Genomic DNA, 209,425 nt, shown 5'->3' on the forward strand with positions numbered 1-209,425 from the left:
CCTCCTCAATGACCCCTCTCCAACGGAGGGCCACCGGGCTTGAGGGTAAACCGTCTATGGAACTCACGGAGGAGGATAGGGGCATGTACATCCGAGGATGAAACCCAGGAGCATTCCTCTGGACCGTACCCCTTCCAATGCACCAGGTACTGTATGCGCCCACGGAACCTACGGGAGTCAACAATGGATTGTACCTCATACTCCTCATGGTTCTCAACCTGAATAGGGTGAGGGCGTGGCACCGAGGTGGTAAATCGGTTACAGACCAATGGTTTCAATAAGGAGACATGAAACACATTTGAGATGCGCATACAAGGAGTAAGGTCCAACGCGTAAGCCACTGGGTTAATCCTGCGAAGGATACGGAAAGGCCCAATAAACTGAGGTGCGAACTTCAGTGAGGAAACACGAAGCTGGAGGTTTTTACGAGATGACAGCCAGACCCTGTCCCCAACCTGGTAGGAAGGCGCAAGCAGGCATCTGCGGTCAGCATGGAGTCTGTACCTATCATTAGCATGATGCAAAGCCTCCTGGACTTGTACCCAAGTGGAACGAAGACCACGGAGATGCTCCTCTAAAGCCGGAATACTCTGCGGAACAAACGAGTCAGGCAACCTGGAAGGTTGGAAACCCAAATTCGCCATTAATGGAGACAATCGGGAGGCAGAACTCAAGGCACTGTTGTGAGCAAACTCTGCCCAAGGTAATAGGTCAGACCAGTTGTTATGATGGTCAGAAATATAGCAACTTATGAATTGCTTTAAGGACTGATTGGCTCGTTCTGCGGCCCCATTAGACTGCGGGTGATACGCAAAAGGGAATGCAAGCTGGATTCCCAACTGTGCACAAAAGGCTCGCCAGAACCGGGAGACAAACTGACTGCCCCTATCCGAGACAATCACCTTGGGTAGCCCATGTAAGCGAAAGATCTCCCAAGCAAAAATGGAAGCCAGTTCCTTAGAGGTAGGCAACTTCTTAAGTGGAATACAATGACACATCTTTGAGAACCGGTCAACCAGCATAAGGATAAGGAACAGTGTTGCCTTGGGAGTTGGGCAACTCCACAATGAAATCCATTAACAATTGAGTCCAGGGCCTCTCTCCATTGAGTATGGGTTGTAGGAGGCCCACTGGAAGTGTTGTGGAGTCTTAATCTGAGCACACACAGGACAGGCAGCTACGAAGGCAGTAACATCAGCCCCTAGACTAGGCCACCAGAATTGTTGGAAAATGGCCCAAATTAGTTTATTCTTCCCAGGATGGCCAGTTGCCTTGGGAGAATGGTAAGTCTAGAGCACAGCAGTACGGAGACTCTCTGAAACAAAGCAGCGGTCACAAGGTTTCTCAGGAGGAGCGTGGACCTGAGCAGCAAGAATTTTGTCAACCAAAGGAGAAGTAAGACTGGTACGAACCGTAGCCAAGATACGAATAGCCAAGAGGAAACATAGGAACCGGAACCGACTCTGACTTGGAAGTGGAGGAAAATTGTCGTGACAAGGCATCAGCCCTTACATTCTTAGTACCGGGTAAGAATGAGACAATGTAATTAAAGCTCGACAAGAAAAGAGCCCATCGCGCCCTTCTGGGAGAGAGTCACTTAGCCTCAGACAAGAATGTAAGATTCTTATGGTCAGTAAGAATATGAACAGGCACAGTGGTACCTTCAAGGAGATGTACCCATTCTTTCAGGGCTAAAATGATCACCAACAGCTCTTTGTCACCAATCTCATGATTGCACTCAGCAGGTGACAATTTCTTGGAAAAGTAGCCACACGAATGCATAGCGCTCTCAGAGTTAGGACGTTGAGACAGAAGGGCGCCAACTCCAGTCTCAGAGGCATCAACTTCTAGGATAAAAGGCAACGTAGGATCATGATGTGCCAACACAGGAGCAGAAACAAAGGCAGCCTTGAGTGTCTCAAAGGCCTTAATGGACTCCGGAGACCAACTCTGTGGGTTACCGTCCTTTCTGGTCATATCAGTCAGGGGCTTGACTAGGGACGAGAAGTTACGAATAAACTTCCGATAGTAGTTGGCAAAACCCAGGAAACGCTGCAGAGGACGTAAACCCATGGGTCGAGGCCACTGTAGGACTGACGAAAGTTTCTCTGGGTCCATCGAAAAACCAGCAGTGGAAATGACATAGCCCAGGAATGTAACCTGTTCACGATGGAACTTGCACTTCTCCAGTTTACAATAGAGATTGTTTTCTCTTAGTTTCTGAAGTACACGACAGACATCTGAGTGGTGGCTCTCCAGGGACTTGGAAAATATGAGGATATCATCAAGATAAACCACCACACACAATTGCAACAAATCTCGGAGGACATCGTTAATAAATTCCTGGAAAACTGCCGGGGTGTTTACAAAGGCCAAAAGGCATTACCAGGTATTCATAATGGCCTGTTCTGGTATTAAACGCAGTTTTCCACTTGTCACCCTCCTTAATGCGCATGAGATTGTATGCCTCTCTCAGGTCAAGCTTTGTGAAAACCGTTGCTCCCTTGAGGCGGTCAAATAACTCTGTAATCAATGGAATCGGGTAGGCATTCTTAATCGTGACACAATTGAGACCCCTATAAACCCCTATAATCTATACAAGGTCTCAGTTCACCGCTCTTCTTTTTCACAAAAAAGAAACCAGCACCAGCAGGAGACGAGGACTTGCAGATGAAACCTCAAGAAAGTGCGTCAGCAACATACTCCTCCATGGCCTTATCCTCCAAGACCGACAAAGGATAAACCCGGCCACGAAGAGGTATGGCACCAAGTTGAAGGTCAATTGCGCAATCATAAGGCCGGTGTGGAGGCAAACTACTGGCTTGACCTTTATCAAAGACATTGCCAAAATCACGGTACTCCTCCAGCGGGGGGGGGGGGGGGGTGAAGCAGTGCACAGGACCTTGGATACCTTCAGGAAGCATGTCTCACTGCATTGTGGTGACCAGGCGATAACCTCAGCATGGAGCCAATCAAAAGAGGAGTTGTGCCTCTGTAACCAAGGATAACCAATAACCAGCGGAAATCTAGGTGAGGAAATTATTCCAATTGGAATTGGATTATCTCATGGTGAAGAGCCCCTACGGCCATGGACAACGGAACCGTCTCATGAGTCACATGGGGAGGCTGTAAAGGTCTCCCGTCAAGAGCCTCAATGGCAAGTGGAGTGTCACGCAGTTGCAGAGGAATCGAGTGCGGCGAAACAAATGCAGTATCAATGAACAGGCCTGCAGCCCCAGAGTCGATTAGATCCTGTATCTTGATGGTCGACTCAGCCCAAGAAAGGGTGACCAAAACCAGAGGCTTATCCTTCTGGATAACTGGGGACGAAACAACGCCACCTAAGGTCTGTCCATGACAGGACCTCAAGGTTCGGGTGTTCCCTGGACGGGTAGGACAAGACTTCAAAAGTGACCTGCCTGGCCACAATAAAGGCACAATCTCTCCCTTCTCCTAAAGGCTCTCTCATCTGCAGAGAGACGCGTGAAGCCCAGGTGCATGGGTTCATCTTCACTGACCAACTCGGTACCAGGAGGCATGGGAGGTGAGGGAAGCATGGGTGGGACTACAAATCTCGGAGGCAAATGTACAGGAGGCTTCCGCAAGCGCTCCTTAAAGCAAAGCCTTTCTCTGAGTCTGGAGTCAATGAGGATAGCAAACGAGATCAAGCTCTCCAGCTCAGTGGGTATATCTCGGGCTGCTATTCCTTGATGGAATCCAAGAGAGCATGAGAAAAAGCAGCCACGAGGGCCTCATTGTTCCAAGCAACCTCTGCTGCCAGAGTACGGAATTCAATGGAGTAGTCGGCAACAGTTCTCGTACTCTGATGGACATGAGGCACTTGGCAGCAGAAGCAGAGTGTGCGGGAACATCAAAAACTCTTTTAAAGGATGCCACAAACTGAGGGTAACTCAAGACAACAGGTTTTTGCGTCTCCCATAGAGGGTTAGCCCAGGCCAAGGCTCTCTCAGAAAGCAAAGATATAACGAAAACCTACTTTGCTTCTGTCCGTGGGAAACGCCTGGGGCAGCATTTGGAAGTATATCTCAACCTGATTGAGAAACCCTCTGCATTGAACTGGATCACCCCCCAAATCGCTGGGGAAGCAGAACCAGACATACCTCTTATAGAGGTAATACTCGAGGCGAGTGCCTGCACAGAGACTGGCGCAGTAGCAGGGATGGCCTGCGACTCAGATTGTACCGGAGCAGCCACCGTGGGGGATTCCAGGTGAGCCGTGCGATTCACGAGTGTTTGTAACGCCAAGGCAATCTGATCCATGCAGTGATCTTGCTCAACCAATCTGGAAAAAATATTACCAACAAGTGGATTGACTGTATCTTCTGAATTCATGGCCTTCGCGTACTGTCAGGAACCATAAAACAGACTGAGACAGAAGTACAATCAAATCACACTTGTTTATTAATAAAAATAAAAGGTAAATATAAAAAAGCATAGTCAAGCATAGCCAGAGTCCAGTAGCCAGATCGGGTAGTCAGCCAGTCCAAAGTTCATTAACCAGATCGGGTAATCAGCCAGGCCAGAAGGCAGGGATCCAAGTAGAGCAACCGCAAGCAGGATAAGAAACCAGGAGGAATGTCAGAAAACCAGTCTTTGAAACAAACAGCAGGAGATGGTTCCTTGTGATGTGACCAACGCGAAGGCAAAGGAAAAAGTGAACTGGAAGGCTTTAAATAGGCAGGTCAGACGAGCATCATCGGGAACAGCTGATAACTGTGGAAAGAGAAGAGAGCGGCAATTAGCCGTCAGCTGAGAGGCCAGCCAAAGGAGGAAGGGCTAAGCCAGCCCTGACAGAAATTAATCATTTGTCTCTAGAAGACGATATATAAATGTGTTCAAACACTGTACTGGGGGGTAATGTGAAGTGCATAATGGGTTATTTAAAAGTCCAGAATTAATGTGTAATGTGAAATTTCTGAGGGGGGTAGATTGAATTTAGTTTGTAGCGCACTAAAAGGGAAGAATTTTGAATTGGAAACCAGTGATTTTAGTGTGGTGAGTCCTTTTTGGGTCCAGGCCAGAAAAAGGCTAGGATCTTAAAAAGCAGTAGGTAATCTGGGATCACCAAGGTACGAGGCTAGGGAGGGATTTGTGAGGAGAGTTTGAAGTTGTCTTTGATTCTATACCATAAGTGCACAAACTTGGCTACTATTGTGTTCTTTTTTTAAGAGGGTGTGGTTGGTTTTGGAAGTGGGCCAAAGGATTCCTTTTAAGTCAAGTGGAGCTATGGAGGAGGTCTCAAAGTTCAACCAGGTGATGTTGGTGTTAGGAGAAAACCATTGTGCTAGCTGAGCTAGTCTGGCAGCCAGAAAATAATACCAGAGGTGTGGGAGGCCAAGACCACCAAGAGGTTGTGTCCTATGCATGAGAGAATAGCTGCATCTGGGTTTTTTATTGTTCCATATAAATTTATTGATCTCACATTGGAGGGCTTCTAATCTTGTTTTGGGGACATTGATGGGAAATACTCTAAAGTAATACAGTAGTTTTGGGAGGATGGTCATCTTGAGGGCACAGATCCTACCAAGGAATGAAATGTGGTGGGATGACCAAGGGAACTTATGTGAGAATAGAGGGGGAGATAGTTAGTTAGTTTTATATAGAAGGTCATGGGAGGCTGTGATATGAGTACCAAGATATTTAAAAGAGAGGGGGCACCATGTGAAGTTGAAATCTGTGTGAGGTTATAAGGTTTGGAGGGCAATTAATGGGAAGAGCAGAACATTTGTTTAAGTTAATATAGAGACCAGATAGCCTGTGGAAAGCATGGAGTTCAGTGAGTAGGTTAGGTATTGATATAAGTGGCTCAGTAACAAATAAGAGGGCATCATCTGCATATAAACTCACTTTAAAGTGGAAAGGAAAAGGTGGAATCCTTTAATGTTAATGTTATTTCTTATGGCGAGTCCAAGAGGTTCAATAGCTAATGCGAAAAGAAGGGGAGAGAGTGGGCATCCTTGCCTTTTCCCCCTGCTCAGGGAGAAGAAGTCAGAGTTGTTTCCCTATATTCTTATTCTGGTTTGGGGAAGGTGATATAGGGCATTAAACCCATGGATGAATTTTTCAGAAATGCCAAATTTTGGTAGCAGATGATTTAGATAAGACCAGTTGACACTATCGAAGGCCTTGTGTAGGTCGAGGCTAAGTAGGCAGAGAGGGTGGGAGGTTTGCATCCTGAACTATATTGGTGACCAACCTGATATTGTCTACAATTTGTCTACCTGGGATAAATCCAATTTGGTCAGTGTGGATCAATGAGATAATGACAGAAGCTAGTCTATTAGCTAATAATCTACCAAATAATTTATGATCGTTATCGAGGACTGAAATGGGGGCGGAAATTTTGTGGTAGAGTGTGGTCTTTTTGTGGTTTGGGAATAAGGGAAAGATTTGCCAGGAGCATTTCTTCTGGGAATTGACCGCCCAGCAGAATATAATTGAACATCTTGGTGAGGCTAGGGGTCACTGTCAGCAGGAGGGCAAATTTTTTTGTAGTAGATAGATGAAAATCCGTCTGGGCCATGGGCTGTTAAAGTTTTGAGGGAATTAATTATGTTAGAGATTTCAACATCTGTACAAGGTTCATTGAGTGTAGCGATTTGATGATCGTTAAGTGTTGGGAGCTGAAGGGTATTTAGCCAATCTAATTCAGATGGTTGAGGGTGGGTTTGGGGGCCTGATAGAAGATTGTTATAAAAGGAGGTAAAAATCTGGAGTACATCTTGAGGGTGTGTCATTAAGTTTCCCTTTGGATCCCGTAATTTATATATGTGGGGGGGGTTTGGAGTCATGGTTTAACTTTCTAGCAAACATTGCTGAGGATGAATTACCATGCAACAGAAATCTAGCCCTTGAGAATCTCAGTGATTTTTCTGTGTCTTCTGAAAGAATAGTGTTTAGTGCTGGGCGTTTGGATTGTATAAGTTTAGTTAATTCTGGAGAGGTTGAGTGATTCAGTTTCTTATAAAGGCCCCCCGAGCTCCTTGGTAAGGCATTTTAGGTCTGCAAGTCTGGCTTTGTTCTTGGCTGTGGCAATGTTGATAATGTGTCCTCTCAGCACAGCCTTATGTGCTGCCCAGATGGAGGTGGGAAGAACTTCTTCCAAAGTGTTATTTTTCAAATATTCTTCTAGGTGAGATCTAATTTGCTAATGAATGGAGGGTTCTGATAGAAGTGAGTCATTAAGGCACCAGTTAAAGGGGGTAGGGGCTAAACCAATGTGCGAGGTCTCGAAGGCTATTATATTGTGGTCTGACCATGGGCACGGGAAGATTTAGGCCTTGAAGGAGTTTGTTAGCAGTATAGGTGTGCAGAAGATGTAGTCCAGCCTGGCATAACAGTCGTGTGGGTGGGAGTAGTGAGTGTAGGCTTTAATACCAATATTGTGGGCTCTCCAGGAGTCAATCAACTGGAGTTTGCTAAGGGATCGATTAATATGCTTAGTGAAGGCCTTAGAGGTGGGAACCACTCTGCTTCTATCTAGGGCAGGGTGGGCTGCTAAGTTGAAATCTCCTCCAATGATCATATGTGGGGAGTTGTATTTGTCTAGAGCAGGGATATGCAATTAGCGTACCTCCAACTTTTGCAGAACTACAAGTCCCATGAGGCATAGCAAGACCCTGACAGCCACAAGCATGACACCCAGAGGCAGGGGCATGATGGGACTGTTTTGAAACAGCTGGAGGTCCGCTAATTGCATATCCCGGGTCTAGAGTATCAAAAAATTTTGTGAAGAAGGATGCCTGTGATTCATTAGGGGCATAAATTGATGCTAAGGTAATGTTGCGTCTGTTTATATTGCCCTTCAAGATGATATATCTGCTCTCATCATCTTTATAAATGTTTTGAAGCTCAAAGACAATAGAGTTCTTGACAAAAATTGCAACCCCTCTAGACTTATTAGAGAAGGTGGTATAGTGGATTTGGTTGTATGTTTTATCAAAATATTGTGGGTGATTGGCGGTGGAGAAGTGTGTTTCCTGCATTAGAATAATATCAGCTCCCAATTTCTTGTAATATCTAAAGGCTTTCTTATGCTTGTGGGGGGAGTTGAAACCTTGTGCGTTGTGGGAGAAAATTTTAAGACCCATTGATACCTGGAGAAGGAAACTCTAGGTGGTGTATAGAAGATGGGAGATCAATTAGTGCATTAATAGCAATGGTAAATTGTGTGACTATAGGGATTGTACAGAATGTTATGTTCTTATTTACAACGTCTAAATCGCTGCAGACCATTTGGGTATGAATATGATCTAGTTGTGTCATAAGGGGGGCTAGTGTGGTGAAACCCGATTTGGGATAGTTTGAAATATTATAGGGGAAGAGTCTTCCAGCATATGTTATACATAACTTCGCTGCCAAAATGGCGAAACAGTAACAACAAAAATAGGATTTTTATATACAGCTTACCTGTAAAATCCTTTTCTTGAGAGTACATCACGGGACACAGGAGCTCATTAAATAGTGGGTTATATAGGCACCTCTGGTGATTGGACACTGGTTAACCCCAATTAAGGAGAATTCCTCCCCTATATAACCCCTCCCATATGGGAGGCACCTCAGTTTTGTAGCAAAGTAATAGGAAACCACGTAAAACCCAAGAGGGGCGGGAGCCCTGTGCCCCGTGATGTACTCTCAAGAAAAGGATTTTACAGGTAAGCTGTATATAAAAATCCTATTTTCTTGATCATACATCACGGGGCACAGGAGCTCATTACATAGTGGGATGTCCCAAAGCAATGCTCAGATTGAGGGGAGGGAGACACAGATCATAATTATAGACCGCCATGGGCCAGAGGACCTAAACAGCAGCCTGCAGTACACTGCGCCCAAAGGCGATATCCTCTTGCCCTCTGACATCCACCTGATAGAATCTGGTGAATGTGTGGACTGATGACCAAGTTGCAGCCTTACAGATCTGAGCCAGGGAGGCCTGGTGATGCACTGCCCAAGAAGCACTTACAGCCCTAGTAGAGTGCGCTTTCACTTGAAAAGGAGGGATTTTCCCTTTAACACTATAGGCCTGAGAAATAATCTGTCTAATCCACCTTGAGATAATGGATTTTGATGCCACCTGGCCCTTCCTAGGACCTTCTGGCAAAATAAATAAGCAATCAGTTTTCCTTATCTGAGCAGTTGCTTGAAGATAGACACATCCAAAGTGGGCAAAGATTCTTCTTCTGCGGACTGTGGATCCGGAAAAAAGGATGGTAGGATTACATCTTGATTCAAATGGAATCCCGAAACCACCTTAGGTAGAAAGGACCTGTTGGGGCGCATGACCACCCGGTTCTTATGAACAATTAGATACGACTCTTTGCTAGAGAGAGCTGCTAGTTCTGACACTCTTCTATCCTTGGATATGGCTACCAAGAAAACCTATTTTTTGGTCAAAAGAACTAATAAAGCCAGATGCAAAGGTTCAAAAGGTTGCCCCTGCAAAGCCGAGAGAACCAAATTCAGATCCCATGGGCATACCGGAGGTTTGACTGGCGGCCTTATCCGCATAGCCCCCTGGATGAAAGCCCGCACCAGGGAATGCGATGCAAGTGACTTCTGAAAAAACACTGACAAGGCCGAAATCTGCACCTTGATAGTGCTTACGGCCAAATTCATTTCTAGGCCTGACTGGAGGAAGGCCAAGATCCTGCTAATGACATACTTTCTAGGATGCCATTCCCTGAGTTCACACCAGGAAACATATGCCCTCCAGATTTTGTAGTAAATAAGCCTGGAGGCCGGCTTTCTGGCATTAACCAGAGTAGAAAGGACTGGCCCCAAAAGCCCACGGTCTCTCAGAATGTGGGTCTCAGCAACCAAACCGTCAAATTCAGACTGTGTAAAGCAGGATGGTAAATTGGACCCTGTGAGAGCAGATTTGGCCGGAGAGGGAGGATCCATGGCCTGCCTACTGCCAACTTCATGATCTCTGCGTACCACTGTTGCCTGGGCCAAGCCGGGGCTACCAAAAGAACCGATTTTGTCTCCCGCTTGACTCTTCCCAGGAACCACGACAGAAGCGGGCACGGGGGGAAGGCATAAATCAGATTGTACTGATCCCAGGGAACTGTCAGAGCATCTGACCCCTGAGCAAGTGTATCTCTTGTTCTTGACACGAATTTGTCCAGTTTTCTGTTGAACCTGGACGCAAACAGATCTACATCTGGAGTACCCCACCTGCGACATATGTCCAAAAACACGTCGGGGTGCAGAGCCCATTCTCCTGGGCACAACTGCTGGCGGCTCAGAAAATCCGCCTGCCAATTTTCCACCCCTGGAATGAAGACTGCAGAAAGGCATGGAACATGCTTTTCTGCCCAGACAAGTATGCGATTCACCTCTTTTTGCGCAACCAGACTCCTGGTACCGCCCTGGTGATTGATATAGACCACTGCTGTGGCATTGTCGGACTGAACCCGAACAGGGAGACCCCGTAGTCTGGAAGACCACTTTATGAGAGTCATATAAACTGCCCGGATCTCCAAGACATTTATGGGCAATAGCTTCTCGATCGCAGACCATTTCCCCTGCGAGCACGTCTCCTCTAACACTGCTCCCCAGCCTGTCAGGCTGGCATCTGTCGTAATAACCTTCCATGGAAGAGGAAGAAAAGTTTTGCCTTTCAGCAAATTCTCGGTTTGTAACCACCAGACGAGACTCTTGCATGTCCCTGGGGATAGACGCATAGGAAGATCCAAGGATTGGGGCTTCCTGTTCCAAGCCGCAAGGATGCATCTTTGCAGAGGCCTTGAGTGGAACTGGGCAAATGGAATGGCCTAGAAGGAGGTGACCATTTTCCCTAACAGTCTCATGCACAACCGAATGGAGGAAGATCTCCTGCCCAGAATTAGGCGCACCAGATCCCCGATGGCCAAGGCTTTTGGCCTTGGAAGAAACACCTTGCCCTGAGCGGTGTCGATAAACATACCCAGGTATTCCAACCTGGTAGCAGGCTGTAGGAATGACTTTTCTAGGTTTATAATCCAACCTAGGCGTTCCAGGTGTTCTAGCGTTCTGGAAACACTGTGGTTCAGGAACGCTACTGTTTTCTCCATGAGAAGCAAGTCGTCTAGATAAGCCATGACGGCTATACCCTGAGCTCTTAGGTTTGCCAAGAGAGGGTCCAGAATATTTGTAAAGACTCGAGGGGTCGTAGCGAGCCCGAACAGCAAGGCCACAAATTGAAAATGGCGCTGCTCTACCGCGAACCTTAGATACTTTTGGTGTGCGGGAAAAATTGGCACATGGAGATATGCATCCTTGATGTCTATTGATGCCATAAACTCTCCCCCTTGCAGGGAGGAGACCACAGTGCGAATTGACTGCATTCGGAAAGGACCGGATGCATAAAAACCGGTTCAGATCCTTCAGATCCAGGATAGGTCTGACACTTCCATTTGGCTTCGGAACGATGAAGAGATTCGAGTAAAACCCTGAACCCTGTTCTTTTGGGTCCACTTCTACTATCACCCCCTGGGATAGTAAGTGATCTAAGGCCAGAAATAGCAGTATTTGCTTTACTGGGTCCCTGGGGATCCTTGACCTTAGAAAGCGAGAAGGTAGAATCTCCTGAAACTCTAGCTTGTAGCCCAGAGATACCGAAGAGATCACCCACTTGTCCCGGATCTCTTCCCGCCAGGCTTCCGCAAACTGCCGAAGCCTTCCCCCCACCAATTCAGTATAATACTGCACCTGTTTTCTGAGCGCCTGGGAGGAGGGGACTCTCTCCTCTTCCTCTGATTCCTCCGACTGCTCAAGATCCCTGTCGCAAGATAGGGATCTCTCTTCATTGTCAGAAGAATCATCTGAAAGAGGAATCTCAGCAGAGGGAGGGGATCTACCCCTTTTCCTGCTATCTTTCAGGGGAGCAGAAATAAAATTCATGATTCTCCCTTCAAAACCCATCAATGTAGCCCTAAGGGAGTCCTCAGTGACGTATACCGGGCTGAGACATTAGGAGAGGCTGCAAAACCTAACAGGGGCACTGACTCATCCTGTGAGGCTGGCTCCAGTCTTGCAGGGGGGATGGTAACTTACAGGCATTTTTAGAACCCCTGGACCTAGGCGGTGATTTACCAGTGCCCTTGTTACCTCCCCCTGAGACCCTCTTACGAGGAGACATAGTCCTAAGCTACAAAGCAGAGGTACTAGTATAAAGTGCAATCACTGTTGTGCTTAAAGTCTCACAATAAATATATATATGCTTAATACTGCACAACCTGATGCTGAGTAGGTGTCTAAGGTTTGCCTGGATCCAATCCCTTAGGATGCTTACTGCCCACAGCTCCTGTGTCTCACACTTACAGCCCCCTGACGCTCTGGGCTTTTAAAAACTGCCGCCTAGCACCTGCGCAGTACAGCGCCGTGCACACCAACGTGCACGGCCCACAACCACACCCCCCCTCCTCCAATAGCCCGGGAGCGCGCTCGGCGCGTGTGCACGAGGACCGCCGGAATCCAGGGGGGGAAAGGAATCTCCATCAGAGCTGCGTAGGACCCCCAGACTACGTGGGACCCCTGTACTACCTTATTGTGGCAGGGACTGCAGTGGAGACGTGAGACCTCTGGAGAACCAGGCTTCTCTGAGCGTGTGTACTGAAAGGCATGTAAGTATGCATCAGGCTGCTCTTACTCCCTCTAGTGGTGGAAACCAGGTAAGACATACTACTACTCAAATGAAGAAATCCATAATATAATTATATATAGGATTAACTTCCCTTACCTGTCCTCGCCGCAGGAATTGCTGAAAACAGACAGATTCTAGCCTTCACCCATCACGGCGGGCAGAGTTGTGCCAACCTTCAGGTTTTTTTGGGGTTCTTTCTCAGAAGAACCTCCTACCTGGACCTTGTAAAAGACTCTGCCAGAAACTTTCGTGCCACTATGTAAACAGTACACCAAGTCTGGTTTTCCCAGAGCCCAGTCTTCCAATAGGATAGGACTTACAGGCCAAACCTCGTTTCTTCGGATGACGAGGCCCGGGTACCATACCATCTTGGGAGTCAAATATCGGCCCGAGATATGGATCCGGTTTGTTGTAGCCCTTAGGCCCCCGCAGGGACCTGCACAGAGCTTTCTTCCTAGCACATGTTTTACGTGACGAACCACCATAGACACTGGCGAAAAAACTGAGGGCCCTCCCATATGGGAGGGGTTATATAGGGGAGGAATTCTCCTTAATTGGGGTTAACCAGTGTCCAATCACCAGAGGTGCCTATATAACCCACTATGTAATGAGCTCCTGTGTCCTGTGATGTATGATCAAGAAAAATTAGAAATAAATAGAGGCCAAGGGGGGTGTGGCCTGACACTGCATGGGGTAGGATGTGCTGATCAGAGCTCCAGCTATTAATCTTGCAAATTACTCCTGTGGCACCTGAATCGATCACTGCATCGCCTGTAAAGGTACCTGGGCATCTTCACCATCTCCCAGCTAACCCCCGGAGGCCCTTGGTTTAGCGGCGATCTCCTGCTCGGCAGCTGGCAGAACTAGGAAAGTCCCCAGCTTCGGCCTACTCCTGGAGCCGGTGGCCATCTTGGTACACCCAAATCACCAGACGGCTCTGTATTCGGGCCCTGCGGCCTACAGGACCACTCTGCGTGTGATTGGCATTGATTGCAGAGTCACCCCAGACCCCTAAGGTGTGTCACCAACGAAATCGTAAAAGGCGGCAGCGGCAAAACTAGATCAATTTTGCAGACAGGAAAAGAGTGCTATGGAGGCCGAGGACACTTCACAGAAGGTGAGGGGGGTGAACAACCAACAAATGACACTGATAGACTGTTGGAAGAAATTACTTTATGCAGAACCTCACTTACAGTGCAAATTGAGGAGGTGAAAATGGATATTTCCCTCATTAGGCAAGACTTTCAAAAGCTCAGAGATCAGGTGACGGAGACAGAAACCAGGCTGAGCATAGTAGAGGACGCTGTTCCGCCCTTGCAGTCATCTTCCGACCGCATGCAACAACAGATCTGGCAACTCCAGGCTAAGCCGGATGACATGGCTGAGAAGATGCAATTTACGCTTCATTGGCCTGCTAGAGGGGACTGAGGGGAGGGACACTACAATGTTCCTGGAACAACTCCTTATTACTGCCTATGGGCGGGAATCCTTCTCCCCCATATTTGCAGTGGAGCGAGCGCACCGCATGCCTGCCAGACCCCCACTGCAGGGGGCCCCCCGCACCTTCATAGCTAAACTCCTCAACTATAAAGATCGGGATGCAGCACTGAGAATGGCTAGAGAGAAGGGCAATATTCCAGTGGGCAATATTAAAGTGGCCATTTTTCTGGACTTTTCAGCAGAGATACAACGCCGCTGCCAAACCTTTATGGAGGCCAAACGCAGGTTAAGAGATCAGCGCTACAAATACTCCATACTTTTCCCCGCTCACCTTAGGGTGGAACATGATGGCCGCCCGATATTTTTTGAGGATCCGGAGGATGTTATTTCTTGGCTGGAGCAACGAGCCCCACCTGAAAGAGTCGCATGATCACGACCCAAGAGCTCAGCCCGAACCTGTCCATTCTTGCAACTACCCCTTTGTTTTACTTTTTGATTGTTGTTTTTTTTCCTTTCTCCTTTATCTGTGCTCACGACAGTTCCTAGTATGGATCCCTACTTTTCCAGAATCGCATGACTGCATGGTTCCTACAGCTGGATGGGAAGCTTGCTAGGATATGCACGTTTACAGCCAGGGAACACTCTAAAACATGCACTGTAGGCCCAAAATGGCGTTGGGAAACCATTATTACCTCAATGTGAGTACAGAACATAAATCTCAGGGATTTAAGGCACGGGAGCCATATTGATCCTTCCTGTTTTATTGCTTGTATTTATATACTACTCAAGACCACACTGAATGTGGAGCTGCCGGACAGCGGAGTCCTACCAACTTCATGCAGAGTGCAGCAAGACTACCCCCCATACCACTGGGAATCGTTATAATGCTGACTGGACATTTTTCTGGAGATGGTTGGTTATTGATGGTAAACTACAGGGTAGTGGGAGAACCCTGACCTCTCCTGATCTATTGATATGGCTGGCATCCCCGGCTCGATACATAAGCCAGGAACTCAGTATATTGTATTATCATATATGCATATATTGGAAGACAGAGTATTCACCAGTTAGGACGCAACAGTTCAGGGAACAATCCCGCACCAGTTGGGTGGGGTGCAGGGCAGGGAGGGGGGAGGGAGTTAATCTAGTTATAGTTTTGTTGGTTTTTTTTGTGCATACCAAATTCGGACAGCAGGTACCGCCTTGTGGAAAGGAGTTATGTGAATTGTTATATATGTTCTTCGAGATATTCATATCGAAATAAATGTTTTGCTAATTGATTTCCATGACTTTCCACCATGACGTCTTTAAAGTTTATCACATGGAATGTGAGGGGTGTACGCGAGAAAATCAAGCGTGCGGCGGTCCTCGCTTTCCTCAAGAAACAACATGCAGATGTAATAGCCTTGACAGAAACGCATGTTGAGGGGGGCATTCAGATGGCACTTCACCGACCATGGGTCAGTTGGGCGTTCCATTCTACCCACTCATCTTATGCCAGAGGGGTCAAATTTGGTGAACCCCTCCTTATATTGGCTTTCCACATACCTCCCCCGTTTATTATCACCATAATTAAGGAGGGATTGTCCTTTATGGCCCGTCACCCCATAATACCTGCAGTCTGGATGGGCGATTTCAATTCTACGCTAAACCCAACTCTTGACAGGTTGCAGTTGACTTTGCCCACCCTGAACACTCCCAATGAAACTAAATTATCTAGGCTCATCTCCACCTTTCATTTAACGGACACCTGGAGACACAAATTCCCACACACGCGCGCGCCTACTCCTGTTTTTCATCCACACATAATTCTATGTCCTGTATAGATCTCATACTTGTCTCTCATAGTTTAACACCTCGCCTGGTGGAGGCTGCATTCTGTCCCTAGACACTCTCGGATCATTGTCCCTATTGGATCACTTTGAGTGTCGAAATTGATAGACCACCAAGGGCTTGGCGCTTGAACCCGTTCTGGCTCTCGCTCCTACCGGAAGATGATGAGCTTGAGAACAAATTTAAGTTATACTTTGCGGAAAATTATGATTCATTCAAGCTCTTTGCCGGTTCAGTGTTGATTGCCAGTATTAATAAGATTAAGGCAGATGCCGCTGTTACCCTTGGTAAGGTGATGGCGGATTTGTCCGTTGCTGAGCGAGAGTTTGCTGTGGATCCGACTCCTGCGAAGACTGACACGCTTAAATTACACACTAGAGCAGCTACCCAACTCCAATTTCAAAAGGCCAGGCAAAAACTTTTCTTTTCTAAGCAGAAGATGTTTGAAGATGGGGAGAAAGCAGGCAAATTACTTGCGTACTTGGTGCATAGTGAAGACAGACCCCCGGTGATGATTACACTGCGTGGCTCTGGTGGACAAGAAATCACAGACCCACCTACAGTAACCTCCATGTTCAGAGATTTTTTCACTGATCTTTATAGGACAACAGCTCCCGCTGAGACAGACTCGATGTCTCTTTTTTTTAGGGATATTGATCTCCCACAGCTCTCAAATGAAAAGGCTGACCTCCTGGAAACACCCATCACTATGGACGAAAAAGCCATTGCTAGCTTTGCTAGATCTAAATCCATGGGGTCGGACGGTCTCCCGATTGAATTCTACTCCCAATGTAGCGACACCCTTATCCTTAAATTACTGGCATTGTATAACCACTTCTTTGAGTCACAAGAACTGCCTTCGTCCATGACAGAGGCAACAATAGTCCTCACCCTAAGCCAGGGAAAGACCCAGGGAACCCAGAATCTTACCGCCCCATATCCTTGCTACAGGTGGACGTCAAAATACTAGCCAAAGTCTTGGCTATTAGGCTCAATCAGGTCATCCTCTCCTTGATCCACGTTTATCAAGCGGGCTTCATGCCGGGTAGGAACACCTCATTCAATCTTAGGAAGTTATTTATCAACATGCAAGCCACACATGAAGAGGTGGGAACGCAGGTGGCGGTGACCCTAGATGCGGCAAAAGCGTTCGACTCGGTGGAGTGGAGATATCTCTGGAGATGCTTGGAGGGCTATGGCTTTGGTCCCAAATATATCCGGTGGGTTCAATTACTGTACAGGGCACCCACGGCTAAAGTGGTGGCCAATGGGTGGCAGTCTTGCATGTTTGATCTCAGTAGAGGCACAAGACAGGGCTGCCCATTGCCCCATTACTTTATGCACTAGCGGCAGAACCCCTTGCAATATACATCCGAGCAGACCCAGAGATTAGAGGACTGAGTGTGGGCTCCTTGATTGAAAAAAGTAGCATGTATGCAGATGACACGCTATTATACCTGGCCGATTCGGCCTGTCCCTACAGACTGCACTCTGCACAATCGAGCGATTCGGTCTGTTCTCGGGGTTAAAAATAAACTGGGATAAGTCACAAATCCTACCCCTCGACAGCTTCCCGCCCTCGGAACTCCAAGCCAACTTACCACTACAAAGAGTCAATGTCATCAAATACTTAGGGATACAAATCTCTAGGTCCCCCGCAGATTATATTTCTCTCAACATAGAACCCCTCATCTCCCTAGTTAAAACTAAAGTGAGGATTTGGTCTCGGCTTCCACTTGGGGTTTGGGGTCGCATAAATTTAATTAAAATGGTCCTGCTTCCCAAGATTCTCTATGTACTATGGCATACCCCTGTATTTCTCCCCCTGAAATACTTTAAGTCTTTGGAGGCCCTGTTAAAACCTTTTGGGTGGGGTACCAATAGACACAATCTAACATGGCAGACCCTTAAAAATCAAACTGAGCTGGGAGGCACGGCTCTCCCTAATTTCAATTTATATTATGTGGCATCCCAGCTATCGCAGCTATTCCACATTGACAAGATGGATAGTCAGAGATTTCTAATCCTTCTATGTCCCGGGTGGGCGCAGCACACCAAAGACCCACTGTGTGCGATCTCAGTGGGTGCACAGGTGTTGGAGCGAGGGGGCCTAGCCTCTTCTAAGCTTGACATCCCACAACATAATGATTACACGCTGCTGTGGCACAATAAACACCTACCCGAATTAGCCAAACTGCAAGACACAAGTTTATGGGCCAGACAGGGAGTGTTCTATTTACATCATATACTAAAAGATGGACGCCTTAAAACCTTTGATTTGCTTAAAGAGGAATTTACCCTCCAAAACCTAATGTTCTTTAGATTCCTGCAACTCCGCCATGCAACACAGTTGCAGTTTCCTGACTGAATCACAGAATCTGCCCCTAATGCCGTCATGGCAGTGATTAAGGGCACAGACCCCCATAAGTTAATTTTGGCATTTTATAACATGCTCTCCACCCCCATATCTACCAAAATTGCATATAACTTGAAACCAAGGTGGGAGAGGGAGGTGGGCTCAATGACAGATGAGGAGTGGGGGGAGGCATTGGAGACATGTAGGGCAGTATCCCCTAAATTGTCAGACCATTTGTCACAGCTTTATATTCTGCACAGAGCATATCTTACACCCCTCAGGGTGGCAAGGTACAAACAAACTCAGTCCACAATGTGCTTGCTGTGTGGACTGGAAACAGGCACTTTTTTCCATCTGATTTGGGCCTGTCCCAAGATCCAGGGACTATAGAAGCAAGTAGTAACATTCCTTCATGATACTATGGGCTCACCCCTAGCACTTGACCCAAAACAGTGCCTCCTTGGATTCCTTCCTAATACCATTGACAAGTACACCACAATCTTTCTGCATGAGACACTATTCTCAGCTAGGAAAATAATAGCCAAAAAATGGATGAGACAATCACCCCCAAGGATGTTAGAGTGGAAACTTGAAGTGAATACTACTTTACCATACAAAAAATGTATATACATTAACAGAGGCTGCTTAAGTACAATAAGCTATGGGACCGCTGGTTACAAGAGTCTGATACCTGTGTGTAGCATAGCAAAATCACAGTAAATTGAAGCAACTACTATGCCATGTACAGTTGAATGTGATGCTCCATTTATTGTAATAAATGCTTTTATAGAACTCATCCTTATAACTTATCTGAACTATGCAATGCAAAATCTTCTTTGAGTATGTATATGACGTCAATATACCATGCACCGTATGTTTAATAAAAACCTGTTTAACATATCAATCCCAGATGGGTATAGGAACACAAGCCAAACCAAAATATAAACACAGATAAGGAAAAAAAAAAAGGAACCTTTGTGCGGCAGAAACTGTTTAGGCTAATTAGTCAGCCTGGTTTTGAAGAGAGTGCTGCCATCTTCTCTGATCCCTTTGAGTGCGCCTGGATGAGGGTGTAGACCATATAGGAGATGATCTGGGAGTGACAGGAGGGTGTTGCGATGGTTCTTGTTCCAATAGGCCCAGCTTGATTAAGAGATCTTTGCCTTCTATGACATTATATACCGTGTGGGTAGAGCCATTTTGCATTATAGAGAGTTTAAAAGGGAAGCCCCATCTGTACTTAATTCTAGCAGATTGGAGGATGCTTGTGACTTCTTTCATTCTGCGTCTTCGGTCTAGAGTCACAGGGGAAATGTCGTGGTATAACTGTAGTCTGACTCCGTCAAGCTCAATTCTTGGGGAGTTTCTGGAGGCTCTCATGATACATTCCTTGGTGATTAAGTCTTTCATGCACATTATTACATCTCTGGGAGGTTTGTCAGGAGTTGGTTTGGGCTCTATCCATTTTATCACAGGCAAAGGCAGATAATGGTTTGTCTAGTACAGTGATGGAGAACCTATGGCACGCGTGCCACAGCTGGCACACAGAGCCATCTCTGTGGGCACGCGAGAGGGTCCTGGTTCACGGTGGGGAGAACATGGCAGCAAACAGCGGCGAGGTGTAGGAAATTAACTGCACGAGTGAGTGGGTGGCTCCGCAGCCTCCGCGCGGAAGGCTACAGACCTGAGAGAACGCGAGGGAGAGAAGCAAGCAGCGGCGAGGTGCGGGAAACTGTCTGCAGGAGTGAGTGGGCGGCCCTACAATCTCCGCGTGGTAGGCTACAGGCCTGACAGCACGCACGGGAGGGAGAGAAGAGTTTCACTGCTTCATTGTATGGCTGAAGAGGGGCGCAGCATCCCTGGCGCCTTCCGGAGCTTGGACTCCTCAAACCTCCTTCAACAGTGAGGCCTGGAGAACAGACTGACCGTGGGTCCAGAAGACAAGGACAGACAAGAGGCGCAGGCTGTGAGGGAGCCGCTGGATGGAACAGGGATGGAGACAGGTACCGGGCACAATTATACACTGAATACCTGCAGACAAAGACTGGGGCAGGGAGGCAGAGCAGGGATTGCAGATAAGGACAGAGCTACAGGTCTCCCTTTCTCTCAGCTCTCCTCTTTTTCAGCCCCCCTGTCCCCCTCTTTCTGCTCCCCCTCTCTGTGCCCCCCTCTCTCTGTGTCCCCTCTCTCTCTGTCTCTCTGTCCCCCCCTCTCTCTCTCTGTCCCCCCTCTCTCTCTCTGTCCCCCCTCTCTGTGTGTGTGTGTCTCTCTCTCTCTCTGTCCCCTCTCTCTCTCTCTCTGTCCCCTCTCTCTCTCTGTCCCCTCTCTCTCTCTCTGTGTCCCCTCTCTCTCTCTGTGTCCCCTCTCTCTCTTTCTCTGTGCCCTCCCCTTTATCTCTGTCCTATATCGCTCTCTCTGTCCCATCTCTCTTTCTCTGCCCCCCCTCTCTCAGCATCTCTCACACTCCTCCCCCTCTGTGTGCCCCCATCTCTCTGCCCCCCCTCTCTCTGCCCCCCGTGTGTCCCCCCTCTCTGTGTGTGTCCCCTATCTCTATCTGCCCCCCCTCACTCTCTGCCACCTTTCTCTCTCTCTGTCCCCTCTCTCTCTCTCTGTCCACCCTCTCTCTCTCTCCCCTCTCTCTCTCTCTGTCCCCTCTCTCTCTCTGTCCCCCTCTCTCTCTCTGCCCCCCTCTATGTGTGTGTGTGTCTCTCTCTCGCTCTCTCTGTCCCCTCTCTCTCTTTCTCTGTGCCCTCCCCTTTATCTCTGTACCATATCGCTCTCTGTCCCATCTCTCTTTCTCTGCCCCCCCCCTCTCTCTCAGCATCTCTCACACTCCTCCCCCTCTGTGTGCCCCCATCTCTCTGTCCCCCTCTCTCTCTGCCCCCCGTGTGTCCCCCCTCTCTGTGTGTCCCCTATCTCTATCTATCTGTCCCCCCCTCACTCTCTGTCACCTTTCTCTCTCTATGTGTCCTCTCTCTCTTTCACTGTGCCCTCCCCTTTATCTCTGTCCCATCTCTCTCTCTCTCTCTCTGTCCCATCTCTCTCTCTGCCCCCTCTCTCTCTCAGCATCTCTCACACCCCTCCCCCTCTGTCCCCCCTCTCCCTCTCTGTCCCCCCTCCCCCTCTCTGTGCCCCCATCTCTCTGTCCCCCCTCTCTCTCTGCCCCCCGGTGTGTCCCCCTCTGTGTGCGTGTGTCCTCTATCTCTATTTATCTGTCCCCCCCTCACTCTCTGTCACCTTTCTCTCTCTATGTGTCCTCTCTCTCTCACAGCCCTCTTTCTCTCTTACACACACCCTCTCTTTTGCTCAGCACCGCTCTCGTGCGAATTGCCGTGTTGGCACTTTACAACACAAAACCAACTTATGTATTTCAGTTTGGGCACTCAGACTCAAAAAGGTTCGCCATCACTGGTCTAGTATAAGGTTGTGGAACAATTTGGTGATGGCTTGGTTAAGATCCGTGATGGATTCTAGGATACCACGCACCCTTACATCGTTCCGCCTGTTCCTATTGTCTAAATCTTCTATGTGTGCCTGCATGAAAGAAAAGCTATCTGCCAGAGTTTCATAATCCTTTCTGAGATCATTGTGTGCAAGAGCTAGTTTGTCATGCTTAGTTTCAAGTATATCTGTGCAGCCCCCAATGCTGGCTATCTCCTGTGTTAGTGCATTAGTATATTTGTGCAGCTCATTCTCTAGCTTGTCTACCAGCTTCTCATAGATAGCCGACAGGCTAGCGTCTAAATCAGCTTTAGTGAGAGGCTGAGGGTACTCACTGTCTTTAGGAGGCACAGAAGGAATATGTGTGGAGCTGCTGGAGGCCGCATGGTGGCCAGTGCCATTTTGGGTCATCTTCCTGGATGTGAAGGATTTCTCCAGGTTTAGGAGGTGGTTTGTAAGTGAATGCTGGGAGCGTTTGCTCCATGGCATGCACAGGAATGTCCCGCGGGGGTGATGGGGAGAAGATCGGCGTTTCTGTGAGTAATAGCCCTGAGAATCCTGCCTGGCTGTCCAGGTCAGATGGAGCTCTTCTCAGCAGCGTCCGTCCCGCATCGAACCGCGCATGTGCCCCCAACGTAAAAGATTTGAGAGCAGGATATCAAATTTTCCGACAACAAAATCCGACTGACTTTTTCTACTCGCTTGTAGAGAATTCCGATCGGACAAAGTGCCATGCATGCTCAGATCAAAGTATGAGAGAAAAGCTATTGGCTACTAGCCTGAACGTGGTCCCATCATAACAAACAAATCACGTTCCGAACAATCGTTTTTTCCGACAACGTTGTCGGACCGTGTATATGCAACACCAGTTTCGGACAAAATCCATTGGAAAAAATCAGATGGATTTTGTGGTCAGAATTTCCGACCCTGTGCACGGGGGCAAAGTGTTTTAAAGTAAGTTACAGGAATATTTATCGGAAGACACTGAAAAATACACAAAGCTTTTGGGAGAGTCATCATTTTAATCATGCTTATCCTGTCAAACCGTGACAGTCTATGAGCAGGGTAATCTTTCAAATCTTGTTTAATTTTATTCAATAGGGGAAGATAATTATCCTGATATAGTTACATAGTTAGTAAGGTTGAATAAAGACACCAGTCCATCCAGTTCAACCTGAGTGAGTGTCTACAATTGTCCCTATCCCTGTACATTGCACACTCACATTGGTCCCTACCCTCAAGGAGCCCACAATCCAAGGTCCCCATTCATATACTAGGGCCAATTTTGGACAGAAGCCAAAATCCATTAGTATTGACAGAAACAAATCCATTGTTAGTATTGACAGAAACACTCCCAGGTATTGCAATCCTCTCTTCCTCCACTTAAAAGGGTATAGGATTCTAAGATCCCTACCTTCATCTGAGGAAACCGGGACATCTAATATCTCGGTCTTCTCCATATTTATCTTGAGGTTTGAAATACCCCCATAGTTACTGAATTCTGTCAACATTTCCGGGAGTGTTTCTGTGGGATTCGTTATGTATATCATAACATCGTCCGCATAAGCAGATATCTTATATTCCTGTCCCGCGACTTCTATTCCTTTAATTTTATGATTAGTTCTTATTGAAGCTAAATGGTGTTCCAAGGAAAACACAAAGAGTAGAGGCGAGAGTGGGCATCCCTGTCGTGTACCATTAAACAACTAAAATGTCTCAAATAGGATTCCATTAACTTGAATTTTAGCCGTAGTATTCGAGTACAAATCCTCTATCCACCTCAACATTCGCGGGCCCATACCAAATCTATGTAATATCCGAAACATAAAGTCCCAGTCTAGTCTATCAAAATCCTTTTCACTATATATTGATAGAAAAAGAGCACATTTCTTTCCCTTTTTTGCAACATGCATCAGTAAAGTTGTTCTTAATATATTATCTCATGCCTCCCTTCCGGGAACAAAACCCGCTTAATCTTTCTCAATAAAGTGAGGCATAAGCGGTCTCAATCTTTTGGCCAAAATCCTAGCGTATATTTTAACATCCTCATTTATCAGGGATATTGGCCTAAAGCTTGAGCTCAATGTTGGATCCTTTCTTTCCTTACATGGAAGTGATATATAGGCCCCCAAGGTTTCTTGACAAATTTTCAGACCTTCCCCAATGGAATTCATGTGTAAATAATAGGAAGGCGTCAGGTTACCTATAAACTTTTTAAAATATAAGGATGTATATCCGTCCGGACCCAGACTTTTACCAGCCTTACTTTTCCTAATTGCCTGATCAATTTCCTCCCTAGAGATATCTCTTTTTAATTTACTTGAATCCTCCTCCGATATCACTGGCAACAGGTACTGTTCTATTTTTTTGTCTCTATTTTGTCTATCCTCGCAACTTTGAATAGTATTTACTTTATACAATGATTGATAATACTCCAACATTTTTTACTTATATCCCATAGTACTATATTCCATAGTAGAGTATTTCATCTCTCCCTTGTTTGTTTTACTACTTTAAGATGTTTGCCCTCTGAACGTAGAGAGAGGGGCTGGGTATCCAGGATTGGATCAAGCACAAAATGAAAGTCTCCTGCCATAATTACTTTCCCTTCTTTAAAATGATCTAGTTTATTCATTACTTTTCTCAAAAAGGAACAAGGACGTATATTAGGACTTTATTCCTAAACCTGAACATAAAACCCTTAATGAACAAATACCTTCCTTCGGAATCAGATTCCATTGCGTTTAAATTAAATAGTGTATTTTTGTCTAAACCTATTGCTATTCCTTTAGATCTCTTATCAGAAGAATATCCGTGAAACCAGACTGGGAAATTTGTAGAGTTCAATCCTACCCTGGATGACCATTTAAGAGAAGTCTCTTGTAAAAAAAAACAATATTAGATGACCAACTTTTTAATTCCTACAGTATTTGATGCCATTTACTAGGGCTGTTTAGACCCCTAACATTATATGTCACTATCTTCAATAGCCCCATTTGTTAAATAGGTCGAAGATGAATACCCATACATTTTTAATATGAGATGGAGATAAAAAACTTCTAATTTTCCAGAGATGATCCATTTAACTAACACAAAATTTAACAACACAAAAGAAGACCATACAACATCCCCTAATCTATCCCCAATAAGGTTCCTCTTGTGAACCCCCCCTCCCAGCCTCCCCTCTAAATATTATGGCCTACCTGGCTATCCCTCAAGGTGTGAGCGCCTAGCCAGGCAGCGCCTCACTTGGGGGTTTTAGTATGCCTGCTCGGGGGGGCCCCAGATCCCAAATTCAGGGATGGCTCTGGGGGAGCCGACAGGCATCACCAGACCCCCAAGCACCCCCGAGCAAGTTTCCTCCCTCATACCCCTAACCCCCCTTAAGCTGTTCTATTATATTATGTTTATTGTTTATTGGGCTCTAAACTCTTTTCCATTGCTGTTCTGTTAACTTTCCCCACTCAGGGTTTTTTCCCCCCAATTCTCTAGGTTAATGCATAGCAAATCTAATTTGCTACAAATGTCCTTCAAGTCTTCTGGGAATCGCAATGTGGCTAATACCCCTTGATTTTTAGACACCAGACATGCAAGGAAACCCCATCTGTACGAGATATTTTTTGCCTATAGCTGATTTATCAGAGGTTTCAAAGCTCTCCTTCAGGACAAGGTCTCTTGTGACAAATCCTTAAAGATTAGTATCTTGATTCCATTATATTTGATCGGTGTAGCACTTCTCATACCACTTGTTTTATTTCATAGTGAGTAAATCTCACTATTATATCTCTTACAATGTCCGTTGATGACGTAGTTGTTTTTTGTATCCGGTGGACTCAAAATGTATAGGAGATGATATTTCTTTGTCCAGTATTTAATTAACGTTTTTTTCAAGATCACTGTTTTTCACGGACTCGGGTAAACCACGGATGCTTAAATTATTCAGTTTACTACAGTTATCCTGATCCTCTAATCTATATCGTATATTCCTCATTTTCAGTCAGTCCAATTCCGCCCTCGCCCGCAAATCCAGAATTGCTTTTTATGTTCATCTAAATGTGCTTCAGATTCAGTTTTTTGTATGTTTTTTTTTTTGAATGGACATTTTGTATGTCCATTCTGGTAGCGTTCAGTTCTCCTTTAAGCATACACGCTAACTGAGCTTTTGAGCTATCCACATCTTTTTCTCCTGCCATCTTTTGTTGTTGTTGATCCTTCTGCTGGCTTACTTCTTCCCCAGGCCCAGCACTTTTATTCATTTGATCTTCTGGGGAAGAGATTATTGCCTCTAGACTTTCAGTTGTCTTTTCAACTATCTGTTCTGTTTTTTGATCAACTTTATCCTGTACCATATATGTTTTTATAGAATTGCAATTCTGGCTATCTACATGAATGTTTTTTACCCCCTTTCTCCCCATATTTTCTTTTCCCAAATTATTATTCCTTCTTTTCATTCACTGTCTCAAAAATAGACGTATTATCAAATCATGTATACGGAATGGTATGTGATAAATCTAAGGGGCTTTGCAAATAGCTATATTAATAGTGGAACAGGCAGTAACAGAGGTAGGGGTACTAATGAAGAATAATCTATATGTACTGTTCAAACTTATCTAGAAAATTGCTCTTCAGAATACCTTCACCACCCCCTTCAACTGCACAGTTCACATTGCATGCGGTAAACTGATTGATAAGTAACTGCAAAAAATAATCAACAGCTGGAAATGCTGTTATTGAAATATCATGTAGGGCCAGGCCTATACGTCTATCCTATTCAATAAATATTGTAAAGATTTTGGGGAAAACCGGTACAAACAGTTCACAGAGCGTCAGCAAAACATAACACAATAGAGCGAAATATAGCAAAGTACAGCAATACTGCAATAGCTGTCAGATAAGAAGTAGCGATATATAAAAAAAGTCCGCTCATTAGTATTTAAGTAATTAATAGATGGTAAAAAATGGGTATGTGGATAACGATGCAGGTCAATTTGCACTTGCTATTTAAGCAATTATTCAGGCAATTATTCAAGCTGACATTCAGATTGTTCAGATTGTTTTTTAAGGTTTCCACCTCCTGCACACCTTCATATGCACAGTTCCCAATAAAACATAATAGTCTGTATCATGGATAAATGATGGATATAGTGAAAATTTGAGAGGGATAAGCAAAGAAAGATAAGCGATAGCTGTCAAACAGAGGAGGTTGGCCTGAAATGCAAGTATAGACTCATGCTTCTACCAAAATACATTTTCCATGTATTATTTTAGATTTTTGAAAAACAGTCCAAAATGCATTTTTATAGACAGTCTCTGCAAAAGAATGAAGCATAAGAATGAAGCAGGGCAAATCAAATCAAAGTACTAGCCCTGAACTAAATGTTCTTATTAATCCTCCCTCTGTTGGACCTTCATACAAGGTCCTCCAATTGTTATTGGACACTTTTAGACAGTTAGAATCTATAACAAATAATTTGCTCTAGGGTTTTTTTATTTTTATCCAGTTTTTTTTACCTGATCTTCAGACCTCCTCAGACCTCAGACCTCTACCTGTCAGTGTCTCTGATGGGTCCCCCGCTATAGGATTCTCTCCCTCATCGGACACCTCCGGGCATCCACAATAAATCTTTCAATTCCACTGCTTATAGGACTGGCTATCCCTCTACGCCGCACTGACAAGCACCGCCGCTTCCTTGACCACGAGACACCCCCCGTTGGCAGGTTCGGTCACCTCCCTGGCTTCTCTCACAAGCAAGGTAGGGGGCAGTATCCACCGACTCCCTCGGACGTCCCGACTGCTTCCTTCCAGGTGCTGGCTCCGGCTCCAACCTCCGACCGACAGTCTGTCTACGATCAGGCGCTCCTGCCCCCTAGCTTCTCTAACAGGAAGAAAGCCGGGTCTGTTGCCACAGCTGCCTGAGCGACCCCGGTTCTCTCTGGCTTTCTCTCTCTCCTTCTGGTGCCAGACCAGCGCGTGCCCCACATCGCACGGCATGGATGTCTCGTCCAGAGCGGGGGTGAGGCACTCCAGCCAAAGATTTAAAAAAAAAGGCCGGTAGCAATTCTCAGTCTCTAGATATCAAGTGGCAAGTATCAGATCAACGCGGCTTCACTTCCTCTAAGCCAAAACAGCATACAGAGCAACATAGAGTTTTAACAAAACAGCCACATAATCAGGCTTAAATAGGGTACGATGGAGCTTACGAACATGCCGGTTCAAGGTAATGCCTGGAGCCTCAAAGCAAGTTCATAGTTGGCGCCATCTTGTGGCCCCTCCACAATCTGCAGCTTTCAATAAAATAATCCCTGGTGATCCTGCCATGGATGGTATCAATCATATGCCTCTTTTTCCATATAATCAATGGTTTTGTGCACCTTCACCCATTTCTAGGGCTAGAGGAGTTATAAAACAATAGCTATTACTACAATAGCTATTACTACAATAGCTATTACTACAATAGCTATTACTACAATAGGCAGCACAGTGGTGTACTGGTTAGCACTCTCACCTAGCAGTAAGAAGGGTCACTGGTTCGAATCCCAACCACGACACTACCTGCCTGGAGTTTGCATGTTCTCCCTGTGCCTGCGTGGGTTTCCTCCAGGTACTCCAGTTTCCTCCCACAATCCAAAGACATGCAGGTAGGTTAATTGGCTTCTGTCCAAAATTGGCCCTAGTATATGAATGGGGATCTTGGATTGTGGGCTCCTTGAGGGTAGGGAATAATGTGAGTGTGCAATGTACATTGATAGGGACAATTGTAGACACTCAGGTTGAACTAGATGGACTGGTGTCTTTATTCAATCTTACTAACTATGAAACTATTCACAAGCAATGTCCCCTAGTATCTACAGAAGTATGAGTAGATCCTAAGTGCCGCTTTGTTTTTGTTAAAGGAAAGATCCAGGGCCAATGTTATACTCTAGCTACTACACATGCAAACAATAACCATACTGTTAAATTTCTATCTAAAACTTTGGATATCCTGGGGAAGTTCTATTGGTTATGGGAGGGGATTTTAAGATTACCCTGGACCCTAGTCTAGACCCCTCTATAGGGAAAACCTTTATGTCTCATAAGGCGTTAAGATATGTTAAAGAGTGCCTTTGCTCTCAGCATTTGGTGGACAGTTGGAGGGTACTGCATGAGCGAGAAAGGGATTTCAGTAATTACTCTAAAATACAAACTGTATATTCAAGGATTGATTTGTTGTTGATCGATTAATATTATCTGAATTATGTAAATTAATCAACTATTGAGTCAATCACCATGTCAGACCATGCTCCAATAAGTTTAACAATATGTCGATTGGGCACTTGGAAATAACATGGTGATTGAATGAATCTATTTTGGATGATAAACAGAATGTGGAATCATTGTCCCGCACATTAGCATTATATTTTGAGACCAATATCTCAGAGGAGGTGTCTGACCAAGTGATATGGGAAGCCCACAAAGTGGTCATCAGAGGGGAATTCATTTCAGTGGATTTGCGTATTTAAAAAAAGAGACCGAAGGAAATGGTTGGGTTCTTAGAAGAAATACATAAACTTGAAATTAAACATAAGGCCCATTTAAAACCTGGGGATGCGTAGAGACTGGAGAAACTGTGGGCAGACTTAAAACAGCTTCTTAATCGAAAAGTTCAAAATAAACATAGATACTTTGCCTACCGATTCTATGAACGGGAATAAGGGTGGGAGACTATTGGCTAGACAACTAAAGAAACAACAGGATTCATGCCATGTTCACACTAAAATGACAGGCGATAAGCAGATAGTGGACTCTCAAGCAATAGCGTTTCATCGCTTTTATGTGTCTCTATATATCTATATCTATTTAACATAGTTTCAGAAATCTATATAACATAGAATTCAGGAATATCTTGAGACCTCAGGGCTACAGGCCATTCCATCTGTTTACAGGGCTCCACTGTGGTGGTCCGGAGGTGCCAGTCTAGTGCTGATCCTCAGCCATGGTGCTGGCACTGCCTGCTGATTGGCTTCTCCGCTGCTATCTCCCTCACTGACACCAGCACTGAGATAGAACACTTACACCAGCACCGCGATAGAGACTGAGCACTGACACCAGCACAGAGATAGAGAGCACTGACACCAGCACCAAGATAGAGAGCACTGACACCAGCACCGTGATAGAGAGCACTGACACCAGCATGGTGATAGAGAGCACTGACACCAGCACCGCGATAGAGAGCACTGACACCAGCACCGCCATAGAGAACACTGACACCCGCACCGCGATAGAGAGCACTGAGACCACACCAGCACCGAGATAGAGAGCACTGACACCACACCAGCTTCCGGTGCCAGACCAGCGCGTGCCCAACATAGCATGGCATGGATGTCTCGTCCAGAGCGGGGGGTGAGGCACTCCAGCCAAAGATTTAAAAAAAAAGGCAGGTAGCAATTCTCAGTCTCTAGATATCAAGTGGCAAGTATCAGATCAACGCGGCTTCACTTCCTCTTTTTTTTTTTTTTATTTAAATTTTATTAGTTTTTTTTAAAAATAGACATCACATGATATACAAACAGAACAAAGACTGTCTTATACGCTCCATATATTTTCAAGTTAATTACATTCTATTTTCTTCTTATCTCCCACCCTCCATCCCTTATATCCCCTATCCTCCCCCCACCCATCCATTCCCTATTTTGTTGGCCCGCCACCCTCCACTTATTCTGCTAATGCCTGGGTGTAGTTTTCTGTCTTTTTGAATGATCTCCACTTTTGCCATGTTGCCCAGTATCTATTAATTTGATTATTTACTAGGGATGAGCTTCGAGTTCGAGTCGAACTCATGTTCGACTCGAACATTGCCTGTTCGCCTGTTCAGCGAACAGTGAACAATTTGGGCTGTTCACAGCAAATTCGAAAAGCCGGAACACCCTATACAAGTCTATGGGAGAAATCTAAAGTGCTCATTTTAAAGGGTAATATGCAGGTTACTGTCCTAAAAAGTGTTTGGGGACCTGGGTCCTGCCCCAGGGGACATGGATCAATGCAAAAAAAAGTTTTAAAAACGGCCGTTTTTTCAGGAGCAGTGATTTTAAAAATGATTAAAGTGAAACAATAAAAGTGTAATATTCCTTTAAATTTCGTAGCTGGGGGGTATCTATAGTATGCCTGTGAAGGGGCGCATGTTTCTGGTGCTTAGAACTGTCCCTGCACAAAGTGTTATTTGTGCAGGAAAAAAAGTCTTTTAAAATCACTTGCGGCTAAATTGTCGGGTCTCCGTAATACAGAGAACACTCAATGAGTGTTCTCTGTATTAGCCGACAATTCATTCATTGACACGGGGTTCCCCTTAATATCCATGTCAGACCTGAAGGGCCTGGTAATTTAATTTAGGGGAACCCCCACGCTCTTTTTTTTTTTTTTTTTTTTTTTAACCACTACAATACAGGGCACTTTCACCCCCTTCCTTCCCAGCCCAATTTTCAGCTTTCAGCGCTCTCGCTCTTTCAGTGACAATTGCGTGGTCATGCTACACTGTACCCAAATGAAATTGTTATCATTTTTTTCGCACAAATAGAGCTTTATTTTGGTGTTATTTATTCACGACTCCGTTTTTTTTTTTTTGCGATATAAGCGCAAAAATAGCGGAAATTTGGAAAAAAAACTATATTTTCTTTTTTCTATTTGAAAAGAAATCCAATAAAATCAAATTTTGTCATAAATTTAAGCCAAAATGTATTCTGCTACATGTTTTTGGTAAAAAAAATTCCGTTAAGTGTATAATAATTGGTTTGTGTGATCACGGACATATGTACGCAAATGATCATGTACATATGTGTGCAGGTGATCACGTACATATGTGTGCAGATAATCATTGGGACATGTGATTTTAGTGGGACATATGTGGGGGACATGTTTTTATTATTAGGGACATGTGTTTTTATTATTTGGGGACATGTATGTTTTGGGGACATGTGTGTTTTGGGGACATATGTGGGGACTGTGTTTGTACTGTGTGGTGTGTTGTGTGTGTACACTACACTGATGATCAGTGAGTAAAAAGCTGTAAAAAGCAGCCCATACTCACTGATCATCAGCCAGCTGCAGCGATCTGCTCTCTTCTCCTCAGCGGTGACTTCCGTGTGAGGAGAGGAGAGCCGATTGCCTAGCAACCGGCTGTTTGTTTACATCACATGACGGCCGTGATTGGACACGGCCGTCATGTGATCAGGAGGGCCAATCACAGAGCCCTCCTGCCGATCTGAGATGTGCCGTGTCCGGGTGACACGAGCACATCGGGATCGCGCCGCTGCGCGGGCGCGCGCGCGCGCGATCCCGCTGCTCCTGAATGACGTTCCCAAACGTCCTATCAGGAGCAGGCGGCTCCCACCCGGCCGTATATACGCATTGGCCGGGTGGGAAGTGGTTAATCAATGAATGAATGAATTGTCGGCTAATACAGAGAACACACATTGAGTGTTCTCTGTATTACGGGGAGCCGACAATTTAGCCGCAAGTGATTTTAAAAGACTTTTTTTCCTGCACAAATGACACTTTGTGCAGGGACAGTTCTAAGCCCCAGAAACATGCGCCCCTTTACAGGCATACTATAGATACCCCCCAGCTACGAAATTTAAAGGAATATTACACTTTTATTGTTTCACTTTAATCATTATTAAAATCAGTGCTCCTGAAAAAACGGCCGTTTTTAAAACTTCTTTTTGCATTGATCCATGTCCCCTGGGGCAGGACCCGGGTCCCCAAACACTTTTTAGGACAGTAACCTGCATATTACCCTTTAAAATGAGCACTTTAGATTGTGAACGTTCGAGTCCCATAGACTTTAATAGGGTTCTAAAGTTCACACGAAGTTTAGGTCTGTTCGCAGGTTCTGGTGCGAACCGAACAGGGGGGTGTTCGGCTCATCCCTATTATTTACCATTTTAATTAAATATTCCATGTTGTTAATAAATTCAATTCTCTGTATCCACTCTCTAATTGGGGGTTTTTTAACTTGTAACCAATTTTTAGGTATCATAGCTTTTGCTGCATTGAGTAAAAAAGGTATCAATCTTATTTTTTTTTTCTTTTGGTCTATTTTTTGTTTTATATTTTGGTTACCACTTTCTTCTTCTACCCCATAGAACAGACATTCCCTGGGACAACATGGTATTTTTTCCCCTGTTATTATTTCTATGTAGTCTAGTATTTTATACCAGTAATCTCTTATCTCTGGACACTCCCACCATATGTGATATGTTGTTCCGGGTAGTTTGCATCCTCTACAACACTGTGTGGATCTAGAGGGGTCTATTCTATGTATTTTAATCCGGTGTCATATGCCATCTCATCATACACTTATAGTTAACTTCCACAGACATTGTGTCCGATACATGTCTATGCACCACCCCCATCATCTGTATCTCGTCTACTTTTATACTCATATCCTGTTCCCATTTTACTATAGCTGGAATGCATTCTCGTGCTTCTATTTCTGAAAGAATTTCGTATACTCTTGACATACAGTGCTTTATTTTTATCTTGGAATTACAAAGTTTTTCTATTGGTGTTAAAGTATTCTCATCCCTTATAGGTTTTGGGATTGAATTAACAAAATGCTGAATCTGTAGATATTCCAATTGTTTTAGATTTTGCCATCTATGCTTCTTTATTATTTCTTGTCTTGACATTAAATCCCCTCCATAAGTAATATCCTTTAATTGTGCATTTTTCATTTGTTTACCTAATTGTGTACCCTTTCCTGGGATAAAAAAGTATGTGCCCTCTAATGGAATTAATTGGGAGTTATATACCCATTTATTTCTCCGGTGTAGTGCGTCCCAAAGTTTAAGTGTCGTTAAAGTGATTTCGTGAGCCTTATTACTGTGTATTCTAAATTTTGGCGGGATCCAAATATTTTTTTGTAGTTGTGTGCCTATAAGTGATTCTTCCATTTTTACCCACCTCTTCCTTGTGTCGACATTCGCCCACTCCACCAATCTCGCCAAAGTGATTGCAAGATAATATCTATATGTGTCTGGCAGTGCCATCCCCCCGCTTTTTTTTTTCCTAGTTAATATATTATAGTTTATCCTAGACTTTTTATTTTGCCATATGAATTTTAAAAAAAGTGTTTTTATTACTTTAAAGAAACTATTTGGGATATTTATTGGAAGCATTTGAAGTTTGTAGGTGATTTTTGGTAAGACCACCATTTTCAACATATTGATTCTACCCGTCCATGAGATTGCTCCCTTTTTTATTTTCCTTAATACTGTTTTAATTTCGTTTACTAGAGGGATATAGTTGGCCTGATATAATTCCTGAACCGTTTTTGTTATTTTTATACCTAAGTATGTTATTTCTTTTTTTTCCCATGTAAAGGGAAATTCCTGCTGTAATGTCTTTTCTTCTTTATTATCTAGGCCTATGTTCAATATGACTGTTTTTATAGGATTTATGTTACATTTTGAGAGAGCACCGTATTCCTTTATTTCTTTTATTAAACAGGGTAAGGACAGACGTGGGTTTGTTATGTATAGGAGTATGTCATCCGCATATGCCGCCACTTTATGATTTTCTCCCCACATCTTAACCCCCCCTATATTCACATTATCACGGATCTTTGCCAATAATGGCTCCAAAGCAATTACGTACAGAAGGGGCGAAAGTGGACAACCCTGTCTTGTCCCATTTAGCGTTTCAAAGGCGGACGACATACTCCCATTTACTCCTATTCTAGCTGTTGGTTGTGTGTATAAATTGTTTATCCATTTCAGCATCTTTGGACCCAACCCTATTTTCCGAAGAGTTTCTGTCATAAAACACCAATCTACTCTATCGAATGCCTTCTCGGCATCGATCGATACTAATACCATTGGGGGCTTATTTTCCTTATCTTTACCTATAAGTAGTAAAGTTCTCAAGCTATTGTCCCGTCCCTCCCTACCTGGGATGAATCCTACCTGATCCTCATTAATTAGTTCCGGCATCAGATTTTTTACCCTTGTTGCTAATACCTTTGCATATAGTTTTGTGTCCACGTTTAACAACGCTATAGGCCGGTAATTAGAACAAATGGATTTATCTTTGCCTGGTTTTGGTATAACAACTATATTCGCCAATAATGCTTCTTTCCTCATGTCCTCTCCCTCTCCCAGGTTATTCCAATATTTACATAATTCTGGAACCAATTGCTGCCGGAATTTCTTGTAATACCTAATTGAAAAGCCGTCTGGGCCTGGGCTTTTCCAATTCGGTGTTTCCTTTATTGCTTTGTGTATTTCTTCTGGGCTAATAGGCTCATCCAGGCTTTTGGCCATTTCTTCCATTATTCTAGGTAGGTCTATCTCCCTCAGGTAGTCTAGGATTTTAACTTTCCTATCCTCCTTCTGTTCTTCTGTCTCGGTGCTTCTAATTGTATATAGGGCTCAGTAATATGTTTTAAAGGCCTGTGCTATCTCAGATGTTTTAAATTTCAATTCCCCATGTTCGTCTTTAATCTTTTCTATATAAGTTGAAGCTTTTTTTCCCGCGCTAATCTTGCCAGATGTTTCCCCGTCTTGTTCGCCCACTGGTATCTTTCTTTAGCTACATTTTTGAACACTTTTCTTCTCTCCTGTTCTATCATGTCATTTAATTGTGCACGCCTTTGGATAATCTCCTTATATGTATTTTTATCTAATTGTCTCTTGTGTTTTTTCTCTAACTCCTGGAGTTCTTTTTTTAGGTTATTAAATCTTATTTTGCTTTCTTTTTTTTCCCCAGCACCTATGGAGATTAATTTGCCTCGGATTAGGGCTTTGTGCGCTTCCCATAGAGTTGCTTTAGAGACTTCTATTGTATCGTTTATTTTAAAATATTGTTCTATCTCTGATTTTATGCTGTTCTCAATTTCCTCGTTCTCAATCAAAGCCTCATTGAGTCTCCATGTCCCTTTTCTATACTCCGTTTCACACTGTCTAATTTTGACTATCACCGGGGCGTGATCCGATAGAGTGATGTTTCCTATCTGTGTTTTTATAACATTTTCCAATATTTCATGATCTAGTAATATATGGTCCAATCTCGCATACATGTCGTGTACCGTAGAATAGTAAGTGTAGTCCTTTACACCCAGGTTACATATTCTCCATACATCTACAAGCTGTTGTGTATGTAGTTTTTTTTTAAATATTTTATGTTGTTTAATTTCTTGGGGGAGAGCATTTGACGTGCTATCTAGTTCAGGATTCATAGTGAAATTTAGATCTCCCGCTAATATCACTTGGCCCTCTTTATAGCTTCCTATAATATTCAAAATCCTGTTCAGATATTTTTGTGGGGCCTTGTTGGGACAATAAATATTGACTAATGTATATTTCTTTTTTAGTATGTTCCCTTTTAAAAGTAGAAACCTCCCCTCTGGGTCTACCTTCATCCCTTCTAAAGACCATCTAACATTGTTTGCTATTCCAATAGCTACCCCCTAATCGGGGAATCTGCGTAATACCAGGTTGAAAACCTTCTTGTATTCAACCGGGTATTACTGTCCAGGGGTAAATGTGTCTCCTGAAAAAAAAACAATATCCGCCGAATATCCCTCCAACTCTTTCATGATATTGTACCTTTTTTGGGGGGAAATCATTCCTCTCACATTATATGTTACTATCTTAAGTTCTACCATCCGGCTCCTCTGTATACTCTTTCATTACATTTAATGGATTCGGGCCAACAACATTTCCCCCCCTTAATTCCCACCCTCCTCCCTTCCCCTTCATTTGATGTAATTTTGACTCTATAGTCTGGGATTTCTTATCAGGGACCTCCTTGTTCCATTTATCCCTAGATCCTAGGGTGGAATTCTGTTCGGCCGCGTCGCCATCCATCTTGCCTAATGCTTGCAAGACGATAACCCGACATGCCAGGAGGATCCTCTCCTCCCCCCACTTCCGCCCCGACCCCCCCCCCCACCACCTCCCCCCTCCCGCACAAGGGGGAGGGGAGGGAGAGAGGGACAAAAATAAGGGGAAACAGCCCCAGGGGACTTGACCAGAGTAGTCTTTACTCCCCTCCGGCCATATTTACCTATCCCCGTCCCCTCTCAGCATAGGTGCTTCTCCTGAGGCTTTGGCGTCTCTCTGTGTCAGCTTTGAATCTCCTAAGCTGCAATCCTCATAGCGCTGTATCTTCCTTCACCAGCAGAGGGCACATGGAGCCATCGTTTATCTCTGTAACTCCGGAGGTCTCCGGCCTCGCTCGAGACACCTCGTCCTCTCCCGGGGGACCACGTCCTCACCCAAGAGCCTCCTGCTCTTCGGCGGGGCGCCACATGAGTGGCGACCCCAGCGTCCGTTCGATTCCTTCACAGGTACCCAGGGAGGAGAACCGAGGTATGGGGGATGCAGCGGGTCATGGGAGGGAGCAGGGCAAAAGGGGAGAGGGCTACCTCATGTCCTGGCTACATGCGGGGCGGGACGGCTGGATTACCGCCATGAGAGGAGAGCCGATCCTCACCCGATCCTCACCTGCACATGCTAGGTGTGTACGCGCTGCCGCACGAGACTCCTCCCCTGACACATGATCCAAGCCTCCCGGCTTCACTTCCTCTAAGCCAAAACAGCATACAGAGCAACATAGAGTTTTAACAAAACAGCCACATAAGCAGGCTTAAATAGGGTACGATGGAGCTTATATTCTCTATAATCAATCTTTTTGTGCACCTTCACCCATTTCTAGGGCTATAGGAGTTATAAAACAATAGCTATTACTACAATAGCTATTACTACAATAGCTATTACTACAATAGCTATTACTACAATAGCTATTACTACAATAGGCAGCACAGTGGTGTAGTGGGTAGCACTCTCACCTAGCAGTAAGACGGGTCGCTGGTTCGAATCCCAACCATGACGCTACCTGCCTTGAGTTTGCATGTTCTCCCTCTGCCTGCGTGGGTTTCCTCCGCGTACTCCGGTTTACTGCCACAGCTGCCTGAGCAACCCCGGTTCTCTCTGGCTTTCTCTCTCTCCTTCTGGTGCCAGACCAGCGCGTGCCCCACATCGCACGGCATGGATGTCTCGTCCAGAGCAGGGGTGAGGCACTCCAGCCAAAGATTTAAAAAAAAAGGCAGGTAGCAATTCTCAGTCTCTAGATATCAAGTGGCAAGTATCAGATCGATGCAGCTTCACTTCCTCTAAGCCAAAACAGCATACAGAGCAACATAGAGTTTTAACAAAACAGCCACATAAGCAGGCTTAAATAGGGTACGATGGAGCTTATGAACATGCCGGTTCAAGGTAATGCCTGGAGCCTCAAAGCAAGTTCATAGTTGGCTCCATCTTGTGGCCCCTCCACAATCTGCAGCTTTCAATAAAATAATCCCTGGTGACCCTGCCATGGATGGTATCAATTATATGCCTCTTTTTCCATATAATCAATGGTTTTGTGCACCTTCACCCATTTCTAGGGCTAGAGGAGTTATAAAACAATAGCTATTCACAAACAATGTCCCCTAGTATCTATAGAAGTATGAGTAGATCCTAAGGGCCGCTTTGTTTTTGTTAAAGGAAAGATCCAGGGCCAATGTTATACTCTAGCTACTACATATGCAAACAATAACCATACTGTTAAATTTCTATCTAAAACTTTGGATATCCTGGGGAAGTTCTATTGGTTATGGGAGGGGATTTTAACATTACCCTGGACCCTAGTCTAGACCCCTCTATAGGGAAAACCTTTATGTCTCATAAGGCGTTAAGATATGTTAAAGAGTGCCTTTGCTCTCAGCATTTGGTGGACAGTTGGAGGGTACTGCATGAGCGAGAAAGGGATTTCATGAATTACTCTAAAATACACACTGTATATTTAAGGATTGATTTGTTGTTGATCGATTAATATTATCTGAATTATGTAAATTCATCAACTATTGAGTCAATCACCATGTCAGACCATGCTCCAATAAGTTTAAGCCCTTGTACACACGGTCGGAGAATCTGTCGGAATGAGTCTTATCGGACCGTGTCGTCAGATAATCCGACTGTGTGTGGTATGCATCAGACTGATTCCGAATCTCCATCCGACCCAATTTTCCAACATGTTGGAAAGATTTCCCGGCCAACTGGGCCGGACGGACCTAATCCGATCATGTGTAGAGCATTTTCATCGGACCAAGTGCCACACATGCTCACATTCAAATTCCGACAAGGAAGCGCTCGTTCAGGTAAAACTACTGCTCGTAAGCGATATAGCACATTCGTTAAAAAATCATTCATCAAGCGCATTCTCTTGTTCTTTACAATGCTGCAAGAACCAACTTCTTTTGATGCTCATAGTCACACACACTTCTCCCGAACGGATTTCATTACTCTTTTTTAACCATTTCAGCAATACAATTTTAGTTTAAGTCACATCTACACAATGTTTTTTTTATTTTTTTATTTTTTGGATGTTTTTTTTTGGGGGGGGGGGGGGTTCCCTAAAAATCTCCTTTAAAGACACTGCTCATTTCTCCTTTTTTTTTACTTTTTATTTTTGGGTGTAAACTTACAACAACAACATTATTGTATTTTTTAGATTTTCTTTTGCTTTTTTAATCTACAGGAGGTTGTTTAGTGTTGTTACCCCTTGTTATTTAGTTCACTTTGTATTTTGGAAATGTACCCGCCTGCTCACAAATAAACTCTACTTTTTGAAGGAAAACACATTACACAAGTATTTCATCAAACAAAAATAAAATGTATTTTTTTTTTGCTCGAAAATAAAAATAGGAACGCAGCACTGGAGAAACTTCTTAACTTTGGTGCAGCCTTTGGCCCCCAGGGCAGACATGACTAAATGACATATAAAAAAATTGGTGGCCTGAGGAGTACATATCTCAGGGAGAGAAGTCTGCTCCTGAAGTCCTGAAGCAGGGAATTCAGATGACATTTCTGTCCCCAGGATGGTGATCTTGAAGAGGCTGCATCTTCTGGCACACCAGACTCATCCCAGGCCATCACTCTCTGGTCTTCCTTTGTGACTTCCCACCAGGCATCCTTCCAGGCTGGGCTCCTGTAGCTGGGGCAGGAGGAGAAGGAGGGCATTATTGGACCTCCTGGCTGCCACTTGCCACAGCCTCCCCCCGACTGAGGTCTTCCTGTGTATGAAAAGGGGACATAGTTTTAGTTTTTTGATCATCAATCACAACATTTTGAGCTCCTGGCTTTTGCTACTTGACTGTTACCAAATAGAACAGACTATCATTCTGACACCAGCATTTTTCTTTCCCGTCCCAATCATTTTTGGTCACTACTGTCTATTGAGATGTAAACCACTTTGAGAAATCACAACTTACTGATCAATAAGAACATCTAGTTAACATCATTAAATGTAACACAAGAAATATGTTCAACAATGCAATACCTGTCTCAAGCTGGGCCCCACCACATGGTGCTGCCTGGAAGGCCCAGGTTGTACATCAGAAGCCTCAGCTGGGGGTGAAGGATGCCTTGGAGGAAGCCTGGAGAGTGGTGGCCTGAGTGGTGGCCTGGGTACCCCCTGGTCTACCAGAAAATGCAGCCTGTCAAAGTGCACCATCCTGGGGTAATAAACAGCATCTGGATCTCCTGCTCTCAAGGACTCCAGGTGCTTCTTTCTCTCCCTGAAATATGCTTTGATTTCATGTTGTGCATTTTAAAATGGCCACTTTCAAGGTCATGGTTTCGTTCGTTCGTATGAAACATCATTCTGCAGGCAAGTATTCCAGCTTAACAAAGTGGCTCCAATAATGTTCTCACCTTGTAACTCGGCCCAAAAAACAATTGTACAACACTTCCAAGCAATGTTTCATATTCCTATTTATGCCATCTGTGTGCTAATTAATCTTTGTTTACATTCTCATAGGGGAGAGAAGACTCGGCAAGTATGAGGACACCAGGGACCACACCCCTCCCAAAGAAGGGCAACTTCCAAAAGAAGAAACAGAGGAGCAGGAGCAGGAGCAGGAGGAGGAGGAAGAAGGAGAGATCGTGGAGGTTGGCCAAATTGTCACCACAACAGGTGAGTGTCGGAGAACACCGCTTCCGGTAAGCTCATCAATGTATATCACCATATTTGGATTACATGGTGTGTTTGTTTTTTTTTTTCTAGGTGATGTGGAGGAAGATTCCCGTTTTACCAGTGAAAGTGCCCAGATCTTGATCGGGGAGATGATGGGGTGCAATAGGGATTTGGAAATTGTACAACAAAACATCAATGATGTTAAAAATAAAATGAAGAACATCATTGATGTTTTGGGGAGAGTGTGAAGACGAAAAAACTAGATAGGGTTTTATTTTTGATTTAAAAAAAAAAAAATTGTATTTTGCATAATTCCAAATTTGGAAGATGCACAGAGTGTGTAAACATGCGCTATCTCCCATCATGGGGGATCAATGTACATGTTTTGTGGAAAGTGTCTGAGATGAAGGGGTTGCAGCCCCAAAGCATGTACATTGATCCCCCATGATGGGAGATAGCACATGTTGACACACTGTGTGCATCTTCCAAATTTGTATTTTTCAGGGGTCACACCCCATGTGATGAAGGCAATATCAGCCCAGTTTGTACATACTCATGTCTGATATTGTCTTCACTTTTCCAAGTTGAACTTTGTAAGTTCCTATGTTCTGTATTTTACGGTTTGATACATGCCTGTTTACACAAAAAAACAAGTAAAAAATAAATATGATTAAACTGGGTTTTGGATACCCAAAATATCTTGGTTTGTTGTAAAAACCTTTTCGAAATGCACATATGAATGTGCTTGTATTAAAAAGTTGAATTCTCAACAATGTGTGGCTTCCTTTTTCATTGGGATTAAAATGTATTTGTAGTGAAATTTGAGTTTGTGCTGAGAAGGAGTGTGATTTACTAAAGGCAACTCCACTTTGCACTCCAAGTGCAGTTTCAGGTGTACTTTTGCAGTGTACTTGTAGTGCATAGTGGATGTGCCTTTAGTAAAAAGCACCCACAGTGATGTGTAAATTTGGACAATCATGCCATTTTCCTGCCAGGGTGCTGAAAATGAGCATGATTTAGATCAGTAATGCACTACACATTAGTTAACAAAAAGAAGGTGTGTGTGTAGCACACCCACAACATAATAAGATTATCTGAAGAAGAGACTGTCCCCTCATCTCACTCTGAACTTGGGTTTGCACTGTTGCTGAAAAAGGCACAACTTGACGAAAAATGGCAAAGTGGGAGGCCACAGTCTGCCATTCCTGTGGCGTTGAAGGACACTGTGTAGTGACACAAGAAAAAAAACTAGTAATTTTACAAATCAACATTGCATGCAGATTAGACACCCACATTTTTGGACAAAATTAGTATAACATTTTTTAAAATGAGTATTTAAAGCCTAAAGTATAAGGTCCCCTTATGAGAGTCCTAACCCCCCCATCCCCCCCATCTGATGGGCCCTTGCTAAAAAATGAGGGGGGATGTTTAGGAGAGGTAACCCTCTACACTTGATTGAGAGCTAAATGCCTAAATAATGTGTGATACTTGTGAAGCCCCTCCTTAGTTACACTATTGGCAGCCCACCGGACAGGTAAGAAGTGTCATAATAACAAAATGGAAGCACATTTTGACATTCTGCCATTACATAGCAAGAAAATTAATGTGTTAAAAAAATAAAAATAGCATTTGAAAGTATTGAGGCAGGCCCTTACACTACATGCTTTGGTGAATTGTTACATAAATGTTATCATGAAAAAGGTATTTAGAGTGTGTATTGGGTTGGGTCAAGTCATCAGATAGAGGATTGCTATCAGCTGAGGTATCAGTTGGGGAGAGGGGGGTTACTAATGAGTTTGGCACAACTCCAAAAAAAAGAAAAGGTCACTTTGCATGAATTGAAGCACACACATCACATTTGTAGAGATTTTAGGGGGTGTTTAGGGGAAAGCAATACTATGGAGCTGCCAAAAGACATTGTCAAGTGACTAGACTATAGTTTTAGGGGCCAAGAAGAGCATGGTGGGGAAGTTAGTGAGGCAAATCCGCATGAGGACAAAGGGGCAGAGCATATGAATTAGAGCATATTGCAATGATGGTAATTAGGGAATGAGGAAAGAAATGCAAGACATTAGCAATCATGAAATACATAGAATGTGATATTTAAGGTTAAAAATTTGCATAATATAGTCCTTCAGCAGGAGATGAATGATGGCAGAACAGGTCTCTGGAATAATGATCCCCAGAACCTGGGGGGAGATGCCTGTAGAGAACTTGAGGTCCTGAAGGTTCGTCTACGTACTCATCGTACAGTTTGTGCTGTGCAGGGGTTCTTATTTTCACTTTGACACAAGCCCTTTGGCTTGTGTCAAAGTCAAAGTAAGAACCGCTGCACAGCACAAACTGTACGATGAGTACGTAGACGAAACATGTTTGGAAAACGGTCAGCTGGTCAGAACGGACACCAGAAAGCAACGCTAAACAGCAAGGCCGGAAAGGACAACCTGAATAGCAGAAGCAAGCAGACAATAAAAAATGCCTTTCAAAGCGTACTATACCAAGATAGAGTCCACAATGAGAAGCAAATACTTAATGACTGCACGCACTGATTATCAGATACGCAAAGACAAGCACAAACTGAAGAGCAGTAGCGATCTGAATCATTAATCTGAAAAGCCCGAATCGTCTTTCACCAAACTTCTACTAAAACACGAGATCAGCAGAAGGAGCCCAAAGGGTGCCGGACGTGGTGCTGAACTTCCTTTTTCTAGTCCCGCCGTACACGTCTTGGCAACCGCGAAATCAGACAACTTGGCCCGACCGTGTGTATGCAACAGTTTCGGACACAATCCGTCGGACTAAATCCGACGGGCAAAATCCGACGTATTTGGTTGGCAAAATCTCCGACCGTGTGTACGTGGGCTAACAATATGTCGATTGGGCGCTTGGAAATAACATGGTGATTAAATTAATCTATTTTGGATGATAAACAGAATGTGGAATCCTTGTCCCGCACATTAGCATTATATTTTGAGACCAATATCTCAGAGGAGGTGTCTGACCAAGTGATATGGGAAGCCCACAAAGTGGTCATCAGAGGGGGGGTTCATTTCAATGGGTTCGTGTATTAAAAAAAAGAGACCGAAGGAAATGGTTGGGTTCTTGCCAAGAGTGGCTGTGCATCGGCAATGTCTTGTGATGGATCGGAAAATAATTCCTGTGACTCAAGCCGAAGGTATATGGTGGTGGGAGTGTTGGTGGTAGTGTCTTTGGGGGCTCCTGCCCTACCCCTATCACCCCTGTGGAAGGGCCTGCCTCTTCTTCTGCCTGTCATTTTTTTAAATGACCCTGTGACAAAAGTCTCTAGAGAAGTGCAGTATGTATGTGGAAGAAGGTATATAACACCACGCTTCAATCTGTCGTTTTTGGGGGCCACTGGTCTATCACACCAGTTATAATACTTTTTTTTTATTGCGTTTGTCACTCTTTGTAGTATCGCTGCTGAACCGCTCAGCAGTCACAATGCTGCACAGTGGAAATGCGCTATACTATGCTTTCTATATGTGCAAGTATTTTATACGTGTATTATACCACTATATACTGCACACCAAATAGTACAAGACATTGTCAAGTGACTAGACTATAGTTTTAGGGGCCAAGAAGAGCATGGTGGGGAAGTTAGTGAGGCAAATCCGCATGAGGACAAAGGGGCAGAGCATATGAATTAGAGCATATTGCAATGATGGTAATTAGGGAATGAGGAAAGAAATGCAAGACATTAGCAATCATGAAATACATAGAATGTGATGTTTAAGGTTAAAAATTTGCATAATATAGTCCTTCAGCAGGAGATGAATGATGGCAGAACAGGTCTCTGGAATAATGATCCCCAGAGCCTGGGGGGAGATGCCTGTAGAGAACTTGAGGTCCTGAAGGTTCGTCTACGTACTCATCGTACAGTTTGTGCTGTGCAGGGGTTCTTATTTTCACTTTGACACAAGCCCTTTGGCTTGTGTCAAAGTCAAAGTAAGAACCGCTGCACAGCACAAACTGTACGATGAGTACGTAGACGAAACATGTTTGGAAAACGGTCAGCTGGTCAGAACGGACACCAGAAAGCAACGCTAAACAGCAAGGCCGGAAAGGACAACCTGAATAGCAGAAGCAAGCAGACAATAAAAAATGCCTTTCAAAGCGTACTATACCAAGATAGAGTCCACAATGAGAAGCAAATACTTAATGACTGCACGCACTGATTATCAGATACGCAAAGACAAGCACAAACTGAAGAGCAGTAGCGATCTGAATCATTAATCTGAAAAGCCCGAATCGTCTTTCACCAAACTTCTACTAAGATCAGCAGAAGGAGCCCAAAGGGTGCCGGACGTGGTGCTGAACTTCCTTTTTCTAGTCCCGCCGTACACGTCTTGGCAACCGCGAAATCAGACAACTTGGCCCGACCGTGTGTATGCAACAGTTTCGGACACAATCCGTCGGACTAAATCCGACGGGCAAAATCCGACGTATTTGGTTGGCAAAATCTCCGACCGTGTGTACGTGGGCTAACAATATGTCGATTGGGCGCTTGGAAATAACATGGTGATTAAATTATTCTATTTTGGATGATAAACAGAATGTGGAATCATTGTCCCGCACATTAGCATTATATTTTGAGACCAATATCTCAGAGGAGGTGTCTGACCAAGTGATATGGGAAGCCCACAAAGTGGTCATCAGAGGGGGGGTTCATTTCAATGGGTTTGTGTATTAAAAAAAAGAGACCGAAGGAAATGGTTGGGTTCTTAGAAGAAATACATAAACTTGAAATTAAACATAAGGCCCATTTAAAACCTGGGGATGCGTAGAGACTGGAGAAACTGTGGGCAGACTTAAAACAGCTTCTTAATCGAAAAGTTCAAAATAAACATAGATACTTTGCCTACCGATTCTATTAACGGGAATAAGGGTGGGAGACTATTGGCTAGACAACTAAAGAAACAACAGGATTCATGCCATGTTCACACTAAAATGACAGGCGATAAGCAGATAGTGGACTCTCAAGCAATAGCGTTTCATCGCTTTTATGTGTCTCTATATATCTATATCTATTTAACATAGTTTCAGAAATCTATATAACATAGAATTCAGGAATATCTTGAGACCTCAGGGCTACAGGCCATTCCATCTGTTTACAGGGCTCCACTGTGGTGGTCCGGAGGTGCCAGTCTAGTGCCGATCCTCAGCCATGGTGCTGGCACTGCCTGCTGATTGGCTTCACCGCTGCTATCTCCCTCACTGACACCAGCTCTGAGATAGAACACTGACACTAGCTTCGCGATAGAGACTGAGCACTGTCACCAGCACAGAGATAGAGAGCAATGACACCAGCACCAAGATAGAGAGCACTGACACCAGCACCGTGATAGAGAGCACTGACACCAGCATGGTGATAGAGAGCACTGACACCAGCATGGTGATAGAGAGCACTGACACCAGCACCGCGATAGAGAGCACTGACACCAGCACCGCGATAGAGAGCACTGACACCAGCACCGCGATAGAGAGCACTGACACCAGCACCGTGATAGAGAGCACTGACACCAGCACCGTGATAGAGAGCACTGAGACCACACCAGCACCGAAATAGAGAGCACTGACACCACACCAGCACTGAGATAGAGAGCACTGACACCAGCACCGAGATAGAGAGAACTGACACCACACCAGCACCGTGATAGAGATAACTGTCTGACACCACACCAGCACTGTGATAGAGAACACTGACACCAGCACCATGATAGAGAGCACTGATACCAGCACCGAGATAGAGAGCACTGGCACCAGCACCATGACAGAGAGCACTGACACCACACCAGCACCATGACAGAGAGCACTGAGACCACACCAGCACCGAGATAGAGAGAGAGCACTGACACCAGCACCGAGATAGAGAGCACTGACAGCAGTACTGATACCAGCAACTCGCTATGGGACCCAAAAATATGACACCGCTCAACCTCTTCAAACAGGAGGGTATGGGCATATAGTACGGTGTGCTTTTTTTGTACAAGGAAGTGAGTCAAAGGTAGAAAAAAGTTGTGCTCGATTAAATAAACCGTTTATAGAGTTATGCATATACATGGTCTACTGGTCACATGTGTTGAATTGCTCCGAGATCCATGCCTCATTCATTTTTATAAATGTGAGGTAGTCAACACTGTCGTGAGCTAGGCGAGTGCGCTTATCGGTCACGAGTCCCCTGCTGCACTGAACGTCCTTTCAGACAGGACACTGGACGAGGGGCAAACCAACAGTTCCATTGCAAATTGGGCAAGCTCTGGCCAGAGGTCAAGCCTGCCCACCCAGTAGTCCAGGGGTTCATCACTGCTCAGAGCGTCCACATCGGCTGTTAACCCGATGTAGTCGGACACCTGTCGGTCTAGGCGTTCCCTGATGCTGGATCCGGATGACACCTGACGATGGGTCGGCTGAAAGAATTACCTCATATCAGAAGTCACTAACACATCTTCAAACCGCCCTCTTCTTGCAGGCGCTGTTGGATTGGTACCCGCAACTCTTTCTTTGGGAGTGGGAATTGCTCCTCTGCCAGCGTACGCAAAAGCAGAATGCAGCATTTCTCAAAGCAAGGCCTAGAAGTGCTCCATTCTGACAGCCCTCTGTGACGGTGGTAACATTTCCACCATTTTGTGTTTGTACCAGGGGGCTAAGTACATTGCCACCCAGTACTGGTCCTTGACCCTTAAGCTTTTTATACGGGGTCCCTGTTAAAACACTGGAGCATGAAGGCCCCCATTTGCACTAAACTGGAAGCGGTGTGGTGGCCTGGCTCCTGCTCATCATCCAGGATAATGTCGTCCTCCTCGTTCTCCTCTCTCCATCCACGCACAACAACAGGGATCCCAGAAAGGTTTAAAGCCTGCTCTTATTGCTCCTCCTCATCTGCTCCAGCACCATCCTCCTCTGACTCCTCTTCAGACTCCTGTTGTTGACTTGTCTCAGATAGAGTAGCCCCCCTTGGGAATTCATCCAGCATTGCGACTTCCTCATCTTCCTGCTCCTGCTCCTCCACAGCTTGATAATTAACACGACACAATGCACGCTCCATAAAGAAGGCATAAAGTACCATGTCACTGATGGCGCCATGGCTGCGACTGACCAGTTTGGTGATCTCATCAAATGGTCGCAGAAGTCTGCATGTGTTGCGCATAAGCAGCCACTGGCGCGGTGAAAAAAAAACCAAGCTCCCAGAACCTGTTCTGCCGTAGAGTTAGTACAGGTAGCCGTTAACTGCATGTTTCTGCTGGAGCAGCCCATCAAGCATATAGAAGGTTGAGTTCCATCGTGTCGGGCAATCGCAAATAAGACGTCTGACCGGCAGATTGTGTCACTGCTGAATGTCAGCAAGGCGAGCCATGGCCGTGTAAGATCTTCTGAAATGGGCCGAGATTTTCCTTGCCTGCCGCAAGATGTCCTGGACCCCAGGGTATTGGACAGCGAATCGCTGCATGACCAAGTTTAAGAAGTGTGCCATGCATGGCCCATGTGTAATTTTGCCCTGTTTCAATGCGCTAAGCAGATTGGCACCATTGGCACACACCACTGTCAAATTGAGCGGTGTTAGCCACTGATCTGCCTGTGAACGTAAAGCTGAAAGGAGTGCAGGCCAGTGTGGCTCTTGGCTTCCAGGCACAACAGACACAGCACAGCATTGCAATGTCTCACCTGGCATGTCGAATAGGTTCTGGGGAGCTTGGGCGGTGCAGCGGAAGAGACGCTAGCAGTGGAAAAGGAGGAGTCAGCCGAGGAGGAGAGGGAGGAGGATGGAGTAGGAGGAGGAGAAGAAGAGCCAGGCCTGCATGCAATCCGTGGCGGTAAAACCAAATCCACACGGGTGCCACGGGTTAAATGCTTGATGGCCGTCAGAAGGATCACCCAGTGGGCAGTAAAAGTTATATACCTTCCCTGCCCGTGTTTGCTAGACCACATATCTGTGGTCAGATGTATCTCGGCAACGACACTGTGTGCCAGAGATACATTCACTTGCCGCTGAACATGGCCATATAGCTCTGGGATGCCCTTCTGTGAGAAATACTTCCTTCCTGGGACCTTCCATTGTTGGTGTTCCAATGGCCACAAATTTTCGAAAGGCCTCCGAGTCCACCAGTTTATACTATATGGCAGTAGTTGGCGGGCTATCAGTTCTGACAAGCCAGCCGTCAACCGTTGGGCAAGAGGGTTATCCGGCGTCATCATTTTTTTATGCTCGAACATTTGGCCCACGGAAGCCTGCCTTTTTGCAGAAAAACGTGAGGACATGATGGAAGGTGGAGTGGAGGACAATTGTGAGGAGAGAGGAGAAGGAGAAGTAGAAGACGAGGCTGGACGGTGGGAGCCTGGAGTGTGGCTTTGTGTGTTCCATTGCTCCCACTGGGCTCGGTGATGGCAGCTCATGTGCCTTCTTAAGGCGGTCGTCCCTAGGTGAGTGTTGGGCTTACCGCGACTTTTGCGTTGACTGCAAAGATTGCAGATGGCAACACTATTGTCAGCAGTGAAACGTTAAAAAAAAGCCCACACTGCAGAGCCATGTGCTGGCGTCCTGGGAGCGCCAGATGTGACCGTACATGGTTGATGCCTCGCTCCTGATACATTAGCAGTCTGCTTTGTCCCTCCTGTGCAATGTAAGTTCCGCCTGCTTCTCCTCCCTATCTCCTCCCTATCTGCTGGTCCATATCTCCATCTGAACTCCCCTCCTCTTCCTCTCTTGTGGGCACCCACGTGACATCACTAGACACATCATCATCGACGTCACCTTCCCCACCGCTATAATTAGAGATCTCGGAGTAGGCAGCAACAGCAGGGACCAACCTCCTTGGGCTGATCTGGGTACTGTTGTCAGACTGCTTAGTGGCGGTTGTTGCTACCTCCTCCTCTTCCTGATCCAATGCCAAGAGTGGCTGTGCATCGGCAATGTCTTGTGATGGATCGGAAAATAATTCCTGTGACTCAAGCCGAAGGTATATGGTGGTGGGAGTGTTGGTGGTAGTGTCTTTGGGGGCTCCTGCCCTACCCCTATCACCCCTGTGGAAGGGCTTGCCTCTTCTTCTGCCTGTCATTTTTTTAAATGACCCTGTGACAAAAGTCTCTAGAGAAGTGCAGTATGTATGTGGAAGAAGGTATATAACACCACGCTTCAATCTGTCGTTTTTGGGGGCCACTGGTCTATCACACCAGTTATAATACTTTTTTTTGATTGCGTTTGTCACTCTTTGTAGTATCGCTGCTGAACCGCTCAGCAGTCACAATGCTGCACAGTGGAAATGCGCTATACTATGCTTTCTATATGTGCAAGTATTTTATACGTGTATTATACCACTATATACTGCACACCAAATAGTACACCTATACCAGTCCTTGATTTGCAGACTGTCCATCAGTCCCTACACTGATAGAAGACAGCTACAGAATCGGTCAGCAGTGCACTCAGCAATCAGCAGCACAGCAGTGCATCAGAACCCTATATACTGTACACCTATACCAATCCTTAAAAGGACCTTTGTGGACCTAGTAGCTAGTGATTTGCAGACTGTCCCTCAGTCCCTACACTGATAATAGACAGCTGCAGAATCGGTCAGCAGTCAAGTATAATATTCTTTCTATATTTGAAAGAAAGTATATTATACGTGTACAACCCTATATACTGTACACCTATACCATTCCTTAAAAGGACCTTTGTGGACCTAATAGTAATAGCTAGTGATTAAACTGACTGTCCTTGCTCCACACAGGGTCCTGTCCCTACACTGACAAAAGACAGCTGCAGAATCGGTCAGCAGTGCACTCAGCAATCACCAGCACAGCAGTCAGCAGCAGTGCACCAGAACCCTATATACTGTACACCTATACCAGTCCTTAAAATGACTTTTTTGGACCTAATAACTAGTGATTTGTGTCACTACAGTCTGTCTCTGCTCCACACAGCAACCTCTCCCTACACTGACATAAGACAGAATGTAAAATGGCCATCAGATCAGATCTATTTATAAGGTAGGGGGAATGTCCAATTGTCCATGTGCTGAAATGTCTCAATTGGCTGTCCCGTACCCCATGATGGATGTGTTATCATGGGTCAAAGTTCTTTCACAATGTAAACGCATATGTCCGCCGGGCAAACAGCGCCAAAAGTCCTCTGGTTTGGCGAATCGCGAACATGCAAAATTCGCCGCCAACCAACCACCGGGCGAACCGCAAGGCCATTTCTACCCCTGATACCGATGTCACTGATTAAGTCTTTTTGGGATGTGGAATCATTGCAGGACTTTGAGGCTGCCTAGATTTTTCATTTCATCTGGAAAAATGTTTTTGGTATAGATTTCATGGGCACAATTAACACCCAAAGACCAATTTTTCTGCACCTGTTTGACAGCTGCATATTATTGCAATTTTTTTTGCCTTCATCAAGAGTACCTCTATATGGTTACGGTGGGAAGACGCCACCGACACCCAAAGACCAAGTTTTACGCACCCGTACTTCTATCCAAAGTGACATGAGAATGTATCCAAAAAAATCTCTAATTGCACTACATTGTGGCCTCATCATACACACTGGCCCACCAGCTGTTGCTGAGCAAAATAAAAGCAGCTTGCAGGGAAAATGTAGTTTTTTGGGCTTTATAAATGCAATTATTGCTGCAGCAGATTCTAGACATGGTACAGATGTACCACTGTACAGCTGGACTAAAAGGACCCCCCCAGGCACTTTATTGGAAGGATTTTTTCCTTTTTATGCTTCCACTTTAAAAATCAAAAAATCACTGCTCATTTAAAAATGACTTTTTCACAAACTTTTTTTTTATTGATACATGTCCCTTAGGGCAGGACCTGGACCCCTCTAACCATTCTATGCCCAGTTACTTGAATATAAGCCTTCAAAATGGGCACTTTTGATTTTTGACGTTCGGGTCCCATTGACTTTAATAGGATTCGATATTCGGGTCCAAACTGTTTTGAAAGTTCTGGTGCGAACTGAACAGGGGTCCATTCGGCCCATCACTAGTTAGCAGGAGCTTGGCTTTGCATGCCATTACTGGAGCTATTATCTACATGTTTTTGATTTTAAAAAATCCCAATAAGCGTTTTACTGTTTAGTTGGAGTAAAACTTGTAGCGCCTACAAACTATGGTATATATACTGGGTTTAAAAAAATGTCTTATACTACTAATGGTGGCGATCAGCGACTTATAACAGGACTACGATACTGCAGTGGTCAATTTAACACTGATGCTGGGTTGAACAGACTAACTGCCACTGATATTAACCACTTCAGCCCCAGAGGATTTGGCAGCTCAATGACCGGAGGACTTTTTAAATTTGCACTGCACTGCTTTAACTGGTATTTGTGTGGCCATGCAATGTTGTACCCAAACAAAATTTGTGTGCTTTTTTTCACAACAGAGCTTTCTTTTGATGGTATTTGATTGCCTCTGCGATTTTTATTTTTTGCGATATAAATGGAAAAACAAAAAGTTTGAAAAAAAATGTAAAAATACTTACCATAATTTTCCTTTCTTGATGGACTCCATGGCAGCAACGTGTGGGTTTAGTCCCGCCTCCATTACCCTATAGGACACTACTCCCATAAATCTTTGCTCCCTGCCCATGGCCATGTTCAGTAACTAGTCTACTGCAGCCATTTGGGAGGGAACTCCTGTTGCCACGGAGTCAGGAAAGGAAAGGAAAATCACAGTAAGTATTTTGATAGGAACTTTGCATTTTCCTGACAGACTCCATGGCAGCAACCTGTGGAAAATAACTCGCCATACACACCTGGGTGGGCAAAAATGCTAAACAAAAAATATTTATTTAACACTGTCAACTGACAGAACTTTCAAACCAAAATTAACGGAAGATAAAGTTGCTGGCTCAACACAATAGTTAGACATAAAAGTATGGATCAATGACCAAGAAGCTGCTTTGCAGATCACTTCAGGTGCAACATGACGTGAGGCCGCCAATGAAGTTGAGACATTTCTAGTAGAGTGCGCTGTAACCGCCTCAGGAGGAGCCAAGCCCTTCTCTCTGTAAGCCCATTGGATAGCCTGGATCACCCAAGCAGCGATGGATCTGACAGAAGCCTTAGGCCGCGTACACACGCGCGGACTGTTCGCCCAACTTTGTCCGTCAAACAGTTTCGGCAAACAGTCCGCTCAAAATTAGCATGGACGGACATGGCCACACACGACGGACGAACAGTTTGCTGAAACCGTGCGCGATGACGTGAACGGCACGTACGACGGGACGAAAAATACGACGTCCTATACACTGCATTATAACTTTCGGCGTGTAAATCCTTTCTGAGCATGCGCGGAACTTAGTTTGACGAACAAGCCTACACACGAGCGGACTGTTCGCTGAAACAAGGTTTCAGCGGACAGTTTTTCGGAAATTCCGTAAAACCTTGTTCGTCAAACTGTCCGCTGAAACTGTCCGCTGAAAGCCCACACACGAGCGGACTGTCCGCCCAAACACTGTTCAGCGGACAAAGTTGGGCGAACAGTCCGCCCGTGTGTACGCGGCCTTAGAGCCTTTGTTTTGCCCACAGAACAGAACAAAGAGACAAAAAAGAAGCTGTAACATCCAAGTATTGCTTTAGAGTAACTCTTACATCCAGAGGGTGTGGATCCAGACTTCCAGCAGAATTGAAGGTAGGAAGTGCGACTTCCTGGTTTCCATGGAAGACCGAGGTAACCTTGGGATTTGTACCTAGCATCGGAATTAGGACCACTCTATCCGGAAAAAAAGTGAGAAAAAGTTCCTTTGAACCTAAAGATTGGATTTCGGAAATTCTCTTTTCCGAAGTTATGGCTATTAGGAAAGAGGTCTTGAGTGTTAATTCTCTAACTGAAAGTGATTTGTCAAGTTGTGAAAAGAAATCCAGAACCAATGGAAGATCCCATTTGGGAAATCTAGGTTTCCTCTGTGGCCTAAGCCTGGCTGCCCCTTTGAAAAACTGTTGGACCAAGGGATGATTAGCCCATGCAACTCCAGAGAAGGCTGAAATTGCTGACACCTGAACAAGAAGAGAACTGACAGATAGTGATATATCCAATCCTGTCTGCAAGAAACTTAAAACGTCCTGAACTGCAAGAGTATTACAGGAGCTAGACCAGGAAGACACATGGCTTGTAAACTTCGCCCAAATCCTCTCATATACCCGATTGGTGCTACTTCTTCTTGCACTAAGCAGAGTAAGAATAACCTCTTCAGGGCAGCCTAACGCCTCCAACCTTTCCCTTTCAAAAACCAAGCCTTTAGGCGCAGGTGATCCGGGCAAGGATGTAGCCTCGACCCCTGAGACAGAAGATCTGGTCTGGAAGGTAAAGGAATCGGATCTGTGACACTGAGGAGCGTTAGGAGGGGAAATCAGAATCTGTTAGGCCAGTATGAAATTTAGGCTATCACCTCTGATGTTTCTGACCTGAGTCTCCTCAGGAACTGAAGAATGATAGGAGTTGGCAGGAAGGCATAGGCTCTGTGGAACCACCCTTTCTCTGTCAAGGCGTCCACCCCATAGACTTGAGGATCCCTGCACCTCGAGTAGTACCTCGCCAGTTTCTTTTTGCAGGGGGAGGCAAACAAGTCGACTTCCAGGGAGAGCCCCAATGTTAGGATCCAATTGAATACTTCCTCATGGAGAGACCACTCGTTGTTGTCTAGGAGTATTCCGGAAAGGAAGTCTGCCTGGACAACCCCCGTAACATATGTTGCTGTTAAATCTTTCAGGTTCCTCTGAGCCCAAGTCATGATCGGTTCCACCTCTTGGAGAAGGGATAAGCTTTGAGTACCCCCTTGCCTTGTTATGCATGCCACTGCTGTGGTATTATCTAGTCTGAGTAGGATCGAGGCTCCTGAAATCAGATGACGAAAGGATAGTAGAGCCTGGAAGGCTGCTCTTAACAACAAGATGTTTGACACCCTTTTTCTGGAAGGAAGATCCCTATTTAAATCTCTGTAGTCAATACACGGACGCAGGGTGGAGTCCTTTTTCGCCATGAAGAATAAGGCTGCCCCAGCAGGAGAGGTTGAGTATGTGATAAAACCCTTCTCTAGATTCTCATTAATCCACTCCCTGAGCACTTTCAGTTCAGGTTCTGATAAAGAATAAAGGCGACCAAATGGTATTTCTGCCCCTGGAAGCAATTCAATGGGACAATCATAAGAGCGATAAGGAGGCAGCTGATCTGCATCCTTTTTATCACAAACGTCCCGAAACTCAAGATATTGTTGAGGTAGCTTGTTGTTGTATCACTGGACAGTTGACAAAACTGCTTGTAAATCTTGGGTTGGTGGAGGGCTTATTTGCTAAGATTCTTTGCAATGTTTCTTGCAATGGTCAGATGTAAAGCTTAAAGAACGTGTCTCCCAGTTGATGGAGGGATTATGGATAGAGAACCAAGGAATGCCCTGGATAATAGGGAACTTGTGTGATGTAATCAGCTCAAAGCTGATAGTCTCCTGATGGTCAGTCTCAATTAGGAGTTTAAGCGGGATTGTCTCGTGGGTAACAGGTCCTGAAGACAAAAGTGAGCCATCTACAGTTTCCATATCAATAGGGGCGAGTTTATTTCTTATTTAAATGTAATTATTTTGGGCAAATCTAATGTCTATGAAGTTTCCCCCAGCCCCTGAGTCCAGCATAGCAGAGCAAGGTATTTCATTGCTTTCAACGATAAGCTTTATAGGGATGAGAAAATGAGTTGATAAAGAATTAACTTTATTTGCTTCCTGAATCAAAGGAGAGATGGACTGAGAAATTGAGTTTATTTGTTCAGATACTGTAACATCCATTGCTGCAATTGTTCTTTTAAATATATTGGGACAATTAACTCTGTAACGTACAGTCTCCACAGTGAAGACCTATGTTTTCTGAACATCGTCTTTCTTTCTCCTGAGTAGTAATAGAGCTTTTAATAGCATCCACCTGCATAGGTTCAGGAGTGTCAGAATCAGGAAAAACTCTTGGACCCTTAGGAGGATACTGAGTAGTAGAAAAATGCATGCCATCATTACTGCCTAGGATTCCCAGTCTCTCCTTTCTCTTTTCTGTAAGTCTTTGATCAATTTGAATACATAATTTAATAAAAGCCTTGAGGTCGTCAGGACTTTCTACTCTGGCAAGCTCATCTTTTACTTGTTCCGAGAGTCCTTGACGGAACTGACTCTTTTGTGCTGCTGGATTCCAATTGGTATCTGTGATCCAACGTCGGAATTCAGTTGTGTACTCTGAAACAGAGCGTCTACCCTGCCGTAAATTGTGCAATTTTGCCTCAGCAGTAGCACAAGCGGTTAGGATCATCGAAAACATGGTTCACCGTAGTCACAAAAGAATCAAAATCATCCAGGATGACATCATCTTTCTCCACATAAGGGGAGGCCCAGGCTAAGGATTCCTCAGTCAGGAGGTTGATAATAAACAGCACCTTTTTCCTGTCAGAAGTAAATGCAGCAGGTTGCATCTGAAAGTATATACACGTTGATTAAGGAACCCTCTATAATGGTGGCGGTCTCCGTTAAACTTGAGTGGTAGGGGCATTTGTGCATTAGTATCTACGGCAGCAGTATCTCGGCAAGAAAATCCCACAATTGTTTATTTAGATCAAAGACTTCCTCTTGTAGACCTTTCATTTCAATTTGTAACTCGGAAATTTTTTCCTGGTAGTTAACACCAAACGTCTGCAACTCAGCGATTTGCACCCTGAGAGGAGCCACGGCAGCTGCTACAACGGCCTCTATGTTTTTGGCCAGAATATTCTGTCATGGTCTGGAGTCAGGCTCCAAGGCCAGTAGCTATAGCAGCAGAGCAGGTATTCACACAGATCACCCTGGCTGATGGCACGGGTTCAACTGAGGTGTGGGGTCTAAGCACTAACCGGTATTCACCAGAGCTCCTGATGGTGGAGATGGGCTTTGCTGCATATTAGTGCCAGGTTGTGGTCCTCAGGATAGCCCCAACAGGAGGTGAGCAAGCCGGGGTCCGGTAGCAGATATAGCAGGTAGGGATCAAGCAGAAGCGTAGTCGAGGAACGAGCCAAATGTCTGCAAAAAATGGTAGTGAAGATACGGTCGGCAGCAGGAGAGACAGGAGCAAGATATTGGCTGGTGAAGGCACAATATTCTGGCAACCAGGAAGTGCAGAGACATGGCTTAAATCAGGAAGTTCATGGGAGGAGCAAAGGGTTCAAGGCAAACAAGATTCAAGACAAGATCATACTAGAAATTGTCTAAGGAACTATCCAAGAAACTGTCCAAGAAACTGTCCAAGGAACTGTCCAAGGAGCTGTCCAGCATTCCAGGTGGCTCAGCAAGCAGAGTCACCACCAGACACATCAGAGGTCCCAGGTTCAAGCCCAGGTCCTAACACATCTCTATGTTCAAGATCCACCCGAATTCCTGTAGGGTGGAGATGACCTGCCCTCTGTGTACCAGGAGTTGCTCCTTGTCTTGAACCAACAGCAGAAGGTCGTCTAATCCCTTTGGTCCTCAGAAGAGCCACCACTGCCAACAGTACTTTTGAAAATACATGCAGAGAAGTTGATAGTCCGAAGGGAAGGCGCGTGAATTGAAAATGGAGCTCACCCACGGAGAAGCAGAAAATTGTTGGAAATTTTCTGCAATGGGAACATGAAAATAGGCATCTTTGAGGTCTATGGAGACCATCCAGTCTCCTAATTGGACAGACTATTGAATTGTGGATAACGTTTCCATCTTGAAACTTTCTTTTTTGATAAAATGGTTCAAGTGAGTCAGATCTATGAGCGGCCTCCAGGCTCCACTCTTCTTCTGGACCATAAAGAGAGGAGAGTAAATTCCCATGCCTCGCTGGTTGACTGGAACATGGATAACAGCGCCTTGAGCCAACAAAGATTCCACGTAGGTTAGAAGAATTATCCTTTTTTCTTCTGTAGCCGGAAGAGAAGTGGGGACCCACCTGAGTCTAGGAGTTTTTTTGAAGGCCCAAGCATGGCCTGAAGAGACCGTCTTGATGGTCCAGAAGTCTTGAATCGAGGCCGCCCAGACATGACAAAAGTGGAAAAGATGAGCCCCCACCTGACTTGTTTGAGCAGGCCCAATCTCCAAAAGATTTGAGAGATCCCTCTCTCCTTTTGAATCACTTTTTGCAGACTTCTTGAAGGATGATTGTCTTGACTTCCAGGACCTGGAAAATTCCCAGCCTGGTCTGTAAGTGCAAGCTTCCCTAGCTCGTTCTTGATAATGCCTCCTAGGAAAAGATCTTCTTTGGCCCTGCAGGAGGCGATCCTGGGGAAGGAACCCCGACTTCCCGCCAGTGGCCCGGGCAATAGCCTCATCCAATTTGTTGCTGAAAAGAGAAGACCCCTCGAAGGGGATACGGAACCAAACTTGTTTTGAAGCTGGGTCCGCCAGCCAGGGATGTAGCCACGGGCCCGCTTGACATTGACACAAGAGAGCATTACCCGGGTTGCAAGGCGTATATTGTCAATTGAGGCCTCCCCCAGAAAGGCAGATGCAAGCCTCAATTCTTGGATAGGTGAGCTCTTGGCCGTATCTTCCGAGATATTTCTGAGCGTCTCGTCCACATCATTCACCCATACCTCCATGGCCTATGACATAGCTGCCAAAGCTAAAGCTGGCTTACAGGCCATACCTACTGTAAGGTACACCCTCTTCAGATCAACATTGATCCATCTCCAAGGGAAGTGTCACATGTTTTACCAGCCTCATCACGGCTACATCGATCAACGGGGCTGATTCCAAATGATTCACTTCTTCCTCCTCGAAGGGATAGAGCTTTGAGATTTTAGAAAACATGGAGTCTTTCTTTTCCACCTTGCCCCATTCACCTGTGATGATTTTGCCAAGTTCAGTGATAAATGGAAAATTAACTTGTTCCTTCTTTAACTGTTTAAAGAATTTTCTTTGTTTGGAGGGAGCCGCCACTGGAGCGGCCACTTTAATCAGAGGAGGAAGCAGAGCAAGCCAAATCCCACACAGGGACTATCCTCATCAGAGTCACTGTCAGAGATGGCAACTGAAGGGTGGCTATGCAAAGAGGATTCCCAAGTATCTTGTAATTGTGTCTCCCTCACTGGAGAACATGAAGGCTCTGCAGGAGGAACATAGGACCGATCATTAATATTTCTTAGTGATTCCTGTCTCCACTAGGGATTTAAGTTGCTGGTCTGTATTTCCTCTTTCCTTAGAAGCCTTAGAGCAGCAGAGATCACACAAAGATTTCCCTGAAGGAACTTGCACTCTACAGCCCCAGCAGGAACTGGCTGAGTGACTAGAGTGAGCCATCGAGGAATGAGATTGTTCTTCACTACGGTGTCCTGATCTTGAGGAGGAACTGTAATGACTAGATTTGGAAGAGGAATGCCGGTGATGTGATTTAGAAGAGTCACTTCCTCTGTGAGAGCTGCAATGTTGTTCTGACCTGGAGGGGCTGAAGGGATAATAGAGATCGCAGGAAACACAAAATCAGGAAAACAATAACCAAACCAGATACCCCCCTTAAACACCGGTCCCTCAGGTGGAGAAAAAACATCCCCAATACCTTTTGTGAGGGGGCTGGCCACAGATAGGCGGTGGAGAGTCCATATCCTCAGCAATATCCATCTGAGCTGAAAATAACATAGGAATCAATGCAAGGAAACAGGAGAGACACAGCCCCCCTGTCCCAGAGTGCCATTTACCAGTAGCCGATACACAAGAGCAAGGCGAAGTCACCGCAATAGCCCACAAGCATTCCCAAGGCTAATTCCCCAGTTTAAATAGAGCGCTCGTGTGACATCACCACCGTGCCTGTGTGCATGCAAGATTGGTGTAATTTTGCGGCTATCGCGCATCTGCGAAAACAAGCCTCAATTTTGTGCCGCACTTGTGCATGCGCAGTATGGTCGAAAACTAACCCGAAAGTGAAACGACGGCTGGAACGCAGGAAGAACCAGCCACCATGCCTGCCTGTCATAAAAACAGCAAGAAAGAAACAAACAGGAGAAATACAGGAACATAAACTGCTGCCATGAGGAATAAAGGAACATCTCACCACTCCACCATGATCGACAAACAGGCCGAAGGTAAGACTAAACAACACCGGACTTTCCAGGGGCAAAAAAACAGTCACCTGGTAATAGCTGGCTATCTGACCAATGCGCCACCTTCCTTCCAGTGGCCAGGATACTGGCTTCTTCCTTGCGCCTCTTCCAGTGCCCACTCCATACCCTGCTAATAGCTAGGGCTTAGCGGAGTAATGCGACTTTCCACTCCCAGTCACAGTTTCAGCCAACCTTGATCGTGGGGGTGAAATCTTTGGGTAAAAAGACCACTACTAGGTCCTTCGAAGGAGTACAAAAAAAGAACACGGCCGTGGGCAGGGAGCAAAGATTTATGGGAGAAGTGTCCTATAGTGTAATGGAGGCGGGACTATACCCACACGTTGCTGCCATGGAGTCTGTCAGGAAATTATATTTTCTATTTTTTGTTATAAAAAAAAATGAATAAACTCAATTTTAGCCATACATTTAGGCCAAATGTATTCAGCCACATGTATTTGGTAAAATAATGTCAATAAGCTTATATTTATTGGTTTGCGCAAAAGTTATAGCGTCTACAAACTAGGGTAAATTTTCTGGAATTTACACAGCTTTTAGCTTTTGACTACCTATCTCTTTTCTTGAGGTGTTAAAATGGCAGGGCATTACAACAACCCCCCCCCAAATTACCCCATTTTGGAAAGTAGACACCCCAAGGAAATTGCTGAGAGGCATGTTGAGCCCATTGACTATTTAATTTTTTTGTCACAAGTGATTGAAAAATGACAAAGAAAATAATAAAATTACACAAAGTTGTCACTAAATGATATATTGCTCTCACATGCCATGGTCATATGTGGAATTACACCCCAAAATGCATTCTGCTGCTATTTAAGGTGAGAGTTCTGAGAGCCCTTACTTTTGGGATTTTATACCACCATTTGTTCATCATTTTATTCTTCATCGTTGGTGTCTATGATTATATGGACTTTTTATTCACACATATATTGATCTATTTGCACGTTTTTTTGCACTTAGCAGTTTCAGGACTATATATATATATATATATATATATATATATATATATATATATATATATATATATATATATATATATATATATATATATATATATATATATATATATAAAAATTTGGGCATATTTTGCGTAGGACTTTTTCACTTTTATTACTTTATAGGGTAGTTTGTGTTCACTATCTTGTCTTGCTGCATTTTTGCACTTTATATTTGCACGTGCACTTAGTGATTACTTTTTTTAAGTATTTATTTATATTGATTAGTTGAAGAGGTATTCATATACCCTATTTGTATTTTTCACGTAGTAGCGCGAAGGTCCCCTCTTTGCAGGGCATTACAACAACCCACCCCCAAATTACCCCATTTTGGAAAGTAGACACCCTAAGGAAATTGCTGAGAGGCATGTTGAGCCCATTGACTATTTAATTTTTTTGTCACAAGTGATTGAAAAATGACAAAGAAAATAATAAAATTACACAAAGTTGTCACTAAATGATATATTGCTCTCACATGCCATGGTTATATGTGGAATTACACCCCAAAATGCATTCTGCTGCTTCTCCTGAGTATGGGGATAACAGGAGTAGTGATGGACAAACTTCCGACGGGACGTTTCGCGAACGCGAACGCGCCGATAGTTCGTGAACTGTAACCTTCGCGGCGGGCCCCATTGACTTCAATGGGAGGTGAACTTCACAAACCTACAGGTCATATTTGCAGCCACAAAATAATTACTAGCTGTGCACACATAGTCCCACCACATGGCCAATGACATAAAACACGTATGAGGTGAATCTGGGATCGACAACTATAAGCATTCTTTTTTTATACGTGAAATTCTGACAATTCAGGACTCTGGAGCGCATGAAGGCAATGGAGGAGAGGGAAGGTCAGGGTAGGCAAAGAAGAGGGTGCAGGAGATGATCACCAGCACCGTGATATAGGGCACTGACACCTGTACCGTGATAGAGTCATCTGACACCTGCACCGTGATAGAGTGATCTGACACTAGCACCGTGATAGAGAGCACTGACATCAGCACCGTGATAGAGAGCACTGACATCAGCAGCGTGACATAAAGCTCTGACACCAGCACCGTGATATAGAGCACTGACACCAGCACCATGATAGAGAGCACTGACATCAGCAGCGTGACATAAAGCACTGACACCAGCACCGTGATATACAGCACTGACACCTGCACCGTAAGCAGCCCCAGGAGGAAGCCAGCATAGCACAGGGATGGTGGGAGCCCCTCATAATGAGCATAGCACAGGGATGGTGGGAATCCCTCATAATATGCACAGCAGAGGTACAGCCCCAGGAGTAAGTCAGCATAGCACAGGGATGGTGGGAGCCCCTCATAATAAGCAGCCCCAGGAGGAAGTCAGCATAGCACAGGGATGGTGGGAGCCCCTCATAATGAGCATAGCACAGGGATGGTGGGAGCCCCTCATAATATGCACAGCAGAGGTACAGCCCCAGGAGGAAGTCAGCACAGCACAGGGATGGTGGGAGCCCCTCATAATAAGCAGCCCCAGGAGGAAGTCAGCACAGCACAGGGATGGTGGGAGCCCCTCATAATAAGCAGCCCCAGTAGAAATATGACACCGCTCAACTTCTTCAAACAGGAGGGTACGGGCATATAGTACGGTGTGCTTTTTTTGGACAAGGAAGTGAGCCAAATGAAGAAAGAAGGTCTGTGTGCTCGATTAAAAAAATTGTTTATAGACATATGCATGGTCTACTGGTCACATGTGTTGAATTCCTTCGAGATCCATGCCTCATTCATTTTTAGAAATGTGAGGTAGTTAACACTGTCGGGAGCTAGGCGAGTAGGCTTAATCGGTCACGATCCCCCCTGCTGCGCTGAACGTCCTTTCGGACAGTACACTGGACGAGGGACAAGCCAACAGTTCGATTGCAAATTGGGCAAGCTCTGGCCAGAGGTCAAGCCTGCCCACCCAGTAGTCCAGGGGTTCATCACTCCTCAGAGCGTCCACATCGGCCGTTAACCCGATGTAGTCGGACACCTGACGGTCTAGGCGTTCCCTGATGCTGGATCCGGATGACACCTGTCGATGGGTCGGCTGAAAGAATGACCTCATATCAGAAGTCACCAACACATCTTCAAACCGGCCTCTTCTTGCAGGTGCTGTTGGATTGGTACCCGCAACTCCTTCTCTGGGAGTGGGAATTGCTCCTCTGCCAGCGCACTCAAAAGCAGAATGCAGCATTTCTCGAAGCAAGGCCTTGAAGTACTCCATTCTGACAGCCCTCTGTGACGGTGGTAACATTTCCGCCATTTTGTGTTTGTACCGGGGGTCTAAGTACGTTGCCACCCAGTACTGGTCCTTGACCCTTATGCTTTTTATACGGGGGTCCCTATTAAAACACTGGAGCATGAAGGCCCCCATTTGCACTAAACTGGAAGCGGTGTGGTGGCCTGGCTCCTGTTCATCATCCAGGACAATGTCGTCATCTTCCTTCTCCTCTCCCCATCCACGCACAACAACAGGGATCCCAGAAAGGTTTAAAGCATGCTCTTCTTGCTCAGCCTCCTCTGACTCCTCTTCAGACTCCTGTTGTTCACTTGTCTCTGATAGAGTAGCCCCCCCTGGGAATTCATCCAGCATTGCGACTTTCTCATCTTCCCGCTCCTGCTCCTCCACAGCTTGATCAATGACACGACGCAATGCACACTCCATAAAGAAGGCATAAGGTACCATGTCACTGATGGTGCCATGGCTGCGACTGACCAGTTTGGTGATCTCCTCAAATGGCCGCAGAAGTCTGCATGCGTCGCACATGAGCAGCCACTGGCGCAGTGAAAAAAACCCCAGCTCCCTAGAACCTGTTCTGGCGCAGAGTTCATACAGGTAGACGTTAACTGCACGTTTCTGCTGGAGCAGCCTATCAAGCATATAGAAGGTTGAGTTCCATCGCGTCAGGCAATCGCAAATAAGACGTCTGACCGGCAGATTGTGTCGCCGCTGAATGTCAGCAAGGCGAGCCATGGCCGTGTAAGATCTTCTGAAATGGGCTGAGATTTTCCTTGCTTGCCGCAAGATGTCCTGGACCCTAGGATATTTGACAACGAATTGCTGCACGACCAAGTTTAAAACGTGTGCCGTGCATGGCACGTGCGTAATTTTGCCCTGTTTCAATACGCTAAGCAGATTGGCACCGTTGTCGCACACCACTTTACCAACTGTCAAATTGAGCGGTGTTAGCCACTGATCTGCCTGTGAACGCAAAGCTGAAAGCAGTGCCGGGCCAGTGTGGCTCTTGGCTTCCAGGCACAACAGACGCAGCACGGCATGGCAACGTCTCACCTGGCATGTCGAATAGGTTCTGGGGAGCTTGGGCGGCGTAGCGGAAGAGACGCTAGCAGCGGAAAAGGAGGAGTCAGGCAAGGAGGAGAGGGAGGAGGATGGAGTAGGAGGAGGAGGAGAAGAAGAGCCAGGCCTGCATGCAATCCGTGGCGGTAAAACCAAATCTACACGGGTGCCACGGGTTACATGCTTGACGGCCGTCAGAAGGTTCACCCAGTGGGCAGTAAAAGTGATATACCTTCCCTGTCCGTGTTTGCTAGACCACGTGTCTGTGGTCAGATGTATCTTGGCACCGACACTGTGTGCCAGAGATACATTCACTTGTCGCTGAACATGGCCATATAGTTCTGGGATGCCCTTCTGTGAGAAATACTTCCTTCCTGGGACCTTCCATTGTTGGTGTTCCAATGGCCACAAATTTTCGAAAGGCCTCCGAGTCCACCAGTTTATATGGCAGTAGTTGGCGGGCTATCAGTTCTGACAAGCCAGCCGTCAACCGTTGGGCAAGAGGGTTATCCGGCATCATCATTTTTTTACGCTCGAACATTAGGCCCATGGAAGCCTGCCTTTTTGCATAAAAACGTGAGCTTGGCGTGATGGAAGGTGGAGTGGAGGACAATTGTGAGGAGATAGGAGAAGGAGAAGTAGAAGACGAGGCTGGACGGTGAGGGCCTGGAGTGTGGCTTTGTGTGTTCCGTTGCTCCCACTCGGCTCGGTGATGGCTGCTCATGTGCCTTCTTAAGGCGGTCGTCCCTAGGTGAGTGTTGGGCTTACCGCGACTAATGCGTTGACTGCAAAGATTGCAGATGGCAACGCTATTGTCAGCAGCGGACACATTAAAAAAAGCCCACACTGCGAAGCCATGTGCCGGTGTCCTGGGAGCGTCAGATGTGACCGTACATGGTCGATGACTCGCTCCTGATACATTTGCAGTCTGCTTTGTCCCTCCTGTGCAATGTAAGTTATTCCTGCTTCTCCTCCCTATCTGCTGGTCCATATCTCCCTCTGAACTCCCCTCCTCTTCCTCTCTTGTGGGCACCCACGTGACATCACTAGACACGTCATCATCGACGCCACCTTCCCCACCGCTATAAGTAGAGATCTCTGAGTAGGCAGCAACACCGGGGACCAACCTCCTCCTTGGGCTGATCTGGGTGCTGTCGTCAGACTGCTGAGTAGCGGTTGTTGCTACCTCCTCTTCCTGATCCAATGCCAAGAGTGGCTGCACATCAGAAATGTCTTGATATGGATCGGAAAATAATTCCTGTGACTCAAGTGGAAGGTATGTGGTGGTGGTGGTGTTGTTGGTGGTAGTGTCTTTGGGGGTGCACATAGCAGAGAGTGAAGAAGAGGGTGCAGATCGAGAGGATGAGGAGGGTGCAGAAGAGTAAGGCTGAGTGAGCCACTCAACCAAGTCTGGTGCGTCCTTTAAAGTAATTGAACGCACCTTCTGCAACTTCCCACTTTGGCTCAAGCCTGTTGCTCCTGCCCTACCCCTACCACCCCTGCGGAAGGGCCTGCCTCTTCCTCTGCCTGTCATTTTTTAAATGACCCTGTGACAAAACTCTCAGTCCCTATACTGATAAAGGACTGCTGCAGTATAGGGCAGCGGTCAGCAGTAGTGCACCTCAACCCTATGTATTGTGGACCTATACCACTCCTTATGGAATAGCAGACTGTACCTCACTCAACCCTATGTACTGTAGCACCCTAGACCTTACCAGTCCTTATAAGGACCTTTGTGGAACAAGTAGGTTGTGAATGATTAGCAGACTGTACGTCAGTCCCTATACTGATGAAGGACTGCTGCAGTATAGGGCAGCGGTCAGCAGTAGTGCACCTCAACCCTATGTATTGTGGACCTATACCAGTCCTTAAGGAATAGCAGACTGTACCTCACTCAACCCTATGTACTGTAGCACCCTAGACCTTACCAGTCCTTATAAGGACCTTTGTGGAACAAGTAGGTTGTGAATGATTAGCAGACTGTATGTCAGTCCCTATACTGATGAAGGACTGCTGCAGTATAGGGCAGCGGTCAGCAGTAGTGCACCTCAACCCTATGTATTGTGGACCTATACCAGTCCTTATGGAATAGCAGACTGTACCTCACTCAACCCTATGTACTGTAGCACCCTAGACCTTGCCAGTCCTTATAAGGACCTTTGTGGAACAAGTAGGTTGTGACTGATTAGCAGACTGTACGTCAGTCCCTATACTGATGAAGGACTGCTGCAGTATAGGGCAGCGGTCAGCAGTAGTGCACTTCAACCCTATGTATTGTGGACCTATACCAGTCCTTATGGAATAGCAGACTGTACCTCACTCAACCCTATGTACTGTAGCACCCTAGACCTTACCAGTCCTTATAAGGACCTTTGTGGAACAAGTAGGTTGTGAATGATTAGCAGACTGTACGTCAGTCCCTATACTGATGAAGGACTGCTGCAGTATAGGGCAGCGGTCAGCAGTAGTGCACCTCAACCCTATGTATTGTGGACCTATACCAGTCCTTAAGGAATAGCAGACTGTACCTCACTCAACCCTATGTACTGTAGCACCCTAGACCTTACCAGTCCTTATAAGGACCTTTGTGGAACAAGTAGGTTGTGAATGATTAGCAGAGTGCAGCAGAAGGGCAGCAGTCAAGTATAATATTCTTTCTATATTTGGAAGAAAGAATATTATACGTGTACAAGCCTATTACCATACCAGTCCTGAAAAGAACCTTTGTGGACCTAATAGTAACAGCTACTGATTAAACTGACTGTCCCTCACTGCCTCACACACAGCTTCCTGCCTGTCCCTATATAAACTGACAAAACAGAGGCTGCTGGAACAATAACTTGAATAGCACTTTTGTGGACCTAATAGTAACAGCTAATGATTAAACTGACTGTCCCTGCAGCACACAGCGTCCTGTCCCTTTCTCTACCCTGACAAAAGACACTCAGGCTGCTGCAACAATCACTAGCACAGCACTGCCTCAAACCTATATCCTGAACTACACCTAACACCTATACCATGACACCAGTCCTTAAAAGAACTTTTGTGGACCTAATAGATAGCGATTTGGGTCACTGAAGTCTCTCCCTGCTCCACACAGCAACCTCTCCCTATAGTGACAGAAGAAAGAATGTAAAATGGCCGCCGGATCGGGTCTATTTATAAGTTAGGGGGAATGTCCAAGTGTCCATGTGCTGTAATGTCTCAATTGGCTGTCCTGTACCCCATGATGGATGTGTCATCATAGTTCAAAGTTCTTTTACACAGTAAACACGGAAGTCCGCCGGGCGAACGGCGGCAATAGTCCACCGATCGGGTGGACCGCGAACAGCCGAAATTCGCCGCGAAACGACCGCCGGGTGAACCGTTTGGCCATCCCTACTCCTGGCTTTTGCAAATTGAATGTTTCCAAATAGAACAGACTATCATTCTGAGCCCAGCATTTTTCTTTCCCGTCCCAATCATTTTTGGTCACTACTGTCTATTGAGATGTAAACCACTTTGAGAAATCACAACTTACTGATCAATAAGAACATCTAGTTAACATCATTAAATGTAACACAAGAAATATGTTCAACAATGCAATACCTGGCTCAAGCTGGGCCCCACCACATGTTGCTGCCTGGAAGGCCCAGGTTGGACATCAGAAGCCTCAGCTGGGGGTGAAGGATGCCTTGAAGGAAGCCTGGAGAGTGGTGGCCTGAGTGGTGGCCTGGGTACCCCTTGGTCTACCAGAAAATGCAGCCTGTCAAAGTGAACCATCCTGGGGTAATAAACAGCATCTGGATCTCCTGCTCTCAAGGACTCCAGGTGCTTCTTTCTCTCCCTGAGAAATGTAAGCTTCATGGCTCCAATTTTCCCATTCAGATAGGCCATGTCTGCTGTGGGGACCATGATCCGCAACAAAGCAAGCAGTTTCTCCAGTGCTGCGTTCCTCTTTGTTCTGTCAGTATAAAACTTGTTGTGGAACTGCCTCAAGTAGGGCATCTCCATGTACAGTTCTATGAATAGCCCCATAAAGTTTTCATTTGTGAAAGGATCCATATTGTCTGCAAGACACAACACAAGACAAACCCTCAAATACTAATAATGCAATTAAAAACCCTCCTAATCTTGTCCCAACATCGGTCTAGATAGAAGCAGTCTAGTCTAGTGAAGCACCAAGTTAAAAATATTACCTTCGTTTCCACGTTTGATGCGTCCGCGCCTCACTCTCTTCCCAGATCGTATGGACGATACACGCGTGTTGCGTTTTATATACAGTGCGCATGCGTGAAACTCCGCCCGCCCCTGACGTTCTTTCCAGACTATTCCCCGCCCCTTCGCTTCCCGCGCAGTGGGGAGAGCACATGGCGGAGAGAACGCAGGTGTGCACTAATAATAGTTCCACTAACTTTCAGACCGGACCAATTTGCTGGTCAAAGACCAGACCACTTTTTGCGATTCGGCACTGCATCGATTTAACTGACAATTGCGCGGTCGTGCGACGTGGCTCCCAAACAAAATTGATGTCCTTTTTTTCCCACAATTAGAGCTTTCTTTTGGTGGTATTTGATCACCCCTGTGGTTTTTATTTTTTGCGCTATAAACAAAAATAGAGCGACAATTTTGAAAAAAACGCATTATTTTTTACTTTTTGTTATAATAAATATCCCCCAAAAATATATAAAAAAACATTTTTTTCCCTCAGTTTAGGCCAATACGTATTCTTCTACATATTTTTGGTAAAAAAAATCGCAATAAGCGATTATTAATCGGTTTGCGCAAAAGTTATAGCGTTTACAAAATAGGGATAGTTTTATAGCATTTTTATTAATAATTTTTTATTTTTTATTTTTTTACTAGTAATGGCGGCGATCAGCGATTTTTATTGGGACTGCGACATTGTGGGGGACCCATCGGACATTTTTGACACATTTTTGGGACCATTGTCATTTATACAGTAATCACTGCTATATAAATGCAGTGATTCCTGTGTAAATGACACTGGCAGTGAAGGGGTTAACCAGTGGGTGGCAGTGTAGGGGTTAAGTGTTCCTAGGGGCGTGTAACTAACTGTGGGGGGGTTGGGCTTTCATTTAGTGAACACTGATCTCTGCTCCAATCACATGGAGCAGAGATCAGCGTCACTAGTTGCTAGGCAGAATGGAGAAATGTTGTTTACAACGGCACTTCTCCATTCGGCCACTCCGTGAGACGATCGCAGGGATGCCCGCGGCAATCGAGTCCGCGGGTCCCGCAACCGGACTCACGGGGGTCCCGACCAGCGCGGGAGCGCGCCGCCGCCGGCGCGCTCCCGATGGCAGGGCGGCAAATTTAAAGGGACGTACATGTACGCCCATTTGCCTGCCCGTGCCATTCTGTCGACGTACATCATCGTGCGCTGGTCGGCAAGTGGTTAAACTCTGTTTTGGATACACAAAATCTGTTGGTTGGTTGTAAAAACCTTTTCAATACGCACATGTGAATGTGCTTGTATAAAAAAAGTTGAATTTTCAACAATGTGTGGCTTCCTTTTTCATTGCGCATAAAATGTATTTGTAGTCAAATTTGAGTTTGTGCTGAGAAGGAGTGTGATTTACTAAAGGCAACTCCACTTTGCACTCCAAGTGCAGTTTCAGGTGTACTTTTGCAGTGCACTTGTAGTGCATAGTGGATGTGCCTTTAGTAAAAAACACCCACAGTGAGGTGTAAATTTGGACAATCATGCCATTTTCCTGCCATGGTGCTGAAAATTAGCACGATTTGGGTCAGTAATGCACTACATACATTCGTTAACAAAAAGAAGGTGTGTGTGTAGCAGACCCACAACATAATAAGATTATCTGAAGAAGAGACTGTCCCCTCATCTCGCTCTGAACTTGGGTTTACACTGTTGGTGAAAAAGGCACAACTTAAATAAAAATGGCAAAGTGGTGTTGAAGGACACTGTGTAGTGAAACAAGAACAAAAACTAGTAATTTGACAAATCAACATTGCAAGCAGATTAGACACCCATATTTTTGGTCAAAATTCTTATAACATTTTGTGAACTGAGTATTTAAAGCCTAAAGTATAAGGTCCCCTTATGAGAGTCGTAACCCCCCCCCCCCCCCCCCCCCATATGATGGGCCCTTGCTAAAAAATGAGGGGGGATGTTTAGGACAGGTAACCCTCTCCACTTGATTGAGAGCTGAATGGCTAAATAATGTGTGATACTTTGGGAAGCCCCTCCTTACTTACACTATTGGCAGCCCACCGGACAGGTAAGAAGTGTCATAATAACTAAATGGAAGCACATTTTGACATTCTGCTAGTACATAGCAAGAAAATTAATGTGTTAAAAAATTAAAAATAGCATTTGAAAGTATTGAGGCAGGCCCTTACACTACATGCTTTGGTGAATTCGTCCATAAATGTGATCATGAAAAAGGTAGGTATAGTGTGTATTGGGTTTGGTCAAGTCATCAGATAGAAGATTGCTATCAGCTAAGCTAGTAGTTGGGGAGAGGGGGGTTACTAATGAGTTTGGCACAACTCCAAAAATAAAAAAAGGTCACTTTGCATGAATTGAAGCACACACATCACATTTGTAGAGATTTTAGGGGGTGTTTAGGGGAAAGCAATACTATGGAGCTGACAAAAGACATTGTTAAGTGACTAGACTATAGTTTTATGGGCCAAGAAGAGCATGGTGGGGAAGTTAGTATATGAATTAGAGCATATTGCAATGATGGTAATTAGGGAATGAGGAAAGAAATGCAAGACATTGGCAATCATGAAATACATAGAATGTGATGTTTAAGGATAAAACTTAGCATAATATAGTCCTTCTGCAGGAGCTGAATGATGGCAGAACAGGTCTCTGGAATAATGATCCCCAGAGCCTGGGGGGAGATGCCTGTAGAGAACTTGAAGTCCTGAAGACTTCTCCCTGTCGCCAAGTAGCGCAATGTGGCAATGAGCCTCTGCTCCGGAGTGATGGCTTGCCACATACAGGTATCCTGCCTACTGATATAAGGGGTCAGCAAAGCCAGCAGATGGTGAAAAACGGGTTCCGTCATCCTGAGAAAAATCCTAAAATGATCAGGATTATTCTCCCGGATCTCACGGAGCAATGGCATGTGCGAGAACTGGTGACACTGGCGCAACCAATTCTTGGTCCACAAACGCCTCCCCTCCCTGTTCATGGACCGGGCTTGTGTCAAAGTAAGAACCCCAAAATGAAGCCCCTGCACAGCACAAACTGTACGACGAGTACGTAGACGAAACATGGTTTGAAAACGGTCGGCTGGTCAGAACGGACACCAGAAAGCACCGATAAACAGCAAGGCCTGAAAGAACGACCTGAATAGCAGAAGCAAGCAGACAATAAAAAATGTAAATCAAAGCGTACTATACCAAGTCCACAATGAGAAACAAATACTTAATGACTGCACGCACTGATTATCAGATACGCAAAGACAAACACAAACTGAAGAGTGGTAGCGATCTGAATCACTAATCTGAAAAGCGCGAATCGTCTCTCACCAAACTTATACTAACACACGATAGACACGAGATCAGCAGAAGGAGCCCAAAGGGTGCCAGACGTGGTGCTGAACTTCCCTTTTCTAGTCCCACCGTACACGGCTTACGTCACCGCGTTCTTGGCAACCGCTAAATCAGACAACTTGGTCCGACCGCATGTATGCAACAGTTTCGGACACAATCCGACCGTGTGTACAGGGGCTTAGAGTCTGCAACAGACTTGAGATCCTAAACATACAGCCAAAGCAACAATAGAATGATTTAGATCAAAGCATAGTCATGTATTAGAATGGCCCAGTCAAAGTCCAGACCTAAATCAAAGTAAAAATCTGTGGCAAGACCAATCTGACAGAGCTTGAGCTATTTTGCAAAGAAGAATGGGCAAAAATTTCACTCTGTAGATGTGCAAAACTGGTAGAGACATCCCCAAAAAGACTTGCAGCTGAAATTTAGCGCGGAATGTGGTTCTACAAAGTATTCACTTAGGGGACTGAATACAAATGCACGCCACACTTTTCACATAAAAAAATTGAAAACCATAAATCATTTTCCTTTCACGTCACATTTATGGGCCACTTTGTGTTGCTCTATCACATAAAAATCCCAATAAACTACATTTCCGTTTTTGTTTGTAACATGACAAAATGTGGAAAGTTTCAAGGGGTGTGAATACTTTTTCAAGGCACTGTACATCGTCAAAAAACTTGTTGTGCCTCTTATGCCGTGTACACACGATCGGCCCGTGTGTGGGCTCCGGCGGACTTTTTGTTCCCAAAAGTCTGGCGGACTTAGAAGTTTTGGCTCAAAAGCGGACAATCTGCCCGTCTGTGTGCTAGTCCGCCGGACACACGGAGTAAAGTCCGTTCATTTTGAACGCAGCTCCAGGTAGACGGAACTAACGAAGGAATTCAATGTCGCCACCTCCATCGGCGAGATTGACACCTTGCTGGCCCCATCACCGGCGTGCCCTTAACATGGGGGGTGCTTTGGGGAAGGGGGCCCTGCGGCCCCCCACCCCAAAGCACCTTGTCCCCATGTTGATGAGCCTCTTCCCAACAACCCTGGCCATTGGTTGTCGGGGTCTGCGGGCAGGGGGGCTTATCAGAATCCGGTAGCCCCCCACCCTATGTGAATGAGTATGGGGTACATGGTACCCCTACCCATTCACCTGGGGGGAAAAAAGTGTACATAAAAAAAACACAACATAGGTTTTTTAAATACTTTATTAGACAGCTCTGGGGGTCTTCCCTTATTCCGTCTTCGGGGGTCTTCTCGCCGGACTCCTCCAATATCTTCTGCTCTTTTGCTAGCTCTTTTAGTAGCGGAGGAGCCTGGCTTTCTCCTTCGTCGCCACCGCCGTCCGGGTGTCTTCTTCTGACTTCAGGGTCTTGTCCTGCTCTTCGGGGGTCTTGTCGCACTCTTCGGTTCTTCTTGCCAGGTCTCCGCTTTCTTCTTCCAGCTATTTAACTAGAGTTGGCCCGGTCTTCTGTTTCTGTCGACACCGCCGTCGCCACCTCCTTCTGCTTCTTCTTCTTCCTCCTTCTTCCGATGTTGACACGCAGGGCCCCCCCTTCCCCAAAGCACCCCCCCATGTTGAGGGCACATGGCCTGGTACGGCTCAGAGGGGGGGGCGCTCGCTTGTCCCCACCCCCTTTTCTGACCGGCCGGGCTGCATGCTCAGATAAGGGTCTGCTATGGACTTTGGGGGGGGGGACCCCCACGCCATCTTTTCGGCGTAGGGCTTCCCCTTTAAATCCATACCAGGTGACGGGGCTCGTGAGGTGTCAATCTCGCCGATGGAGGCGGCAACATTGACTTCCTTCACTAGTTCAGTCTACCTGGAGCCGCGTTCAAAATGAACGGACTTTACTCCGTGTGTGGGCAAGTCCGTTCATTTCAAAAGTCCGGTGGACTCCCACGATAGTCCGGCGGATTGCCCCTCTTCTGCTCACCTCTTAATCTCAGGGGGGTCCCATGGAAAGTAGTCCAAATGAAGATATATCAGACACGTGGTCCTTTGTGAAGATTTATTTAAGAGTAACATCGAGGAAAGACACAAGACACAGTCCTTCAATAGAGGGTTAAAGGATAAGGGGGAATTCAGGCACCTGGTAATTGCGGGTTAGAGGTATCAGTCAGATCCAGAGGACAAACAGCTCCACAGACTGGATCCAGCAGTCACCGGATAGGCCCCTCTCACTTGACCTAGCAGCTGATGATATGCCAACAAAGTCTCTGCCACAGACTTGTTAATTGAACTTAGTGGTTCTTGAGAGTAGATGCGCAATAAAGTCTCTGCCACAGATTTGTTAATAAAACTTAAAGATTCTTGAGAGTTTTAGGAAGAACTACCATGCAGTATCAGATTCTTTCAGCCGACCCGGCGATACTGTAAGGATATTGATCGGGGATGCGTCCTCAAACTGAGTTTCCAGGCTCCTCCAGAGACACCAGCCTTGTGCTTGGTCCTCCACTGGAAAAGTCCTCCCCTGGATCCTTCAGCTCTCCTCGGCTTCTCCCCTCAGGCTAGACAGCACAAGACCACCCCTGGATCAGTAGGCCCCAAGGTATTCCTGGGCCTACACTCTCAGTTGCAAAGCAACGGTCCAGCAGGCCCTGAGGCGCAGGACCATGCATCACAGACCCCAGGCCAGGAGGGCCCTGGGGTTGGGATCATGGACCCCAGAAAGCAAAACGAACCCAGAAAAATGGCATTGGTACCTTAAATACCCTCTCCCAGAATGCACAGCAGGGAAACCACACCCACTGAACCATTTCCAAGCAAGAGGCAGTGACCAATACATCCAGCCTGCTGTTGTTCCACACCCACTGACGGTGACAGTGACACCTACGGTCAGGTGGGAATCAGTGCAACCCAACTGGACTGGTACGGAAACCAGAACTTTAGAGAAAGAGCCAAACTACAGCTCCTGATAATTAAATAAGAAAAAAAAAAACAATAGTGTCTGCTCATCAGGAGCAGGGCGCTACAATTGATAAATATAAACTATGAACACTTCTATTTGTGAAAGCATTCTTAATTTATAGCATTTTTTTTACACTGGCCTAAAACTTTTGCATAGTACTGTATATAGTAACTAGCAGCTTATTTTGGAATAGTCCTTGTGTTTTGGAATCATCCTCATTTACTATACTGTACATTACATTAATTAAACCATTCCTTTGCCCATGCAAGCCAAGTAACAGGATCAGCTCCTTGCTTTCCTCAGCAGCATACAGTATACTTGCCTTTCCTTCGCTCCCACAGTGCTCAGTTTAGCTGCAAGGAATAATAGAAATATCTGAAAACTATAAATAAGCATGTAACTCCATGCCCCCTGTCTCATGTGGCAATTTTAGGTTAATTAAAAGTATTTGAACTCAGACAAGTCAGTTTGGAGCTTACACAGGGATTTCTTTTTCTGTTTTTGGTGGCTGGTGAAAGAAAAAAGGTGATGCTGGGGCTAATATGCTCTTGCTAAGTGAACCTTTTACTGCATGGGCAAAGCAATGGTTTGCTTTACTGTAACTAGTCCTTTAGGAATTTCTCATCAGAGGTCATTGTTCAAATAATGCAACGGCTGCTTGTTTAGACACATATACCTGTGGTTACATTCTTAAAGAAAAAATGTAAGTCTGAACAAGACTGATGTTGCTTCCAGCAATAGATACGCTTCATCACTGAGCTGGGTATAATATTTTACAGCCCAAAGGTATGATAAATATAGGTTTTAAACTGAAGTAGTTTGTAATCGTGTAGCAGTAAAGTAACACCTGTCTACTTTACTTTTATTTGCTGCTGGCTATGTTGTTAAAAATGCTGATAACTAAAATTACACTGGACAGTAATTCCATACTCTGAATGGAATAAAGTGTTGGACTGAATATTGTGCATTAAATGTGTCCTGTTCTATAGCCTAAATATTCAAGTGGAGAAGAATTTAAAAGGAAAGTTCTACAATTGCAAAGATGGGCAAATCTGTCTTCTTGTGACTTGCCCAGTTTACAGTAAACTGTAGTCCTTCCAATATATTGCTAGATTAAAAAGTCATGTTTTTCTTATGGGTATTATCTCTGGTCTTATTGTATCTATTTTTTGATAGCTATGAACTTTTTTCCAAAATTGTCAACAATTATTTGTAATTATTGAATTATCATGTTCTTGTGTATGTTAGACATTGTAGGTGACGTCTCCTGAGGAAGCGGCTCTTTTGCCACGAAACCTGCCGAGCCACACGTCCACTCTACATCTATGTAAAAAAAAACTCCTGTATGGGGCTTTCAACTACCCTTTGTATGACATTGTCCATTTTTATGGATTGATTACTATTATTTTGTCAGTTCGATTATTGTCTGTATCTGTTTCTTTTTCTACTTCTGTTATTTTCAATAAAATTCAGTTAACATTTATTTTAAAAACTTTTTTTGTCATTGATTACCATTAGATACCGCAATAGTCCCCACTGTTCCCATTGGTTTTAGGAAATCTTCCCCCAGAGTTTTTTTTCCTATTGCTGAGCTATACGCTCCCCTCTTTTTCTCATGTCTAAATTGGGACGATGGTATCTTGTTTAAATCAATCCTTTGAGGCTTTCTCATAACCAATAGATTAAAAAGGTAAAACTTTTTTGAATGAATGAATCTGATTTAAATTGTTATGAAAATATTAATTCTAAAATCTGCTTGGCTGTGGCTACCTTTTTAAAAATTCAATACAAACAAAAATCAAAAATATGCAAGATGGTTAACACCCAACCATCTAAGGCTGTAAACAAGGGTAACTCTACATATTATGCAGTAGTGATCTCTTCCAAGACATTAAAGAGGAAGTAAACCCTCCTACACATGTTTAGCTTGTTAGATAATACTTTTCTCAGGCAGCTGATCGCTGCCTGAGAAAGTGAACTTACTTGTCACATTTTCGTAAAAGCCGCCGTTTACATTTCCGTGACGTCAGCCGCGCTTGCGCTGTGTGGTCGTGCGAATGCGGCGTATACTGTATTGCCGACTTTCATCTTCCTGCCTCTCTGCCTTTTTTTAATACGAGGCATTCTCCTCATTGCGGCAGAGGAGAAGTCTCGCGTTGTAATCCTATCCCTGCTCTTCCTGACACTCCCCCTTGTGACTGAAGACGTCACGCAGGGGAATGAATGCTTTGTTGCCTTAGTAACGGCAACCGAGATCGAGGCTTGGTTAGGATTTCTATTGACGCTACGGCGCATGCGCGAGATTTCCGGAGTGAAATCTAACTAAGGGCGGAAATGACGTCCGGAAAGGACGTCAAAGCCCCAATTTGAAATGGCGCGGGCGATACCCGGAAGGAAGATAATTTGGAAAAGAGAAAAAAAGGTATTTACAGTGCTCGTTTTGAGATATAACATATACAGAATGAAGGCTGATGTACAGTATTAGAGTAACATTAGTAAAATGGAAATTTTTTGGGCGGGTTTACTTCCTCTTTAAGGGCTTGTTTAGACTTGCAGTTGGGAGCATTAAAAACAGATGGATATGTCTTGTTTTTAGCACCACCCCCCTTAACACTTATTAAAGAGGAAGTAAACCCTGATGAGTTTACTTCCTCTTTCATTCCCTGCAAAGGCAAAGCATAATGGACTACTATGCATTGCATAGTAGCCCGTTATGTGTCACTTACCTGACACAGGAGCCAGCGAAGTCACCGCTGTCCCCTGTAGTCCAGCGCATCCATCTTCTCGGTGGGGTCTCGCAGCTCCGCCGCTGTAATTCGGCGATGACGTCACTCCCGCACATGCGCACGGGAGCCGAGACGCGCGGCATTGCGCGGCATCTTCGACATCGACGATGCCACGCTCGGTGCGCCTGCGCGCCGATATCTACGGCGCATGCGCCGCAGACAGCAGTGCCCGTCTTCGGGCAAATATCTCCTAAACCGTATAGGTTTGGGAGATATTTCTTGGACCTACAGGTAAGCCTTAATCTAGGCTTACCTGTAGGTCAAAGTGGTTTGTAAGGGTTTACAATCACTTTAAGCAATGACATTAGCCAGTGCATGCCAATGGACAACAAATATAAAAAAACTAAATTAAAAGTAGAACTATATAAAAAAACTTTTTGGGATAGAGTAAGGGAGCGTCATAACCCCTGTTTATTTTATGTCATCTGTGTCCCATTGAGGAGATTTCTCTTCACTTTCTGCCATATAACCAAATAAGGAAGTGAGAAGAAATCCCTGCAAAGTAAGGGAATCCCTTGGGGACCCCAAGGTCACCAGAACTAGTGTCCCCATATGAAGATTTTCCCTCTATTGCTTTTCTGGGGACAACCCACATTCTGGGATTTTATTTTACTTTCACTTTGTCATGGTTATGCAGTAATCTTTCTCTGTCAGCTTAACTCTTCTCGTGTGTTCAGACTTAGACCCCTTTAACACTGGGGCGGTACTGGCGTTGGCAGTAAATCACCGCTATTTTTAGCTGCGCTTTACCGTTGTTTTCTGCGGCCACTAGCGGGGTGGTTCTAACCCCCGCTAGCGGCTGAAAAGGGGTTAAAACCGCCCACAAAGCGCTGCTGCAGCAGCACTTTGCCGGTGGTATAGCAACGCTGTCCAATTGATTTCAATGGGTAGGAGCGGTTTAGGAGCGGTGAATACACCACTCCTTCACTGCTCCAAAGATGTGGCTAGCAGGACTTTTTTCACCGTCCTACTAGCGCACCACTCCAGTGTGAAAGCCCCTCCAGCTTTCACACTGGAGTGAAAGGGGCCGTTTTTTTCAGGTGCTACACAGGCGTTATTTTTAGCGCTGTAGCACCTGAAAACCGCCCCAGTGTGAAAGGGATCTAAGCCCTTGTACACACGGTCGGGGAGTCAATCGGAATGTGTCCTATCGGACCGTGTCGTCAGATAATCCGACTGTGTGTGGTATGCATCGGACTGATTCCGTCGGACCCAATTTTCCAACATGTTGGAAATATTTCCCGACCAACTGGGCCGATCGGACATACTCCGATCATGTGTAGAGAATTTTGATCGGACCAAGTGCCACGCATGCTCAGATCAAATTCCTACATCAAAGCTATTGGCTACTAGCCTGAATGTAGTTCCATCGTAACGAAATTACGTCATCATGTTCTGAAAGATCGGATTTTTTCGCCAACTTTGTCCGACCGTGTGTATGCAACAGTTTCGGACAATCCGACGGACAAAATCCGATGGGCAAAATCCGACGGATTTGGTTGTGGAAATCTCCAACCGTGTGTACATGGGCTTAGAGGCCAGCCACTCTCACCTGGCTGTTTTTATAACCTCTCCTCTAAGCATGGCTCCACCCCAGGCCCTATCAGGGAACCCTATATTAACCTGTGCACTGCAAGCCAGCGGTGCTGATCAAACATTGTGTATTCATTTTGTGTGTTGGCTTTCTGTTTCCTGCTTGCCGTGTGGTCTTCGTTTGTCTCTGTAACCGGCCTTGGCGTGTTTGGGGCTATTCCTGTCTGCTCGTGACCCTGACCTTTTGGCGTGTCCCCGACTAGCCCTGCTTGCCTGTGACCCTGAACCTTTGGCATGTACTCTGTGGTTCCTGTCTGCTAGTCGCCCTGACCTCTGCCTTATCCCTTTTTGTTCTAGCCTGCTGCTTCAGTCTCCTGTAGTCTACCATGAGCGTGAGCTGTGAGACCCTAGGGGCTGCAACCTGGAGCCAGACTGCAGCGCAGTCCATTCTCACCACTAGAGGCTCTGGTGAATACCTGCTAGCTCTTAGACTCCGTGCTTTTGGGAATCTATGCTCTAGGGATGGGATCTGTGTTAGTGATCCAGTAGACCTGCTTCCAGAATCTCCCTGGGTACTATCCACATCAGTCAGTTCTAGGATCCACTATCTTAGCGGTGCACTTCCGACTCCTACGGAGTGCATCTGTCACCTGGTCTCAGGTGACCTGACAGTTTGATCAGCCATGGACCCGGCTGACGTGCCGCTTCCTGCAGATGATCCATTAATTACAGGGCTTAGTCCACAGACTTGAGACCCAGGAATCGCATCAAACCCAGGTGATGCGATTCCTTCAGGATTTGGCCTTCCGTTTTGAACAGGTTCAGGCTTCATTAGGACTCCCGGTTCAACAACCTCAACTGTTATCTGCTGCTGCACCTATCGCACCAGTCGCAGCCACACATTCTTCCAGCTCCGGCCCATTTCTCTGGGGACTCCAAGGCCTGCAGGGGGTTCCTTAGCCAGTGCACAATTCATTTTGAACTCCAGCCCCAAAACTTCCTGTCCGATCGGGCAAAAGTAGCCTATATTATATCCCTCCTGTCTAGCGAGGCATTAGCCTGGGCTGCTTCTCTGTGGGAACTGAATGATCCAGTGGTTTCTAGCCTGTCTGATTTCTTGAAACTTTTTTAGAATATCTTCGAGGAATCAGGTCGTGTCTCCTCAGCCGCCAGCACTCTTTTACGTCTCCGTCAAGAGTCCGCTTCTGTGGGACAGTATGCTCTTCAGTTCCGTATCCTCACAGCTGAATTGAGCTGGAATAATGAGGCCCTAGTTGCAACCTTTTTTACATGGCCTCTTTGATAGAGTGAAGAATGAATTAGCAGAAAGATCTCTCCCTGCTGTTCTGGACGGTGTCATCACCTTGTGTAACCAGATCGATATTCGCTTTCAGGAGAGGGCCCTGGAAAAAAAAGACGCTAGCACTCCCCATTCTTTAGGCAGCCTGAGCTCCCTTTCCCTTCTCTTCGATCCGAGGAGTACCCCCTGCCTGCTGAGGAACCTATGCAGCTCTGCCAGACCAAGTTATCTCCCGTAGAACGCATTAGGTGAAGAACTCTGCACCTGTGCCTCTACTGTGGGGTCAAAGGTAATTTTCGCGACACTGGTTTCTTCATCTGGTAAAACGCTTGGGGCTAATACATCTGGAAGGTGGGGTGTTAGACTCTGAGATATCACCTTCACCTTCTCTTCTTCTCCTTTCTGTATTCCTTCATGCCAGCACTTTCTCTCGTTTGGTCTCGGCACATCTGGATTCCGGAGCTGCTGGTAATTTCATGGATTGGGCAACTGCATCTTCCATGAGACTAATGCCGCGTACACATGATCGGACTATCCGGCGGACTTAGTTGACTGTGTGGGGGCTTCGGTGGACTTTTACTTCCCAAAAGTCTGGCAGACTTTGAAAGAAGACTTGACTCAAAATTGTCCGCCAGACTCGGCTGTCCGGCGTACAATCCGCTCGTCTGTGTGCTAGTCCTCCGGACTTTCCAAATGAGCGGACTTGCCCACACACGGAGTAAAGTCTGTTTATTTTAAACGTGACTCGACGTACGACGGGACCATCGAAGGAAGTCAATGTCGCCGCCTCCATTGGTGAGATTGACACCTTGCTAGCCCCGTCGCCTGGTATGGATTTTAAGGGTAACCCCTACGCCGAAAAAACGGAATGGGGTGCCCACAAAGTCCATACCAGACCCTTATCCGAGCACGCAGCCCTGCGGCCCCCCACCCCAAAGCACCTTGTCCCCATGTTGATGAGGACAAGGGCCTCTTCCTGACAACCCTGGCTGTTGTTTGTCGGAGTCTGCGGGTGGGGGGCTTATCGGATTCCAGGAGTCCCCTTTAATAAGGGGGCCCCCAGATCCCAGCCCCCCACCCTATGTGAATGAGTATGGGGTACATCTTACCCCTACCCATTCACCTGGGGGAAAAAGTGTCAATAAAAAAAACCACACAACACAGATTTTTAAAGTAGTTTATTAGTCAGCTCCGGGGGGTCTTCTTCCGATTTCGGGGGTCTTCTCCCTGGGCTCCTCTGCTATCTTCTGCTCTTTTTCCGCTCTTTGGCTAGCGGAGGAGCCCGGCTTTCTCCTTCGCCCCCTCCGCTGTCCGAGGGTCTTCTTCCGACTTCGGGGGTCTTGTCCCGCTCTTCTGGGGTCTTGTCCTGCTCTTCGGTTCTTCTGCTGGGCCTACGCTATCTTCTTCCAGCTCTTTTACTAGCGTTGGCCCGGTCTTCTCATTCGTCCGGGGGATACTGGGACTGTGACCACATAAGGGGCGGGGTCACCATGTGACAACGCCCGGTGACTCCGCCCCTTATGTCCATATAAGTCGCCACGCAACGCGTCCCTGGCATTACAGATGGAGAGAGCTTTGTGTCAACATCGGAAGAAGAAGAAGGCAGCAACAGCGACAGCAAGGAACGAGAAGACCAGGCCAACGCTAGTAAAAGAGCTGGAATACGATAGCAGAGGCCCGGCAGAAGAACTGAAGAGCGGGACAAGACCCCCAAAGTCGAAAGAAGACCCCTGAAGTCGGGAAAAGAAGACCCCCAGACGGTGGCGGGGACGAAGGAGAAAGCCGGGCTCCTCCACTAGCAAGAGTGGCAAAAGAGTAAAAGATAGAGGAGAAGACCCCCGAAGTCAGAAGAAGACCCCCGGAGCTGACTAATAAACTACTTTAAAAACCTGTGTTGTGTGTTTTTTTATTGACACTTTTTCCCCCAGGTGAATGGGTAGGGGTACGATGTACCCCATACTCATTCACATAGGGTGGGGGGCCGGGACCTGGGGCCCCCTTATTAAACCAACAACCAACGTCCAGGGTTGTCTGGAAGAGGACCTTGTCCTCATCAACATGGGGACAAGGTGCTTCATCTCCTATCATATTAGGTTTTCCTGGTTACGGCTCCATTCTCCACAAATTGGCTGGCCTGCTGGACAGATCCTGGCTTGGGGTTCCTCCTGTTTTTCTTCTTGCCTACTCAGGGTTACCCCAAAAGAGAAACTTCCTGTTGCCACCATCTCAGTATCTTCTGCTCTTCCCACTGTATATAGCGATTTCTGGGATGTGTCCTGCAATAATCGGACTAATGCACTCTCTAGATCATGTGGCACTCTGGATGAGGAGCCCACCTATGAACCTGAGCCGATCATTCACTCCAGTTTGCATAACCATTTACCTTTGCCTGTCCCTAAACTCCCTTGGACAAACAGCCAGGCTAACTTGTCTGCAAGTTCCACAGTCGTTATGCTCTGTGATGCGATTGAGATAGTCGCTATACCAGTTATTCCAGTCCAGCCCATGCCCAGTGAGTTTCCTGCTTTTGCTTATTCAGGACCTTCTGTAACCTGGTTTCACCCTACTACTACTATGTCCATTCAAACCTATCTAAGAGGCTCAATCCATCCTTTGGATAGACTGCCCCATTCTGCCAGGTGGGGTTTTCATCATTCGTAAGGGGAGGGGGTACTGTCATGGTTATGCAGTAATCTTTCTCTGTCAGCTACCTCTCCTCATGTGTTCAGACTAAGAGGCCAGCCATTCTCAACTGGCTGTTTTTATAACCTCTCCTCTAAGTATGGCTCCACCCCAGGCCCTATCATGAAACCCTATATTAACCTGTGCACTGCAAGCCAGCGGTGCTGATCAAACATTGTGTATTCATTGTGTGTTTGGCTTCCTGCTTGTCGTGTGCTCTCGGTTGTTTCTGTTACCGACCTTGGCGTGTTCTAGACTATTCCTGTGTGCTCATGACCCTGACCTTTTGGCGTGTCCCAGACTATTCCTGTGACCCTGAACCTTTGGCGTGTAATCTGTTGTTCGTGTCTGCTAGTTACCCTGACCTCTGCCTTATCCCTTTTTGTTCTAGCCTGCTGCTTCCTTCTCCTGTAATCTACTGTGAGCGTGAGCTGTGAGACCCTAGGGTCCGCAACCTGGAGCCAGAGTGCAGCGCAGTCCATCCTCACCACTAGAGGCTCTGGTGAACACCTGCTGGCTCTTATACTCCGTGCCCTGGGGAATCTATGCTCTAGCTCCCACTGGTATCTGTGTTAGTGATCCAGTAGACCTGCTTCCTGAACCTCCCTGGGTACTATCCACAGCAGTCAGTCCTAGGGTCCACTATCTTAGCGGTGTACTTCCGACTCCTACAGAGTGCATCTGCCACCTGGTCTCAGGTGACCTAGTTTCATAGTTAGTAAGGTTGAATAAAGACACCAGTCCATACAGTTCAACATGAGTAGGTGTCTACAATTGTCCCTGTACATTGCACACTCACATCAGTCCCTACCCTCAAAGAGCCCACAATCCCCATTCATATACTAGGGCCAGGGCCGTCTTTAATATTGATTGGACCCTGGGCAAAAAACTTTTCTTTGCCCCCCCCCCCCCCCATGCAGTTTTGCTCTCCACCTGCTCTGACATAGAATAAATAGCAGCCTGAATCAAAATCATTTTACTGAATCAGATCAGGCAGCTATTTATTGGTTGCCAGAGCTTACAGTATCATTACCGCTCACTGATTGGTTGCTAGAGGTTACAGCACACATTATGGTTCACTGATTAGTTGCTAGAGGTTACAGCACATGATTTCTGATTGTTGATTGGTTGCTAGAGATTACTGTGGCTATGACCTTAGGGGGGCCTGATATACATATCAATGCCGCTGGCTGCCCCTATTTACATATGAATGCCGGTAATTTACATGTAAACACAGGGTCTGCAGGTGAGTCACCTGTACACAATAGGGCAGAGCTGGGCAGCATTAGTAGCAGCACTTCACACTGATATATTGGGACACAGCACAGGAATAAAACCTCAAAGGATATGGGAATTTAAACTGGGATAGTTGGCAAGTATGAGGCAGCATCTTTGGGCCCCACAACAATGACAGGGCCCAGGGCAGCTGCCCCTTTTGCCCTGCCTTAAAAACGGCCCTGACTAGGGCCAATTTTGGACAGAAGCCAATTAACCTACCTGCATGTCTTTGGACACACTTTCAATGATATTGGACCATTATCATGGTAAACAGAACAAATAGGCAGGATGAGTCTCACTAAAAAGGACACAGACAGCAATAAAAACAGGTAGGTGATCTAATCCCTAATCCCTCACCACTCTGTCCAAACAAAAAAACAAAAAGGTTTTGCTTTTAGTTGTACTTTAATCCCAGGTGGCTAAATACTAAAGTAAATAGGCATGTTAAGGAGAAAAAGCTGTTCTTTAATAAACATAAGGCTCAAAGGCTCAACATCAGCATTCCAAAACTGAAAAGAGAGCAATAAGAAATACAAGAGCACAACCAGGGCAGCAAAAATAGCTTATGAGCAACACATTGCTGACAAGAAAAAATCCAAATTTGTTTTCAAATATATTAACTGCTTCCTGCACATCCTTGGGAACAAGTGGTGATACTAGGATCATGAATACAGCTACAGTCATGATCCTAATATCATTTTTTTTCAGGCTGCGATGGGCATTCCTGTAGAAGTAATCTGAGCAGCCCTGCAGCCGCCTGATCACTTCTGCAGGGTACGGAAATGGACCCTGTATGGAAAGTGGTTGTGTCATAAACACACACACTGAGATTTAACTGGATGCACTGGTGTATTTATTCAACCGTGTCAACTATGTAATTATGAGTGATGAGGGTGCCAACAGTGCCGCCTAGGGAACGAATTTCGTCTGGTTCTTGATGAACTGTCCGAAACTTGCCACCTGACATCCTTTAAATGAAAAAGAGACCTATTTTCTGCCTAACCTCAGTGATGATAAGAGGGGGCACAAGGTGAATGGGACAGTCAGGCGGGCATGTCTTGAAACTGAATATTAAATGGAAGGTAATTGATCTTTTATTTTAAAGGCATTTGGCTTTATCAGATCTCTTTGGACTTACATACCACTATATGGTGGTATATTACCAATTATTTACAGTTAGTCCAAAATCACTGAGGAAGAGGCAGAGCCTAGAAAAAAGTTAGTGCTGGTTTCTGTCAATTGGGGCATGGAGGATGCTATACAGCGAATTCAGGTGTTCTGTCCTTGGTTGTTATGAGCCTGTGCTCATTCAGGCTGTCAGCACATTTCCTCCCTGAATGTCGGCTTTTATCCAGGGGGTGAGTCAAGTCTGTATACACTGATCCATGCTATGACTTTTGCTCTGTGATGACAACTCAATTTTTGTGTGCAATAGTTTGTTTTTTATTATTGTCAATTAATTGTTTTACATGTACTATCCAGTGTGCTTTGCTTGTTTCTTTGTTTTGTAGTCTCATTTTTATTATGAAAGCGGATTCTACAGATAATATTTTTGTTTTTGGTGAATTCGGATTCTTAGGCCCTAATGTGAAGTGTACCTGATCCATTTTAATTGTTTTGCCTAAGGAGTGTTCAATTTTCTGCTCAGTGAAAGCACTGATGATACCTTGAGATTCCACAGGTCTTACTTTAGCATAACTGTTTGCATTTCATATATTATTTGAGCTCCCTAACTTTTATCTGCTCTTCTGTGAATAGAGCACATGTAAATGGTGGTTAAAGGGTTAATTGTCTAAAAAAAACTGCCTATGCGGATATTACTTTTCCTCTTCGCTATCACAGGAGCGGGCTCTAAATCTCTGAGCTCAGAGCTACTGCATTAGGGGAAAGAAAGTTCATGTGAGGGGGTTTAAATGAGAGGAAGGGCTCACCTATATCTTTATTGGGTGGATGTTCCAAGTCAGAGGCTTACTAAATAGGTAAGATGAAGAATAAGCTTATAAGCTAGGAAGCTAACAATTGATAAGAAGGAAGGAAAGTGAGACTTTATATGAAGCATACACCCCTGGAGATATCACAATATACATGAAGATGGGCGGTACTAAGTATATTAGAACTATGGACATTCCATGACAGCTTTGCAAAACAACAATTGGGAGTAGGTTTATTGATATAAAAATAACAGTAATAGTAATACCATGATAAAATATTGACATAGTAAGTTCATAATATAACCATTAAATAGAACAAAAGTTAATTGGAATATATAAATAATGACATAATATACTAACGGCACTCTTCAGGAGCAAGTATGGGGTAAATATCTATAAGTATTGAAACACATAGTTAATTTGTAAAAAATAAAATAAAATAATGGGTATTTTATGTAGGAAAAAGAGAGGGGAGATAACCCCAATTTACCAAGACTACTTACAGGAATGCCAATGAAACTGGGTGCAGGCATGGAGGGCTAGAAGGCCGACCAGAAACGTTAGTTTTTTTACAAATTAACTATGTGTTTCGATACTTATAGACATTTACCCCATACTTTCTCCTGAAGAGTGGCAGTCGCCATGAAACGCGTCAAGCCAATAGATGGCTTTTTCGCTCATATTTTGCAACACCATCAATTACTATACTTACCAACTGGATTGTACCAATGAATTTGAGATATCGATTTTTACCAGGTCGACACACTTTCATGAAAATGGTTCTATACAATGTGTACAATATGAACTCATTATGTTACCAGTATATTATGTCATTATTTATATATTCCAATTAACTTTGTTCTATTTAATGGTTATATTATGAACTTACTATGTCAATATTTTATCATGGTATTACTATTATTGTTATTTTTATATCAATAAACCAATGGCTGCAATGCTGTCATGGAATGTCCATCGTTCTAATATACCCATCTTCATGTATATCATGATATCTCCAGATGTGTATGCTTCATATAAAGTCTCACTTTCCTTCCTTCTTATCAATTAATAGGGATAGAGGCGTTTGGCGGTGTCATCCTTGCATTCTCACACAAAGTCCCAACTGGTTGCTCTTGTTTTTTATTTAGGAAGCTAACAGCCTGTTAACAAAATAGCAGTGACAGCGCTGATATTTCTATGAAGAGAAATTTCCTTTAAACATGTAGGTAGTAAACAGTTGATAACTATTTCATTTATTGTTAATCTATTGATCCAATTCAGTGTTGTTTTGAGTCATCATTATTTTGCTAGAACCTTTCTCCAAAGTCACTATTCATATTTCACATGTGTTTATTCAATATTACAACTTCATATTTAAGACAGAGGGGGACATAGTACACTTAAAAAATTTCTGGGCTGGATCATTCCATCTTGCTTTTTCCTAAAACAAAACAAAAAAATCTTATTAGAATCACTTTACACATTAGCTCCATTAATTCAAAAACAATTTTATTTTCTATACTTCTATCCATTGTCTCAAGTCCTTAGTTGCATATACTGTATAGCTTAAACACTGTATCAACAGCATAAGTAGCACACAGGAGGTACATTTGAATCTAACACATTGCAGTGCAAATACCATTAAAAAATTCACTGTACTAAATAGTTTATAATTTAACGAGCATTACCATATTCGACTATTAAATAAATATAATAATATAGTTTCCATTTAGATGCTACACTAGTGATCAATATACATCAGGGGTGCCCAACCTTTTGAAGAGCGTGGGCCACTTAAGCGACTGGGTAACTGGTCATGGGCCACAATGAGCGGTGTGAGTGGATGACAGGTCTGTGTCCCCTCTGCATATGCAGAGGGGACACGGACACAATCTGCTCCACTCTATGGGCCCTCCGATCCGATCCACCCAGACGGAAGGGGAAGATTCCACTTCTGTTTTTTCTAGCAGATCGGATTGGATTAGGCGGGTGTAAATGGACACAAGGTAAAATGAGGATCCCATTGGGATTCTAACGGACAGAGGCTGATTTCACACTGATGTGCTGCGGTTTATTCACACCGCAGGTGCAGCGCAGTGCACCTGCAACTTTCCTGTGGGTTACCTGCACATTGTCATATTATATCCTGCAGGTATTGGTACACTTTCTGAAAGTGTACCAAAACTCCTGCATTCAGCACCAAACCCACAGGTAATAACAGAAGTCTATGGCTTAGTGCAGGTAAGTGAACTTGCAAATCAGTTTGAAAGTAGCCCACAGTGCAGAGAACAGATATGCCCATTGCTATTTGAATTCAATTAAAACTGACCTCAATCTTCACTTCAGGTATCCTACAGGTATTTTGGGGTTAGTAACAATATGAACAAAAAAAAAAGATTTCCTGCGCTCGTGAAGGCATTGTAGTACTTTCATAGGAAAAGATTAATTAAAAAAATGATCATGCGAGTCCCGCTGCCTAAACTGACCAGGGGTGGTCCGAAGTTAGCCAAGTGTAAGAGAGAGATGGAAGGCGCGTGATCTGATGCATTGATCAAGATGATCAAGTGCTAAAATTTGGCTGACGCATTTAGAAGAAAGGCCCTCTTCATCAGAGCCACGTAGAACAACAAGAGAGGTCTGTATAGTATTGTGGATCAACATACAATACCTAAATCCTAAATATATGTTTTTCAATATGTTTATAATGTAAACATTTCATATTTAATTTTATTATTATTATTATTATTATTTTTTTTTTTTTTTATATGTCTCTTGACTGTATTGTATGGCATGCAATTTCACCACCATTTTTTATATATACGCTCTGTATTATATATCTCTCTGGTATTTATTCCATCTAGAGCGCTGAGATGAGAACTCATCACTTACAATGTTACACCCCTCCCAACTAGCTACTCCCCTGTATGCTGATCAACAATACTATACAGACCTCTCTAGTCGTTCTACAAGGCTCTGATGAAGAGGGTTTTCCTTGTGTCAGCCAAATTTTAGCACTTGCCTTTGCATTGGCATGTCTATTTTCTTAATTTAATGTGTTTACTTGTAACCTGGTTTTATGAACACGTAGATACGTTTTGTATGGATTCATCCCCCCCTTTTTTTTAATGAATAAACTGTTACATTTTGATCAATGCATCAGATCACACTCCTTCCATCTCTCTCTTAGGCCGCGTACACATGGGCGGATTGTCTGCCCAACTAAGTTCGTCAGACAATCCGACAGACAGTCCGTTCAAAATTTGCATGAACAGACTTGACCACACACGATGAGCAGACAGTCCGCTGAAAGCGTGCGCGATGACGTGTACAGCACGTACGACGGGACTAGAAAAACGACGTCCTATACACTGCAATGCAACCTTCGGCCGTGTAAATCCTTTCTGAGCATGCGCCATACTTAGTTCGTCCAACTTGCCTACACACGAGCGGACTGTCCGCTGAAACCAAGTTTGGACGGACAAAACCAAGTTTGAACGGACAAAATTTCGGAAATTCCGTAAGACTTTGTTCGTCAGACAGTCCGCTGAAAAAGTCCGCTGAAGCCCACACACGAGCGGATTGTCCGCTGAAACACGGTTCAGCGGACTAAGTTGGACAGACAATCCGGCCTTACACTTGTATTTCGGGTTGTAATTCCACATATAACCATGCCATGCTTGAACAATATTTCATTTAATGACAACTTTGTGCAAAAAAGAAATTGTCTTATTCCCGCAACTTGTGTCGAAATATAAAATATTCCATGGACTCAATATGCCTCTCAGCAAATATCTAGGGGTTTCACAGCTTATGTCACACATCACCCACTCTTCTAACCACTTGAAGACAAAGCCCTTTCTGACACTTTTTGTTTACATGAAAAAATATTTATTTATTGCAAGAAAATTACTTTGAACCCCTGAATATTATATATTTTTTAACGCAAAGGCCCAACAGATGAAAATGGTGGCTGTTGCATTTTTTTTCACACAGTATTTGCGCAACGATTTTTCAAACGCATTTTTTTTGGGAAAAAACACACCTTTTTTAATTTTAATGCACCAAAACACACTATATTGCCCAAATGTTTAATGAAATAAAAAAGATGATCTTAGGCCAAGTACATGCATACCAAACACGACATGCTTTAAAATTGCGCACAAACGCGTATTGGCGACAAACTATATACATTTTTAAAAGCCTTTACAGGTTACCGCTTTAGATTTACAGAGGAAGTCTACTACTAAAATTACTGCCCTCGATCTGACCTTCTCGGTGGTATATCACATGCATGGTGCAATTGCTGCTTACATATGACGCCAGACCGATGCTTGCATTTGTCTTCGCGTGAGAGCAGGGGGGGGGACAGGGGTACTGCTTTTTTTTTTTTTTTTTTAGATTTATTTTGCTTTTGATTTATTTTATTTATTTATTTTTTTATAATTTTTATTGTTATCGAAAAGGGAATGTAGATATCCCCTATGATAGCAATAGGTAGTGACAAGTACTCTTTTTTGAAAAAATTGTGGTCTATTAGATCCTAGATCGAGATGAGAAGAGGGTTCAGCAGTGGGACAGAAGAACAGGGGTACAGCAGTGGGGCAGATGCTTGGGGGGATACAGTGAGGGGACAGATTTGCAGGGGGTACAGATATTTGAGGTGTGAAGGTACAGGAATTTGGGCTGATCTGAGGACTTGAGATACAAGAATCGGGCCTGATCTAAGGCATGAGAGTGCAGGATGTTAATTAGTCACTATTACTCAAGTAGTCTACAGCATTTACTTTATAAAAAATCCTTTTCATGACTGAGAGTGTGAAGTTAACATTTTTTGTTATAAAATCGGCACTCTCAATTTCTCTGAAAAATTTTTCGGCACACTGTGCTCAAAAGCTTGCCTACCCCTGTTGTATACTCTATAACTTTCATACAGACTAAATAATATACACTTTTTTGGGTTAATTTTACCAAAGCTATGTAACAGTAAAAATGTTTGCCCAAATGTATGAACAAAAATGACCTTACCGTGCCCATCATTGTAGCCTCACTGTGCCCATCACTGCAGCCTCACCATGCCCATCATTGCAGGCTTACCGTGCCCTTCATTGCAGCCTCACCATGCCCATCATTTCAGCCTTACCATGCCCATCACCGCAGCTTCACCATGCACGTCATTGTAGCCTCACTGTGCCCATCACCGCAGCTTCACCATGCCCATCATTGCAGCCTTACCATGCCCATCATTGTAGCCTCACCGTGCCCATCATTGTAGTCTCATGCCCATCATAGCCGCCTCATTGTGCCTATCATTGCAGCCTCAATTTGCCCGTTACTGCAGCCTCACTAGTAGTGACTGTGCCCATTCATGCAGTCTCAGCAGTCAGAAGTCCCGCCCTCATGCCCTCCTCCTAGACCAGCTCTTGTGATAGACGCAGTGTTCTGTCTATCACACGAGCTGGTCTAGGAGGAGGGCGGGACTTTCGTCACAGCACGGCTGAAAATTTTAGAGTCAGGTCAGAGACACAGCGGTCTCCCGCTATGTAAGGGAGGGAGAGAGGGGAGCACTTCAGCCACAGTTAAAGGCACGGTATCCCTGCCCTCACTCGAGTAGGGGGGCTTTTCCAGCATAAAAAATGTGCTGAAAAAGTCGGCTTATACACGAGTATATACGGTATTTGCAAACTTTTACCATAGAAACTAAAAAAAAGTTTTTTTGTTTTCAAGATTTTCGCTCTTTTTTCACTTATGTCGCAAAAAATTAAAAACCCAGTGGTGATTAAATACCACCAAAAGAAAGCTCTATTTGTGTGAAAAAAAATGATAACAATTTTGTTTGGGTACAGTGTTGCATGAGTAATTGGCATTCAAAGTGTGAGAGTGCTGAAAGCTGAAAATTGGTCTGGGCAGGAAGGGGGTATAAGTGCCCTGTATTGAAGTGGATAACTAATTCCATACAAATTATTTAACACCACAAAATGATATTTGATTATGTATTTGCTAAGTAGGGCAGTGGGTTGGGAGTGGAACTGAGGTACAGTGCGCAGAGGTGGGTAGGGGGCGGAGCTAAAGGGTAACTTGAAAGGGTGGCTACCTGCACCTTTTCTCTGAGAGAAAAAGCCCTGGTTATAGCTATCTCAAAGTATGACACATAGGTTGGACACATAGGGGGTTATTTACGAAAGGCAAATCCACTTTGCACTAAAAGTACAAATTACAAGTGCAAAGTGCACTTGAAATTGCACTGAAAGTGCACTTGGAAGTGCAGTCGCTGTAGATCTGAGGGGTAGATCTGAAATGAGGGGAAGCTCTGCTGCTTTTATTATCCAATCATGTGCAAGCTAAAATATTGTTTTTATTTCCCTTGCATGTCTCCCTCGGATCTACAGCGACTGTACTTTCAGTGCAATTTCAAGTGCACTTTTAGTGCACTTGTAGTTTGCACTTGTAGTGCAAAGTGGATTTGCCTTTAGTAAATAACCCCCATAATATATTACACATAGGTTGGACTTGATAGACTTGTGTTTTTTTTTTACCTCACCTACTAAGTATGTAACTATGAATTATGCCTTTGGATGTGGTTTATTGCATACAGTGCATGTTAAAGCAGCCAGTTAAAGCAGTTGTATGGCCTGAGAAAAAAATTGTAAGGCAAAGGCATAATGAGCTAGTATGCACTGTATACTAGCTCATTATGAAGTACGTTAGAATGAAGGCCCCGCAATGCCTCCCGGTCACTGCACACAGGGTGAATATCTCCTAAACGGTGGACGTTTAGGAGATATTCATTTTACCTATAACTAAGTCTTATTATAGGCTTACCTGTAGGTACAAATCACCAAGTGGAGGATACAACCACTTTAGTGAATATTCATTTTTATATTTTACAAATTAACATAGTTTCTCTTATGGCATAAGAATGCTTTACTTACGCTTCAGTCTGCAGAGCAAGAATTGCCTCTTCTATCTGTGTATCTGGTATATCTCTATCAACCTGGGCAAGATACTTATAAAGGAATGTGAATGTCTCAAAAGGAATACGAGCAGCGCCACCTTCTGGGTCCTCTGTTAGTATTTCACAGGCATGTTTCAGTGCCATGGAAACTGTCTGCAAAGAGGAAAAATAGATGTCTATGTGTGCAGAGGAAAAACAGTAAACACATGTAATATTACTATCAATAAAGGAAACAATATTTCGTTTTATAACTGAATGGTTGTACTATGTGTGCAGTAAGTATTCAATTTGCAGGGCGGGCTGAACATAATAGTAATGTTCCCTCTAGCGGCTGCTCCACACCATTTAAACTGAGTATATGCGCAATGCACTCGGCCTGCTCCAGCTGTGCTCATCTGCGGGCTGCTCTGGGTTATTCAAACTCTGCACATGTGTAGTGTGTGGTCTCCGTCTCTAGCCTAGCTCAACTAGATCTGCAGTTGTCATGATGATGTACATGTGATCAGTCATTTGGTGGCTTGACAGTTTGGGTGAGAGCACAAGCATTCATGATTGTTATTGCATGCCTTCAATGTAAGGGCTGGTCCACAAAAACGCACTCCAGATCTGTTCTGGATGCGTTTTTGCCTCTGCGTTTTTAATGCGTTTTTCGTGCGTTTTTATGTGTTTCCGGATGCATTCCAGATACTTTTTTTTCCACTGTACAGGGGTTCAGTGTCTTTTTGATGCGTTTTACTGTGGGGGGTTTTCTGGAACTGGAAAGCCCTGGAACTGACTGCACTGGTGTGAACTATGCCATTGAAAACCATATAACCTACTTTCCACGTGTTTTTGATGTAGAAAAAAAAACACACTGGACTGTCTCTAGGGCCAGTTCACACCATAAAAAGGCAGTCCGGAGGTGTAGTTTTTTAAACATTTTTGGTGCGTTTTTTGAAGCAGTCCAGTGCATTCTTCCCTCCCTCCCCCTCTTTTTCCTTAACCTTAAAAAGTGGTACTTCAGTAATTTTTTCATCTTTCCATCAATTAATAATAGAAAAGTATGAGAGATGAATGCGAGGTAATTATGACTCTACAAAGGTACCATCCCATTTGGAACAGTTACTTACCAAATGAGAAAAAAAAGGGGGTGGGACTTTGCATGTACCTTGCAGGGTCTAATAAATGCACATACCAAAAAGGTTTAAAAAAAATAAACAAATCTTTATTTCCATACACAAATGGTTAAAGCGGAGTTCCACACAAAAATGGAACGTCTGCTTTAGGTGCTGTTGACCCCCTGACATGCCACATTTTTCATGTCATTTTGGGGGGGGGGGAGCAGGTACCCAGTTTCTACTGGCACCCATCTCCAACTTCCTCCCCAGGTGCCGGAAGGAAGATCACCTCTCCTCTACCCCCTCCTTCCCTGCAATCTTCTGGGAAACGTCACTGGTCCCAGAAGATTGCCCAGCCATTCCCAGCACGTAGCGTGGCTCATGTATTCACAGTGCGCGCCCGGCTGTGAAGCCAAAGCCAGGCGCCCACAGTTAGAATACTGGCACTGCAGAGGGGAGGGGGAGAAGAGCGGGGAGTTCCTGCACCCACATCACTGGACCATGGGACAAGTAAGTGTCTGATTATTAAAATTCAGTAGCTACACTTTTTGTAGCTGCTGACTTTTAAATGAGTGGAACTCCGCTTTAAATTTAAGAAAGGTTGAATACAAATATGTTTTTTACCCAGTTGTATTCAACCTTTTTAAATCTAACCATTTATATATGGAAATTAAAGATTTGTTTTAAACCTTTTTGGTATGTGTATTTATTAGACCCCACAAGGTACATGCACCCACCCCGTTTTGTTCTCATTTGGTAAGTTTCCATCTAATAAATCTGCCCTTGTTGTTTTAACTTTGGATAGTAAAACATTTTTTTTTTCTGCCAGTAAATACCTTATACAGCACACTTCCTATTTCTTGTTTGGAAAAAATCCTAGGCTCATGACATCATGCACAGCTCTCTCTATAATTCTCCTGAGAGTTTGCCAGGAAGAGAGAGGGGTGAGTCATAAGAGAGCCAATGAAAGCTGCAGAGCTGGAGTTGTGTCTCTGTGTATGTCCAAGAAGTGAACAGGCCGCAGCTTCAGCTGCTCACAGTTAAAATGGTTGCAGCCAGACTCGAAGGAGGAGTCTGAGGGCTATAGATCCCTCTTCCTTCATCAGTTTTTTTGTCGGCTCATTTCTGGGTTAGCCGACATGTCACTTCCGGGTTTAGGACAGTTTGCGTCACTCCCGGTTTTCGGTTAAGCGAGGTCGGCTGCAGGAATCTCGTTGGTTCTGTCTCCTGGTGTTTGCGTTTCTGGTAGGTGCGGGGTGAGTGGCATCAAGGGAGGGTCCGCATCGGATGCCACCCATCCCGCTCAGGTGCCAGCCCAAGCTCAGCACGATCGCAGGGGAATGTCGGCTCGGGGTGGGGGAGGGGTCGTCCTGGACATTTACTTTGTGCTTTTTTTACTGCCGCCAATCCCAATCACTCCCCCTTATGCTGCAAAGGCAGCAAATGGGGGTATCCGCATTTCACAACAATTAGCAGACAGTGCTACCTGCTAAATGCTACCCATTCACCTGAATGGGGCCACGCCGCTTGTGTCCAGATACCATGTGCAATGCACAGACAATAGTGTGGGTCTTCAGGGGTTAAAACAGGCAGTGGAGATTACATAACACCTTCTCATCACCTGTCATCGCATTCTATTCTATTCTGTGTCCCTGGGGCAGTGTGCTTCTAGAAACATTTATATCAGTAAAGCCTGTTATTTCTGAATGCCGTCCTGTGAGAACTCGCATTGTTTGGTTCTTTTGGCGTGCATGAAATCCTTCATTTTTTTCACATTCACTTTGGAACAATTTCTGGATGTTTAGTGACAGAAGTTTCTTCCAGTAACAGATGAGATGGCTTCTTCGGCGTCACATGCGTCCCTGGAATATACCATGTGGGATATGTAGAAATAATTAGCTACGGCGTCCCTGTACTTTCCTCTTGTTATGGAAAAGTATAATAAGAATTATAAAAAGCAGGCAACTCAATGGGCATGGGCTGGACTGGCATAACTGATGCAGTGGCCGGTTGGGCCGCATCACCAGGTGTAGCGACTGCCTGAATCGCATCGCCGGTGTAGCGACTGTGGAACTTGCGAACAAATTAGGCTGGCTGTGTATCCAAGGGAGTTTAGTGACAGGCAAAGGTAGAAGTAATCCAGGGAGCTTGACTTCTGAGGACTTAGAGAAATTTTCCAAACAGGGCTCAAGGCTGCGAGACAACAGATAAGTTTGGCTTCTAGGAGGAGAGGATTCAAGCTGTGGCAATTGGCTGGAGTGGTGACCTGCAGAGAATTCAATAGACTTGTCAGCGTATTTTGTTATAACAGAGGCACATTGTCATGATCAGGATCTGAATAGGACTGTATTAAAGGCACATGACTGGTACTGGGCACACAAGGGTTATAAATGGGCAACTGGTCAGCAGTTTTAATGCAATTCTGGATGCAGGTCTGGGACCAGGACCTAATCTCTGCAGACCAGTCTATGTGCGGGTTGTAAAGTTTAAGCCAGGGATAGCCTAAGATAAGGGCATAGGCAGGAGATGAGATGAAGTAGAAGCTAATTGTCTCCCTATGAAATTCCACAATGGTCAGGGTAATAGGTACAGTGCACAAGGTCACCAGGCCCATGGACAAGGGAGAGTTATCAACAACTAAAGCCGCGTACACACGGGCGGACTGTCTGGCCAACTTAGTCCGTCGAAACACATTTCAGTGGACAGTCCGCTCGTGTGTGGGCTTCAGCAGACTTTTTAAGCGTGCAGTCTGGCGGACTAAGTATTTCGGAATTTCCGTAATATTGTCCGTCAGACTTTGGTTTCAGCGGACAATCCGCTCGTGAGTAGGCTAGTTCGACGGACTAAGTATGGCGCATGCTCAGAAAGGATTTACACGGCGAAAGGTTGCATTGCTGTGTATTGGACTTCCTATTTCTAATCCCGTCGTACGTGCTGTACACGTCATCGCGCAAACTTTCGACGGACTGTTTTGCATCCGTGTGTGGTCAAGTCCGTTCATTCGAAAGTAGGACGGACTGTCCGTCGGATTGTCTGACGGACTAAGTTGGCCATACAGTCCTCCCGTGTGTACGCGGCTTTAGACTGAAAAGGGTCTGTGCGGCTTAGTCACCGGAATCTGTAGACAGTGTGCTAAGTCCCTATCAATTAAATTGCTATCAGCACCAGAATCTATGAAAGCTGAGAGGCAGTGAGAAAACTTGGCAGAGCTAAGTTTTGCAGGAACAAATAGTTTATCTCTGAGGGAAACTGACATAGTATACTCTATAGAAGCAGACCCCACCCGTACTAGACTCTTGGCATTTCTCGGCTTATTAGGACAGCTAGTGACAAAGTGGCCGTGGTTGCCACAATATAAGCAGATTCCCTGAGATCTTCTAGCCTTTTCTCCAGTGGATAAATGGGTAGCACCAATTTGCATGGGCTTATCCTCCTGGAGAGGTTGGGAGGAGTCAGGAAATGAAGAAAAGGTGGGTAGTGTACTAGGGGGCATAGAAACAAACCTCTCTGTATGCCTTTCCCATAAATGCCTGTTTATACGGATGGCTACTTGCATGGCTTCATTCAATGGTTCAGAGTAGTGTATTAAAGAGTCTGATAAGCCTAACCTGAGCTGGCTTCTTAGAGCTGGGTCATTCAACCCTGAGTCAGGTGCCCAGCGGCAGAAATCAGAACAGTATTGTACAATGGTGCGTCTATCCTGACGTAATGACCTAACATTAGCTTCAGCTGAAAAGGCATGGTCAGAATCATCATACAGTAAACCTAAGGCCTTGAAAAAAGCTTTAACTGACCCTCTGGCTAGGTCATCTGCGGGAAGGCTAAAAGCCCAAGACTGGGGATCCCCCTGCAACCATGTAACAATCAGGTTAACTCGCCGTGCTTCAGAACCAGAGGAGCATGGCTTAAGTCTAAAGTATAGCAATCAACTATTTTTAAAGTTGGAAAACACATGGAGGTTACCAGAAAAATGATCAGGCAGGTTTACTTTGGGCTCTGCTACTGCTACTGCTGGAGGTGCGTTTACACACACAGACAGTTCCTGGACTTGGCATGTCACTTTGCAAATTTCCACAGCAAACAAGCGAGCCTGTGTAGAGTCCATTTTGGCAGAATTTTTTTTTGTTAAAGGCTTGTGATAATGTCACGTCTACCCCAACGCAGGTGGTCAGACACTATAGCTGGCTACTGTGTGCTTCACCTATAGCAGCCCCCTTTCCCTTAAGCCAAGCAGGCCCACTGGTACTTGGTTGCCCCCAGGACTTATACACAATGCTATAGTGCCTGGCCACCACACCAGGGCAGATGTGAACTAAGCAAACAAACAGGCTACTTGCAGTTAGCAGACAAATGGTGTGGTTCTATGACAGTCCAGGTAAAAGGCAGGCTGAGTTCAGGTAAAAGTCCAATATCTGATCCAGGTCACACAGGCAAATCCAAACAAGCAAAGCAGGGCAGACAGACAGGTAGCTCGATCAGGAACAACACAGGTATTACTCACTATCACAAGCGAAGGACTGAGAATTTGGCTTGCTTACAGGTGACTGACCACACCAATCACAGGGAGAACGCAATAGCCAAAATGATGCTGGAATGAGGAGCAGGAGCACTTAAATGATCTTGACAGTGAGGCTGTTTGGGGTTCGGATTGACAGGGGGCAGGCCTCCTTAAATACCTAGGGTCAGCCCAGCTGAGGTGGAATTGTTTGGGAGGAAGCTGGAGTGCTAGGCTGTCAGTGGCCTTAGAGGGAGTGCCCCAGTCTGGGGGGGGTGACCTACCTTGGGCCTGGGCTTGTGTGTGGACGGGACCTTCTAAGAACACGTGGAGGTATCCTGCACAAGAGACATGGGAGCAAGGATAGGGGACAGCAGGAGAGAGCACTGTCGGGTAAGTCTCCAGGTCGCAGCCAGGAGGGCTGGTGAGTGATGCACAGCCAGGAGGACTGGGGAGGCATGCCTGGAAAGACTGGGAGAGAGCAGTCTGGGATGGGTAAAGAACTAGAAATGTGGACTGTGGAAACACTTTTCAGGAGAAGCAGCTGCGGCCAGGAGGGCTGACAGGGCCTGAAGAGGTGATACTGGGAGCAGTAGCCATGTCAGGACAACTAGCACCAAGGACTGTCATATTTTGCTACACCATAGGGATCCTAGGTCCCTACCCGCAAACGGATCTTTCAAGGCCTGGCTGAGCCAGTGTCAGGCCTAAATCTGTGCTAATTGGTGCTGGAAGTACAAGCAAGTGATGTACTGGAGGTGTTGAGGAGGAATAGTCTGCAAGCAAGTGTTGTGCTGGAGTGAAGATTGGAGTGTATATAGTTGGTCCCATGCAAATATAATGCAACTCAGTGGGCACCCCATATTCCCTTATCCCATCCAAGTTAATTTCTCTCAATAAAAAACAAAAAACAAAATGCATAGACGGTTTTCTGTCTAAAGAGTGACTGGAAATTGTGTGCCTGGCTGGGCAGGGGGACAGGTAGACTACAATTCTCAGCAGCCCTCACGAGGGTAAAGCCACATAAGCATAAACCTCTTTTTTTACTTTATTATTAAAAAAAGGAGCCTTTAGAATTACTTAAATTCTCTAGGAGCTTGAAAACAACTTACCCCACCAAGAGTACTACAGGCAAGGGCCAAAAATTTTAGCCATTCTACTTCTCTCCCAAAATTATCTAGTTCCAAAATACTTTGTAGCTGGGCTTGAGGTAAGCAAAGATCTTTCCACTTTTGTTCCAGTTCATCTTCATTTACAATAATCTTCAAGGACAGCTGGAAAGAAAAATATGATGTGGATAAATGTATTTTAATTGACTTCACCATAGCCATCAGTGTTAACACTGAGTTTGTTTAAAGGGGAATTTGACTTTTATTTAACCACTTGAGGACCGCCGTATTGCCATTGTACGTCAGCACAATGGCACAGGCAGGCATAATCACGTACATCTACGTGATTGCCTTCCAGCGGGTGGGGGGTCCCATCGGACCCCCTCCCGCTGGTTACGGCGGTCCGATTCGGTCCAGGAGCGCTCCGTGATGAGGGGATGGCCGTTCGTTTTCGGCCACCCCCTCTGGATCGCTCCTGGCCAATGAGAAGCTTCCTCCCCTGTGTATTGTTTACACAGGAAGGAGGTAGTGATGTCATTCTCCTCGGGGCGGTCTTTTTGACCGGACTACGAGGAGAAGAGTAAAAGTAAGTCTGCACGAACACTACACTGACATGTAGGTACACACAGGCACACAAACCCCCCCCGATCGCCCCCCGATCCCCCCCCCCGCCCCCCCTCCCCCCCCAGTCACAGTGTCACTGATTGCATTGATCATTTCTTTACTGATCAATGCATTCAGTGTCAGTTGTGACAGTAAAAACTGTCAGGACAGTTAGTGTTAGGTCCAGGGTAGCCCCCTATCACCCCCCAATAAAGATTTAACCCCCTGATTGCCCCTAGAGTTAACCCTTTCACCCCCTTTTGCCAGTGTCACTAAGCGATCATTTTTCTGATCGCTGCATGTGTCGCTAGTGTCGCTAGGTAGCTAGTTATTTTTTTAGGTTCACCGCCAGGTTTTTATATCGCTAGGTACCCCGATATACTACCCAATAATGTTTTTAACCCCCTGATTGCCGCTAGTTAACCCTTTCACCCCCTTTTGCCAGTGTCACTAAGCGATCGTTTTTCTGATCGCTGCATTAGTGTCGCTACAGTCGCTAGGTAGCTAGTTATTTTTTTAGGTTCACCGCCAGGTTTTTATAGCGCTAGGTACCCCGATATACTACCCAATAATGTTTTTAACCCCCTGATTGCCGCTAGTTAACCCTTTCACCCCCTTTTGCCAGTGTCACTAAGCGATCATTTTTCTGATCGCTGCATGTGTCGCTAGGTAGCTAGTTATTTTTTTAGGTTCACCGCCAGGTTTTTATATCGCTAGGTACCCCGATATACTACCCAATAATGTTTTTAACCCCCTGATTGCCGCTAGTTAACCCTTTCACCCCCTTTTGCCAGTGTCACTAAGCGATCGTTTTTCTGATCGCTGCATTAGTGTCGCTACAGTCGCTAGGTAGCTAGTTATTTTTTTAGGTTCACCGCCAGGTTTTTATAGCGCTAGGTACCCCGATATACTACCCAATAATGTTTTTAACCCCCTGATTGCCGCTAGTTAACCCTTTCACCCCCTTTTGCCAGTGTCACTAAGCGATCATTTTTCTGATCGCTGCATGTGTCGCTAGGTAGCTAGTTATTTTTTTAGGTTCACCGCCAGGTTTTTATATCGCTAGGTACCCCGATATACTACCCAATAATGTTTTTAACCCCCTGATTGCCGCTAGTTAACCCTTTCACCCCCTTTTGCCAGTGTCACTAAGCGATCGTTTTTCTGATCGCTGCATTAGTGTCGCTACAGTCGCTAGGTAGCTAGTTATTTTTTTAGGTTCACCGCCAGGTTTTTATAGCGCTAGGTACCCCGATATACTACCCAATAATGGTTTTAACCCCCTGATTTCCGCTAGTTAACCCTTTCACCCCCTTTTGCCAGTGTCACTAAGCGATAATTTTTCTGAACGCTGCATCAGTGTCGCTAGTGTCGCTAGGTAGCTAGTTAACTAGGCTCCCAAAAAGTCCCCCACATGTGGTATCCCCGTACTCGGGAGAAGCAGCAGAATTTATTTTGGGGTGTAATTTGACTTCTGCCCATAGCATGTGTGAGCAATATATCATTTAGTGACAACTTTGTGCAAAAAAAAAAAAGTTTGTAATATTCCCGCAACTTTTGGCAAAATATAAAATATTCCATGGACTCAACATGCCTCTCAGTAAATAGCTTGGGGTGTCTACTTTCCAAAATGGGGTCATTTGGGGGGGTTTTGTGCTATTTTGGCATTTTATGGCCTTCGAAACTGTGATAGGTAGTGAGGAGTTAAATCAAAAATTTGCACCCTTAGAAATCCTGAAGGTGGTGATTGGTTTTCGGGGTGCCGTGCGCGACTAGACTCCCAAAAAGTCCCACACATGTGGTATCCCCGTACTCGGGAGAAGCAGCAGAATGTATTTTGGGGTGTCATTTCACATATAACCATGGCATGTGTGAGCAATATATCATTTAGTGACAACTTTTTGTAAAAAAAATTTTTTTTTTTTTTTTTGTCATTATTCAATCCCTTAGGACAAAAAAAATAAATATTCAATGGGCTCAACATACCCATCAGCAATTTCCTTGGGGTGTCTACTTTCCAAAATGGGGTCATTTGGGGGGGATTTGTACTGCCCTGCCATTTTAGCACCTCAAGAAATGAGATCGGCAGTCATAAATTAAAAGCTGTGTAAATTCCAGAAAATGTACTCTAGTTTGTAGACGCTATAACTTTTGCGCAAACCAAAAAATATACGCTTATTGACATTTTTTTTACTAAAGACATGTGGCTGAATAAATTTTGCCCTCAATGTATGACTAAAATTTAGTTTATTCGATTTTTCTTATAACAAAAAGAAGAAAATATCTTTTTTTTTTAAAATTTTCGCTCTTTTTCCATTTATATCGCAAAAAAAAAAAATCGCAGAGGCAATCAAATACCATCAAAAGAAAGCTCTATTTGTGGGAAGAAAAGGACGCAAATTTCGTTTGGGTGCAATATTGCATGACCGCGCAATTACCAGTTAAAGCAGCGCAGTGCGAAATTGCAAAAAGACCTCTGGTCCTTAAGGTGTTTATTGGTCCGGAGCTGAAGTGGTTAAAAAAATATATAGGGTATATAATTACTACACAAGTCTTTTTGCACACTGTCAATTCAGTACACAGTTATGCCCTGTACACACGATCGGACATTCCGACAACAAAATCCATCTGATTTGTTCCGACGGATGTTGGTTCAAACTTATTTTGCATACACACGGTCACACAAAGTTGGTCGGAAATTCCGAACTTCAAGAACGCTCTCAAACTTTGTGTGTCGGAAATTCCAATGGAAAAAGTCTGATGGAGCCTACACACAATCGGAATTTCCGACAACAAGCTCCGATCGCACATTTTCTGTCGAAAAGTCCTACCGTGTGTACAGGGCATATGTGTAAAGGGGTATCCTAGAATTGTAATTTCCATCTCATATGCTTGGCCCATTAATGTTGTAATACAACACTGGGGCAGATAACGTAACTAAAGAAGAAAGACCATCCTGTTCGGCATTCAGAAAGTAGGAAGCAGCTGCAGAAATAAATGAGTGTGTTCTGTGTTTTAGTAAAACTGAATTTGCAGCAGCTGCCATGCCCTTTATCATTTCCTCCATGCTTGACAGAGCCAGTAGTGAAGTCTGATGCTTTGCCCTATTTGTACAATGTATTCATATCTCCCCCTTAAAGAGTAACTCCACTTTTGTTGAGAAAAAAACACCCCCCTCCCCTGGATGATCTATGTACATTACAGAGATTTTAGCAAACGTTGTCGCAGATTCCAACCTTTTGTTATTCTGAAGAAATCCCTGTGTGTTTGTGTCTATGTGAATCTAATGGGAGTGGTTGCTTAACCACTTCAATACAGGGCACTTTCACCCCCTTCCTTCCCAGCCCAATTTTCAGCTTTCAGCGCTCTAGCGCTTTCAGTGACAATTGCGCGGTCATGCTACACTGTACCCAAATGAAATTGTTATCATTTTGTTCGCACAAATAGAGCTTTATTTTGGTGTTATTTATTCACGACTCCGTTTTTTTTTTTTTGCGATATAAGCGCAAAAAAAGCGGAAATTTGGGAAAAAAACAATATTTTCTTTTTTCTATTTGAAAAGAAATCCAATAAAATCAAATTTTGTCATAAATTTAAGCCAAAATGTATTCTGCTACATGTTTTTGGTAAAAAAAATTCCGTTAAGTGTATAATAATTGGTTTGTGTGATCACGGACATATGTACGCAAATGATCATGTACATATGTGTGCAGGTGATCACGTACATATGTGTGCAGATAATCATTGGGACATGTGATTTTAGTGGGACATATGTGGGGGACATGTTTTTATTATTAGGGACATGTGTTTTTATTATTTGGGGACATGTATGTTTTGGGGACATGTGTGTTTTGGGGACATATGTGGGGACTGTGTTTTCACTGTGTGGTGTGTTGTGTGTTTACACTGCACTGATGATCAGTGAGTAAAAAGCTGTGAAAAGCAGCCCATACTCACTGATCATCAGCCGGCTGCAGCGTTCTGCTCTCCTCTTCTCAGCGGTGACTTCCGTGTGAGGAGAGGAGAGCCGATTGCCTAGCAACCGGCTGTTTGTTTACATCACATGACGGCCGTGATTGGACACAGCCGTCATGTGATCAGGAGGGCCAATCACAGAGCCCTCCTGCCGATCTGAGATGTGCCGTGTCCGGGTGACACGAGCACATCGGGATCGCGCCGCTGCGCGGGCGCGCGCGCGCGCGATCCCGCTGCTCCTGAATGACGTTCCTGAACGTCCTATCAGGAGCAGGCGGCTCCCACCCGCCGTATATATACATTGGCCGGGTGGGAAGTGGTTAATTATCAATCAGCTGCTGCACTTGCAGGGCTTTAATGAGGAACATTGTAAGGTCTGCACTCCTTTAGATGTGATTTTCTATTGGGAGTATCTCACCAAAAATAAAATTTTTGTTGCAGGGAGTGCCTGAAATCTGAATTGTATCGTAGTGCAGACTTCTGGAGAAATCAGTGAGCCAATCACACAAGCAGGAAATTACATTTCTGAGGGGGGCGGGCTGTACACATTCTGTACATTGTGTACAGAAGACCCCCAGGTAGCCATATTGCATTGCATTTTACAGAAAATGACAGATGCAGGTTGAAAAGGAAAGGTCATTTTTCTTGTCAAATTTGTTTATTGAATTTTAACAATTAGTATACATAAGTACATATGGTGGCAGCAAAAGAAAAGATCACATATATGATAATATAGAGTTGTAGTTCCATCCAACATAAACTAAAAGTAGTTTAACTAAAACAATTTTAGCATGGATCTAACTACTCAAAAGCTTGTCATCTTCATCTACATTGTATAAGATAGGACAAAACAAACTTAGACCAGGTTAATATAAGATAATAATAGATAATAATTAAGATCTTTTTAATCAAGAGTATAGTTTTTAAATTAAAAAAAAAATTGATTATAGAATGTAAAATCTTATGCCTCGTACACACGATCGGACATTCCAACAACAAAATCCATGTTTTTTTTTCCGACGGATGTTGGCTCAAACTTGTCTTGCATACACAGGGTCACACAAAGTTGGTTGGAAATTCCGAACGTCAAGATTGTGGTGACGTACAACACGTACGACGAGCTGAGAAAAATGAAGTTCAATAGCCAGTGCTGCTCTTCTGCTTGATTCCAAGCATGCATTGAACTTTGTGCGATGGAATTGTGTACACATGATTGGAATTTCCGACAACAGATTTTGTTGTCGGAAAATTTGAAAACCAGATCTCAAATTTTGTGCGACGGAAAGTCCGTTGGAAACTGTTCGATGGAATTTCCGACAAAAGGCTCCCATCGAACATTTTCCGTCTGAAAATTCAACCATGTGTATGAGGCATTATACTACATATTGGAACTATGTACAACTGGTATAATGATAATCAAGGAAATAAAAGTTCTGCCACCTTTGAAAGGTGTGGAGGATTTTTACTGTATTACTAGTAAATGTATCATGAGATAATTTCTGTTGAATCGGTTTAAAGGGGTGATTTAATTTTTTAAGTACTCGGGTAAAAGAGTGTCTGATTTATTCGTTTTAAGATAAAATTTATGCTTAGACTTACATAATATTTTATCTACATTTTCTTATATAAAAAAAAAAAAGTTCAAGGTTTAAACATGCAATAAAAAGGAAGAAAGAGAGTAATGCCGCGTACACACGATCAGACTATCCGGCGGACTTAGTCTGGTGGACAAACTGCCGGAAAGTCCCCCAGACTTTCTGAACGAGCGGACCTGCCCACACACAACCGGACTTTTCCGGCGGACTAGGTCTGCCGGACTATGGTGGGAGTCCGCCAGACTTTTGAAATGAACAGACTTGCCCACACAGGGAGAAAAGTTAGTTTTTTGAACGCGGCTCCAGGTAGCCGGGACTAGCGAAGGAAGTCAATGTCGCCACCTTCGGTGGCGAGATTGACACGTCGCTGGCCCCGTCACCTGGTATGGACTTAAAGGGGAAGCCCTGCACCAGAAAAAATGGCGTGGGGGTCCCCCCCAAGGTTCATATAAGACCCTTATCCGAGCACGCAACCCGGCCGGTCAGGAAAGGGGGTGGGGAAGAGCGAGCACCCCCCCTCCTGAGCCGTACCAGGCCACGTGCCCTCAACATGGGGGGGGTGCTTTGGGGAAGGGGGCCCCTTTGATGTCACAGTCCCAGCATCCTCTGTGACTGTGACATCGTAAGGGGCGGGGACATCACCCGAGGACCCCGCCCATTGTCCCTATATAAGTCGCCGCGCAACATGTCCCTGTCATTGCAGCCAGAGACAGCGTTGAGTCAACACCTCAAGGAAGTAGAAGAGAAGGCGACGACAGCGGCGACAGAAGACCGGGCCACCGCTAGTAAAAGAGCTGGAAGAGGAAAGCAGAGGCCCGGCAAGAAGAACCGAAGAGGGGGACAAGACCCCCGAAGTCGGAAGAAGAGGCGGCGGCGGCAGCGACAGTAGGACAGAAATATAGGGGGAGCAGTGACAATCTCTCGAGACCCCAGCGGCCTAGATCTATATACAGAAAAAGATAAATACTTGGACAAGTTCGGCTAAAAAATAAATAAAAAGTTAATTAGCTATTGACAACTATACTGTAAGGTGAGTATATATACTGATATTGATATTGATAAACAGGATCATTAAATATAAAACAATAGAGTAAAATCTAGTTTAAAACAACAGAGTAAAATCAAGTCTAATTTAAGTGCTGCTAAGATAAATATACGTAAATAAGGTTTTAATCAAGACAATAGGTATCTCATTGGTTTGGGGGGGGGGGGGGTGGGAGGCGAGGGGGAGGGAGAAAGGGGGAAAATAGATAACACATAAAATATGTTTATCTGAGGTTGTGAGGGTTAAAAGGGGAGAGTTCAAAACTTAATAGAACAGTATTATTTTAAATACGAGGCTCATGCCGCATACACACGATCGGAATTCTGGACAGAAAAAGACAGATGAGAGCTTTTCATCGGAAAATGTGACCGTGTGTATGCTCCATCGGAACTTAGCTGTTCGAATTTCCGCAAGCCAAAAATTGATAGCATGTTCTCAATTTTCCCGACGGAAAAACTTTCTATCGGTAATTCCGATCGTGTGTATGCAATTCCGACACGCCAAAAATCACGCATGCTCAGATTCAACTATGAGACAGAAGCTATTGGCTACTGACTATTGAACTTCCTTTTTCTAGTCACGTCGTACGTGTTGTACGTCACCGCGTTATAAATGATCGAAATTTGATGTGACCGTGTGTAGGCAAGACAGCTTGAGCAGAATTCCGTCGGAATTCTGTCGGGAAAACCATCAGAGCTTTTTCCGACGAGAATTCCGATCATGTGTACGCGGCATTAGTCAGATTATACTGGAGGTAGCAAATGACTTAGTGACCAAAGAAAAGCAAAGCCTTAAGATTGAATACACTTCAAGATGAGGAGTGAAAGTCATTCAGTCCATTGTGTCTACAGCTACAGGATCTTTATCAGGAGAATTTAATTGACTTCTCTTATGCCCCGTACATACAATCGGAAATTCCGCCCGCAAAAGTCCAATATGAGTTTTTGGTCGGAAATTCGGACCGTGTGTATGCTCCATCGGACTTTTGCTGGCGGAATTTCCGCCAGCAAAAGATTGAGAGCAGGTTCTCTATTTTTCAATGGAAAAAGTTCTGATCGGAAATTCCGATCGTCTGTAGCAATTCCGACATGTAAAAATTCCTACGCATGCTCAGAAACAATTCTATGCATGCTTGGAAGCATTGAACTTAATTTTCTGGGCTCATCATAGTGTTGTACGTCACCTCGTTCTTGGAGGTCGAAAGTTTAGAGAACTTTTGTGTGACCGTGTGTATGCAAGCCAAGCTTGAGCTGAATTCCGTCAGAAAAACCATCCAAGATTTTTCCAACGGAAAATCCGCTCGTGTGTACGGTGCATTAGAAGAATTTTGTCGGCCTCTATCAGGTTTCAGATTTGGAGGATTCTTGAGGGGAGCTGGATGTTGTGCATTGAGGAGGGCTAGTTGAAGATCTTTCGATCAGATGTAGTTCTTGTAGAGTGTTTTGTAGTTCATCTGAGGATCTACAGGAATGTTTGACACCTTGATAGGTAAAGCGGATAGAAAATGGAAATCCCCATTGATAAGGGATCCGGCGTTGCTGTAAATTATGAAGTAAGGGGTTCAGTGCACGTCGTTTAGCCACAGTAGTTGGGGAAAGGTCAGCAAAAAGCTGATAAGGATGATCTTGAAAGATGAGGGAATCTTTTCCTCTAGCTGCAGCCATGAGTTGTTCTTTGGTGTAATAGAAGTGGAATTTCACAATAATATCACGAGGGGGACCTTTTGGTTTGCGTGGTGTTAAAGCTCTGTGAATCCTATCCATCTCTAAACGACCGACTGGGATTGATGGTAGTAGTTCTTGGAAAAGTGTGGTCATAGTAGAATGAAGGCCAACAATTGTCTCCGGTATTCCTCGTAAATGAAGATTTGATCGTCGTGCTCTATTTTCAAAGTCCTCTAAGCGTGTTTGCAGAATAAAGATTTCTTCCTTAAGAGTCTCTGATTCATTATCATGGGACAGTACATTCGTTCCCATGTCATCCATTCTGATTTCTAAGTCAGAAGTGCGCTGGCCTAACTCACTGATTTCTTTTGTAAGACTTTCAGTTATATAGTCTGAGGTCTGCTTTAAGGCTTTCTGTAACATGTTTTCCATTTGCCTGAAAATATTTGGATGTAGAGAATCTGTTTGTTTTTCTTGTGAGGTGGCGCTGTTTTCACAGTCAGAGTCATAGGCATCCTGAAGTAACTGCAGTTGCTTAGCAGCACGAGATGTGTCTATGTGTGAGGAAGGAGGCTGCGCCATTTTACACGGGCCTCTTGACTGTGTATCCTTAGCACTCTTTCGTTTATTTTTACATCGGGCAGCACCAAAGACCATTTTATTTATCCCAGGGTCACTGAGGAGGATTATGGTAAGATTATTTTAAGTTTACCATGCCTTGTTGGTGTCTTTATCAGCCAAGGAGTCCAGAGAGATGTAGAGTTTCAGCTGGACATGTCTGTCGCTGGCTACTCCGCCTCCTCCCCTTAAAGGGTCATTTTTAAACACTTCAATACCAGGCACCTATGCACCTTCCCACCCAACTTTTTTTTACACAAAGTTGTCCATTTCTAAGAGATTTCTAACACATAGCATGTACATAGCAAAAATTATACCCCAAAATACATTCTGCTACTCCACCTGAGTATGGCTATACCGCATGTGTGAGACTTTTACACAGCCTGGCCACATACAGAAGCCCAACATTGAAGTAGAACCTTCAGGCGTTCTTCGAGCATAAATTGCACATCTCATTTTTCAACCACCTATTATACTTTTGAAGGCCCTGGAGCACCGGGGCAATGGAATTGCCCAGAAAATGACCCCATTTAGGAAAGCAAACACCCCAACGTATAATCTATGAGGCATAATGAGTCTTTTGAACAGTTCATTTTTTTCCAGAAGTTTTTGGAAAATGTGGAAAAAAAATGAAAAAGCATTTTTTTTTTACACAAAGTTGTCCATTTATAAGATATTTCTAACATATAGCATGTACATGAGCTTCAGCTGGACATGTCTGTCGCTGGCGACTCCGCCTCCTCCCCATAAAGGGTCATTTTAAAAACCCAGAAGCAACAACAAGCAATACCAGGCACCTATGCACCTTCCCGCCCAATTTTTTTTTACACAAAGTTGTCCAAACAATTTTTGATATTTTGATTTAATAAAATGTAAGCCAAACCTTCATTCTATGTAGTTTTCCACTTATTTGCTGCCTGGAAAACCGCTTATGGGGACATTCCCTTTTTGACAATTTTTCGGGGTGTGCAGCTTTTTTCTTTTTTCCCATTAGTGTCCTTTTTTTGCATATTGATTAGGGGACATATCTTGTACAATTTGTCGTGGTTGGGATGATCTCAGGGAGGCCACTGCGAATTATTATTGAAGTGTAGAAAATGCATAATCATGTCCTATAGTGTCCTGGACATGACAGCAGAATACATTGGCATGTGATGTGGTGGATGGGGTTGGTGGACCAATAGACATGGAGTTCGTTCTTTTTTGTAAGCCCCATACTGACTGTAAGGCCCAAAAATAATTTAAATTCGTCCAGTGTTAGACATGGCCACTGGAACATGTGGGCGTAGGATGAATTGGGGTTGGCAGCAATAAATTGGGATGCATACAGGTTGGTTTGGTCCACCATATTCTGCAGCAAATCTTGTGGGAAAAATAAATAAAAATAATCTAATTATGAAAAATTTGTAGTGTTGGACTGCACACCTGGCTGTGTGGTGAAAGGGGGGATAATAGAGAATCCTGAGTTGGCAGGTAACCATAAGGGGTTTGCCAGGGCTTTGGAAAGGTAGGACTGGGGCTGGATTCTTCAGGTTGGGCGTGTAATTCCAGTACTTGTACTGGGCTCCTCTTCCTGAGGTCTGGGGCTGCTGGTGGTGGGCAGGTCTTCTGATCTTGGTCCTGATCTTGGTCCTAATCTTGGTCCTGATCTCCTTATTCTTTTGGGAGGGACAGTTTCATCTGCTGACTCTGATCCACTATCCTCCACTGGCTCGTATTCCGAACCAGAATTGGATGATGGGAGCTCCCTGCTGCTCTCATAATCTGGTATTGCAAGAATGGCATATGCCTCTTCAGGTGTGCAAACCCTTTGAGACATTACAGCAGTACTTACTGGCAGGCTTGTGTAATCGTACTGCTTGTGGTAGTGGTGGCGGGCCTGTGTGGTGGTAGTGATGGCAGTATTAGTGGCAGGCTTGTGTGGCGGTATGGGTGGCGGTACAGGTGGTGGTACTGGTGGCGGTACAGGTGGTGGTACTAGTGGCGGTACTGGTGGAGGTACCGCTGGTGGGCTTGATGGTGGTACTGTGTGGTGGTACAGATGGCAGTATTAGTGGCGGGCCTATGTGGCAATACGGGTGGTGGTACGGGTAGCGGTACTGGTGGCAGTACGGGTGGCAGTACTGGTGGTTAATAACATTCAATTACAATATGACTTGTGTTGCAATTGTACAGTATCTGGCAAAAGTGAGTACACCCCTCAAATTTTTGTTTTGAAGAAATGACACTTTGCTAACACTGTCAATTTGCTGTCCTCTCAAAATAACTCCACACACAGCCATTAATGTCTAAACTGCTGGCAACAAAAGTGAGTACACCCCTAAGTGAAAATGTCCAAATTAGGCCCAATTAGCCATTTTTCCTCCCCAGTGTCATATGTCTCGTTAGTGTTACAAGGTTTCAGGTGTGAATGGGGAGCAGGTATGTTAAATTTGGTGTTATCACTCTCACTCTCTCATACGGGTCACTGGAAGTTCAACATGGCACTTCATGGTAAAGAACTCTCTGAAGATCTGAAAAAAAGAATTGTTGCTCTACATAAAGATGGCCTAGGATATAAGAAGATTGCCAAGACCCTGAAACTGAGCTGCAGCACGGTGGCCAAGACCATACAGCAGTTTAACAGGACAGGTTCCACTCAGAACAGGCCTCGTTTTTGGGAAAAAGACGTACCAGTGCTGCCAGAATTGCTGCAGAGGTTGAAGGTGTGGGGGTCAGCCTGTCAGTGCTCAGACCATACGCTGCACCCTGCATCAAATTGGTCTGCTTGGCTGTCATCCCAGAAGGAAGCCACTTCTAAAGATGATAAGCAAAAAAGCATGCAACAGTTTGCTGAAGACAAGCAGACTTGGGACATGGATTACTGGAACCATATCCTGTGGTCTCCTGAGACCAAGATAAACTTATTTTGTTCAGATAGTGTCTGTCAGGGAAGAATCTGGAGAAGAGATGGCAGATATGCCAATATCCAACATGGCCGCGTCAGTCCACGCATGTGCATTATTGACTGGCCCGTAACAACGAACGTATGCTGGCAACGATGCACGTATGCACGCAAAACATCCTAATTACCGCCTATAAAAGGACTCCAGTGACTCTCACAAATCACTGGATTTTCGTCAGCTCTGTATCTTGTTTTCCTGTGTTGCTTGCTCTTGTTTGATTACCTGTTACCGACTCGGCTTACCCTGACCTGCTCTGGCTTCTCTCCTGGCTCTGAACTCGGCTTGTTTCATGGACCTGCTCTTGCTTGTTCCAGATTGACTTCCTGTGTTTGACCCCGGCTTGATCTCAACTACACTTCCTGCCTCTGCTTCTGACTGCCTTCCTGTGTTTGACCCCCGGCCTGGCTTCTGACGTTGTCTCTGCTTATCCATCTGTCAAGATAAGATCCGCCAGTACCCCCAGAGAATCATTGGCTGTGACCACATTCTCTGCTCCTGGGTGTCCCGCATCTGGAACCATCAGACAGCTTCACCGGCAGGCAACCCCTGCATCTCTGGGCATAGCACCCTCTGTCTCCAACTCCAGATGTACTCTGCACTCAGTCGCAAGGGGAGCCCTCTTGTCACCTCAGCCTCCAGTATGTGACACAGTGTCAAGCATGTGTGAGGAGTACAAAGACAAGTGTGTCTTGCCTACAGTCAATCATGGCGGTGGGAGTATCATGGTCTGGGGCTGAATGAGTGCTACCAGCACTGGGGAGCTACAGTTTATTGAGAGAGCCATAAATGCCAACATGTACTGTGACATAGCGAAGCAGAGCACGATCCCCTCCCTTTGGAGACAGGGCTGCAGGGCAGTATTCCAACATAATAATGACCCCAACACACACCTTCAAGATGACCACTGCCTTGCTAGAGAAGCTAAGGGTAAAGTTGATGGATTGGCCAAGCATGTCTCCAGACAATATTGAGCATCTGTGGGGCATCCTCAAACAGAAGGTGGAGGAGCGCAAGGTCTCTAAACATCCACCAGCTCTGTGATGTCATCATTAAGGAGTGGAAGAGGACCCCAGTGGATGGGCTCAGGCATATTCGCAAACCCCATGTGCCCAAGTCCGCTAGGAAGCTGACACTGCACAGTGCTAATCACAGGCAGTGAGATATTTCCCGATCCGCAGCTGCACAGATCGGGAAATGTCTCACTGCCTGTGATTAGCGATGCACACAGTCAGCTGCCTGGCTGGCTCGGGCACGTGGGGTTGCAATCTCGCCTAAGCCCATCCTTAGTGGCAACCAGTGAAGCTCTGGTGAACTCCATGCCCAAAAGGGTTAAGGCAGTGTTGGAAAATAATGGTGGCCACACAAAATATTGACACTTTGGGCCCAATTTAGACATTTTCACTTAGGGGTGTACTCACTTTTGTTGCCAGCAGTTTAGATATTAATGGCTGTGTATTGAGTTATTTTGAGTTATTTTGAGGAGACAGCAAATTTACACTGTTATACAATAGATACATGTACACTCGCTACTTTACATTGTAGCAAAGTGTCAGTGTTGTCACATGAAAAGATATAATAAAATGTTTACAAAAATATAAGGGGTGTACTCACTTTTGTGAGCTACTGTATATGCAGCCCTCAAAAATTCCACTCGCCTGCTCGCATTTTGCAAGTGGATTTTGAAGGATGGCGAGGAAGGGCTGCCTGGGAGTGGGGGGGGGGGACAATCACCGCCGGCAGCCCGGAAGTTGTTCTCCCAGTGATTGGAGGGGAAGAGAGAGGAGAGTCGCCGCCCAGATGATCAGAGCGTGGGGAACATGCCAGCTTTTATTTCAATAACTGTGTATTCCCCGCCACGCGCTGTCACATACAGCCCCCCCCCCCTCGTCTGGGGAACTTTGATAGACAGATCACCCATCCCAGTATTGGACAGGTGATCTGTCAATCAATGTGCCCAGACAAAGAAGAGGGGCTGTATGTGACGATGTGCGGTGGGGAATACACAGCTATTGAAATGAAAGCTGTTATGTTCTCCGTGTTCTGATCATCTGGGTGGCAACTCTCCTCTCTCTTCCCCTGCATAGGTAGGCTGCATTGGTGGATACAGGCTGTATTGGTGGCACTGGCTGCATTGGTAGATACAGGCTGCATTGGTGGACACAGGCTGCATTGGTGGACACAGGCTGCATTGATGGATACTGGCTGCATTGGTGGATACTGGCTGCATTGGTGGCACAGGCTGCATTGGTGGCACAGGCTGCTTTGTTGGCACAGGCTGCATTGGTGAATACAGGCTGCATTGGTGGCACAGGCTACATTGGTGGATACAGGCTGCATTGGTGGCACAGGCTGCATTGGTGGATACAGGCTGAATTCGTGGCACAGGCTGCATTGGTCGATACAGGCTGCATTGGTGGCACAAGCTGGATTTGTGGCACAGGCTGCATTGGTCAATACAGGCTGCATTGGTGGCACAGGCTGCATTGGTGGCACAAGCTGCATTGATGGCACAGGCTGCATTGATGGCACAGGCTGCATTGGTAGCACAAGCTGCATTGATGGCACAGGATGCATTGGTGGGCACAGGCTGCATTGGTGGGCACAGGTTGCATTGGGGGCACAGGCTGCATTGGCGGACACAGGCTGCAATGGTAGCACAGGCTTCATTGGTGGACACAGGCTGTATTGGTGGCACAGGCTGCATTGGTGGATACTGGCTGCATTGGTGGTACAGGCTGCATTGGTGGACATAGGCTGCATTGATGGACACAGGCTGCATTGGTGGATACAGGCTGCATTAGTGGCACAGGCTGCATTGGTGGCACAGGCTGCATTGGTGGATACAGGCTGCATTGGTGGCACAGGCTGCATTGGTCGATACAGGCTGCATTGGTGGCACAGGCTGGATTGGTGACACAAGCTGCATTGGTCAATACAGGCTGCATTGGTGGCACAGGCTGCATTGGTGGCACAAGCTGCATTGATGGCACGGGATGCATTGGTGGGCACAGACTGCATTGGTGGACACAGGCTGCATTGATGGACACAGGCTGCATTGGTGGACACAGGCTGCATTAGTGGCACAGGCTGCATTGGTGGATACAGGCTGCATTGGTGGCACAGGCTGCATTGGTGGATACAGGCTGCATTGGTGGCACAGGCTGGATTGGTCGATACAGGCTGCATAGGTGGCACAGGCTGGATTGATGGCACAAGCTGCATTGGTCAATACAGGCTGCATTGGTGGCACAGGCTGCATTGGTCGATACAGGCTGCATTGGTGGCACGGGATGCATTGGTGGGCAGAGGCTGCATTGGCGGGCACAGGTTGCATTGGGGGCACAGGCTGCATTGGCGGACACAGGCTGCATTGGACAGGTGATCTGTCAATCAATGTGCCCAGACAAAGAAGAGGGGATGTATGTGACGATGTGCGGTGGGGAATACACAGCTATTGAAATGAAAGCTGTTATGTTCTCCGTGTTCTGATCATCTGGGTGGCAACTCTCCTCTCTCTTCCCCTGCATAGGTAGGCTGCATTGGTGGATACAGGCTGTATTGGTGGCACTGGCTGCATTGGTAGATACAGGCTGCATTGGTGGACACAGGCTGCATTGGTGGACACAGGCTGTATTTGTGGCACAGGCTGCATTGATGGACACTGGCTGCATTGGTGGACACTGGCTGCATTGGTGGACACTGGCTGCATTGGTGGACACTGGCTGCATTGCTGGCACAGGCTGCATTGGTGGCACAGGCTGAATTGGTGGACACAGGCTGCATTGGTGGACACAGGCTGCATTGGTGGACACAGGCTGCATTGGTGGACACAGGCTGCATTGGTGGACACAGGCTGCATTGGTGGCACAGGCTGCATTGGTGGCACAGGCTGCATTGGTGGATACAGACTGCATTGGTGGCACAGGCTGCATTGGTCGATACAGGCTGCATTGGTGGCACAGGCTGGATTGGTGGCACAAGCTGCATTGGTCGATACAGGCTGCATTGGTGGCACAGGCTGCATTGGTGGCACAAGCTGCATTGAGGGCACAGGTTGCATTGAGGGCACAGGTTGCATTGGGGGCACAGGCTGCATTGGCGGACACAGGCTGCATTGGTAGCACAGGCTTCATTGTTAGGCACAAGCTGCATTGTTAGGCACGGGCAGGCTGCATTGGTGGATGTGGGCAGACTGCTTTGGTGGATGGGAGCAGGCTGCATTGTTGGGAACGGATAAAGTTGTTGTTAACGTTTATTTTTATAAAACACGGCAGGCAGTGTCTAAATGTAGAAAAAAAATGGGAAATGGAAGTCCCTGATATACAGAGCGAACACTGGAACGACCTCTTGACCTAGCCTTTCAAACACTTAGTGTCAGCAAGGGACCGACTGATACAATTTAAATTCTTACATAGAAGCTACTACACACCGGCCAGGCTTGCTAAAATATAGGGAATCAAAGTGGCGGAGTGCTAGAGATGTTCCTTCTCTCCAGTGGAAACTGACCATATTTTCTGGCAATGCCCACACATTCAAGGTTTTTGGAAAGAAGTCACAGCGTGCATCTCAGATCCGATATCGGTGCCCGTTCCATTGACGGTACGGGTGTGCTTATTGGAATTGGTGGAGGAGGTGGTTCCTACTAGGGCACTAAGAACACTACTCACCATCCATCTGTTCTATGGCAAAAAAAGCCATACTACTCAAATGGAAAAACAAACAAGCCCCGGATATTAGTTTCTGGAAAAGGATGGTCAACTTCATGTTGCCTTATTATAAAACAACATACAGGGCGAGAGGATGTGGGAAAAATTTGATAAAGTGGTGGCAAGTAACCCTTGAGACCTGGCTAGTAGCTCAGGACTTGAAATTTTGAGCCCTGTGCTATATTATTTTTTTTAAAAGCTATTTTTCCCCCACAAATGTGGAGCTACCCTTTACGCATCTCTTCTTCAGAGTGAATAACTGCAATCTATGTAATTGATCCTCAGGTCTGAGGTCCTCCATCCCCCTTATTAACTTTATTGTCCTTTGCTGAACTCTTTTTAATTCAGCAATGTCTTTCCTAAGGACTGATGACCAAAACTGAACTGCATATTCAAGATGAGGGGTAGAATTATTGATTTATATCTTGGATGTATGCTCTTTTAATGCTCTTTTAATGCATGATAATATTTTGCGATATTTGTTAGCTGCGGTTTAGCATTGCATGCTATTGCTATCTTTTTCCACCGATTCCCTAGAGAAGCCCCTGTAAGTGTATAACTTTACATTTCTCAATACTGAACCTCATCTGACATGTAGCCGCCCAAGCTCCTATTTTGTCAAGGAAATGCAGACAACATAAGGCTTATGTCAGCGGCAGCCAAAGAGTAATGGTGGATTTGGCAGCAGTTATACGGTTGCATTATTGAAAATAGTAATAAATAAATTATAAATCCGAATTTTTTAGCATGTAATAAAAACAAAGCAGCGTATTTTTTTAATACAATTGTGTACCAAATAAACATACACAAAATCTGGTGCAGCTGTGCAAGGTAGCCAATCAGCTTTTAACTTCAGCTTGTTCACTTTGGAAAAAAAACATTGGAAGCTGATTGGTTTTTATGCAGAGCTGCACCAGATTCTGCACTCTCCAGTTTTAGTAAATCTACTCCATAGTGTCCTTAAAAAAAAAACATACCTACAGTTAGTAAATTAACTGACACAAGCTGATAATTTGGCAAATTATAAACTATGCAATTTTGTCCATAATAATAATCTTCTTTACATCTGACCATCACAAAAAATATTTACTTACTTGTTTATGCAACACTTTCAGAAGTCCTGGAGTTAATCCGGTAGTAGTCTTTGTATTTGCTACTGGCATTTCAACTCGTTCCTTTACTGGCAGAGACTCACCCCTTGATAAACTACCAAAATACCTTCAAAATGTCAGAAAAAGTTTTATTTAGTGGTGATGCATGTGCCTTGGAAACATAGCAATATCATGCCTTCATTTAAAATGTCTAAGGCCGCGTACACACGCGGGGACTGTTCGCTCAACTTTGTCCGTCAAACAGTTTCAGCGGACAGTCCGCTCAAAATTAGCATGGACGGACTTGCCCACACACGACGAACGAACAGTCCGCTGAAACCGTGCGCGATGACGTGAACGGCACGTACGACGGGACTAGAAAACGACGTCCTATACACTGCAATGCAAACTTCGGCGTGTAAATCCTTTCTGAGCATGCGCGGAACTTAGTTTGACGAACAAGCCTACACACGAGGGGACTGTTCGCTGAAACAAAGTTTCAGCGGACAGTTTTTCGGAATTTCCGAAAAACTTTGTTCAGCAGACTGTCCGCTGAAACTGTCCGCTGAAAGCCCACACACGAGCGGACTGTCCGCCGAAACACTGTTCAGCGGACAAAGTTGAGCGAACAGTCCCCGCGTGTGTACGCGGCCTTACTTTTTTAATTGCTAATATACTTCCAATTTGTAGAGGATAACAGGCAAGGGTCCCCAAACAAAAGGTATGTTAAAGTAATGGGGAAAAAATAGCTTTAAAAAAAATAAATAGCATATTCTGGTTGCTGGGCAATCTTCAGCATGTTCCTTGGCAGGAATGCCCAGAAACTAGAAGGCACTGAACCTCTGCGTAGCACCACATAAGCTGCTTTGTAGGGATAAGAAACAGAGAGATCGTTCCCTCTGTACAGAACTCTGTGTTGATTGTCAACACAGGGCTCTGGGCTGTGATCAGACAAAGCCGATTAGCAGGTCCTGGCCATGAATCACTGGCCAAGACTTGCTGACAGGCTCCCACTGTGTACAATCACAGTGGGTGTGGGCGGTGTGTGTGGGGTGGGGTGAAGATTTCAGCAGCTGGCGGAGACCTCTGGGACGCTGCATCGCTGGATTGAATGTGAGTATAGTTCCGCATTAACAAAAAGACATGTTTCAGTGGAGTCCAGAGGGAATTAAATACACAAAAACAACAACTTAACCAAAGCCTCATAGTAGGGTATAATAAATCCTTATGAATGATTCCTTATAATATGAAGTTCACTTAACAGTAGATATATTTCTTGATCCCTTATATTCCATAAGTAGGCAGGGATCCTTAAGTGTTGCTTAAAGTGGAAAAAGAGGAAGTTACGCTTTAAGAAATCCTCCCCCTCCTCTTCCCCAAATGCCAATTTTCTGGGGTGAGGGGGGAAGAGAGTACCTGCTGCCACTTCTGCTCAGATTGCCTAGGTAATCCAACCAGAAGTTCTCCACTCCCCCCTCCCTGCTGTTGTCCGGGACAGAAGGCTGCAGGAACATCTACAAGGTGCAGCACATTTTGCACATGCGCAGTGGGCACCTGGCAGTGAAGCCACAAACTGTCACAGCTGGATGCCCACAGTTGAGATGCCGGAACTGAGGAGAGAAGACAGAGGTAAGGGACAGCACAGGTGAGCACAAGGCTGGATCCTGGGACAGGCGAGTGTCTATTTATTCAAAGTCAGCAGCTACACTTTTTGTAGCTGCTGACTTTTATTAAACACAAAAATTAATGGAGCTCCACTTTAAAGTGGTTGTAAACCTCAGACATGAAATACAAACAAAGCATATCCCTCTATCCAGAGCACTATATGTAATTTCTGTCTGCTGCCCCGTTCCTCTGCTATCTGCATGAGTCACTTTAGACAAGTTTTCCTGACAGCAAGAAAAAAATAGGGGCAAGGACGAGGAATCTAAAGCAAACAGCTTGTGATTGACAGCCTCAGCTCTGTTCCTGTGTGCTTTGTGGATCCCTTCCCTCCAATCAGCCTTCAGAGCTCTCCTTATTGAGCTCTGCAGTGTGTAATTTAAGCTATCTGCTTCCTGTTTTCTGACAGCTCAAACTTTATAAATTAGGGACTTTGAAGGGATGTAGAAAAGAGAAGACCGCAGATAAACAGGTACAATATATGTAGGAGGATTTGTTTCATCTCTGTGTTTCACCTAAGGTTAGTCACTTCACTGGGTATATGTAAGGGTAAAAGGGCTTATTTTTCAAAATTATGTAGGCGGTTTAGAGTGACATAGTGCTCACTGCCTTACCACTACATACTGCTCTCTGACTGGCCTTCCACTACATACTGCTCTCTGACTGGCCTTCCACTACATACTGCTCACTGACCCCTCTGTCATTACATACTGCTCACTGACTTCTCTGCAACTACATACTGCCCTAGCCTGCCATTACATACTGTTCCCTGACTGCCCTACCACTGCATACTGCTCACTGACTGCCCTATCACTACATACGCCTCACTGATAGAATGCATAAAGATAAAAAAAACCTCTGCCTTTACAACCACTTTAACCACATAACGACCAGTGCACGACGTTATACGTCGGCACAATGGCACGACGGGGAAATGGAGTTACATCCCCTTTAAGATGCTGTATAAATGACAGTGGTCCCAAAATAGTGTCAAAAGTGTCCGATGTGTCTGCCATACTGCCATAATGTTGCATTCACAATAAAGATCCCAGATCGCCGGCATTACTAGTAAAAAATAAAAAAAAAAAAAAAAATGCCATAAAACTATTTTGCCAAAAATATGTAGAAGAATACATATCGGCCTAAACTGAGGACAAAATTGGATTTTTTTACTCACCATAAAATCCTTTTCTCTGAAGTTCATTGACGCACACAGCTCCTTTAATTCTTGACTTTAGGGTTATCATGCCACCTTTAGGAGTGGACTAAGCAGAACATGTAAAAACAGCAAGACTGCACAGCACCACCCAGGGGATGGTCCCTCTGGCTATAACCCCTCACCCTGCTTCCTGCAGCTCAGTTAGTCAAAAAGCAGTACAAACATAAACAGGAGGGGTGGGTGCTGTGTCTGTCAATGAACTTCATAGAAAAGGATTTTACGGCGAGTACAAAAATCCCATTTTCTCTTTCGTTCATTGACGTACACAGCTCCTTTAACCACTTAACAACCGGCCCATAGCCGAATGACGGCTACAGGGCGGTTGTTTAACTCTGGGAGGCCGTCATATGACGTTCTCCCAGAATTCCGCTCTTGCGCGCCCCCTGGGGCGCGCACTTGAGAGCATCCATGACCACAGGACCCGGCGCATCACGGATCACGGTAAACGGCCGCTCATCGTGGCCGTTTACCAGGTGATCGCTCCGTCAAATGACGGAGCGATCACTTGTAAACAAACTGGCGTCATGTTATCGGTACAGCGGAGGGGGAAGAGATCGGTGTCAGCAGTGCTGTGGGCTGCATCTGCAGTGCCCACATCGCTGCTCACCGAAATTTAACCCCTCAATTCCCTGCCATTACTCTGCAATACCCTGCAGTACCAGCAAATACTCTGCAATACCCCCCAATACTCTGCAATACTCCCCAATACTCTGCAGTACCAGCAAATACTCTGCAATACTCTGCAATACCCGCAAATACTCTGCAACACCCGCCAATACTCTGCAACGCCCGCCAATACTCTGCAACGCCCGCAAATACTCAGCAACGCCCGCAAATACTCTGCAACGCCCGCAAATACTCTGCAATACCAGCTAATACTCTGCACTACCCTCCAATACTCTGCAGTACCCGCCAATACTCTGCAAAACCCTGCCATAAATTGCCATACTCGGAGATACCCTGCAATACCCAGCCATAGTCGGTGATACCCTGCAATACCCAGCCATAGACATCCCCCCCTCCCGCCGCCCTCCGGTGCTTCTACCGACTCGCCAATGCGATCAAAGCCAGAATCTTTTTAAATTTTTTATTTCAGGCTTTCCAGCCTAGAGGTGAGATGTGGGGTCTTATTGACCCCATATCTCACTGTAAAGAGGACCTGTCATGCCATATTCCTATTACAAGGGATGTTTACATTCCTTGTAATAGGAATAAAAGTGATCAAAAAATTTATTTTTGGGGAAAAAAATGTCAAACTAAAATAAATAAAGCGCCCCTGTCCCCATGTGCTCGCATGCAGAAGCGAACGCATACGTAAGTCCCGCCCACATATGAAAACGGTGTTCAAACCACACATGTGAGGTATCGCTGCGAACGTTAGAGCAAGAGCAATAATTCTAGCCCTAGACCTCCTCTGTAACTCAAAACATATAACCAGTAAAAAAAATGTAAAGCGTCGCCTATGGGGATTTTTAAGTAGCGACGTTGGCGCCATTCCACGAGCGTGTGCAGTTTTGAAGAGTGACATGTTAGGTATCTATTTACTCAGCGTAACTTCATCTTTCACATTATGCAAAAATTGGGCTAACTTTACTGTGTTTTTTTTTTTTTTTTAAGCACAAAACTGTTTTTTTTCCAAAAAAAGGCATTCGAAAAATTGCTGCGCAAATACCGTGCGAGATAAAAAGTTGCAACGACCACCATTGTATTCTCCAGGGTGTTTGCTAAAAAAACATATATAATGTTTTGGGATTCTATGTCATTTTCTAGCAAATAAATGATGATTTTTACATGTAGGAGAGAAATGTCAGAATTGTCCTGGGTGCTGCAGAACGCCTGATGGCGCTCCCTGCATGTTAGGCCTCTGTATGTGGCCACACTGTGTAAAAGTCTCACACATGTGGTATCGTCGTACTCGGGAGTACTAGCAGAATGTGTTTTGGGGTGTAATTTGTGGTATGCATATGCTGTGTGTGAGAAATAAACTGATAATATGACAATTTTGTGGAAAAAAAAAAAAGTAAAAAAATTTTTGATTTTGCAAAGAATTGTGGGAAAAAATTACAACTTCAAAAAACTCATCATGCCTCTTACTAAATACCTTGGAATGTCTTCTTTCCAAAAAGGGGTCATTTGGGGGGTATTTCTACTTTTCTGGCATGTTAGGGTCTCAAGAATTGAAATAGGCCGTCAGTACTTCAGGTGTGATCAATTTTCAGATATTGGCACCATAGCTTGTGGACTTTATAACTTTCACAGAGATCAAATAATATCCACCAATTTGTACTTATTTTTACCAAAGATATGTAGTAGTATAAATTTTGGCCAAAATTTATGAAGAAAAAATTACTAATCTGCTAAATTTTATAACAGAAACAAAGAAAAATTCATTTTTTTTACAGAATTTTCAGTATTTTTTCTTTCATAGCACAAAAAATAAAAAACCGAGCGGTGATTAAATACCACCAAAAGAAAGCTCTATTTGTGTGAAAAAAAGGACAAAAATTTCATATAAGTCCAGTGTTGCATGACTGAGTAATTGTCATTCAAAATATGAGAGCACCGAAAGCTGAAAATTGGTCTGGTTATTAATGGTGTTTAAGTGCCCAGTGGTCAAGTGGTTAATCCTTGACCTTAGGGACGTCTCCAAGCAGTGTAAAAAAAACAAAGGGTGGAAACAGCAAAACATAACTTTACCCACAACAAAAGGAACACCTCAACAGAGGAGTTGCCATCTTAAACGGCCGCTATCAAAACCAGTGACCAACTTATGCATCAAAAGATGCGTTTACAACTTGTAACTTAAAGAAAGTCTAAATTGCAACCTTACACAGCCGCCTGTAAAACCTTGCGACCAACGCAAGCATCCGAAGATGCGCTTACGTCAACTTTGTAGAATTTAGTGAAGTCGCTGCCTTACACACCTGGGAGACAGACACTTGATGTCGGAAAGCCCAGGAGGTTCCAATTACCCTGGTGGAATGAGCCATGGCAGGAAAAGGGGGCACCCTCCCCTTTAAGGCATAGGCCTGAACCACGATCTGTCTGATCCACCGAGAAATGGTGAAAGACAAGACCGCCAGACCTTTTTTCAGACCAACCACCGAGACAAACAGAGAGTCTGACTTCCGGAAGGGAGCCGTAGCAGACAGATACACCTGTAGAGCCCGGACCACGCCCAAAGACCAGGGAATGTAAGGCAACCTCTTTCGGGTGTGTCGGCTTAGGACATAGGGATGGTAATACGATGTCCTCATTTAGATGGAATGCCGAAACCACCTTTGGAAGGAAAGAGGGCTGCGGACGTAGCACTGCCTTATCCTTGTGGATGACTAGTTAGGGAGACTTGCATGACAAGGCTGCCAACTCAGAAACCCTCCTGGTAGATGTAATAGCCACTACAAAGACTACTTTCTGAGAAAGAGTTAACAAGGGAATCTCCCTAATGTTTTCAAATAGTGGTTTCTGGAGTGCTGATAGCACCAGATTCTGATCCCACGGAGGTAGTGGTGGTCGAACTGGAGGGACTACGTGCCGAACCCCTTGCACAAAAGTACCCACCAATGAGTGAGTCGCCAAGGGACGTTGGAAATAGACAGCCAAGGCTGATATCTGCCCCTTGATGGTGCTTAAGGCAAGTTTCTGATCCACTCCTCACTGCAAAAACAGCAGGATCCTGGAAACTGTGTGTGCTCGGACGCCACCCCACCTCCCCACACATGGAGATGTAAGCCTTCCATGTACAATGGTAAATCTTTCGAGAAGACGACTTCTGTGCCCTCAGCATAGTGGAAATTACTGAGTCTCACAGACCTCAGTCCCTTAGTACATGGTTTTCAACAGCCAGCAACGGTAAAGCAGGATGAAGTATCAGACCTTGTGATAGAAGGTCCTCTCGCATCGGCAGCCGCCAAGGAACATCCACCACCAGTTGTACTAGGTCGGCCTACCAAGGATGCCTAGGTCAATCACCTGAATTCGCTTGGCCTTCACTCTGCGCAGTAGACGTGGTAGAAGTTTGATGCCCCCATAGAGCCACCAACGCGTCTGACACGTCCACCCAGGGGTCTCTTGTCCTGGACACAAACCTCTGCACCTTCTGATTGAGCCAAGAGGACAGGAGGTCCACATCTGGTGTGCTCCACCGTAGGCAAAGGAGCCGGAATACATCCAGATGCAACGACCATTCCCCTGGGTCCAGCATCTGATGACTTAGGTAGTCCGCCTGCCAGTTTTGCTACGCCTGGAATGTATATGGCCAACAGGGCCAGCACGTGCAGCTCTGCCCACTGGAGAATGTGAGCGACCTCCCGTGCTGGGGCCAAGCTTCTCGTTCCTCCTTGATGGTTGACATATGCCACCACCGTGGCGATGTCCGACTGGATCCTGACGGAATGCCCCGTAGCCTCCTGGACCATGTGGGGAGGCATCGTCTGATCACCCAAAGTGCGAGCACATTGATTGGCAGTTGGGATTCTTCCCACAACCAGAGGCCCTGGGCTGACAATAGATGGTCAAGCTGGCATCCATTGTGATCACCGTCCAATGGAGAGGAAGGAACAATCTCCCAGACCGAAGGGCCGGAGACCTCAGCCACCAGAGAAGGGAATCCTTGACTAACTGGCTCACCCGAATTTGATAATCCAGGGATAATGGAGATTTGTTCCATTTTGACAAAATCTCCTTTTGCAGAACTTGAGTGTGAAATTGAGCATATGGTAGCGCTTCGAATGTGGCTACCATGAGGCCCAGAACTCGCATGCAGAAGCTCAGCCACGACTACCTGCGGTTCACCAATAACCTCACTGCAGCTTGAAGAGTCTGCAGCTTATCTGAAGGGAGAAAAACTCTCGCTTCTGAGGAGTCAATCAGTAAGCCCAGGTACTCCAGGCCTTGAGTCGGCACTAACACCGACTTCTTTAGGTTCAGCACATCCTCCCTTAATTCTGAGGCGAAAGCTGCCCTCAGAAGGAGGCCATCTAGGTAACCCCCGATTGCGATCTCATGAGCTGTTAGCTCCAGAAATGGAACTAACACTTTGGTAAAGACTCGGGGTGCTGACCCCAGGCCAAAAGGGAGAGCCACAAACTCGTAGTGCTCTTCCCCAACTGCAAATTGCAGAAACCTCTGATGCCTGAAGCATATGGGTACATGTAAGTACTCGTCCTGGATATCCAGGGATGCCAGGAAGTCCCCCTGATGGAGTGCAGAGACCACGGAGCGAACTGATTCCATCCTGAACCTTTGCACTTTCACAAAGATGATGAGGACCTTCAAGTCTAGGATTGGACATACCTCTTCCTTTTTGGGGACTACAAACAGATTGGAGTAGAATCCCCAAAACCTTTCCAGCGTCGGTACAGGTACTATTAGCCCGCGCAGTTGCCCAGAACAGGGCTTCCCGACGAGCTGGATGTAGAGGTAGGTTGGAGGGAAAGAATCTGTTTGGTGGACAAGAAAGAAACTCTATCTTGTATCCCAATGAAACCAGTTCTCAGACCCATTGGTCGGACAGTAGAGAGGTCCACCGAGCTGCAAACTCCCGAAGACGACCCCCCACCCTAGAGTTGGGCAGGGGCAAACCTTCATGCGGTAACATTTTTGCTCGCAGACTTGTTTGACTTGCGGAACCAGGGACACTTCTGTCCTTCAGGCAGGCGCCTTGTTGGACTGGGAACGCTTACCTGCTGACCCGGGCGGGCGAAAAAGCAGTTTCTGAGAAAAAAAAGAGGGCCCTTGCCTACGACGTGGCTCCTTACCTTTCCTGAACTGTGCTAGCAACGTGCTCTTCCCACTGGTAACATTTTTAATAATGTCATCCAGTGAAGCTCCAAATAGCCTCTCACCTTGGAAGGGCAAATCTGACAGTGCTTTTTTAGATGCCTGGTCTGCAGACTAGCATTTCAGCTAAATCAGGCACCGTAGCACCACTGCTGATACTGATGCTCTAGAGAAGGGGTGCCCAACCTTTTGAAGAGCGAGGGCCACTTAAGCAACTTGGTAACTGGTCGCGAGCTACAACTAGCAGAGCAGGTGGATGACAGGTACATGCAGAGCGGACACAGCCCACTCTACGGGTCCTCCGATCCACCCTGGCGGAAGGGGATTTGACCCCCTTCTGTTTTTTTTTTTTTTGCAAATCAGATTGGAGGTAGGCAGGTGTAAAAGGACACAAATATGTTTACATCTGCCGTTTCATAGAGGTGAATGGAGGGTCCGATTGAGTTGGACCGATTGTGTGAAAGGGGCCTTTCACACTAATGCAGTGCAATGCACCTGTGTCTTTCCTGTGGGTTGGCTACACTTTGCCATAGACTTCTATTATATCCTGCAGGTGTTATGCACTTTCTGAAAGTTCACCAATCCAGTAGCATCCATGATGCACCGATTCGTCCCGGCATGCCCCAGTTGTCTTGGCTTCATTTCATTTTGTGCTCCACAGTCTAACTCGTTGTTTGTCGCAGTTGCAGCGTACCAATTCTTGCCTATATCACGGCAAAACATTTCACTTATTTCATTTCACACACTTATCGCGTCAAATCCACTCAAACCAACAACGCATTGATCCGCACCCATCATTTCAGCCTTACTGGTATAGTTCAACCGATTTATATCAGATTAGTTCCATACACTCTACAATTTCTTCATATCAGGTTTATTTCATACAACCAATTCATATAGGATTAATTTCATACTTACATGTGATTCATATCGGATTCATTTCAGACACATCCAAGTACAACTTCTTGCAATCGTTGCAGGCACGCATCCAATCACAAACTTCTTGCAATCGTTGCAAGCACGCACCCAAGCTTAACTCCCTGCATTTGTTGCAAGCACACATCCAAGCATAAACTTCTTGCAATAATTGCAAGCACACATCCAAGCATAAGCTTCTTGCAATTATAGCAAGCAAAACCCCAGGCACAAACTTATTGCAATCATTGCTGACACGCAGTTCTGGTTAGCTCAGTACATTGCTTTGAGTAAGGCCTGGATACATTCCTAAATGTACATAATATAACGGGGTACTAATATTATAGGTAAGTTGATCCAGGGAAAAATCCGATTGCCTCTTGGGGGATCAGGAAGGAATTTTTTCCCCTGCTGTAGCAAATTGGAGCATGCTCTGCTGGGGTTTTTTTTTTTTACTTCCTCTGGATCAGCTGTGGTTGTGGAATTGGGTTTGTTGGATTGTACGATATTTTGTGTATTTGTTGATTTTATTGGGGCTGGACTGGATAGACTTTTGTCTTTTTGACCTAGCTAACTATGCATCCTAGCATAACTTCTTGCAATTGTTGCAAGCACGCATCCTAGCATAATTTCTTCAGTCTTCGCAAGCACATGCAGTAATACGAACTGCTCACAGCCACTACGAACACATCTCCAGTGACATAAACTCCCTTGCAATCGTTGCAAGCACACATTTAAGCACAACACTTGCATTCGTGGCAAGGCACGCAACTTAGCATAACTTCTTGCAATCGTTGCAATCGTTGCAAGCGCATTCTCAGTGGCACACAAAGAGCCACACATCATTTTCAGCGGTACTTAATTTGCCACTTGGCTCCAGTGGCATTTTCATACGAGCCACTCGCCGTTTCCTGTCTGTCATTTCTCCCTTAGCCCTTGTACACACGGTTGGATATTCTGACTGTGTGTGGTCTGCATCGGACTGTTTCCGTTGGAGTATCCAACGGACCAACTTTTCCAACTTGCCGGTAAAATTTTCCGACAAAATGCTCCGATCGGACATACTCCGATCATGTCTAGAGAATTCCGATCGGACAAAGTGCCACGAATGCTCAGATCAAATGCCTACACCAAAGCTATTGGCTACTAGCGTGAACGTAGTCCTGTCGTAATGAAATAACGTAATCACGTCGGATTTTCCGACAACTTTGTCTGACGGATTTGGTTGTCAGAATCTCCGACCGTGTGTACAAGGGCTTAGGAAAGTTGAGTTCAGCTTCTGTCCTGCAACAGATATCGAGTTGCCACACACAGCTGGCTTCTTCTCGTAACACTATCAGGCTATACCTAGCCAGCGTCCAACATTTCTATCCTTACAGGACCATCACTGTTACGGCCCATACAGTAAGATCCCCTCTCCCTGGCATCCAGAAGCATCAGCCCTCAGCCAACGGCAAACGCTTGGCCATCAAAACTTCTATCTTTAGGGTCATGTAAAATATCCTCGCACGTTCCCTAGTTTAGTCATCCAAGCGGCCATCTACCTGGCATTTTACGGTTTTCTATGGCCTAGCTAATTCATCATTAGTGGCACTGGCAGCCAGGTACTATACAGACACCAAGTTTGTCACAACCATGTGTAGACACGTGTGATACCAATAACATATATTATCCTAATTGACATAGATAAATATTACACAACTTCAGTGCAAACGTGTATTCACACGTATATGCAAAAAATATGCTGAAAAGAGAGAAAAAAATAAATCATTCACGCAAAAACTCAATAGAGTCCTTGTTTTAAAGAAAACAATTCAAGTCCCACAGGTGCAGTAGAGAGAAAGGCAATGTACCCTCTGATCCTTTAGGATTATGATATACGAACACCCATGTGCCAATACCACCACCTTAGCAGATGCAGGCTTACCAAATATATCTGACCCAAGAGAACGTATATTCCATGGGTCAATCACGCTTTTTTAGGATGACTGTAGAGCAATCAAACCCACGGGTGCTGGAACACCAAACTCAGTGGGAAAATTTCTTCCAAACACCAATGAATACAGAACAGGTTTCCTCCAATCACATAACAGGCCAAACTCCCAAGGATGGACATATGGAATAAAAAGATGAGGCCATATAGCGCAATTCCATAAAACAATTCAATTATTAAAAAGGTATCAAACTCACATTTACGTAGTTGATCAAGCGCTTTAAATATAAATTGGCGGCAGTGGAGTCCTCCCGACGCGTTTCGTTCACACAGAGTTCCGACAAACTTATTTCTTTATTATTTCTCGTGATCTCCTGAATAATCTTTATTTTTATTTTTTGCCGGATATACTGTTTCTATTTTTTTTTTTTGTTATAGTGATGTCCTTTTTTTTCTTTTTTTATCAAGATCTCCTGATTTTTTTTTTTTATAATGATCTCCATAATATTTAACAAACTGAAAAGCGAGAATCGTCTCTCACCAAACTTCTACTAGCACGAGATTAACAGAAGGAGCCCAAAGGGTGGCGCACTGGCTATTGAACTTCCTTTTTCTAGTGCCATTGTACATGTTGTACGTCAGCGCATTCTTGCCGATCGGAATTTCCGACATTTGTGTGACCGCGTGTATGCAAGACAAGTTTCAGCCAACATCCATCGGAAATAAATCCAGGGTTTGGTTGTCGGAAATTCTGATCATCTGTATGCGCCATAAGAATCATTAATCCCTACTCTCTGAATTTGGTCTTTTAGCCAGTTTTCTATCTATTTGCAAATTGATCTTTCCAAGCCTGTAGACTTTATCTTAAACATTAGCTGTATGTGAGGAACTGTTTCAATTGCTTTTGCAAAATCCAAGTATATCACGTCCAAAGCCACCTCTCTGTCCAAGGTTTTACTTACCTCCTCATAAAAATAAATCAGGTTTGTTTGACAACATCTGTCTTTCATGAATCCATGCTATCTGTTACTTAAAATTCATCAATGTGGTCTTTTATTAAACTCTCCAGTATCTTCCCGACTATAGAAGTTAAACTAACAGGTCTATAGTTACTTGGTAAAGACTTTGATCCCTTTTTAACCACTTTCCGCCCGCCATATAGCAGAATGACGGCGGCAAAGTGGCTGTGATATCCTGACCGGACATCATATGACGTGCCCATGATAACAAAGCCGGTGCGTGCCCACGGGGGGCACGTTGCGTGGCGATTGGAGATGCTGTGTGTGTCAGTCCGACACACTGCAACTCCGATCGTGGTATGAAGCCTCTGACAGAGGCTTCTTACCACGCGATCAACTGTGACCAATCACAGTTGATCATCATGTGAATCAGTGAGTGCCGTTAAACGGCTTTCCTCGGTTCACACTGACAGGAAAAGCCAATTGGTGGCTCTCCCTGTTGAGGGGGGGGGGTGTGTGTGCTGATAATCAGCACATTGATTATCAGCATAGCCCCCACCAAAAGGTGCCTATAAGCTGCCAATCAGTGCCCAATCATCTGCCAGCCTGTCCCCATAATATACGCCTGTCAGTGCCCATAACAGTGACGATCAGTGCCCACAACTATGCCAATCAATGCCCAAAAAAGTGCCAGTCAGTGCCCCATCAGTAATGCCTGTCAGTGCCCCATCAAAGTGCCAATCAGTGTCACTCAGTAATGCTTGTCAGTAGCTCATCATCAGTGCTGCCTATCTAGTGCCACCTATCAGTGCTGCCTATCAGTGCCTGTCTATCAGTGCCCATCTGGATTTTTTTTTAAATTGTTGGTCTTTTTTCGTTTATAGCACAAAAATGAAAAACCGCAGAGGTGATCAAATACCACCAAAAGAAAGCTCTATTTGTGGGAAGAAAATTATAAAAATGTAGTTTAGCTGCGCATTTGTCATTCAAAATGAGACAGCGCTGAATGCTAAAAATTGTCCTGGGCAGGAGGGGGGGGGGGGGGGGGTGTGAAGTGTCTGGTATGGAAGTGGTTAAATATGGGCACCACATTGGCTCTAATCCAGTGGTACCATTCCAGTCATTAAAGAGTCCCCAAAATGTAGATGGGTGTTGGAGAATGCTGCTGAGGTTCCAGGTTTTGCTTTACCTTCCCCTGCCTGATCCCATGACATTCTTTACTATTTAATGTGAAGTATGGTACGCCTCTATTTTCTAAAAACTTGTGGCAAAAAATAAAATCTTCGATGCACGTAACATGCCTCTCAGCGAACACCTTGGAGTGTCTACTTTGCAAAAAGGGGTCATTTGTGGGGGTTTTCTACTGTCCTGGCATTTTAGCATCCCAAAACAAGTGATTCCTCAACCTCGCCTACTATGTAACTTCAACCTCGCCTACTATGTAACTTCAACCTCGCCTACTATGTAACCATATTTAATAAGACATGCGGCCATTCACTAAAATTAGAAGAAAAGCAGTTTAACCTTAAACTGCATAGAGGGTTCTTTAATGTAAGAGCGGTTAGGATGTTGAACATTCCACAGGTGATGGTTTCAGCGGGAAACATCGATAATTTCAAAAAACTATTAGATAAGATTTTTTTTTTTTAACGAAAGACAGAGCAGAATACATTTTAGCTTAAATGTATGACTTTTTTCATAACAGATAATATTGGGGGTTTTTTTTCAAAATGTTGGTCTTTTTTCGTTTACAGTGCAAAAAAAAAAAAAAAAAAAACACCAAAAGAAATCTCTCTTTTGTGTGAAAAAAAATCTATCAATTTAATTTGGGTACAGTGTTGCATAACTGAACAATTTCAAGTTAAAGTAGAACACTGCTGAATATAAAAAAAATTCTGAAGGGAGTAAAACCGTCTGGAGCTAAGTGGTTAATCTTTTTTTGTTTTAAGATACACGCAGCCCTTAAGGAACATAGAATTATTTTCCAAAAAACAGTCTGAAAAAACAATACACAAAACAAAATAACTTGAAATATTGGCAAGCATAAAGTGGACAGATTTACAATAGTTCATTACTTACCCAGCAGACCACTGGAGCACATCATGAGGCTGTGTCTTAATTGCAGCCTTTGTGAATTGCTTTAAGATGTCTGGAAGTTCTGGTGGAATATCAATTTGCTGAGAACAAAACATAACTTCAGGTAGAGGCATGGCTGCTTGTGTCGTTTAATCCTGTGCTAACCAGAAAAATAAGCAAATAATAAAATATGTATTTACAATCTACCAATAACCTTCAAATGCTTGTATTACAATTATTTGTAATACATGAGTTCTAAAATAGATCTAAACCCAAAACTAATTAGATCCAGTTTCCTAATGCATTTTTTATCATAATTTTTCATTTTTTTTCATAAAGTACTGTTTTTAACTTTTTAATTTCTTTTAAATCTCATTGTTGCTGATCTATTTCAGCCTCTTTCAGCTGCTTCCTTTTTACATGCACATCATTCAACAGGAATTATTTCAAAGTGATTGTAAACTTTTATGTATACTTGTACACACGGTCAGACATTCCGACCACAAAATCCATCGGATTTTGTCCTAAACTGATGTTGCATACACACGGTCGGACAAAGTTGTCGGAAAATCTGATCGTTCGGAACGTGAGGACGTTCGTTCGTTACGACGGGACTACGTTGAGGCTAGTAGCCAATAGCTTTGGTCTTGTAATTTGATCTGAGCATGCGTGGCACTTTGCTTGATCGGAATTCTCTACAAACGATTGGAAAAAGTCTGATCTGATTTTTTTGTCTGAAAATTTTAGATCCTGCTCTCAATTTTTTTTTGTCGTAATTTCCAACGGAAAAAGTCCGATAGAGCCCACACATGATTGGATTTTCCAACAATATAATCCGATCTGACCTTTTCCATCGGAATTTCCGACCGTGTGTACAGGGTATTACATATACCTCCTAAAGTGACTGGACTCCGCGTTGAAACAAATCCTCCTACATAAGTTGTACCTGTCTATCTGCAGTCTTCTCTTCTCTTTACAGCTGTTCAAAGTGCTGCATTTTTGAAGCTTCTAGAGCTGTCAAAAAAGGGGGCGGAGAGCTAAAGTTATACTCTGCAGACGTCAGTGAGGAGAGCTCTGAGAGCTGATTAGAGGGAAGAGACACACCCCCCTTCACACAGCACACAGGAGCAGAGCTGAGGCTGTCAATCAGCTGGAGATTCCTCCCCTGTCACCATTTTTCTTTTCTTGTCAGAAGTGATTCATACTGATAGCAGAGGAACAAGGCAGCAGACAGAAATGACACTTAGTGCTCTGGACTGAGACAAGTACACACTATAGAGTGTGCAACATGCATTATGCATATACAATATGCATTGCTCAGATTTCATGTCTGAGGTTTACAACCACTACAACCTACAGATTTAAAACATTAAAACATTGCTGCTTAACTAAAGACAAAACTTTTTTTTCAGTTTTGGATAGTCAGTTTTCATTTCCGTCTGGGTCAGGAGAAATCTTCAGATGGGGACACTAGTTCTGGTGACCTGGGTGTTCCCACGATATTCCCTTAATTTTCAGGGATTTCCTCTCACTTACTGATTGTCAATGGGACAGGAAGTGAAGGTAAATCTCCCCAAGGGGACAAAGATGGTAAAAATAAACCTTACAGGGGTTAATAACCCCCTTTACGCTATCCAAAATGAAAAAAATAAAAAGTTTTGCCTATAGTTATACTTTAAGTGCATAGTTTAACAAGACATAGCTGGTATCTGTGCATTGTCAGTTTGTAAATGTGAATGGTGAAACCCTTTCATGACTAAGCCTATTTTTGGCATTTGGTGTTTACAAGTTAAAATCCATATTTTTTGCTAGAAAATTACTTGGAACCCCCAAACATTATATATATTTTTTTAGCAGAGACTCTAGAGAATAAAATGGCGATTGTTGCAATATTTTATGTCACACGGTATTTGCGCAGTGGTGTTTTAAACGCAACTTTTTGGGAAAAGGGACACTTTCATGAATTTAAAAAGAACGAAACAGTAAAATTAGCCCAATTTTTTTGCATAATGTGAAAGATAATGTTACGCCGAGTAAATAGATACAAAACATGTCACACTTTATAATTGCAATGCACTCGTGGAATGACGACAAAGTACGGCACCTAAAAATCTCCATAGGCAACGCTTTAAAATTTTTTTACGGTTACCAGGTTAGCGTTTAAGAGGAGGTCTAGTGCTAGACCTCATATGACATCGCCAGGATATCAAGCTGTTGCACGCCCCCAGGGGCATGCATTGCGGAAATCGTTGTTGTGGGGTGTCAGTGTGACACACCGCAACTCTGATCTAGGTAAACAGTCTCTGACAGAGACTCTTTACCACATGATCAGCTGTGTCCAATCACGGCTGATCTTGATGTAAACAGGAGGAGCTGTTTATCAGACGTGAGTAGAGGAGAGCCGATCGGTTGCTCTTCTGACAGGGGGGGGTCTGTGCTGATTAATGCCCACACTGGACCACAAAGGACACCAACAGGACCACCAGGGATGCCCACCACTAGTCACCACCAAGTATGCCACCCATGGCCACCAAGGATGCCAATCAGTGCCCACAATGGATGCCAATTAGTGCCCATAATGGGCATCATTGATTGGCAGGCATTATTATTTGGCACTGATTGCCATTCATCAGTACCATCCATTAGTGTACATCAGTGCCATCTATCAGTGCCCATCCGTGCCACCTATCAGTACCCATCCATGCCACCTATCACTGCCCACCCGTGCCGTCTATCAGTGCTGCCTTTCAGTGCCCATCAGTGCAGCATTTCAGTGCCACCTATCAGTGCCCAATCAGTGCCACATATTCGTGCCCATCAGTGCCACCTCATTGGTGCCTATCGGTGCCCATCAGTGCAGCCCCATCAGTGAAGGAGAAAACGTACTTATTCACAAAGTTTTGTAAGCCCTTGTACACACAGTTGGACATTCCGACAACCAAATCCGTTGGATTTTGTCTGACAGATTTTGTCCGAAACTGGTGTTGCATACACACGGTCGGACAAAGTTGTTGGAAAATCCGATCGTTCGTAACGTGATGATGTTATTTCGTTATGACGGGACTATGTTCAGGCTAGTAGCCAATAGCTTTGGTCTAGGAATTTGATCTGAGCATGCATGGCACTTTGTCCGATCAGAATTCTCTACAAACCATCGGACAAAGTCCGATCGGATCATGTTGTTGGAAAATTTTAAAGCCCAGCTCTAAAACTTTGTCAGTTGGATATTCCGACGGAAACAGTCCGATGGAGCCCACACACGGTCAGATTATCTGACAATACGATCCGATCGGACATTTTCCGTCGGAATGTCCGACCGTGTGTACAAGGGCCAACTAGAAATTAAAAAAAAAAACTTTTTCAAAATTTTCGGTCTTTTTTTAAATTTGTTTAGCAGAAAATAAAAATCTCAGAGGTGATCAAATACCACCAAAAGAAAGCTCTATTTGTGGGAACAAGATGATAAAAATTTAGTTTAGGTACAGTGTAGCATGACCGCACAATTGTAATTCAAAGTGCGACATCGCTGACAGCTGAAAATTGGTCTGGACAGGAAGATGTATAAGTGCCCTGTATTGAAGTGGTTACAAATTTTGGGTCATTGTGGAAATAAACCTTGGTGATAAAGCATCAGCGGAGACGCGATCTACCTCTCTGGCCGGGGGTTCTCGGCTCTTGATTTTATAAATTGATAGCAGCACAGCCATTGGCTCCCACTGCTGTAAATCCAATGAAGCAGGCACCAGGGGGACAAGGCCGAGTCCGTCATTCTGTGTCTATGGACACAAATGCTGGACTCGGAAGCACGCCCACACGGTAACCCCCATGGAGATTGCTTCTCCTAGGGAGTTTGCAGATGCCAGGAGGAGCCCCAAGCGCCACGAGGGACCCCAGAAGACGAGGTTTGGGGTCACTCTGTGCAAAACAAACTGCACAGTGGAGGTAAGTATGATATGTTTTTATATTAAAAAACAAAATGCAGGTTTAGTAACCCGTTAATGTGAGCAAACCACACGGTGCAGATGGATTACACCGGCAAATCCTTAGGGCATTTAGCAAATTTTTAGCCAAGCTGCTGTTTGTATTTTTTAAACACATCTTTGTGATTGGAATGGCACTAATTGTCATAGAGAAAATGTGGGGTATACCGACCACGACAGTACTGTTAATGACACAACACAGGACATACCCTCGTGGCTAACAGAGGCCGGAGTCATGGAAAAACTAGATAAACTTAAAGTGGTTTAGATTAAGGCTTACCTGTAGGTCCAAGAAATATCTCCTAAACCTATACGGTTTAGGAGATATTTACAAAAAGACAGTCACAGCTGTCTATGGCGCATGCTCCGTAGACAGCGGCGTGCAGGCGCACTATCGCCATTAGCGGCATGCCGCTTCTAACGGCGACATGCCATTAGGGGCGGCTCCCTGTGCATGCGCGGGAGTGACATCATCGCTGCTCCGGCGCTGTGAGTGGCTGGAGCAGTGATACCCAGAAGAAGATGGACGCTCTGTATTACAGGGGACAGCTGTGACATCGCTGGCTCCTGTGTCAGGTAAGTGACACATAATGGACTACTATGCGATGCATAGTAGCCCATTATGCTTTACCTTTGCAGGGAGACAAAGAAGAAGTAAACCCATCAGGGTTTACTTCCTCTTTAATACAAATAAATCACCAGGACCGAATGGCCTAAACCCGAGAGTACTCAGAGAACTCAGCCAGGTTATAGCCAGACCATTGTTCCTACTCTTTGCAGACAGCATACTGACTGGAATGGTATCAGCTGATTGGAGAACAGCCAGTAGGGTACCCATATTTAAAAACAGTCTAGTGACAGAAGAGAGAAGTGCAGCAATTCCAGAATTAGTGTAGAATCAATTGATCTCCTATCAATTGGCCAAGGCAAATATACCTGGCAGGTAAATTTACTAGCTACCCTGCCTAACCATCAGGGTGCTACAGGACTATGGTGGTTATTTACGAAAGGCAAATCCACTTTGCACTGCAAGTGCACTTGAAAGTGCAGTCGCTCTAAATCTAAGTGGTAGATCTATAATAGTTACATAGTTAGTCAGGTTGAAAAAAGACACCACTCCATCCAGTTAAACCACAAAAAAAAAAAGAATAATAATATTATCATACAATCCCATATACCCAATTCTATACCCACAGTTGATCCAGAGGAAGGCAAAAGCAGAGCATGATCCAATTTGCTAAAGCAGGGGAAAAAATTCCTTCCTGATCCCCCGAGAGGCAATCGGATTTTCCCTGGATCAACTTTACCTATAAATGTCAGTACCCAGTTATATTATGTACACTTAGGAAATAATCCAGGCCCTTCTTAAAGCAATCCACTGAGCTGGCCAGAACCACCTCTGCAGGGAGTCTATTCCACATTTTCATAGCTTTTACTGTGAAGAAACCTTTCCGTGTTTGGAGATGAAATCTCTTTTCCTCTAGACGTAAAGAGTGCCCCCTTGTCCTCTTTGTTGACTGTAAAGTGAATAACTCAACACCAAGTTCACTATATGGACCCCTTATATATTTGTACATGGGGATCATATCCCCCCTTAATCTCCTCTTATCAAGAGTGAATAAATTCAGTTCCTCTAATCTTTCCTCATAGCTGAGCTCCTCCATGCCTCTTATCAGTTTGGTTGCCCTTCTCTGCACTTTCTCCAGCTCCCCGATATCTTTTTTGAGAACTGGTGCCCAAAACTGAACTGCATATTCCAGATGAGGTCTACTAATGATTTGAACAGGGGCAAAATGATCTCTCTCTCTCTGGAGTCCATACCTCTCTTAATACAGGAAAGGACTTTGCTCACTTTGGAAACCGCAGCTTGGCATTGCATGCTATTATTGAGCTTATGATCTACTAAAACCCCCAGATACTTCTCCACTATGGATTCCCCCAGTTGTACTCCCCCTAGCGTGTATGATGCATGCATATTCTTAGCCCCCAAGTGCATAACTTTACATTTCTCAACATTAAACCTCATCTGCCACATAGTCGCCCAATTAGACAGAGCATTGAGGTCGGCTTGTAAATTGGAGACATCCTGCAAGGACGTTATTCCACTGCATATCTTGGTGTCATCTGCAAAGACGGAAATGTTACTTTTGATCCCAGACCCAATATCATTTATAAAGATATTAGAAAGTAAGGGTCCCAGCACTGAACCTTGGGGTACATCACTGATAACCTTACATCATTCAGAGTAAGAATCATTAACCACTACTCTCTGAATTCTGTCTTTTAGCCAGTTTTCTATCCATTTACAAACTGATATTTCCAAACCTGTAGACTTTACCTTACACATTAGCCATGTGTGCAGAACTGTATCAAACGCTTTTGCAAAATCCAAGTATACCACGTCCACCGCCACCCCTCTGTCCAAGGTTTTACTTACCACCTCATAAAAAGAAATCAGGTTTGTTTGACAACTTCTGTCTTTCATGAATCCATGCTGTCTGTTGCTTGAAATATTTTTTTCCTGCAAGAACTTGTCTATGTGTTTTTTTATTAATCCCTCCAGTATTTTCCCAACTATAGAAGTTAAACTAATAGGTCTAAAGTTACTTGGTAAAGACTTTGTTCTCTTTTTAAATATAGGCACCACATTGGCCATGCGCCAGTCCAGTGGTAATGAGTGGAAGCTCTGCTGATTTTATCATCCAATCATGTGCAAGCAAAAATGCTGTTTTTTATCTTCCTTGCATGTTCCCCTCGGATCTACAGCGACTTTACTTCCAAGTGCACTTTCAGCGCAAAGTGGATTTTCCTTTAGTAAATAACCCCCATATCCAAAAATTCACTGAGGAAAAAAATATCATTAGTAGTAATCAGCATGGGTTTACGAAAGGTTGTCCTTGCCAGACTAATCTGCTAACATTCTACAAGGAAGTGAGCTGCCATCTAGACAGGGGAAGGCCTGTAGATTTAGTGTATCTGGATTTTGCAAAGGCATTTTATACAGCCCCCCCCCCCCCCCCCCCGCCCCATAAACGCTTAATTCACAAGCTGAAGTATACAGGCATGGACCATAAGGTTTGTGCTTGGATAAAAAACTGGTTACAGGGTCATGACATGTCCAAAGGGTGGAGATAAATAACATGTACTCAGACTGGTCTGGAGTGGTAAGTGGGGTACCTCAAGGTTCTGTGTTGGGATTCAATTTATTCATAAATGATATAGAGCATGGGTTAAATAGCTCAATTTCAGTTTTTGAGGATGACAAAGAAATAAGCAGGGCAATGACGTCCCATCAGGATATGGAAGTTTTACAGAATGACCTGAACAAAATAATGGAGTGGGCAACCACATGGCAAATGGGATTTAATGTGGAGAAATGTAAAGTAATGCACTTGGGGCAAAAAACTTAACCAGTTGCCGACCGCCGCACGCCGATGTACGTCGGTACAATGGCACGGGCAGGCATAAGGACATACATGTACGTCCCTTGCCTCCCGCGGGTCGGGGGCCCGATGGGGCCCCCGCCCGGTGCCTGCGGCGGTCGGTATTCGTTCGGGAGCGATCCCGGACGAGGGGACGGCCATTCATTCATGGCCACCCCCTCGCGATCGCTCCCGACGAATAGAAATCCCCGGTGACATCACTTCCTCTCCTGTAATGTAAACACAGGAGAGGAAGTGATGTATTCTCTCCTCCGTGTCGGTATTTTTCGTTCCGACACGGAGGAGAGCGGATCAGTAAGTTGCACCAACACTCTACACACACAGTAGAACATGCCAGGCACACTCACACCCCCCCTTTACCCCCCGATCACCCCCCCAATTACCCCTGCCCCCCAGTCACAGTGACACCAATGTCATTTTTTTTTTTTTTTTTTTGCATTGGTGTCATTTGTGACTGTAATAACTGTTAGGGCAGTTAGAGTTAGCCCCCTTTAGTTCTAATGTACCCCCCTAACCCCCCCAATAAAGGTTTAACCCCGTGATCACCCCCCGTCGCCAGTGTCACTAAGGCTGGGTTCACATTGCAGCGGTTTATGAGAACGAATGTGATTCGCACCGCACTGCAGTGCAAATCACATCCGATCTCTGTGCGATTCGAGTTCAGCCATTCGCCGCACCCGCCACACCCGCCACACCCGCCGCACCCGCCGCAAATTCGCACGGGACCCTTTTTTTGGCCCGCAGCAGAATCGGATCGCATGGGTGTTCACACCATGTGATCCGAGTTTGCAGATCGCACTGCGATATGCGAACTGATCTGGGGGTGTCATTAACATTTCACTGACACTCCCAGCAGTTCGCATAGGGCAGTGTGAACTGCCGCCGGGAGGCATGCGATGCGGGAACCCGCCGCGGATTCGCGGCGTTTCCGCATCGCTCCAGTGTGAACCCAGCCTAATAAGCGATCATTTTTCTGATCGCCGTATTAGTGTCACAGGTGACGCTAGTTAGGCAGGTAGGTATTTAGGTTCGCCGCAGCTTTTTATAGCGCCAGGGACCCCCATATACTACCGCATAAAGCCCCCTGATTGCCCCCTAGTTAACCCTTTCACCAGTGATCACCATATAACTGTTACAGGTGACGCTGGTTGGTTAGTTATTTTTTTATAGTTTCAGGGCACCCGCCATTTATTACCTAATAAAGGTTTAACCCCCTGATCACCCGGCGGGTGTCATTTGTGACTAATAACTGTTAGGGCAGTTAGGGTTAGCCCCCTTTAGTTCTAAGGTACCCCCCTAACCCCCCCAATAAAGGTTTAACCCCGTGATCACCCCCCGTCGCCAGTGTCACTAAGGCTGGGTTCACATTGCAGCGGTTTATGAGAACGGATGTGATTCGCACCGCACTGCAGTGCAAATCACATCCGATCTCTGTGCGATTCGAGTTCAGCCATTCGCCGCACCCGCCGCACCCGCCGCACCCGCCGCAAATTCGCACGGGACCCTTTTTTTGGCCCGCAGCAGAATCGGATCGCATGGGTGTTCACACCATGCGATCCAAGTTTGCAGATCGCACTGCGATATGCGAACTGATCTGGGGGTGTCAGTAACATTTCACTGACACTCCCAGCAGTTCGCATAGGGCAGTGTGAACTGCCGCCGGGAGGCATGCGATGCGGGAACCCGCCGCGCATTCGTGGCGTTCCCGCATCGCTCCAGTGTGAACCCAGCCTAATAAGCGATCGTTTTTCTGATCGCTGTATTAGTGTCACAGGTGACGCTAGTTAGGCAGGTAGGTATTTAGGTTCGCTGCAGCTTTTTATAGCGCCAGGGACCCCCATATACTACCGCATAAAGCCCCCTAATTGCCCCCTAGTTAACCCTTTCACCAGTGATCACCATATAACTGTTACAGGTGACGCTGGTTGGTTAGTTATTTTTTTATAGTTTCAGGGCACCCGCCATTTATTACCTAGTCTCACTAGTGTACCCCTAAATTTAGGGGTGTCTACTTTCCAAAATGGGGTCATTTGGGGGGGGTTTGTGCCATCTTGGCATTTTATGGCCTTCAAAACTGTAACGCCCTTAGAAAGCCTGAAGGCGGTGCTTGGTTTTCGGGGCCCCGTACACGGCTAGGCTCCCAAAAAGTCCCACATATGTGGTATCCCCATACTCAGGAGAAGCAGCAGAATTTATTTTGGGGTGTCATTTCACATATGCCCATGGCATGCGTGAGCAATATATCATTTAGTGACAACTTTGTGAAAAAAAAAAAAAAAAAGTTTGTAATTTTCCCGCAACTTGTGGCAAAATATAAAATATTCCATGGACTCAACATGCCTCTCAGCAAATAGCTTGGGGTGTCTACTTTCTAAAATGGGGTCATTTGTGGGGGTTTTGTGCCATCTTGGCATTTTATGGCCTTCAAAACTGTAATAGGTAGTGAGAAGTGAACTCAAAAATTTACGCCCTTAGAAAGCCTGAAGGCGGTGCTTGGTTTTCGGGGCCCCGTACGCGGCTAGGCTCCCAAAAAGTCCCACATATGTGGTATCCCCGTACTCAGGAGAAGCAGCAGAATTTATTTTGGGGTGTCATTTCACATATGCCCATGGCATGCATGAGCAATATATCATTTAGTGACAACTTTGTTAAAAAAAAAAAAAAAAAAAAAAAAGTTTGTAATTTTCCCGCAACTTGTGGCAAAATATAAAATATTCCATGAACTCAACATGCCTCTCAGCAAATAGCTTGGGGTGTCTACTTTCTAAAATGGGGTCATTTGTGGGGGTTTTGTGCCATCTTGGCATTTTATGGCCTTCAAAACTGTAATAGGTAGTGAGACGTGAACTCAAAAATTTACGCCCTTAGAAAGCCTGAAGGCGGTGCTTGGTTTTCGGGGCCCCGTACGCAGCTAGGCTCCCAAAAAGTCCCACATATGTGGTATCCCCGTACTCAGGAGAAGCAGCAGAATTTATTTTGGGGTGTCATTTCACATACGCCCATAGCATGTGTGAGCAATATATCATTTAGTGACAACTTTGTGTAAAAAAAAAAAAAAATTTTTTTTTTTGTCATTATTCAATCGCTTGAGGCAAAAAAATAAAATATTCAATGGGCTCAACATGCCTCTTATCAATTTCCTTAGGGGGTCTACTTTCCAAAATGGGGTCATTTGGGGGGGGTTTTGTACTGCCCTGCCATTTTAGCACCTCAAGAAATGAGATAGGCAGTCGTAAACTAAAAGCTGCGTAAATTCCAGAAAACGTACCTTAGTTTGTAGATGTGACAACTTTTGCGCAAACCAATAAATATACAATTATTGACTTTTTTTTTACCAAAGACATGTGGCTGAATACATTTTGGCCTAAATGTATGACTAAAATTGAGTTTATTGGATTTTTCTAATAACAAAAAGTAGAAAATATCATTTTTTTTCAAAATTTGCGGTCTTTTTACGTTTATATCGCAAAAAATAAAAATCGCAGAGGCAATCAAATACCATCAAAAGAAAGCTCTATTTGTGGGAAGAAAAGGACGCAAATTTTGTTTGGGTACAACATTGCATGACCGCGCAATTACCAGTTAAAGCAGCGCAGTGCCAAAGTGTAAAAAGACCTCTGGTCATTTACCAGCAAAATGGTCCGGTCTGAAAGTGGTTAAAGGCAAACTACTCACTAGGAGAACTGCTGGGGGAGTCAAAGATGGAGAAAGATCTGGAGGTCCTAGTAGATGACAGATTGAGCAATAGCATGCTATGTCAAGATGCAGCTACCAGAATATTAGCATGCATAAAAAAGTGATTTACTCCAGGGATGAAACAATAATCCTGCCACTTTATAAAACTAAACCACATCTGGAGTCCAGTTCTGGTCACCAGTCCTCAGGAAAGATGCTGGAGCTGGAGAGTGTCCAAAGAAGGGCAAAAAAAATAATAAGGGGAATTACAAGGAACAACTACAAGCACTAAATATATTCTCACTGGAGAAGTGACTCTTGAGAGTGAACATGATAGCGATCTACAAATACCTCAATGGCGATCCCAGCATAGGAAAATAACTATTCAGTCTCACAGAGCATACAAGGACACAGGACCACAAAATGAGATTGGAGGAGAAGGAATTGATATTTTTAACCACTTTCAGACCGGACCATTTTGCTGGCTTAAGACCAGACCGCTTTTTGTGATTCGGCACTGCGTCGCTTTAACTGACAATTGCGCTATAAACAAAAAAGAGCGTCAATTTTGAAAAAAAACATCGTTTTTTACTATAATAAATATCCCCCAAAAATATATAAAAAAAACGTTTTTTTTCCTCAGTTTAGGCCGATACGTATTCTTCTACATATTTTTGGTTAAAAAAAAAAAATCGCAATAAGCGATTATTGATTGGTTTGCGCAAAATTGATAGCGTTTACAAAATTGGGGATAGTTTTATGGCATTTTTATTGATAATTTTTTTTTACTAGTAATGGTGGCGATCAGCGATTTTTATTGTGACTGCGACATTATGGCGGACACATCGGACATTTTTGGGACCGTTGTCATTTATACAACAATCAGAGCTATACAAATGCACTGGTTGCTGTGTAAATGACACTGGCAGTGAATGGGTTAACCAGGGGGTGGCAGTGTATGGGTTAAGAGTGTGCTAGGGGCGTGTTACTAACTGTGGGGGCGTGACTGTGTGTTAGTGAACACTGATCTCTGCTCCAATCACAGGGAGCAGAGATCAATGTCACTTGTTGCTAGGCATAACGGGAAGATGCTGTTTATATCCACATCTCCCCGTTCAGCCTCCCCGTGAGACGATCGCGGGTATCCCTACAGCGATCAAGTCCACGGACCCGCAACTGGACTCACGGGGTTCCTGACAATTTCGGTGGCAATTTCAAATGAACGTACCTGTACACCAATTTGCCTGCCCGTGCCATTCTGCCGACGTACATCGCCGTGCGCCAGTCGGGAAGCGGTTAAAAGACTCTTGGATGTGCATCTTAAAGAGCACATTGTACAGGGATATGGGAAATAATTATAGACACTGACACATGTGCACCTACAGAGATTGAACTGGATGGACTATTATCTTTTTTGAACCTTACCTACTATGTAACTATGTAACAAATTCTGACCAAACTTTGGCTGTTCTGGCTTTCGGATAATTTTGCCAACATTTACATGTTCAGCGGTGTCAAACGCCATGCGTAGTAGCGGTATTACTATCGCTATTATATAGTTACATACAGTAAGGTCCATAAATATTGGGACATCAACACAATTCTAATCTTTTTGGCTCTATACACCACCAAAATGTATTTGAAATGAAATGAACAAGATGTTCTTTAACTGCAGACTTTCAGCTTTAATTTGAGGGTATTTACATCCAAATCAGGTGTACGGTGTAGGAATTACAACAGTTTGTATATGTGCCTCTCACTTTTTAAGGGACCAAAAAAGTAATGGGACAACTGGCTGGCCAGCTGTTCCACGGCCAGGTGTGTGTTATTCCCTCATTATCCCATTTACAAGGAGCAAATAAAAGGTCCAGAGTTAATTTCAAGTGTGCTATTTGCATTTGGAATCTGTTGCTGTCAACTCTCAATATGAGATCCAAAAAGCTGTCACTATCAGTGAAGCAAGCCATCATTAGGCTGAAAAAAACAAAACAAACCCATCAGAGAGATAGCAAAAACATTAGGTGTGGCCAAATCAACTGTTTGGAACATCTTTAAAAAGAAAGAATGCACAGGTGAGCTCAGCAACACCAAAGGTCCCGGAGGCCACGGAAAAAAATGTGTCACATTTTTGTAAATATTTTATTATACTTTTTCATTTAACAACACTGAAGAAATGACACTTTGCTACAATGTAAAGTAGTGAGAGTACAGCTTGCTTAACAGTGTAAATTTGCTGTCCCCTCAAAATCACTCAACACATAGCCATTAATGTCTAAACCGCTGTAAACAAAAGTTAGTACACCCCTATGTGAAAATGTCTAAAATAGACCCAAAGTGTCAATATTTTGTGTGGCCACCATTATTTTCCAGCACAACCTTAAACCTCTTGGGCATTGAGTTCATGAGAGCTTCACAGGTTGCCACTGGAGTCTTCTTCCACTCCTCCATGATGACATCACAAAGCTGGTGGATCTTAGAGACCTTGTGCTCATCCACCTTCCATTTGAGGATGCCTCAGCCCTTGTACACACGGTCGGAGAATCTGTCGGAATGAGTCTTATCGGACCGTGTCGTCAGATAATCCGACTGTGTGTGGTATGCATCGGACTGATTCTGTCCGAATCTCCGTCCGACCCAATTTTCCAACATGTTGGAAATATTTCCCGACCAACTGGGCCGGACGGACCTAATCCGATCATGTGTAGAGCATTTTCATCGGACCAAGTGCCACGCATGCTCAGATCAAATTCCTACATCAAAACTATTGGCTACTAGCCTGAATGTAGTCCCATCGTAACGAAATTACGTCATCACGTTCTGAAAGATCGGATTTTTCGCCAACTTGGCCCGACCGTGTGTATGCAACAGTTTCGGACACAATCCGTCTGACTAAATCCAACAGGCAAAATCCGACGGATTTGGTTGGCAAAATCTCCGACCGTGTGTACGTGGGCTTACAGATGCTCAATACGGTTTAGGTCTGAAGACATGCTTGGCCAGTCCATCACCCTTACCCTTAGCTTCTTTAGCAATGCAGTGGTTGTCTTGGAGGTGTGTTTGGGGTCATCATCATGTTGGAATACTGCTCTGCAGCCCAGTCTCTGAAGGGAGGGGATCATGCTCTGCTTCAGTATATCACAGTACATGTTGGCATTCATGGTTCCCTCAGGGAACTGTAGCTCCCCAGTGCTGGCAGCACTCATGCAGCCCCAGACCATGACACTCCCACCATAATGCTTAACCGTAGGAAAGACGCACTTGTCTTTGTACTCCTCACCTGGTTGCCGCTACACTTGACACCATCTGAACCAAAAAAGTTTATCTTGGTTTTATCAGACCACAGAACATGGCTCCAGTAATCCATGTCCTTAGTCTGCTTGTCTTCAGCAAACTGTTTGCAGGCTTTTTGTGCATCATCTTTAAAAGTGGCTTCCTTCTGGGAGGACAGCCATGCAGACCAATTTGATGCAGCGTGGCCTGAGCACTGGCTCCCCAACCTCTGCAGCAATGCTGGAAACACTCATAAGTCTATTTCCCAAAGACAACCTCTGGATATGATGCTGGTCGACCAAGGCGAGGCCTTCTTATAGCCTAGGCTAGTGATGGCGAACCCATGGCACACGTGCCACAGCTGGCACACAGAGCCCTCTCCATGGGCACGCAAAGATGAAGAGTCAGCCATCCTGTACAAGGTGTATCCCGTCCACACCACACACCTGCCCCATAGAACTACATTTCCCCCTGGGGCCAGGGGTGACGTGTCTCGGGTGGGCGTGGACAAGAGGAAGCGGTGCTCCTGGGTGAGATGCCGCATCTCTCATGGGCTGTTTCGCACAGCAGAGTGGCCGTCTCCCCCTCCTCAGCTGTGTATATCTACAGAAGTAAGGATACCTGTGCTGTTCTGAGTTCTGTACTATGTTTATTTTATTGTAGATGGATACAGAAGGTGGGCAGAATGACCAGGAAGGGGGTCTGCACTGAGGGACAGGGGTCTGCACTGAGGGACAGGGGTCTGTACTGAGGGAGGGGGTCTGTATTGAGGGACAGGGGTCTGTATTAAGGGACAGGGGTCTGTATTAAGGGACAGGGGTCTGTACTCAGTGTAGGGGTCTGGACTTAGGGACATGGAAGGACAGTGCCTGTTAAACTGCTGTATGGTCTTGGCCACCATGCTGCAGCTAAGTTTCGGGGTCTTGGTAATCTTCTTATAGCTTAGGGCCTAGGCCATCTTTATGTATAGCAGCAATTCTTTTTTTCAGATCCTCAGAGAGTTCTTTGCCATGAGGTGCCATGTGGAACTTCCAGTGACCAGTATGAGAGAGTGAGAGCGATAACACCAAATTTAACACACCTGCCCCCCATTCACACCGGAGACCTTGTAACACTACAAACTCACATGACACCGGGGAGGGAAAATGGATAGTTGGGCCCAATTTTGATATTTTCACTTAGGGGTGTACTCACTTTTGGTTCCAGCAGTTTAGACATTAATGGCTGTGTGTTGAGTTATTTTGAGGGGCGTGAAAAGTCTCCTGCTCGCTACTATTCCCGACAAATCTATCCACACATGCTCAGCAAGGAAATTCTACATCCAGGGTAAGCCACAATTGCTGTGTGGTGTTATGTATATGTTTTGTACAAACATATCTTAGCTAAAAAGGGAACAGCAGCAAGAACTTAGTGAGCAGCATATTAACCGCTTGTCGCCCGCCGGCTGTCATATGACGGCCAGGCGGCGCAGCTCTCGTTCTGGGAGGGCGTCATATGACAGCCCTCCATTTAAACAGGGAATGCGCACACATCCCTGTTCCTTCGGTGGCGGAGTGTCAAGGAGACACTGCTCGTCATCGAGGGGGGTGAACAGCCATTGGGCATGGCTGTGTACCATGTGATCATCACGGCCAATCACAGGTGGTACCGCCCCACTTTTCACAGCGCATACGCCCGATCTCGAGCCTGCTGCGTGTGCACGTGCACGACGTTGGCGGCGTGTTCCCGGGAACATTGCTCGTCACCGACGCTGGTAAACAACCATTGGCCGTCGGCTGTTTACCACATGATCGGCTGTGATCCTTTCACAGCCGATCACTAAATGTCAACAAACCGCAGTAACGAGATGTTAACGGGTTCTCCTCCTCACACACCGATTGTGTGTGAGAAGATTGTGGTAACATCTTGTTACTGCTTACAGTGTACACCAATCACAATGATTGCCCCCCGAATAAAGAGGACCTGTCACCACCCATCAAAGTACCTGTCACAGTCCTCTGAGTACCTGTCAGTCCATATGAGTACCCGAGTACCTGTCACAGTCCATCTGAGTACCCGAGTACCTGTCACAGGCCATCAGAGTACCCGAGTACCTGTCACAGGCCATCAGAGTACCCGAGTACCTGTCACAGTCCATCCGAGTACCTGTCACAGTCCATCCGAGTACCTGAGTACCTGTCACAGTCCATCTGAGTAGCCCAGTACCTGAGTACCTGTCACAGTCCATATGAGTACCTTTCACAGTTCATCTGAGTACCTGAGTACCTATCACATTCCATATGAGTACCTGAGTACCTGTCACAGTCCATATGAGTACCCGAGTACCTGTCACAGTCCATATGAGTACAGAGCACCTGAGTACCTGTCACTGCCCTTCACAGTACCTGAATACCAGTCACCAGCCCATCAGAGTACCTAAGTACCTATCTGTAGCCCATAAGAGTACCCGAGTACCTGTCACCAGCCCATCAGAGTAACCGAGTACCTGTCACCAGCCCATCAAGGTACCCGAGTACCTGTCTCCAGCCCATCAGAGTACCTGAGTACCTATCTGCAGCCCATCAGAGTACCTATTTGCATCCCATGCCTCATAGAATATACGTTGGGGTGTTCGCTTTCAAAAATGGGGTCATTTTGTGGGTAGCTCCACTGTCCTGGTGCTCAAGGACCTTCAAAAGTGTGATAGGTAGGAATGAAATGAGGTGTAATTTATGCTCCTAGAACACCTGAAGGTACTACTTCAATTTTGGGCCTCTGTATGTGGGCTGGCTGTGTAAAAGTCTCACACATGTGGTATCGCCATACTCGGGAAGGGTAACAGAATGTATTTTGGGGTGTCATTTTTTGCTATATACATGCTATGTGTTAGAAATATCTTATAAATTGGCAACTTTGTGTAAAAAAAAAAAAAATATGTGTTTTCATTTTTTTCCCACATTTTCCAAAAAATTTTGGAAAAAAATGAACCATTCAAAAGACTCATTATGCCTCATAGATTATACATTGGTGTGTTTGCTTTACAAAATGGGGTCATTTTGTGGGCAATTCCATTGTCCTGGTGCTCCAGGGCCTTCAAACGTGTAATAGGCCTAGAGGCGATTCAGTTCGCATTGTGCGCTATATAAGTATTTCATTCATTCATTCATTCAATAGGTGGTTGAGAAATTAAATGTGTCATTTATGCTAATAGAACGCCTGAAGGTACCACTTCAATGTTGGTCCTTTGTATGTGGCCAGGCTGTAGGGATGAGCTTGGTGTTCGAGTCGAACACCGTCTGTTCGCCCCTTCAGCGAAGCCAGAACTCTGTGGGTCGCTCGCGCCAAATTTGTGTGGCGCTCACGGCCCACAATGCGCCATCGCAGTGCACTGCTGGCTCATGATTGGCCAAGCATGCACTGTGACCCCGCATGCTTGGCCAATCACAGTGCCGGCAGCGAGGAGAGCCATGATTGGCCACAGGCAGGATGCCTGTGGCCAATTATAGCTCAGGCTGTGTAGTACACGCCCCACACTATATAAGACCACCAGCGTGGCGGCCTTGTGTAGTGTTCCCGACATCTGCAGGAGTTAGTGGGTGTTGTCTGTGTGCCTTCACCGCAGAATACATCTGTATCTACCCTTTATTGCTGTTCTCTAATTGAGCCATCTGCCATCTGCAGGAGTTAGTGGGTGACTGGGTGTTGTCTGTGTGCCTTCACCGCAGAATACACCTTTATCTACTCTTTATTGCTGTTCTCTAATTGAGCCATCTGCCATCTGCAGGAGTTAGTGGGTGACCGGGTGTTGTCTGTGTGCCTTCACCGTAGAATACACCTGTATCTACCCTTTATTGCTGTTCTCTAATTGAGCCATCTGCCATCTGCAGGAGTTAGCGGGTGACTGGGTGTTGTCTGTGTGCCTTCACCGCAGAATACACCTGTAGCTACCTATATTGCTCTTCTCTAATTGAGCCATCTGCCATCTGCAGGAGTTAGTTGGTGTTGTGTGCCACCAGCGCAGTATACACCTGTAGCTACCTATATTGCTCTTCTCTAATTGAGCCATCTGCAGGAGTTAGTGGGTGTTGTGTGCCTCCAGCGCAGTATACACCTGTAGCTACCTATATTGCTGTTCTCTAATTGAGCCATCTGCAGGAGTTAATTGGTGTTGTGTGCCTCCAGCACAGCACAGTATACACCGGTATCTACCCTTTATTGCTGGTGTTCTATAATAAAGGCATCTGCAGGAGTTAGTGGGTGTTGTGTGCCTCCAGCACAGCACAATATACACCTGTATCTACCCTTTATTGCTGGTGTTCTATAATAAAGGCATCTGCAGGAGTTAGTGGGTGTTTTGTGCCTCCAGCACAATATACACTACCCAATTGCTGGTTTTCCCATCTCCCTGCAGGCCATTACCATGTCTGGAAGGCCAACAAGGAGAGGCAGACAGGCACGAGCCAATAAAAGAGGGCAAGCAGGCTCTGTGTCTAGAGACAAACAGTGCTGGTCGTGGATGAGGTGCATCGTCATCAGCGCGTGGCCATGGGACACGCTTGCCCTTATTTTCAGCAGCTGGACGTGTTGAGCCGCATCATGCCGAAGACTTGGTAGAGTGGATGACCAAGCCCTCTTCATCCTCCTCATCCTCTCTCACCCAGGCTCAGGGTACTAGCAAAGCAGCTGCCAATGCATCTTCTTCCCTCGTCTCAATGTCATCATCAGTGACTCCTTCCCTAGACCCACCACGTCCTCCTGAGGAGTCCCTCGAACTGTTTGAGCACAGTGTTGGGTACATGCTCCAGGAGGATGCCCAGTGTTTTGTAGGCTCTGATGATGATACTCAGCTAGAGGACGGCAGTAGCGTGAGCGCAGAGAGAGGGGATGGTCAAGAAGGACAGCAATCTAGCAGTCATGTTCCACAAGCTGCAGCATACTGCCAGGTTTGCTCCAGCGATGAATAGGTAGGGGCCAGCTTAGGGGCAACACACCGACTGAATCACACCGCAGAGCTCCGCCTGTGCAGAGTGCTGCCTCTGAGCATTATTCTAAAAGTTCTTTGGTGTGGGCCTTTTTTGAGACGAGTGCATCAGATCGCACCGCTGCTATTTGCAACATTTGTCTCAAGTGTATCTCGCGTGGCGAAAACATCAGCCGCTTGGGCACCACATGCTTGACCAGACATATGTTGACCTGCCATGCAGCTCGTTGGCAAGCTTACCTCAACGACCCACACGAAAGAACAAAGCGGACCTCTCCTTGCTCCTCATCAGTTGGAATCTCCAACCCCACTAGACCTTCAGTTCTCTCTGAAACCTGCATTGAGAGGAATGAAGGTGTAGAATTAGGTGTGTCACAGCCAAGTGCTTGCGGGCACTCTGCTAGCAGTACACCCACGTCCAATAGTAGCAGGCAAATTTCCCTGCCCCAGCTGCTGGACCGTAGAAAGAAGTTCACTCCCAGCCATCCACATACCCAGCGGTTGAATGCTAGCTTGGCTAAATTGCTAGCACTTCAACTGCTGCCTTTTCAGTTGGTAGACTCGGCCCCCTTCCGTGAATTTGTGCAAAGTGCGGTTCCTCAGTGGTAGGTCCCCAAATACCACTTTTTCTCACGGAAGGCGATTCCGGCTCTCTACCGGCATGTGGAAGGCAATGTCCTTGCCTCGCTGGACAGGGCGGTCAGCGGTAAGGTGCATATTACCGCTGACTCATGGTTCAGCAGGCATGGACAGGGACGTTACCTGTCTTTCACGGCCCATTGAGTCACTCTTCTGGCAGCTGGGAAGGATGTAGGACAAGGTTCAGTAGTGTTGGAGGTTGATCCGCTACCATGCCTCCAAAATGCTACTACTGGTTGTGACACACCTCTCTCCTCCACCCCCTTCTCTTCTTCTTCCTCCATGGCCTCTGTCCTCGGAACCAGTGGTGCTCCGTAGGCGTTCAAGGGGCTAGGCAAGTACGCAGGCAAAACGATGCCATGCCGTGCTTGCGCTGGTTTGTTTGGGGGACAGGAGCCATACTGGGGCAGATATTTTGTCAGCTCTGCAGGAGCAGGTCGTGAGGTGGTTGACGCCATGCCAGCTTAAGCCAGGATTAGTGGTTTGCGACAATGGCACCAACCTCCTCTCCGCCCTCCGACAGGGACAACTGACCCATGTGCCCTGTGTGGCTCACGTCCTTAACCTGGTGGTGCAGCGGTTCCTGGGCAGGTACCCGGGCTTACAGGATGTACTGGAGCAGGCCAGAAAAGTCTGTGTGCATTTCCACCGATCATTTAATGCCAGTGCTCGGCTGGCTGAGCTCCAAAAGGAGTTTAATCTGCCCAAGAACCACCTTATATGTGATATGCCCACCAGGTGGAACTCAATGTTGGCCATGCTGCGGCGGCGGCACATGCAGCAGAGGGCCATCAATGAGTACCTGTGCGACTACAGCACCATGACAGGGTCAGGGGAGCTCGGTTTTTTCTCACCATGCCAGTGGGGCATGATCAGGGATACATGCACTGTCCTGTCACCGTTTGAGAAGGCCACAAGGATGGTGAGCAGTGACAGTGCATGCATCAGTGACACTGTACCTCTTGTCCACCTGTTGGAGCATACGCTGTGTGGAATAATGGACAGGGCACTTGAGGTAGAACCGAGGCAGGAAGAGGAGGACTTCCTTGCCTCTCAAGGCCCCCTTTATCCAGACAGTGTTCCTCTGTCCCACCCATCACACAGGAAGAGGACGAGGAGGAGGATGATTGTGTCAGCATGGAGGTGGAGCCTGGCACTCAGCATCAGCAGTCTTATAGGGATGATTTACAGTCCAAAGAAACCCGTGGACTTGTACGTGGCTGCGGATCATGTTGTCCTTAGTGACCCAGAGGACTCCGGACTGAATGCCTCAGCTAACCTACGCTGCATGGCCTCCCTGATCCTGCAAAGCCTGCGGAAGGATCCTTGTATTCTTCGGATCAAGGAGAGGGACCATTACTGGCTGGCCACTCTCCTTGATCCACGGTACAAGGGTAAGGTTGCCGACCTTATCTTGGCATCGCAGAGGGAGCAGAGGATGAGACATCTCCGGGAGGCCTTGCAGAAAGGTCTGTGCAACGCATTCCCAGAGACTGGGAGGTTACAAACTCCTGGTCCTGGACAATGTGTTGCTGAGGCTTCGGTCAGAAGGAGTGGTGGAGAAGGTGGCCATCTGACCATGTGTTCAGACAATTTTTTAGTCCGCAGCTCAAAGGTATGATCGGTTCCAGCAACCATCGCCAGCGTCTGATTTACATGGTGCAGGAATACCTAGGGGCAAGGTCAGACTTGGACATCTTTCCCACCGAAAATCCTCTGGCTTACTGGGTCTTGACGATGGATCACTGGCCAGAGCTTGCACAGTATGCAATTGAGCTACTGGCCTGTCCTGTATCCAGCATTCTTTCGGAACGCACCATCAGTGCTGCTGGTGGCTTTGTAACCTATCACAGGGTGCACCTGTTCACCGACTCGGTTGATCGACTGACCTTCATAAAGATGAATCAGTCTTGGATCACCACCAGCTACCAAGCACCTGAAGCTGATGTAACCTAATAATTTTTTTTTTAACTATCACATCCCTTCAAGACTGCCTATGCTGATGCTGAGTGACTGTCCTGTTATGTTGACTGTCTATCCTCTTCCTCCTCCACTGATATCTTGGAAGAACATTTTTGGTTCTGGGTGATGCCACCAGCCCAATTTTTCAGCCCCTGTTTAACATTAGCGTGTAATTACAATTTTTGATGCAATGCTTTGCAGCAGGGCTCATTCTTGCACTCCAAATAGAGTATATGGGAGAGATTGCAGTGTTGTGGCACCAGCACCAGTGCCTAAGGCCCAATTTTTCAGCCCCAGTTTAACAGGGGCATGTAATTACAATTTGTGATGCAATGCTTTGCAGCAGGGCTCATTCCTGCACTCCAACTAGAGTATCTGGGAGAGGTTGCAGTGTTGTGGCACCAGCAAGCAGTGCCTAAGGCCCAATTTTTCAGCCCCTGTTTAACAGGGGCATGTAATTACAATTCTTGATATAATATTTCACAGCAGGGCCCGTTCCTGTGCCCACCGAGAGTAACTGTGAGGACTTATAGTGTTGTGGCACCAGCATCACCACCACAAAAACCGAAGGCCCAATTTTTCTACCACTGTTCAACAATGGCATGTAATTACAATTCTTGATATAATCGTTCACAGGAGGGCGCTCCAGCAAGAGTCACTTTGAGGGCTTACAGTGTTGTGGCAACACCAACACCTTAGGCCCCCATTTCTGCAGAGCATATAGGGCAGGCCCCTACTTTCAAACATCCAACTTACAAACGTCTCCTACTTTCAAACGGTAGGAGACAACAGGAAGTGAGAGGAAAAAAGACGGACGGCAAAACAAATTATACAGGGGTGATAACCCTTCCCTATGTTTTCCTAAAAGCTTAAAAATAGATTTTTTGACTGGAGCTACACTTTAAAAATTTACCAGTTCAAAATTACAAACAGATTCTACTTAACAGAACAAACCTACACAGTCCCTGTCTTTGCACCGCCTGTATACTCCTGTTCTGAGTATATAGGGCCTGGGGGCTCCACGCCTTTCCTTTTTTTAATATAGGTACGGGGTTCCCCTTATTATATGTACAAGACCCAAAGGGGCTGGTAATGGGCAGCATGCCATTTTTCTCAATGATTTTCATCCGTATTGCCGGGAACCAGATATTACATTAAAACCGCAAGCAGTTTTAAATGACTTTTTTTCCGTTAAATGTCATTTTGTGCAGGGACTGTTCTAAACACGGGAAACACGTGCCACTTCACAGGCATACTATAGACACCCCCCAGGCACAATATTTAAAGGAATATTTCACATTTTTTTCCACTTTAATCGTCATTAAAATCAGTGCTCCCGAAAAAACTGCCATTTTTAAAAACATTTTAGGCATTGACTCATGTCCCCTGGGGCAGAAGCCAGGTCCCCAAACCCTTTTTAGGACAATATCTTGCATATTAGCCATTAAAATTAGCACTTTTTATTTTGAACGTTCAAGTCCCATAGACTTCAATGGCGTTCGAAAGTTCTGGTGCGAACCGAACCGGGGGGGTGTTCGGATCATCCCTACCAGGCTGTGTAAAAGTCCCACATGTGGTATTGCCATACTCGGGAAGAATAGTAGACTATAGTAGATAGTGTATTTTGGGGAGTAGTTTGTTGTATGCATATGCTGTATGTGAGAAATAACCTGATAATATCCCGATTTTGTAAAAAAACAAAATAATCTTAATTTTGTAAAGATTGAGCGTTGGTGATGCAGTGTGTCAGAGTGACACACAGCACCACTGATCAGCATGTTACACACGGCATGTTGTCCTGCTGGACATCATATGACACCCAGTCAGGATAATTGAACCACCGCCTGGCTGTCATTCTGCTATAGGCCGGGCGGGAAGTGGGTAAAGGACATGTGACTCAAAAAACGCACCAAAAATGCATTGTGGGCTCAATATTGCCGTGGTTCTACCATGTTTTCCATTGCTTTCAATGGAAAGGTGAGGTTTTTTTTTTTTTTAGCTTCCCAAACATGCTGCAAGCAGGATTTCTATAACTGCAAACAGATGCGCACTGCCCCAGTGTGAACACATTCAATCATTTTAAGGGGAAGCATTTTTCTTGAGCTTTTAGGCTCTTTTTTTAATGCAAAAGTGCTTGAAAAACTCCTCAGTGTGAAAGCAGCCTAAAGGCCCATACACATGATCAGACTTTTTGACAACAAACATGCAAATTAGCTGTTTTGGAGCAACATCCGACCGTGTGTACGCTCCATCAGACAAACTTTTTTGGTTTTCATCTGACTTTTGTTGGCTGTGCGAACGGACAAACTTTCTGGCAACAAAAGTCCGATGGAGCAAAGTCTGATCGTGTGTACAGAAAACCATAGGACTTTTGTACAAAGTACAAACAGGCATGCTCAGAACCAATGCAAAAGATCAGACAACAATACAGAAGTTGACCAAAGGTGGCGGTAAAGAGCAAAAAAAACACATGATTTGGTGAAAGTTGGCTGAAAAAGTCCTGCTGTGTGTATGCAATACAAGTTCAGGCCTGACGCCCTTTGTACAAAAATCCAAGGGAAAGTTTGTACAAAGTCCTATCGTGTGTATGAGGCTTTAGGGTGTAGAGCAAGGATCCCAAATTAGCGGCCCTCCAACTGCTACAAAACTACAAGTCCCATGAGGCACTGCAAGGCTGACAATTACAAGCATGACTCCCACAAACAGAAGCATGATCAGACTTGTAGTTTCACAACAGCTAATGGGCTGACAGTTTGAGACCCCTAGTATAGAGTGTAGGGTGACTGAGACATACAATCATAAACGGGGACAGTTAGAAAGAATTGGATTCTGCGTAGTCAGGGAAACAAACAGAAAAATGCTCAGGTGTAAATGGGGGCTTAGGAATAGCAAGCAAAGTCAAGCTGCAGTTAACCAAGCTGGCAAAATACTGTCATGCATTAAAAAGAGCATACATTCTAGAGATAAATCAGTAATTGTACCCTTTACAAAACACTGGTTCGGCCTCATCTTGAAAATGCTGTTCAGGTTTAGTCACCAATCCCCAAGAATGCCATTGCTAAATTAGAAAATCTGATTGTATAGTATATAGTCAGTTTATGCTAGGTTCACACCTATACGCGTTGCAATTGATGTTTTTTTCCAGTGCATTTTGCTTTTTTCAACAGGTGTTTTTGATGTGTTTTTTGGACTAATAGGAAAGTATAACAGTTCTGTTCATAGAGTGTGACTTTAATGCGACTTTACACTCTCTGGCACTCAAGTTGAATCAAAGTAGTGCAGGAACCTTTATGTATCCAAAGTCACATGTTAGGGTTAAGGGCTAGGGTTAGAGTTAGGGTTGGCGGTAATCAATAGGGTTAGTAGTAATGGTTAGGGCTTGTGGTAATAGGTAAGGTTAGCGTTAGTAGTAGATTTTAGCGGTAATCGTTAGGGTTAGTAGTAATTTTTAGGGTTAGTGGTAATCACTAGGGTTAAGGTTAGTGGTCTAACTCTAACAATTACCACTAACCCTAACGATTACTGTTTACCCTAACACTAATGATTATCACTAATCCTAACTGCTAACTCTAACCTTGGCCCTTAACCCCAACCCTTACATGCAACCATAAAGGTTCCTGCACTACTTTGATGCAAATTGAGTGCCAGGGAGTGTAAAGCTGCATCAAAGTCACACTCCATGAACAGAACTGTCATACTTTCAGCCCCCACCCCAAAAAAACGCATCAGGCTCAGTTCACAGTCACACTGCAGCGATGTGGGAGCCCTGCAAATTCACTGCGGGTTCCTGCATCGCATGTCTCCCGACGGCAATTCACACTGCCCTATGCAAACTGCTGTGAGTGTCGATTAAATGTTAATGACATCCCCAAATCAGTTTGCATATTGCAGTACAAACTGCAAATTCGGATATGAATCAGATTGCATGGGTGTGAACACCCTTGCGATCTGATTCTGCTGCAGACCATAAGGCTGGGTTCACACTGCTGCGATGCGGGAATGCTGCGAATCCGCTGCGAGTTCCCGCATCGCATGCCTCCCGGCGGCAGTTCACACTGCCCTATGCGAACTGCTGGGAGTGTCAGTGAAAAGTTAATGACACCCCCAGATCAGTTCGCATATCGCAGTGCGATCTGCAAACTCGGACAGGAATCGGATCGCATGGTGTGAACACCTATGCGATCCGATTCTGCTGCGGACCAAAAAAGGGTCCTCTGCGAGTTTGGGCTGGATGCGATGCAAATTCAGCCATACTATCTGTATGGCTGAACTCGCATCGCACAGAGATCGGATGTGATTTGCACTGCAGTGTGGTGCGAATCACATCCAATCTCGTCACTGCAGCAGTGTGAACCCAGCCTAAAAATGGTCCTGTGAGAGTTTGGTCCTAATGCAATGCAAATTCAGCCATACTATCTGTATGACTGAAATCGCATTGCACAGAGTCTGCATGTGATTTGCACTGCAGTGCGGTGCAAATCACATGCAATGTCAGACATCGCACCAGTATGAACTGGCCCTCAAAGACACATCAAAAACGCATTTTTAGTGTGGGTCCATTGAAGTCTATTACCCGCAAAATGCAGTCTGCTGCAGGAATATGTCCCTTATCCTTTCGAACAGAACGTCTCAAAACACACAGATGTCAACTATATCCACAGGAAATCATGTTAAATGGACTGTACTGAGTTTCTGCAAAACGCACTAAAAAACGAAGTTGTGAACCAAGAGTCGAAGGAGATTGTACAGTGTATGGGGTCACGCTAACCAAAAGCCATATCAATATCAACAGCTTTCTCCAAGCCAGTTCAAACTTTCATGACATGAAAGCCCACTATGAGCAATTGTTGATCAAAAATCGATGTGCTTCTGCACTCCTTTTTCCTACCTGTAGCCGAATTCCCCAGTCCCCGGTAATAACTTGGAGATACAACTTTAATATGGCCTTAGAAGGCGTTCAGGTCTCCATGCAACTATTTCCATGGTAACATGGACGCGCCAAACCTACGTAGAGACACGTGATGCGTAAAACAAACCATGACGACATCTACAGCCTGCGTGCACGCTCCCCTGTGCGTCTCCGCTGTTTTTGTTATTATTGCGCATGTGCACGTCGCTCGTTCTGGGGAAAAAAATAATAACGCCAACGTGTCTATCACAATAATGTTAGCAATAAAGCTAAGTAAAAAAAACTGATGCATTAGTAAAGCCACGTTGAAGGAATTGGTATGGGCGGGTACTTGAGGAGGACCGGGAGTAGGAAGGCGAGGAGAATTGGGCGGAGATTTGAGGAGTGTAGACTTGCAGCGAGTTGTGTTGGGTGTGTGGAGCGTCGTGCCCTGCGGGTGTATAAAGAAGAGCGGAATACCTTCCACTAGACAGCAGCATGTCTTCTCCGCCTAAAGAGAAGCCGGACACCAAGGCTGGACACCCACCTGCCGGTATTCATTGTGCTTCTCTAGTCCTGGGAAATGTGGGTAAAGCAGGCCGTGTGATATGTGCCATATGGTGCCAGCCTGAGGAGTGGAGCCTGAGCGGACTGTATACACATAACTAGGACGTCATTGTTATTACATACAGAGGGCAGGTAGGGGGGTCTTTGAGAAATTTTGTCCTTTTCAGCTCTTTAGAGTTCTCTGGCAGAGGGACCAAGGGGCACAGTTCTAGAACTTCCTGCCAGTGATTTTATGGGCACACTAATTGTAGTGGAGGGATCTATGTGTCGTGGCACTTGTAGACATGGTCCTGAAGGCCAGCATATGTAGTCCAGCTTTACACAGCAATATTGCAGAGGAACCCTTTAGAACATTTTTGGGTCCCGGAAACACCTGCTAAAATGTACTTGCATAGCACCATCCATTTATACAGCACTTTACAGAGTATAGTACATTCACATCAGTCCCGGCTCTCAAGCAGCTTCCAGTCTAAGGTCCCTAACTCACATTCATACATACACATGCTAGACTGGAGCCATTAACCTACCAGCATGGCATGTGGGAGAAAACCCACGCAGGCACAAGGAGAACATGCAAGCTCTGTGCAGGTAGTACCATGGTTAGGATTTGAACTAACGACCCTGGTGCTGCTATACGGAAGTGCTAACAACCTCCAGTGGTTGCCCATCCATTAAGGGTGCCCAGACGCCACCCCCCTCTATCCACAGTGGCCACATCCTAATTAATGCTCTATGATCCACATACCGATACCCCCTATTCATGCATCCGGCACCTTTCAGGATGCTGGGAGTATGAATTACAACTGCATTTTATTGAAGCACCTGATTAGAGCCAGAGGCTCAAATAGGGTGGGCTCGGGTCGCTGAGCATTGAATCATGAGCCCACCCAGGTTTTACAACAGCAGATTAATATTTGCTGTTGCAACACTGGCCCTACTCCCAGCCAATCAGGAAGCGGGTCTTATGGCCGATTGGCTGAACGTACAGGTGATCCTATTGGATACCTAGGAGGAGGTGAGGAATAGAAGACACAGAGCCTGATGCCCGATCACCGCCATTGCCCAATGTCCCCGCCTTGATCCCTGTCGATGCCCGCTGCCTATATGGGGTAAGTGCCTGCAGACAATGGGGGGGAGGGGGTGTTGTCTGACACACCCCCTAAACAAGAAACCACCAGCCGCCACTGACCACTTCCTTAGTTGGAGTGAAGTGTGAAGAATGTCACGTTTACAGCAGTGATCGCACAGCATGGCACTCTTACAGCTCTTGCACACTATGCTGGCCTTACAGGGGCATGCATTAACAATGCCACTCCTTACCTCATGGTGGTCACTTGCAAAATGCCACCTTTACTAATTAAAAAGACAAGAAAATACTGCTGTAAACACTCCTTCCTTGCACTAAGTAATTTAAAATAAAGGAGAAGCAGGACCAAAGGTCTTTTGGCTGTACTTCTATGGCTCACAGGAGTGTACTTCATTCTGCACTCCTGTGACCTGATTTCAGCCAACAGCGGGCTGAGCCAGGTCAGGCTCTGGAAAGGTCCCAACTTTAAAGTTGGGATCCACTCGTGTTCAGGCAGGTAGCTGGCTCAGCCTCTTGGTGAGCACTAGAGGGGCAGAGCAGAGAACTGGCAACTGACTGTGACTGCAGACTGAATCCCAAGAACTGAGTGATCAGTGGTGTTTGATTACTGAGCTCTCAATGAAGAGCCTGAATGTCAGCTGCAGCCATCTAAGTGAGTATGATTGTTAAATTCTTTTTTATTTTTTATTTTGTTTTGTATTCCCAAACTTCTCTCTGAAATTGAGAGCTGCTACCGATATTTTGTGATTCATACAAGTTCAAAACTATAAGCACACAGTGCAGCGCTCCCTAACTATAAATACAATCAAACCAATATATAAAGAAGCTATAAAACAAACACTACAAATAACTGTTAAGAAACATTAATAAAGGGCAATACATATTGACTCACTGTGCAACCCTATATTAGATAAAAGTGTTCAACAATATTGATATAAGTGGTTTAGGGACATCTTAATGCATTGGTTTGATTATATTTGTGGGGAGGGAGCGCTGCGCCCCCTCTTATAAGGATCATTAGGCATCATGTGAACACACACATATTCACGTGACATGCATAAGACAGCCCATTCATGTGCCAATAGTGCTTCTGCACCCTTTTGGGTGTAGAGATTCATGTAAGTTGTTTACCTCACGTTTGCGGCACGATTAACAATAGCACCACAATCGCAGCATGCTTTTGTGTGTGTGTTCATGGATCACACAGAAATGGAACCTTCGTGTCATGTTATTGGCCAGGGTGGATTTGATTTAAGTCACTAGTAAAAAGGCTTTATTTAAATATTTTTTTTTTTTTTCTCCAGTCATCTTCCAGGACGGCACACCTGTAATGACTGGTCTCACCTGATGGGAAACTCAATCAAAAACAGTTTAAAAGGCCCCACCCTTCCCTCTGTCCCTCAGTTATTGATTGTCTTTCCCACAAGACGCAGCGAAACCTTTGTTATTTTTCCTCTGACCAACGCCTGGGACATCAGACCCTAGGCAGACCGGTGGTGGATGTAGGGGCTTTGCCTTTCCTAGGGGGGTTATTGTCCCCATTGTGCTCAGGGGGAGCAGCAGCTAAAATCAGAAGAGTCCCCCTGAGAGCTGGAGGCCCCTAGACACAGTCGGTGTGTCTGGAACTCCAGGGACCACATTCCGACTCTCTCCTCCTACCTGACAACTGTGGATGTGATGGAGGAGTACATCTACGCACCCCTTCTGGGTGGGTGTGAGAAGCTCCTGGAGGACGGACCATCCAGTGGGCCTCCTGGCATTGCCACTCCGGCGTCTGCCAGCACTACTGCACAGGTCTGGATCCCGGGCTGAGTGCTTGCACAGTGCCATTTCCGGGGACGGAGCCTCCGGCAAAACGGCGGCGATCGGTGCTGTTAAAAGAAGCTCTGAGAGGCAGTGGAGTGGGGGCCCTGTTTTTTTCTAAATTGCCTACCTTCACGGGGGGTGAGTCTACCCGGCTGTTGTGGGCGTTGGTGCCCGTTCACACTACCGTGACTTGTCAGGCAAGTCACGCTCCGTTCTGTACTATGGAACAGTTCTAATAGGAGCGACTCAAGTCGCTCCGACTTAGAGGTTCCTGTACTATTTTTGAGGCGACTTGCATTGACTTCTATACAGTAGTCGTTTTGCAAGTCGTGTCGCCCCTGTGTTAACGGGCACTAAAGGGTAGTGGGGGCCCTATTCCCTTACCCCCACAGTACACCTTAGGCCTACAGCCACATCACCTTCTTACACTTTAGAGGGGCTAATGGGGAATTTAATCTTGTTTCCACAGAAACAGAATGCCCTGCTCAGGCGTCTGGCGGTAGATCCAAGTCCAAGGGCCCATCTAGGTTAAAACATTGTGGATTCTGCAATGACAAATTCCTGCAGGACCACACCAAGCCCTTTTGCTTTAAACACATTTATAAATTAGTGGGCAAGGAATCGGCACAAGCCATGAAAAAGAGCCTTGCTCTACAATCTGAGATGTTAGTAACTCTCCAGTTTTTTTTTTTTAAAGCTATATTCGAGACCAGTGGGCAGACAGAGGCCCCTTCCCATAGGGAGGACTCCTCTCAGGAGGGAACCTCAACGAGTAACGCAGGGGGGTTCCAAGGAACATCTGTACCTTGTTACTCTTAGGAGGAAGCAGAGGCCTCAGCGCAGAGCTCTTCTGAAGAGGGTGAAGATTTGGACCAGGATAGTCAGAGTGAGGAAGCTAGGCCTGGAAGGCACCTATTTTCTGTCGATAACATGGAGGGCCTCCTCAAAGCAATTTATGCATCTGAGGATATTCAACAGCCATCCTTGCAGGTCTCAGCACAGGATAGATTGTATAGGGGGCTGGGCAGACCTCAGATTAAGTTTTTCCCGTCCACCAATCTCTCAACGACATTATCCTAAGTGTAAAGAAATTAATGTGGCCTCTTATAGTAAATTACCAAAATAAAAATACAATAGGGACCGTACCATCATCCAGAAATTGAATATGAGAAGTTGTGAGCCTGATTCAGTTAGGCTACCACAAAAATATAGAGAAGGCGATTGGACTATCACGGTACAGTAAAAGACGATACAATTGAAAATTATAGCAAATATTTACAGATTATGTTATTGATGCCAAAAGAACAATCATCATTTACAAATAAAAACATAGTAGCGGTACATGAATTATCACCAGTGAGTAATCACAATAGAGCAGTTGATCACAGATGTCATTTTCATTAACTAGTTTTGCGGACAATAACCGCTTCATCAGGAGGTTCTGTGATTGGATCAAAAAGTATCATCCTACTCGAGGGGTAAAAAGATGAAACCTTGTCATACAGCATCAAACATAAAAAAAAAAAAAAAAAAAAAAAAAGATAATAGAAATAAAAAAGGGGCTGAGCTGCTTACCCATGCCCCAGCGGGAGTTTAGGTTTAAGGTACCGCGCCTGGATGCTTCCCTGGCTCAATTATCTAAGCGCTCGGACCTCTCCTTTGAAGATTCCTACAACATTCGGGATCAAATGGATAGGAGGTCAGAAACCCTGCTGTGCAGGGCCTGAGACGCAAATGCAGCAGCTATGGGGCCTGCATGGGCTTCCGGCTGTGTTGCCAGAAATGCAGACGCAAGGGTCAGTAGATTGGTAGACCATGCCTTGCATGGGTCAAAACTTCCAGGGAGCCAAATACCTCCTTGGATTATCTGGCAGGCGCAGCTGTAGAGAACAACCACTAAATCTGCAGCTCTCTTGAACTTTGCTAGGATAGCTCTTTGGGTGAAGACGTGGGATGGAGTTTATACCTCCCAAGTCACGTCTGTGCGGTATACCTTTTTGAGGGCTCACTGCTAGAGGTCGACCGATATGGGTTTTTCTCTGGCCGATGCCGATATTTAGAAATCATGGCGGCCGATAGCCGATATATGATGCCGATTTTTTTTTTTTTTTTTGGGCCGATATGTTAGGCCGATTTTATTTTATTTATTTTTTTCCTTTTTTATTTTTTAATCCCCCTTGATCTAACACACCTTTCCCACTGGGGCGTTTTTCAGGCGCTTTTGGGCTAAAAATAGCGCCTGTAAAATGGCTCCCCTGCAGTCTGTGTGAAAGACAGAGTGCTTTCACACGGAGGCGATGCACTGGCAGGATCTTAAAAAAAAGTCCTGCAAGCAGCACGTTTGGAGTGGTGTATACCGCTCCTCCACCACTCCTGCCCATTGATATGAATGGGCACCACTGCTGAAGCGCATGCAATGCGATTTGGCAGCAGTGCTTCATGGGCGCATTTAACCTCTTCCTTGGCCGCTAGCTGGGTTATATGTGCCCCACTAGCAGCCAAATGGCACCGCTAAAATGATGGTAAAGAGCCGCTAAAACTTGCGTTTTACCATCAACGCCTGCCCGCTCCAGTGTGAAAGCAGCCTTCATAAGTGATACAGAAAATTTCTTACATTTAAACATTTATTAAACAAAACAAAACCCCCAATCAGTTTACTTGTATGTATGATTTAGATAAAAAACAAAACAAAAAAAAACTATATATTAAATAAAAACAGGTAGTCAAAACTTTTGGACGAAAAAAAAAATGGGCTAACTTTTTATTTTATTTTTATTTTTTAAATAGTGTATTTTTTTCCTAAAAAAATGCATTTGAAAGACCTCTGTGCAAATGCCGTGTGACATAAAATATTGCAACAACCGCTATTTTATTCCCTAGGATCTCTGCTAAAAAAATATATATAATTTTTGGGGGGTCTAAGTGATTTTCTGGCAGAAAATACAGGATTTTTACTTGTAAGCAACAAGTGTCAGAAAAGATTTAGTCTTTAAATGGTTAAACTGAGAACTTCTACACAGAGATGATTTCATTCATTCAGAAGTGTAAACATTGTATCATTTAGTTCTTTTCTTGGCAGTCTGCCCAGAGAGGAGGAAAGGGTTTCTATGACGACTCAGGCAACTTACACTGACTGAAATGACTTCTGTAATAGAAAAGTCCCGCTGTAGTTCTAAATCGGCTTTTTATCAGCTCAAATCGGCCGATGCCGATTATTTAAAAAACGGCAAATATCGGCCGATATATCGGTCGACCTCTACTCACTGCTCTTCGAACCGATTTGGAACAAGTCCTTTCCTGGTCGACGGATAAGGGCAAAAAAAAATTCCCATCTAAACCCACAAAGGATAAGGCTAAACATTTTTTTTTTTTTCAAGACCCTCCTTCAAAAGACCGTTTTTTTTTTTAAGGAGACTGGTAAAAAGTGAGGGTTCGGGAAGGGCAAACAAAAAGGTGGAATCCTTTTTTCAGGGCCCAGACCTTCCAATAAAGAAACAAACTGATGCCAGCCTAAAGGTTGGTGGAAGGCTCTTGGTTTCTCCCACAATGGGAGATGATCACTCAGAGCCCATACATTTTAAACCTTGTAAAGGAGGGTTACAGGTTAGAATTCCTGTCTATCTCAATCTCTCCGGTGCTGCGGGCAGTAGCTTTGGCCTAGTCCGTGGTGTCCGACCTTGCGCACTAGGCCGAAGCTGTGGCCTTGCCTAATAACTCCTGACCACAGCACCTCAGGACCGGCATGATGTTGGTCATTTACTGGTTAGCTTCTAACCCAGAGAAAGGGTTTGCAGGCCTTCAAGCCGACTATATAGCATGGTGGATAAAACAGGCTATGGCGGTGGCCTATGAATACTCATTTTAAACCAATCCCAGCTCACCTTTAAAGCTAACTTCACTAGATCACTGGCGACCTCCTGGGCAGAGAGGGCAGGCACATCTATTGACCAGATCTGCAGGGCTGCCACATGGGTGAGCCACTACAGGAGGGAGCTGCTGTCACCTCAAACTGGCGTTCGGCAGAAAAGTCCTACAGGTGGTGGCCCCACCCAAAGGTAGGCCAGAGCTTCTTGTTAATTTTCTCAGGTGTGCCGTCCTGGAAGATGACTGGAGAAAATTACCAGTTGCACTTACCGGTAATGGTGTTCCTAGGAAATCTTCCAGGACAGCAGGCCTACTTCCCTACCCTTAGACCCCTTTCACACCAGGGCATTTTGCAGGCGCTATAGTGTTAGAAATGGCACCTGCAATCCGCCCCAAAGAAGCTGTCAGGACGTCAGAATTTCACACTACAGCGGTGCGCTGGCAGGACGTCAGAAAAAGGTCCTGCCAGCAGCTTCTTTGGCGCGGTGAAGGAGCGGTGTGTTTGGTTTCAAAATACTGACCAGACGTCATATGACGTAATTAGTATTTTGAGCCGCTGCACCCCCTGATCACAGCAATCGTTGTTGCGGGGTGTCTGACACCCCGCAACTACGATCTCGGTAAAGTGTCACCGATGGAGACTCTTTACCACGTGATCAGCCGTGTCCAATCACAGTGTAAATGGGAAGAGCCAGTGATCGGCTTTTCCTCACTCGCGTCTGTCTACGTGAGTAGAGGAGAGCCGATCGGCTGCCCCCCCCCCCCCGAGGATGACTCCACCAGACCACCAGGTATGCCACCCTAGACCACAATGGACCGGATGGGCATCACTTATTGGCATGCATTGATTGGCATCCATCAGTACAATATAATACTGTGCCGCCTATCCATGCCCATCTGTGCCACCTCATCAGTGCCACTTCATTGGTGCCGCCTTATTGGTGCCCATCAGTGAAGGAGAACACTTGCTTATTTACAAAGTTTTGAAACTGAAACAATTTTTTTTTTCAAAATTTTTAGTCTGGTTTTTATTTTTTGCTTAAAAAAAAAAATAGAAAGAGGTGATCAAATACCACCAAAAGAAAGCTCTATTTGTGGGAAATAAATGATAAAAATGTCATTTGGGTACAGTGTAGCATGACCGCGCAATTGTCATTCAAAGTGCGACAGCACTGAAAGCTCAAAATTGGTCTGGGCAGGAAGGTGTTTAAAGCGGGATTCCACCCTAAAGTGGAACCTCCGCTGATCGGAACCCCCCCCCCCCCCCCTCCGGTGTCACAATTGACACCTTTCAGGGGGGAGGGGGGTGGAGATACCTGTCAAAGACAGGTATTTTCACCCACTTCCAGGCATAGACTCCCGCGGGAGTCTAAGCCATTTCCTGCCCTGCCGCGCTGTCTGCTGGGACACACACGGGTCCCAGTGACAGCGCGGAGATTTCCTATTGCGCGGCGCGGCTCGCGCATGCGCAGTAGGGAACCGGGAAGTGAAGCCGATTTGCTTCACTTCCTGATTCCCTCACCTAGAATGGCGGCGGCAGCAGCCGAGGCCCGAGCGGTCGATCGGCCTCGGCTGCTGGCATCGCTGGAACCCGGGACAGGTGAGTGTCCATTTATTAAAAGTCAGCAGCTGTAGTATTTATAGCTGCTGGCTTTTAATATATTTTTTTTTTTTTTTTGGCGGAATCCCTCTTTAAGTGCCCGGTATTGAAGTGGTTAAGCATTTTGAGCTTGTGATGAAAGAATCAGTAACTTTTGGCCTCTTGCATAAGATACTCCTGTTTTGAGCATTTTTTATTTATTTTTTGTTTTGTATGCATTTTCACATTTCCACGCACTTGCACGGGAACCTATTCTCGCATTCACAATCACAATGGACAGTTGTGCAGATTTACATGCATGAGGCATAAATTACTGACCAAAAATGCAGATTTTTCTATCTTTATTTTTTTTACTGAAGCATACACAGTGCTTGTTTACACACCTGTGTGCATAGGCACGTTACAATTAATGTAAAAAGAATAAGCTATACTGAGCTTTTTCAAGCTGCAGTGTGCAAAAGGCCTAGTGAGAACAATCAGAATATCTAAGAACTAAAAAGCTCATGTTGTATACACTTTTCCTGTAAAAGTTTAAGCATGGTTTTGCCACTGCTGTGTTCTTAGGCTGCCATTTCTAAGATGACCAATAGAACACTCAAGATGTTGATGTAAATTCAGCTGTTAAAATTAGACCAGGCACTGCTTTTGGACTGACATAGTAAACGCCATCAACAATACTTTTCGGGTAACTGTCTCTTGACCCTAAACTGCTTATTTTGGTATACTGGGTAAGGTAATGGACAAATATGTCAGAGGCGGTGTCCAGAGCACAATTCCAAGCTCAAAAGCTGATCTTGCAACATTGGATCTCTCAAACTTCTCCAACTTTAGAGATGCGATTAGCCAATATGGGATTAACTTTGAGATATGAGCGCTTGATATATCCGCATAGAGGCAGCCGACCTGCTTCAATAAGATCTGGGGATGCTGGCTTGCTACCCCTGGCTTGGCTCCATGAGACCTAATTTTTGATAGGCTATTGACTTTGTGTCCTCACCCTTGGAGTAAGTTTAACCACTTAAGGACCGCCTCCTGCACATACACGTCGGCAGAATGGCACGGCTGGGCACAAGCACGTACCTGTACGTTGCTTTTTAAGTGCCCCGCCGGCAGCGCGCTCCCGACCCGGTCCTAAGCTCAGTGGCCGCGGGACCAGCGGACCCAATCGCCGCTGGTGTCCTGCGATCGGGTCACAGAGCTGAAGGAGGAGGAGAGGTCTCTATAAACCAGGGGTGCCCAACCAGTGGCCCGGGGGCCACATGTGGCCTGCGACATCCTGCTCTGGGATGGAATAGAATACTTTTATTAAAGCTCAGTTTTTTTTTTTTACTAAAATCAGTGTATATATGGGCATAGCTGTTCTGCAGGGTTACCTGCAATGCGCCATAGACTTCTGTTATTACCTGCGAGTTTGGTGAGCTTTCTCAAAGTGCACCAAACCTGCAGAATATAATAGAAGTCTATTGCAAAGTGCAGTAAAGCCAAAGGTACACTGCGTTGCAAGCGCAGTGCAGGAAAACCGCAGTGTATCCGTGTGAAAGCAGCCTTGGGCTCTTTTCACACAGTCAGTCTGACCCAATTGGACCCTCCATTCACCTCCTAAGGGGTGGCAGATGTAAACCGAATTGTGTCCTACCTCCAATCCGATCTGCTATAAAGAGTTTAGTGGGCTGTGTCTATGCAGAGCGGACACGGACCTGCCATCTGCCTGCTGTGCTCATTGTGGCCCGCGACCGGTTACCAAGTCGCTTAAGTGGCCCTTGTGCTTCAAAAGTTTGGGTGCCCCTGGTGTAAACAAACCTCTCCCCATGCTTCCTACTAAGCCTGTCACTGATCGTCTCTTCCCTTTTATAGGGAAAGACAATCAGTGACATCACATGCCAGGCCATGCCCCCCTACAATAAAAAAAAAAAAAAAAAAAACATAACGTCATACATAACACCTACACTACCCCCTAGTGGGTAACTCCTTCACTGCCAGTATCGTTTACACAGGAATCGGGGCATTTAAATAGCACTGATTGCTGTATAAATGACAATGGTCCCAAAAATGTCCGATGTGTCCGCCATAATGTTGTAGTCACAATAAGAATCGCTGATCTCCGTATATTTATAAAAATTCTATAAAACTATCCCCTATTTTATAAACGCTATAACTTTTGCGCAAACCAATCAATAATCGCAAACTGCATTTTTTTTTTTTTTTTTTTTTTCTTTTCAAAAATATGTAGAAGAATATGTATCGGCCTAAACTGTGTGTGTGTTTGTGTGTGTGTGTGTGTATATATATATATATTATACATTTTTGGGGATATTTATTATAGTAAAAAATATTGCTTATTTTATTTTTTCAAAATTGTCGCTCTATTGTTTATAGCATAAAAACTGAAGAGGTGATCAAATACCACAAAAAGAAAGCTCTATTTGTGGGGTGGGGGGGGGGGGAAGGACGCCAATTTTGTTTGGGAGCCATGTCGCACGACCGCACAATTGTCAGAGGCTTAAGTGGTTTAAGTACTGGGGAAGAGATATGAGAATATCCTAAACTATATCTGGGGATTCATACAGTGTGACATATAACAACTAATGACATCTCAGGTTCAATCTGTTTTACAAACCTGCTTTGGCTATATACAAGAACATTATTCTAATTTTGTATTGTCTAAATTTTAATACTTCGGAATATGCATTGCTTATTGTACTGTTAAAAGTTATTATTTTTAAATCAGAATAAAGTTTTTGACATGCAATTTTTACTGATTGTAACTTTTGCATACAAGTCATTCCATCTTTATGTAAAGTTTAACCACTTCCTTGCATATAACATAATGACGTGTGCAAAGTGGTTATGATGTCCAGCAGGATTATCCGCGATCTCGTGTCCATGGGGGCTCACAGTGTGGCGATCGTTGCTGTGGTGTGTCAGTCTGACACACCGAATCTGACAAAGATCCTCTGATGAAGGCTCTTTACGCTTTGATCAGCTGTGACTTGACACATCTGATCATAGTAAACAGGAAGAGCCATATATTGGCTTTTCCTCCACTCATGCTGACAAACTTGAGTAGAGGAGAGCCGGTGGGCTGCTTTCCTGATGGGGGGGGGGGGGGGGGGGAATGGGTGTGTCTGTGCATTTACCATTTGTGTTAAGGCAGTCCATTCTTTTGAATAGCTGGTTAATGTGCCACAATGCACCAAATATTGGGCCTGCAGCATATTCCCTTGTGCAATGCATGGTAGTGTGTTAACACATGTTGCCATCCACAGCAATACAAGTGCTTTCGGAAGGTGTGTTGGGGTACCTTTTTCACAATGAATGCCACCACAAGACACCAGCACATGTAACATATGTTACCACGTGTTTGCAGTGACTCATACATTACTGTATCAAAGTGGTGTGAATGGGCCTGTTGTAAAGGCAGACTTTATCTTCATGCATTCTATGCATTAAAAAAATGTGTGCAATGGGCTGCCAATTACCAGAGCTCCCTCTCTATCCAGCGATGATGCACGAGAGACTCGGCTGCCTGAGACTCTCCTTCTCATTGGCTGAGACAGCAGCAGAGCGCCATTGGCTCCTGCTGCTGGCAATCAGTCAGTGAGCCAATGAGAAGGCAGGGCCCAGCTGGGGTTTTGTGTCTGAATGGACACACTGAGCTTGGGCTCGTGTGCCCCCATAGCAAGCTGCTTGCTGTGGAAGCACTCGTCAGGAGGGAGGGGACAGGAGAGCCGAAGATAAGAGGAGGCTCAGATTGCTCTATGCAAAGTCCTTGCACAGAGCAGGTAAGTATAACATGTTTGTAAGCAAAAAAAAAAAAAACACTTTTTGGTATCACTTTAAGGAAAATCATAATGCATGAAAACATGGGTACTGCTATTGCTGACCTTTTTCCAACAATATTACTTGCCTAGCTGTCTGTGGCTTCAATGCAGAAAGTGTGTGTGTGTGTATATATGTGTATGTATGTCTGTGTATATGTATACATACATACAGGGCTCGACAAACCCCAGGTCGCCACTGCGACCAGAAATCGCAACCTGGCACCTGAGCTGCCACCAGCCCACTCACTATCGATGCCCCAAACATGCAGCAGCATAACACTGACTGCTGCCCTCCTCCACACTCGGCCGCGCCGCTCTAAGTCTGTGAAACTGACAAGCTACAGAGAGAGGAGGAGCTGTCAGATTTCAGCCTGATGTCGGGGTGGGGGAGGGACCCAGCAGCTATCAAACACCAGCCAATGGGATCTGGGCGGGCCGCTACGTGTATGTGGCCCCACCCCTTTTCTTAAGCAGGCCAATCGTTGGCTGGTGTTTGATAGCTGCTGAGTCCCGCCAACCCCGGCCGGGTCCCGCCCATTCCGACATTAAGCTCAATTCTGACAGCTTCTCTGTTACATTTCAGTAACAGAGTGCTCCGTGTGAAACCTATCAGTGCCACCACCAATCGATGCCACCTGCTACTGCCAACCAGTGCCACCTCCAAATACCACCTGCAACCACCAACCAGTGCCGCCACCTGCCAGTGCCGAGTGTCACCGTCAATCTGTGCCACCACCAATCGGTATCAGCGCCACCTGCCAGTACCAGTGCCACCGCCAATCAGTGCCATCTGCGTGACAAATAGTGCCACTTCCAAACCAGTGCCACCTGCCAATCAGTGCCATGTACCAGTGCCCCCTGCCAGTTCCAAACCAGTCACCTGCCAATGCCAACCAGTGTCACCTACCAATGCCATCTGGAAGTTCCACATGCCTGCCAGTGGCAACCAGTGCCACCTGCCAGTGCCACCACCAATCAGTGCCATCTGCCAGTGACAACTAGTGCCAGTGCCAAACCAGGGCCACCTGCCAGTCCCAACCAGTGTCACCTGCCAGTTCCACGTTCCTGCCAGTGCAAATAGTGCCCCCTGCCAGTTCCAAACCAGAGTCACCTGCCAATGCTAACCAGTGTCACCTGCCAATGCCATCTGGAAGTTCCACGTGCCTGCCAGTGGCAACCAGTGCCACCGCCAATCAGTGCCATCTGCCAGTGACAACTAGTGCCATCACCAACCAGGGCCACCTGCCAATCAGTGCCACCTGCCAGTGCCATCTGGCAGTTCCACGTTCCTGCCAGTGCCAGTCAGTTCCATCTGTTGCCAGCCTTACTCGTTACTTACAGCGTTTCATTGGAGTTATTGACTGGGTGCTCCATTATGAGTTAGGGATAGGGGGTGAAAATGAGTGGCCTTACACCAGGAGCTGACAATCCATACCACTCTAAAAAAAAAAAAAAAAAAAAAACTGGCTTCTAACTTTTTTTTAACCGGCTCCTAAATTCAAAGAAAATTTGTCAACGTGTGTGTGTGTGTGTGTGTGTGTGTGTGTGTGTGTGTGTGTGTGTGTGTGTGTATATATAATGTATCTAACACCATCATCCAGTTCAACCTGAGTGTGTGTCTAATTGTCCCTATCCCTGTACATTGCACGCTCACATTGGTCCCTACCCTCGTATACATTTTTATACTGGCTTTGAAGATATTAACATGATGAACTGTTATTAAATTTATTTTATTGTACTGATTTACAGTAAAAGCTGGAGGAATGAGAATTGTGCAAAAGCATCCACATACAACTCAGCCAGAAGTGAAAGAGGAGAAAGATGAGGAAGCTGAGCAGTGGGAAAGTGGCATTGTGTAAGTATTAATGCTCAACTCTAGAAATAAGCAAACTTTTTTCTATGATGGCTCCTTCTCCCCAGCAGGTAAAACACAATTTAACTATTTAAATTGAATACCTTTTTATTTTGCGGTAGTCTTGCTTTTTATTCCGTATAATGCCCGCACTGCACAGCCAAGATGTTTATGGTGGCCCGTAGCCACATGGTGGATCACATTCAACATTCCCAGCACTTCAGTGAACTACCTGTTCCATGATTGCTTTTAGAATTTATTGATGTTTGTGGGTAGATCTGTGGGCAGTGACGGAAGAATTGCCTGTGGGTGGGTCATGCCTCTGTGCACAGCTGATTTGGAGCCACCTATTTAACTGTGTGGTGAAGACATCAGCGCTACCTTTTTTGAACTACTAAGAGGAAGAAGTGCATTTGGTTGCTCTGCTCGATGAGGAGAGATAGCAGTGGTAGCTGGTCATGCAAAACAGAAATGGCTCTGCACAGGATGTATGGGGGGGGGGGGGGGGGGGGGCAAATTAGCTGTTTTTATCACAAGATTACCAGCATTGCTACAAATTGTGACAACCAGAATAACTTATTGGGCTATAGTATGGCTGGAGCTTTCATTGCACTAAATGTTTCTCCTCTGGTGTTAAAGAATAATTCCAGGCATCAACATGTTGCATAGTAACAGTGTATAAATCATACCTGGCTGACGCCAATGAATATCACTGAGGTAGACGCCACTACTCCAGTAATCTTCACTAGAATCTGTGTCCCCATGCTGATCAGCCGGAATGATGCATTGTGAACAGAGGAAGATGGCTACTCGGTACAGGTGCCATTCAGAGACTGCTTTGCATTTTTAGAATGAATGAACAGCATTCTCCGAATGGACGAGGTAGAATAGGAAAAAAAAGGCTTTCTGCTCCAGGTGAGATGAGGAAACCTAATTAAATTCATGGGTACCCGCTTCGGTTCACCTCTGCAATCAATATATACGAAAAACAGTCTGCCCACCACAATAATAATCCAAAATGCTTTATTGGGACATCCAAGAGTGACAACACAGGAACAGAGTGCCCAGTAGATACGTTTCCCACTGTTATAAGTGCTTAATCATGATTAAGCACTTATAACAGTGGGAAACGCATCTACCGGGTACTCTGTTCCTGAGGTATCACTCTTGGGTGTCCTAGTAAAGCATTTTGGATTATTGTCGTGGCGTGCAGCCTGTTCTTTTTCTTGTATGGACGAGGTGGAAAATATGATGTCACTGCTCCACCTTTCCACCTTGTGTAATCGGATAATTTCATTCATTCAATGGTACCCGTGCTAAGCAGATGACCACCTGTGTGCAAACAATGCAGCGGACCAGCTGCCCAGTGGAGATCATTGGAGTAATAGTGTCTGCTTCAATGATTTTTCAGCAGCATCAGCCAGGTACAGTATGTCTCATACTTTGTTACATTGGTCAAAGCTAGACCAACGTAAATATGTATAATATGCTGATGTCTGGAATTGTTTAAGCTTTAATTGGTTAATCCACACACTAAAACATCAATTATGGGTTTATTCTGCTGTGCTGCCACAGCTGGGTAGTTTAAATCTTCTTGGTTAAAATATAAAAAAACTCCAACAGGGCTGTGCATGGTAAGAATTTAAGAAAGCACTTAAACGTTTGCTTTGAATGTGGTTGAGAAAAATAAGTATAATAATATCTGAATTTTTAAAGACTATTTTTTGTTAATTTTTAACACAGACCTTCATCTGAAAATGAGTGGGCATTGTTCTCTTCCCTCTCGGCCCCCTTATCACTCCCTTTTTGTTTTATTCGTTTTGGGAAAAAAAATAAAAAATACTGTAAAATATCTCACAAGTGAGTACACCCCTCACATTTTTGTAACTATTTTATAATATCATTTCATGTAACAACACTAAAGAAATTACACTTTGCTAAAATGTAAAGTAGTGAGTGTACAGCTTGTTTGTGAAACAATTTGCTGTCCCCTCAAAATAACTCAACACTCCGCCATCACTATCTAAACCGCTGGCAACAAAAGTGAGTACACTCCTAAGTGTAAATATCCAAATTGGACCCAAGGTGTCAATATTTTGTGTGGCCATCATTATTTTCCAGCACTGCATTAACCCTCTTGAGCATTGAAGTCACCAGAGCTTCGCAGGCTGCCACGGGAGTCCTCTTCGACTCCTCCATGACGACATCACGGAACTGGTGGATGTTGGAGACCTTGTGCTCCTCCACCTTCTGTTGGAGGATGCCCCACAGATGGTCAGTAGGGTTTAGGTCTGGATACATGCTGGTCCAGTCTATCACCTTTTTACCCTCAGATCATGCTCTGCTTCAGTATATCACAGTGCATGTTGGCATTCATGGTTCCCTCAATGAACTGTAGCTCCCCAGTGCTGGTAGCACTTGTACAGCCCCAGACCATGACATTCCCACCACAATGCTTGACTGTAGGCAAGACACTTGTCTTTGTACTCCTCACCTAATTCCCACCACAGACTTGACACCATCTGAACCAAATAAGTTTATCTTGGTCTCATCAGATCACAGGGCATGGTTCCAGTAATCCGTGTCGTCAGTCTGCTGGTCTTCAGCAAACTGTTTGCGGTCTTTCTCGTGCATCATCTTTAGAAGAGGCATCCTCCTGGGACAACAGCCATGCAGACCAATTTGATGCAGTGTGCGGCATATGGTCTGAGCACCCCCACCCCTACACCTTCTGCAGCAATGCTGGCAGCACTCTTATATCTATTTCCCAAAGACAACCTCTGGATATGACACTGAGCTTGTGCACCCAACTTCTTTGGTTGACCATGGCGAGGCCTGTTCTGAGTGGAACTTGTCCTGTTAAACCGGTGTATGGTCTTGCCAACCGTGCTTTTCAGGTCCTCAGTGTTCCTTGCCATGCAATGCCATGTTGAACTTCTAGTGACCAGTATATGAGGGTGATAACACCAAATTTAACACACCTACTCCCCATTCACACTTGAGACCTTATAACACTAACAAGTCACATGACACCGGGGAGGGAAAATGGCTAATTGGGCCCAATTTGGATATTTTCACTTGGGGATGTACTCACTTTTGTTGCCAGTGGTTTAGACATTCATGGCTGAGTATTGAGTTATTTTGAGGGGACAGCAAATTTACACTGTATTCAAGCTGTGTACTCACTACTTTACATTGTAGCATAGTCATTTCTTCAATGTTGTCACATTTAAAGATAAAAAAAATAAAAAAATAAAATATATATATATATATATATATATATATATATATATATATATATATATATATATATATATATATATATATATATATATATATATATATATATATATATATTATGGTGTGTGTATTTTTCTGAGTTTATAAATCTACAGCAAAGAATCATCAAGACAAATACAGGGTACATAAGCTAAAAAACAAGGAAGGAACATTGCACAGCAAGGCCTCCAAACAATATAGTCAAATGCATAATCTCCTTCTTAGGTTCTGAAGCTGTATAAATAAATATGCAACAATTTAAACCTTTCGCTGCTAGGCCCTGTGCGCCACCTCTAAACTTAGGTGGCCAATGTTTGCAATTTTTTTTTTTTTTTCCCGGTTTTCAGAGATTGTAAAAGACATCCCCCCCCCCCAACCATATATTTTCTGAAAGCACATGACCTGTAGAATAAAAAGAAGGTGCTACTGATTTTTTTTTTTTTTTTTTTTTTTTTATCAAAACCGATATTTCCTCAAAAATAACACGAATATTGGCACACATGAACGCAACATAACTTACAAAATTCCAACTAAGGCCCTGTTCACATTAGGTATACTAACGTGTATGCCCATGGAGGGCTGTATAGAGGGCCTGTTTACATGCATGGGGATACACAGGCAGTCACATTTGTCAGTTGGGATGCAGCAGCTGAAAGGACAGATCTGATGTTTGTGGGGGTGTAGATGCATGGCCCCCAAACAGTGTGAGTTCAGGGAAATGCACCCACACAGATGTCAAGTTGGGAGCAGTGGCTGCATCCCAATTGGCATGAATGGGACTGTCTATACAGGAATGAACAGAACATCTGTGCATTCCCATGCAGCTGCTGTATCCCAATTGAGATTGTGACAATGATGGGACTAGACAGAACACCTGGACAGCTAAACATGGCCTCGCTGTAGTTTGACCTGCATGAACGAGGACTTAGGCCTTGTTTAGACTTGCAATTTGGAGGGGGGGGGGGGGGGGGGCAAAAATGTGCTGTTGGACTGCATTTCTGCCGCCCACCAAGGTGCAATAGTCAGCAGACGGTTGTTTACATGCTGCAGCCCCAGTAAAGTTGACCCAAGCATAGCATTGTCTTCTGTAGAATGCCACACATTTAATATAATGGTGAAGTGCCAGAAATGCCCCGTAAGTAAGTGCAAAACACGTGGTTGCGGTGCATTTGTCAGCAAAAATAAGGTTAAAACAGGTGGTGAGGATGCATCGCCTCGCTTTCTCACTGCCTGTCAGTAGCCTCTGGATCATGATCCAAATGCAGATCAGGCTTCATGGGCAAGGGAGATTTATACACATGTCTAAGTCTACCCTTACAATTAACTTTTTTTTTTTTTTTTTTTTGTTTCCTTTTAGAAAGGGATTGTTGAGACTGTACCTTTTGCTGCAGCTTCATCTGCACTGTAAATTATTATAATACAGGATTTGTATATCGCCAACAGTTTACACTGAGCTTTAAAATATAAAAGGAGAAAATACAGTTACAATACAATAAAATACAAGAGAATTAAGAGGGCCCTACTCAGAAGAGCTTACAATCTAATAGGGTGGGGCAGGTGGTACAAAAGGTTGTAACTGTGGGTAATGAGCTGATGGAAGTGGTAGATTAGTTGAAGAGATGTGTTCAGGGATTGCCTGAAGGTAGCAAGAGTATGGGATAGCAGTACCAGTGGAGGTAGCGAGTTCCAGAGGATGGGAGCGGCTCTAGAGAAATCCTGGAGACAAGCATGGGAGGAGAAGAGAGAGGTTGAGAGTAGGAGGGGATGATTTGGGTGATCTTTGGAGACAAGATTGGTGATGTAGCTTGGGGCAGAGTTGTGAATGGCTTTGTATGTTGTGCTTAGTATTTTGAATTTAATTCGCTGGGTGATTGGGAGCCAGTGTAGGGATTGAAGGAAAGGGTAGGCAGACATTGAGCGGTTGGTAAGGTGCACAAGTATGGCAGCATTCATGATAGACTGAAGAGGGGATAGCCTATGGAGAGGCAGGCCAATAAGAAGGGAGTTGCAATAGTCAAGGCGAGAGATAACGGAGTGAATGAGGAGCTTGATGGTCTCATTTGTTAAAAAGGGCAAATTTCTAGAGATGTTACGCAGGTGAATTGTACAAACTTTTTTTGACAACAGACTTGAGGCTGAAATGACAAGTCAGTCTAGGATTACACCAAGTACCCTGGCGTAAAGGGAGGGCCTGATGGTTGCATTGTTGATTTTGATGGAAGTCGTGCAGGGGGGAATAATATTAATAGCTCAGTTTTTAGAGAGATTTCGTTTAAGGAAGTGATGCAACATCCATGCTGATATGTATGTCAGTAATGCGAGATGAGTCTGAAGGAGTGAGGTGAGTAGACAGACAAATTTGGGTGTCATCGGTGTATAAGTGATATTGGAAGCCGTGGGCCGTTATCAGGTGACCAAGGGAGGGGGTGTAGATAGAGAAGAGTTCCAAGAACAGAGCCTTGGGGGACCCCCACAGAAAGGGACAATTTAAGAGGAGGAGACAGAGTTGTAGGCGACACTGAAGGAGCGCTGTGATAGGCAGAGAACCAGGCTAGAGCAGAATCTCGGAGGCCAAGGGAATGTAGTTTATTGAGAAGGAGCGGGTGGTCTAGGAGTATGGAGTATTGGCTGTTGGTTTTTGCAGTTAGTAAATCGTTAGTAAGTTTTAGTATATGAATGAATAGGAGTCTGTATGAAGGCCTCTATTTATTCACAAACTGAAGAATAAACCCTGTTTACTATCTTCACTGATGAATAAATACAGCGATCTATACTGATCGCTGTGTTAATTTGAGAAAGAAAGGGGGCAAGTAAACACGTGTACCAGTTCCTCTTCTTCTTCTTTCCTGGGCTGTAGCTGGCAGGAGGTGGTGGAGAGAACGCTGGCGAGCAGCACTACATGGGGGGCCACCGGGGACGGTTGGGGAGGGTGCACTGAAGGGGTGGTGGGGAAAACAGAAGAGAAAGGTGTGGGATATTTTAGGTGAATCGGCGGCCACAACTAGCACTGGTAGCTGCTAATCAGAGCTATTTTGTTCAGCAGATTCTGCTTAACGGCTCTGGTATAATTTCATGGACATTGGCATGACAATGAGCTTATAACAGAAGCAGGAATGCAGGTCCTTGTGGGGTATGGACCTGGCCAGTTGGAAACAGTGCTGTAGGTCTGTATGAGTTGGAGTCTGTTACCTGCAAGTTGGAGAAAAGTCTCCTCCTAAGATATCCAAAGTCTTCATAAAGAACACCTATTCCCACAGTTATACTTTGCACACTCCACTGCTGCCTGCTATACCTCCTGCATCTTCCAACCCTACCCCAGCCAATCTTCACAATTCTTGCTTGCATATGTAGATCAGGTATTTATTTCTGCTTGTTGTAAAAACATCTCTTTAGGATGAGAACCTCCATTTTTAAAGTGTGTTTTTTTTTTTTTATTTGTTTTATTTATTTTTTGGCTGCTCAATGACCAGAGCACTTTTTGCGATATGGCACTGCGTCACTTTAACTGATAATTGCATGGTCGTGCGACGCTGTACCCAAATAAGATTGATCTTCTTCTCTTAAATTCACCGACTGACACAGCTCCTCTTTTAGCCATTGAGTTGTTACGACTAGGCATAACATGTTATGAAAAACACAGAACTTTAAGTTCCACCCAAGGGGCGATCCCTTAGGTAACAACCCCCCCCCCCAGCCTGCCATGCAGCCTCAGTTTTATTTCACCTAGTGGAGAAGGACCGAGGAACCCTGCGGGCCCATCGGTCCGGGGTTTTTTTTTTTTTTTTTTTCTGCAGAAGCTTTGCTTTTTGCGCAAGACTAAAGATCCTGTGATCTGCTATCAACAGCTGGCTGGGTGACAGGCTGGTTACCCTTATCCTTGTAGTCTCCCCAGCCTGGCCAGCAAGCGTGTGCAGACCAGAGCTACGCGCTGGGTCAGCCACGACATACCTCAGCTCCAAAGGTGGTCGATGAGCTTTAATGCTCCGGGGCACACATATGACTGGCCAGCAGCCACCCCGTACTGATTGGAGCGTGGGTCTGTGATGGAATGTCTCCCAGCTCTGCAGGACTGGCAAGTACAGCTCTCCCTGCCTCGGTGGCACCGAGCAGCTGGGCATTCCCTGGGAGGTCGATTCGGGGGTCCCACACCTCCCTCTCTCCTCTCCCTGTCCCTAACTTCCCTCTCACGGGGGGGTGGGGGGGGTGCTGCGCTGGCTGTGCCCTGTGTTTTTTCTCTCCCTGGGGGTGTCTGATGAGGCTTTCTGTGATCCCTGCAGCACTGTTCACAGCCATTCTGTCACTGTCCCTCATGGTATTTTAGTGTTCAGCAGCCATCTTAGGTGAGGGCAAGGAGCAGCATGTTCTCCTGTAGCTTGGGAGCCATTTTCCCTGTGTTTTTGTCCTTTATACTGGACGCTTGATGGCCATTTTCTTGAAGCCTGAACACGTAGATCTGTTTCAGCGCCATAAGCAAAGCGCATGTTGAAGCACTTATCACAGCTGTATGATACCTTGAAGATTCAGGGTATCCAGCAGATCCCTCTGCTGATGTAGCGGTCCCTTTTTGGGTCCCATAAGCCAGCTCGTTCACCTAAGGTGTTCCTTTATCTGACTTATTTTGATAAGTTCATTTACAAGGAATGGGGTCGACCGCAACTGACCTTTTCAGTCCCCAAATACATGGCGGTACGTTACCCCTTTAAAGAGACCCACCAGTATCTATGTTAAACAAAGTAACCACGATCCCTGTAGAGGGGACTGCTGCATTTAAGGACTCCAAGGACAGGAAGGCCAAGGCAGTGGCTCGTTCCTTATTTACAGTTGTGGGGTCAGCCATGCGGCCAGTACTGGCATCCCCACTTGTTTCGCAGACACTGAGTGGGCAAAACTGTTGCACCGCGAACTGGGAGAACAGGCTTCTCCTGTCTACGTGGAACTAGCAGGCCAACTAGTGCAAGGCCTTAAGTATGTTTTGACGCGGCCCTGGATACTTTTCCCCCTTTTTATCCAGGGCTTTAGTGTCAGCAGTGGTGCTGAGGTGCCTGATTTTGTTTAAAATGCTGGTCTGCTGACTAGGCATCCAAAAAAGCCCTGACAGATCTTCCCTTCCTTGGCGACCGGCTCTTTGGATGACGTTATTAAAAATATCCCTTCTAGATTGTAAGCTCTAACGAGCAGGGCCCTCTGATCCCTCCTGTATTGATTTGTATTGTAAGTGTACTGTCTGCCCTCATATTGTAAAGCGCTGCGCAAACTGTTGGCGCTATATAAATCCTGAATAATAATAATCCCACAGGTGGTAAGAGTACTCTACTCCCACAGGCCAGGAAGGCAATGGAGCTATGCCGCAGGCAAGGGTCCTCTTTTTTTCCACTTACAAACTACTTTTTCGTCCGCCCAGAGCTTCGACCAAGCGCCCCTAGCCCGACAGGACCACCGCTGAAGGACCAAAGCATCCCTGGAACCACAAGCCTGTGAGCAAAAGTGCTACCTGTTCCTGACTCGAACGTTTCCAGGGGTTCTGCTCAAACCTGTTTGGACGTACCCCTTCCTTCTTGGGGACTACAATCTTGGATCTAAAAGCCCTCAATTACTCTGTGAAAGTACAGAGGTTCAGAATGGAATCAGTTCGCTCACTAGTCGCTGCACTCCATCAAGGGAACTCCCTGGTATCCTTTTTTTTTTTTTTTTTTTTTTTTTGACATCCAGGATGCGTACCTGTACATACCCATATGCCTCTGGCATCAGAAGTTTCTGCAATTCGCAGTCGGGGAAGCCCACTACTAGTTTGTGGCTCTCCCTTTTTGGTTTGGCATCAGCCCCCCCCCCCCCAAGTCTTTACCAAGGTATTGGCTCCTATTTTGGCGTTGCTACGGCAACGCGGGATCGCGATCGTAGGATACGTAGACAATATCCTCCTGAGTGCATCTTCCGCCTCAGTTAGAGGAGGATATGGCAATCACCATACAGACCCTGCATGAATTTGGGTGGCTGTTGAACCTAAAGAAGTCGGTGATCGCGTTTTGGAGTACCTAGGCATGCTGCTGGACTCCATGGAAGTGAGAGTATTTCTCCCTTCAGACAAGCTGCAGACTCTCAGAGCCGCGGTAAACCTGCTGATGAACCGCAAGTAGTCATCGCTACACTTCTGCATACGAGTCCTGGGACTCCCGGTGGCCTCCTTCGAGGCAGTACCATATGCCCAGTTCCGCACCAGAGTCCTGCAGAAGGAGATTTTAACAAAATGGGACAAATCTCCGTTGTCCCTGGATCGACAGATTCAGGTGAGCCAGTTAGTCAGGGATTCCCTGATCTGGTGGCTGAGGTCCCCGGTGCTTCAGTCCAGGAAGTCGTTCCTACCTCTGAAATGGACAGTGATCACAACGGATGCCAGCCTATCTGGCTGGGGTGGAGTAATGGGAGTTTAGTCGACCAGGGCCTCTGGTCAGCAAAGGAATCCAAGTTGCCAATCAATCTGCTCGAACTGAGAGTGATCAGGTTATGCCTCTCCATGTGGTCGATGAGACTTCGAGGGCGTCGGACCAGGATCCAGTCAGACAACGCAACAGCTGTGGCATACGTCAATCACGAAGGAGGAACAAGAAGCTCGGCCGCCGCACGGAGGTCGCTCACATACTTCGGTGGGCAGAGCGACATGTACCGGCCCTGTTGGCCATTTGCATCCCGTGAGTGGAGAACTGGCAGGCGGACTATCTAAGTCGCCAGATGCTGGACTCAGGAGAATGGGCGTTGCATCCGGAGGTGTTCAGGCTACTGTGCCTGCAGTGTGGCACGCTGGACGTGGATCTTCTGGCCTCCCGTCTCAATCGTAAGGTGCAGAGATTCATGTCCAGGACAAGAGATCCGTGGGCAGACATGTCAGATGCGCTGGTGGCTGTGGGATCAGTACCAGCTGATATATGCCTTTCCTCCACTGAAGCTGTTACCACGTCTGCTCTGCAGAGTAGAGGCCAAAGGAATTCCAGTAATACTGATTACCCCAGTGTCCTTGGTACGCAGACCCGGTGACTGACATTACAAGAAGACCTTCTGTCTCTGTCTGATTCTCCATCCTGGTTTTAACATGGCTATTAATAGCCAGGTATTGTGGAACAGGGGTCTTTCGGACTCTGTGATCCCAACTATGCCGAGAGCATGAAAATCTTCTCGGAAGATATATCATCCTACCTGGAAGACCTACATCTGTGTGAGGAAAAAAGGATGGCATCCGCGCTCTTTTTCCATTTCCAGGATCCTGCTGTTTCTTCAGCAAGAAATAGACCAGAAATTGGCTTTGAGCACCAAATTTCAGCTTTTGGCAGTTTTTTTTTATTTATTTTTTATTTATTTTTTTGTACTCTCCAAAAAATCATTTTCTTTGTAATTCACCGACTGACCCAGCACCTGCCCCGTACGTACTGAGGCTGCCTGGCAGGCTGGGGGGTTGTTACCTAAGGGACCTCCCCTTCATAACATGTTATGCCTAGTCTTCTTCTCCTAAAGGTGGTGTAAATACCCAATGGCTGAGACGAGCTGTGTCAGTCGGTGAATTACAGAGATAAGTATTTTTAGGGTGAGTAGAAAAAAAATACTGTCCCCCCCCCCCCCCCTATATTTACCTGAGCCCAATCTTGATCCAGCACTGTGTTTGGGACAAATTGGTTAACAGTCGTTTTACAACAAAACTTGGGTTAAAAAGTAGGTTAAAAAGTAAAATTAAGATTTGTACATGAGTATTTTTCGATTTCAGTGTTGGTAGTTACATGTCATGGCGTTTATTTTTAATTAAATTTGTATTTTATTTTTATTTTTTTCATTGTGGGGGGGGGGGGGGGTGTTTAAAACAAAATCATTTTAACAGTAATCTAATTTTAGTTATTTCCCAGTATCTTCAGGTGTCTGCTTGTGTAACTGTCTTACTGCCTTTCCCCATAGTTGCAGCAGAGTTTGAGGTCAGTTGGTCTGTCGTTGCATGCCTGTCCTAGTTTAGAGCACTGTTTATTTCAGAAATATAGGGGAAGGTGGATTATTGCTGCATGCACTGAAAGGGGTATCCAGACCCAAGGAGCAAAAGATCAATGAATGGGGTAGTGCTGCTCTATACAGGGGAGTGGAGTGTGGGAGTGAGTAAAGGAAATATGAGGCTATTTAACACAAGGCAAACATGTAAATTACGTACATAAAATGACTGCAGTATTTCCTAAAAATATAAAACATTTTGAAAATGGATAAAGTAGAGGTCCCAATCTATCTGTATGGAAGTACCCCTTCTAGTGCAGGAATGATCAAAATCAGGTGAACAATATTATCAAATATTCCAAAATATAAAAAGTGCTAGTAAGTATTATTGAAGAGCATTTGATTACAGTAAGTCATGAAAGTCCATAAAAAGATCAACATAAATGTCCGTGCAATATACTACAAAAAAAGATTAAAGTGTAAACTTATAGTGGCCCAATATGACGTATATAAAGCACTGGTGCTAGTAATTGCAATAATAATGTCAGTGCAAACAATAAAAAAAAAAAAAAAAAAAATGTGCAGACTTGGTGACCAAGAATATCAAAGTGCTGGTGCTGATAGGTTTTTCGTGCAGTGCGGGTGATAGGTGATTTTTCTCCCCTTCAGCGTGGATTCCCCAAATCCTCTAATTCCCCCAACTTCATCAGGAGATCCCCTGATGAAGTCACGTGACTGACGAACACACGTCGGGAAACAAGATACCGGAAGTGATGTACACAAGCTTGCTGCTTGTCTCTGTTTTGCCTGTTTACCACTGATTAATGTGAGTACCTATTTTTTACCATGTAATATGGTAATGTACCGATAAATGTTTTAAAAAAACTACTACACTATCCAGCATCCCTCTTGCCCTGTTCGAGGTTCACCTACTCCAGCGATTGTAAAAGGGAGACCACATACTCGCTCCAAGTGAACTTAAAGGGACACCAAATGACTAGACACCCGTGAGACCATTTTGGGGACGCCCCTCCTGGGGATATACAAGGGTCCCATTACAAAGCCTGTTTTCATGCTGTAACATTACAGCAATAAGGTAAGGGGACACCCATCCATTTAATTACGGAGAAGGGGGAGAAAATCACCTATCAGCACCTGCACTTTATTTGTGATATCCTTGGTCACTTTAAGTTTGCAAATTTTTTTTAAATTGTTTGCACGGGCATTATTATTATTATTGCAATTACTAGCATTATAGGCGTCATATTGGGCCACTATAAGTTTGCACTTAATATCTTTTGTAGTATATTGCACAGACATTTATGTTGATCTTCTTTTTATGGACTTTTTCATGACTTCCTGCAATCCAATGCTCTTCAATAATGCTTACTAGCACTTTATATATTTTGGAATAATATTTGATAATTTTCACCTGATTTTGATCGTTCCTGCACTAGAAGAGGTACTTCCATACAGATTGGTACTGCCTACTTTATCTATTTCCAGATTTTTATTTTTATTTTTAGGAATTACTGCAGTCCCTTTAGTTCAGAAATACACTGCTAATTTAATAAACAATGTTTGCTGTGCAGTATTTTATTACAGCACTGTAACTGATCATGGAAGGCAGAATTTCCGATCAAATCAAGTGCAGTTGTATGGTCTATGGTAGATATTTACATATTACAATATGAGACGCTAAATTTTTTTTTTCTTCACTTTTTTTTTTTAGTCAGCCCAAACCACCTCTGATAATCTCTGGTGCTGTTGCAAGGGTAAGTTTATATTTCTATTTATGTAAACTTTTTAAAATGTGTTTATTACGACTAATAAGTGCTTCTAAAGGCTCAAGGGGGTGTTTTGGGTGTGGGTTTTTTTTTCTCTTGAATGGACACAGCAGTGGCTTGGGTGCCTGTTGTGGGGGCACTTGGTAGAGGGAAGGGGGGCAGGAGCGCCGATAGGGGACCTGAGAAGAAGCTCTGGTTGCTCTGTGCAAAACCACTGCACAGAGCAGATATGTATATCCTGGAATGGTACCAGGTGATTTGAGAAAAGCCAATGTAGCACCAATATTTAAAAAGGGCCTAAAATACATACCTGAGAATTAGACCAGTTAGCCTAACATCAATAGTATGCAAGCTCTTGGAGGGGATGATAAGGGACACTATATACAAGATTTTAGTAACGAGAATGGTATCATTGGGTTGGCAAGAATGATTCTTCATGAATCAATGCAGATTACTGCTAATCTATTAACCTTCTATGGGGAGGTGAGTTGCCATCTAGATAAAGGAAGGCCCATAGAAGTGGTGTATCTGGATTTTGCAAAAGCATTTGACACAGTTCCCCCATAAACATTTACTGTACAAAATAAGGTCAGTTGGCATGGACCATAGGATTGAAAACTGGCTACAAGGGTGAATTCAGAGGGTGGCGATAAATGGGAAGTACTACGAATGGTCAGAGGTGGGTAGTGGGGTCCCCCAGGATTCTGTGCTGGGACCAATCCTAATTATTTTGTTCATAAACAACCTGGAGAATGGGGGTAAACAGTTCAATCTCTGTATTTGCGGACGAGGCAGGTCAATAACTTCTCCGCAGAATGTGAAAACGTTGCCAAAAGATCTGAACAACTACATGGCGAATGAGGTTTAATGTAGAAAAATATAAAATAATGCATTTGGGTGGCAAAAATATATGAATACAATCTATACACTGGGGGAGAACCTCTGGGGGAATCTAGGATGGAAAAGGACCTGTGGGTCCTAGTAGCTGATAGCAGCAGCCTGGCATTGCATACCATTGCTGAGCCTAACAAAGCAAACTGAATATTGGCATGCATTAAAAAGGGGATCAACTCCAGAGATAAAATAATTCTCCCGCTCTACAAGACTCTGATCCCGCCTCACCTAGTGTATGATGTCCAGTTCTCAGGAAGGATGTACTGGAAATGGAGCGCGTACAAAGAGGGGCAACTAAGCTAATAAAGGGTCTGGAGGATATTTGTTATGAGGAAAGGTTGCGAGCACTGAACTTATTCTCTCTGGAGAAGAGACGCTTGAGAGGGGATATGATTTCAATTTATAAATACTGTACTGGTGACCCCACCATAGGGATACAACTTTTTCTTTCTTTCGTTCGTTGACGGACACAGCTTCTTTAAATCTTGACCGTAGGGTTATCACGCCACCTTCAGGAGAGGACTAGGCAGAACATGTAACATATAAAAACGGCAGAACTACATAGTTCCGCCTAGGGGGCGGCCCCTCTGGCTCTGACCCCCCTCAGCCTGCTTCCTGCAGCTCCAGTTTTTTTTTTTTTTTTTTTTTTTCCTGCCTAGTGAAGGACCTAGGCTCCCTGAAGTGACCATTGGTCCTGGGTTTTTTCAATTTGTTTTTTTTCTGCAAAATTTTGATCCTGTGATCTTCTGTCAACAGCCGACTGGGTGACAGGCTGGATAATGTAGATCCTTGTCTGCCCAGCCTGGCCATCGAGCGTGAGCAGGCCCTAGCTACACACTTTGTCCAATGCAAATTGTTATGACTAATTTCTGATTGGGGCTCTAAAACAAAGTTAATACTGCAGCTGCAGGAACAGATTCACAGGACTCGATCGCTGTTTTAAAATGTCCCTTCAGTGTCAATTTATTACATGTTATTTTATACATAGATAAGAAAGGGGTGGTGTGAGATGTTGTTAAAAACTAACAAAACGTTTCTAAATGCTAACAAATAGAAATATATCATTAAAAGATAGCGAATAGAACAATTGCAAATGTAAAACATTGAGAAGGGAGGGGGGAGTAGAGAGCGTTTTAGTAGGAGCTGTCTGTTGAAGGTTACAGAACACATTTTAACAGTGAGAACAAAATGGAGTCTCTTGTGCTTAAATGAACCGTACAGTCCAATGTCCATGTCATTTCCCTCTTTTTTGTTTATTTGACACCATTCTTCCCCACGTTACATTCAGCCGACTGCTGGTAACTCCTGTTACATTGGCGCAGAGAGACGGCGTCCCGTTCAGCTCTCTCCTAACTTTCTCACAATAATGGGTTCATCAGGGCTGGTGGACCATTTTGTTGGTACAGCGGGTAGTTACACCCAGGAATAGCCTGGTGACTGGCGGCCCCTGTTCTGACGTGTCGGAGGATGCAGACCAGGACTGTTCGGACAGTGAGGATGATGCCGTGTCTGGGTCAGCGCAGGAAAAAGCGCTAGTAGGAGCACTAATCACCGCTGAAGATACAGGATGCAGCAGGATCTTCTGCTGAAATGTCGGTCCCTTTTGGGTCCTGTAAGCTGACCCGTGCACCTAAGGTGTTTCCGTATTTGACTTACCGTATATACTCGAGTATAGGCCGACCCGAGTATAAGCCGAGGCCCCCAATTTACCCCCAAAAAACTGGGAAACCTATTGACTCGTGTATAAGCCGAGGGTGAGATATGCCTGTCCATCCCTGTGTGTGTGTCCATCCATCCATCCATCCCTGTGTGTGTGTCCATCCGTGTGTGTGTGTGTGTGTGTGTGTGTGTGTGTGTGTGTGTGTGTGTGTGTGAGGCCTTGTGTGTCCAGCCTACCTGTGTCCCCAGCCTCCGTCCGGTCCCGAGCCTCCGTCCGGTCCGGTCCCGTCCCGAGCCGAGCCTCCGTCCGGTCCGGTCCCGTCCCGAGACTCCGTCCGGTCCCGTCCCGAGCCGAGCCGAGCCTCCGTCCGGTCCCGTCCCAGGATCACCGCTCTTCGTCGGCGCCCATTTTCCTGTTCAAATGCCGCGCCTCCCTGTCTGTGATAGGCGGAACACAATTTCCCAGCAGTCTGTGTTCCGCCTATCACGGCCATCCTTTCATCCTCGTCCGTAGTACGAGGATGAGCGGATGTCCGTGATAGGCGGAACACAGGCTGCTGGGAAATTCAGTGTTCCGCCTATCACAGGCGAAGGCGGAGCCGGAGGCGCGGCTTTTGAATTAGAATAGAATGGCCGCTGTCTGTCTGCTCGACACGCTGATCGAGCAGGCAGACAGCGATGACTCGAGTATAAGCCGAGGGGGGCACTTTCAGCCTCAAAAAAGAGGCTGAAAATCTCGGCTTATACTCGAGTATATACGGTATTTTAAGTTCATCTACAAGGAATGGAGAAGAATGGCGGTGTGTTACCCCTTTTGTTACCGTCCTTAAAAAATGGACGGCTCCTCCCGTATCCAGGTTATATAAAGTAACCACGTTTCCAGTAGAAGGGACTCCTGCATTCGAGGACTCTATCGACAGAGCCGAGGCAGTGGCCTGGTCCATGTTTACGGTAGTGAGGTCAACATTACGGCCTGTACTGGCCACAGCCTTGGTGTTACAGACACTTGCTGAGTGTGCAAAGTTATTGCACCGTGAATTGGAGAAGCAACAGTCTCCCTCAGTCTGCGTAGAATTAGCAGACCAGTTAGTGCATGGCCTTAAGTATGTCTGTGATGCGGCCCTGGATACAGTCCCCATGCTCTCTAGAGCATCGGTATGAGCAGTGGTGCTACGGCGCCTGATTTGGCTGAAGGGATGCATCTAAAAAAGCTGGATGACATTATTAAGAATGTTACAGGTGGGAAGAGTACATTACTCCCACAGTCCAGGAAGGGTAAAGAGCCTACCCCATAGGCAAGGGCCCTCCTTTTCCGCTCAGACGACTTTTTTCGCCCGCCCCGGGACAACAAGTAAGCGATCCCAGCCCGACAGGGCATCTGCTGAACAACAAAGGCATCCCTGGTTTTGCAAGTCTGCAAGCAAAAATGCTACTGCGTGAAGGTTTGCCCCCATCTGACACTCAGGTGGAGGGTCGCCTGCGGGAGTTTGCAGCTCGGTGGACGTCACTGCTGTCCGACCAATGGGTCTGCAAATTGGTTTCATTGGGCTACAAGATAGGTTTTTCTTGTCCACCAAACAGATTTTTTTTTTTTTTTTCCCTCCAGCATACCTTTACTCCCGGCTTACCGGGAAGTCCTGTTGGGGCAGTAAAGGACCTGCTCATACGCAGGGTGATAGTACCGGTTCCAAAGCTGGAAAGATTTCAGGGATTCTACTCCCAATCTGTAGTCTCCAAAAAGGAAGGGGCATGTCCAAGCCTCTACCTGAAAGCCCTCAACTGATTTGTGAAAGTACAAAGGTTTAGAATGGAATCCGTTCGCTCTGTGGTCACTGCGCTCCATCAGGGGGACTTCCTGGCGTCTCTGGATATCCAGGACGCGTACTTGCATATGCCTCAGCATTGGAGGTTTCTCCAAGCTGCGGTGAAGTTGTTGATGAACCGCAGGTGGACATCGCTGCACTTCTGCATGCGAGTTCTGAGCCCCATGGTAGCCTCCTTCGAGTCGATACCGTACGCCCAATTTCACACTTGAGTCTTGCAGAATGAGATCCTGTCAAAATGGGACAAAACTCTCAGATTCGGGTCAGTTAGTCAGGGATTCTCTCCTCTAGTGGCTGAGGTCTCCGGCCCTTCAGTCCGGGAGATTGTTGCTTCCTCTCCATTGGAGGGTGATCACAACAGATGCCAGCCTGACCAGTTGGGGTGGAGTGCTGGGGTACAGTTAACCCAGGGCCTTTTGTCGCGGGAAGAATCCCAGCTGCCGATCAGTGTGCTTGAACTTTGGGCGATCAGGCTAGGCCTCTCCACATGGTCAATGAGGCTACAGGGGCATCCGATCAGAATCCAGTCGGACAACATCATGGCGGTGGCATATGTCAACCATCAAGGAGGAACAAGGAGCTCAGCTGCAGCACAGGAGGTTGCTCGCATCCTCCAGAGGGCAGAGCGACAAGTGCCAGCCCTGTCGGCAATTTACATCCTGGGCATAGGAAACTGGCAGGTGGACTACTTAAGTCGCCAGATGCTGGACCTAGGAGTATGGTCATTGCATCCGGAGGTATTCAGGCTTCTTTGCCTGCGGTGCGTCACACCAGACGTGGATCTCTTGGCCTCTCAGCTCAATTGAAAGGTGCAGAGGTTTGTGTCCAGGACAAGAGACCCCCTTGGCGGACGTGTCAAACGCATTGGTGGCTCCGTGGGGGCAGTATCGGCTGACTTATGCCTTTCCCCCACTCAAACTGTTGCCCCGTCTGCTACACAGAGTGGAGGTGGAGGGTATTCCAGTAACACTGATGCCCCAGATTGGCCTCGGCACCGCCCTCTGTCAGAGGCGCTGATTGTCCTCCTTCCCAAACCCCATAAAGATCACCTGTTTTTGTGAATCGTATAGACAGATTTAGCTTATTAATTCAGATATCAAGATTCTAGCCAAGGTGCTCGCCCGGTGGTTGAACAGTCATCACTGCTATTATTGGCACGGACCAAACTGGGTTCATCCCTGGGCAATCGACCTCCATCAATCTGCGTAGGCTTTTTACTAATCTGCAAGTCACTCAATGTGGGATCTCGGGCCGTATTGGCCTTGGGAGCTCACAAGGCATTTGACTCAGTCCAATGGCCATACCTGTTGGAAGTTTTAGCAAAATTCGGATTCGGCAACTACTCTACCTGAAGCCCACCGCTAGGCTAAGAGTGAACGCAGCCATGTCTGATCCCTCTCTGATAGGGGACATCCCTGTCTAGTGCCTCTGGCAGCGCTAATAAGATCCAGTGGGGAGGTAGTGGGACTGACGATTGGGGGACTGGAAGAAAAGGTGTCTTTGTACGCTGATCTGTTAATTTACCTATCGGACCCCCAGTTGTCTCTCCCAGCCCTGCTGGAAATTATTGGGAGGTTTGGTCATTTTTCTGGGTTCCAGGTCAACTGGGACAAATCCCTTCTCTTTGATAGACCAAGCAACGTCGATGGTGCCACCTCCCTCCTGCCCCTTACAAATAGTCGGTTCCTTACGATATCTGGGGGTTACAGTGAAACAAACAACCAATCTCCTCCTACATCAAAATCAACCTAGATCCTCTTATCGGAAGATTGAGAACCACATTAAAGACGTGGACCAATCTCCCCCTAACACTACTAGGTAGGATAAACATCTTTAAAATGATCTACAAATTACCATGTGAAAGAAGTTTGTTTGAAATCTTTGCCAATTAACCACTTCAATAACAGGCACTTATACACCTTCCTGCCCAAGCCAATTTTCACCTTTCAGCACTCTCGCAAATTTAATGACCATTTCTTCTTCAATGAAGGGCACTGATATGGCTGCACTAAGGCGGCACTGATGGACACTCATGGGTGGCATGGACGGGTACTGATTGACACTGAGTGGCATTGCTGGGCATCACTGAATTTTTGTTTTCATAATGCCAGTCGGTGCCCATTTGTGGGCACTGGCATTGATTGGGCATATGTTGGCACGTGGATGGCCATCCACATGTTATGTGCTTCTCTGGTGGTCCTGGCAGCTTCCCTGGTTGTCTGAAGTGGGCATCCGAGGGGGGGGGGGGGCTGTGCTGCTAAACAATCAGCACAGACTCCCCCCCTGTCAGGAGAGCCGCCGATCGGCTCTCCTCTACTCGCATCTGAGCAAAAACCTGATCAATGGCTCTTAGTGAGGGGTGTACTCACTTTTGTGAGATACTGTATATATTTTACATTTATTTTTTAACCGCTTGCGGACCAGCCGCTGCAGTTTCACTGCGGCAGGTTGGCTCCGTTGTGCGAAATCACGTTTAATGTATGTGATCTTGCGAGGCTTGGATAGCAGGCGCGCCCGCCACAAGCTCCATGAGTCTGACCGCGGGTCCGCGGGGATACCCGCGATAGTCTTACGGAGAGGAAGAACGGGGAAATGCTAATGTAAACAAGCATTTCCCTGTTCTGTCTAGTGACACTGTCACTGGTCACAGCTCCCTGTAATCGGAAGCGGTGATCAGTGTTGTCACACACCGCCCCCCACAGTTAGAATTGCTCCCTGGGACACGCTTAACCCTGCAGCGCCCCTAATGGTTAACCCCTTCACTACCAGTCATATTTACACAGTAATCTGCATTTTTAATCGCACTGATTGCTATATAAATGGTCTTAAAATGGCACCAAGTGTCCGCTGTGTCTGCCATAATGTCGCAGTCACAATAAAAATCGCTATTTATAAAAATGCCATAACTGTCCCCTATTTTGTAGACGCTATACCTTTTTTGGAAATGCATATCGGCCTAAACTGAGGTGTGTGTGTGTATGTATGTGTAATATTTATTAATATAGTGTGTGTGTGTAATATTTTGGGGGGTTGTTATAGAAAAAAAATTTCTTCCAAATTGTCGTTCTTCCCCTTTAAAAAAAAAAAAAAAAAAAAAAAAAGAGGTGATCAAATACCACCAAAAGAAAGCTCTATTTGTGGGGGGGGAAAGGACTTTAATTTTTGTTTGTGAGCCACATCACATGACTGGGCAATTGTCAGTTAAAGCGACGCAGTGCCGAATTGCAAAAGTGCTCTGGTCTTTGGCCAGCCAAATGCTCTGGGGCTGAAATGGTTAAACTGTCATGTTTTGGTTTCGGTCAAGTGCATCTTGAATTTTTGGTTTCAACACTTTCATTTTGGTGCACCTGTTTTGCCTGTTCAATTAAAGGTGTGATTTAAAATGTAATTTTATATATGTTCACAGGGTGACAAGGACTTCCCACCTGCTGCTGCGCAAGTTGCTCATCAAAAACCACATCCTTCTGTGGAGAAGTTACCCGCTGCCCATCATGTTAACCAGCACATTCATCAGCCTCGCAAGTAATGGGACAGTCTGAAAGACTCTTAGATATGCATCTATAATTCAAGAGGATGCAAAAGAGTTCCTCTTGTAAATTATGGACTTTTGAGAGAAAAGTTTAACGGCTTTGTATTACAGCTTTGCTTACATTCAAATATTCAATGAATTTTTAAATTTAGGAAAATGTGCATTTTACCAAGTATTTGAAATCCAAAAATAATTAAAACAATAACAGACAATTTTGTCATTAAGGAGCATGTTGCATTTGATGGGTAATAATAGATCATGGTGGTGATTGCACTTTTAGGCTTCAATAGTTATACCAGTTTCAAATGGTAGCTGGCTGTATTGACTGGTGATCAACACTAAAAGAATTGTGGAGAGTCTTAAAGAATAATATATGGCAGCCGCTATGGGGTGTGATTGTTTTTATATTTAATCATTTTGACAAAGAACGCGTCCTGTGTATGGCCAGCATTTGGTTTATAAATAAAGATGCAAAAAAAAGTTGTTAATACAGTGTGATTTGGAGAAAAGTAAAAAATAACTTTGATCTCAGTTATTAAATGAATTGTATGTCCAGGTTTTAAGGTTCATCATCACTAGTTTCTTTGCTCTGTTTGTTCAAAATTAATAGATTCATATTTAAACAATGAGGCAGATTTACTAAAACTGATGCACACAATCAGATTCTAAGTATTGTGTTGTGGTTTTTTTGTTTAATATATCATCTTTTTATTAGATTATAGAAAAGTAGAAACGGTGTATATGATTTCAGAAGGTACAATGCAAGCACATAGTATTGTACACGCTTGAATAAGATGAAGCTGAGACGCAGCAAATAAACGGTTCAGAATTGATGCTGAAGTCTTACTTTAATGTAAAAGGAATAAACTTAACTCAGTTACATAGTGTGCTGGCATTTAGACCCCTTTAACACTGAAGGCCCTTTACAGGCGTTTTAGCTCTAAAAATGGCGCCTGTTAACTGCCACCCCAGCGAAAGCCAGAGTGCTTTCACACTGGGGCTGTGCACTTGCAGGACCGAAAGTTTTGCAAGCAGCATCTATGTGGGAGCGGTGTATACACCACTCCTAAACTGCTCCTGCCATTGAGATTCAACGGGCAGCGCTGCGAAAGCCCCTGCAAAGCACTTTTTAATTGCTAACACGAGCAGTGCTTTACCACTAGCAGTGTTCAGTGTGAAAGGGGTCTTGGTTTGGTAAAAAAAAAACACAAGTAAATACAAAAAGTAGAATATAGTACCTCTGGGGGTAAATACACCTTTAAAGTTAAAGGAAGTGCTGCAACTTGTCAAAGCCTTCACATGAGCTACAAGCTAAGATGTAAATGAACTCAAATAGGATGTTTCAGGATGAGTCCTCTCTAAGATGCCACAACTCCCATGTTTGGTTATGTGCTTCTAATTTATCAGAAAATCTAGCCGTCGGTTTTCCATAAGTTCTTTAGCTTTAATTATGGCAGCTGAAGATGACGTGCTAGGTTTTTTTTATTCCCGTTAAGCGCTACAAGGCATTATCTAGAAGCTGTAAGCACATGGCATAGTAGCTTCTTGTGAGTTTTAAGAAGTCTTAGAGGACAGGCCCAGCGGGAAAAATTTAGGAGTAAATGAGATAATTATATCGAAAAGCCTTTGTAATAAACTTTTGGACCATTTTTGAAAAAATTGAGACCTGGGCAACTCTTATAAACATGATATAGCATGCCTTTATCACAGTGGCATCTCCAGCAGCGATCAGAACTAGTGGGATAAATGGCATGAATGACGTCGGGTACCAAATGTAGAGTATTTTATATGAATTTTCTTTATATATGCAGAGGGAGCTCTTGGCTGCCTGAGACCAGACCACCGGCCACGCTTCTAAGGAGAGTTCTTCACCTAGAATCCTCTCCCATTTGAGCATATATGAATGCTTACCACGGGCTTGAATTGGATAGGCATTCAAAATTTTATAGATATCTGAAATTAATTGGGAGGGGCCCTCTAATATTCTTTCAACAGCCTCTAAGTTTTATTGTCAAAGCCTAATAGGAGGAAGTTAGACGCTGATCGGATACTTTGCACAGCTGCACCCAGATTCTGTGTGCACCAGTTTTAGTAAATGTCCCCCAATGTGTCTTGTATTAATACTTATGTAATTTTATCATTTTAACAGCTTGGGTTTTCTTTTGTTTTCAGGTACATTGGATTGTACTACTGACTTTAGGAGACTGGGCAACAAAAGCTGTAAGGACAGCGCAGTATAATTGCTCCCACTCCCAGCATGCCTCAGTTTATCAAGAACTATTTTTCTAGCAAGTTTATTTTGTTGCTGCAGAGTCTGGAGGAGCTCGTTTTTTGCAACTTTTGTGATTGATGTTGATACTTGGCAAGCAGCATGGACAGCCTATACAGTAATGTGTCTTCTGGCACTGGACTCTGTATTAGCTGTTCACCTAGGTACCTAGTTTGTGATGTGTTTAAATCGGCTGCTTTACAGGTTCCGGGTTGTAGTGCACCCTAGATCCTGCCTATCTATCCCCTGATGCGTGGGGTCTGTGCTGGACCTCAGTTGCCGTTAGTAGGGCTTCTGCCTGTTTTTTACAAGAAGCCTGTTTTGGTTTCAGCTCTACTCCATAAGGAGGGTAATCCACTGTACTTTGACACTATCGGTCGGACAACCAGTGGCAGGATGGGGAAGCTGCACCAGTATTGGCGCTTGAGTGGCCTGCCTTCTGTGGCTGCCTGGAATCTGGGCCTTTCTGCTCCTGAATAGGTCCCATCTACAGTGTCAGTATTGAGCTTGTTCCTCTCATCTTCTGAGTGCAAGTGAACTTTATTGCCTTGCTGCTATCTCCTTTACACCTACATGATCCTCTGGACATTACCTAGGCTCTGTTTTCTTGCTCTGGCAGGCTCTCCATAGCATCTGAATCCTCTGTTTCAAAAGCTGGTTTACCACCATGCTTCTCAATCGCTGGCTTTAACAGCTTGACTGCTGAAGCCCAGGTCTTGAGGGACAAGGGCATATTTAATTCAGTCTACATTCTTGAAAGCTAGAAAATAGACATTTTGCAAAGTCTACCATCGCACTTGGAAAATGTTCTTCTCTTGTAGTGAGATGAGGAAATTTCATCCCAGGAAGCTGGCCTTGAGCACTGCCAATCTCGGCTCTAGTGGTTCTTTTTTTTTAGAGACTTTTTTTTTATTTTTATTTTTTTCAGATTTTGAGGCTGCCATCTGGTCTTCTGTTCACATGTTGTTTTTCAAAGTGGATGTTAAAGTGATATTAAAGGCTGTGTGTGTGTGTGTTTTAAATACTTGCCAGCTCCATGCAGTGGTTTTGCATGGAGCAGCCCAGATCCTCTTCTTGGGACCCCCCCTGCTGCTGCTCCTGGCCCCTCCCTCCTGTCCAGTGTCCCCAGAGCGAGCAACTTGCTGTGGGATCACCAAACGGACTCGCTCCCGACCCGCTGCTCAGTATGTCCATTCACACACAGAACCATGGCTCACTAGCTTTAACTGCCAGTGAGGATGGAGAGTTCCTAGATAGTGGAGGCTCTCATGCACATTGCTGGATTGCGATGAGGCTCAGGTAAGTATTTGGGGAGGGGGGGGGGGGCTGCAAAAGGTGTGTGTGTGGTTTCCTTTCGTGGTGTGTTTGTTTTTTTTTTTTTTTTTTTTTTTCTCCCCTTCATGCATAGAATGAAGAAAACCTTGAGCCTTTAGAAGCACCTTAAATTCTTAACTGATGCTGACTTTGTTCAGAAGGTTATTCAGGCAACTCTGTAGGTTCTGTTGAACCACCTCTGTTTATCCTGTTTCTTTTTTTGGGCCCTTCTGTTGCTTTTGGATGTCCCAGTGTACATGAATACTCCTGTTTCTCGCAATGTACAATTAGGAAAATAGGAGCTTTGCATTACTATGTGGGTGGTTTGGTGTGTTCTGTTTTTTTTACAGAACACTGGTCCTCCCTGTCTGTTATGATCTGCTCCTGCTATTGCTTGCTTACAGAACCGAGGCATGCTGGGAGTGGGAAGGGGTTCTTCCAGGCTGTCCTACAGCTTTGTTTTGCCAATTTCCTGAAGGCAGCAGCATAACCCAATGTACTGCGAACACTCATCCTGTACTCCAAAAAAGGATTTTACAGTAAGTCAAAAGTTCCTACTTTTTCTCTATACTGCCCCAGCCTAGATGAGACAATTGGTCATTATTTAAAGTAAACTTGTACTATGCACAGAATCAACATACAATAAGGGCTCTGAAAAAGACAACCTACCTTTTTTGTCGGTGCAATTATAACCTCCCAAATAAACTTCATTCCTCTGAAGCAGAGGGAGAAAAAGGACACGTACAGGTGACAACATTTAAAATTGCTATTTTTGTAGTTCTTGCACTGGGAGACATTTCCATGTAAATTCATACTTTTCAGAAATTCTTTATTTGCATTGGAATTTATGCAAGCTATGGATGTACTGTTAGTTTATTACAGGTACTTGTATTGCGCCATCAATTTACACAGCACTTTACACACACATTGTACATTCACATCAGTCCCTGCCCTCATGGAGTTTCCAGTCTAAGGTCCCTACCTCGCATTCATACAGACATATGCTAGGGAACTTTAGACAGGAGCCAATTAACTTACTAGCATGTCTTGGGCGTGTGGGAGGAAACCCATACAGCCAAAGGGAGAACATGCAAACTTCATACAGGTAGTGCCATGGTTGGGATTCAAACCGATGACCCTAATGCAGCTAGGTAGATGTGCTAACCACTTAGCACTGTGTTGCTCCCACATACTAATGGGTCACTTCTTATCCTAAAGCAAATCTGCCTTTTACACATGCAGGACAAAGCTGCAGGTTTATTTTTAATGTCCCAACCACAGCAGCATGTATTTACCTTTACTTGTCACTATATTCACCCACCAGGAGCGGAAAAAAAAAATAGCCTAGTATTTCTAGCTGTGTAGAAGGGTATAATTGTGGCGTATGGCAGTAAAGACAACCTGTTATGTCTAGAACGGGCAAAGCAAGTGTTCATTCACTTAAAGTAGAACTACATGCAAAAATTTTTTTTTTTTTTTTTTTTCCCTTATGGAGTAGAGGAGGGTTATAACCCCTGATGGTTTGATTGTTTGTTTGCCATCTGTGTCCCATTAGGTAGATTTACCTTTGCTTCCTGTCCTATAAACAAAATGGGACGTAAGGAAATCCCTGCAAATTAAAGGAATCCTTTGGGAACCCCCAGGCCACCAGAACGAGTGCCCCCAGTGAAAGATTTCCCCTCTATATTACTTTTTTGGGGGAAAACCCAAATATAGATAATTTTTTAACCTTCACTTTCAATGATAATGGTAAACAAGACAAATGGAGAGGGTGAACCTCCCAGCAATAACATCTCTAGCAATAAAAGCCTTCAGGTGTTCTAATCCCTCTTCACTCCTACTGAAAACTAAAGAAAGTTTTTTTCCTTTTTATTAGTTATACTTTAAAAAATATTTGTACTATTGTAGGTATATGCAGAATTTGATATTCTAAGCAATATTTCTTATCATTCCTACCACATATACCTTTTGAATTGATATAAAACGTTTTTTTTTTTGTTTTTTTTTTCCCTGTGCAGTTTTACTAATCGGTGTAATGAAATATAATTAATTCCTTCTACCTTTCTCCTCCCCTTCTTACTTTTTTTATATATTATTTTTTCCAGATCAAGGCAATGTAATAACCCAAATGTCAGTCTAATTTTACATCCCCTGTCCACAATCAGCTCCCACTTTACCACCTTACTCCTACAATCATGTTTTATATATCCTCATTAACCTCATTCTATTCTTTCAAATGTTCGTGAGCAGATCACATTCAAATATTTCCACTGTTCCATCGTTGGCTGTTGCTCCTCTCTTCTCCTCCCTATGCCACGGTCACCTTTTTTACACTGTCTCCTTTGTTTCCTTCAGTCCTTAGCCACTGGCTTTTTTTGCCTCCTCCTGGGCTCCCATCCCAATTCTTATGTTCAGCCACCATTTTTGCCTCACTACATCAGCTACCACTCATCTCTAATGAGCTCCTTACTAGTGTGGTTATCACTCAGAGACCAAAAACCATGAGCAGGCACACATTTGCTTGTAACCGTAATATATATCTTTTTATATTTCTTCACATAACTGTGACAATAGAAGATAGATGGCATCTATTTATTTTTAACAAGTGGTTTATTCTTTTCCTAGCTAAGCGTAAGGGGAAAAAAATGGCACCACTTTTTATCACTATTAAAGGGAACACGACCTGGCCTAAAATGTTTCTATAAGGTAGCCGTGCTGAAGTGTGTTGCTTTTGGCTATGTAAGGTTAGAGCGTTTTGTAAAACGTATACTTCCCTAGTATAGAGCAGCCCCAATCCTTCTCTTCTCTAGTGCCACCTCCCCCCCCCCCCACCCTGCTGAATTGCTATGGGGGCACTCGTGCATGTTCGCTCCTGAGCCGCCTCTGTGTCTCTGAAAGACAGAGTGGCTCAGACCAGCCCCCTGCTCACTCCTTACTGGCTATGTTTGACAGCCAATGGCTCCCTCTGCTTTGTCTCAGCCAATGAAGAGGGAGAGACCTGAGAGAGCTTCTGCTCTTGTGCACATTGCTGGATTGGGATTGGGTTCAGGCTCAGGTGTGTGTATATAAGGGGGGGCTGAGGTGGGAGCTGTGTACTAAAGGTGTGCGTTTTTTTTTTTTTTTTTTAACCTTCTTCCATGAATGTAAAAAAACCTTCAGCTGTTACAACCACTTTAAGATTTATACATTTACTCAAACATAAGAGAATTTGAATAGAAACTATAATGGTTTTGGGTCCATTTTAATTCATGTTTCTGTTTTAAGGTGTTAATACAGGGTACCTTGTTAAAAGATACATTTTACACTATCTCGCACAGTAAACCTTTTTTCTTTCTCATGTTTTATATTACTGAGGTCCTCAGTATTTAAACACTGCTATAAAATGTTACAATTGTAACAGATTCCAGGTTGTGCGAGGTTGGTTTGAGTGATGGGGAAAATAATTGATTGTATATTTATTGCTTTAATTTTTGTCTTTGCAAAACTTTAATAAATAGTTTTGTTAAAAAAAAGTCAAGCTTTTCTACATAAAATCTGTTCATTATATTGATGTCCTAATGGAATTGGTACATCTATGGTGTACCAAGGACAAGAATTATCCCAAAAAAAAAAACAACACTTATCCCAAATTGCATGCTTGGTGTTCTTTTTGGCTATGGTATTGGGCATTTTTATATATTAATATTATAACATAATTTTTTTTTTTTTTTTAATTGCCCGTGGAGGCTTGCTGTTTCTTTTTCATGTTCTTCTATAATCTAGGTACAGCTGTGCAGCTATTTCTTGCCAGATCTGGCCTTTCCTGTGGCTATTCATCTACAAGAAATCCTGCCAGGGGCAGTATTTGTACCCTAGAGTAATGCGAGTATCCACATCCAGCCACTATCTGCCAGCCAAGCTTTGGTTATGCTTCTGCTATCCAGCGCCCGTCTTTCCAATTCCTGGATGTTATTGCAAAAGGTCTAGGGCACAGCAGAGGAGCCAAACCTGTGCTGCCTCATATTTAGTTTTGCGCATTTTATGTGCGTTACATTGTTCTGACATGGATTGAATATTCAAAGCATCAGGCTGCACTAAAAAGAAGTGGGGCTTGTTCGTTTTTTTTTTTTTGCTGCTGCTGTGAACTTTTTTTTTTTTTTCTTTCTCGGTTGTAGTATAAATTTTAGCTTACCAGTCCTTGGATGTGGTGGCTACATTAGTCAATGGTGTGCATTTGTTTACTGATCTTGCCCGTGACATGCTTCCTGTCCTAGGTTGTGAATGTGTTTTCTGTATTTATGAAGGAACCATCTATTACCCTGGGCTGCAAACCCTTCTCTCTACACTAGGGAAGGTGGGGCCTTTGTAGTTCACAGAAGGTTGATAAGATTTGAATGCTTGCTATTTCTGTTCAGTGCTCAGGAAGATACCTGGGCGCCGTATCAACAGGATTTTTCTTATCGTACCTCACGAGACACAGAGCCATAGCAGTTATGTGGCTTATAGGCCACTTTTAGGTGATGGACACTAGCACACCCTAAGACAGGAAGTCCACTCCCTAATATAACCCCTCACACTACTGGAAGTACCTCAGATTTTTTTCGCCTGTGTCTAAGGTGTTGGTCATGAGTAAAGATGTGCTGTGTAGCTATGCAGCTGGCTCCATTCAAAGTGTCTTTTAGGCCAAATTGAATGGTACCCGGGCTTCGTGTCAGAAGAAACAAGGTTTTACCTGTAACGCTTCTCTTTTTAGAGAGCTGGACCCCGGGATCAAGTACTTTGGTATTTTCGAGCCATAAAGTTTTTTACTGGCGGGGTGCTATTACAGGACCAGGAGTGTGGGTTCCTGAATATTTAACGGAACCCACCGTGAAGGGTGAAGATTGGGTCTGTTGGTTTTTACTACAGAAAATCCTGCGGCAGGAAAGGTAAGGATTTTTTTTTTTTTTTTCTAAGAATTTAAAAAAAAAATTCTTATGAAATGTGTGGGGGTTTTTTTGTTTTTTTTTTTTTTTTTTTTTAAGTAAAATGTTGTCATGCCTAAGTGTCGCCACTGGGGGCTGTATGGAGCATGTACCTTCTCATGCTTTGCTCAAAGATCACACTGTGTCAGAAGCAGCAGGCTTTTTTTCCTCCGGCTAGCAGGCAGACCTCCGGTAAGATGGTGGGGGGGGGGTTGCTTCACCAGACACCCCCCCCCGGGCTGAACTCCCCTGGGCATGAAAGAGGTTTGGTGACACAGGCATTTCCTATTTGACACATTTTACTATTTGCATCAGGCTGAGCATTACTAGCAGTGGCTGAACTAATGTTCAAATGTTCAAGCAGTGGACGAGATTTCTTCTGATGGTACCTCTGCTTTTGTGCGTTGGGCTAAGGTCAAAAGGGGAGTTTAAACACCCCCAAAAAAAGGCTAAAAGGGTCTCCCTCAAGCTCTGGAAAGCCTACTCCTCTCTACAAGGGCATTCTCCCCTGAGAGAGAGTAGCTGGTCAGAGTGAGCATTGGGGCAATGAAATGTTTGTAACTGTTTTCAACACTGCAGCCCCTGTTTGTTACTAAAAAGGGTATTTTTATTTTTTTTCCCTCAGCCATGATAGGATTAAAAAAAAAAAGTAGTAATTAGCTGCTTTAATCGCATCCCAGTGTGGGACTGTGCATACCTTTCCTGTCCATTCTTTGCTGAAAAAGCTTTTTTTGTATCTTAGTGAATCACCCAGATAAGCATGTTTTTTTCCCTCTTTAAAAAGTTTTTCACGCTTTATCCTATGATGGAGAAAATTCACTAAAAGTCGGGTATACCAGCAATTAACGCTGCTATATCCTCTGGGAATAAGAGTTTGACTTGTCCAGCAGACAATGCTCAAATACTTGGGGATCCAGTGGATAAAAGGTTGGAATTCCTATTTAAAAAAAAAAGTTTTATTTATTTTTATCTCTGGAAGATGGAGTGTCTCAGCCTGCACTGATAGTAATTGAGAGACCCGTTTAAACAGGTGTTCAAGGTTATCCTGCTCAGCAGGCTCAGGATCTGGCAAGCTACTGGCAGCTTTAGGTTTGCAATACTTACTATGAGAGATTCTATCCTTCAGGCTTTGCTCCCTTTGCTAAGCACCATGCAAGAAGCTCCTGGCTAGTCTTCCTTTTGCGGTAGCTATTTGTAATTGATTTGGGTAATACATCCTAAAATTCTAGTGGAAAAAGTACCCCTTTGCCATTTAAGAAAAGGAGTAAATGTATTTTCATTTTTAAAACTGCAGGCGGTCACGACGGCCTCCTCGGTCCTTTTCTGAAGGTAATCCTCAGTGTCAACCCCAGGGACAAAAGAGGGCTTGGGGGAGGAAACCTTAAAAATCCTGAAACCCCCCTTGTGAGTAGTCTCCCCCTGCTCACTGGAATAGGGGGACTTCTTCTGCAGTTCTCAAGAATCTGGGGAAGAGTGTTGAGGCAGATGCGGGACTTCCTCAATACCTCCAAGGTACAAACTGATGTTCCGAGAGTTCCAGTTTCCTTGTTTTTTGTTTCTTCAGATCAAATGTTCCTAAAGATCCAGAGAAAAAGAGGTCGTTCTCTCAAGCATTGGACCATCTTTTGGCAATAAAAAGATCATGGTGGTCCCCATGTAAAAGCAGAGGTTGTGGTTTGGTTCAAACCTTTTTTCAAAACCGAATGGACATTCTGGATCTCAAAAATCTAAAATCAATTCCTGAATATAACCACTTTTTTTTTTTTTTTTGCATGTAGTCAATTCAATCAGTTATCTCCATCCTACAAGAAGGAGAACTTCTGGCGTCAATCGACAGCAAAGATGCATGCCTCCATGTGCTTATTTCCACGCTCACTAGTAATATCTACTTTTCAAGGTGTAAAATCGTCATTTTGAGTGTTTACAAAGTTTCTGGCCCCTCTTCTTGCCAGATTACGGGCCCAAGGTATAACTAATATGGCTTACCTAGACCAGTCGGTAGCCCGCTTAGATCAATTAAGAACAGATAGTCTAAGTATGGTCACCACATTCAAGTACTTAGAATATCTATCTATGTTGGATTCTCAACCTAGAAGAAATCTTTTAAAACCATGAAGAAGGCTAAAATACCCAGTGCATCCAGAAAAGGGTATTCTTGCCCCAGGCAAAGATGAGCGCCATAAAAGGACCTGATTCAGGTGATCGAAGCAAGATGGATTTTTCTATTCAGTTTTGCATGAGGTTGTTGGAAAAGATGGCTCCATTCAAGGCTCAGTTTCATGCAAGACTGCTGCAAAACAGTATCCTATTGGCTTGTACCAAAGGGTTCAAGCTCTAGATTCCCAATGTGTCTGACTCCAAAGCTTACGGACATAACACCTTGAGAGCGCCCGATCTAGTCGGATCTTGGAGGCCAAGCAGGGTCAGGCCTGGTTAGTGCCTGGATGGGAGATCGCCAGGAAATGTCAGGTGCTGTAGGCTGGGTGCGCCAGAGCCTCAGGTTATGATTAATAACCAAAAATCTGCAAGGGGAAAAATCCTTCCTTTACCTGGGAAGTGGTAACAACATATGCCAACCCTCTTTTGCAAGAGGCAACTGTCCAAGAAAAGAGGACCAGATCAGAAATGGCCTTACCCATTAACATTCTAGAAATTCAGGCAGAGCACTTGGTCCTGAGGGCCTGAATGTTCAGTTTACGGAATTGTCCTGCCAGGATTCAATCCTACAATGCCACAGCAATGGCCTATATTAATCACCAAGGGGGCACAAGAAGTTGTGTGGACCAGAGACTGGTGAATCCTATCCTATTTTGGGCAGAAAAATCCCGTACTTTGCCTATCGGCAGCCTTCATTCTAGGAATAGAAACTTGGCAGGTGGACTACTTGAGGCGCCAGCACTTGTTCCCTGGAGACTGGTTCCTTCACCCCGATATCTTCATGTCAAAGATGGGGGATCCCAGATGTGGTTCTTTGAGTCCAGGTTTAACAAAGAAATCAACAACTTTGTGTCAAGAACAAAGGATCCGCTAGCATGTGGAACAGATGCCTTGCTATTCCCGTGGAATCGGTTCTCACTGATTTATGCATTCCCTCCTATTCTGCCTGCGTCCACGACTTCTTCGCAGGATCAAGCAGGAAGGGAAGTTGGTGATTCTTGTGGCCCAAGAAATCTTGGTAGGCAGAGATTGTAAAGATGGCAGTAGGGGACCCATGAACCCTACTGCCACGGCCAGACCTTCTCTCGCAAGGTTCAGTATTCCATCCATCTTTCCAAATGCTAAATTTAACAGTTTGGCTATTTGAGACCCACATTCTGGAGAAGCGTGGGCTGTCGGGTTCAGTGGAGTCTACTCTGGTTAATGCAAGGAACCTGGCCTCCAGCGTCCTATATTATAGAGTCTGGAAGGCATATGTCTCCTGGTGTGAATCCAGGGGTTGGCGCCCCAGGAAATATATCATAGATAGAATCCTTGACTTTCTACAGATGGGATTATAAATAAAGCCGCCTTGAATACTATCAAGGACCAGGTTTCGGGTATTTATTATTTTTTTTTTTTCAGTGACCAATAGTTTCACACTCTTTGGTTCCTAGCTTTATTCAGGGAGTAACGTGGCTTAAAACCTCCGGTTAAGTCACCCCTGAACCCTTGGGACTTGCATTTGGTCCTGTAGGCATTACAGAAACAACCTTTTGAGCCGAGACGACATTCCCTTGATCCTTTTTTGACAGGGAAACTAGTTTTGCTGGTAGCCAAATCTTCTGCAAGAATGGTATCTGAGTTGGCTGCGCTTTCTTTTCCATTTTAATTTATTCACTAGGATAAGGTTGTATTGTGCTCTTATTGGTTGAGAAGGTACTGGGGAGATGGGGCAGCTATAATCTCAGGATTTTTAGACCAAAAGGATGTCGGTAAGGGACATTTCAGAGACGGATGTAAAAAAAAAAACAGATTTTTACATACTGCCCCTGGTTTTACTGAGGCTGGCAACCCTGATGGGGCCCCCTAGTGGCCTGGGGCCCTCGGGCAATGCCCGAGTGGCCAAATGGTCAATCCACCCCAGCTGAGGACGGCCAATCTAATAGACCGAAATGCATAGAGGTTGAGTCTCTTTTATTGTGACACACTTCCGTCTACACATTCAATCAAGCCTTTATTGAGCCAGCAGCTTGTTATATTCTTAATATCTAAATTTTAATTGGCTTTATTATACTTTATTCAGAATATAAGTTTTCCATATTGTGTGAAAGAGACTTTGAGACAGTAATTTCTATGTTATGACTTGCGATAATTGAAGTAAATATTTAAAACCTGTCAGGATTTTGATAAATGTTGTTTATGTTAAATTCTCCAGTTCATTTTATATATATATATATATATATATATATATATATATATATATATATGTATATGTATGTGTTTTTAGAAGGTCTTAGAGTCTGAAATTCCCCCTTCCCCCTTACATCCGGTCATGTTAGATTGTGGAGCTGTGTTTTAAGTGTTAACATATGTTAGATTGTTATAGCAACCACTCAGCCCACACCTTTGTAAAGGAGGAGTTATCTTTCGGGCGGTAGATTAGAGCCTGGTTAATATAATGGGAAGAGCTGGGAGTGAGGCTTCCTGTTGAATCTTATACACACAACGAGGCAGATGTGCTCTGGAAGATCAGCAGCTAGAAGAAAGACACATGTCTTGCACACAGCCTTCCAGCATACAAAGGGTTATTCCGCCATTTTAAATGACACATGACTTGATATATTGAATAAGAAAGAGATATTATTGTACTATTTTTTGTAAATATTCTTTTCTATTGAAATGTGTACAAATAAATACACATTTTTGAATTACGCTGACTCAGAACTAATTAAGGAAATTCGTCTCACAAGATTAATCGATTTCAACATATATACTTTGTAAATATTTGAACAATATTTATACATTATAAGCTAATTTATTTCACAGCTGCATCAATCAACCAGGTGGATTTCACTGATTTATTTATACCTGCTGTTCACTCCGTTCAGTTCAATACCTTTTATATTTTTTGGAATAAAAAGCTCTTTCCTGACACTCAATGGCAGCAACGTGTGGGTTAAGTCCTGCCTCCACTACCCTATAGGACACTACTCCCATAAATCTTTGCTCCCTGCCCATGGCCGTGTTCTTTTTTTTTTTTTTTTGGGTCCTACGGAGGAGGACCCATTATGGTCTTTCTACCTGAAGATTGCTCCCACGTGGTTCCATTATTGGTTTGGCCGAATAGTGACTGTGGACTTGATTGTCGCATGGCTCGGCTAAGCCCTAGCTACTAGCGGGGTATGGAGTGGGCACTGGATATAAGCGCTGGAGGAAGCCAGGAGCCAAGAACCACCATAGTGCAGATAATCCTCAGACACTGGAGAGCCTGGAGATGGGAGGCTGAAAGAGCCGGATGAATTCTGACCCGAATTACCGACACCTTCTCTTCAGGTAATTAGATGGTACCCTTTACTGTATTGAAGAGGGCTCCCAGGAATACAAGAGACTAAGAAGGAATTAACTGACTGACTGAAAATTGACTCTTCTCTAGATTCCAATGGTGAAGTGGGCCCAGTGGAAGATGAGACCTTTCCAAAAATGGTTTCTTCACCAATGGCTAGGCGACAAAACTCAGCTTATCCGGATCACATCCTCAATGAGAAGCTCTCTGCCCTGGTGGCTTCAGAGGGAGAATCTGTTCAATTTGTCATTCCATTCTTCCCATCTCATGGATAGGATAGGAAAACTTCAGATGCCAGCAACAAAGGCTGGGGTGCCCACTTTTTGACGGAAGTAGCACAGGGCACCTGGGACTTCCCTTCCAGGAGGAGGGTGTCGAACGTTCTAAAATTAAGGGCAGCTTTCCAGGTGCTCCTAGCATTTCGTCATCTGATCTCAGGAACCTCAGTTCTACTCAGACTAGACAACATGATGGCAGTGGCATTTATAAGGAGACTAGGAGGTACTCTGAGTCTGTTTCTACTTCAGGAGGTAGAGTCAATTATGTCTTGGGCTCAGAAGAATCTGGTCAACA

The 209,425-nt window shown here is 44.9% G+C and overlaps 2 protein-coding genes across 3 annotated transcripts; one reads left to right on the forward strand and one right to left on the reverse strand.

Annotated features, from left to right (window-relative positions):
* Window positions 1–87,184: 87,184 nt before the first annotated feature.
* ROPN1L (rhophilin associated tail protein 1 like) lies at window positions 87,185–159,473 on the reverse strand. 2 transcript variants are annotated; one of them, XM_077491853.1, is made up of 6 exons: window positions 159,318–159,473; window positions 132,504–132,660; window positions 117,959–118,082; window positions 99,717–99,878; window positions 92,990–93,165; window positions 87,185–87,501 (listed from the first exon to the last, which is right to left on the reverse strand). In XM_077491853.1, the coding sequence occupies exons 2-6, from the start codon at window positions 132,632–132,634 to the stop codon at window positions 87,435–87,437; spliced, it is 660 nt and encodes a 219-aa protein (XP_077347979.1). In that variant the 5' UTR covers window positions 132,635–132,660; window positions 159,318–159,473; the 3' UTR covers window positions 87,185–87,434. The 2 variants fall into 2 exon arrangements, with proteins under 2 accessions (XP_077347979.1, XP_077347980.1); XM_077491854.1 differs by having other exon boundaries at window positions 132,504–132,655; window positions 159,318–159,466.
* A 178-nt stretch (window positions 159,474–159,651) lies between these two features.
* DAP (death associated protein) lies at window positions 159,652–195,332 on the forward strand. Its single transcript, XM_077491855.1, has 4 exons — window positions 159,652–159,870; window positions 173,812–173,917; window positions 186,885–186,927; window positions 194,722–195,332. The coding sequence occupies exons 1-4, from the start codon at window positions 159,816–159,818 to the stop codon at window positions 194,839–194,841; spliced, it is 324 nt and encodes a 107-aa protein (XP_077347981.1). The 5' UTR covers window positions 159,652–159,815; the 3' UTR covers window positions 194,842–195,332.
* The last annotated feature ends 14,093 nt before the right edge of the window (window positions 195,333–209,425 follow it).

The sequence above is a fragment of the Lithobates pipiens genome, unplaced genomic scaffold (genome assembly GCF_037356315.1).
Source record: "Lithobates pipiens isolate NorthernLeopardFrog02 unplaced genomic scaffold, aLitPip1_a1.2 Scaffold_19, whole genome shotgun sequence".
Classification (NCBI taxonomy): domain Eukaryota; kingdom Metazoa; phylum Chordata; class Amphibia; order Anura; family Ranidae; genus Lithobates; species Lithobates pipiens.

Coding starts and splice junctions, on each gene's coding strand:
- ROPN1L (XM_077491853.1), bottom strand. CDS start 132,634: ATGCCTCTACCTGAAGTTATGTTTTGTTCTCAGCAAATTGATATTCCA. Junction 93,166..99,716: donor CCTGTAGTACTCTTGGTGGG/GTAAGTTGTTTT, acceptor TCCTCTTTGCAG/ACAGTTTCCATGGCACTGAA. Junction 87,502..92,989: donor CTTGCTCTGCAGACTGAAGC/GTAAGTAAAGCA, acceptor GTTTTGTTTTAG/GAAAAAGCAAGATGGAATGA.
- DAP (XM_077491855.1), top strand. CDS start 159,816: ATGTCTTCTCCGCCTAAAGAGAAGCCGGACACCAAGGCTGGACACCCA. Junction 159,871..173,811: donor GGCTGGACACCCACCTGCCG/GTATTCATTGTG, acceptor ACTGATTTACAG/TAAAAGCTGGAGGAATGAGA. Junction 173,918..186,884: donor CAGTGGGAAAGTGGCATTGT/GTAAGTATTAAT, acceptor TTTTTTTTTTAG/TCAGCCCAAACCACCTCTGA.